The 246,926-nt window shown below is 42.2% G+C and overlaps 2 protein-coding genes across 2 annotated transcripts; one reads left to right on the top strand and one right to left on the bottom strand.

Annotated features, from left to right (window-relative positions):
* The first annotated feature begins 3,814 nt into the window (after window positions 1-3,814).
* Window positions 3,815-74,800, top strand: Smap1 (small ArfGAP 1). The gene is made up of 10 exons (XM_051204230.1): window positions 3,815-4,131; window positions 31,379-31,512; window positions 39,398-39,483; window positions 45,229-45,304; window positions 54,485-54,565; window positions 58,875-58,965; window positions 67,485-67,612; window positions 71,023-71,188; window positions 71,874-72,181; window positions 73,867-74,800. Exons 1-10 carry the CDS (start codon window positions 4,014-4,016, stop codon window positions 73,999-74,001), a joined length of 1,323 nt encoding a protein of 440 aa, XP_051060187.1. The 5' UTR covers window positions 3,815-4,013; the 3' UTR covers window positions 74,002-74,800.
* A 364-nt stretch (window positions 74,801-75,164) lies between these two features.
* Window positions 75,165-143,057, bottom strand: B3gat2 (beta-1,3-glucuronyltransferase 2). Its single transcript, XM_051204231.1, has 4 exons — window positions 142,412-143,057; window positions 101,035-101,179; window positions 75,352-75,500; window positions 75,165-75,275 (listed from the first exon to the last, which is right to left on the bottom strand). The coding sequence occupies exons 1-4, from the start codon at window positions 143,003-143,005 to the stop codon at window positions 75,189-75,191; spliced, it is 975 nt and encodes a 324-aa protein (XP_051060188.1). The 5' UTR covers window positions 143,006-143,057; the 3' UTR covers window positions 75,165-75,188.
* Between the last annotated feature and the right edge of the window lie 103,869 nt (window positions 143,058-246,926).

Below are 246,926 nucleotides of genomic sequence, written 5' to 3'. Positions count from 1 at the left end.
CGATGATGCTTTTTCCTGCTGAGTCCTCTCAATTCTAAACAGCCTGGTGATGGATTTTTTTTTTTTTTTAAACAAAACAAACCAAGAAAACCAAACCAAACCAACAACATATGTACTTATCCTCAAAGGCAAGCTTGAGGGCTGTGTAGAAAAGTGGTGTTATTTTGGCCAGGTGGTCCCTCCCCAAAGCAGGACACTGTGGGGAGGCAGAGAATGCTGTCCGTTAATGACTCTGCTTACTGGTGTGTGGCATCTGCTAGGCGGTGACTGGTGTCGGGCCTCCAGATGATGGTGGCAACTCTGTTGACTAGAAGTCCTTGGTGAAGAAGATAGATTACTGTGTGATGGTGGCAGGCTGTGAATGGGCTGAGTGCCAGCCCGCAAAGGCGCTGGCCTTTCTCCTCTGGATCTGGGTTAGTGGCATCTCCATTTTACTTGTCTCCCAACTTAGAAGTCCTGGTGTTATTCTCACCTCCTTTCTCCCCCCCCCCCAGTCAGCTGCCAAATTTTACTGCTTCTAATTTTAAAATGTCACTTGACTCTGTCTCTCTCAAAATCCTATGCTATTTCCTTAAAGCAGGCCTTCATCAGATCTTCTTCCGACTGTTATTGTAGGGGTTCTATCACTGTTCCTTTGAAAGCAGATTCCCCCAACCAGGCTCTCCACATTGTCACTGTATTGAGGAGAACAAAGCCTTTGACATCATCTTCCCCAGTTTAAAAAAAAAAAAAGAAAAGAAAAAAAAAAAAAAAAAAAAAAGGCGCCTGTGGTCTCTCATGCCCCTGGCATTCAAACCCTACAGCTTGTCCCAAAGCTTAAACTCCTTGGCTTTAATCTACCTCCTGTGCGGTGGACCCTGCTCCAGCTTCACATTCTCCGTATCCATTCTAGATTCCTGCAGCCTCCTATGAGCATATGTCTTTCATGAAATCTTGTACTTTCGTGAGTCTGTATATATTTTTTAAAAAGCCATTCCATTTTCTCTCTTCCATCTTCATTCACTTGAATCCCTGCATTTGTTCAAACCAAGTTTAAGCATCATCTCCTCTAGGAAGCCTTGCTGGATTCTCTCCCAGGCTACAGGACATTCCATTCCTTTTGCTACAGATTTTATAGTGCTCTTACGTTTTCTTCATATGTTTGTATTTAACTGTAGATGGTAAGCTTTTGGTTACCAGTGGGGTAGAAACGACAACTATTGACAAATGAGTGCAATTTTGTTCCCCCTCCCAGATGCTTTTTAACACTCTCTTCCCACTACAACCTTAAAGTACAACCACCTCTAACTCAGTGGCTTCTAGGATGATTATCCAGGGAAATACTCTTCAGTAAGGTAGCCATTATTCACTGTGGCTATTGAGCATTTGAAGTTTGGTTATACCAGATAGGAATGAGCTGTCAGTATAAAAACACACAATACACATTGTATATTGATACCAACATGAGAACCAGGATTAAAACATTCCTACACTTTTTCTTAATAGTTCTTACATGATATTTTGGATACACTGACGTTAAAACATGCTGTTAAAATGAATATCTGAATATCATATTCCCCCCCCCAGTTTTAGATGTAGCTTTAAAAACATTTAATATTGTGTGTGCAGAATGAATTTTATATCTCTTAGCCCCTTTGGTCTATCCTATGGGTCATTCACTGGTGGTGAGCCTGTCTTCTGCTTTCTGAATGTTCACAGTGCTAGGTAGAATTTTCAGAGGGCACACACACACACCCCTCCAAAAAAGACTAGAGGACACCAAATTATAGGTAGATCTGAGATGAGTTAGAACACTGTCAGTGTGAAGTTCTTAAAGCATGAATGACTTTTGTTTTTAAAGACCGGGGGTGTGTGTATAGCCTGAGCCAAGTGGAGTCCCAGGTTGCTAAACTACATTCCTTGTGTTGTCAGATTCATCTTGCTGCAATAATGTGGCTACTTGCATGAGAATGCCTCCCATAGGCTTAGACATTTAAATAATTGGTCCCCAGCTAGTGTCAGTTTGGGAACATTTTGCAGGTGTGGCCTTACTGGAGGAAGTATGCCCCTTGTCCTAGGTTTTGAGTTTTATAAGTGTCTATAAGTTCCCAGTGTCATCCATCATCTGATTCCCGGTTGTTCTCCCAAGATGTGAGCCCTCGGTTTGCGCTCCGTATGCCATGTCTGCCCCTTGTAGCCATGCTTCCCCTCCACAATTGACTGCTACCGCTCTGGAATCTTAAGCCCAAGAGGGTTAGGTAGAGTGCAACACGGAGAATCCTGCTTAGTGCCAGTTTTAGCTTCTTTCCTATCACAGGCCAAGGCCATGTTTATTCTGCTTACATAAGCCCCATATAGCATTGCTAATACTAATCCATAGAGGGCCAAATCATTCCAGCCGTTTCACTGAATTCAAACCCAGTGACCCTGACGGGCTGTAATTGGAATATTTTCTCTTTCGCACCCCCCCCCCCTTTTTGGTTTTTGAGACAGGGTTTCTCTGTATATCCGTGGCTGTCCTGGAACTCACTCTGTAGACCAGGCTGGCCTCAAACTCACAGAGATCTGCCTGCCTCTGCCTCCCAAGTGCTGGGATTAAAGGCGCGCACCACCACCACCACCAGGCCCTGCTGTCGTCGTCGTCTTCTTTTTCCTTGCATGGAAGAATATTGTTTACATTGTGTTGGGTAGGAAGAACCTTTTAGGCAAACTGCCATTCTTCAAGAGTACTGTTTGCAAAAGATTATTGCAGCTGGGTCTGTTGATTCTTTATCATCCTAGGAGACAGTGAGGGTTATGGGACCCTTACCAGAAAATGCAACATCCCCACCAAAAAATTTTTTGTATGTGATTCTGCCCTACTTAACAGCTAGCTGGACTTTGGGAGGAGCTAGAGGATGTAGGTGTGGGGGGGGGGAATGAACGGAGGAGGGAGTTCATACTAGACAGCCCTGGAGAATCCATCATCCCTGCTGGGCCAAGACCTTCCAGTGTGGCTAGTTCAAGGTCACCTGTGCTCCTGCCCATACCCCTTAACTCATTAGTCTGTTTAAGCCTAAACAGCTCATTGCTTTCCCTGGGAACTCTGGCGGAACTGTACCCAAGTTTGTGTTTGGCATCTTAGGAGAGGGAAGGAATCCTAGCAGCACACCATTTCTTGCTGAAGTGACACCCCTTTAATATTTCACTCCTTGATCGCTTTTCTTCTTCCTGGATGGCGTTTATTGTCTGGTTTTTAACTCTTCCACTTGTAGCACGGCCAAGTGACTTGACTCTTTGGTCTCGCTTACCTGTAGACGAGGCTATCAGTACCAGCCAATACTTAATGCCAGAGTAACCTTACAATTAATGTCACCCCTCCAAATATGTCACTACTAGATTACTACTTTCCCCTAACATGTGAGACACTTTGAGGCCCATTTCATTCCATACGTCTCTCTAGGTTCTAGAATACTCTTTCCAAACTGTCGCTGCACAAATACGGGATCCAAGTATGCATATACCCAATATTAACTACAATTTGAGCATTTTCCGTGTTGTGTAGGCAAAAGCAAAGGTCGGGAAACAAATGAAAGTCGCCTCCTGGCCAAAAAAAAAAAAAAAAGCCTTCCATCTGCAGGTCAGAGACCTCAAGCGACAATCGGCATCAAGTGTGGGAAAGCTCATCCTGGCTAATGCCTGAGGGGTTTCTGGAATCACCTTGGTACGGGGAAGCCCCTCCCACCCCGCCCCGCCAAGGCAGGCATCTCGGCGCATGCGTAGCGTCCTCCGCTCCGTCCTCCCGGAAGTCGCGGCTCTTTCCGCCCCGCCCCTTGCCGGCTGGGGCGGAGCGTGCGGCGGGCCGGCCGAGGAGGCGGGACACGTCGGTGCTGCCTCGGCCGCCGCCGCCCCTCCTCGGGTTCCAGCCGCCGCCGCCGCCGCCGCTTCCTGGGCCGAGCCCGCCCGCGGCCCCAGCGGCGCCAGCTGCCCTCGCCCGCCGGCTCCCCCGGTGCCGCCCGCCCGGCCGCCCGCCCGCGTCCCGGTCCGCCGCCGACATGGCGACACGCTCGTGTCGGGAGAAGGCTCAGAAGCTGAACGAGCAGCACCAGCTCATCCTGTCCAAACTGCTGAGGGAGGAGGACAACAAGTACTGCGCCGACTGCGAGGCCAAAGGTAGCGCGGGCGGGCTGGGTGGTCACTCGGCCCGGGCCTCCCGCGGGGCCGTGACCTTCCCACCCTCCGCGGCCCGTCAGGGCGGGCGGCCGGCCGGCCGGGCGGGCGGGCGGCCTCGGGCTCGGACGGAGGTCGCGCGCGGCCTCCGCCCCCGCCTCCGGCCCCGAGCCGCCGTGGCGATGCGATGCTGCTGCCGCCCCTGCCTCGGGCCGCCGGCTGGGTGGTGCTGATGAGGGCTGCGGGAGCCCTCCTGCCTCAGCCTCAGCAGCTCCGTGGGTGGAGCCGCCCTTAGGGCCCCGTCCGCCTTCTGGACCCTCCCGCGTGGCCACGGCCTCCCCCCCCCCTTACCTGCCTGCCCACCTGACTGACACCCGACGGCTTTTGCACGGGGCGTTTGTTTACACAGGGCGTTCACTTCTGTTTCCGGAAAAAAAAAAGGACAGCGGTTTGAAATTGCACTGCATAACCTAATCGAGAAAGGCTCTTCATTGATTTGTGTGTATATGTCATGTATAACCTGTGCACACACATGTTTACTCTGGATGTTACAGTGAGGAGGACTTTGATTGCATGTGTCCTGTGGAAAGTGGGCTATGTTCACGAAGAGTTATACTCGTTAAATTCTTCCAGATGACCCACTGGAGACTGTGTGGACACTGGTCTGTCTGCTTCATAAACGTGGAAGGTGTAATTTCAAGATACAGAGATGAAAAATAAAAAAAAAAAACCCACCATTTAATTTTAATTCAGTTGGAAGGCTTCTGCTTGAGCTTTTGAAATAGATACACTATTTTTAGCTGATATGTTTTGTTTGCACATGCGATTTATTTTTAATGTCTTGTAAGTATTTTTAATGTCTTGTAAGTAATGCCGAGAGGCAAGTTGCAGATTTAAAAATGAAAACCCTCCTATGTAGTACATCGATTATTCTCTGTGAAATAGATAGTTGCTCAGAGCAGAGACAGTCGTTTCTGCATCATTTAACATACTTTTCTTGAGGTTTTACTGTTCTCCCTCAATACTGTGCAAAAGAATCCATTGCAGTAGACTGGTGTATTGAAATAAATCGGTGTCATAGCATCAGCATTATCGCTCTGTCATAACAGCCACTGGCTTATGGGAATAATCACATATACATACTTAGAAATTTTATGAAGCACTTTTCGTTATTATAGTAACTTGACTGAGTCAGTTGTATAGTTAGTTACCCTATGTAATCATTAGGCAAGAAGTATAAAAGAAAAGACATGCCTGGTTTCTGTGCTAACGTTTGCTTGCTTGATACTTGGTTCTGCCTGTGGTTATTTAGAAATCTGTTCTATATTGAAGTTACTTGCTTATCTCTTTACTCATTAGACACTCAAAAATGGTTTTTCAGAATCTAATAAAAAGAAAGGGACTAGAGTTAGTTTACATTTTATCATCTTGAGTCATAAGTAAAGATGCTAGTAAATGTGAAAGCTGTTATTAAAAAGTGATTCAGGGATGGACGGGTGGCTGTTAAGAACCGTGGCTGCCCTTCCAGAGGACCCAGGTTTGATTCCCATCACCCACATGGCAGCTCACTCTGTAACTCCAGTTACAGGGGCCCTATGCCCTCTTCTGGCTCCCTTTGCCAGCGGGGGTGCAGATGGTCACAGATACATGAAGACCCATAGACATTTTAAAAACTACTAAGTCAGTAATTTCCTTTTGTGTATAGGAGTAATTTTAAAATTTCTGCTTTCTTTCTCCAAAACAGTACTGCAGAAAATTAGATTTTCGCAAAATGTATTTAATATCTTGTTTTTCACTTACTGCTTTTGGGAGATGGAAGAAAGTCATATTCTTCTTTAATTAGGTTAAGAAGTTTTGCTTCTAAAGAGTAGGCAACATTTGTTTTAATCACTTGTGTAATCACTGAAGTCAATCCAGTGTTGAATGGACAGCTTTATATTTTGGTCTTGTTTATACACACCCACCCACACCCCTCTTTTTTCTTGAAGTGGACAAAGTCGGGTAGACTAGTATCAAGAGCTCAAGGGTAAAACTTGAGGGTCATGAACTCTGTTGTCATGATTGAGAAAGATTTTTTTTCTACTAAATATAGAATGATGTTAAAACATTTTTGTAAAAGTTTTCATTGTTTTATCTTGATACTTCAGGAAATAGTCACAGGTACAGCAGTTGTTAATTTCAATTAGACTTGATTTTATAGGTGTGTGTGTGTGTGTGCGCGCGCGCATGCACATGTGTTTTCATGCCCTCACACTGGGAATCAAACACCAGTGATTTTTACATGGTAGGTAAGTGTTTTACTACTGTTACATTCCTGCCCCCCCTTTTTTGTGATGGGTCATATGATTTCCCTATATCGTCCTCCTGAGCATTTATTGCTACACACTGTATACCTTTAATATTTATGTAAAGTTTTTGTGCCTTTTATAGGTGAGCTGATTATGGCATATTCTTATAGTGGAATTTTTGGCTTTTTGTATGATTTTTGAATCTGTTAGATATGTTCTGATTAATGTACTCATGAAAGACATGAGGATCTTAGATCAGTTATTGAAAGCTTCCATTCTGTGTATGTATTGATATTTCCCTCACTGAATAGTAATTTCATTGAACTTTTACTAGTTAATTCTGTTTTCTTTGAAGGACTGTTTTCCCATCATTCTTTGAGAACATGGCCCTAAAGTAAAGCCTAGGGTTAAAGGGTGCTCTGCTCTGTTACCTCCCGGTAATTAGTGGCGGGATGCCAGTTGGATCTTGGCATTTTCTTAGTCACTAGCTTGTATTTCCTGTACTGAGGGTGAGTAAGGAAGGAGAACATGATGGCACAGGTGCTGGCTGGCTCCTGCTCTTGCGCCTGATCAATACGGTGTGCAGCTGGAGAGTAAGAGCTGCCACCTTTTCACTGTGGGAGTTTAAAAGCGTTCTCTTGGGTATTAATTGATGTCAGGATGGGGCAATAAGGATATGACGTTCCCTTTGCCATCTTAAATTTAGTTTCAGGATTTAAAACTTCATAAGTAATACTGGTTTGGATTTTTTAAGATACATAAACATTGAAAATGTATTCTATTGCTGAGTAGTAAGCTTTAGGGCAGTCAGAGGCTCAGGCTTTTTTTTTTTTTTTTTTTTTTTTTTTTTGTAGATCAAACACTTCTTTATTCCACATGTCTTGAGGCCAGTTAAGCACTGGATTAGGTTTTGGGGCAGAAATATAAGTGTGTGCTAATGGAGACTGAATATTTGAAAATGAGTAATTCTGAAGTGTGCTAAGTGTAAGAGTAGCAGCTATTAGCAGTAACCCTGTTTCTTTTCTGGCTCTTTCCCTGGGCCTTGACCTTTGCCCATTGGCTCTCCAGATTCCTGGAGTGTTGCCTCCGTGCCTTTGTACATTCTACTCCTTGTCCTTCCCTGAGCCCTTTTTTCCCCCTTGCTGTTTGTACTCATCTTTACATTTTGCTTAAAAGTCCTTGCTAGGGAAACAGTTCCTCATCTTTCCATACTGAGTTATGCTTTATTTGAGACATTGCCCTGAATCTTTCTTACCACAATCATAATTAGAACATTACTGAAGTAATGATTGGGCACTCCATATCTTGAATTACTGCTTTGAAGGAGAAGAGATCTTGTTTATCTCACTTGGTGTAGTTTCTTCAGCCCTAAGCACAGTAAATGATGTTGGGTAGGTAAATGGAGCTCAGCAGTTACCTTTTGGTTGTATGAATGAATGGATGAACGTGGAGTCAGTGGCAGGAAGCTGGATGTGTAAAAGGGAGTGGCTTTTGCACTAACCCTGTTAATCACAGGAATCTTGTGAGTTAAGGTACAGAGTGCTTTCACTAGGTAGAACAAGAATTATTGTACCCTGTTATGAATGGTAGAAGTGATTTCTGTATGGCTATTTTATTTTGGTGAGCTGTCTTTAAATATGATCAGATTTGATAGTGTCTAATCAGAGTAAGAAGCAGGATGGTAGTAATGGCCGGGGATCCAGTGAGTGAGGTGATGTGTACTAGCAGTCAGGATGAGGGTAGGGGGATTGTAGTTGATGACATGTGAGCCAGGGTGTAGAGCAGGGAACAGAAACACTGCCTGCCTGCCTGCCTGCCTGCCTGTCTGCCTGCCTGCCTGCCTGCCTCCCTTCCTCCCTTCCTCCCTTCCTCCCTTCCTCCCTTCCTCCCTTCCTCCCTTCCTCCCTTCCTCCCTTCCTCCCTTCCTCCCTTCCTCCCTTCCTCCCTTCCTCCCTTCCTCCCTTCCTCCCTTCCTCCCTTCCTCCCTTCCTTCCTTCCTTCCTTCCTTCCTTCCTTCCTTCCTTCCTTCCTTCCTCCTCTCTCCCTTCGTCCCTTCCTTCCTTTCTCCCTTCGTCAGGGTCTTAAGAAATCATTGGAAAAACTGTAGGAATCATTTCTGGACTTTGATTTGCAATGCATACATCCTGCCAGTGTTGCCATTGCCTGATTGTCAGGGCTGCTTTTCATTCTCACCGTTGGTGATAGGTGGGCAACTGAGACACTGTCTATTAGACATTTTAGTCAGGTGTCCCTGCTGTAGGGGTGTGGCTCGAGTTACACACTTGTGCTTTTTTGCAAGTGATTGTAATTTGCAGAATCTAATCTGTTCAGACACCTTGCCTTTTGGGGAGTTTTTTTCTCTTTCTAATCTCTTTAGAACATAGAAGCAGCTGAGCTTGTTTGCTTGTAAGAGCCAGTCCCAAGAGGTAAGGGGGGCAGGGGTGGGTCAGAGAACATGTTTTAGTGTGCTTGCTATTTTACACTCATTGGAGGAAACTCTTCTAGAAGAACTTTTACTGAAAAGCAAAGTGTACCCTAAGGAACTGATGTTTATGCTTACAGAGTTAGTTTATACACAGAGGTGTGTGGTTAGAATTTATTTTAGGAAGCTGTCAATCTGAAGGTTCCTTAGATGCTGAACCTTAGTCTTTGTGGCTCTGTTGTCCTTAGGGTTCTGCTGATCTGGAGGCTTTCTCTGATGTCTTGTTCAGATCCCTCATCCCAGAGCTGGAGTTCAAACCTCTGGTCTCTCTCTGACATATTTTAAAACTTGAACTGTAGTTTTGTCTTCTAAATTTTTAGCCTATAAAATTTTATTTACAATTTTTTAAAATTAATTTGACTTCATCAATGGAGAATTACCTTCTGGTAATTCTGTAAAGTGTACACATACACATCTCATAGATATTTATTTTCTCTCTCACACATCCTCTTGCAGACACTCTGGTACTCTTACATACATACTTTCTCACACTCTCAAATCCTCTCACTCTTAAACAGTACTCTCACATAACACACGCACACATTCCCTCACATACAGTCTTGCATACCCCCAGCCCCACCCCAAGGATTTGAACTCTTCACAAACACCAATGTAAACATTATTGATGTTTAAAGAATTTGAACCCTAATTGTCACTAAGGCTGTAAAACAGTTGGTGCTCTAATTATTTAAGTCAAACTCAAGCTTGCTTTCCTTACCGCTAATGGTGCCTCTACTAATGATCTTTTGCTGAATGGAATCTAACCAGTTTTCTTCTCCCTTAGTTTTCAGTTTTCCCAGTGATGACCAAAGTAATATAGACGGTGTTTTATTTAAGTTGTAATTATCAGGAAAGTAGACTACAGGGCAGTAAAAGTAATCACTGTAAAGGGTTTATTTAACAGATAGAATTTTGCTTGTAGGTCAGGTCAGTGTTTTCTGGGCTATATTACTTTTCTGCTGCAGTCACCAAATATTTGAGGTTTGATACTTTAAAGAAAAGAGTACATAGCTTGAGAGGATGTGGGGAGGCCCCCTTATCTGTGTCAAATGTGTATGAGATCATGTCGGGCAAGATCACCTAGCCAGGAAGCTAGCGTGTGGGAGGATTTAGGTTTGCTCTTACTACAATTGTTCACACTTAGAGGAACTAATAGGATCGGGTGAGAACTGCCTTGAAGTAGAGTACTCCTAGGGCCTAATCACCTACTGTAAGGGTTCATTGCTTTCGTGTGTGAAGATGTGTGTGAGGCAGCCAGAGGTCATCCTTGGGTGTTAACGAGCAGTTTTTCCCTGCATCCTGGTCCCAGAGCTGCGTCAGCACCAAATAACACAGAGAGATGCTGTATTAGATGTAAAGCTGTTGACCTGTTATTAGCATTTCTTATTGGCTAGCTCTGTCTAAATATTAACCCATTTCTATTCATCTAAGTGTTTCTACATGGTCTTGTCTTACCTGAGAGAGGGTCTGGACCGTCTTCTTTCCGGTCCCTACATCTTGACTCTCCCCTCCTACATCTTCCAGAATCCTCCCTGTCTCCTAGTCCCACCTATCTTGACTTCCTATTTACTAACAGTGCTATATTCGTTAACCAATAAGAGGAATATATTTACAGAATGACATCTCCCATCCCTTGGGTATCATTCTTCAGGTGCCATCTGCTTTATTTTTTTGAGACTGAGATCTGGGGCTTGCAGATTTGGATAGGCCAAGTGAGCTGCAGGGATTCACCTGTCTGCACCTCCTTGGTGCTAAATAAGCTCACACCACTATGCTAGCTTTTATGTGTGTGCTAGAGATTAAATTCCGGTTATCGTGTTTATGTGGGTGAGCTACCTCTACAGTTAAGAGCGTTCATGTCTTAAAGGCTCCACTGTCTCTTACATCATCACACAGAATGACTACATCCAAACCGTAGCAGCACACCATCAGGAAGATTAAGCAGCATGCTAAATACTGTTGTTCCTGCAAACATTTTTAAATGTGGTCCATAAGCTAAAGATGTTAATAGACATGAAACCCTTACCATTTAATGTCAGATCTGTGATAGGCAGGTTCATGAGGTGCTTAGAGGTGAGTTAGCTCCAGTGTAATTTGGGTAGTGTTTAAAAAAATTACATATGTTATACTAAATGTATATTTCTTGTGGAGGTACTGTACATACTTATAGTACTTTATTCTTAAAAGGTGAGAATTAAGTAATCCTTTCATGCTATTTATTTACTGATAAGGAAACAGTCTATATCCTGAATAGCCTGCCAGTACTATGTAGCCAAGAAGTGATAGAGCCAGGCGTGTTGTTATTTAAAAAAAAAAATAAATAAAGGCTTAGGTGACTGTTATATTTTAGGTCCTTTTTTTAGGATCTGGGAATCAAAATAGGGAGCTGGTGCAGGGAGATCTAAAGGATCTACCTATCTGCTGGTATGCAGGAAAGTTGCCTGATTTGCAAAACCTGGATTAGGGAAAGGTCTCCCATTGTTCCCAATATGTTTGTATAAAAACATGTTTTTTGCTGAGTACCCCCTCTGTAGTTTTTCATTTGCATATGTAAAGACAGCAGTGTCTGCTTGGCTAGAACCAGTGATGTCTTCGACTCTGAGTCTCTAGTTAGCCTCTCTGATAGCAATAGTTCATGTGTTATTAGAACCCACTGATACAATAATTGTGTCCACAGTAATCCCAATGGAAGGAAACTCCTTGCTCCTGACTGCCTGTGCAGTTTGGTCCTTAGATCTTTGCCCTTTGCTGACTGTGCTTGCCATCTTTTTTCTCTAATCATACCAGCACCAAATATAACTAACTCAGTGTTGGACATTAGCAAACTGTGGAGTCTGGGGGTGATCTTAGAGACATCTCAACATAATTGGTCATATATATGTTCTAGTAATGAATACAGGACATATTGAAGTCTTGGCATACTGTGGCTGGTTCTAGAGCCTAGTTGTTAGTAAGAGTACAGTCCAGAGGCTCAGGATAGTAGGGATGTGTACACGGGATTTGGAGCCAGGAGATCCTAGCCCTCGTGTCTGTGCTCTTAACCTTGTAAATGATGGAATGGTGGATAAACATTTTTGTTGTTGAAAATTTGTATGAGATGTAAGGGATTATTGGAATGACTGCAGAATATTGCCAAAGTAGAAAATGTCTTCATTTTCATGTATATCGTTGTTGTACTTAGTAGTAAAATTATCATAACTTTAGAGTTTAACCAGAGTTTAACTTTTGATTACCACCTTTATTTTATAAATTGTTTCAACAGGTAGACAAATGCTTGTTTACTTTTTTGTTCTTATGACTTGTTTTTGTTTCAGTTAAATACTTGTCATGCCTTTACTGTGTGATAGAGTTGCAAAGCTAAATTTGCATTCAAGCTTTGCCTCTCCTCTGACTTGGTAGTGACCACTTATGGAAAATACTTATTTCTGTTCTGCTGTAGTCTCTGTTCTTTCTTGAAATTGCACCTTGTATAATTAAACCATTCTTGAAGGCTTGCATAATTGAAATCGAGGCCATGACCAAATTTTTGTACTTAAAAGACAGACAGGGTCTTATGTAGGTCCGATTAGATCTAAACTGTTTATATCTTTATACTGTGGTGTGAGTGTGTGTACGTGAGAGACAGGGAGGATGGAGGGTGGAGGCCAGACAGAGGTGGGCATCTTTTGTCTTTAACAGCTTTTTATGTTAGTTTTGGGGGCAGTGTATCTCCCTGAGTCTGGAACTTGCCAGTTGGTTAGACTATGTGGCTGAAGGCACAGAGATGCTCTAGTTCCCACCTCCCCATGCTGAAATCTCAGGCATCTCTGGCATGGCTTTTCATGTGGCTGTTGGGGATCTGAAATGAGAGCATAGCAAGCACCTTTTCTGACTGAGTCATCTTCCTAGCCCCAACTGTTCATGTTTTTCCTGAAAACGTAGGTTTTGCTGAATAAAGTTACCTGGTGTTAAATCGTTTCAACCTGTTTCAAAACTTGAATGAATATTATAAATTGAAGAGGTTTGTTTTGTTTTGTTTTTCTATTTCACTATAATGCTTCCTTGGAGTGATTAGGGTTCAACAAATCTATTTCTTTAGTTGACTAATAAATCAACCCTTTTCCCTTTAAATGTTTTTAAGTTTAAACTTTTTTTTTTTTTTTTTTTTTTTTTTTTTAGAAGGGTTTCTCTGTGAAACAGCTCTGACTGTCCCAGAACTCACTTTATGGGCCAGGCTAGCCTCCTTGAACTCACAGAGATTTGCCCACTTCTGTCACCCAAGTGCTGGGACTAAAGGTATGCATCACCACACCTGGCTAAACAAAAAGGTTTTTTTTTTTTTTTTTTTTTTTTTTAACACTTATTTGTATATTGCTGCTTTGCCTACATGTAAAGAGGAAGTCAGATCTGCTGGGGTTGGGATTAGAGTTATAGACAGTTGTGAGCATGTACTGTGGCTGGTGTATTGTGTGGTCAGGATGTTTTACTTGGTGGCTCTCTTTCCAGCTTTACTGAGTTTATGGGGTTTGTGGTAATAAACTCAGAGTGGCTGGCATTTGTGGTAAGCCCTTTTACCTGATAAGCCATGTTGCCAACCCCATCTCCCTTAAAACTTAATTTTATGGTGTGTGTGTCGGGGGGGCATGTGTATGATGCAGATGTGGAGGTCAGAGGACGATTTTCCCAAGTTGGTGTCCTCCTTCCGCTCTGTGGAATTGAACTCAGGCCATTGGGTTTGGTGGCAAGTGCCTTTACTCTCTTGAGTCATCTTGCAAGGCCTCTTTTTACTCTTCATTTTAAAGAAAGCATCTATAGGTTAATGTCCAGTCCAGATAAATGTGTATTTATCAATTTCAGTATTTTCTACTTGAAGTATAGAGCTCTGTTTAACTATCATAGCAATTAGCTGTGATCTTATTTAAAATTTCATTCATACTTTAAAATTTTATTTCATTTAAACTATATAAAGCTATTTGGATCACGAGCTAGCATTATATTCTCATATGTTGAATGGTAAATATGAGGATTTTGAGAGTTTAAAGGAAAGAGTATTACAAACATTACAAACTTTCTAGTAAACTTTTGTAGTCTTTTTTCCATACCTTCTCATCCAATTTTTAGTCTACATTTCACAGGCGACCCAGGTGGTTGCTTCAGGGGTGATTGATGATTGAACTTCAGATGTCTGATCTTGATCTTTTTAAAGTGAATATTTCAAAGACTAGTGATGAGCTCAGACCCCAGATTAAAAAGAAATAGAATTCTGTGGGAAATCATATTCAGGATAATTTTATCATCAGACACAAGAAAATTCATAAGAATCAGAGTTTAGCTTTGATGTATTTAGTTCATGTATTTGTGTTCCTGTAGACAACTTTCGATGTAGAGTAGTGATTGTATCAAGTAACTAGCAGGTCACATTTGTGCTGGAAAGTGATCACTGGTACACCTTCCTACCAGTTATGGAAAACATTTCTATAAATTATGGGGCTTCAAAAAATGTAACGTATCCTATTATAGTTCGGAAAGTCAAGTCCAAAATGAGACTTTCTGAACTAAAAGCAAGTGTTGGTGGGCCTTTGTTCTTTCTGGAAGATTTAGGAGAAATTCTGAAAATTGATTTCCTCCTTCTTGTTTTTTGGCAAATGGTTCTTTCTTCCTTCAAAGACATTAGCAAAGGCATCTTTAATCTCCTCCTTCATTTTCTTATACCATGACATCTTTTTAGAACACGTATGACAGGATAATACTGTAATCACAGTGTCCTTAATTCATTAACAGAGATGATAGAGATTAGTACACGGACATTTCCAAAAGTCATTATTTCGGCTAAAACAAATGGATTGATGGTAAAAAAATGTATACTGAACTTAATTTTTTTTAAAAATTGGTTTTTGATCTGGGGATTTTGTTACGTTGCCCAGACTGGATTTGAACTTTTAGGTCTTCACGTATTGTATTTTAAGGCATATCCTGTGACTTATGGACTTAGAGTTTTATAAAGGGCTCTGCTTTAGATGTATTTAAAATGGCACGGGCAGTGGTAGTGATGAATAAAGTTAAAACCAGTCATTCTTTTTTTATATATAACCAAGTCCAATTAAATGAAAACAAACATTCATAGACAATATTTGGGAATTTGGGTGTCGTTCTTTCCAAACTACTTCCTGCTGGTAAGGGGTGCTGTCATGGGGGATTTGAAGAAGATTCAGAAATCCTGGCTATAGTCTGTAGGGCTGCTTTGTCCAGCTGTTTTGAATGTAGGATCACCTAGTAACTCTGTTTCAGGTGGGTCTGGCTTGATCAAACCACATTAGTCTGGAAGGAATCCACAGCTTTTTATTTTCTGTGGAAACAAAAATAGAAATCCTTTTCCCTAGTAACTTGTCCTTCAACTTAAATTTTGGAGTCAAAGCATTTTTTTTTTTTAATTTAATTTATTATTTTACATGTCGATCCCAGTTCCCTCTCCCTCCCTCCCTTTTACCCTCTCTGCCCTCTCACATGCACTCTAAACACCCTCCCCTCCCATCCCCCCACCCCAATTCCAAATGTGGGGGAATGCCATCCAGTTGGGGTCATGTAGATCTGACAGGTCATGTGAAGTAGGGACTAGGGCTTCTCTCCTGTCTCTAGATTAAGGCCGTTATTCATCCATGGGGGATATGTCCGCAAAGTCCTTTTGTGCACCAGGCATACATCCTGGCTCCACTGTCTGAGGTCTCTTAGACTGCTCAGTCCTTCTGGCTGAGACCCATATTCAGGGGGTCTGAGTCAGTCCCATGCTGGCTTCCCAGCTATCAGTCTAGTGGCCGTTAGCTCCTCCTTGTTCAGGTCAGCTGTCTCTATGTGTTTCTGCAGCCTGGTCTTGTCCTCTCCATCTGCATCTGGGTTCTACTTTGACTCCGTGTTTATGTATGGAAAACCAGTCATTCTTACAGCAGTCACTAAGTATATGCATTGCAAAAGTTATTTTACACTATCTTTGCAGTGTACACATTTATGTAGAAACTCCCAAGAATTTATTTAAAAAGAACCAGTAGAAGCAAGAATTGAGTTTATTCAAGTTTTAAGACTCACAGTGAGATGGGCAGTGGTGGCACATGCCTTTAGTGCCAGCAGCTGGGAGGCAGAGGCAGGCGGATGTCTGTGAGTTCGAGGCCAACCTGGTCTACAAAGCTACACAGAAAAACCCTGTTTTGGGGGAAAAAAAAGTGAATAGGGAAAAATTAACCGTGTATATACTAGCAACATATTTTGAAGTTAAAAAATTTCTGTTGATGGTGCCAGGCATTTTAAAAACTAAAACACACACACAGGCAAACATACATAATTTCCACTTTGGTGATGTTAGTAGTTATTAAGAATTTTACAGCAATTTCTTAAGTATTTTGTGCATTTGCAGTATATATTATACTCCTAAAATTGTTTTGTCCATGGAAATAAATTTAATGGACTGAGTAAAGATTTTGCAAATTGTTCTTGTTCCTGTTTTTTTCTTATTGTTAAAATTTGGTGTTTTGCCTGCATGTGTGTCTGTGTACCACATATGTGAAGTGCCAGCAAAGGCCAGAAGGAGGGCATTGGATCCCCTCAAACTGGAGTTGTAGGTGATTGTGAGCGACCGTGTGGGGGCTGGGAATCTGACCAGTGCTCTAACTGCTGAGCCATCTCTCCAGCACTGACCCTGGAATAGTTCTTGATTGGAACTCCTCCCCAGTCTGTAAAAATAATAATTAATGTTAAACAGACAAACCAAAACCCCCATGGAAATAAGTGATTTAACTGTTTTGCTTTTAAGTAGGGTTTTTTGTAGCCTAGGCTGACCTTTATTCTCCTGCATCAACTTCCCACCTGTGCTGTGATTACACGTGTGTGCCTATCATGTGTCTGGCTTGTTTTTCTTGGAGTGTTGTGTTATTTACCACACATAGCTCTAAATTTGATTATAGCATCTTTGTAATATGATTTTTTTTTTTTTTGCTCTAGTTGTGTTTTGTTAGGCAGTATGATAATATGTGTGACTGCAAAAACTAAACCCTATAGGTAAGATTGTTACCGTGAACTCCAAGGAACTATGGATCTGAACAACTTTTTGGTTCTGTGTTACTAGAATTTTTGGTCTGAGTTTAATGGCTGTCTCCCAAGACTTAGAAATCACTATTTTCCAGAAATTCAGAACATGAGAAGTCAACCTGGTACTTTTTTGTAGAGTCTGCATTTTTGAGCTTCTGTTCTGGTTTAGTATGTTGCTTGAAGACAAGACTATTCTTATTTTCATCCTTGACTGTTCCGGAAAACAGATCATACATTTCATAATCATTTACTTGCTATAGCCTGTTTAACATACCAGTGACTTACTTAGGGAGTTTGTGAAACAAAGTAATTTGTAATGCATTGTATATGCAAAGAATTCCTTAGTTGTAGATTTGGAAAGATTCCTTGGTTTTCATGGCTATTTTGCCAAAACGAATTATTGCTCTGTTAATTGGCAACTGGGCATTAGATCAAAGGTTTTCCCTTTGATTTATGATTGTCTTAACTCTAATGTGACTGAGTAATAAGGCGGTTTTTGAAAAACCAGCTATTCTTAAGCCCTTTAGAAGAATCAGATCTTGGGGCAAATTGTTTTGCTCCTGACTCAGAGAAGGAGGATATAGAAACTTTCATTTCACTGGGGTAGACATCTCAGAGCAGAAACTAGCTGTAAAAGAATTAAGTAATAAATAACTAGGTATATATATTATGGTATAAATTATTTTTTTGTTTAAGGCCTACCTAGCTGAGCTTTAGTAATTTTTTTTTTTTGGTTAGTTTTTTTCATGAATATTCAGATTAAGATTATATTTATAATCTGTATCAAATAAGGGTCATTTGATGCACAGCAGATTGGTGACATTTAATAACTATAGGGAGAGTGTAATCTTTATATTAAACCCAGATACTTAAAAATTCTTAAGGAACCTGTTCATAGAAGGTGGCTTTAAATTTTGTGAGATTTATATCTCTCCTGTAGTATCTGTCTCTCCTCATTCCTCGACTGTCCCCCTTAAATTTAAAAAAGAATAAAAATAAGATAAAAATAAGCAAGTACTATGCCACTGCCATTCATGAATTATAATATCTGCTGTGGGGAAGACGGGCAGTTTAGAATCAAACCCCTGGTGGATACACCAGATACTTTTTGAATGGCTGCTATTGATGTAGGGTACAGTACTGCTGGCTGTGCAGTTTGAAGTTTTAAGTTAGGTGGATTCTGACCAAAAGTCTATTATTTAGAGCTTTCCAGTGCGAATTTGCTTTGCACTCCTCTCCTTCCCTGCTCTCTCTCCTCCTCTTTCTTGAACAATCTCTTCAGCCTTGAAATTTGCACTCTTAAGTGATGGTATGAGTGTGCCATCACATTTTTTTTTTTTTTTTTTTCAATCAGAAGGAGAGTCTTGACTAACTTGACTTGCTAATTTCTTCTGTCTTCATTCACTCCCATCTCAGTCTCCTCTAGTGTTTTGGTTTTGACTGTCATGTTTGCCTTTAGCCTTTGACTCCCAGGTATGCGTCTGTAGGCAACAAGACCCCCTTCCAGAAACTGAGTTGTTGCTTGATGGCTTCCTTCCTTTTGCTTTCTCAGTCTGTTTTCTTGTAGCATCCAGGATCACCACCCAGGGGTGACAGCACTCACAGTGGGCTGGGCCCTCCCACACCAATCACAACCTATAAGGAAATGGCTTACAAGCCGCTTGTCTGCAGCCTGACCTTTTGGAGGCATTTTTCTCACTTGAGGGTCCCTCTTCTTAGATGACTCCTAGCTTTTGTCAACTTGACCTAAAATTAACCAGCACAGAGTTCTTAACAACTATGAAGGAACCAAGTGGAGTTTTTAGCTTTCTAGTTTTTAAATACAGAAAGGCACACCAGAAGTAGAATGCACTAGAGACTACGAGGAAACCAGCAGTGTTGTTCATTGCATTTGCCTTAGTAGTTGCATCACAATGAATGGAACATTGACAGCTTGGCCTGGAAAGAACAAACTTCCTTAGATAGCTGCTTAAAAATGAAGTCCCTCCCCCCATCCTCTGATGAGAAAGATGAATCAGTGTGAGGAATCCAAGTGTCCGGAAATATGAGGGAACAATCAGGAGATGTCATTTGCTGAGTAAAAGGCATACTGTAGGAAATTTAAGGTTATCCTCTGCACTGAATATTTCCTGTTGGTAAGTATTTTTAAATACTCTAAAGGTTTTTAAGGTAATCTATCCCTGACTGCTGGGTGTTTGCTTTTTAACTTTTTTTGCTTATAAACATCCTTGATAACAAAATCTTTATGGGAATACACAACTATTTCTAGAGAATAAAATCTAAAGTGTGTGTTAATGTGTATCAAAATTAAAGTTGTTTGATGTATATTGGCCAGAGTGATGGAGCCAGCTAATACTCCCTAGTGTGTCAGCTAACTGACCTGTACCCAGTCAGTTACAGGGTTTTCATGTTTTTAATAGGATCTGTGGATTTGAGAAAATGATTATTTTGCTAATATTTCCATCATACTTTTATGATTAAATAATTTTAGTATGCTTACTGGTCATTTATGTTAGGATCTGTCCTTCAGTTTGAGGGGAGAGGGCTTTGTAACTCTGTTCATAATTTTGTCTTGGTTATTCAATCAGACTAAGGTATTATATAATTCTAGACAGCATTTATTCCTCTGGACATGGTAGACTCTTAATCATCCAGCCCTGTAGTCTACCCATTTTGGACTATGAGTAGGAAATAGTGGTATACTTGGAAAGGTGTTTGGTGACTCTTCTATATTACAGTTATGAAATTATATATTTTATAGTTAGAGGAACCTGTGATATATCTAGGCTGGTCTCTTCAATCTGCTCTTGCTGGCTTGCTCAAAACTGGAGTAGTGGGGCAACATGGGAGTGAACTCAGATATCATGTAAGCTTTTGTTAGGTCACAGGTTAAGATACTCCGTGTTATAAAAACGTTAACTCAGCTTGGGGATTCTTGTCAGTGTCTTTAAATCTATTTAGATTCTTTAGTATTCATTGTACACAGTGAGAAAGGTAAATTTTGAGTTGATACCCAAATCAAACTACATTTAAATAAACATTGTCAGCATTTGAAAAAACTTGTTAGAATGAGTCCTGATTTTATACAGCTATTTAGTCATTTTGTTAACATATGAATCTGACAATAATGAAACCTCTTTCAAAATTTGGTTCCTCTTTGCTGATGGCTACAGTGTCAACAAGGCAGATAATTAGCTCATAGTAAACGTGTAAATAGTGAAGTATTTATGGGTGGGCATTTAGCTCAGTGGTAGAGCACTAGTTACCTCATGAGCACAAAGACCCAGGCTTAAGTCCCCCAAACAAACAAACAATCCCCAGAAACAAACAAAAACCCCAAAATAACAACAACGGAAAGGAATTTTTGTTTTTTTAAAAAAATTGAGATTACCTTGTGAAGTAATAGATTTCATTGTGGCATTTCCACACATTTTCATCATTACACTTTTTTTCTCCTTAGTTCTTTTCACACACTGTCATCACACACCCTTCTCTCAAGGGTCCCTTTCTCTTCCTAAGTCACATGAATGCCATTGTTCCCAGACTCCCAAAACCTCCCTTCATTCATTGAGGGTCTCCTTTTATTTGAAGACCTACAGGTAGACAAATGCAGATATATACATACTCATGTAGACACACACTCAGCATATGGTAGAAAACATGTAGTAGTTAACATGATCTCTGGTTCTATCCATTTTCCTACGGATCATGATTTCATTTTATTTATGGCTAAAGAGTTTACATTGTGTCTCTGTAAAACATTTTCTTTATCCATTCATTGCTAATGAGCATCTAGACTTTTTGCAATTCTTATCTATGTGTGTATATACACACATAGTGTGTGGATATACATAAATTTGTGTGGAGTACTGACTTAGAGTCTTTGAATATATATTTATTCAAATATATATATATTATATATAAAATATATTTCAAAATTTAAAGTATTTTGAACTTTTGTATTTATTCCTTCACAATTTTAATTGAATAACTATAAAAATAATACTTCTGAAATAATGTTTTTATCTACAGGATTCTTTCTTCAGTTGACTGAATGATAGTCTCAGCTCTGTTACCATTGAGAGGCAGGCTAGTTTAATAGTGAAAACTCTCGGTCCAAAGTCTTGGCTCTTCTGCTGTTGGCTCTGATTATTTTTTCTGTCCTCGTCCTTCTTTTCCCTTCCCTCTGTCTTCTGTTTTTCCTTTCCCTCCCTCCTTTTGCATGTGTATACCTCTGAGCTTTAGTGTCATTAAATCTGAGTCCAATATCACAGGGTTAGGAGCTTCTGAGTAATGTGTGGCAAAGAGTTTGTTAATTATGCCATATATATACATACATACATACATATATATATATACACACACATACATATATACGTATATGTATTACTTTATAGAAAGCATTTATGAGTTATATTTGATTTGGTAAACAGTGGGACAGATTCTAGGGCTAGGCTACTACCAGAATATTTTATGGAGGTCTCAAGAAAGGGTAGTTAATCATTTTACAAAGTAAAAATTACCTTTCTGTTCTTGAGAGTAGATATTATCAGTAAGAGATTATACAGCAGAAGCCTTGCTGTATAGGCTCAGATGCTTGAATATGTGGTCCACAGTTGGTGGAAATGTGTGGAAGGGTTAGGAGGTATGTCTGGGGGTGAGCCTTGAGATTTCAAAAGCCCACACCATCTCTCTGCTGGTTGCTGCCCCAAGGTGTACACACTCTCAGCTACTGCACCAGCGCCTTACTAAAGAAATGGCAGGCAAAGGCATAAATCGTGTAGTCTGGCTACATGTGTGGAAAGTGTTGTGCACGCATGAAATGTTACAGAAGTACGGAGAAAGTATAAATCACCAACATTAGATGTTGGGGCATGGCTTTAATTGAAAAGGTGATTTTTTTTTTTTTTCTTCTTTTTTTGGAAGAGGTATAGTCAAACTTGAATGAGAATGGGTGAAACATTATTCCAGGAAGGGAAAGCTCTGGAAAAGATGTGTTTTCTCCCCGAGGCAGGTCTGGGTTCCTGGTAGAAATTCATGAGAAAGAATAAACAGAGGCTGGTTGCTTTTGGAGAGGCATTAGCATAGATGAATTTGCCAAAGCCATAATGTCTTGGCTAACTAGATGGCTTGTCTAATTTAGAGGCTGGATGACCAAGATTTAGCAAGAAGGAAATAGAATCATGGAATGAACTTAAGGAGGCATCAGGAGAGAGGAATCTAAAACAAGTCTCAAGAAAAAAGGAATTTAAAAAAGGAGATCGTGTTAGGAAAATTAAATATGAGGTAAAGGAGACCAGAAGGCCCATTTTATTTTTGTAGCTTTGTTGATAAAAATTTTTCTAAGCTGGGTGTGGTGGTACATGTACAAGCCAGAGGCCGATGATATGCTAGCATTGTTTCTTAAATTGTTACATGCACTTTTCCTTTTATTAGCATCTTTGCAAAATTTATTTTTCAGTGTTTACTTTTGAAACAAATGTTTATTTTGCAATGGAATTCAAATAATGTATACTCTGTGAGAAATGATTTGTACCTTATTTTTAAGTTGAAGTAGTGTGTGTGTGTGTGTGTGTGTGTGTGTGTGTAAGTAGCCCATGAAATATGAGTTGACACATGTTAGTTATTTTGTTTTGTTTAAGGGATGATAGTTCCCTAGAATAAATGAGTAAAATGAACAAAACCAGGTTTTTGGGAGATCTGACATTTTAAAGAAAATATATATTCCTTTTCAGCAAAAAGTACAATTCCTTTTGTCTAGGCGAGTATATATTGATGTCTTTGATTTCCCACAGTAGAACTTGTTAAACATTTAAATGCAGTATGTTGTGTTTTATTTGCCCTCTGCTGGTGAAAAATTATTATTGCTATTAAAATCACTTTAGTGATTTCTTTGAATGAAATTAATAGTGCTATACAATAGAGTTTGGGGAAAATACCCTTATTTAAAAGAAATATACTCTTTTTGATATAGTTGTATATAGTAAATTGTTTTTTTTTAAATGTCAGTAATGCCCTGGTTGAGAAATGTGTATTATACTAATGATTAATACTGTGTGTGTGTGTGTGTGTGTGTGTGTGTGTGTGTGTGTGTGTGTAGTTTGAATTTTTCTGTGAATTCTAGAGCTGCTCTATTCATTGTGGAAGCTCCTGGCTATATGTGTCTATTTAACTGTATTTAAACATGCAGTTTGTTTCATTAGGTACATTTCATAGTCATGTTTAGCCACGTGCTGTGGTGTTGGGCAATGTTTTAATATCATAAATCTCAATAAGTATGTTAACATTAAAAAATTGTTTATTTTATTAAGGTAAGGTCTCATGGAGCCCTGGCTGGCCATAAGAACTCATCATCTAGCTGAGTCTGACCTTGAACTTCTGATCTTCTTTTCTACCACTTTACTATTGCTTTTACTATGCCTACAGTGTTTTCCAGCTTTAACAGTTGAAATAGGGTTATACTTTTCATAAAGTAGCCACTGATCTTAACATTTTCGTTATTTTGGTTTTTTGAGACAAATTTTTTTTGTATAATAGCCCTGGCTGTTCTGTAACTTGCTCTGTAGATCAGGCTGGCCTTGAATTCATAGAGATCTGCCTGCCTGTGCCTCCCAAGGAATTAAAGGTGTGTGCCACCATTCCTGGCATGTTCTCAAATTTGTAATGCATTTGTTTCTTTGACATGTATCTTTTTCACACAAAACACTTTCACCATAAATAATTAATTGAAGTTTTTTTTGGGGGGGGTAGGATAGAAGATGGTTTAAGATTTTACTGACGTATGTAATTTACTTCAGCTTGCATCCATTTATTGCCAAATGGTTAGATTTCTCAGTGTATTGAGTATTTCTAGCATTCTGATTCTTGATTAGTTAGAAAGTAATTTCCTTTTTGGTGGGTTTGGAGTTGAAAGAAACATGAAGCAGTACATAGAGACTCTAAGCCTTTTGACAGTGTGAGTAATAGTGCAGGCTGAACTTGGTTGGTTAAAATATTCAGACAGTTGATCCAGTTTCTGGTTATGGTAATAGTTTATAAAACTGTAGACTATCACAACCAAGAAAAAGACATTGATATAACTCACCAATGACTGGTTTTACTTATTACACTTAAGTGTGTGTGTGTGTGTGTGTGTGTATGTGTATGTGTGTGTGTGTATGTATAAATGTATATATATTTGTCTGTAAACATCTTTCCACATGTGTAGATTCAAAAATATACATGTATAGTCAAGATATAGAAGAGTTACATCACCATAAAGACCTCTTAGTTCCCTTTCATAAATATACACACCTTTCTCCCATTTATTGTTTTCACTTGCCTAACTGTGGCAGCCTTGGGCTTCTTTTCTACTTTTTTTTTTCCGTTTAAATGTTGTATAGGGACTAGAGAGATTGCTCACTTGGTAAGAGCATGCCCTGCTCTTGTCCAGGATCTGAGTTTAGTTCCCAGCACCCAGATTAGGTGGCTCACAACCATGGAGACTCCAGCTTCAGGGTGATCCATGACTCTGGCTCTGAGTGCACTTACATCCTGTGCATACCCCTCTCCCCCCCTCACTCCCCACACAGACACACAGACACACTGTGCTGCTTTAATTTTGTCAACTTGACCCAAGCTAAGACACAGGTGGGAAGAAGGCTCTTAGTGAGGAGCTGCTTCCATGAGACGGGGCCTGTGGTTGTGCCTGTGGACATTTCTTGATTATTAGGAGAACCCAGCCCAATGTGAGAGTCCCTGGCAGGTGAGCCTGGATTAATGAAGGCATAAGAGGTCATGAAGAACAAGGCCTTAAGCAGTATTCCTCCGTGGTTTCTGCTTCAGGCTTCTGCCTTAGGTTAGGTTCTTGCCCTGGTTTTTCTTGGCAGTGGACTATAACTTGTATGCTGAAATCCTTCCTTCCTTCAGTTTGCTTTTTACCATGGCATTTGTCACAGCAAAAGAAACTGAACTGAAGTTCCATTTCTGAGATAAATAGCCAACAGTGCAGTTTGCTGATTATGTATGATAATTATATCTTTAGATGCATAGCAGACCCAGCTGCCCTAACTTTAAATTTTTCTTCTTGTTTTCCCTTTCTCCCTTTCCCTTTCCCTTTCCCTTTCCCTTTCCCTTTCCCTTTCCCTTTCCCTTTCCCTTTCCCTTTCCCTTTCCCTTTCCCTTTCCCTTTCCCTTTCCCTTTCCTTTCCTTTTCCTTTCCCTTTCCTTTCTCTCTCTCTCTCTCTCTCCCTCCCTCTCCCTCTTTCCCTCTTTCTGTTTTCATTTTATAGTTCTCCTTTGGTGAGGTTTGAACTTGAAATGCTCTCCCACAGGCTCATGATTTGAATGGCTGATTCTCAACTGGCACCATTTTGAGTGGTTCTAGAAAGTTGGAAGTGGCCTAGCTGGACGAAGTAGGCCTCAGTGGGTAGGAACTTGGGGTTATATTATATTATTCCTTTTGTCTTCTGTGATGTGAACAGTTTTCTTCTATTACATACTTTATAACCATGTGTCCTGCCCGATCTCATCACATGCAGCTATGAACTGAGCCCTCTGGATGTGTGTGCTGAGATCACCCCTTATTCTCTTTGTTTTCTGTGCCAGGGTTTTATTAACAGATGCAAAAGTAACTTATATACTACTAATATGAAGTAATGTGATTTTTCTGTTACATATGTAATGCTAATTTGATGGGTTTTTTTTTTTTTTATTTTTTTTGAGAAGCCTTTCTGGCTAGCTTCTGCTGGTTGTAAACTTGTTATGGAGACAAAGATGTCTGAGACTACAGATGTGCCTGCTACATCTGGCTTGTGAGACTTGTTTTGATTTGCATTTCCCTCGTCAGATGTTGTAGGTGTTTTTCATGTGCTCATGCCTGCCCTATCTAATCCCTATCCAGGGTATTTCTACTGGTATCACTCTGCCCATTATGTGCTATTCTAGGCATTATAACTTGAGTCTTATTAGAGTCTGATTTGACCTTATGTACACATAAAGATATGCTTGTTTAATGTGGTTTAGTTTTTCTTACAACTCAGTAACTTCTTTACTGTATAGAACTCAGTGATAATAATGTTACACTCCCTGCCTGCGTCTGTTACCAGTTTAAATTTGGTTGGGGTCAGTTTCATTGATTGGCGTTTTTCACTTTCTAGAATTTAATGACTGATAATTTTTTTATTGGGTTCTAAACACTGAATTTTATTTTATCAGTTCTGAAAACCACCACCACTACTACTATACTGCCACTACACTTTTTTTTTCTTAATTTTGAGACAAGGTCTTGTTATACAGTCCAGCTTGGTGTGAGTTTATTTTTGTACCATAGCTGATGCTTTTCCTAGAAGTAAACTAAGTTCATTGCAGAGCATCTAACCCGGTTTTATTTGCATTTCTTGATTACTGATCTCTTTAGGAATGCTGCTCTGTGTATTTTGTTTGCCTTTTAAATTGTGTTAGTGATTGTATTTACATATTTGGCTAGAAATGGAATTCAGTGTTTTAGTAGTAATAGACATGGAAAGAAAATTGCTTTTAAATGTTTTCTTTTTACTGGAATCTGTGTGTCTCCCAAGTTCCTTGAAGATAATAGTTATATTCAGGTTTATTTATGAGATCTGTCCTCATGCAGTTCTTAGATAACTTGGAGAAAATGACAGAATTATTGATGTGGGTACTGCTAATATGTTCCAGTGAAAGATTGACATTACTGACCAAATGATGCAATTATTTGCATTAATCTTCTATTCTTTGAAGACTAAACCAATGTGTAGAGACAATTTCTTAAGACATGCAATGCACTTCATTTATAAGTTTTATTTTAACTTTGCTAAGCACACATTATTTAAGCCAAATGGAAACATTTGGTTCTATTTTGTACCATGTTATTAAAACTGCTTTGTATATAATCTCACTCACTTTTATACTTTTGAAAACATCTGTTTACATAATTATAGTTTGCTATTCTTAATGTGGTACAAAATTTGTCTTCATCTTTGTATTCCTTGTGTTAAAAATAAAAACAAAGCCAGTTTACTCCATAGTTGTATTTGTTAAATTTTTGATTTTATCAGTGTTATTATATATGAGAGCCATTAAATGGTGTTAGTCAACTGTTATTGTCAACTTGGTAAAAGAGTAGTTAAACTCTAGAGTTAGTTCAGAATGGTGTTTTATCCAATAGTTTCTACTTTTCCTTATATGAACCTTTTTGTTTTTTAAAGTATCAGTTCTTATATGGAGAGACATTACTTATCAAAATTGTTTCCTCCACTATAGGGCCTATCTGGGTCTGCACCAGGTCGTCTGTTTGTTTTATAGCTTTCAGTTTAGTATTGTATGCGACCCCTGAGTGTGTGAATGAGTGGCTCTCTGATTCTTGTGACTTCTGGGGCTCTTTGCCCTCTGTTGGTTTGCCTTGTCCAACTTCACTGTGATGGTTTTTGTTTTACCTTATTATATTTTATGATGTTATGTTTGTTGTTACCTCTTAGAAGCCTGTTCTTTTCTAATGAATGCCTGAACGTGAGTGGATCCTATGCAAGGGAGGTGGTGAGGGGCTGGGAGGGGAACTGTAATCCGGATGTGGTGTATGAGAAAAGAGTCTATAACAAAAGGGGTGGGAAGAACCATAGACTAATGGGAAGGAGAATGGATTTGGCTACGAATTTGTCCTACTATGAGAAGATGAACAGTGTTAGATATTAACAGTCAAAACGAAGGTATTTATTCTATAATAGCTTCACCTAAGAAATGAGGATATTGTTTACTGAAGTTTGGATTTGGACAAATAAGCACCCTTTGACTGTCTCAGAGGCATACATCCTTTTTTCTTGTTGTAAGAAAATGGTTAACATTCTGGCTTCTCTTGTGTCCACTCTCCCCTCTTTTAAAAGTTCCAGTCACCATATTGCTAGTGTGGAAGTGAAGTTGAAATTGAGCACAAGGTATTTTTAATTTTATGACAAGCAAAAAACAAATAACTTAAAAAATGCAGTAAGTCTTTTCAGAAATCCATTTTTCTTGGCTGAACTGTTCTGTTCTCCTTTGTCAATCACTTCTTCCTCCCATCCCAATCTGTGGCAAGCCTAATCCTTACAAGTGACTAGAATTGCTACATGTTCCTTTGAGAAAATAGAGAAGGAAAAACCAAACACAACGGTGTGCTGCATTTCTTTTGGCTCTAGGGACCCATCTAGTACAGACCCATGCAGGCATACTGCCTCAGTCCGAGTTCATCTTGTATCAGTCCCGCTGTGTTTATGAGGCCTTGGTTTTTGTTTTTTTTTTTTTTTTTTTTTGTATCCTCTGTCCCCTCTAGCTCTCCCACTCCTATTCCACAGGATTCCCCTCAACACTGAGGGTGAGGGATTTGATGGAGACACTCCTTTTTAGTGTTCTGAAGTCTCTCACTCTGCATATTGTCTGGCTGAAGGTCTATTTATTCCCATCTGTTGCATGAGGAAATTTCTCTGACGATGGCCGAGCAAGGCACTGATCTGAGAGTATAGCAGAACGTCAGTAGTGGTCACTTTGTTGCTATGGTCCTTTTGGAGAACAGTAGTTTTTGGTTTTCGCTTAGATATCTGGTCTCAGGTTCTTGATAACCCAAGCAGTATAGAGTATGGGTTCCATCTCATGGAGTGGGCTTTAAATCAAATCAGTGTAGCACTGTTTCTTTTGCATCGATGGACTGAAGACTTAAGCTGATTTTATGTCTTGACCTACGGTATGTAAAGTGGCTGTGAGTAAAACCAAGTTTCTTGAATGACATCCATCACAGTGTTTGTCAGTACTTGGAAGGAAGTCTCTTGGAGTGTTCACCTCCTGTAAAGCCTCCTTCCTGTATTGGTAGCTGGATTGGGCCAATGATCCCTGAGCAGCCGTAGCATTTCTCTGAGCAGCTCCAGGTATCTCTAAGGAAACGGCTTCTTATTGAAAGCCCCCACGGTTTTGTAGAACGGCACGGCTGAAGTTGTGGTTGCTGCCAGTGGGTTACACCTTCAAGCATGGTAGCAGAGGTGGCTCCTTTCTGGTTTCCATCTTTGCCTTACCTGGTATACTTACTTGGTTTTGTTCCCCATAGCTTCCAAAGAGACAGGGAAAGGGTTTGGCAGGTTTGAGTCAATCAGCCCAACAACTCATTCCTCGGTAATTCCAGTCATTTAAATAGGAAAAAACATCAAGGGGTGCTTACAGTATAGATTTAACATGAAATCAGCATTCTTCAGTGAGCTAAGCCTTTGCCAGATACCCTTTGGGAAGGTTGGGTCCTTCTGATCTGCCCAAATAAAAATGTGTAAAACGTACAGTAAGCTGAGCTACCAGGCACTTCTTTCATCTTTTTTTGGTTTGAGACTTAACTGGTAAACTAATAACGTATTTATCTGTTTTAGATTTCTGTGTAAGTTTAAAACTATGATGTATTGGTATGTAATAAATTGTGAGAAATGGTTAGGGGTAGCTGCAGGAGGCAACTGTGTCTGGAGTAGTCGTGGAAGTTCTAAGTGTGTTAGTTTAGATGCCAGTTAGTTAGATGCCAGTTCCTAAACCTAAGGTGGGATATTGAGAGGTGTGTGTGTGTGTGTGTGTGTGTGTGTGTGTGTGTGTGTGTGTATGTATGCGCGCGCGCTCTTGCTGTGGGGAGGAGGGATGAGTGGGCATGTGTTTAATTTTTACTATTTTGCAACAAATGGCTTCAGTGTAGTTTTGTAGGCTAACCTTCACCTACTGATGAAACTAAACACTTAATTGAAAGCTTAATAACTATTTATGGCTCTTATGTAGCTATTTTTCACAGTCATACGTTTTAGAAATCTAGAAACGTTTTCCAGAAACTTAATTTTCCACTTAAAAATTCACATGCAATATGTGAAAATAAGCCTAAGAAAACTTAAAATTATGAATGGAAAGGAGATACTTAAAGTCTAAAGAATAATAGAGTTAGGGCTTGTTTTTATGCTCATGTTCGTGTCTCTGCAGTGTTCTCCAGAATTTTTTGGCTATTATGGAAATAAATGCCATTTACAGAAGGTCAGTTTTTATATGCATATGAAGTGTTAGGAAACACTTGTCTTCTTACCACGTGCCTGCAGAGGCCCAGAATAACCAGTGCCCTCCAGGCGCTGCCTGCATCCCATTCCCAGGCAGGGTTCTCTGGTCACACCCCCGTTTCTCAGTACCAGACCTGCCTTAGTTCCATGATCGATGTAGAAGTTTTCAGTCAATAAACTTCATAAATGCTTAATGCTCTGTATTCCTTTTAAAACCTTAAAAAATCTGACATTTTTGAGGTTTATCATCGGGTATAAGGCTTTTTGAGGCAGTCTTGTTTTTCTTATTGTAAACAACCTTTTTTCCATTGTCGAAGCCTTTGTATTTTAAAGACCATTTGGAGAATGTGCATGTTTTCATGTTTCTTGAACATTTTTTTTCTTTCAAGTACACACTCATTTTTTTCTGTTTGTCCTTTCTTACTGATACTTCCATTTTATGTAGATAGACTCTTGCTACTTACCATAGACTGACCCTGAACTCATGACCCTCCTGCCTGAGCCTCCAAATTATGTGATTATAGACCTACATATCATTCACAGAAACATTTACATTTTTTTTTTTTTAAATGGGTCTTCTGCACTTGGAATCTCAGCTACTCAGGATGCTTCAGGACAGTCACAAGTTTGAGGCCAGCAATGGGCTATTTAATGAGATGCTGTCTCATTAATTTAAAAAAAAAACACTTTGATTTATTGCTAAAATTTTATTACCATATTATTTTGTTAATGAAGAACTTTTCATTGATTTTACTGCTATTAAAATATGCAAAGTGAGAACTCTTTGAATTCATTAGTTTTAAAGTCTTGAAGTTAGGGAAACATTTCCAGGAAAGCAAGACCAGCAGAATGACTAAGGTTCTTTTCTTTCTGTGTGTGATGTATGCTATAAATATGGGAATGCCTGCTCTTGTGTGCTCATGTGGAGGTCAGAGCAGGATGTTGTCTGGTATTGTACCTATGGATCCCTGTCTACCATGTTGTCTTGAGAATGGTTTCTCACTGAACCTGAAACTCAGTTTTGGCTAGGGTACTGGCTGTCCAGGGGTCTTCTGGCTCTGCCCTCCAGTGCTGGGGCATGCACTGCTATTTGGATTTTACGTGGATGCTGGGGGATTTGAACTCAGGTCCTTGTGCATGGGTAGCAAGTGCTCTTACCCACTCACTGATCTATCTCCCCCAGTCCTGACTAAGGTTCTTAAAGATTGGTTTGTAACCATTTAGTGTGGGTGTGGCATGGTATTCTCTGAAACTGTTGCCAGTATCATTTGACAAACCGAGGGTGTGATTTCTGTAAGCTTCTATTAACAACTGCATAAGAATTAGAGTGTAACTAGTGTACAGTCAGGATGTTTTAGTTTCTAATACTTGCCTTTCCTTTCCCTAATTAGGTCCCCGATGGGCTTCCTGGAATATTGGTGTGTTTATTTGCATCAGATGTGCTGGAATTCATAGAAATCTTGGTGTTCATATATCCAGGGTCAAGTCAGTCAATCTAGACCAATGGACAGCAGAACAAATACAGGTAAACCTTACTTAACAAGAAATTATTATATTTTAAATGATTTAAAGATACTTAATCTTTCTTGTGTCTAAGGATTAATATTAAAATACTTGCTGAAATGACACATGCCACATCAAAAGTCTGAATGCTATTCACTGATGTTAAATTCTTGTTGAATCTGTGGTAGTCATTTTTAAATGTGTGTGTTTTAAATATGTGTGTGTGTGCGTGTGTGTTTTAAATATATGTGTATACACACACACACCCCCCACACACAGAGAGTCTAAAATGTTGATTTCGTAGTATTTAAAAATGTTTGAATTGGGTTGGTGAAATTTGCCACTATTATTTCCATAGTTTAGTACTCCTGCCAGTAGAGGGAGTCTGGGTAAAGATAAAGGAAGAAAATCATCTCTTGCCTGAAAAATGACTTGAAGACTTTCTTGGTGTTTGGAGAGAGGCTAGTAGTAGATGACAGTCCAGTGAGAAAATGTTGTTTTGTCCAGTGTTGGTTTGTATAGAGTAGTTAGCTTTGTCACAGATAACTTTGTCAGAGTTTGCTGTTTTTCCAGGGTGACAGTCTTAAATCTTTAAAATGTTACTTTTTAATCCTTCAGGTTAGCCGCCTATGTAAAAACAATTTTATTGGTGTTACTGTGTAATTCATAGTGAAATCACACTGATTTGTATTATGTCCTTTAAAGGTGCCATTACAGAATTCTGAATATATCAATATATAGCCGTCTTTTGATACCACAAAGGATTATTTCCAGGATGGCTGCTGGGCAGGCATCCACTGATGCTCAAGTGGAGTAACATTTGCACACAGCCATCCATACTCACTCTTGCACGTGCTTTAAATCATTCCTCATTACACTATTGGATACCATGTAGATGACATGCAAGTAGCTGTTGAAGGAGTAATGACAAGAAAAGAAGCACACATGCACATATAATACATATGTTCAATACACATGTGGGCTTTCCCTCTTACTGTCAGTCTGTAGTCGGTAAAAGACTACAGAGCTCAAAGGTACAGAAGACAATGGTGTGTGGTGACTTCAGGGATGCGAAGGCATACCGCAGAATGAGAAAAAGCACACCTACAAGGTTGTGGCTTAAGGCAACAGAATCTGCAAAGACCTTCAGGCTATAAAGCCACGTATTTAGTGCTGTCTTAAAATTATCTTCTGATATTTTTGCTGATAAAGGCCATACAAGGAAATAATCCTTTTAGTATTTTCAAAATCCCAGAGGAGAAACATATAAATTAGATCAGAGAAGGAAAACTTTAAAAAAAAAAAAAAAAACTTTTATTTATATTTTCTGTATGAGTGCTCTGCATGTATGTATACCTGCATGCCAGAAGAGGGCATCAGATCTGTTTTAGATGGTTGTGAGCCACCATGTGGTTGCTGGGAATTGAACTTAGGATCTCTAAAAGAACAGCCAGTGCTCTTAGCCCCTGAGCCATCTCTCTAGCACAAGAACTTTTGAACACTTCATATGAGACAATATTCTTACTACCATCCCTGTAGGAGATGTGGTAACTAAATGATATGTTGATTGTTATATAAAGAATGTAATATTAGCTGAGTATTTGACATTACAAGTTAAAGAACAGAGTTGTTCAATATTTGATGTTATAAACATCAGTGCTAAGAATGCCATTTTATATAAATAAATAGCACCAAATGACAGAAGTATGTTTAGGGCCATTGCAGAAATTTTTGGAACATCTGTTCTAATCTTAAGCCAGAATTCGTTTTATGCTTTATGTGGAACTCATATCAGTTTTTCAAGCCGAACACTGTAACACGGAAAGCAGTAATGGTAGGAACATATCAGAAATCTGTTTTTGTTTTTTGGGTTTTTTTTTTTTTTTTTTTTCTGATTATAACATATGTTCACACAAGGGAAGGACACTTTGAATGTACAATGGAAGCCCTGATTTATATCATACTGTAGTCATCTTGAGGCCTAGCCTAGGTGGTTCAGGCAGTATTCATTGGCACTAAAGGATGTAACATCAGATGCAGTTCAAAGTGTGTATGTTACATGTTCAAAGCCTAGCCTGCAGAGAAGTCATGAGAATCCCAGAAGCAGATTGGATTCATTGCGCATTTGGCTTTGAATTAATTTTCAGTCTTTACATGTTAACAAACCTTTTATTCTTGCCACATTTTTTTTTTTTTTTTTTAAATGCTTCTCCCTATTCAGTTCTGTGCTTTTTGTTTGAGATAGGGCTTCTCTGTGTAGCTTTGGAGCCTGTCCTGGAACTCAACAGAGATCCATCCATCTGCCTTTGCCTTCTGAGTGCTGGGATTAAAGGTGTGTGTCACCACTGCCTGCCTCAGTTCTATGCTATTACTATTACTAGTATTATTTTAGGGAAAAATAATAGAATTAATGTCCCTTATCTCAATTTTACTCAGTTTGGGGGAATGGGAAATATATGGGCATTGAGCAAACCTCTAAGATTATAACACTGTGAAACGAATTCTCTCTCTCTCTCTCTCTATTTTTGAGACAGGGTTTTTTTTTTTTTTTTTTGTATTGCTTTGGAGCCTGTCCAGGGACTCACTCTGTAGACCAGGCTAACTTTGAACTCACTGAGATCCCCCTGCCTATGCCTCCCAAGTGCTGGGATTAAAGGTGAAATGAATTCTCTTAAAACTACTATCAGCCATCCAGTTTTTGTAGAAGCAGTCATGTTAATCAGTTACTTGTGTGTCATTCTTGAAGTACTTTATGAATAAATGTATAAACATTTAGGTGGTATGTTTTTACATCATTATACAAGAATGTTTTGGTCTGGCCATCAGATTCTTCTTTCCTGCAGTCTATTCCTCAGAAAATAAGGTAGAAGTTGTCCATTGTGTGTATGCTCGTGTGTTCGTCTTTGGAGGCTAGAGCATTGTAAAGACCTGGCTGACCAGCCCCTCTGCCTCTGCCTCCCTAGTGCTGGGACTGAAGGAATGCACCACATGTTCTTATGTTTTTGAGACATGCTTTTTCACTGAACCTGGATGTTCACTGACTGGTTTGGCTGGTTGGTCAGTGAACTTCAGGAATCTGTATATATGTGCTGTATGGTGCCTAGCTAGCTCTTTATGTGAGGGCTGGGAATCTCAGCAATTGTTTATAGACTGAGACAGTTCGCCAGCTTTGCCAGCCCTAGTTTAAATAGTTCTCTTTTCCTTCTAGGTTTATCAGAGATAGACAGCATCCTTCTATAAACATTCTTCTATAAACACTGATGTTTATTTAAGATTTTACTGATTATTTTTGTATCTTACAATTTTGCCATAGGGAACTTAGAGGGCATAATTATAGTTTAGTCACTCACAATATCTGCTTTCTGTTATTTTTCAATTCATTTTGTCTCATTTTTAAAAAACAACCAGAGGAGTGTTGAGATGGCTCAGCAAGTGCTTGCAGCATATGTGTGAGCTGAGTGCAGATGTCCCAGCATTGCAGGGTGGAGACAGGCAGATCCTGAGCACTCACTAGCCAGGCAGTCTAGCCAAAGCAACAAGCCCCAGGCCCATGAGAGACTGAGGAACAACTGAGGAAAGACATCAGTGCTAACCTCTGTGGCCTTTCCACAGGCATGTCCAAGTGAGCATACCTGTGCATAACTCCTTCCCCATTCACTCTCCCTCAATAAAAGCACCAGTAAATCTCAAAAGACAAGTACCAAAAAATTAGTGAAGACTATTCAAGTAACTTTCTGATATAATACTAAGTAAAAAGCTTAGTTTTACTCTTAATGTCTGCTGAGCAGGTGGCTCTTAGCATCTTCATGATGAAATGCCAGGGACAGTGCAAGGGTAGACAGGAGGTCATTTTCAGGGAAAGGGAAGATGGGACAGGGCATCCCAAAGATACCCTACACAGGGCTGCTGAGCCTGCAGAACCGTACTTGCAGTTTACTTTTTAGACTAGGACAAATAGAAATTTATGTCTTAATTCTGCTGTTCAAGATTTTGGAATGTTAACACAAAGGGAAAAAAGTCAACAGATTTGGTTCTCAGGAAACAGACTAATTTGGGGTTGATTTGGCCTTGCCTTTTTATTATGTTTCCTGAGACGGACAGTGACTTAAGCCTAGATGCTTTGTGTGCCACTTCAGTATTATTAGCTCACTGGAGATGTTCCATTGACCTGAAACAGTGATTTTTAAAACTAAATACAGCACTGCAATTTAAGTTAAATAAAATTTCCTGTTACTTTGTCCATTTATCCTGCTTATTTTATCTATTCCCACTCTTTTTTAAATTTTTAAAATTATAACTGCATCATCCCATCTTTCCGTTTCTGCTCTCCAACCTCCCTTTTTCTCTTTCAAATTAATGGACTGTTTTTCTTTTGGTTATTGTAATGTGTATGAGCGTGTGTGTGTGTGTGTGTGTGTGTGTGTGTGTGTGTGTGTTAAATATAGATACTGTCCTGCACAGTCTGCATGATACTTGTATGTATTGTATGTTTTCAGGGCTGACCATTTGGTGTAGGATAACTGTTGGTTTGCATGTCCCTGGGGAAGAGACTCTCCCATTCTCAGCATTTCTTAGTTGTCTGAAGTCCTTTCCCCCTTGGCATCTTCATTGGTGCAGTCCTTGTTGAACCTGCTTTATTTTCCCTTAGTTTGATACTTTTACTTATTTTTGTTTTAACGAATTAGGCAAGTTTGGTAACAGATGTAGATTCAAACTTCAAATTAACAACCTCAATTCTTTTCAGGCTCTAAAACATTCAGAACAGAATTATTGAATATAAGTTTTTTCATGTTAAACTAAGGATTAAGTGTTTTGTACTTCTGGAGTTTGAGAAATAGAAGAGCTTCATTTACATTACACTGTAACAACAGTAGGGGCATGGATGCTTTTTGGCTATTCAGCTAGACAGTATTTTGCAGTTGATTACAGTTACAGTTGGTTTTTTTGTTTGTTTTAATTGAATCTGAAATGATGTCTGGCTTTCTGTTGGGTGTTTTATGTGCTAAGTTATGGATTATTTTGAAAATACTAGAAATTATACACCAAAAAGGGTAAAATCCTTCTAGTAACAGGTTATGGTATTCTTAAGTGTTGTTTATACTATAAATGGGTACAGTGTGAATAGAAGATGGTATTGGGATCAAACCTATAGCCCAACAAAGCTTGGCTAATACTTCCCCTTGAGTTCATATCCCTAAGAACGGCAAAAGTAAAAAGTGTTAACTTTACAGTATGTTCTATCTAGATGGAGTATCTTAACTATGAAATACATAGTTCCCTTATAAACCTCAATATACTATTATGTTATAAGTAGACATTGGCATTGTATTCAATATGATCTTGTAGTCTTTTAATATTATCTAGAATCAGAGTACATTTTTCTGTTTACCAGATGCTTGATTTTTATGTGTTTTTTAAAGTCTTAATTTTGAAATGAACTATCCTCCCCCCCCAACTATCCTTCCCCCCCCCCCAACCTCCTCCTGAGACAGGGTTTTTCTGTATTGTTTTGGAGCCTGTCCTGGAGCTAGCTCTGTAGACCAGGCTGGGCTCGAACTCACAAAGATCTGCCTGTCTCTGCCTCCCGATTGCTGGGACTAAAGGCGTGCGCCACCGATGCCGGGCATGAACTCATTTCTTAATGTCTTAGAAAGTATTTTTAAAACAACTATTGACTTATAATCTATACATCTCCCTTCTTTCGTATTTGAAGTCTGGGTGAAATAAAAACAATATTGACAAATGCTATAACCTCACTAAAACAAGGTAATACTCAAAATTCTTAATATATTTGAGTTTTTGAAGGCTTGAGTACAGGTATTTCTCCTCCTAGATAGTGAAAACAGGTTTTTAAAAATGTGTTTTTCAGGGGCATGGGCAAAATGTGTTTTTTAGAACGATGTCTAGTACTTAGATGGTCTGTCTTGATTCCCAGAAATTAGATGGTAAAAATGAAGAAAGCTCATTTTTAATCTCGGCTTATATTTTCTCCAGCTTTCAAATAATTAAAAGTATAATGCTTACCTTTTCTCTTAAAAGTTTTTAAATAATTATTTATTAGGGATAAAATGAGCACAAGGTACCACAAACATGTATGTGGAGGTCAGAGGATAACTTGCAAGAGTTGATTTTCTCTTCTATTCTACCATGAAGGTTTTGGAGATGTATCTCAAGTTACTTAGACTGTGTCCTTTATATGGTGATGGGAGATGTCATTCTGTAAATATGTTTCTCGTATTAGTTAATGAATAAAGCTCTGTTTGCCAGTTACTAGTTTCTTATTGGTTAGCTCTGTCTTAAATATTGACCCATTTCTATTAATCTTAGTACTTCCACATGGTTTCATCTTACCGGAGAGAGGGGTGGCGTTCTTCTCTCGCTGTCCTCCATCTTGACTCTCTTCCCCACTACTTCCTCTTCCTCCTTGTCTCCTAGTCCCTCCTGTCTTGCTTTCCTATTGGCCAACAGTGCTTTATTCATTAACCAGTATGAGAAACATGTACAGAATGACATCTCCCATCAATATGGAAAGGACTAAATGATACAAAACAAAACAAAACTTTACCTCTTCATCTGTTTATCATTCTTTTTACACTGTTGTTACTTGCATCCTGAGAAATAGCAGTCTTGTTTACCTGATAATCAGGAGCTATAGTTGTCCAGATTTGAGTATATCCTGGACTCTTAAACACTAGCAAGCCTTCAGTTGTGAGAATTTGTGGTTATTTTTACTTAAGGAAAACTACTTCTGTGTCCTCTTTAGATCTTCAACTCAAGACCAACACAAAGATAGTTCATAAACCTAGATTGTTTCCTCAGGAGTGTAGGGTCTATGTCTGGGAAATCAGGACAAAGAAACTACATTATCAAAACTGAACTTTTCTTCTAATTAAAATAGTTAAGGAGTGCAAGTTGTCTGTAAATTTTATAATATTAAAATGTTTTGTCAGTAAATTTTATATTTAGTTTGTAATGTAAAATATCAAGGAAATACTATTTGGCTAGTTGCCACTTGTAACTTAAAAAAACACTTAAGATTATACATTTATATTTCCTGAATTCTTAGATTTTAGGGAAGAGGTTTGGTATTAGTTTTGTATATACTGTACCTGAAGTGATGAACTTGTAGGCAGAAAGCATTATTATGTAGCTGACAGTTCCAAGATTGGGGCCTTAAGCTTTTGGCTATATTGAAGCCACTGGAAGGCAATGGTGAGGAGTGCATGGTAAGTCAGCGGGTAGACCATGACCGCCCATGGGCCCACCTATAGGTCCCACTGTCTCCCAATTGTGCCACTTTGAGGAGTAGGCCCTTAAGTAGACCCTTGGCAAACTTTTTAACTACAGCGGCATTCTTTGCACTTCAGAACGTGGATGTTGAGCATTAAGACACAGTGGTGGTTTGCTTTGTTTAAGGAAAGCTTTCAGTAGATTGTCACAGGGTTAATTCCACAGCAGCTAATCTACAGTGCGGAATTCTAGGTCAGCACTCTCTTTACCAGGCTTCCATCGTAATCTTGGCTATAAATTATGAAAATCCTAGAGTAAACTTTGTAGTAAATTTGATCTTTAAGTTGTCAGTCCTGGAAATGGCAGCACTGTTCAAATGTTTTATTTCAGTAAATATTAGAACTACCCACAAAATGCCAGGAATTTCAGTTTTAGGAAGCAGTGAATACAGAGGTAGAGTTGCTTTCACAGAAAAAGACATTTGAGAAATTATGCAGTCATGTGTATAAGATAAAGGGTTGAATATAATGCCTTTATTTGGAACTTGAATAGTTAACCTTGGAGTTAGCATTTAAATTGTTATCTTAAGGAGAAGAATATATGTTGGAAATACTATTATGCAGAATTACTTTTGTTCGTGTGAATAATGAAAGGCCTGACATCTTTTTTTATTACAGTGCATGCAAGATATGGGAAATACTAAAGCAAGACTACTTTATGAAGCCAATCTTCCAGAAAACTTTCGAAGACCACAGACAGATCAGTATCCTTTAAATTTTGTATATTGTGTGTTTAAAAAAGAATTAGCACACTTTAGCACAATATATAAAAGACCCATGACTGATATTGGAGTTCAAGCTTCAAGCTGAAGATCAGGAAAGCAAAGCAGCCAAGCCCGTAGATCTTACCTCTACCCAACCGATATGGCAAGCCTGTCCCCAGGAATCCTCAGAGGCAGAAGGCTCTAAATTCCTGTCTCCTCCTCATATTTCTTTTTCCACCCAGCTATGTCCTCCTGTCTCCACCTCCCTAGTGCTGGGATTAAAGGCGTGTGATCCCAGGTGCTGAGATCACCTTTGTGTGAGCTCTTTGTTTCAGGACTGGATCAATTTCGTGTAGTCAGTGTGCCCTTGAGCTAAAATAGATCTGTCTACCTCTTAATCCTGGGATTGAAGGCATGTACCACCACTGCCTGATCTCTATAGATTGAGGCTGGTTTTGCTTTCTGAATCCTCGGGCAAGCTTTAATAAATCACTTTCATTAAACACACACTTACCATTTAATATTTTATTTTGGTATTTAGGAAAATGGGAGGTGTATCATACTGATTAAAGATGAAAATTACCTGCATGGTGGTGCATAATTATAATCCCACTAATGCTCAAGAGGTAGAGCTGTAAGGTCCTATGTTGTGTGCCACCTTGTGGGTTTGCTACATAATGAGAATCAGGAGTGGGGAATTTAAGCCATGTAGAATGGCTTGCTTAGTATGTATAAGGTCCTTAGTATGTCTCCAGCTCCTAAATGGTGAGAATTGGTTTGCCCGGACTATGATTTGGTTTTTAGTAGTATAAAACCAAATTGTATGTATATGGCAGGACATAGTGATTTGATATATAAAGATAATATTTATGATTTGAAAATAAATTGTGATGGGGGAGGTAGGGATGGGTGAGAAGAAGGGTGGGAGGGAGAACTATAATTGGAATATAAAATGAAATTAAAAATGGGAAAAAAAGTAATGTAGTTTCTTACCACTTGTGTGACCATTGTGGAAAAATTACCTCTTGTAACATTTATTTGATATTTGGATAGAAGCTTTTGAATTACAGTTGAAAAGTTAGTAATTGACAATTAGCCTTTCATGTTTCTGTTTACCAGTCCCTTCTGATAAATGTAGCAGTTTGAGAGCCAGTGTTGTTTTTGTTATGGAAAGGTCCTACAGAACTGGGCTGTAACCTTTCTGCTGTAAAGGTTATGAGAGCAACAGTGTCCAGGCGTGAGGAACACATGTGCTATGGAGTTTGTAATACAACAAACAGAATTTGTTTGTGGGACAAATGGCAGCTGCTTAAAAGGCATGGGTTCATATTAAAGGCGTTGAGTATCATGTTTGTACATCCTTTGATGTTTCAAGAGATTCAAGATTTGAAAAACCCATGGAGGGTTGTGAAGCAGGAGAAATATTAGAGCTACACTAACTTTTACTACAAGGAGAAAGGAAGGAGATCCTGGAGGCAGAGGTCATAGGAAAAAGGAAAGCTCCAGATGAGCTGTACACAATAGCATTGAGAATGAACAGGAGTGCCGGAGCAGTTGGTCTGAATTGAGATTGGCTTTGATTCTGAAGAAGACACTGAAGTAAATGATTCCTAAATTTCTATCTTGGATGAGTTTAAAATTATTTATGGGAAGAAGGAATTTATTTATAGATGGAGGTTTAAGGTTGAAAATGAAAGACAATGAACCATACTCCATTGTTAGGGCAGGATCAGATGTCTGTTAGATATGTTTATGGCATTAGCATTTAAATCTGGAAATACTAGTCTGGACAAAGGAAATACAGATTGAAGAGTCAGTGATATACACCCTTTATCATTTCTGTTGAGATTCTCTGGAGTATTCTTTTCTTCTCTGAAACTGAAGGCCTACACAGACCCTGAAGAATAGCACATACTAGCAGAAGAAATTGCAGCCCAGTAAACACATGAGGATGTGATGTAGCTATAGCCAGGTATACTTAGTAATTTTTCAGAATATTTATATGAGGTATTGACCTTTCACTTGTCACAAAAAGTTAGTCTAATAGTTGTTGGAAAAAGTTTAGAGAGGGACATAGTCTAAGCATATATGAGAGATGATTACAGGTTTAGAATATAAGATGACAACTCTTGGACTGTGAGCTTAGCCACCATGTGGATATATAACCTAAAAAAGAAAGGTCCGGTAGTATAGTTTCAGCTACTTCAGGAGTCAGCAACATGAGGGATTACTTGATACTGAACTACATAATGAGATCATATCTCAAAAATAATACTTGCCATCATTTTTTCTTTTACTCTGAAGCACTGTGACTTAGAGCAGTAGTTCCCAACCTTCCTAATGCTGCAATCTTTTAATAGTTCCTCATGCTGTGGTGACCTGCAACCATAAAATTATTTTTGTTGCTACTTCATAATTGCAAAATTGTAATGTAATGTAAATGTATGTAATGTAAATCTGTCCCCCCCCCCAAACCGTTTTTAGGTTGTTCAACCTCCTAAAGGGGTTGCGTCCTTCAGATTGAGAACCGCTGGGTTAGAGAGATTAATAAGAAAGTCAGTTTTGCCTCCCTTCCACCTTAAGCTTAAATCTCTTTGAAAAATTTAACGTCAGGATGGGAATTACAGCTCATTAATAGTGCTTATCTGGTAGTATACCTAAGGCCCTGGATTGGATTGGGGGCAGAGGAGGGAAAAGCAAAGAAAGCTGGGGCTAGAGAGCTGGCTCAGCAGATAGAGCAGTTGCTACTCTCCCAGAGAACCTGGTTCAGTTCCCCGCACCACTGACCGCTTACAAGTGTCTCTAACTCCAGTTCTAGGGGGTTTGACACTATCTCTTGGACTCCATGGATACCATGAAGGCAGAATACCACTACATTAACAAAGAAACAAAAACCAAAAGCTAAGAAGAGTAGCCCAGAAGACCAACCTATCAACAGCTCACTATGTCAAGGCTGTGATAATGCTTACTCGACACACCTGATTGACTTCAGTTATTAAAGAGGCTCACATTTATTTGCCTTTATAGATGGAAATGCAATTTTATAAGGGAATTAAGCAAGAAAAAAATTCCTCCTCCCTTTTCTGACTGTACACCCACCCACCCTTGTAAAGCTCATAGCTCATTGAACAAAGTCTAATATCGATTCACTTTTATAGATATACGTATATAACCCTAGGCAAATGGAACCAAACTGAGTTAAATTCATATGACAGGGGCCTCATTACATTTTTAACAAGACTTGTTGCTTTTTGCAAAGTTTAACAATTTACAAAGGTTGCTGCTGTAATTGTCACTTCTCGTGTGAGATGTAGTTAATTATTGGCTGCATGTACTAGTGTTCAGGAAAAGATAAAGCTTTACATTATTAGGATATTTTGTCTTATCTTAGTATTTTAATTACTTCAGTTCCATGAGCTCTGTTGTACACCAAAACTTATCAACAGTTGTCTTTTGAGCTTTTCAAAGCTTTATAGCTGTCAGTAGCGTGTGGAACTGGAAGATCTTGTTCTTGGGAACAGGTCAGAACTTAATTTGTCTTTCAAGTGGTATCTTTAAAGGGAGGATGTGGGAATACAAACTCATCTGGATGGTTTTATTTACTAAATCCCAAACAGCTACTTTAGTAAGTAATGTATTCTTTACTTAGGTTCTCTGAAAATATGTTGTATTTCCATTGTCATTCATTGACATAAATGTACCAAAGTCTGTGTGTGTGTGTGTCCCATACACGCATACATATGCATAAACACACATGTGTATGTATGTATATCTCAGTATCAAGAGATAGAAAAAGGATTAATGCTTCCTGATCTCCAAATTTATTGGCTTCGTTGTCATTTCTCATATGTTTAAGCTTGATTATTAGCTACTGTTTATTCCTCTACTATAGATTATATCTTCTAAAACATTTCCTATCACAATAATTTTCTACTAATTTTGAACTAAAATTTAAAATGGCAACGTGTGCCAGGCACATTCTTTCTTTGTACTTCACCGAGACTGACATTTAATTCCTATAATAACGCAATAAATATTATTTACATCTTATAACCGATGAAACTGAGGCACAGTTTATTTATTCCATAAAATAAATTCATTTATTGATTGCTTAAATATTTATATGTACTCTGAAAACTCTGAACAACCTTGTGATGACAGCATTCCCATCCTTTCCCCCCACATACTGCAGTATTTATTTGATAATTCACTTGAAAGTTGAGGAAACTGCCCATTAATAGTAGGTCCCTACTGGCACCACAAATGTGACTTTATATTGGAAACCATTTTTGGGAGTCAGGCATTAGCATCAGTAGACTTAAGTAAAAATTGCTTTTGAGATTGCTAAGTTGACTGTAATGACAGTGTATAGGTAGTTCCCTCTTTAAATATAATATGCTAAACTTCCTTGCTTCCTTCCTTCCTTCCTTCCTTCCTTCCTTCCTTCCTTCCTTCCTTCCTTCCTTCCTTCCTTCCTGTGTCCATGTGTGCAGTGGAGTGCATGTGAAGGTCAGAGGACAACTTGTTGGGTTCTTTCCTCTTGCAATATGGATTCCTGGCATTGAACACAGGTTGTCAGGGTTATGTGGCAAGCATTCTTGTCTGCTGAGACATGTTGACAGTCCTTTAAATTCATCTTTGTTGTACTTTGTCCAGAGCATTAGAATAGAATTCATAAATGACTATAAGTCTTTGAACCAAGGATCTATTTCTGCAAGTGAACTGTAGTTAGAACCCAACTATACCCACTACTTACAACATTCTGTTACTACATGGAATCTTGTAGATAGAGTTGAGTAGTTAAAACATGGATATACTCTTAGAAGAAACCTAAAATATTTACCAGCTCCTTAAAATGTGCAGATCTCTAGAGTTAGTCATTTTTGTACTCTAGGTAGAATTGACAATGAAGAATTGGTCTGAATTTGGTATTTTGCACAAGTACATACATGCAAACACACACCTTCGCACCACACACACACTTTCTGAGTGGTTTTGCTTTAAGGGGTTCATAGGAACTAAGAGCAACTAAAACTGGCATAGACCTTCTTGTAAGTGATTTCCTTGGAATTGAAAAATATTCTAGTTTTCTGTTAAACCTTTATTTTTATAAAACAGCATCAATTTTAACCTCATGTAATTTTATACATGTTTCTCATTACTTAAATAATTTCTGAAAAGTTTTCTTGTAAGTGAAAACCTTAGTTTTAGTTACTGAACTTCTGCATTTTTTACCTTTGGGGGAAAAATGGCCACTATTTTACTATATAGGAAATTCTGAGTTTCACCCATTCTTTATTTATCTTGTGAAAATAGCCATAAGTACATTAGCTGGGTTTTGAGAGGAATTAAGAGTCGGTGTACAGCACGTAGCATGCACCCTTTGGTATGTATACTCTGAGTACTGCCTGGATGCCAGTTTGTTGCAAAATGAACCTGAGGTAAATGGGGAGTTGAGTGATAGAAGTCGTGGTGGAGTTGGAATGAAGAATGATACTGCTTTTTTTTTTTTTCTTCAAGTCGGGCTGATTTGTTTGCTTTGTTATTTTTGAATGAGGTTTCCCGAAATATATGCACCTTTTGTGTGTGTTGGGGAGGGAGATGAGCAGGTTATAGACCATTTACAGAATAGGGTGAGAAAATGGAGATTGGGGAATTAGTGTGGGCGCCATTTGGAGAGGAATGAATAAAGGGAAATGCGCATGCGACTGAACTCACTTTTTTCCTTAAGTTATCTGTCTTCAGAGCAGTAGAATTTTTCATCAGAGATAAATATGAAAAGAAGAAATACTATGATAAAAACGCTATAGCTATTACAAATGTAAGTAAAACCTTCGTCTTTTACCAATTGTTGTTTGTTAGGTCCATTTCAAACATTTAACATACAGCTCAGTTTGTTTATTGTAAAACATATTGTTGCATATGCTTAACTACTTAAATATTGCGATTTTTTTTCTTTTTTGGTTATTTAAAGTTGAGAACCTGTAAACTAGAGTAGGTTCAGCTTACTTGACCTTTCATTAAAACAGTTCTATAATTAAAAAGAAGACAAAGCCACCAGTTTAAAAAGAAAAGAGAGAACATAAAATTACTTTGTAATTAGAGAAATAAATGCTAAAGAAAAGTTGTTTTGTTTGTTGAGACAGGAAGAGTATTCCAACAGTGTAGTAATTCTGGGTACTTCCTTGATTATTAATAAGCATATGATTGTTGTTACCTTACTGTAGCAATTAAATAGAATAATCAACTGCTTCTATCCAGTTTTTATTTCTGATTAAAATTTCCCATCTTAGTTAATTATGTAACGCTAATTGTCTTTATCATTGAAATCAGTTTTTGGGTCTTTTGAGTCCTTATTTAATAAGCAAGCATTAAAGTCGTTAATCTGATTTGTCAGGCAGTTTGAGACAGTAGTTTCCATGTAATAATCTAGCTTTTTCTTACCGTTCAGTCGCTTTTATTTTGCTGTGGTGAAGCAGCATGGCCAAGGCAGCTAATAGAAGAAGGGCATATTTTGGGCTTGGTGTTCATTCTGGTGTCATTAAGTCCATCACCACGGAAGGGAAGTATGGCAGCAGGAGGCAGGGCGGCTGGAGCTGGCAGCCGAGAGCTAAGGGCTTCCTCCAAATGGAAGCAAGGAGAGCAAGCCTTTAAGATCCATGGCCTTAGCTAACTAAGCTCCCCAAGCAGCAGCCATCAGGGTACCAAGTATTAAAGCGCCCAGAGGTAGGGCACTGAGATAACCCTGTAGCCCTTTGAACTACACCTTCTGAGGGTGGAATCGACAAAAGCCATCGAAGGATAAATTAACATAAATTGTTTATAAAAACGTGCTTGAACTTAAGGCTCCATTAATCCTGAAGTGAACTAATTATATACTTAATGAATTTTCATATGAAATAAATTTAGAATATTTTATAAAACACACTACTTTATATTAAATCCTGAAAGTGAAATTCTAAATCTTTTTTCTTTCTTTTTTTTTTTTTTTTTTTTTATTCTTGGCAAGTTAAAAGTTGGGATTATGTATTAATTCATAAGAGTTTTATCTTTGGATGAGAGCTGGTTTTCTTATGTATAGATAATTTTTTTCATTTGTAGGAAACGTAAAAAATACAATGTTTAGGAGAAAATGGTCATGGTATTTGCAAATAGTTTCAAATAGTTTAGTGAAATCTGGCAGTTTTCACATGTATGTTCATCACTGTGTGTAGAGAATAAGCATGGTGTGTTGTTAATGTGATAGATATTAATGTTTATTTTCTTAGTTTTCTTTTGTAGGCTTGGAAGTAACAAATTTTAAAATAAAAGATTATATACTCCCAAGTTTGTATTATGAAAATTAAGAAAAATTTATATAAGTTCTTACATGTAACCCATGCTCAAAGTCAACTAGAGTACTAAGCAGAGGTTATGCCAGGCTTTAAAAATATGAAACAAAATATGAGTTCCTTATATCTAAGTTATTTCCTGAAAGAAGTGGGACCTTTTTTATATTAAACCGTAGTGGTATTCTGATTAAGAACTATCTTACATGATTATTAAGTTTTATGTGACTGTAACTCCTATGTTAAATAGCTTTAATTTGTTTTAATTTCTTATTTTTATAATTTATCTGTGTTATTTTTAGCATCATCAGGATGAGCTATTGCTTTCAGTTTGTTTTCTTATTTTAAGAGTATTCCTATTTTCCTATGTAAGGCAATTTTAAAACAAAGCACTGAGTTTAATTCTTGACTTTCTTTAACAAATTTCACAATATGGCGGAAAAGAAAGCAGTGAACTGCAGTGAAACATAGCAGTGAGCTTTGCTGTTTTCTGAAGAATTGTGCCACACACACAGCCTCAGTGTACCTGTGAACCAGGCCTGCTGGAATCCATTGTAATGGGAGTGAAGCTAGAGGCTGTCTTCCTCGCTAGGAGTGTTTTCTTCTCAGTTTAAAGGAATGCCTTCAATAGGCAGCCCTGGTGGTGCTGACTAATCTTAGTCTAGAGCAGTGGTTCTCAGTCTTCCTAATGCTGTCACAGTTCCCCATGTTGTGATGATCCCCAACCATAAAGTTATTTCATTGCTACTTCATAACCTGTAATTTGGCTACTATTGGTAATCTTAATATAAATACCTAATATGCAAGATATCACTACCTCTGTGAAAGAGCTCTATTCCAAAGGGGTCACGACCCACAGGGTGGGAACCATTGGTCTAGAGGCTGGGGCCAAAGGATCCCAAGGTTAAGGACTTCCTGGGCTACAGAGTAAGTTCAAAGCCAACTTGGGTTCCAAGTCAAATTAAAAGCAAATAGCTAATAATAGTGTGGGTACTTCACCTAGTGGGAATAAGAAGAATAGAGGCTCCTAAAAGTTGGTAGAGGCAGCTAGAGAGCTGAGACTGTGAAGTTGTAGGCGACTGAATAACAGAGTGTAGGCAGAGCAGGGAAGGAAAGGCTGATACTACAGGTGTGATCTACTTCAGGACTTTGGTCTTTGCCCTTGTGTAGTAAGTGTAAATTATATAAGATTTGCACATGAGAATAACTTAGTATAGAGGAAGGACTTGAAGTCAGGAGGACTAGTCCAGGTGACAGTAGTACTCTTTGTGTAGGGTAGTTAGTGAGCATGAGAAACACATGGTTTTGAGAGATTTGAACTCTCCGGAGTACCTAGTTTGTTTGTCTTTCTGCACCCCTGAAGAGGAAAACAAGCACTGTTAGTATAAGTTGACTTTTTCTTTCTTGATGTTCTGCATATCCCTCTCACCTTCTATGTTTTTTGTTTTGCTTTTGTACAAAAAAGTTTTGTGGCACAAGTTACCTCATTAAGTAATCTTATGTTTTTAATTCCATTTTACATGAAAATTTCAGTAAATATCTCTAGGAATAACCAGCTTTAAGTCGGGCTCTAAGGTTCTAAGGTACAGTTTGACCAGATTGTTCATTTCTTTTTTAGACAAGGTCTCCTTATGTAGCCGTGTCTGGCTTGGAATTCACAAAGATCCAACTTGTTTCCTGAGTGCTGGATATGCCACACTCTGGGCTACTTTGACCTTTTCTTAATGGGAAGACTACATTTTCATGTGCTGTGCATTTTCTTTTATATGTGGCTTGTTTTTAATATTAATTAAGTGGTTAGTTTATACAGTTACACCAGATCTAGCATTGTGCAAGGGGGAAACAAATGTCCAAAGTGACTCAAGAACTACAGTCATAATTAATTAGCATATTGAAGGAGGACGTGGGATCTTGTAGTATTATTTTGACTTTATACAATAGCCTACCTATAATAGCAACTCTAAATCCCCATAGGCACTACCAGTATGACATGGAAATACAGAGATGTTAGTTTTATGGCTCCAAAGATCTGGCATTTGTTTTGTGAATATATTCAGATATATATATGAAACTGGGTAGGAAGATGTGTGCAAAGCTTTCAGGTGAATTCCACTTTTGTGTAAATGGCTGCCATATATATGAGTATCTCTATGCTTTAGGGTAATTCAGCAGGTCAACACTGAGACTTCTGTTTGCTTGCCTATCTTCATGGAGGACATGAATAAATTACTTTGTAATAAGTCTGTTGCTACTTAGCTGTTAAATTAACCCAGTCTTTCTCCCAGTCTTTGCTTTGCTTCCTTAAACATCAAGTTAACTTTTAATTAATTTTTACTGTTTCCCCTACTTTATTTTCCATTCCTAAAGTTATTACCAGCAAAAATAAACAAATTTTACTTTCCTACTTTGCATAAAACTCTTTATTGCATAAGTGTACTAGGGTTTCAGCAGTAACCTTGAGTGAAAATGAGTTATTAGAGAAAATTATACTTCAGATCTCTTTGCTATGATTTTATCTAACACAGTGCAAATTTTATAGCCTAGTAAAATCCATTTTAAATATATATTATTCTTTGCTATGTCTTTTTAAATATTTCAGACGTGTATTCTTTGACAATATTTTATGTTGTTAAAATTCTTTAAACTACTTTTATCAGAAAGGTATGAGTGTCTGTTTCTTTCTGGTGTTTGTCAGTTTTGGTCACTACCTTCTCTTCTTTTCCCTCCTAACTCTGCATCTGCACATCTAGATTTCCTCTTCTGATGCTCCTCTTCAGCCTTTGGTACCCTCTCCTTCTCTGCAAGCCGCTGGTGATAAAAACAAATTAGAGGTATAGTAATGTTTTCCACATGTGCACTCGTGGTGCTTCCTGATAGGGGGCTTCCTCTCGCAGGGCTGCGATTTCAGAGCACCAGTAGAAGTCATGTTTGGGATGATGTCTAGATTGCAAAGCATCAAGTATATTAATTTACTGAATCTTAGCCTATGCTATTGGCATAAGTAAAGAGTTTCATTCTGTATTTCATTTCAGAGTGGCTGATTTAGGGACTATTACTATACATATTAAGTATTCTTTGTTATATTCATTACCAACTTATAGGAACTTTACAAACAGATGTACTTTAAAGACACATGGTTGTTAAATTTTCTGATCTCAGTCTTTGGTCAAAAAAAAAAAAAACTTTTCTGACCATGGTGCTGTAACAGCTGTATAAGTACTTGAAAGCTAATGTCAATTTTTTTTTTGAAGCAATATCAACTGCCATATAGGAAAACAAATGTATTTTATGAGATCATCAATTAACAGTCAGTGATGATTTTTAGAGTATATTCTGAGTGGGTATAATAAGATAAATATTCTTATGTCTTGTATTATATATTCTTCAATTATTTGAGAGTTTTAATTTCTTTTGATTCTGCCTTTGTTTGTGTCTACTTCTGGATAAGTGGCATGCTAGACTTGTGAGACACAAAGACAAATAAGATATACCGGTATCCTTGTGGACTTTATAATCTAAGGGGGGGGGGGAATAGGTAACTATACAGCAGTTTATAATGCAGTGTATTTATGCAGTGACTGAGATAGCCTGTGCTAATACTAATTAATATAAAAAATGTACTTCTGACGGGTTTTATACTCTTGAATAGGCATTAACTATAAGGGTCAGGAGGCATTCCAGATAGAGAAAGCAGCTTGTGAGAAAAGTATGGTTGGAGCACTGTGCTTAAGGATTGGCGGGTTGAATGGTATGGAGGAAAGAGGAACGAGGGAGAGAAGTTGGGGACAGGCTTTTAAGAACCCACTGAAGGAGACTGATCTTTATTCTGAAGGCCGTGGTACGTTAATGATGAGTTTTAAGGGGAAGTGGCAAAGGATCAGACAGACTTCATGTTTTAAGACCATTTCACTGGCTTTTGGGGAAGTGGATTTTGTTGTAGTGAGTGAGGAAAACAGCTCAAGAACCAGGCTTAATTCAGGAATAAAATGGCTGAGATGTCCGCTAACATGGGACAGAGAAGAGTGTAGTTCTGAGTGATCATAAGGTCCACACACTATGTGGTGTTTCATAACTGGGGAGCCGAGTGAGTGCTTTGGAAGCCTTTGCGTCCATTTCCAACCTCAGCATCTCCATGTGAGATGAGTTGAAGAAGAGGATCTGATTTGAAGAGGATAATGGAAAAGGAGATGAATTCAAAGTTGGGTGTTAAGTATGAGGTTACAGACATCTGGTAGATACTTGGACATAGATGTTTGCAGCTCAAGAGGTAAGAAGTTGGAAGGGTGGGGCCTCAGGTCTGAGAGATACGCTGACCCACCAGAGCAAAGCCACTCCCATGAGAATAGCAGTGGGGGCTCCTCACACTTAGAGGTAATTTTAGAGCACACAGCACAGGGCTAAAAGTGAACAGGCTCTGGTATTTAGTGTTCAGTTTAAGTTCTGGAAGCCCTCTGTGTCCACTACCACCCCCCCCCCCACACACACACACCACCCACGTTAATGTTGCTTCCAGCCCTGGATCATTATGCCATAACTGGAATCGGCTATATTTCATTGGCTGAAATTTTAGTATAAAAGGGAATCATGTCATAGTGCTTCCCTCCTATTGAATGTAACTGAGTACCCACCAATCACAGTGATTAAGATTTGAGCCCTTTTTATTAGTGATGTTTTCCTTGAAAAATAACTTTGTTTCTGTAGGCTGCTGTATCAAAATACCATGTGTTGTGTGGCTTCTGAACAACAGTAATCTATTCCTCACAGTTCTGAAAGCTGTAAAGTTCAAGACTAAGGTTCTGTGCCTTGTGTGGGCCCACTTGCTTATTCATAGAATGACACCTTGCTGTGGAAATGGGTAAGACTCACTCTGGGGCCTGTTTTACAAGAACACTAACCCCAAAGGCCCTCAGCTCTTCATACTGTCTCGTAGTGTTGGGGATTTAATCTCAACACACATTTTGAAGTGGCCACAAACATTCCAACCATAGCAGTAACTAACAGCTTTGAGAGGCTAAGGAGCAACTTACTTAAGCTTTTTTGCACTAAACCTTACTAATTATGTCTAGAAGACATATTAGAATTTATAAAAGAGTTTTGCTCATCTTATTTTTCTTACAAAGTAGGGATAATTAATTGTTCTCTTCATAATGTTGTTGTGAGGATGAAATGAGTTTGGAATAGTGCCTGCCTAGCACATAAGGATTCAGTAAATATCAGCTGTAATCTAAGGAATAACAACAGGTAAAGCTCCATTGTACTTCAGTGAGCCCCGAGACTTGTGTGCTTGGGGTCTGCGGTCCATCAGCACAAAGGGATATTGATTAGTTGCTGTATTTAGAGTACCACTTTCCTAAGTTTTTGTTTATTTGCAAAAAGACATGAGTGACCATAGTTGCTTTGGACAGTTTTTGCAGAGATTAAATTAGACACTAAGGAAGTGTGCATAGATGTATTTTGGAAATGAAGGTTTGTTTTGGGGTTATGGTTGAGCCAAATATAGAGGATGCTTCTACTTGACCCCCCAAGAGCTTAAATTTTACTTCTAGTCTGAAGTTCCAAGTAGTTGAAAAGTATTCTGAGAGATAGCCTGCTTCCTAGATGTTGTTCTGTTCGTTCTAGACCATTTTGATGTATATACTCATTTGGTTAATTAAAACCAGTTGCCCTTTATACTTTAGCCCTCTAGGTATTCAGAAAGTACAACTTTGTTTTGTTCTTGAAAAGCATGATTGAAACAGATGGTTTGAGAGAATTGTTCCAAGGAGCCTTAAATATAATTTTTTAAACCTAGTTTGTTCTAATTTGCTCTTCTGTTGCTATGATAAAATACCAAGAGCAATGTAGGGGAGGAAAGGGTTTGTTTCAGTTTATACTTCAAGGTCACAGTTCATTATTGAGGGAAGTTGAAGCAGGAACTCCAATAGGAGCTTCAAGCAGAACCCATGGAGGAATGCTGCTTTCTAGGTTGCTCACTGGCTTGTACTTCTCATGTAACCCATGTCTACCTCTAGATATGGTACCCTCACAGTGGGCTAAGCCCTCCCCCATCCCCATCAAGACAATCTCTTATAGACACAGCCACAGTTCAATTGAAGTTCCCTCTTTACAGATAACTATAGGCTGTCTCTAGTTGACATTAAATACTAACACACAGGTTCTAGAAATTTAGCCATGTGTTCTCATACACATGCACTATTCATTGGTGTCTGTATACAAATGATCTCACCAGCTTACTGTTACTCACACTGCTTGCTGTAAAAGATTAACAGAAGTGCTTTAGAATTTTGCTGCTATTCTTAATCCTGTAGTTGAAGGCATTGCTATTTATGCCATAAAGATATTTGCTATGAATTTTTAAAATTTTCGGTCCAATACTGATGGTTTTTTTTCCCACCTTTTATATTTTGCTGCAAGTGCTGAAATTGAAATTAAATTTCTCATGTTGGTGTCCTGCTTTATAGTTTACAATAGTCTGAGGTTTTTAATACCTTTTTAAAATGAATGCATTAAAATTGGCTTTGAATACTTGTGAGCAATCACTGTATAGCTGTCAACTTAATACTGTGTAAACTGAATGTTATTGTTACTTCAAAAGTTCCCATCTTATCTTTTAATCACTTAATTCTTCCTGCTTAGAGGTAATTAGCATCCTTACCTATCCACTTATCATCATTATCCATTTTGTGTTTTTATTTTGTGTATGTATATGCTTTAAATTGTTATTTTGTAATTTTATATTGGTATACATACCTTCAAAGAATGTATTTTTTATCTTTTTTGAACTTTATATGAATGGTTAAGTCCTTTGAAGTTCTGTTAGTTTACATTATAGCCTAGGAATTACCACTGTTTACTAATTTATATGTGGTAGGTACAGAGCGGGTCTTTAGATATTTTGACTTAAGTTTAATGTTATCCCTTTAACACAGTCTCTCTCTCTCTTTCTCTCTCTCTCTCTCTCTCTCTCTCTCTCTCTCTCTCTCTCTCTCTCAATTTTGTGACCTTTAAGATTTGTTGTTACTGTTCTTAATTCTCCTTGGAGTACAAATGATGAACACCATGTACTGTCCTTAGTATTTTTAATGTGAAAATCTCCATACTTCTTTTTAAAAACATAAAACTATGATAGCAGCCTGAAAATACTTTGTCTTTACTTTTGAAATTAAGATGACTTATTTTAACTCCTGTGCTTTTCTGATATGGTGGTATCCTACCCATATCACAAAGTGTGTACTGCTGGGCGTGTGGCCTACTCCTTTAATCCCAGCACTTGAGAGGTGGAGGGCAGGCAGATCTACAGAGTAACAAGTCAGCCTGATCTACAGAGCAAGTTCTAGGACATTCAGGGATACATAGCAAGACTCGGTTTCAAAAAGAAAACATATAGTATAGTAAACATATACAGAGAATTTATTGAATTGAGTTTTTACCTCTTTAAACAAACCCTGAAATTTGTTTCCCTCCTGAAGATTTTTAGTAATCCTCTGTATTGTCATTAGCATGTAACTTCAATGAAAAAATGAAATTGCTTTTGACTTTCAGTAGTATGTGGATAATGTAAGAACTTGATATTTCTGTCTTTCTAAAGTGACTATTCAAACTAATCATATAAAATGAACTAAAAGCTTCTGTTTTAAAAAGTAAACTTATGAAAACTTTGGGCTGTGTTTTAGAAAGAAAAGGAAAAAAAAAAGGAAGAGAAAAAGAGAGAAAAGGAAACAGAAAAGCCTGCCAAACCACTAACAACTGAAAAGGTAAAATAATAAAAAGTAATCTAAAGTTGTCATCTTATTATATGCCTATACTAAAGACTTTCTGGGTATTGTGAAATACCAGTTTTTAGCCTTTCAGCAAGTAATTATGAGGTTAATCCTCCGTATTGAGCATCGCCTTCTTACATGGTTTCTAGTCAGTTACAGATGTGGGTTCCTGTCATTTGAGAGCTCATGAAACAAGAATTCTCCTCTGAGTGACCCTGAGAATGGTGGTTTTAGCTGTACTGTACAGTGAAACTGGAACAGAATCATACAGAATGATAGGATCATGGGATGTAGCTCAGAGAGGAGTCCTTGCTTCGTAATATGTGAGCTAGATCTTGAAGCAAGAGTAGTTTCAGTGTGGAAGGAAAGAAGATGTTAGACTGAAAAGGCAGCCTCAAGATGGTCTTAAGTGTCTGGAAATAAAGTGTGAGTTTATACAAATCTGTGTCTGTATATGAAGAGTAGTTGAAAAAGTAAGGCCAGAATGGCAGATTGAACTCAATTCATAGGTATTTATTCTCTGGTTGTTGTTGTTTTCTCTTTTTCTTCATCCCTCCCCTTTAGAGCTCAGGCTGACTCAAGCTCGTTAATTTTTAAGTTGCATTTGAAATGATGTGTTGTGTGTGTGCTCTGGTAAGTTTATGCATGTCCACTAAGGTGTGTAGCAGTCAGAGGACAACTTGCTGCAGTTGGTTCTCTCCTTCCACCCTGTGGGGATTGAACTAAGGTCATCAGGCTTGGAAATTGACATCTTCAGCAGACATTTGCTGTGCCATCTCCTTGGTTCCCAGGCCACGGGCTTAGCTCCTCCTTCCTCAGTCTCTTAAGTACTGGGCTGATAGATGTGTGGCATCACACCTGGCTAATACTTGGGTTTCCAAAGGAGGTGTTACACCTAATTTAGAGGCATTCTTTTGCAAAATTATTTTGGCAGTGGTATGTAAGAGAGGTGTGAAAGAAAACTAGACTAAATCATCATGCAACTAATAGCTGTAGTTCAAGGGTATAATCAGTAACTGCTAGATGTAGTTCTTGTGGATTCTAAAGCTTGATTCCTTTGTTCTTTTCCTGTTAAAATATTATTGCAGGTACACTTAAAATTGCTCTTGAAATGACCTTCTTACTTTACAGAATTTTATGACATTTTATTTTTAAAGATGAAAATCAGGCTAGGTATATAACCTCAACAGTAGAGTATTTGCCTATCATGACAAGACACTAGGTTCCATCTGTATACCACTCAAGAAAAGAATGGAAAAGGTAAAAGAGACAGGGAGAAAAATGAATCAAAGGAAAACATTTTTTCTTAAGGCCTGGTCTCACTCTATAGCCTATGCTGGCCTTGGATACTGGCAGTCCTCTGCCCTTGGCATCCTCAGGGCTTGGCTGCAGGTGTACCCGCCATACATGTGTATATGAGTAGGGGAGGCAGCTCCATCTATAAATAGCAATTGCTGAAGAAGACCAAAGTGCCCAGTGACTATGGTAGCCTGCTTGTAGGCCCAGGGCACAGGAGGCAGATTTCTAGGAGCGAGCCAGCTAGCCAGACTAACTTACGTGAGCAAGCTCTGGACTCAGTGACAGACTCTACCTCAGTGTATTATAAGGGAGAGAAGGACCGGGGAACATACCCAGTATCAATCTTGGGCCTCCGTATTCACACACAAACATGTGAACATATGTGCACATCACACACAAAATAAGAATTTGTAATCGATACAAATGTTTGTCTAAAAGTGATATTTAATGACTAGATATTTTATTTTACAAGTAAAAATAGAATTAAAAATAGCATTTTCTGCCGGTCGTTGGTGGCACACACCTTTAATCCCAGCACTTGGGAGGCACAGACAGAGGCAGGCAGATCTCTGTGAGTTTGAGGTCAGCCTGGTCTACAAAGCTAGTTCCAGGACAGGCTCCTAAGCCTAAAGAGAAACCCTGTCTTGAACAGCCAAAAACAAATAAATTATAAATAAAAAAATACAATTTTCACTGTTTATAACATGTGACTCTTGCATGAGCCCTGTGAAATGTTCAGTTTTACATGCTTGTGGAAAAACACATACTGTAAAAACCAACAAATCCTGAGCTACTGTGCTGTGTATAGAAATCAACACAGTTGGCTGTCACTAATAAGTACATAGTGTACCTTGGACATTTGAAAGGCTAACTTTAAATGAGCAAATAGGGATAAGAACCTTTAATTTTTACAGCTATGATAGTCTGTTGTGTTCTTACTGTTTTTTATATAGTTTAAACCAGAAAGCATTGAGTAGCTTTAAATAACTGCATGCTGAAATACCTCGAACGCTAGCATGAGGAACCTGCTGAAGTTGTAATAGCTTTCTTTTTAATACTTAGCTACTATTAAAATAAATGATAAAGAGCATATGTGCATTGTGGTAGACAGTCATATTTTACTACAGGCTTTGTAGTAAATTGGAGACATTTCCCCGTGGAATTTCTGAAATGTTTTAAAAGTCTTTTTAAAGTTTTATTGGAAGTGAAGCAATGAAATAAGGGGGAAATCCAATTACTTTATGTGCAAAGCTTTCATTTCCTACTTAATGAAAGAAAGGCTTTTGCAGTAAGCATGCAAGCTCACAATCCTTTTTTGTAAATTAGAAATTTTCTTCTTTTTTAAGAACAGGCAGTGAGGAAGTATCTTCAGAGTAAACAACTTGGGTAGAAAGTAGTCTCAGTGAATTAAAGCCTCCAGTTAAGCTCATCAAGGTATAAGGCTCGACAATTAAATTAGACATGTTGTTGAAAAGAATGAAACCATCTAGAACTTTCCTGAGCGACGAACATAGTGTAGGCATCATTTTTAAGCCTTTTAAACATGGTATTTCATAGTCCTCTCAGTACCTTGAGTTTGGTATGATTGACCCTTTCATTCATTGCATGAATCTGAAAAGTACAGGCTCGGCAGTTTTTTCCTGGTCACGCAGCTGTGAAGCAGTGGCTAAGCTGAGAATCCACTGGGCATCCTGCCTTTGCAGCATGTCCTATGACCAGCAATATACTGTGTGCACTATCAGTGTATTCTCTACCATCCAAAAGGGGATTAAGAAAGGAGAGGGGCATTACTTATCTGTCATGTGACTGCATGGGTCCCCCACCCCACCCCGGTGGGAGATGTGGCCCTGCATGCCTCTCCTGCAGCACTCAGGAGAGTGACCCTTGCACCTGGGTAGCACAGTAGAGCTGGGTGTAGGTGTGGGAGAACCAACCCCAAGGATGTGAAAGCAGAACTGACTCCGCCCCTTGCTCATCACTGCAAGGGGTGAACAGCCAGGGCAGTGCTGGAGAGCTCCCCTAGTGGTGAAGACGGGGTAGCTGGTGGGCTGACCAACCCTGCAACTAGAACCAGGGTTAAATGTTGGCTCACCCCAACAGCCATCCTTTCTGTGATCTGCTGGTCTTAGGTGACTCCTGTGAAACATTTTTTTTACCCCAAGATTAAGACTGCTGCCTTATTAAAAGGCAGATTCTCTATCTGGTGTCTATAGATGCTGAGTAAGTTAAAGTACAGTGAATCAGCATGTCCTGTTTTCCACTTCTAGATATGAACTGTCACAAGGGTAATAGTGAAATGAAAGATGTGTTGCAAAATATTTTGACATTTACCTGTGGTCTGTTTCTTTTTCTCCTCCAAACCTCCATAACAAGAGTTGATGGTAGCCAGGAAATAGTATGTGATTCGGTTCTTCAACAATGTAACTTGCTGTTGGGATGACTTAGCAGGTAGACACTTGCTGTCAAGCCTGAACTGAATTTTATCCCTGGACCCACATGACAAAAGGAGAGAACTTACTCGTCAAAGTTTCCCTCTGAACTCCCCACACATGTCATGGTGTGCACACACCCATACATACCACACACAGTAAACAATTAAATAAAAACATAAATCTGTGCCTGGTGATGCAGTCCTGTGGTCTCCGATACTTAGAAGGCTGAGGACTGAGTTGAAGGCTTAATCTAGGCAACTTAATGAGGCTTTGACTCCAAATAAAAAGTAATGGAGGGGTAGGAATGTATAGCTCAGTGATAGCATTTGCCTGTCATGTATAAGGTGACAGGGGAAAAGGTATGATTTCTTTCAGAGTTAAATTTCTGTAATCACTCTTCAGTAGTAGTCTCATTGTGTAAGAATGACCATTCCAAGTTCAAATACCACGATTACGTGTTTTAAAAATGATGCTCTAGGATTCTTTATACTAACTTCATGAAAATTATGCATAAGTGAAACGTAAGTGTTTGTTTGATTAGTAATCTATCAACCTAATGATTGACTTCAAAGCTGCAGAAGAAAGATGATCAACAACAGGAGCCTAAGAAAAGCACCAGCCCCAAAAACGCTGCAGAGCCCACAGTTGACCTTTTAGGACTTGGTAAGTAGTGGGAATGCAAAACAGTGCAAACCTACTTGAAACGGACACACCGTCCAATTCAGTATCACAGCAAAGATGTGGTTTGAAATGGTCTGACAAGTGTGCTGAGCTCTCACAGAAAAGGTGCATTTTAATAAGGAAAGCCAGTGTTTGTCTGCTCTGTTCTTTACTGAAATAAAAGTCATGAATTCTTTGGGGGAAAAGATACGAAAGTAATCTTGGATATAGTTTGGTAGATGTGACATTTCAGCATTTAAGTAAACGTTGAGTCATGCCCCTCTTCCTCCTAGCCTTACTCCAAAAAAAAAAAAAAAAAAGGGGGGGGGGATTCCAAACTCTTCAGTAAAATAATTCTGGATGACCTTTTTACAAAATATATAAATTCAAAATTTAATTCTAAGTTAGGCAATGCATTTAAAACTTTTATATTCATGCATAGTAATGGGTTTCATTATGGAGCTTTCATATACACAATGTATTTTGACCATATTCAACCCCTCCTTAACCCTCTCTTACCCCCTCCCGTTGCGTCTGAGCCCCTTCCTTTTTTTCAGTGTGTCCCCGTTCTACTTTCATGTCTTTAATCTGTTTATGGGATGCACTGGGTGACCCAGTGAGTTTAATTAGGGTTCCTTATAGGAGTATGGATGAGGGATTATGTATAAGATTCGAGCAACCACTGAAGAAAATGCATACCCTCCCACAAGCAATCATTAAATGTCCGTAGCTCTTCAGAGAGGGGCAGGGCCTCTGAACCTTTCTTAGGCATGTAGCATTGATTTTTGTAGCAGGCATCCCAATAGCACCTTTCCTACTAGGGTCTCTGACTTTCCTAGTCATGAGTTTTGGAACAAATTCACAGTACCAGATATGAATTCTCTTCTGTGAACCAAAGCATTGGACCTCAGATTGAAACGTACCCTGGCAGTTGGGAGCCAAGGAACACCACGAAGTCACTGTAAGCATAGCAGCTTACAGCCCTGCTGCAGGGAAAGGTTTCTCCAATGCAAGTATAACTGCTCTGCTCTGCTCTGCTCCCCTCCAGAAAAGTGTTTTTAGCTCTGATCAGATCTTCAAGGCATAACAGCTCTGCTCCCCTAGGGGAATGTTTGCCCAGAGGAAGTATACACCTCTGCTCTGCTCAGGTGAAAGCTGTTACAGCTGGGCTCGGCTCCAGCAAAAGTGTCACAGTACAGGACAAACCTCACTCAAGAGATTTATTGGGACAAAGTGACTAGGAGGGTGGCTGCCTCTAGGGTGAGAAACGGCAGTAAACTGAAAAGTACAGAGCTAAAATTAGGTCTCCCTCTCCGTGTGTGTGTGTGTGTGTGTGTGTGTGTGTGTGTGTGTGTGTGTATTTGTGTGTATTTGTGTGTATTTGTGCGTGCGTGCGCATGCGTGTGTTTGTAAGAGGTTCCAGGGTAGCTTGGGAATTGGTGGGCTTTTGTGATCTGATTCTGGGACAAGCTCAGGGATTGTGGGGTTTTGTGCCCAGGGATTGGTGGGATTTCAAGCCCAGATCCTGGGATCAAGTCAGGGTCAGGTTGCTTTTCCTTGGCCCAAGTCTCAGGTCAAGTTAGGAGCAGGGTATTCTTTCCTTGGCCCTTTTTTACTCCACATGAACGTTGTTGGTAACCCCCTGTAGTCATGCCACTATTGTATCAGTGTCTTGTCTGTTAAGTTGGTAGTACAGGGCACAGGTATGATGAACAAGACAGTTCCTTTCTAAGAAGCTTGCATAGTACTTTCTTGAACTAACCAGCAGAGAAAAAACGTCCAGTTCAGTCCCAGTTTGATCTCTTTAAGTTCTATAACCACAGTATGTAGTGCATTCAGCAATAGAATCTTGTCCTATAATTCTGGTAGGAAAAGACATGCATTGTTTGGGGTCCTTGGGGCCTTCCTAGCCCACACTTCATATGGAATTAGTACACCCCTGGCTTCTGAGAACAGCTTTATCTACCTATGCAGGGTACTTCAATTCAAAGTCTGCCTTACTCTTTTTTGTTGTTTAGTTTTTAATTACCAAATAATCAGGTTTCCTTACGGCTTTTTCTGTACACATTTAGTTTTGGTTGGCCTCTTGGCCCATATTACTTAAACCTTTTTTTTCCTTCTTTTTTAATAATCTCCACTATTCCCTCTTCCACTTTCATGTTCTGCGTGTTCTCTCCCCTACTCTTAACTTAAAGCTTCTTTGTATCTCATGGGCTTTGGTTGTTTTCTGACTACTAGTTAGATTTGAGGTAGCTTTGGTGGAATTTGTTGACTAGTTAATTAAATAGAAGAAAAGGAAGAATTAAAGATGGCACTGAGTATGTTTTGGACTGGACACTCGAGGAATAGTTTGCCATACAGGTGGGGAAAGTACAGGAAGTCTGGATGGAAGATTAGGAGTTTTGTTTGGCCATAGTTGATTGGAAATACTTATTACACCAAAAAACTAATAGTAATAGAAGGAACTCTTAATTGTGGAGTTAGATGACTTAGGAGTTTAAAGAAGAGTCTAGATGAGGAATACAAAAACTGGATGCTACTGGCTTTTAGGTGTTATTCAACATTGTAAAGTTAGACCAGATCATTAGCAAAGTGAAAATAGAGAGGTTTAAGAAGAAAAGAGGTTTCAGTTCTGTACCCTGTGATACACAGCTATTTAGGAGCCAGGGGATAAAACACAAGACCTAGAAAGGTGACCAGGAAGGAATGCGTATAAAGTAAGAAAGAACACTGTGGAACATCCCCTTGAAAGTTAAGTCAGGATATGATAGGTTATTCCCTGGAGACAAGCTTCCTCAGAGTATTGGTGGCATATAGGAATAAAAAGTATTTTCCACACGTTATGTTATGTCCATCAGAAGCTAGCTAATACTCTGTTCTGTCTTATCTTCACTTAGGTTGACAGCAGCCTCCCTCCTGTCTCAGACAAGAATTGGCCAAATGTCTATAAAAACAAAGTAAATATTTTAGGCTTTGTTGGCTATAAAAATCTCTGATAATGTAATATCTGTATTAGCCATAGATGACACCTGAATGAATAGACTATGTTGTACTAAAACTTTCTTTGTAGAAAAAGCAGAGAGCTAAATGTGGCCTGCTAGCCACAGGTCCCCGTTCATTGTGAACTGTGGCAAAGGGGTAGGAACTCATAGCAGGTCATGTGCAGTGCCCTGAAGGTTGTGTCTTTTGGTTATGACTTGAATATCAGCGGTGACATGACCATTTAAATGCCATCAAATATGTAGGAAGTGAATAAACAGTTGTCTTGTGCTTCTGGCTGATGAAGCAGAATGAAGGTTGAGATGTCAATTCATTCAACAGAGATAAATAAGAGTAACTTAAGTAACTGTAAAGATCAGTGGAATTAGAGGGAAACTGGAAAGCAAAAAAGGCAAAAAATGATTATGTATGCATGGTGATTTAGAGCTGTTGCCCCATTATAAAGGGGTTGGGGCTGGGGAATAGAGCAGGAAAGAAACTTTTTAAAAAAATATTTATTATGTATACAGTGTTCTGCCTGCCTATATGCCTGCAGGCCAGAAGAGGGCACCAGATCTCATTACAGATGGTTGTGAGCCACTATGTGGTTGCTGGGAATTGAACTCAGGACCTCTGAAAGAGCATTCAGTGCTGAGTTATCTCTCCAGCCCAGAAATTTTTCTTTTTTTTTTTTTTTTGCATATAGAGTATTTTTTATTTAATTTTATATAACAAAGTCCAATTAAATGAAAACAAACATTTATACACAATATTTGGGAATTTGGGCGTCGTTCTTTCCAAACTACTTCCTGCTGGTAAGGGGCGCTGTCTTGGGGGATTCGAAGAAGATTCAGATATCCTAGCTGTAGTCTGTAGGGCTGTTTTGTCCAGCTGTTTGGAATGTAGGATCAGCTTGTACTCTGTTTCAGGCGGTCTGGTGTGATCAAACCACATTAGTCTGGAAGGAATCCACATCTTTTCATTTTCTGTACAGAAATTTTTCTTTAATGGTGACATTACAAGATATGTACTGTTCGAAGTGAACATGTAGAACAGCCAGATCTGGTTCCAAGATAAGGAAAAATTGCTATAACAGTTTCTTCTAATAACCTAAGGAGATGAGATCTAGTAGAGCAGTGAAGTGACTGGCCTTTGAGACATTGAGTAAACCACAAGGCTAAAAGCAGATCAGACGAGGTGGTAGTTGAGCTGTCAGTTGATCCGTCAGTTGATCCACAGACCAGAACATGAAAGAATGATTGTTGGCTGGTGCAGTCTTGAGATTCATTATTGGGCAGCATTGTTGTAAGGAGTACAGTTTCGCAGGAGTTGAGTTGGAAATTTGGTTGATAGCTCTGCTGTTATCAGTTTGTACAACAGTTAACTACTACCATCCATACAAACAACTAGAGTACCAAGGAGTGTCTACTAGCTAACCTAGTGGTTTTTGTTGTTGTGGTTTTTTTTTTGGGGGGGGTGGTTGTGGGGAACATTGACAAGCTAACCAAAACACCATATATTTTGCAGTAATAAAGAATATGAAAACAAACTAGTTAGTTAGTACTCACTAGCTCTCAGACACTTTTTAAAGTTAGGAAATAGTTTAAAGCTTGAAGTTTTTAAGTGCTTCAGATGACTTGAATTTATAAATTAATTCACATGGGGCTTATTTCACTCCATAAATCAAGGGATATATTTCAATACAAACTTTCTATAAAGGAAAAAAAGCTTTAAATTCTTGACTTTAAAAAAAGTTCTTTGAACAACATGAACATTTAGAAAGCTCCAAGACCTTTACTATGACAGAGTGTGGCAGCATCTCATGGAGGCAGTAGCCTCCTTGAGTTGATCGGCACTGGCTCCACGTCCAGCCACTTAATTCTGATTGGGCTTTGCTGCCTCAGTAGGTAACAGGGACAGTACTTGACAGTTTTCATTGAGATAGGGTGTACTAAAGGCTGAATGTTCACGTTCTGTCAAAAATGGTAATGAAAAATACAACATCTGTTTGCTTATCACCTTCTTACCTGCCTTAAACTAGATTGGTGATGCATAAAATCTCATGTTGCTGTTTGACATTATTTCATTATCTGTGCAAGTAGATTATGACCACCTAATGATTCTGACATTCAAGTAAAAGATGAATGCAGTTAGTGTTTATTGAGCACCAGCAGAGTTTGCTGAACACTAGTAAACATCAGAACAGGAATAGGAATTGGGTATTTATAATTGTGCATATAGGAAATTGGGTCGCACTTTTAAAGGAGGAAAAATGTGGCTGAGGTAATTGCTTCTGGGGACTCAGTTTGAAATCTGGATGAATGCTAAAGTTTTAATTTAAGTTCCATTTTCTTTAATTTCATCAGTTAATGTTCTTGCTGGTGTTTCTGCTAATTAAATAAAACCGCTTGTATTGTGTATACTTAATTTTAGGTAAATTCTAATGGCTCATGATGGCCACCTTTACAGTGACAGCCCAGTTAGAAGGCAACTATCCAGATAAGACAGCTGTTAGTGTGTGCTTCCTCCCTCTTCTCCCTCTCCCCTTCCTCCCTCCCTCCGTCTTTTTTTTTTTTTTTTAAAGAACATTTTATGAACTGTAGTCTGTTTGCATTTTCATTGGAAAACCTATCGGGTGATATGGCAGGACACTTGGAACTGATCTGTAGGAGGGGGAGGAGTTACAGATCCAGCTAGTAGGGCAGTTGGTGAAGGAGACTTCTCTGTTCTTGAGTCATCTTGTGTGGTACTCTGAAGACAGGGATGGGCTGAACATGGACAGTGACTTGGAAACATTCCTGGAGAAGAGAAGCCCTGGTGTTAAGAAGCACTTGTAACCAAAGCAGATAGTAGTATGGAAGTTTGTGAGCAAGGAGGAGTTAGCCAAGGATGCTTGGAATCCTTGGTTTCTTATTATAAACCTGTGAGGTGATAAAAGGACTAAATGGAGATTTGAGAAATACTAGAATTCAAGTGTGTGTTGTTAAAATTCAGAGTATTCTAAGTTCTAATTAGCTTATTAATTCTCATTTATGTAGGCTCTTGGATCGCAAATGTGGGCAATAAGAAGTGTTTGTTTACTGTGTCTTCATTTGGACTATAGGAATCAAATGAGTTCTAGTGCAGCCGAGGCTAATTAAATTGACAGGCTCACTCATATGAATCATAAATGTTTCTTAGTGATAAGAGGATGGTCTTAAAGTCTGTCCTATTTGAAATGTCACTTTCTTTCTAAGCATCTTTCAACATTATAATGGGAAGTAGGTCAGAAATGTGTGCAGGGCATGAAGTGTGGAACCTTTTGACATGACAGTGATGCCAACAAACACGTGGGCATCATGCAGCCTGAGTGTCACAAGTTGCCACACCAGTTTAACACTCTTTCTGTAGTTGAAAATATTTCAACCTTGGTGATCAGTTTCTGTTATATATGTAGTTAAAAAAATTCACTTATCGGGACTGGAGAGATGGCTCAGAGGTTAGAGACACTCACTGCTCTTCCAGAGGTCATGAGTTCAATTCTCAGCAACCACATGGTGGCTCACAACCATCAAAAATAAGATCTGGTGCCCTCTTCAGGCCCACAGGCAAACATGTAGGTAGACCACTGTATACGTAATTGAATTTTTTAAAATAAAGATTTCATCAGTCAACTAACTTATTTCACAAAATACTAGCCTGAATTTATTACAGTAATGTAGAAAGAAAAGTTACCCATAAGCCACTAGCTGTAGGTCTGGTTTTGCCTTTAAGATTGAAAGCCTTTCTTGTTTGTCCATTGCATTTTCAAGGGTCCTTTGTGCTACATTGCTGTCTTTTAAGGCATCCCTAGCTACATTTCCTTCATTTGCCATAAGCTTTTCTTGTATTCTGGATCTCCCATTATTTTTATTGTTCATCAATCATTTCCACATAATGATTAAAATGGCTGTTCCCATCACTATTTTGTAGCTGAGCAAGGTGCATGTCCATGGTGGCTTCTGATTACCTCTGTGCACAAACATCCAGCCACAGCGGGTGGGCTGTGTGGGTGGAAGAGGAAGCGTCTAGTTGTCTGGATATATGCCCACATATATGTAAATGGACAAACAGGACCCATCTTACCCTGATTTATGTGTTGTTTTCAATTGGGTTTTACCATGTTAAATTTGAATAACTCTAAATTTTAAAAACGGTTCTATTGGCTTTTATTTCATCAGTGAAGAACTTGCTATAGTGACCCTTGGATCGGGAGAATGTATTCATTTAACTCTTAGTACTTGGTAAGATTGCTCATTAGTTGAGGGCTGATCATATCCCAGTTTGTTTGTTGATGACCATATCCACCTGTATTCCTCCCTTGAAACTACAAATATAACTGGACTTTGTACAAGGACAGTGGAATGGAAAGGTAATGAATCAGTATTTGAATGATTGAAATATTTTTCTCCTTAACAAACTTAGTGCAAATAATTATTTGAAGATTACTCTTAATTTTAAATGGTACTTGGTAATTAGGTGTATTTATAATTATGTGGCTACCCTTTTTTTAGTATTATAGCAGCTATATAAAATAATGGGTTCCAGGATAACATTTTCCATAAGTTTTGGTCCTATTTCCTGTTGTTACTACCCTTCTCTTTTCCTGTGACCCTATGGCTTTTGTAGAAGTGTGGGTCTGTCTAAAGACAGATCACTAGCCTGGGGTTCAGAAGACTCTGATGCAGCACGAACGTTGCTAATTAACTAGATGACTGACATTGAGGAAGCCCTTCAATCTCTGCCCTAGTACCTGGAGATAGTGACTAAAATGACATAGAAACGGGGCAAAAATGACCACATGCAAATATTCTTTTAAAACATCCAGGACAGTGTGGTGCTAATGATGGTGATAAGGAATCCCTATCTGTTCTTTCGGGATACTGAAACTTAGAAACTGAAACCTTCAGAGTGAATTGAAACAGGAATTTCAGGGAACCATGCTGAAGGTGCTAAGCAAAGATGACATTAAAAAACCCATTGGCAACTTGTTTTTACTGATTTCCAAGGTTGAAATATTTTAATCAAGGCTATTAAGAATTAGTTTCAATAATTCTGTTACATGTAGCTTTAGTTTTAATAAGGAATATTTACAGGAATGGCATCCAAAGCTTATCATTAAAATACCATATAATGAGAAGTCAGGGATAGTGGGAAACTGTGGATTGGGTATGTTGGGTGTGTGTGCTAGAGGTAGATAAAAACCATTAGCGATTTCAAAAAAGTCTTCAGAATATTGTGAGTAGTGTGAAAACATTTGTTCAGAAGAGGTTGGAATTACTCCGGGAAACTAGTAGAAGGCTGTTTCTGGGAAAGCAAACAAAACTAAAATGTTCTCTTTGGGATAGAGGATAGATCCTAGGGTAGAAAGGAACACGAAGTGTTTGGGATGGAGGGTGGATCCTCGAATAGAAAGGTACACAGTTTTCTTTTAAATTTTTAAAAATTTACTGAAAAAAAAAAATAGCACCCTGTTTTCATGTACTTGAAAAGATGCTATATTGACAAATGTACATTCCTTTCAGATGGCCCTGCTGAGGCACCAGTGACCAATGGGAGCGCAACCACAGTGCCACCTCTGAATGACGATCTGGACATTTTTGGACCAATGATTTCTAATCCTTTACCGGCAACGGTCATGCCCCCAGCTCAGGTATGCAGTGAGACATGGTTCTCTCTATGACCACCGCCTCTTTTTGAAAAGCTCCAGAAATTTAACTGGAGCAGTCATTGAAAACCTATTCTTTAGGCCAGGGCTTAGCAAACTAATCTTGCAGTTTCATTGTGTTTAAACAGATTCAAAGTTTTATTCAAACACATTGACTTACAGTTTCCAGGTACTTGGAGGCTAAGCAGCAGAGATAGTTACAGTAGAGACTGTCATGACCCACACAAGCAGACTTTGCCATCCTTCAAGTTTAAACCTTGTGTAGGGAAACTATCTAAAATGCATATGTGGCCGTGGGGTGGGAGACAGCGTCACCTGAGCTTAGCTCACAAGCCACTGTTACTTTGTCTTTATTACATTCTGATGTGAGTGGGTTCTAGAAAATTGTATTTCTCTAAGTTAAATTAGGCTTTAAGTTAGTCTTTAAAATCTTGCTGTTTTTGAATGATTAAACAACTGTTGAAAGTGGTAATAAGATTTTTAAATTACTAAGAGTGAAGAAATTCTGAATTTTTTGTAGCATTACATAAAATTTCCTTCAGGTAAAACATTAACTTTCAGGGTACAATTTAAAGTCACTTGCAATCCTATGACACTATGTAGACCTTCTTATATTGGAACACTACAAATAAACAGCCAGTACATTTTAGATGCAGTATATAAAATTTGGAATATGTAAAAGTTTTAATAACTAGTCTGTCTCTTTGAGACAAATGATTTATTATACCTAATTTTGTTACAAAGGTTATTGTATACTTATCTCAAATTTAACAAGTAAATTTCTTGGTAATTTAATTAGGCTACAATGAGTTGTTATCAAAGGTAAGTATAGCAATAGCATGTATTTTAGGAAAGGTAGCTAGCTTCTTGGTGACTTTGGGCCTTTTAGTTCCTATTGCAACTCATATCAAACAGGGCCTGGGGAGATGGTTCATTCAGAAAAATACTTGCCATGCAAACATGAGGTCATGAGTTCAGATCCCTAGCGCCCACAGCACAGCAGCATGTGACTGTAACCAGTGCTGAGGTGGTAGGAAGGCAGGTAGATTCCTGAAACTTCATTGACTAGTCAGTTGGTAAGCTCCAACTTCTAACCTTTATGCTTATCAAGTTCTAGCCAGTTGGTAAGTTCCAAAGACTAACCTTTTGCTTTGCACATTCTTATTAGTACCTCATAGGAAGGTAAGGTGCTTTCTCTCTCCCTCTCGTCCACCCCCACCCCCCCCAACACACACACATTCACTCACAGAGGCTGATAGAGAACCTTAGATTCTTCCAGAACCGTAGTTACAGGTGATTGTGAGTCACCAAGTAGGTGTTGTGAAATTAACTTAACCTGGGTCTTCCATAAGAGCAGTAAATGCTCTTAATCATTGACTTGCCTCTCCAACCCTGTGATTTTAAAAATCACATCTAAATTTTTTTCTTGAACACTTTATGAACCAAAATTATGCTGGTTGTATTGAGTCCTGTGAAATACTTGATGAAAAGAATTGCCTTTTATCCAAACTACATGCTAAGATTATTGCCTTTGCCAGGAAAGGTTATCTTACATGTGTACATTCAGATGAACCTGAAACTATGAAGATTACTAACTGTGGTAGGCTTTTTAGTGTATGAAATTGAGCTGTAATTGGGTTTAAGTACCAAGGTCATGACTTACTTTGAACCATATTTAACTTTGTTTTCTAAGCATGTGTAAATATGAAATAGCCAACAAGAGTGTACATGTATAGGGGGTCCACAGTAGCCCTTTGCTGTCTGCACATACATGGAAGGGAAAGGAGACATAGAATATGAATATGTAGAAATGCACAAGTGCTGATTACTGCCCTTGGTTTAAGTCTTGGGATTTCCAAAAGGCCAGAAAACCTGAATCGTAAGACAACATGGTTTTCCTTTTTTTACCTTGGTGGTGAAATGATGGTAAGTACAATCCTAGTAGATAAGCAGATCAGGTGCTGGCTAGCTGTGCCAGTTAGACTGTCCAGTTTTATCAGTCTGTGTTGCGGTAGATGTACTTGACATTTAGATCATGAGAATATTCTTCAGACTCCTCTACTATGAGGCTAGCATCAGTGTTTCCTCAACCCCTCTCCCCCCCCCCCCCATGGACTCTCATTCATCAAGAATCCGAGGGCTGGGAGGTGGTGGTGCACATCTTTAGTCCCAGCACTAGGGAGGCAGAGGCAGGCGGATCTCTGTGAGTTCGAGACCAGCCTGGTCTGCAAGAGCTAGTTCCAGGACAGACTCCAAAGCCACAGAAAAACCCTGTCTTGAACCCCACCCCCCCAAAAAAACAAACAAAACACCCAAGGGGTTGAGTAGAGTCCTATCTTGCAGAGAAGTGAAATATGGTGAAAGGATCTTGTAGTGATGCCCTGTGGTTACAAAGCCCACCCTCATTTCATACGACAGAAATCAGGTGACATACAGAGGTGAGGGCACCCTCTCCCAAGACACACCGTCTCCCAAGACTCAGGGGCAGGGATCTAGTCCAGCTGGGAAGCATTCTATTGGTCTCTGTGATCCTGTGCTTCTTCAGATAAACAATACTATTCATTTTAGTATTCTGTCATGTCTAATATCTTACACATTTTAGAACTTTAGCAAAATAAGATGTCTTACTCAGTCATAATAAGTTTGAATAAAATGCTTTGACAGTATTTTACTACAAAGTGTTCTACCCAGGACAGTGAGAATTTAACTTCCACTTGCTACTCACTTCAGGCTGTAGTTTCAGAAGAGTGTGAGCCAGCATTTACTACTCTTCAGAGAATCTTTAACCAGACTGTCAGCTGTGATTATGCAATCCAATCTTTGTGTAAGTAGATTAAGGGGAAACTTGTATTATCTAAATTACTTGTGTTGATTTGCTTCAAAATAGCATGCAGGATTTGCCTGAATAGAGGTAGCCAATTTTTTTTCTGTACTTAACTTCTGGATTTGAGGCATTCTTGTAGACTAGTAGGTTCTTGTAGACTAGTAGGTGCTTAAATGTTTTATGGTGAAAAGGTAATAACAGTTAGTCTGCCATTGTAGAACTTTTGCTTCTGCAAATTGTACTGTTCTTTATTCCAAGTGACACTAATTCTTGAGAGAAGCAGTGGCAGTCTTCTGTACCTGCAAGTTTGTCAGACCCTTTGAATTCAAGAAGTGATGAGCACAACCTGTTTTGTCCCATCTACTGAATGTGGCTTTGAAGGAGCTTCAGTCTCCTTGGTTCACACTAACAGGTCACATTGTGAAACCTTTGTACCTTCACCTAGTTGTTTTTGTTTGTGTGGGCTCAAAAACAATCTTTATAGATGTCACCATTTTACCGGTTGTAATTTACTCCACATTTCATAATAAGTTGTACTATATAGAAATTGACAATTTTGGTGTTTACCCAGGGGACAGCCTCTGTACCAGCAGCTGCTACCCTGTCTACCGTGTCATCTGGGGATCTGGATCTGTTCACTGAGCAACCTACAAAGTCAGAAGAAGTAGCAAAGAAACAACTCTCCAAAGATTCCATCTTATCTCTGTATGGTACAGGAACACAGCAAAGCACTCCTGGTAATTGATGTTGAACTCTGCTTCCCGTGCATTACGGTGGTATTATAGAACTGTAACATCAATTGCATTTTCCTGTGGTAGTAGTGGATGCTTCTCTTGCAGTCTACATGACTGAAATGAATGAAGCATTAGAATTAAACAATGTAGTAGTCACAAATCTTTATTCATTTGACAGGTTGTTCACATTTCACTTTTCTACAAGTTTATAGGACATGTCTTGGCTTGGAACAATTACTGGAATTAGAATTACATGAAGTTTGACTTTCTATATACACTGGTTCCTCTACAGGCAAACAAATAAGCAAAACTTAGAAATGCCTTGTCATTAAAAGCATGACTCACTCAGTTTTAATCAATCAGACCCTTTCCTCCTCAATAAGCTTGTCTCATATATAGACTAGAACTGTGTGGCCACTCACCTACTTTTCATAAAAGCAAATTACCACCTGGCTTACCTGCCTGGTTGGTTTGAGAGCCAGCAGTGTTGTCAGTAGGAGCAGCATGGGGCTTGTACAATAGACAGTAGTACACACTTGTCTCCATTATGGAAATAATAGGATCTGAAGGTTGAGGTATGGGGTGGGTTTAAGCTGACTGCTTGGTGGGTTACCTCTTTCTGAATGTGGAGATGAGTGCAACCAGAGTCTCTTCTTGACTTTTTAAATTCATGGTTCTTACCATACAGGTGTGTTTATGGGACCCACAAATATACCATTTACCTCACAAGCACCGACTGCATTTCAAGGTTTTCCTTCCATGGGCGTACCAGTGCCTGCTGCTCCCGGTCTTATAGGAAATATGATGGGACAGAATCCAAGCATGATGGTGGGCATGCCCATGCCCAATGGGTTTATGGGAAATACACAGACTGGAGTGATGCAACTTCCTCAGAATGTTGTTGGCCCTCAAGGAGGAATGGTAGGACAAATGGGTGCACCACAGAGTAAGTTTGGCCTGCCACAAGCTCAGCAACCTCAGTGGAATCTCTCACAGGTAGGGCTCATGAACTGTCTACCATCTCAAAATCCTAGAAGCCATGTGTAAATATAGTCTGAGTAGTTTGCTTTGAAATCTGATGTAGCAAAAGAATTAGTTAAAGTTTGATCAGATCCAAGTATTTATACATGTCATGAGGTTTTTATCAGATAGATGACTTGTTACTACTGTCCTTACTTTCAGAGTATTCTGTAAATAAACATTAGGATTTTCGTTTTTCCATTTCAGCCAGTAACAGGATTGTAATGGTGAAACATGCCTGATCTATCTGTACTAGCTAGTCCTTATCTTTTACAGCATAGGAGAGAGACCTCCTTAACTGCCACCTGCAAGGCTTAGTAGCAGCTTTACTCACTTCCTGGGTGGGATAATTTATTTAGTATTCCACTTACACCAGTCTTATCTTCACTAGTAAGCTTGGATTATTCTTGTTGGTTAACTCTTACCAATGAGAAAGAAATCCAGCGTCATATTATCAAACCACAGTTTTATGAGGGGTCAAGGCTGCCTCTGTCATATGGTTAGTGCCTGTGGATTTATGAGGAGCATCCAGTGAGAGTCCCAGTGATAGTAAAAAGTAAAAACCCTGCTTACCTCAAGTATTCACTGATATTACATTCCATATTTATGTGGTTTAGTTTCAAACTGAGGGGTAACATTTCTGTATTAAATGCTCTTCTGACTTTTCTGTAGCTCTGCAGAGGCTTTTGAATTAATGTTCATGTTCACATTCCCTTTCCTGCATCTTAGGGGGGTCTCGGTTCCTGTAAGACCAGTAGTTCTACCTTTAGAAAATTGATTTCTAATGAACATTAGCAAAATCACCCAATATCTCTCGAGTACATAAACCACACTGTTTACACACTGGGAACTAGTAAGTGCCAGCTGTTAGTAGCAGCTGTTCTGTGGCCAGAATGAGGAGGTCTACTCAGCTAGGGTTAAATTACAGATGAGCCAGTGAAGAACCACAGCCCTGCCAGCAAGGCTGTGATCTGCCTGCCTCTAGACACATTGGAGCCCTGGTGTTTTTGTGTATTACAAAAACCCTGCAAAAGGAACACACTTAACACTGGTCATGGGTTTGGAACTGTACTATGGTAAATCCTGCCCCTTGCTCTATCGTCAATCTTTGTAGTGAGAGAGTCACTGGGATAGCTAAGAGGCTGATAAATATACCGAACTCTATCTAGTCTGGAAGAAAATACATGTTATCTTTTAATTTTAGCTGTTACAACACAAAACCCAAAATACATGCTAGATGACCTTTCCAATGTTTAGAAAGTATATTAAAGTCATTTAGGATGTTAATAGAAAGTTTCAGGTATATTATAAATTTTAGGATGTTTTAATTTCTAAAATGTCTTGGTTCTTGGGAATCACAGAAGAATTACCCTTGTGTAGTTGAAAGACAGATGGACTGATACTCAGATACAAATTCAAAGCTTACTTTGGGATAAAATTTTGAATATAGAAAGTAAATTAAGTATGGATTACTTCACACACAGGAAAAAATGAGGAACAAAGCTATTTGATTTAAGTAGAGGGATAACTTGTACATGGTCTACTACCCCAGGGCTTAACTAATTTTCACATTAATGATGAAGTAAATGTCTGACTAGCTAAAGAATCAGGACTGAGAAGTAAATAATCCTCATAAACTAAGCCTTTTATATGCTTCACAGATGAATCAGCAAATGGCTGGCATGAATCTCAGTAGTGCAAACCCGACTGCAGGTTTTGGCCAGCCCCCAAGCACAACAGCAGGGTGGTCTGGAAGCTCGTCGGGGCAGACTCTGAGCACACAACTGTGGAAGTGAAAAGCTTCATCCAGAGTTTCATCCAGAATCAACACCCGGCATTCCTCACTACAGAGGCATCTAGTTCCCATTTATTCATGTACATAATGTATTTTCTTTTCCCCCATTTGTTCACACATTAACAATTACCTGATTGACCGTGTTGGTCTGTGCTGATTAAATTTGATGTGAAAGCAGGTTGAGAAACCATCTTCTGTGGAGGGCAGCTTTGCTCTTATTTCCCATGATGTCATAGGCCACAGTGAGAAGCTGCTCAGTTAACTCGCATAATCGGTTTTATTCTCAAAATTATAGCTCTAATGTTTGCATATAAGGGAAGTAGTTATCATGTTAGTAATACTTCTAACAGTATAAACCCCACCCCCAAATTAGCCAGTAACCCTGTAGGAAGGTACTGTATGATCAAATGTTTAATCATATAGAGTGTAAATGTATCACTGAACACTGTTTTCTAGTGTATCAAATTCTTTTATTCATCACTCATTTCACTGTGCTGTTATGATGTGCTTAACAGGGAACATGGTTAGTAAAAGGAGATAAACCTGGATGTTACTGTAAAACTTAATGTCTCAAAAATTCAAATTTTTGCTGTCTCTTGTAATTGGGACCTTTTCTCATGTACATAGTGCTAATATGGATACCTTTTCTCTGCACTATATGCACACAGGGTAACTAAAACAAAGCCACTTTTAATCCTTGAAGGTATATCCAGGTTTATGACAGTAATTGTGTTTACATTTTATGGTGCCTAGTATTGACAAAATGTTATTTCCCTATATTAAACAGATGAATCCACGCACCTTTTTTATTTGTGGGTTTTATTTCCTACAGTGTACACTGCCACCAGTACTTTGCAAATATTTCATGTTGTGAAGCTAAGAGTTGGGACTGTTAAATTGACAAAATACTCATCATTAGGTTCTAAAAACCTATTCCATCAGTTACGAGATGGCTTGAGGGAGGTAGGAGCAGTACATGGCACGTAAGTAGATTGTACAAAAAAATCTTTCCAATTACGTTTTAGAGAACACATGCAGAACAAATGAAGACAACACGTCTTGTAGCATCCAGTTAGCTGTTTAAACAGATGTCCATCAGCTGACAGGAACAACTGAAGGGAAAGGAACAATACCTGAATGAGCTGCAGCTAAACTCCAGACTTCCTCTTCTGCATCTGCTGGCTTTGTCTACACCTCAATGTTCACTGCGTCCAGGTGGTACTTGGGCTCATTGGCTAGATTGACTTTCTCTGTCCGAGTGTGCCACACGAGAACCTGTGGTGGAGGGGGACACTTTAAGCAGCTGCACTATCAGCACTCAAAGGTCTAAGAGCGTGAGGCAGATGAGTACCTTTGTGCAGTTGTTAGCTTTTGGTTCCAGTTCTTCAACTGTTGTTATCTGCTTTAGAAAGTCAGATTCCTGCATCCCTGGCTGAGATCCATGGCGCTTAAATACAGCTTTAGGATTGGACAAGATGACTTGCAGACTCACAGCAAATCCTTTGTGTGAAAAGAAAAAATTTGTAAGTGTGGCCACACGAAAAAGTACGAAAAAGTACAAATAACTTCTGTGTGGTTAGATTTGGGTAGGGGCATTGCCTGCATATAGTCTCAAAAGTTAGCTCGTGATTTTGTACGCTCTGAGGATACCTACCCACAAGATGAAGTCAAGATATTAATAAAAGGTGAGTTTCAGAAGCTATTACCTCAGAGAGGTTGCCGCGTCACCACATTTGATACTCTGCATTATTGCAGCCCTGTAGCTGCAGACAGATGCCTTAACCATGCTTGGGGTATTCGAATCTGGCCCAGCCTTCTGCTTTTTGACATCATCAGTGTGCGTTTTATCATCAACATCAGCACTGTTCCAAATGATTGGACATTGAGAAGATGGGTAGTGGAGTTATTATTGATCATGCAAAAGAAACAAATCTTATCATCATTACTTTCACACTTTAGGCATAAAGGAAGGGAACTTAGAAATCGGTACAGGCAGTATCAAGTTTTTGTATTTGAGTGTTCAAAATAAAAAGGGTATCACTTAATGGGAGAGCACTGGCCTCGCATGTGTTGAGGCCCTGAGTTCAACCTTCAGCACTGCAAAGACAAGCATGCACTCCCTCCAGTGGTTTATAGGAAGAGCTGCTGCTGTTTAACCTGCTGTAATCCTATTCCTAATGCACTCCACAGCAGACTCCACACGTGACTGTTTTACAAGGCTGAAGCCTGAGCCTTTGGTCCTGACAAGGTGACACAAAACTCAGGACCTTCAGGGGCTGATGGGTTGAGAGCCACGCCCCGGGATCTTCTCTGTAGAAACTGTGTATCCTCTTCTTGGCACTGGATTTCTGCTGCTTTTTGGGGAACTGTAACAGCATCAGACAGCAATAGAAAAGCTGCGAAAAGACGATGTCATCACTCCCATCACCTACAGATGCCAGACTGCTCAGTCATGTGCCCTGGACCCTGCTGCCTCTTGGAAAAAGTTAACACTTAGCTGTGTGCAACCAGGATGTGATCTAGGAATCAAAAAACCTGAATCCATAAAATGACCTTCAGACTCCAGTATCCTCCACCAATGCTTTATGGAAACACACCATGCATTCCAGTAAGCAATACTAAACTTGGAATAACCAGCCTTTTGGGTTTGACTAGATCCTTGCATTTGAGACACTGGCCAAGTCACTTCACCTTCGTTAACTCTATATAATGTCCCCATTTCTTAATGTGCAATGAAGTATGAAAGCTCAACCTTGGTATCTAATGTAAGGTAATATAAAGATTCTACCGACACAGCACTGTGCAGAAGACAATATGCAAATACAGATACTATTATTGTAAACGGATGGTACCAGCTACCATTTACAGCTGCAAAAAAATTCTAGTAGACAGGTAAAGGACTTGTGAAAGTCTGGGGGAGGGGGGAAAGTGGGGAGGGTAGAGCCAGACCACATGCATGTCATGTGACTGCCAAGAGATCTGAAATCTTCAGACACAGCTAGGTCAGCACAGACTTCAGCAATACAACCAAAGCCTGAAGGTAATAACTGCCTTTTGTCATGAGGCCAAATCAGATTAATGAATGACTTCTTGCATGTGCTTCAACCTTTATTTAAATGGAAGTCTGTCCTCAGTCATACTGGCTCTTCTAACGTTCGTTGCATGGCTTCAACGTGATTTTTATATCATGATATTCATATGCACACACTGCTCCAAATTATGCATAAGTAATTCTGAAAAAATGAAGCCATTTAGACCCACTTTCCTTCATTGTCCCTTAAGCTGTTAAACTCATCACCTGAAAGAAGATTAGATGAGTATTTTCTCCATTTCCCTGGTTCAGGAATATCTCATAGTAATGTGGGGCTACTTGGTAAAACAAAGCACAGGCCACAGCCAGTCCAGAAGCGGGGTGCCCTCTTTGTCATTGGAGAATGATATGATATATACATGCACCTGAACAGCGGTGCACTCAAAGACCTTAGGGAATGGCTTATTCTGGGACCAAAACAACCTACTTTCTAACAAAGGCGGGGGGGGGGGGGGGGGGGGCATGATCCTCATTCCTCATTCATTTACCTTGGTTGGTTCTGCCCATTCTCTGCTGAGGAAGCAGGTCACAGCCAGCAAGCAGACATCATAAGGTAAGTAGGCCAAAGTGGGCTGCTTTGGGGGAAATCCTCTGCTCTGATGAGATGCAGTATCCCTTGGAAAGAGGCAGGAGTTTTAGCTCCTGACCATTCATTGATTTCTGTGGGTGTCTTGGGTTTTCTTCAGCTTTGCAAGTATTTGTGCCTCGAGCATTATATCTTCAGTGACTGGTTTCGCTTTAAAGATACTGCTGTGTCTTTTAAGGTATTAGGATCCAGACAAAAGCCAGGAGTAGGATTTTCTGTCTGGGTCATAGAGAAAAATTAACATTTAACAATGGGGAGGGAGAGTGTATTCCCTAATAGGCACGTGGGACGGCTTGCCTCAATATACAACATACTTATTGAATGCAGGCTGGAAACAAGGTGGAACATTGGAGTATCCAACAATCCATTCAATTTCTAGACAAGGTAAAACCACAGGGGCATTGGAGAAGAGATGGCTTTTTGGCTAAGAGCATTTACTGTTCTTTCAGAGGGTAGCCCACAATCATCTAAGTCCAGCGCCAAGGCTCTGACACCCTCTGATTTCTGTGGGCACCAAGTATGCACATACATACATGCAAAGTGCTTTTTTAAAAAGCCAAAGAATTCCATAAACAAGAAGTGTTCAGACGGGAGTGAAACGCACATGCCTGAGCTCTGAGAATAGATAAATGTCAGCCCTAACGTGGCCAGAGCTGCTCTCAAGAGGCCACTTCACAAGCAAGGAACCCTCCAAATTCTACAGTTTTCTTTAGTTGACAACTGAGAGCTTGATTCGGAAGCCATAGCAAGAATTTGCAGAGCAAAAAGCTCTGCTGGTGGGTAGAGGCTCTCAAGCCTTCACTGTAATCAGCTAATGCCTGCAGAAGTCCCCAGTCCAAGTAGAGAACTAGAAAGGAACAGGTGAGTGGAATACTCCCTATTATCAGCAAGAGCACAGCAATGCAGTAGCATCTTGTTTCACCACTGGACTTGCGCATGGGACAAGATATCTTCATTGTATGTGTCTTGAGGTCTATATCAGCAGCCTGCATGAACATGGAAGATACTGGCTGATGCAGGGTCAGATTAGCTTTGAAAGCTAAGCTAAGATGCTTCTGCATAAATGTAAAACAAATCTTAAACAGATAAAAGTGCCTCCAAATAACATGGTCGTGTCCCAGCACAAAGCTCAAAAAGTATTTACACATTCACAATGCACCATATATTATGTTTATGTGTTCATACTATAAATTCATGCATATCAATCATTATCCAACAATCTATAATTCAAAATGGCTCAGCACCGAAACTGCCTGATGTACAAAGAAGCAGGAAAATAAAATGGCATAACAGAAAAAAACAACTCCATAAAGGATATAGAGTATAATGAGTATACTCTGTTAGAGTATGCATGTTTCATATTCAAGAAGACTGAAAAGAGGTGTGCATACTAAGATAAGGGACAAGGTCATCTCAATAATAAAAATACAAGGAGATATAAATTGTCCTGGGTAGATTACATGAAACATAAAAGACCAGTAAAGATATACAATAATGACACTTCTAAAATGAGATAACAAGACTAGTGTTCGAGGAAGACAAATCTATGAAGAAATGATGACTAAAAATTTCCACCTTTCATTCAGTGAAGATAAGTAAAAGCCTGAACAACCCTGTCAGCCAACATAACCCAAAGAAAGATCACGCCAAGCATAGTAGCATCTTAACAAATCTTCACATAGGATTGGAATGTTATCAGTCAAAGCATAGTAGAAGACATAAACCACTTCCTCAGAACTTAAAAACCAAATAATTACTCAACAGCAAAGATTAGGAAACTGAGTAAATTACAGGTCAAAGAAATCAAGGCAAATGAGAAAGCTAAATGCAAGTGAAAAAAAACCATGAAAGTCTGAGTCTAAGGTGGTATTTGGAAAACTATAGCAGTGTGCACATGTGTGGGATGTAGAAGTGTGTTTACAGGGTGTAGAGGCCAGAGAAAAATACTGAGTATTTTCTCTTACCCTCAACTTTATTTTGGGGAGAGGGACCCAGAACTGACCAACTCGCTAAACTGGCCGGGCAGCAGGCCCATTAGATCCTCCGGTCTTTAACTCTCACCCATCCTGGAATTATAGGCATGTGCCATCACGCCCAGCCATTTACATGGGTGCTAAGGATCTGAACTCCAGCTTCATGCCTGTGTAGCAAGTGCATAACTTACTGTGCCATCTCCCCAAATCGGTTTTTAAATACAAGGTGTCACTATGTTGTCCAGCTGCTCCTATAGACTAGTTTGAGACCTCCTGCCTCAGCTTTCTAAGTAGCTGAGATTATACAGAACATTACACCAAGCATGACAAAAATAGTTTCAAAAGTATCTCTAAATGCTAAACTAGAAAGATGAGGTCCCAATTTGACAAACTAGAAAACAAGCAAAACCAAGTAGTAAAGTACTATTAAATGTAAGAGCAGGAATCTGCTTCTTGGAAGATGAATAAGCTGACTGTGATGGTGTGTGTGATGAATGTTTCCCATAGATTCTGGTATTTGTATTTGAACTTTTAGTCCCCAGTGGTGCTTCTTGGGAAGGATTGGGAGGCATTTTACACTAGGGCAGGCATTTGAGAGTGCACAGCCTCACACTACATGTGTAGTTTTCCTGACTTTGAAGATGTGAGATCTCTGCTTTCTACTCCTGACACCCAGCCTGCTGCTTGCTGCTACACCTGCCCACTACAGTAGATTCTTGTCCCTCTAGAATTGTAAGACCAAATACACTCTTCTATAAGTGGCTTCTCATCATGATGCTTTACCACAGCAACAGAAACATAACTAATACCATGTTAAATATCCTCTCATAATTTCCTGAGAAGTAAAAGGCACAAACCATCAATACTGAGGGAATATGAATAACAAAAAGCATTGTTTATCACAGAGATTTGGACACCTCAGATTAGAATAGACAAATTGAGAGACAAGCTACCAAAGCAAGAGACAACCTAGACTAGCCTAATGAGAGAAATAAAGGTCACAGCTAAGCCACCTGGAAATACTACTTTATAGGGCCAAACTGCCTCACTGGTATATCCCAGCAGTCATAGAAAGAAACAATAGAGGTTCTATACTAACATTTTTAATAGGAAAGAATGCTTCTCAAAGTATCCTGAAGGCCAGCCTTGCCCCGATACCCAATACTATGCAAGTCATTACAAGAAAACCACAAACAAAGCTCACATACAGAAAGGCAGGAAGTCCCTCATTTCTTCGCATTCACTCCAGCCTACAAAAGTGCAATAAGTCATGGCCACATATATTAACATCAGAAGGTCATATTCTCAGCTACATAAAAGGAAAAGCTGTCTTGATAGATGGTCAGTGCTCTGATGAACTCCAGTATCTTCATGACTAAAGGGAGGATGTTGGCTCTCATTGAACCAATAATGAAGGTGACTTTCTCATCCTGATAAAGGGCATCCAAGAAAGAGGGGTGGGGGAGGAAGTAAGAAAGAAAAAGATAAAAATCTTTACTGACATTTTACTTCCTGACGCAAAGACTGACTCAAATTCGAGTAGCTTGGAATGGGACACTTTTGTTCAGCAATGTAGTACAGATCCTTCCATTGAAATAAGCACCCCCTCCTTTTTTTTTTTTTTTTTTTAGCAAAAATGGTCACACAGATGAAGGCCAAGTAGTACAAAAAGAAGCAAAGCTGCTCTTTCTTACCTGGTCAGTAGCATCAACAGCAGTTACCAGTGTCCTGATCACCAGCCACCAACTTGGTCTCACCTCCATGTACCCTGACCTGCAGCCCCCCTCTCTCACTAGGTGTAGCCACTCCTCACGGGTCTTCTGCCGATGAAGCCCACTCCTGCTTCCTGCAGCATGGTGTCTGGCAGCAAGGCCTTTACATTTCATCACAAGGACTCCACTTTCTGAATCACTGAGCGAAACTCATGTTGCGTGCATAGGTGTTTTTATTGAATGTGTATCTATGTACCACATGCATGCCTGGTGCTTGCAGAGATCAGAAGATGACATTGGATCACCTGGAACTGGATTTATGGATGGTTGTGAATCCTGTTTGAGTCCCCATCCTGGCTTCCCCAAGTAAAGATCTTACAAGCTGTAAGGTGAAATAAACCCTTCAGTTTCCAGCGTACTTTTGGTCATGGTGTTGTGTCACAGCAATAGAAACTCTTAAGACAGAAACCCTGGTCCAACCCAGCCCAACCCAATATGGGACCCAACCTTCTCTTTCATCTCTGGGCCCTAGTCTGTACTGTTCCCTGTTTGTGAAACAGTCCCATGCCAACTGACTCTGAACCAGTCTAAAGTTGGATTTCATGGCCTTTTGATACCTGGCATCCTATGTTTCTGGGAATATAGGAAGGATAGCCTGTCCAACACACATTTTGTCAAGTTCTTCTCAGGTAAATAAAACAGCCCCTGTTCAGTGAGATAAGTGCTAGGAGAGGATTTGTTATTGCACCAAAAGGCCGTGAACATGGGTGCCAGCACACTATATAAATCATAAGGCATGTTTAAGCAATTCCTGAGCAAACTCATCAGACCTGGAAACCCAGGGCTTTAACCTTCGTGACCCGGGAAGACGAGGCCACAAGTATCAAGTTCAAGGCCTGGCTGTGCTACACGTTTGGCTCAAGGTTAGCTTGGGCAACTCGGCACAACCTGGGAATTGAACCTAGGTCTTCTGGGAGAGCTTAACTGTTCTTAACCACCAAGCCAACTCTCTAGACCCTAGACATGCTCATAGTAATTTTAAAAAGATCACTCTGTCCACTGAAAAATAATTTCACATCTAAAAACACACACACATTCTAGTCATAGAACTTGTTGGAAAAAGGAAGATACATATGTTAGCTCTGTCTCATAACTCTTCCTGTCATAACATAAACTGCCTTTTGGAATATTGCATGTGTTAATCTCAATACTGCTCCTACTTAAAACACACACACACATATAGTATGTATGAATCATACACTTACACACTGCCATTAAAATGGTATCTTAGCCATTGTTACATTGCTGTGAAGAGACACCATGGCAAGGCAATTTTTATAAAAGAAACCGTTTCACTGAGGCTTGCTTACAGTTTCAGAAGTTAGTCCACTACCATAACGGGAAGCATGGTGGCATGCAGACATGATGGAGAAATATATGCAAGTTCTACACGCCGATCCATGCTGGGGCTTGGAATGGCCTTTTGAAGCCTCGTAGTCCACTCCCAGTGACACACTCACTTCAACAAGGCCACGACGCCTAATCCTTCTAATCCTTTCAAATAGTGCTATTCCAATAAGCATTCATACATATGAGCCTATGGGGATCATTCTCATTCAAACCACTACCAACGGTATGCTTAGGATTTCCCAACTGTGCACCAATCTTAAACAAAAACAAAAAATATTTGTCATTGGCTTCTGGCCTCGATAGCAAAATCATTGGACCTATAAATATAAGAATTTATTTTTTGGTTGCCAGTTATATTTCATTAATCTATATACTTAACATACGCTAACCCCCCCCCCCGTGTGGGTGTGTGTGTGTGTGTGTGGGTGTGTGTGTGTAGGTGCACATGTACATTTGTGCACATATGTGTATATGTGCCAGTGGAGGACAGAGGTCAATCTCAGGTCAATCTCCTCAGAGCCACCATTGTGTTTTCTGAGGCAAGCTCTAAGGGATCGGGAGGACCATAAACTTGTTGATGACACCAAACTGGCTTGTTAGCAAGTCCCAGAGATCATTTGTCTCCACCCCCCAGGCCTGGGATTGCAAAGCGAATGCCGCCTTGTTTACACACTTGACATGGTACTGGGGGGCTCAGCCTCAGGTCCTGTTTACTAGGAACATACTTTATGGTCTGAGCCACCTCTCTAGCCCCTAGAACCTGTAGGTAGACACAGAAAGGGTTTGAATAACCCTTTCCCAGGGGTCACATACCCGATATCCTACATATCATAACAGTAGCAAAAGTATAGTTCTGAAGTAGCAATGAAATCATTTTATGGCTTGGGGGTCACCACAACGTAAGGGACTGTATTAAAGGGTTGCAGCATTAGGAAGGTTAGCCACTGCCCTGGAGTGTCTATATTACTAAAGACACAGCATACTCCAATAGCTTTGCATAGCTCCCTCCCCTCACCACACAAGATTGTTTTAGCCATTCTGAACTTCCTGCTTTTCCTTATGAACTGGATGGCTCTCGATTTCTACAGAAAGTTCCACCACAATTTTGATCGATTATTCTGCAGGTATGGGTTAGGGTGAAGACTTTCACAATCTTCTCTGAATTAGGTCTTCTAATTCACTAACCCGAGGTGGTTCCATTTGGTTCTTCAGTTTCGTTGACTTTACTTTCCATTGTACAGGGGCCTTATACTTCATTTTAATATCTTATTGTCCCTAACATAATTGTGAATGGGACTGTAGGGCACACTAGCCAGTCACAGATGGTGCTGAGGGGAAGAGGGCAAGTCCTGAGTTGTTTACAAAAAAAAGGTGATTGGTTGCCTAGATAGAACCAGATGAGGTCACTGCATGAATAGCTTGTGTTCACTAGGGTAAAGCATAAGGGTGCCTACGTGTGTGATAGGCTGACCTTTAAAACTATTGGCTGGCGATTTTTTCCTTTAAAAGATGCCTGCTATGGGACATTAAATGAGCTCCTGCTTGACTAGACTCCTTGCTGCACTGATTGTCTCTGGGAATCTTGGAGGCTGGGACTGGCGAGCATCGCACTTACCTTCCCTTGGACCCAGCTCAACCTTCTGTGGTTGGGCTAAGACCCCCGAAGAGACAAACCAGAAACTTTCTCATTTCATCTTCTTTATACTGTCACTGTTTCAAAATATAACTGATTGCTATTTTCATTTTCAAGATAAGGTCTCACTATGAAGCCCTTGATAGCCTGTAACTTGCTCTCTGAAATTCACAGAGATGTGCCTGCCTATGCCTCCCAAGTGTTTGTAACTGATCCAGTTTTGAGAGAGCAAGGGATTCTGAATGTTTTGTGTTTCCATGGTTCTAAGCCTAACCCTTCACACACCACTGCACCACAAAGACATGCCATGACAAGCACTCCTCCCTAATCTACCATGCTTGGAAAGCAGACCAGAGCACAGCCATATTTACATCCCATCTGTTTTGGAATGGGACAGCCAGCCAGGGGGTTGTAGAGGTCATTAACTGCTCTAGAATCCTAACTGGGACTTTACACTTGCTTCAAGGCACCCCCGCCCCCACCTTTAATTACTGTCTAGTTTCATAAAACACCTCAACAAGATCACTTAGCAGTCATTGTTCTGTGGGAGGGCAAACCCACAGTACTTCTGAGAAGGACTTTCTATAGACAGTTACATCTCCAGTCTGGAGACAAGAAAATGCAACCTTCACAAGCAACTGTTAGGGTGAACATGGATGGAAAACTTTGTCCTCAGAGCCCAGTGTGAATCACAGGGATTCAATTAGCTGAATTCTGCAAATGTCCACCTGTGTTTTCTGAGCAGGAATGTCTTTGAAGTTTAGAGGGGAAGGGACGGCGCTGGTGCGGAGACCAATGGGAATGGAGCGTGCACTGTCCCGTGAAGGGCAGAAGCCACCGGCGTGCATGCCGGTGTTAACGGCTCATGCTTTCAGGCACTCTTCTTGTTATTTTTAACTGGCAGTAAAAACAAACTGTACATTTTATTTGGGAGAAATTAGAGACTTACATTCTCCATCACATTAAAGTGGGTCACACTGAGCCACTCCAAGCCATTCCAGAAAAATAGGGCAGAAGAACAGACAAAGGAGGAACTCGTGCTGTGTTCCAGCCCTGGGTAATAGCAGTGAAACCATTCCTAGTTTCTTATGGGATTCAGTGACAAGGCTGTCACATGAGTCCTTTTCAGTGGGAGCCTCACTGGTTCCTGAGTTTAAACTGCAAGAAGTTTCCTAATGACCACTTTAATGGAATGGAGTAGAGGATAGTCACCATGGGAAGACTTTCAATCCGATGCTCCTGGGTTCAAATCTCACCTCTGCCACTTATTTACAGTGGCTTGGTGAAGTACTGTTAGGGCGCTGTGCCTCATCCTTCCAATAGAGATGGTTATTTTCGCTCTCCAGTGAGTAGTTAAGGAATGTAGTGCACATGTTGCTAAAGCTGAGGATCCACTAGAATAAAAGGCTTTTCTTTACTCGTTTCCAAGAGTACAACATCTTTTGACTTAACTTTTGATTTCTTTCAGTCAGTCCCTTCATTCCAGAACACCTTCACAGGTATGGTGGCACACACCTGTAATCTCAGCACTTGTGGTAGAGACAGGGGGACCAGGAGTTGGCCACACGGCAAGTTCAAAACAAGGAACCTTTACCAGTACATTGCTTGCTTGTCTTAGCACTGATGGTGATGGAGACACTGTGTAAGACAGTTCTAATCCTCTGGGAATGCCTAGTCCCCCCTAGGGAAACAGACAAATAGGATCAAGTCCTGAGTGCTACAGAAGAGGTCCGTGCAAGCGCTGTGGGCACAGAACAAGGAGACACAAGGGTCTAACGACAGTGAGGGAGGACTCAGAGATGGAACCTGATGTAGTTAGGATGCAGCTGAAGTCTCCATCGCCCACACAGGGGAAGAAGGAAGGCTTGAGGCCACGTACTAGGCTGGTAACTGTGATGGGAGACAAGGCTTTGTCCCCCTGCGGCAGACTCCCTTTCCAAAGCCCTTTCTTGCTCTACAACAGGTACTAATGACTTGGTTGATAATCAGTCAGCTTCAGGGAAATTCCTATGGCTGCCACACAGGACGGCAGGCAGTGGAGAGCTAGGTGTGGCAGCTACACCAGGTGGGCTGGGAAACGAGGCGGACTGGAGCTCACTGACTGGGGTGTTTAGCAGAGGCTTAGCTCAGACAGTGCTAAAGATACGGCAGCTGGACTTGCACACTGTGGACAATGAGTACCTTAGGCCACAGACTTAGGCCGCCTTTTAGACTCGCTAGAAAAAGGAGCAGAGTGGACAGAGCTGACCCCTACACCCAGGCAAGTCCAGGGCTCAACCTGGACATTTCCTTCTTGTCACTTGTCCCCAGTCTTGGGCATCTAAGCCAATTTGCATTTTGCTTTGTGAAAACACGTTTCTCGTCTAAGATCTCCACCAGCCTCAGAACTACTGCATGCAAAATCCCACAGCCCAAATCCTCCTTTGTCTCAACCCGAAGAGCCTGAAGACTTGGAGCCAAAGGAGCTTTGCCGTGGATGCCAGGAGACCCCTCATGGCATTTGTCCCCTAAGAATATCTTCGTTTCTCCGTTTGTGCCTGAGCCTCAAGCAACCCCTTACACTGCAGTTCTGACGAATGTGGACTGGGTAGAGAGACTCCCTCCTGGGACTACAAGGCAGCACTTGTGACACAGTATGGGCAGACATTCTCCATCCCGCACTTCTATGACCACCCAAGGCCTCTGTGTCCCATGGTCCTCTCCAGACCAGCTGAGGCAGAGTTCAGGGTGCCAACTTGATGCATCTGTAGCTCTGCCACCAGCGGCCCCTCATTCCCGGTTCACCAGTATTGTCACCCAGGTTGCTGTTTACTAGGACGCACTCTGAACTTGTAGGAGCTGTTTTGCTATGTGTGTGTACATGTGGTGTGTTCACACGGAGGTGAGATACATGTACCTATAGATTGGGCACATACAGACGCCAGAGGAAGGGCACCCCGCTCTGTGGCTCTCGCCGACCTCTGGGATAGGGTCTCTCACTATCCCCGTGAAAGGCTGGTGGCCATCAATCCCCACTGACCCTTTTCTAAGAGTGACTTTTTATAAGAACAACAGGTCTGGGCCGGAGAGATGGCTCAGTGCTTTAGAGCAGATACTGCTTGCACAGAGGACCTGTTTGCTTTCCAGCATCCCACAATTCCCAGTTACCAAGCTCCCCGGGCATCGAATGCCTCTGGCCTCCACTGGGCAGCTGTGCTCATGTGCACACCCACACACACAGATCCACAGGCATATTCATAATTTAAAATAATCTTTGGGGAAAAAAAGATTGTGTTGGTGTGCTTGACCTTAGAGCAATGCAGCCTCTTCACGTTTATTCTGCTTATGTCTTGATTTATCTTAAACTAATCTCATAAAACTTCCCATTCTTGTGACTTGAACTCCTTTTTTTTCTTGCTCAAATACAGAAACATTTCTTTTAATTGCCTGTGTTACATTATTAAATCCTATGCTTTTTTTTTTAAATGTTTAAGGCACAAAGAGTTGACATCTGTCTGTTCTCACAAATTTAACCATCTATAATCAGATCTACACTCCTCCTCCGAGGTCTGGCACATAGTTTAGCGCCTTCTACTCCCCGACGACAGGTGTTATTACTTAAACATGCACAATTTTTAATCTAAAACTTCATTTTCACACCATTTCTCTTTCTGGATTCTAACTGTTAGTCTTCTGCAGCTGTGATGGAAATGCCCTAGAGAAACCACGTAAAGAGGGATTTTCCTTGGCTCGTGGTTGCAGAAGGCTCTGCCCACGATTGCTGGGCCCCACAGCCTTGAGGTCGAGGGAAGTGAACATCGTGACAGCGAATGTGTGGTGAAGGCAAACATACTTCCCTCACTGAGTCTGGGAAGTGGAGAATAAGGAAGAGGGGACCAGGGTGCAGACAGTCCTCAAGCTGAGTGCCCAGGGACCCGCTCCCTTTGGCTAGACCCCACCCTGTAGTCTCCCTGGCTCCCAATAGTCACCATGCTAAGAATCCAGCCTGGGATTAACACACTGCTGAGGTCAAGTCCTCACAATCCAGCCAGCTCCCCAAAGCCCGTCAGCTGGCAGGTGAGCTATGGCACATGGCCTCCGGGACACTCGAGATCCCAACCAAGCGCTTTAAACTTTATAGCCACGCTTCAAAATGGCAAGGACCACTGGTCTCATTGCTCACCCACTTTCTGGTTTACCACCCCCCTCTTTTTTTTTTTTTAGTTCTTCTAACTGACTTTGGCTACTGTACTTTTGCTAGTTTTCTTTGAGAAAGTGATGTTTCACTGAATATAAATGTCTAGGGTCCCCATACAATTCTGGACACCTTTCCAGTTACCCCACACCACCTTTACAAGTGTCTCAGAAATCTGACACCAGTCTGATTTCCCCTGAGCCTCCCAGCACAGAAACAGGGCACCCCCAAATAAACTCTGGACTCTGGACTTTTGGGGTCTCCCAGTTAAAGGCTAGATTTCTCCCCCCCCCCTTTTTTTTTTTTTTTTTTTTTTTTTTTTTTTTTTTTTTGCTTTTACACCTAACATAATAGTTTTAAACTCTGGGTCTGTTTATTCATGGGACAAAAGTGAAGATACCAGGCAAAGTGCTACAGGGGAGGGATTAAGGCCAGTCCTGACTGTAACCAGACATTATGATAATCACACATGGTGAGAACACAGTTCTCACACGGTACTGGTGAGGGAATTCGTGGTGGCTGCCAGGTCTCAAGAGCAATGAAGTGGGTATCTGGAGGAGAGCATAGATGGGTCACGGAAAATCTGTTCCAGGTAGTGCGGTACACGGGAAGGCCTGTAGTGGTGTGGGGACACGGGCACTGTACCACCTGGGAGCCTAGGAAGTCACAGTGTAAATTACCCTGACGGGTCCGCGAGCAGCGCTGGGACGGGCAAAAATACAAGCTGAGGATAGTTAGAAGGCTACTCGGGTCCAGGTAAAAGACAGGGAATGGGACACAGTGTGACAACAAGACGGAGAGCCTGGCAAGGGAAGTAGACGTAAGAATGTCTCCCGCCTAGAGGTGGCAGAGCTCAAACTCAAACCTGGCGATGAGCCTGCGTGGAGCTCAAGCGGGAAAGGAAAGGGCATTCTAGTTCTCTCTGTTTTTTTACTCACTCGTGTCTACTTCATGTCCTGATCACGGACTCTTACTGAACCTACTGGATTTGTACCAACCAGTTTCTCTACCCCCACGGCTTTCTCTGTCTTTTGGCTGCCATTCTGCAGAATTCCCACAGTAACATCCCTCTACTCTAGTATATGGATTCCCCGCACCCCCAGCAGCCCCCGTCTGGAGCCACACTCAGACTTAGTGCTCTTGACTTCAAAATCCCTTGCCCCTGGGCTGCCGTGCAGAGGCCTTGGGTTGGATCTCCAGCAGATCAGAGGCAGAGCATCCTTGCCTAGCCTCTAGCGCTATTTCCTCATAGCTGTCAGCTCTTGTTTCGTGGTTCCCAGCCTCAAGAATCCCAGTGAGGAAACACGAGGAGAGCGCAGAGTGTGACCGTTTGAGCCGGAAGGGGAGGAGAGGTTGGTTAGCGGTTACCAAATCACTGTCAGGGTGAGTAACTCACACTGTTGTTGTTAGCGCCAGAAGGTGGCTCTGCCTGGCAATACTACAGTGGACGTTCGCAACCGCTGCCGGGGAAGTTCTGACTATCCCTCCGTATTAGGCGCGTTTTTATTATTGTGGTAAAAAACACGGCGATTGCCAAGGCAACCCACAGAAGTGTTTATTCAGGCTTACGGTTCCAGAGGGTTAGTATCCATTATGGCAGGGGATTATGGCAGCAGAGCAGCTAAGAGCTCACAGGAAGCACAGAGACGCACTGGGAATGGTACACGGCTTTGAAACCTCAGACAGCCTCTACCTAAGGCCACCCTGCCTGTTCCTCCCCAAAGGTGCCACTAACTTGGGGGGGGCAAGCATTCAAATGCCCGAGACTACGGGTGTCATTGCTTCCAAACCATCATACCCCACACCAAGGAATAGGCTAGTGATTACTCTGATCTGCCTGTGACAAATTTTGACACATGTAGCAACTGTCACATTTTACCCCACAAATGTGCACACTTCTGTGTCAATTAAAACTCACATGTATTTCAAATAGACCCCCTTGCGCTCTCAGTGGGGGCAGGCAGCCTCCACTGGGGCTGTCGGTTGTTCCTTTCAGTAATTAGGTAAAATTCCTCTCTCCCGGCCTCTGTTCTCCTTTGGCTTTTCCAGCGAAGAGACATTTATTATAAATAACCCATTGTACACCCAGGCTTGGAAATGGGGCCACTCTGCCCGAGACTCTCAGAATGGACTTAGGGCAGAGCCTGGGCCGGGTTCAGGTGGGGCTGCTGGTCACCTACGCAGCCCATCCGTATCCCTGGTGGCATCCTATAATGACGTAAGACCAGAAAACACCAGTCCCTGTACCAGCACCAGGCCCATCCCCTCCCCTAGATGTTTGGTCTAACCCATCAGAGGCAGGGATCTTGGAACCTGTCCTGGAACTCGATCTGTAGACCAGGATGGCCTCAAACTCAGAGATCCACCCGCCTCTGCCTTCCGTGTGGATCAAGACCATCTCTGTGTGCTCTGCAATCCAGTTTGGGCATCTTTCCTTTTGAAATTCCCTTGCTGGGAAATAACGACAGTGTTGTCTCAGAACTGCGGGGCATTAGCTTTTCACTTTGATAAAGTTCTTACAGTGGGAGAGGGAGACGAGTTAAAAATGAGTGAATTCAGCAAACACTTGGGCTATTACTATCAGGGACAGAAGCTTCTCCTGAGATCCTGGGAGTGGATCTCCTAGCCGTGCATTCCCTGGCTAAGGTCCGGAGAACAGGGACACGGGCGCCACCTTGTGGACATATGAATAAGTGTAGGATTCGGGGGGTGGGGGGAGATGCTGGGTGGAGGGAGGATCAGGAAAGACTTCCCAGAGAAAGCTATTACTGCGTGACTGGTGACTGAAGAGCCTTGCACAGGGACTAGAAGTTGGCTACCAAACACGGGAAGGCAGGGAGACACTGTACACTCGAGCTGAAAGGCAGCACATGCCGCACCCAATGACTTGGCTATTGGATAACAAAGGTCAGCGATGACTGACTACAAGTCGTTGGTTACAGCATCCGAAGCAAAGCGACTAGAGTGTCTGGGGTTGCGTGGCTCTGGCTGCTCGGGGAACCTGCTCGGGGAACCTGGGGTGAGCACTGCCCAAGTTTAACTTCTGAAGCCAGTACAGAGAGGTGGGGTAGCTAGCCACAGCAACCAATCCACACACCAAAGAAAAACTGACATCCATGCCTGCCAGCCCTTGGCTTAACCAGACAGAAAGAACAAAGATCTGTATCTGAGACAGGGTTTCCCTGTGTACCCACACTGGCTGTCCTGGAACTCACTCTGTAGACCAGGCTGGCCTCGAACTCACAGAGATCTGCCTGCCTCTGCCTCCCAAGCGCTCGGATTAAAGGGTTGTGCCACTTCTGCCTGTCCAGAACAAAAATCTTAATTCTAATTATTTACCTGAATACATGCTATACCTCTTTATCAGAACTGGTACATAAGCTGTATCTTCAGATGTTCCCTGGAAAACGAGGGTAGTAAAGAATGACATTTCATCCTGTTACCCAAGTAGGAAAAATGAGAATTCTCTGAACTCCTTATGAGGACATCCAACAACAAAATGCATGACTGCATTTCACAGACTGTTCACAGGCATCAGACAAACCGATTTAAATGTTATAAATGCCCTTTGTTTCTGCAAGCTTGTGTGCTTTTGTTTGGCTTCTCAGCCGGGAAATTATAAAAATGAACACATACCTGCTTCTGAACAACTCTTTAATGATCTTTTATGGTCCCGTTCCCTTATTGATCACTCTCTTCTTGGGGTATTTAATCTAAAGCCAGGGCCAACATTTATCTCTACGTGCCAGCCTGCACGCTGAGCGACTTGCAGAATGATAATGAGCAAAAGGCCACCTGCCAGCAGAGAAATGAAGCCCATGGGTCCAGAGCGGAGATTGTGTGCTCGGAAGCTACCAACTTTGGACTGCACTGAGATAGCCAGACACAGGTGTGGCCTGGGTCAACGGCAGGGGCAGCTACATGCCTATTCCCATGTGGACTCTCCACAACCCAGAGGGCAGGTGGTATCAGTCCCATCAATAGATCAGGAAAAGGCCATGTTCTGAGTTAGACTGTTACCATGTGCAGCCTGCCGATGACCAAGTAGGACCTGGGGGAGGGGGTCAGCGACCCACCCACCCACAGCTGCCTGCATGGATCTGCCTGCTGTAATAATCAAAGCCCTAACCCGATTCATCTAAGCAAATCAGCTGACCTTCATTCACCCTCATTGTATTTCCCAGTGAAGACACAGAACTCACTGGGTATTTATGGGGTTCTGGGAGACACTCACCTCATCTGCTACACTTTAAGGAGAATTTTGTTTTTTTCTGCAGAGTAAAAAAAAAAAAAAAAAAAAAAAAACAGAGGTTCAGAGATCAAAGACCGGGGTCCCCTGGCTGTAAGTGGAGGTATGTGATTTGAAGGGGAGGGGAAGTCTGCCTCTACAGCCACAAGGACATGACTCTGATTCCTCTCTCTTAATCACTTAATCCCATACAAGTTCCTGATCACGTCTAGCATTAGGTTTATATGTCGAAACGAGGAAGATGAAACTAGCAAAATGCTGAGTGAATTAAACGGGAGAGTCTAAGAATGCCTGCTAAGTGTTCGGCAAATAACATGTAATTATTGAGTTGGCTGGATTTCAAAGACATAAGGAAAATATAGGTTTCCCATATCCTTAGCTCTGAATACATGCCTTATTGGATCGACACCTCAAGGGATATTATATTATATAAACAGAGCAGCTGGCATTTAAGTGGTATGTACCTTGGAAGCTGCCCCCCCCACCCGTCCCATGGATCCCTCCCTCTCTACCACGGCCTTGCCCTACCCCTCACCAGCTGCACTGGAGAGTGTTTCTGGATTGTGAGTGCCCAGATGTGCATAGCTGCTCACACATTTTCATTTCACACAGCCAAGGCCAATGTGCCCTGGGAGCATCACTATAAGCAACTAATTCTGCACATGGCTAAGAAGTGAGCAATGGGCTGCCATTCGACATCACTGTGCCACCACCCTGCCCATAACAGTGGAGGCCTCTCCCAGAGGCCCACACAGCTCAAGGGACAGCCACATTACATCTACCCAAGATCGGAGCCCGAAGTTTGTCTCTAGACCCTGGGCTAGTGGATACCACAAGACACATGAAGCCACTCTAAGAACATTCCAGGACTTTCTACATCATACAGAGCTTGCAAGCATGGGAAGCAGCTTGCTTGGGTGGCAAATGGCTCCAAAGGAACAAGGAGGCCCTTTCCACTCTTGCAACTTTTCCATTCAGGAAAAAAGTCAATGTCTTGGTGTTGCCTGCTGATTTGGTTACGGTGACTGTTTGATCCATGATACCTCCCAGTTTTACAGACTGCTGTCAATCAAGCGAGGTGTTTACCAAACAAATTAACCTAAGACAAATATCGAGACCAAGCAGAGCACCTACCCACAGGAGCAACGCTCTTGTGACTGCCCAGGGCCACCCCTTAGTCCTGGCTCTCAGCATGGTCATGGCCATCATGGGCAATAGCTTCCTGAAAGGTTCACCCAGCAGAGGGCAGGCACAGTGCCCTCTGAGATGGACAGGACAGCCATCAGCCCCTCTTGTGTCAGGTGGGGCACACACAGGGTTGGGCACAGGGTGGTCATAGCTTCTGTCCACACAGAGAAAGGCTGCATCCCTGTTGTAGGAAGGCAGCGGAGAAGTGTCGTGTGGCTGCGGTGTACAGGAACTTAGCGGCATGGCAGGTTATGACAGAGACCAGGCTAGCTCAGGCTCAGGGGTTAGTGGAAGCATCTTCCTGAAGATGGCCTGCATGTGGAGATCAGATGGACGGAGGGATGGCTGGAACCGACAAAAGGCTTTTGGTGGGGCTGTGGTGGTGAAACTGAAGGAAATGCGACCCCATGATCTGGCAGAGGGGGCCAGGCTGGTAGGCAGGACTCTGCCAGTGGAGCCCAGAGTGGCCTCTGAAGACTCATAAGCAAAGGGTCACCAAGATGCCAGGCTGCATTCCTAAGGATGGCTTCTGCTCCTGCTCCGGGGTGATGGACTATCGGGGAGGGCAAAAGGGCTGTGCAAGAAGGCTGAGAAGGTTGACTCCCTCATTGCTAGTCACTCCAGACTCCACCACCCTCCACCAGGCCAGTGTCCTCGCAATGCATCCACTCAGACACATCAGTCAGGTTAACGGCCTTCTTTCCCCACACTGTGCACTCCCCTCTGCTCACACAGCTGATCTTATGGCTAACCGGCAGCTCTAACTACCATATTTTCTAAATTACATATTTCTAAATTACAACTCAAAGGGTAATACAAGCTACAGCAGTTAAAACTAAACCAAACTTAAATTTAACATGTTGGTTAGCGGCGCATCACACAACAGAAAGGCTGTCAAAATTGAAATGTCTGCTGACTTATGACCATAAAATGAAATGGCTCCTTAAAATGTTATATCCCTGACGACTGTGGTATTTAAGGCCACCTCTCATCTCTTAGCTTCCTACTCTGCCTCATCCCCACAGATGGCTGCAGAGCCCCCTCCTCCAGATACATGGTACCCTGCTGACGGGGTTGCAAATGTATTCCTAATCACACTCGTCACCTATGTGAAATATTTCAGACTCCACTAAGCACACAGAACTGTACCCATCACCATTTAGTCCTTACAATTGACCCCAGTTGCCTTTCCCCGAAGAAGGACTCAAATGTGACCCGTTGAGGATGACCCCTGTGTGCATTGGTCTAGCAGAATAAAGTGACTGTCAAATGCCATCTCTTCCTCCACCCCTGTCCCGAGTCTGACCCGGCAGCCGTTCTGTGTGCTCTAAATTTAACCCCAAATGTACTTTCTACTTCATGCTATCACCGGTGTTGAGCCTTGTGATCTCCACCCTCCCTGGTGCCTGGGGGGCTGTGGCTAGGAATTCCCTACAGGTTCACTGTAGTCATTTCCCCTGGCCCCGTCCCTAAGTGACTGTGTGAGGTGATTGTCCCCCAGGACACAACCCCAGGCAGCTCTGTTCTCCCTGAATGAATGCCCCTTTCTCAGAGCTTCCACGTGCTTGTGGCCACTGGACTCCAGGCAGGGAATTTAGAGAAAGGCAGACATCTAAGAAGACATTCCTGGAAAAGTCACACATGTGAGAAACACTTCACGGTCTCATCTCATTTGTGTCAGCCAGGAAACATCCAAAATGCCAAAAGTGTGCTCAGTAAGTGTGGCAGAAAGACAAATGCCACTTCTCCCTTTCTTTAACACTCAGCAGGTGGCCCCCCACTCCCACTTGACAAGACCTCTACATTCCAGCCATTGGATTATTATCATCCATCCATCCATCCACCCACCCACCCAATGTCACCTTTCATCCAGAAGAGGTGATTCTGCCAGGAGGATTGGTCCATCTATTATCCTAGTGCCACGCCCAATTTCCTTCCTTTAGACTTTCAAAACCTTCCCTTCCTCTCTCAGTCCCTTCTCCACCCTCACCCCCACTGTTTGAGACAGTGTCTCATACAGTTCGGACTAGCCTCAAACTTACTGCATGGTCAAAGCCTTGACCTCCTGAGCCTTCTGACTCCATTCCCATCATCCATGGAATTACATGCATGTTCCACAACGCCTAACTCTCTCTCTCTCTCTCTCTCTCTCTCTCTCTCTCTCTCTCTCTCTCTCACACACACACACACACACACACACACCCTGTCCCTGAAACTCCCACCACATTTTTCTTACCTCTTGGTCACCCTTGGCCCTTCTAGCTCCACCCCCACCCACTTCTCCCAAACATCCAGGATGGGTCCCAGAGTCTAGAAACTGCCACCTGGGAAGATAAGCCCAATGTCAATGGAAATTACAGTGTGGGCAGCTCAATTTCTAAATCAAGAACTTGCCCCTATTAGCACAACTGGGGTTGAAGGGGCCTCAGAGGCCATCCTATCTTGTACCTCCCAGTGACATCTCCTTATAGACCTTCTTGGCTTCATACACCCACAACACCCTCTGGTATTCCTGTCCTGCCCAGACTTCCCCACTCCTTTCACAGATCAAACATCACTGACCACTCTACTGGACACCCGAACTCCTCCATTTTGCTGACAGTTTAGTCCCTTTGTAAGGATTCAAACATTATAATGGCCTGACCCTGTCACATGGCAGAATGCATTCAGGCAGTACCCTGGACAACCCAGGGTCTCATGACTACTAGTACATACACAGGTGCAAAGGACCTTTAAAGACAGACCCCTGTCCACTTCTTTCTTTCCTGCTGTTCTCCTGGGGCAGACAGAATTTTTCCTGTCTCCTTCTTCTCTTCTGTCCTCTGTCTGTGTCTCTTTACCTCTCCCCCCCCACCCCCTTTTTCTTTTTAATAAAACTTAAGCTCTGTGTGCCTGGCATATTTGTCCCCCCACCTTGGTCATCCTCGCCTGCCATGGAATCCTCCAAGGCTCCCCAAGCATTATTACTAACACCTTTATTCTCCTGTGTTTGATACTGTTTGTGCTCCTGGCTCTTAAGTGCAACATTCACCATCAACTACAACTGAGGAATTTAACTACCAGATGCACAATTTATTTCCGCGTCCTCCCTCTCAGCTACAATGTTCACGGGTGCACCCCAGGATCTCTGGTTCTGCCTCCCAGGGTGCAATCCCAGGCGGCTGCATTCTCCTTTAATGAACACCCCCTTCTAAGGGTTTCCACACACCTATGACTTCAGGCGGGGAATTTGGAGAACCTGTAGACATCTAGGAAAACATTCCTGGCTAAGTCACATGCAACATTCCATGATCACATCTCATTTGTGTCATCACGAAACTTCTACATCAATGGCGACCCTGGGATATCACTTACTCCCTCTGCTTTTGTGTATGAACACCTTAGTGCAGCAGAGACTCAGACCCATACCTGGCCTGGGAATCCCCAAGGTGTGTCTTGTGTCTGTCTGAAACCCTCAAACCTGTGGGATATGCACCAACAGTGGGTGATTAGTGCCCAAACTGAGGTACCCTCAGTGGGGATTTTGCCAGAATAGGGTGTCCACTGCATGCTGGCCACTCACCTAGGAACTAGAACTGTGCATGCCATTATTAACTAAGCCACAATGTCCTGTCCCAGCCTCCTGGAGTTAATGCTAAGGTCCACACCAACATTAGGAACTCAGCATAAACACAATCAAAATATATTTTATAAAAACTTTAATATAAAAAAGAAGAGGATAATTCAGTGCAAGGGTCTCGGCATGAGGTTCTGATTTTAAGCAAATATGGACCCCTGGCTGGGCTTCAAATTACCTTCAGCTCAGCTCTTTCAAGCAACGTTTGTCACTGACATTTCCGTGGAAGTGGCCAAAATGAAACTGTCACTTGAAAGTAATTCCCTGCCCACAAAGCAGAGCTAAGAACGTGGCGTGAACCGCCTCTCTCTGAGTCAGTTGTCAGATGCCAGAGTTATTCTGGGAATAGAAGCCGGAGGCACAGCCCAGTAGAAATACTCCAGGGTCTCCTGTTGGCTTGGCAGAGCAGCGTACACCCGAAGCCAACAGCAAGCCACAGCATTGCTGCCCACAGCGCCTGCGCTCTATCTCCTCGGGACGTTAACTTAAGGAGTGAGTGATGACTAGAAAGTTTTAGGGGATGACCTCGTGGACCAGATCCGATCTTTACTCCTCTCATTAATATTGTGCACACTTGATAACTTCAGAGCAGTGTCTCTCTCATGTGACCTGACAGCGATTTTGATTTTTTAGCATTAGGAAAGTCCTCACAGTCAAATATCACAGAGCTGTTTGCACACAATGCCCTTCAGGATGTGGCCTCTGGCTTCCTTCTCTCAATCCAGATGTTTTCATTCACATATTTATTTACTCGTTCTCATATTCATTCTCTCTCTCCCTCCCCGCCTCTCTCCCTCCCCGTCTCTCTCCCTCCTTCCCTTTCTCCCCCCCTCCTTGTGTCTCTCCCCTCTCCCCTCATCTTCCTCCCTCCCTCTCTCTCCATGCTAATGTAAAATCGAGGAAGAACACACTGCATGGATCTAAGGGCCCCAAATTCTGTATCCTGTTTCTATGGAGACTACATAAGCGAACTGTAAACCAAGATGGACATTTTGAAGTTTCAGAATGAGGGCAGACTTTTTCAGACCCGGGCTCATTATCTTACCGACCAGACCACCTGTATTTCTGGGCTTCCCCCAAAATATCAGTAATTCACTGAAAACTGTGATGCAGAGCAAACCCGTGTGGGGAGTAGAGTTTTCTTGAAGGTGACACTATATTCCTATTTTAAGTGAAGACTACCACAGAAACAACTAGCTGGCACTTTGTTATGCTATGCATGTTTCAACGTGATTTGAAAAGATGTGGAGAGGCGCAGAAAGTCCAAACAATGGTCGTGCCAGAGAGGAAAGATTCCCGCGGTGAAAACGTCTCTCTCCTGTCTTGCAGTAAGAGCTCCCTCCCAGAGCACAGGCCCATGTGTCTTCCCTGAACCTCAGACACATCAGTTTGGAAAGCAGTGCTAGGAATTATCCAAGCTGCTCTCACCTCGACTCTGCTCACGGAAGGTAATGTTCCCTGAGAGCTTTCCAGTGAATGGCCCTAATACCGGCCCCAGGGAAGCTCAGGGCCAAAGGTCTGTTCGCTGGCTTCTGCTGCAGTCCTGGACCCTGGCTTGGATGTCCAGCGCCCTTGTGTTTATCAAGGTGTGTCACCAGAGTTGGGGCGGGGGAGAGGGGGGGTAGACAGTGGTCCTCTCATGCATCTATCTTTCTCACCAGAAGAGGGCACTGTGTCCCAGACAAGTGGAAGGACACATTTCCTGCTCTACCTTATACCATAGCAAAAATTAAATAAACAAACAAACAAATAAATAAATAAAAATGCTCAGTTTCCCAACATGCACGCTTAGCCTTATATTTTCAGAGCCCTGAATGGGACTGGATGGGAAAGGACTCTTTTATGAATCCCAAGGCCCAAATAATGGACTGTGGGATGCCCAACCCCAGATTATGTATTTGTCGTGCAATCCAACACCTAGGAGAAAATTGTAGGAGGGGCAAAAAGGTTGTCAACACCAAAGGCTCAGATCTCCTGATGTTAGAGCATGCCCTAGACCTGACAGGGAAAAGGTACCCGTGGGCTCTCAACAGTACAGCTGCCTGAGCAAGACCAGCAGACATGCCAGTGTGGACAGAAGAACTTCAGGTGGCCCCACCTCAACTGGAAGAGCTACAGGTAGTCAATGGCCGCTGAGGGAGAGATGGTCAGTTTCCCATAGGAACAAGCGTCCCATAGGAATAAGCACCTCCCTTATGAGTGTGTGTGCGTGATATATACATACATATATATGTATATATGTATACACATACATACATACATACATACATACATACATATATATATATATATATATATATATGCTTTAAGAACTAAAACCCAAGGACATGGAGAGTGGGCTATGGTGCAGATATAAGGGATCTACACTAGCTGTGGGGTCAGAGAACATAGCAAATATCCTCAAATTTATGCTCTTTTATAGTATGTAAAATGTGGAGGGGAAAAAAAATCATTTGTCTTTTCCCATGATGCATTGTGACAGATACACCATGCTGAAAGTTTCATGCTCAACTTCTAATATTCTTTATAATCTTATTCCCTCAAATTTTCAGTATCAGGAGAAAGGCTGAAAGTCCAGCTGAGGGCACAGTCTTCGTGCTGTCTGAATTTTGAACACACAGGGGTTCTGACTGTGGGTGGGAAATACGCTCGGAGAACTGGGAGAGCCCCGGCTGACAGACAGTGCTGGTAATGGATGCGATCAATTCTGGAACCTTCCTGACTTCATCTTGTCAGTTATAGATGACAGTGACTGTCCTCCATCTAACCATCATTTTCCAAACCCCATCCTTGCCCAGCAATCCAAAGCATCACTGTCTATAACCCACAGAAAAAGAGCCCCTTCAGGATAAAGCAGTATTTGAAAACTTGTGCTTTGCACAGGTCTAATTTGATTCAGCCCTGAAAGAAAAACTTTAAAATACAGTTCTATTCAAAAAGTAATGCATATGTAAAAAAAAAAAAAAACCAGAATCTAATATCATATGTTTTAGCAATTCATTAATAAACCATTACATTTATCAATAAACATTAAAACGGCTTGTCAAATTTAATTCATTACTAAATTTATCAATAAACATGACGCGTTTTAATACATCAGTCAGGCTTCTAGACAGGGGTGCCAAAAGATTTTAGCTCTAAATGCCTCATGCCCAAGCTAATACTGATAACACGAACAATCACTGATAAAAGGACAGAAAGGGATGAGTATTTTCTCATCACTTTCAAATTCACTTTCAGCTTGAACTGTCAAAGAACCCATTTTGAATATTCAAATATCCCATCTGATGAATGAGGCATGTCCCAATGGCTTTATGCAAATCGGTACTTCAAAGCGTTCTTCTATGAGCATCCTAAGCAACCCTGCCCACCAGGAGCAAACGCCCCCTGCACACTGCTCACCTGCCATGTCGATGGCAAAAGGCCTGTCTTCTCTCCACCCGGTGTACCAGCCGACAACTTTGCCATTTTTCACCAACGGACGTTCATAGCGTCGCCCACCAACTAGGCCCACCGGCCAGACGGAAACCTTGCGGGTGGTCCTCATCTACCAAAAGGGGAAAAGAGATGTGTTCTTGTTAATGTGTAGTGATCTACTCTACATGGCAGGAATAAAACCACTATGGTTTCACATTTTTGAGGTTTCCAAATTGAATCTCCTACCCCAGTTCTTTATCATTTGGCCCAAGGATTTTATGAGAAAATAAACTTGCTGGGTGTGATGGCACATGCCTTTAGTTCCAGCGCTTGGGAGGAAGAGACTTGTGGATCTCTGAGTTTGAGGCCAGCCAGAGATACATAGACCCTGTCTAGGAAAAAAAAAAAAAACAAAAACAACTATAAACTGGCTGTCAGTGCCCAAATATCACCTATTTGAAGACTACCTATGATAACTAAATGTTCTCCATTTGTCTCAAAATGGAATCTTTTAAGATATGACGTGTCTTCTAAAATGAGTTACTTTATTTCACAAACTTTATGATTATCACTCAGAATGACTTTCTCCAAACTTTTCATTTCTGTAGACACATACCTTGGCTGGGAGGTAGAGGCAGGCAGATCTCCATGAGTTCAAGGCAAGGCTGGTCTAAGAAAAGAGTTCCAGGGCAACATAGTGAGACCCTGTCTTAAAAAAAAAAAAATAATACAGAACAAAGAAAATGCTAAAGCCAGAGAAAAGTACTAACTCATCTACAGAGGCAAATTCATCTTGATAACAATAGACCTCTTGTCAGAAACCCTAACTGTTCCAGAAGCATCTATGATATAGTTCAAGCCTTGTAAGTAGACATCCCTGACAACTAAGGTCATTATACCCAGCAAGATTGTCTTTCACAATTGACAAGGAAATAAAGACCTTCTAAGACAAGCACAAACTAAAAAACTTAAAACTAAGGTGCCTACACATTGAAGAATAAACTGAGTATCATATTCCCCTCTGTGCACAATTCCTCTAACAAGAGCTCGGAAAAGAATAAGCTTCATGAGAACAAGAGAAACAAAAATTAGGAACAAGTTAATCAATTTCAGCAGATCTGAAAAAGTTTGCGACAGATAATGGAAAAAGAACAAATTATATGTGAACCAATTAAAAACAGTAATACAAGAATCAGCATTAGGCTGCTCACTGACAGCCTAATGTAAATACATTTAACTTTTCCCCTTAAAAAAAATGGAGATTTGCTGACCAATTAAGAAAACAAAAACAAGAGATGACTCATAGATAATGGTGAACTAAAAGCAAAATGTTGGAAAATTATGTTCCAAACAAAGGGAAACCAAAGACGAGCCAGAAGGTGACAACTGAAAACAAACCATACTTAGACAAGATAAAGAAGAAATAACCCCTAAAAGATGTACCAATTATAAATACACCTACCAAACACTGGCACACTACATTTTGTAATATAAGCACTGTGTTACATGTAAGGAAGCAGATGAGTCCAGATGTTCATAATAATTAGTGACTCAATAACTGTCGTCAAATAGATCACTCAGAAAATTGGGTTAATTGCACCATAGATCAAAGGGACTTCAGAGACATCTACTGAATGAATATTCTGTCAGAGTACAAGCTTCAGGTCCCCCATGGGACCTTCCTTAAAGCAGAACACAGTTTAGGCTGTAACACAATCAGTTACTTTATCCTTTCTGTGATAAAAATATGCTCACAAAAGCGACTTAAGAGAGAAAGGCTTTACTTTTATTTTGGCTTACAGTTCCAGGGAGTCCAAATGACACCAGCCCCCCCCCCCACTTACATCACTCTGTGTCCTCACTTGGGAAGCAGAGGGAATCTAGAAGACAGCCTGGCTTACAAGACCTCAGGGCAGTTCCTGGTAAGTCACAGCAAGGGTCCACCTTGTAAAGAGTCTAAAATCTTCCCAAACAGTGCCACCAGCTAGGGACCAAGTGTTCACACACATGAGCCCGTGTGTGTGTGTGTGTGTGTGTGTGTGTGTGTGTGTGTGTGTGTGTGCAGCATTTCATGTGTAAACTATAAATGTCCATCTTAAATTCACAAGAATGAAACTCATTTCTTTAGTATTATCAGATAATGATGGACTAAAGCTACAAATAAATAGCTAGAGAAACTGTAACAATATGTGGAGATTGAATAATATACTCCTGAATGATCAGTGGATCACTGGGAAATCAGGGAGGTAACTGAGGCTTTCTTACAATTGAGAATGAAAGCACAATCGATGGCAACAACCTTTGGGATGAAGCAAAGAGATTTTTATTTTTTCTACGCATCTGTCTTTACTGTAGCATCTGTCTTTATTATAAACAGCAGGTGGAGCACTTGTAGTAATGGTAAAAGAAAATAATTTATAAAAGCAGGGGGGCACCCTTGAGGACTCCTACATAGATGCCAACCAAAGCGGGAGGGAGGAAACTCCAAAGCCTGTGACAAGTAAGGCCACCAAAGAGATGAGGAGCTCTTTGTAGATGTCTGCCTGTTCTTGGTGGAGGTTGCCTCACAAACGAAGAACTAGGCAGAAGTACCACAGACAGGTGTAGGAAGACAGCCCGGTTGAGCCGGCTGGTGAACCTACTCATGGCCTCCAGCTCCATTTTGCCCCACACATGATGAGCCACCGGGCCACTACCGGAAGATGCAAAGATTTCTACAAGAAAGCTTGCAACTTTGAATGTTTACATAACAAACAGCAACAATGCAGATGATGATTCACCTAACACTGTAGCAAAACAAGAATCAACCAAACACCAAATGAGTAAACGGAAAGAAATAAACGGGTAGAAATAAATGGAGACTAGAAGGACAGCATAAAGAATCAATGAAACAAAGAGTTGGTTCTCTGAGAGATAATGAATGAAATTATCAGACATCAGCCAAGGCAAAGCCCAAATGTGAGAGGAAACATTAGAATAGATGTCAATGAAACCCAAAGGATCATGAGAGGACACTTCAAGAAACACATTCCAAAACATGGAAAAACTAAAAGGAACAGATACATTTCGAGTCCCATGTGATCTATCAAGAGAATTTAAACAACCACACAGCTTCATAAAGAGCAATGGGATTGAAACCGTAAGTTTCTCAAGGAAGTAAAGCCATGGTCAGGACAGTTCATTTCTCATTCTACCAGACCTTTGACAAACTCCAATATCTCTTCGTGATAAAACTCCCCAAGAAAAAGTAATAGAAGGAGAATACTTTAATAAATGAAAACCTCACCACAACATTATACTAAATGAGGAAAAACTCCAAATATTTCCCCTGAAATTGGGACGGAGACAAAGGTTATCTACCTTCTTCCCTGGTCAATGTACTGATTACTGCTTTAACTTTTAGACCAGCTAGGAAACAGAAAGAGGTGAAAGGGATACAAACAGGAAAGGAAGGAATCAATATCCTCATTTGGAGAAGGTATGATCTTATATTTAAAAGATACCGAAGGCCTCTCTAGAAAACTGTAAGAGTTTTAATACGTTTAGCTAAGTACCAACATACAAAAGTGACCTAGTTAGGGTCACTGTTGCTGTGAGGAAACGCCTGATCAAAGCAAGTTGGGGATGAAAGGGTTTGCTTTGCTTATATTTCCACATCACTGTTCACCATTGAGAAAAGTCAGGGCAGAAACTCAAACAGGGCAGGCAGGAACCTGGAGGCAGGAGCTGATGCAGAGGCCATGGAGGGGAGCTGCTTACCGGCTTGCTCCACCTGGCTTGCTTTGGCCTGCTTTCTTGTAGAACCCAGGACCATCACCCCAGGGATGGCTCCGCCCTCAATGATCTGGGGTCCACCCCTACCAGTCACTGAGAAAGTGTCCTATAGCAGTGGTTCTTAACCTTCCTATTGCCGGACCCCTTTAATGCAGTGCGCAGTGCTCCCCACAACCATACATCATTTACACTGCTACTTCGTAACTGTAATCTTGCTACTGCTATGAACCATAATGTAAATATCTGTTTTCCAATGGTCTTAGGTGACAGCTGCGAAAAGGGGTCGTGACCCACAGGTTGAGAACCACTGCCCTACAGGTTTGTCTACAGCCCAATCTTATTGAGGCGTTTTAAAAATCGAGGTTCCCTCCTCTAAGGTGACTTCAGCACCATAGGCCCCTTGTCAGCTTGACACACAAACACACCAAGGTTAAGCCACAACCTCCCCTTTCTCATCCATATTGAGATCTCACATTAAAAACACAAATGACTTTGAAAGTCCCATTCTTACAAATTAAAAAAAAATCCAAAAGTTCAGTTGCTTTAAACTATTCCATCTCTTTAAAATCCGTATTTTTTTTTTTTTGTTTTACAAGTGCAAACTCTTAACTGTGGGTGTCTATACAGATTAAATTTAAGTACCTTCTCACTTTGAGAGGAAGAACCAGAGCACGGTCATAACTAGAGCAGAGCAAAACCAAACCCCCAACAGTGTAAATGACTCAAATTCAACGTCCAGGATCCACTCATGAACCTCTGGGCTCCTCAAAAGGCTTAGCTCTCTAGTTCTGTCATCTGCAGCACACACAGCTGTCTTCTAGGCTGGCTCCTCTCCTCTGCTGCTGCTGTTCTTGGGGGTCATTCCACGGTACCAGCATCTCCAAAATGCTGGAGTCTCTGCTGCAACCGGGCTGCACATTCACCAGCAACCTCTCCTGGGCCTCTCCAGGGCCTCCACCCCTGTGCCCAGCCTCAGCTGCTCCCCATGACCCTTTGCTGCCTTCAAAACCAGTACCACCTGGGTGACTGGCTAACCCAGTTCAGCTGCTAGCATGAGGCACACCCTTGCCCATGTCAGGAACACAGTCTCTGCGTGCTGACTTTCAGGAAACACGATTTCGAGATTTCATTTCAACAGTGATGGTCTCTTTTTAATCACCAATAATTTCTCAGTTCCAGCCGACCAGCATCAAGGACCCAGGCAAAGCAAAGATTTCACTTTGGAGCTTCTGGTAACTTCTTAATAGCAACGGGTTCATCCGCCCCAGGTAACCAGAACCACAGAAGCTTAATTCAATATAACAAATGCCGCCCCCCCCAACAAAGAGTCTTTATACTTCCCTCTGAAACTTCACAAGCCAGGCCTCCAGCTTCTGCATTGCTCTGAACAATCTTATTTTCCAAACTCCTACAGACAGTCCACTAAGCTCTCAGCACACAAGGCTCTTTTAGCCCAAAGCAACATAGAAAGAAAAGAGTTCATTTGGTTTACACTTACATATCATCCCTGTTCATCAATGAGGGAGGACAGGAACTCAAACAGGGCAGGAACCTGGAGGCAGGAGCTGATGCAGAGGCCATGGAGGAGAGCTGCTTACTGGCTTGCTCCTCTGGTTTGCTCAGCCTGCTTTCACAAGCCCAGGGATGGCCCCACCCACCATGGGCCAGGCCCTCTACCACTAATCACTAATCAAGAAAATGCCCTACAGGCTTGCCTACAGCCCAGACCTATGTAGGCATTTTCTTAATTGAGACTCTCTCCTCTCAGATGGATTTAGCCTATGTGACACGGACAGAAAACTACCCAGCACAGACACAAACAGATAAAAACTAGAAGCTTTTCTATATCATAAGAATAATGAACTTGCTAAGAAAGAAATCAGGGCACAATCAGATTCACAATACCACTTCCCCCCCCCCCCAAAATAAAAAGAATAAATCGAGGAGTTGAAGCCTCTGTGAGAAAAACTTTAAGACACTGAAGGAAGAAATTGGAGAAAATTCTAGAAGAGGTAAAGACTTTTAAAGCTTGAGGAGTGGGCGTGTTAGTATTGAGTCTGAAGGTTCCTGAAAAGCAACCTCCAGACTCAATATAATTCCCATCAAAACGATGACATTATTCATAGAAATACAGGAAAAAAAACCTCTTAAATTCATATGGAGGCACAGAAGACTCTGAATAATAAAAGCAATCCAATTCAAAAGGAAAAATATGGCTCATATCAAAACACCTGGACCTCAAATTATTCTACAGAGAGATAGGGACAGCATAGTATCGGCACCAAACAAGACACGTGGATCAATGGGAAAGAGAGCCCAGAAGTAAGGTCACCACGCCTCAGTCACCAATATTTGACAAAGATGCAAGGGGCAGTTCCTTAAGAAACGGGGTCCGAGAGATGTCTCAGTGGTCAAGGGTGCAACCACACCCGCCTGTACCTCCGCTTCCAGAAGATTCCACGGGCAACTCCACTCACAGGAAGGTACCACTCCCATTTCCCTATACATACACGTCACTAAAAAAGATAATAAAAGCCAATTAGAGGAAGAGTCGATGCTGGCTATCCACATGCAGGAGGACACTCCTTCCAAAAAAAAATTCAAACTCGATCAAAGATCTTAGCATAAAACAAAATGCAACACAACACTGGAAATGTTAGATTGAAACATGAGGGAAACACTTCACAATCCATGCACAGGCAAAGAGTTTCTGAAAAAGACTCTGGCCACTCAGGAAACAATAGCAAAAGTTGACAAATGGGACACATGCAGCAGAACAGACAGCCTACGGGGGGTGGGGGGTGGGGGGGAGAGGGGAATTGATGCCAACTATACATCCCACAAGGGTTTCATATCTGCAAAGGCCTTAAAAAAAAAAAAAAAAAAGGAAAGAAAGAAAAAGAAACACAAATCACCCAGTCAGTAAGTGGGAAAATGAAGCTGGCAATTCTCAAACGCAGAAACAATTAGTACACGAGGAGAATGTTTAACATCCTCAATCAGCAGGGAAGTGAAAAATCAGCACTAAACAGAGCCAGGCATGGTGGCACAGGCCTTTAATCCCAGCACTTGGGAGGCAGAGGCAGGTGAGTTTGAGGCCAGCATGGTTTACAGAATGAGTTCCAGACTAGCTATAGCTACACAGTGAGATCATGTCTTAAAATAAACAAATGAATAAAAATTGAAAACTGAGATTACAACCCAACAATGGTCATGATGACTACAAGTGAGGGGTCATGCTAGCAAGAATGTGCGTGCGTGTGTGTGTGTGTGTGTGTGTGTGTGTGTGTGTGTGTGTGTGAGGGGCACAAGAGCCTCACATACTGTTGGTAAGAATTTAAATCCAGCAGTTGGAGAAATCAGTATGAAGATTCCTCAAAACATTAAAAATGTATCTATGCTATGGTTCCTGGGCATATACCTGCAGGAATTGGGGTCAGCACACCACACGTATGCTTGCTCAACCACATGTACTGTAGCACTGCCCATGGTACCAAGACACGGAGTCAGTCCAGATGCGCCATCAACAGATAAATTGATGAAGAAATGTGAGACAGACACAGTGTAGCTCTATTCACTCATCAAAAATACATTTATGTCATGCTCAGGAAGGTGGGCGGAGCTAGGGAGCATCCTGTCGAGTTCAATAAGCCAGACTCAGAACTACAAACACCACATGTGTGTTCCTCACAGGTGAACTCTAGATTTAAAAACATATTAAAATTCATGTATAGAGAACAACCGTAAAAACCTAAAGGTCCCTGTATAGACTGTGAGAAAGCTGGAGTCAGAGGATGCGGTAGGGGAGGGAGCCATATATGTCTAGGGATGCTCTACAGACCAGAAGACTAACAAACTCTGATGCTCTACAATGACAGTATCTTAAAAAGCACGGCTTGATTGTGGATTTGACAGGATCTACAACAGTGGTTCCTCAACCTGTAGATCGTGGCCCCTCAAAGGGATCATATATCAGATGCCCTGCATATCAGACATTTACATTACAACTTATAAAAGCGGCAAAGCGACAGTTTTGAGGTAGCAATGAAATAATGTTATTTTTTGGTGGGGGGGTCACCACCACATGAAGAACTGTATTAAGGGGGTACAGCATTGGGAAGGCTGCGAGCCACTGCTCTAGAACCACATGGGAAACAAGCCTACGAGGTCTTTTCTTGTTTATGTTGTCCTTAAAACAACGTCTGGGGATTACTTTGTCGAGAATTACTGAAGCGGGCTGACCCACCTGAACTTAGACAGCATCGTTCCTCATGCTGTAGGGCAGGGCCGCATTACAAAAAAGAGAAGATTAGCAGAGCCAAAGCGTTCCTGTCTCTCTCCTCCCTGGCAGCAGGCGAAAAGAGACCAGCTGCCTGTAGTTATTGCTGCCATGACGTTCCTGCTTTGTCCCACTCTGGAACTAGGAACCACAGCAAACATGTCCTCTCTGAAGGGGCTTTTGTTATGTATTTTATGTAAGCAATGAGGAAACTAAATATACGTAACTAAGTTTCCCCCAAACACACATACACACACACACACACACACACACACACACACACACGCACACGCACCGCAGGACATAACAAAAGCACAAGAACTATTCATAGGGCATAAGGACACCAAGTGGGAGGGCGGGGCAAACAAGGATGGATAAGGAGATATGAATAGGTTTAAACCACAGAGACATACATGATTGACAGTGTCATTACGAAACTCATTATTATGCATGCTAATTTAAAAACTTATAAAAAGTGACAATAGAAATGATTGTAAATGGAGAAATATTTTTTATGAAAAAAATTATGATTTACCAGGGGAGTTTCCCCGATGCAATTGGAATGCAAGTCACGCCATGAGAGAGAAGTAATTAGTTCTCCCATTAGCCCAGCATTCCAATTCTATTTATTAGTAACAACCCACCTTGTTCTAAAAAGATTTAAGGGCGTGAAGCATCCGAGGCAATGAAAGTCTGATTGCTTTGTTCTCCCTCAAATGTGAAATGACTATTTTTATAGTTTCTGTTACTTTTGTACTAAATCATTTACAATTACCTTGTGCTCGCTCGTATCAACTTTTATAATTTTTTTTTTTTTTTTTTTAGAAAAGTTCTGCTGAGCTTTAACTATAACTGCAGCAAAGTTAAGTGTGCAGGCTGCACTTTTTGAACTCATCACACAGGTAGGGTCCATTTTCAGCTCCCTTTGATACAGGGCTGAGTATCTGCATGGCTGCTTTAATATGACTTACTAAGTTCTCCCCCTTTCTCCTTGTCTATGAATGAACATCTATTTGCTGTAAAAAGTACCTAATTGAACATGGTACAGCTGAATCACCTTTAAACCTTTGCCAAAAAAAAAAAAAAAAAAAAAAAAAAAAAGCTGGTGAGCACATCTGCGTGGGTTTGCTTCTGGAAGCTCTGCTCAGATCCATTGTTTGTCCATCTATTAACCTCGGGGCCAAAGTCATGTGGTCCCAGTCAGTCTCAGCTGCCAGTCCCCTGACAGTTCCCTTCACTTCTGAAGTTATTTCCACTGTCCCGTGTCCTTTGCGTTTCCATATGAGGTTCAGTGTTGCCGGTTTCAGCATTGACTACGCCAGCGTGGGGCTGACACATCAATTTGGTGAGAACAGCACCTTTGCCATGACCTTCCCCAGGCGCGTGGCTGCTCTCCCTCCCTCCCTCCCTCCCTCCCTCCCTCCCTCCCTCCCTCCCTCCCTCCCTCCACTGGGCTCTTTCCCAACTCAGCTCTTTATCGGACCTCAGGGCTGCTTCGGAGACCGAAGTCTTGAATCAGTAATAATGAGTCCCAGGTCATCTATTTAAAATATTTGCATACCCAGTCTTCTCTGTAGTTTGGTCAAAAACCAGACAGTTTACCAAAGTTTTCACAACATAATCCAATTCACTACACATCCAGGTTCTTCCCCCTCACAGACTCCAGAGAGTTAACACATGCCCTGTCTTCCAAACATCCAGAAAACCCAGTTCAACTTGGTATACATGTGTTATTTTCGTTAACAGAGTGGTTTACATTATTAAGACATTAAAAATAGTACCTTGTGTTTTCTTTGGGGAGGGGTGTAATCTCCCATCATTCTCTCCCACCACCAGAGTGCTAAAGTTTAAAATTGTAAAAGATTAATGAGTAGATTTCTGTCTTGAAATTTTTTCTTTGAAAATTTTAGTGTGTGTGTGTGTGTGTGTGTGTGTGTGTGTGTTACATGCATAGGAATACAGGTGCCTGTGGAGGCCAAAAGAGAGTTAGGTTCTTTGGAATGGAACTTTCAGGCCACTGAGAGCATCCCAATATGGGTGCTGGGGACTGGACTTGTGTCCTCTGCAAGAACCCTATGTGCCCTTAATCTCTGAGCCATCACTAGCTCTTCTATGTCCCCTTGGTAGTACGTAAAGTTGTGCTCTGCATTCAACATCGCAAATAATGCTTGACAAGCTTCTACATGTCATGTGCTCACTTAAAGGTGGGCCCAGAATGTTGTACTGGGGATGTGGAAGAGGTGTGGTCACAATCAAAGAGGGAGGATAAGAACAGAAGGCAAACATGTTTTGAGGTGCCATCGAGGAGGCTCAATGGGTTGAGGTGCCTGTGCATAGCCCTGACCACCTGAACTTGATCCTCTGATCCCACAAGGTGGCAGGAGAGAGCAGACTCCTAAGAGCTGTCTTCTGATACACTACACAACACTACACACACACACACACACACACACACACAGAGAGAGAGAGAGAGAGAGAGAGAGAGAGGCAGTTGCAATAGATACAAAGACATACAATAAATATGATTGATAAGCAAAAATGTTTCTAAAACACAAAAAGCAAAACTATCATACAAAAAAATAAAAACAAACAAGGGTTAGGGACATGTAACAGTTGCTGAGTAAGTGTGAGGGCCCGAGCTTGAATCCCCAGAACCCATGCAAAGTTGATGAAGGTGTGTCTGCAAACAGTGCTTTTACTGCAAGATGAGAGATGAAAGACAGAATCCCCAGAAGACTGCTAGGCTGTTATCAAATAAGAGACCCTGTGTCAAATAATGGGGAAGGCAAGGGCTAGCATGGTTACACATTCACACACACACACACACACACACACACACACACACACACACACACACAGAGAGAGAGAGAGAGAGAGAGAGAGAGAGAGAGAGAGAGAGAGAGAGAGAGAGAGAGGACATGGGGCAGGAGATAGCCCACAATACATGGCCATAGAATTTAAGATGGCTTCGTGTAGCCTTTCCATTCAAACTGGGCCATGGAAGTCACACAGGATTCTGCCCACAGAATAAAGACTGACCTTTGAGCAGATCAGGCTAACATCAGCTGCTGTTTCAGTTTTGCAGAGGGCAGGATGCTGAGATGATGGGCAGGACCATAGGAAGCCAAGTGATGCTGCAGGATGATGTTTGCAAGTATGCTAATTTCCCCCCCTCTCTCAGTCACACACACACACACACACACACACACACACACACACACACAAGATTGTCATTTAAATAGTAAAAAATGTTGAATAAGTCCAGTAGCCCTTGCATTCTGGCAGAGCATTGAGATTCAATGGGGAAGGCATTGTCACAGAATCAGATACTCAGTCCTTCCATACAGGACCGCTGTCCTCTAAAGAGCATGGACATTTCAAAGGAAAATAGCACAGCTATTTACAGGGCTTCTTCATTCCCCCTAGGATCTAACCTTTGTTCTGTGTCCTTTCGCTCAACCTACATGCCTTAAGGATTCCTTGGCTGCAGCTTGGCTCAGAAGGGGAAAAATGTTACAGCTGATTACTGCTGCAAGTATGAGCTCCCTCTAATAACTGAGATATTCTCCATGTTTTTAAGCTTTTCCATGTTGTTATTTTCCTAATGCAAAATAGCATTTACATAACAGTCACAACTTCAGGTGCCTGATGTGAGTCCCAATCTAAAATAGGAGCACAAAGTGGGAAGGAGTTACAATATTATGAAGAGGTCTGGCCCCGAAAGGCACCATCTTCCTATTTATTCAATACCAATGCGATAATCTGTCAGCTAATCCTTCTGCCACAGCTTTCAACTAAGCGGACTGGGCGGGCAGGGCTTAAATAGTAATGCTGGACAGCTAAATTCACATCACTACACCCTCAGTGTTACAAAGGACACACAAGACACAGTTAGCATTCCCTCACATATTTTTGCCCAAGCAATTATAACAATTGACTATAAGAAAGCTTACATGAATATGGGAGCTATCTTAAAATACTTTCAGTCATTTAATTTTATGGAAAATGATTTCTTTTCATACAATATATCCTGATTATAGTTTTCCCTCCCTCTGCTCCTCCCTCCTAGTTCGTTCCCACCTCCCCTCCCTTTCAGATCCACCCACTTTCTTTCTCTCATTAGAAAACAAATAGACATCTAAGGGATAATAAAAAAATATCAACACAAGAAAAATCCCAGGCAAATGGCATGAAAAAAAAAAAAAAAAAAAAAGAAAGAAAGAAAAGAAAAGAAGCCAGTGACACTTTTAATTGCATCCCCGACTCCTGCATGGAAGAGGGGGACGCCAACCTCTGCACTGCAAGATGGCTGGCTCTTACCAATACCCAGCTCCTATACCATGAGTCATCGGCCTTCCTGCAGCTTTAGACTATGAGTTTCTGGTCCCTCTCATGGCAATAGTTAACAGTTGTTGCCCTCAGCGACTGGCAACTCTCCATGCAACCATTTAGCATGGTGTCTTCCATGTGACTTTATGAATCTTGGATATTTTTTTGGCCTATTTTTAATTTCAATATTGTGCCTCTTCCACATGGTGAACTTTGGAGGTGCATAAGCAAATTATTCTGGGGACTCTAAAAATGCCAGACGGCAGAAATGTCCTTGAGACTATATTCTCAGCCTTTCTCCTGTCTCATTGGGTAGAAGGCTGAATCTACATCAGCGACTCCATCATATTTACCACAGTCATGCACGATGCTGTGCTTATCTCTGAGCAAGGGGGCCCAAGGTCTTCAACTCACAAAACCAAAATTCTAAGAGAGAGAGAAAAACAATTATACAGCCCACTACAGAATTAGTGTTTTTCCTGGTCAAGAGTATAAAGGGAATGACGTTATGAGAGAATACTGTAGGAAGCTGACCTGATCCCTGGACTGTTGGGGTTTCCTCAAAGAGATCACAAAGAGTTGAGCCTAAAGCATGAACAGTGCAAACCACAAAGGATGCTCTAGGACTTCTGAGACACTCACCATGTTCCCACCGTGTACTTTCATCAAAGACTGGTTGCAGATGATGGCGTTAGGGACTCCAATTCTCACAGCTGGAGTGAAAACTTAAAGACTGGCAGGTCGGAGGCTCAAATATGGTAATGGAGTAGTGCTGTTGTCATTTTGAACTTTATGTAGTTTTGTGATAGACAAGTGTATCCATACCAGTTAGTATATACCTATTTCCTTGTGATATCAGAATGGAGAAAAAGACTCTAGCTAATTTTGGCTTATTAAATGTGCCGCAGTAAGTTACTAGCGTAAATCATGGGAAACTGAGCACAGAGCACTTGGAAACTTTGTAGTACATAATTAATGTAAACCTATTTTGCAAAGTAACACCACATGTTTTCACTCACACGTGGAGCCTAGCTGTGAATTTTTAAGACTTGTGTGTTTAACTTGAAGTTTCTGTAGAGGCCAGAATGCCAGAAAGGAGAGGAGAAAGGGAAAGGGAAGGGAAAGAGTGTCCAGTGGGGAAATGGTGATATAAAATGGGGAAAATAGGGGCTTGGAAAAGGCATATGGAAACCTACTGCTGTGGGAGCCAATTAAAAATATATAATTAAAATGGAATTTCAACCAAACGGCCCGAGTAGTGACTGCTGCTCTCAGAAGTTGTAGGTTAAACAAAATCAAAAAGTGTCTGAAACTCACTGTATTGTTTCAGCACATCAACAGACAATTGTTGATGAAGATGTTAGTGCATTTCATTCAAAGTCCAAGAGCATCTGTGGAAAATGGCACTAGGTGTCTCACCATTGAACACAATGGTAGGAACAAACGCTCTGATTATACAGATGCTGAGACTGGGACACCTCCCGATGAGTTGTCAGGGAGGCCTCACAAGCTCCCCAAACACTGTAAGCGATTACCATCGCCAATCCGAACTAGACGGGAAGACTCTGTTGCTGAAGAGAGCACACACTTGTCGCGGGACATGGGAATACCAAGTTGGAGCTGGACTGGAAGCTTGCTCCCTGCTGGAAGCCCATTGTGGGTACTGCTGTTCCTGGGCAGGTGGTACACATCTATAATCACAGCACTCACATACTCATGTGTCTCAGGCAGGAAAAAAACAGAGAAAGCAGACATTGAGCCTGCACAACAGAGCAAGTTCCAGCATCTTAAAGGAAACAAACTCAAGGTTTCAGAACAGGAAACAGATTTGAACAGGAGTATGAAGCCCATGCAGCTTGCCATCAGTTATTATGGAAGTGCAAATTGAAACCACAGTAAAATCATTACTGACCCACAAGGAAGACTGAAGTGAGAAGACTTAAAAAGAACACTCGCCCTCTGCTACATCTCTAGGAAAGAAAACTGTGAAAAGCACGTGTCTGCACAAACCTTGCACCCAAGTGGTCACAGCAGCTCTTTTCATGACAGCCCAGGGGAAACAGCCCCAATGCATAACAATTGCAAACAGGTAAAACCAGCTCTCTCTCTCTCTCTCTCTCTCTCTCTCTCTCTCTCTCTCTCTCTCTCTTTCTCTCTCTCTCTCTCTCTCTGTCTCATGCACACACACACACTCACACACAAGCTCATATTGTCTCTCTCTCTCTCTCTTACACACACACACACACACACACACACACACACACACGCACATACTCACACTCCTACCTCATATGTATAAATCTCAGACATATAATGTATGAAGAAAGCGACACAAATGATGCTGGTTATATACTTACACAATGCTCTAGAATAAACTTAAATATCTTGAGAAAAAGGTATGTAAAAAGCTCCAAGTGGGTGAAGACCTTAGAAGGTCACATGATGGGATTGGGGGTTCATGTATTTGCTAAAATACAGTAAGTAATACATTTAAAATGACTATACTTTATTTTAGGTATATTGTACCTCAACATAATTTAAAACAAAGGTATGGGGCTTATTTTTTACATTTTCATTTATTTTGTGTGTACGGATGTGTGTGTGTGTGGGGGGTGTGCATGCCACAGCATACATCTGGAGGTCAGAGGACATTTTCAGGAACCATTTATTTCCTTCCATCATGTGGGTTCTGGGGATTGAGGGGAGGTGGCCATATCTGGCTATTGGGCTGAGATGGTTATCTCTGGCTATTGAGCTGAGGTGGTCATATGGCTACACACACCTTCACCCACTGAGCCCTGAACTTGTGTTAGAAAATGATTACTTCAGTGGCAATAAGATACTTAACATCCAGATATTGGCTTATACGTAGCAATCTCTACCTAAAACAAACCAGGACTCGGGTGAAAAGTGATTTCAGGTTACACAGAGGGAGTGCTCAAGAAGAGCCTAGAATATCTTGCTTAATGGGGGAAAAATGATCAAAGATTACACACAGACGGGGCCAGTGAATACAGAGCTGGCCTACAGGGCTCACACACAATCTGAACAGCAACATGAATGTCAGGGATGGCTTAAAGCACATGGGGTGGATGGGGGCAGAGTACAGCCAATGGCTACAAGCTATACAGCTGTAGCAATTGTTCTTGGATTAAAAAAAAAAATCACCATAGGGCAAAATAGTCTCATCGTCTCAGAGTATCACCCTATGGGTCAGTGAATGATGACGAGAGGAAGATGCATTTCTGCAGTGAGAGATTTGGCAGCCTCTCCCTTGACCCGTCAGGCTTGGCATTGCCACATGAGCAAAAGCATGGGCGGCCTCACTGGATACAGCAGCTACAAGGATGTAGTCAATGCCTGGAGAGGGTAAACTGCAAAACGCAAGTGTGTGTGTGTGTGTGTGTGTGTGTGTGTGTGTGTGTATGTGTGTGTGTGTGTATGTGTGTGTGTGTGTGTGTATGTGTGTGCGCACGCGTGCGCTTGCACAGTGGCATGTGAGTACTCCATGCACATTTACCAAGCCCCAAATTGTATAGTATCTAAGTTTCTATTTTCCTCAGAGTTTCTAAGAAGTAGCAACTGCTGTAGAGAATCAAGCACATACATATTAATGTGACGGAGAACGGTTACTGTGCCAGTGTTGAGGGTGAACGAGAGAAAGGGACTGCTTGGAAGAGCCCCAACCACAAGGGCCCTTCTGCCTGCTGTGAAAATTCTCATTCTCTTCTCTCTCTCTCCCTCCATTCCATCTCCTCCCTCCTCCTCCCCAACACTCCCCATTCCTCTGAGATAGGGTCTTACTATAATATATAACCCTGGCTGGCCTAGAATTACCTATGTAGACCAGGCTGGCATTCAGCAATCCTCCTGCCTCCTAATGTGTGTGCCATAACAGCTCGCAACATGTGTTTATTCTTTTAAAGAATGAGTTAAGTGAACTTTATCTATTCCATATTCCCTGCAATGGCCTCTATGCTGTAATAAGCTTTTTTCCCCCTGAAAATGCTAATATAACTATTACTAATCACTCTCTTATTCTTTAAGTGGATATCGAAAAAGAAAACTATACTTAAATTATATTTAGTGTTTCAGTAAGCTAGCAAGCATTCCATGTTCTAACATGCCAAACTGTTGTTCCATTTAACTGTGATTCTTTGCTACATACTCTTGGTTCTCTCGTGGCAGATAGCCTGTTAGTGCTGGCAGTGTGTTTGGCATGTAATAGCAGATTTGTCCAAATGCATCTGGCACTCCACTGGCATGGTGATTTTTTTAAGGGGTGGGTGGGGTGGGTGGAGCAATATCCTCCAAATTGAAGCATTTCTACCTCAGAGTGCTTGAGAAGATCCAACCCGAAACATTATAGCTTATGCCGGGGCCATTGCCACTCAAGGAGTAAGTAGCTCACAAGTCTCATGAAGTCCCTGAAACTTACAAGACTCACGAAGCCCTTCTGCCTCCGAATTACACAAGCAGTGAAGGCTTCTGAAGAAAAGAGGCTCTCTGACCTGCCAAGCTGCCTCAAGTCATGCAAAGGGTTCCGGCTGTTGCAGGTTCCTGTAAGTAACCCCAATAAACTCACTGGCTTTCCAAAGAATTGTTTCTTTGGTCTGTTACTGGTGAGCTGTTACTGGTTATTTGACGAGAATAGATATGTGTTCACTCCCTCCCCAGAGAAAGTCATGCAACAGGGTTTCATAGTAATATCAGATGGCTACCCTCATTAATCCATGGGCATTTTCATGTTCTAGGTACAAGACATCCAATTGATACTTCAAGGATTATAATCGCATTAACCAGAAAGCATCATGATGTCTTTCCTTTTTAAAAATAATCCCTATGGTTACGTGAGGAGGATAGAGAGGGGCAAAGTTATCTATGTGGCCGTTCCTTTCATCACTACATAAGAAATGTCACAGTTCACCACAAGATCAGACACCCCGGCCATCCTCCATCTATTCCCTTGAATTAACCCTGATCGAAATACTTCTGCTCATTTGCATAGAGTGTAATTATGTGAGGAGATTCTTGTTGTACTTCTATTTAACTTCGTCATATAGAATCAACCCCACATTTCTTATTCTTCCCAGAGAAAAGGGAGGAAAGGTCTCTCTCTAGTTCTCAGCTTTCTTTAAATGTTATGTATTGATCACGTACGTATCTCACCACCAACCCACACGAAATCGTCTCTCAAAACAAATTTTGAGAAAATGCAGAATCCCACTTCATCCCCAGGCAACGAGCTGCTCTACTCCTTTCACAGAAATAAGACAATATTCTCTGGCCCTCTTATTTTCCAGTCCCACCTTTCCCCACTTAAGATCACTCCACCTCTGGGTTTCTTTTCCAGTATTTAATTAACATCTAATATTGCTCCGAGAAGGATTTAAGCAGTTTACTCAGACACACAGATGAAATAAAATTGAACAGAGGTGACTGAAAAATCAATCGCTTTCCCATAGGCACACAAATGTAACAAAAAAAAAAAATGGCTTCAACAGCTAGAGCAAATGTACAATGCTGGACACAAGCTCACTGAGAACAGTATGAGAAGTTCATGGAAAAACTAAATGGCACCAATACAGTGTCCACCTGTGGCAAAGACTGTAGGGTGGCTTGCTCAACATCTCTCTTCATTCTCTATCCCTTATTCTCTTATCAGCTGGATTCATACCGAGACAGGACCATCCCACCAATGAATGAGAAAAGGGTGCCTCTCTTCAAATGCCAGAGCTAGAGGTCACTCGGCATTCATCAGTGATTAGTTTGGGTTTTGGAAATTCTGGTCATTGCACGTGTACAGGGGAAGATTCCCTCGTTCCTTAGGATGGTCTTTTTCGTTTGACACATTGCCACATCTGGCTATGATGGTTTGGACTACTGCAGTCACCTATCAACCAAGGAGTGAACCAGCCAGAGGATACAGCTAACATGAAGATAGCAGAGTGGAGAGAGATGGGAGGGGTCCATGAACTGGGATGACAGACACATCAGTAAGCCAGCCTTTATGACAGACTTCCCGCCACATGGTTTCCTCCTCACCCCATCTCATCTTCCGACCTCCCAGTACAACTCCAGATCTTAGTACCCAAAGAGAAAGTGTCAGATGAGTTGAATATGGCCACAAGAAATCGTAAATCAGTTCCAAGCCTGGTCTTTAGCCATAGCCTGTACGATCCATCTACCCTCTTCCTTTTCTAGGGCAACTTTACAAAACACACATCACAAATGAGGATCTGATCAGTGGAGGAGCATCAGCTTCTCTTTGTTCAACCAAACAAATGTCGTGGGACCAAGCAACAAGGTTTTACTACACTGAGCTCCTGGGAATGTCTACAGCAGCTGCTAAATACTAGCTATTCTGTGGATGCAGTGGCAACACACCCTGATTATCCCAGGGGGTTCAAGTTGGGGGGTCTTATCATTTGAAGCCCAAGACTTCCTATTTGTCATTTGTATGGATCAGAATCCAAACAACACATAGTATTCTTTACACTGAAGCCCCAAAGGAGGCTTCATGTCAATATCGTCCTTAACAGAGCTATTGTGGGCTATTAGTTAGGGACTAGGCCCAAAACTATAGACTGTTGCATTAGGGAATATGTGGCATGAGTTTTAAAAAAAAATCAACCTAACTGGCCTAAAAAAGATGAGTAGCTACATGGACAAGGGGCAGGGGTGGCAGGCACAGTCCCCAGGGAGGCCATTCTGGAGTTGAAGGTCATTTACACTTAACAGATTCACTAGGAAGAGGGAGTTTTCCATCACAGTGGCTGAGGACTATGCCATCTCTTTGAACAGCAGGACTGGAGTTTAATTTCCCCCACCCCTCAGTGATTGGTAAACCACTAGAGTGCTGTGGTATTGAATACAGAGAGGCACCTTGTGGCAAATTCTAATTTCCCAAATAAATAGAGCATTCATGAATGGTCCAATTTGAAAAAAGAAAGTTTCACTGTGAGAAGCAAAACACCAGAGGGCCACATAAATAGACTTTTAAGACAAGGCAGGGCACAGAAAAACAGGAAAAGCCCATTCTGGCATTAAAGGACTGCGCAGAAAACACTGTATGTTTCATAAGGCTGTGTACAAATCAGGACAGATGCCCAAGGATAAGGATAAAAGGGAGTAAACAGAACAAGGGAGGGCTCTTGCCTAGCATAAAGTGATAGGGCGGAGCTACGAATGTGCATGCTCTGTCTCTAGACTTGAGATCAAAAGGAAAGAAAAATAATTCTGGATTTTTTTTTTCTGGTACAAAATGTGCTCAGATCACACGGCAAGTGAATAAGAGAACACACACGTGAAGCTGCTAAGGTGACAAACACAGGTTAGGTTGTTAGGGGGTTTTCTAGAGAGATCCATAAGCGTATTAGGGCTTTAGTAAAACGTTATTTCCAGGGCTAGAAGGATGGCTCCGTGGTTGAGAGTGTGTACTGCTCCTCCAGAAGGCCTGAGTTTGGATCCCAGCACCAATGTTGGGAGGCTCACAACCACCTGTAACTCCTGCTACAGAGGATCTGACACTTGCTTCCGGCATCTGTGGCCACCTGTACATGTGCACACATGCCCACCACACACATACACATAAATAAGAAAGAAGTCTCGTTTGCCAAAGTTACTTTGCAATGCCAGAATGACCCATCTGTACTCGGGCAAAAAAGAAGTATAAATGGATGTTGAAAGAAAATCTAAGGCAGAGAGCCCAGTTATCAACCAGAAAATGTTGGGGCTGTTTCCTCGGCTTGAGCCTCACAGCAGGGTCTATTGAAATAAGCATTTGCTTACAGATTACCTCCTTAATTGGGAGAAGAGTATTAGAAGAGCAAAATGGAGAAAGAAACAAGAGCTAACTACATACTATTTACAGCTGACAATTCCAAGTATAAGAACAGAGCGGGAGGTAGCAAAAGGCTGAGGGATGAAACAGCAGACAAGCCAGCCCGTGAAAGCTATTATGGCTATATTAATACCATACATCATCAAAGGGACTTTCAAAACAGAGATTACGAGAAAATCAGGGATACTTTATAATGAAAAAGAAGGTCAATCCATCAGGCAAAGAATGCTGTGTCTGGATGTATATGCACCAAGAACTTGGAAGTACAACAGGAGCCCTAAAAGGAGAAATAGTATCCACAGCCAGAACTTGCCTATTCATTTTGTCTGGGAAGAGCAAATAAACCAGGTAACAACAGGGATAACAGGATATCTGAACAATCACTCAGCCTCACTGACATGTACAAACACTGGATCTAAAGACACACGGTGTATGTTCTTCTGAGTGTACACAAAACTTACAGCATCACCACCAACATGCTGGAACATAATTCAAGTATTGATACACTGAGTGGAAAGTAGGCATGGCTCACACACCACAGATCAGTGGCGAAGCAAACGACACCTCGGTGTTTGGAAGTTAACAGACTTCGAATTACCTAGTCAAATTATGAAAACCTGTATGAGTAACTCGGGAGAAGTGAGAAACTGTTTTGAGAACTATGGAGACACAGCACTGTAGTGTGTGGATACAAGGAATGGTCCCTCAGAAGCTGTCTTTGGTTGGCACCACGGATGAGAAGAGTTAGGGTAACTAAGATAGACTAGTCTTAAAGCAAGCATCAGAAGTCACAAAGGATGTTCCCGGACTAGCTGAGGAGCACTGCAGACAAAACCTGGCTATAGCCCACTCCTAATGCCAGCTCCCTGGTAGAGAGAAAACCAATGCTTTAGCAAGGCAGAATCACCTAAGACAGAGAGAGCTGGGAGGCTAAGCCACACGCAAAGGCCTCAGACCCATAACCCTGAACACTGCTGAGGGATAAACATGACCTTGATTCCTCCTTCGTTCTGAGTCAACATTGAAGAAGGAATCCATTTTGTCACGTCTACCTCTCAGATCGCTTTACCCAGGGGCCAGCTTGACAGGGGGCCTCTTATTTCAAAGTGAGCTGCTTTGGGACCCTAAAAACAAGGACAAGTCACAACTCAGAGAATCTGGGGTGTCCTGTTATAGTCACTGGGTGAGAGACAGCTCTACAAGTTGGCTGTGGAGAGGGCAAGGGTGGCCCATGAGCACATTGAGACTGAAGGGGACTCTGGCTGTGTCAAGGAACAAACTACATCCCCTGGGGAGACCGAGGGCCTGGAGGCCTGCTCTAGCTGGCTAATGTATCTGGAGCTGCCTGTCTGCCACGTGGTTCTCAGGACTGAAAATTCTGAAGCTCAGTTAAAATAGAGCACTTCACCAAATGGTCTTCCCCATGTCAAAGCGCTCAATGTTAGGCAGAATGTGGAAAGCATGGTGATGGGGCCCATTTTTCCTCGCTGCCTGTAAACACACTTGAGAGACACTCTCGGCTTAGGTACTAACTAGTTCTATTGGTATGGCTCTCACCACCATGACCAAATGTCTGACTAAAAGCAAACCAAAGGGAGGAAGGGTTTATTGTGACTGGCTCATGGTTGGAGAGTGGTCCATTGGAGGCATGAGCATAAGGCTGGGCATAACACAGCCGCAGTCTGGTGCGACCCACACTCAGGATCTTCTCCCCCAGCTAAGCATATCTAGAAGAACCCTCAAAGACTTGCCCAGAGGTCGGTCTCCTAGGCAGCTCCGAAACCAATCATGTTGATGATGATGATGGTAAGTCTCCAAAAGGAAGTGAGGACCTACACGATGGTGAACGCAGCCTCAGGAGACAACTGATCCCCAAGAGGTCTGAGCTCAGCAGCAGCCACAAACAGTAAGAAAAACAAGAAACTAACTCTGCCATCCCTTCTGCTTGGCAAATATCACTATTAGATGACTCAGAAAGAATTAATCCTTACTTTGCCCCTTTTTTTTCCTTGTGGTTTGTGTTTGTTTTGTTTTATTGTGTTTAGGGTTTTAAATTTTTTATTTCAGTTTTCAAAGTTTTCTATTTTATTATTAATCATTCTCCATTTTTTCATGTATTTTGTTTTTATAGTGCAATTAGGTTTATGTTATCTCTTGCTGTTCAGTCTCTCAATTTCAAACTTTTTTGGATTTCTTTTATTTAATTTGCTGTCTGTCTCCTTCCATTTTCCCTGTCCCATCTGCTGCGGTCGCTAATTATTTCCTTTTTACACTAAACTGTAGCTTCACAGATGATATTACTGTTATTATTTCTGTTTTATTTTAAGGTCATCAATAGTAGAGAAGAAGATTTTAATAGCTTCTTGTTGTATTTCATATCTGGCTGGTGGTATTGCTCTTATGATTCCCACCTCTTTGAGTAATAATGAAGATTGAGCTCTCAAGAAAAGAGGCCCACTAGCAGGAGACCCTCACATAAAAGAGAAATATCCAATCCATAACATGAACCAATCACAATACAGAAATATAAGAAACACAAAAAGGCAATGTAACAGGATTCCTCCAAAATGTAGTAGCTTCTCGATAACTGAAACCAAAGATACTTAATGTTGGAAATGCCAGAGTAAGAAGAATTGATGACTTCAGATAGGACACAAGTAAGCAGCTGAGTGAAGAAAAGTACAATAGATACAAGTGGAATGTAGAGAAACATCGGAGAATACATCAAAACTCTGCTGAGGACACTGGGAAATCTAGAACAAAAGAGATCTCTAAGTTCTAAGACACATGCAACCTATCAAAGTTAAATCAAGTCCTATCAATATGTAAGTATATAATGGGCAATGAGATTGAATAGAGTCTTCCAGCAAAGAAAAGCTAAGAACCAGAGCGATTCACTTAACTCTATCAGGCCTTTAATGAAGAAATGCCATCAGTGCTCTGTTGTGGAATATTACTGTAACTTTGTAAAGATGTGTTACATTTGTTTAGGCTGTGGAATATTACTTTAACTGTGTAAGAGAGTGTTACATTGTTTATGCTGCATCTGTTTAACAATGTAAGATATATCTGTTTATGCTGCATTTGTTTAACATGTAAAGATGTGTACCATTTGTTTATGCTGCATTTAAAAACTATGTAAAGATGTGCTGCTGTTTTACCTTGCCTGCCTAAAGCACCTGTTGGTCTAATAAAAAGCTGAATGGTCAATAGCTAGGCAGTTAAGGGATAGGCGGGGCTGGTGGGCAGAAAAAATAAATAGGAGGAGAAATCTAGGCTTGAGGAAATGAGAGAAGAGAATGAGGGAGAAAGGGAACTGCCTGGAACCAGGCAGCTGCCAGTCAGCTAGACATGGAGTGAGACATACAGAATGAAAGAAAGGCCGAAAGCCCCAAGGCAAAGCATAGATGAAGAGAAACAGGTTAAATCAAGTTACAAGAACCAGCCAGAAATGATCCTAAGCTAAGGCTGGACATTCATGACTAATAATATGTCTCTGTGTCATGGTTTAGGAGCTGGTTGGTAGCCCCCCCCCCAAAAAAAAATCCTGCTACAACGCTCCTCAAACTGCCCAATCAAACAGAAAGGGAAGGGCTGTGAGGTACCTTGTTCAGTAAGACAGTTTTATCCTGATATCATTACCAGATAAAGACACAAGAAGACTACTGATCGTATACCACAACCAAGCTGATTTCATTCTAGAGATGCAAGGGTGGCTCAACATACACAAGTCAACTAATAGAAACACATCAATGACCAGGGCCAGAAATCATATCATCTTAATAGATGCACAAAGATCTGTATCTCTTCATCATAAAATTCCTAAAGGAAGTTAGAAGCAGAAAGACTGTACCTCGACATAATGGAGGTTCCATGTAATAGACTTGTGGCCAACATTATAGTGATTAATGTATTAATATAACAGTAATATTAATGTAACAATATATCAATATCATAACATTATATAGTATGCATAATTTTAAATATGTATGTGTTATAATATAAAATAATATTATAATGTTAATAATATTTATAATTATTTTTATTACTTATGATTGTGTCTGTGTGTGTGTGTGTGTGTGAAGGCATACATGTGCCATGGGGTACCTGTGGTGGTCAGAGGACAACATTATGAAGCTGGGTTTTCCCTTCCACTGTGAGCTCTGGGTATCAAACTCAGGCCATCAGGCTTAGACAGTAAGTGTTTTTACTTGATGAGCCATTCACCAGCCCAAACCCTTTAAAAATGGTCAATAAAACTATTCACATTTCTAGAAATTAAATTATCAAATAAATTTTATAGACCTAGGTCCAGAATGGAACCCTTCCCTCCATTTCTGAATTTAATCTCTGGTGCCTGTCGGGGCTCAGCCCTAAAGAGAAGCATCACTATGAATCGAGTGACTTACAATAATGTTTGGCGGTGTCTTACCAGAGGCCACTGTTCTGCAGAACACAATTCAGAAGCCCTGAATTGCTGTGGGTGACTCTGTGAAGTGTGTAACCCTTTTTGTCTTGTCGTAGTACAAAATGGCAGTGTGTAAGGCGTTTTCCCATTTGGCAAAGCTGTACCACATTTTAAGCTGTATATGTTGTGCATGCTTCTTCAGTCATGGAGGTTTTGTCTCATAATAAGCAAACACACACATTTACGACCCTTATGTATGTGCGCCAGAGAGCAGATACCCATGGAGGCCAGAAATGAGCACTGGATCTCCTGGAGCTGTAGTTACAAAGCCGAGCCCATCATGGGTGTGGAGGACTGAACCTGTGTCCTCTGGAACAGTGGCAGTCACTCCTGACTGCTGACTATCTCTCTGGCCTATGGAGTTTTCAGTTCTATTAGCAAAATCTGGTTACATTTTTCAGATACTGGACTGAGAGCCAAACATATAAATAATCAGGGGTTATAAAAAAGAATAAAGTGTTTCCGAATGAAGTGAATAGGTGAGGAGAAAATAAACACCACCACCACCACCACCACCCAAACAACACTGATAGACATGGTAAATGGAACAGCATCCCACATTCATAGCCATGAAGACTTAATATTGCAAAAATGCCATTCTACCCAAAGTGGAATCCTTGACCAAAAGCCCCCAATGTGTACAGAAGAAACAGATTAATAATTCATAAAGAATTGCAATCCCCCTTGAGCAGGCAGGATGATCATGAAAAAGGAAAATTATAGGGCCCACACTTTCTGACTCACACTTACTACAAAGCTACATTAATCATAACTGTACAAACAGCACAAAAATCAACCTTCGTAACATAATTGTTTGGTATTTTTTTCTTTAAAAAAAAAAACAAGGTCAGTTATTTTCAGTAGATAAGCCCAAGAGTAAAGAACAGATCTTTTCAGTTGATGGTTCTGTGAAGAATATTCATATGCAAAGGGACAGAGCTAGACCTCACATCCTACCTCATGTCTACAACCAAAAAACATACAGCTCTAGGAAGACGCGTGACATTTTTGCCCTGACTTACCAGATATGATAAAGAAGTCCAAAAAAAGAAAAAATGAATTTCAAAATTAAAAGCTCTTATTCACTAAAGACCATCATTAACATGATGAGAAGGCAACCACTTGTAGGGGAAAATATTTGCAAACACATCTCTGAAATAGGATTGATATCCAGAATACAGAAGCAATTCTTAAACCTTAACAATAAAAAATTATCCAATTCAAAACCAGGTAAAAAGATTGGAACAGGCATCTATCCGAATGGCTAAAGCATGCATCAAGAGATGTTCAACTCATTAGACACTAGGGAAATGCAAAGCAACATTGAAAACCACATTGCATACATTTCATCTCAGGTGAAAGATTTTATGACTATTTTATGACTTATTCAAAAGTCTAGGGTATGGAGATATTACCCTGTTCTCTATCTGTGGAAAGGGAAGTTTCTAGAGCAACTATGAAATACACTGCATGGCAATGTTAGAAATGATACACATTGGGACTTTAACTCTGACACTTGGGAGACAGAGATAGAAGGATCTCTTTTGAGTTCAAGGCCAGCCTGGTCTACATAGTGAGTTCCAGGACAGCAGGAACTACATAGGAAGATCCTATCTCAAACAAACGAACAATCTAACAACAGCCTATAAACATTTGCCTTATACCCAAAAATAAATGTAATCTTTATCCCTCATCAAGAAAATTTCTCTTTGCAAAAGATGAAGACCACTATGGAACACCACAACCAATCAAAATGCAGACTTGTAGAGCCCAGTCCCAATGGATTCATGTACAAAACACTCCAGAACCTAAGGCTCAGGAAACACTGGGTGGGAAGACCATAAGATCCATGGGATCAGGGAATTTTCTGTGAGACAGTGTCTTCTATTAACTTCAGAAGTTACACCTATAATTGTCTTACCAACATGACTGCATCTACTTGAACTGAACAAGGATGACACCAACAAACATGCCAAAGTGGATGGAGAAAAATCTCACGAGTTCTCAACCCTACACAAAGAACCACAGGCAACTGAGGAAAGCTGGTAGTGGAAGAGATGGTCCTCCCCCAGGGAAAAGCATACCATTGATGGTCTAGTATCAGATGGTCAGCCCCTGAGAAGATGAATATAGGTCACATCACATGGACTGAATAGGTTATATTTAGGAATACATATGTATGTACAAGTACTATAATGATTAATGAATGAAGAGATCATGAACTTGACAGAGAATGGAGAGGGTTATACCAGAGAATCTGGAGGGAGGAAAAGGAAGGAAGAAACATTGTAATTAAATTACAATCTCAAAAATAAACAAAAGTAAAATAATTCTTGTACCAGAAAAAAAAACCTGTTGCAAATTTCAGTTAACATTTCTAACTCTGTGTTTGATTCCAAAACAATTAACAGGGTTCTACCAGGTATTTGCACACCAATAATCAGACCAGTACTCTATAGTAATAGCAAAATTCAGAAAGCACATTTCACAATAGCAAAATTGTGAACACCTTTCCAGTATTTGTCAATGAACGGACTGATAAACAATGTGTAATAGAGGCCCAAGATGGAGTGGTATTCTGACTTGGAAAGGGATGAAATCATGACATGCTATCATATGAAAAAACTAGGAAGACACCGCTAATTGAAATGAAGAGAAACAGGAGTCTAAATTTTATTATGACTCCACCTGTCAAAAGTACTCAGAGAAGCCCAATCCAGAGAGACAGCACATCACATGTTATATATCATGCTATACACACACCAGGTTAAATATGTAACAATAAATGTATGTTTTAACATATCAGAATGTTACCAAGGTGATATATACTTACAAACACCATGATAACAGAAAAACTAAACTTTCCTTCTCCTCGCTGCCCTTCATGTTTAGGGAGAAAAGACAGATCATCCTTCCATGACAGGATGGCAAGAATCCTTTGCAGGTCCTGTGATGGAACTTACACCCGCTGTTGAGAATGAGTGCAATCTGTGTCACACCCAGAAGACAGCATTGCACACCTCCCTCATCCCCTCCCTTCCTCCAGCTCTCGCTCTTCAGCAACGTTTCCCTGACGCTTGGTGGGGAAGGATGAGACCAAGGTCCCCTTTATGCTGGGCATTTAAAAAGGCTTTTATCCCAGTGTGGAGACATAAGTCTCTGGACTCACTGCTGACCGTTGCTGGACCAAAGCTGATATTACTGAATTACGGGCAGGAGCGCAGCTATTTTGAAGACATGTTGACAAGTTCATCCTGCCCATTTACCGAAACAACAGCAACAACTTCTCTTCGAAGTCCCATGCCCTCCCCAGCCGTGAGCATTGACCAGGTTTACAGTGTCAGATGTGAGCATCAAATCCAACCAGAAAATGCTGCTTGCCCTATAAAAGTGATGCTACTATTGTACCAGGAGTCTCATCTTGCCTGGCTGGATGGTATTATTGCACAGGATCCACAGCTGCATAACACTGTGGATGATAATCCCCCCACCCCAAAAAACCCTGCACAACACTTTCTGGTACTATGTGAGCCAGCCACCAGGGAGGAGGCTTCCATCCTGATGCAGTTTGGTTTTTCTATGTCCTAAAGCCCAGCCATATGATGTCTTCAGCAGCTAACAGCCATGGCAATTGCCTGCACTGTTTTGGAAACATCTGTGGCCTCCCTCGCCAACAACTTGTTTGGTGGTATCCTATTCCCAGCACTGGGATTTTCGTTTAGTAACCTGTGACTTCTGGGAGAAGCTTTATCCACCTGTGTGGTACCTCTGTTTAAACTTTTTGTTTACGACTTCTCGATCAACTTATCAAACATCAGATTTCCTTGAGGGTCTTCCAAACGTGATTGGTGTTAGTTGATCTCCCCCTCCTTGAGCCCTCCCCACTTAAGACTTTTCCACCCTTGTAGCCCACATCTATTTCCACGTCACATGAGTTCTACAACCGCCCTCTTTTACAGAGTTTTCTGCCTCTCTCATGGGTCCCTTTCTATGTTTCTGGGCTCTACACACGCTTCCACAGAAAAGCTGCATATAAAGTTAGAAGCAAGGGTATTGCGGTAAATAAGGATCAGGATAAACAAATAGGCCGAATAGATGTTTATTCAGGGAGAAATAACTTACAACCTAGACAGATGAACACCAGGAAATTCAACCCGATCCTCTCCTGTCCGAGTCACGCCAGAAAGAGAAGCCTTTCCTGGCCCCCTCCGACCTCCTTCCACAGGTCACTTCCGCCCATGGCTCCACCCCCCAATGGGCGTGGTCAGTGCCACAGAAGGAGACAAAGTGAATATCCCACTACAATTCCCCTTTTAGTCTAAAGAAAAGATTTAGGCTTAATACAAAACTATATACAAAACAGTGAATAACAAGTGTGCTCTAAGAAAAGGAAAATCGAGAACAAAATGACCTACATATCTAGTCCTAGGGTGAGGGCATAATGGAGTTTACAATAGAGTTGTCCTAAGCTGGAAAACGTAAGTCTAGTACCTAATATATCTAACTAGGAAGAGAGAATAATAGTTGTGATAGTTTAATCTTCAACCTCATCAAGACCTGAGAAGGAAATTAACAATACTAGAGTAGACAGGAAATGCGGATGGACAACTTCCAAAAGGTGCAGCAAGGACAGAAACAGCAAGCCACCTGAACAGTCACCCTAGGTCTCACAGCGACGTTGGTACACCCAGATTTGGCTAAGGCCAAGAGAACTTGACAGACCACAACAACAGCAGGGAAATAGAATGGCTGTCTTACCCTGACTTGGCAAGGTCAAGCAGTCTTCTATATTTGTCTCCTGCAAGCACATAGGACTGTATGTCCAAATCAGTGGTCAAGGTGGGGGCAATTCTATGCCCAACAGGCCATTAGCTGAGGCGAGATTGAACTCCAGCAGGAGCAACAACAGTGTCCAACATATTTTCGGGAAAGTACACGGTGCTGTCAGGAGCAACAGTGTCTCATGTCAATGGAGTACTAATATTAAAACATTTAAATGCCATGTTCTGCATGTCTATGAAGTGATTGAAGATTAAGCATCTATATCTGACTAATCTCATAGGTACAGGAAATGTGAGTGAAGATAATCTGTAATACTTGGGAACTTAGTTAAAAAGACTGATTAAAACTTTCCTGAGTAAAGCAGGAACAAATACTTAAACAATATAACTATTTACATATACCTACATGTAAATCCCTAAAATAGAGGTAGAACTATAAAGGGCAGCAAGATAAATATCCCAAATTGTATTAATATACAAAATGTCTTGAATACAGGAAAAGTATACATACATAGAATATGGTAAAAAATAATGTGCATAAAACATTGTAAGTGGAAATATTTAACACAATATAACAAAATATAAACTTAATTTTACATAGCTTACCACATAAGAATACACAACAATGTAAGCTGTAAAATACTATCTCATTCTTACTCAAATTCTCAAGAAAATAGGCTAATCTACCTATATCCCATCTAAACCATACCTTTACCCACCATTCCCTATTCCTGTCTAAAAGATAAACCCGAGTATAAGCATCACCCAATCCCAAATAACTAAAACCAACCCAAAGACGATGACTATTATCCCAAAATTCCAAGGGTAGGGAAAGGGGGCGTAGTCATATTAAGATTACTTCCTGCTGAAATGGGACGATGATTGCTCCAATGGATCCTGTAGGAAGAAAATTTTTAGCAACCAAATTTCTCAACAGAACTGGCTGTGACACTACACAAGGGTCCATGTGAGACAGAACATGCACGTTAGAAACAAGCATATTACTGTAGCATCTCAACAGTTTCGCTTCTTAAACCTAAAATAAGGAGGAAGGGAAGACAAGAGATGAAAAACCACGAAAGCTCTGTCCAGCAGCAGAACACAATAGCGGGAGAAGAGGCGAGAGCACCAATGAAGAGATTTTCAATAAAGAAAATAGAAAACAATGCGCAGCTTGGACAGGGTCTCTAGCTCTGATGGCTCATGTCACACAGCTCCCTGTAAGACAGGACTGCAACTCCTGGGAAGGCAGAAACTTCGCGAACATTCTTGCAGCGGAAACAGATGCAGCTGTGGAACTCTGAAGCATAACCAGAATGTCCCCAAACTGTCATCTGACCTTTAAAAATGACACTGGCATTTTCATCTCTCAATGCCAAGTTTATTTAGAACAACAGCTCCACAGATGGAGTGGACCGAAATGCTCAGAACCCACAGGACACACTCCGGGGACATGGAGAGTCAGATTGCTTCAGCTCTAGCCTTGAAGTAAATCTGTGATGGCTTCTCTGCTGGAGCCTCTCTGCAGCTCTCGGGGTCCCTGACTTCTGGGGAAGAGGTAGGGAAGTGATTCTGGGTACCTGGTACACCTCACCTCACTAATTCATTTACCCAGCATGCCTCACATCATTCTCACAGCACCGTGCACATCTCCATTAGCCCCATGAGGAAGCTGAATGTTAGGGCTTTTGCAACCTCTACCCTACCTCAGGGACACCATGAAAATTAATGACAGCACACGCTGACTGCCCAGGGTGGGGCCTAGCACACAGCTTTAAACTCACACGTATACATACACATGAGCATACCTCCATGTATGTTTCCATGAGGTTGTGGGAGTGGAGTACCTGGGCCAGCTAGACATCTGTTTCTTCAGACAGTGTCCTTTCTCCAGCCTGTCGGGTTTTAAGGACTGGGGTGTATGTACCAAGACTGTCCATCAATTACTCCGGCACCAGGAAGGCAGTAAGCAACCTCCCAGCCTCCAGTGTGCCTTGGCGCTTCCCCCCCCCCAGGCTGACCCACTGAATTTGGGCAGACTGTGTCCCTTCCCTTAGCCTTCATTCCACTGTGGGGCACCATTCCCACCCACCATGAATTCTCCTAAAAGCACCCTCTCTCGTGATAACAACTCCTTGGGCACCAAAGGTAATTAGAAATACCGCTGTCTTTATTAAGAAAGTTGATGTCTCTAATGAATGGGTAATAAATCCTTCAGGGAGACAAGAAGTTTCTAATTATTCATCCAACCCAGTTGAATGAGATCTAGCCATCAATACATCATTGCACAGGGGTCACCATGTGTGATTTTTGGTGTAAAGCTGAAAAATTAAACTCTAGGAATAATTTTTCCATGTAACTTCATGTCAAGGAAGCTGACTAAAAGAAACATAAGTTATACTGGATTGGACCCTTAGCACCATTAAAGAAAGGAAGGAAGGAAGAAAGGGAGGGAGGGAGAGAGGGAGGGAGGAAGAAATTCCTCCAAATTGTATCAAACCTATGTTTACTAAGTGAATGTTGGCTATCACACCTGGCTATCACACCGTTACAGTGTTGAAGGCCAGCCTATGCCTTTCCACCTGGGTCTAGACTAACCTGGGAAAACCAAGTGCCTCTGTATCCTCCTTTCACAAGGCATTTAGAAGCACAGCTCAGGTATCAGAAGCTGGTGCTTGGAAACATGCATCATGGACACAGTGCGTTCCTGACGTTCCTTTCAATGACTCCCCCTCAGGGGAAGGATGGGGAAGAACTGATGTTTACAGCTGTGTGTTCCTCATTCACAGCTGTCCCCTGGGGCTGAGCTCTCCCTGACACAAGGCAACCACTAAGTAGGGAAGCTGAACTTGAACCAGGGGCTGGGTGTTTCCCAAAGCCTACCTGCGCTCCCTATATACATGCAGCCTTGCAGGTGTGGAAGCTCAACACTCAACCGGCTCTTAACTACATTGACAAACCTTCCCCTTTCATGACTATTAATAAATTTACCTTCCTAACACATGAATATTCATAGAACCTTTGTAGCATGGAAGTTCTTAAGGTACTACTTAAGGGATTCAATTTAATCTTAACAAGGACTTCCAAATTATTACCTGAATGCCATTTTGGGTGTAGGATTTTTTTTTCCTCTGGTATCAAATTTCTTCTGTGGTAATACATTCTTTCAGCTTCTAAGTCTCCTATAATTCATTCAGTAAATATTTAATGAGCATTTGCTACATGCCAGCATTGCTCCGAACACTGGAGTTACAGAAGTAAATAAAAGAAAACCCTACCTTTGTGTTTTAGCCAGAGAAACAGCCATAGTATGTTTATGTCATTATTTAAGGTTATGTTAGTAGTGGATTACTGCTTCTTGGGTACTATTAGATATGCAAATACTAGACTATCACAGCTGGGCACAGAGGCTTATACCAGTAATCTCAGCACTTGGGAGACCAGGTAGGAAGACAGACTTCAAGTCCAGCCTGGGCTACATATCAAGATCCAATATTAAAATTAGCAACAACTTGTCATATATAAAATATGTGTACATAAACATGACAACATATACTTATCAGTTTACTCTCTCTCTTTACACAAGCTCTCCTGGAAAGTTCATTTTCTTAGTAGGCATTCCAAAATAAGATGCAAAACAAAAGCTAAATAAAAAGCAAACCATGCCCTCTGGCCTCTGTGTATATTTTCAAGTTCTGGATTTCTAAAAAAAATAAATAAATAAATAAATAAATAAATAAATAAATAAAAAGTAGCTGTTCCCAGGAAAAATAATATAATGGGCATGATTTAAATATCACTTGCAAACACTGACTAACTGAAGACGTCTTTGCAGGTCAGGTTTGGGCACAGATGTCGAATCTCATCCCAAAGAGAAGGACCACACCTGGACAATGCAGGAGATGGAAGCAGAGTTCCTAATCCTCCACTTGACCTCTCGTGCCAGCCCTGGACACTGCTGATGCCTCTTCCAAGTCTGAATCCCCCACATCTTATGCCCTCAGGTTCCCCGGTGTGACTCCATCTCTAGACATCTCTTCCCTCCCTGTGCCATTGCCTACAGGGTCGGTCCTTCAAGCTTCAGTTCGCAGACAGTTGTCACTTCTTCAACCCCTCATCCCACTAACACGTCCACTAAGGACACACAGAGCGTGGCACACTTAGTCCAGACACATACTCAGTGAGAGTCTTCCCTGGGAATAGTGCCTAGTGTTACAGTAGACACTATATTCCTATGTGTCACATTGCAGGGAAGGCAAACTTGACTTCTCCTATTCAAATGTCAGCTGACTGTGGTGATGTTTAAGGTCAGTTACGTAAGAGGATCTGTAGAATGCTACACTATTACTGCTGAGACATAACTTGCTTAGCTGAGGAGTCTTAGTACTTGGAGAATGGCCAGCATTTAACATTCTTAGTTTTCATTAGAGAGATGAAGACACAATTCAGTCAACCACAGATACTATTTATGATGAGGTCACACAGAGCTGAACAATCCCTGTTGCCCAACAACATCCACCGTGTATTCCTCATTCATATGTTTGTAGTACCACAGGCATAAATGACTGCACCATGCAGCTGGTGCTATAACATATAACAGTACATAACTGTAATAGCAATTGCAATCCTGTACCCGTGTCAATGGTAGTGAACGCCATCATTGCGGGCTCTATATTTACTGTGTTTTTAGTGTCATGTCAGAATGAAGTTCACTCAGAATGAACTGCCTTGTGCTGGATGAACTCATGCTCCCCGAGTCCTTCATGGATATCAAGAGGGCACATAGGCCTGTAACATAAAGACCCACGTTAGCTCCCTCTGTGACATTTGCACAATGGCAGAACTACATACCAACTCAGTTATCTGGATGTATCCCTACAATCAGAGCTGATGGGACAATAATAGTCTTCTGTTCCAATGGACTAAACATAGTGCTTAAATTCTTTTTTCCCATCAATGGAGGAGACTGATATTTAAAAAGAAAGGAGGAGAAACCACCGAGTTTGTTATTTGTGGGAAGGGACCAAACAATCTGACATTGCTGGAGAACATGCTCTCTCCTTCCAGAAAAGCCATCTCTGAGGTTCTGTGATGGGGAATGTCGTTCTTCTGTGTATATGTTTGTGTTATTGGCTGATGAATAAAACACTGATTGGCCAGGCAGGAAGTGAGGGAGCATGGCAGATACTGCCACTAGCTAACCATAGAGGTCTGGAGGTCTGTATAGACAGACAGGAAGTAATGTAACTGAGTAGAATCAGAGTATAAGCAAGGACAAACAGGAAGTGTCTCTCCTCTCTGCAGAGATGTAGCAGGCAAGAAGAACCAACTAGTGATTCATAAATTTTTCTTTTAATTCAGAGATGGTCCCCATTCTAGAAAAATGTGACTAACACCACTAGCAAGTAGATGGGTCTGACCAGGCTGGCTATCAGCAACCCACAGCAAGCCACCAGGTACATGCTTATGTCACTTAAAGTTCCTACAAGTGCACCTGTGTGCCCCCAAGGGAGGGAACAGGAGCAGGTATCTGCCACCCACATATCCAGTTCAGCCCCATGTCGTCTCCTGGGCCAGCAGGAAACCAACATTCTTACTTGAGACAATTCAATTATCACCCAGCCCTGTGTCCTGAAAAGTTCTTGCATCCAATGCTGTCTGTCCTGATGAGACAGATGTCTAAGAGATCAACCTCTTGATAAGTACACACTTTACTATTTACCTTCAGAGAAGAGAGAGGGGGAGGGGAAGAGGGAGAGGGGGGAGAGAGACAGAGAGACAGAGAGACAGACAGAGAGAGAGTCTTAAGGCCAGAGAATAACCTCAGCTGTTATCCATCTTGGTTTTTCTTTGTTGTTTTTGGAGACAAATCTCACACTGACCTGTAACTTTAGGCTAGACTGGCTGGCTAGTGAGACCTGAGATGTAGGATTATAAACACACCACACACCCAGTGTATTTTAAAACATAAGATTGTGGGGGCTTACTCTCAGGTCTGCGTGCTTCTAAGACAAACAGTTTACTTACTGAGTCATCTCCCCAGCTCTGGAAATTCTGAGCTATTCACAAAAACACATGCTTTCAGAAGTTATGACTATAGTTTATATCCTAACAGCAATTTTCAACTGACCTAAAAAAAAAAAAAAAAAAAACCTCTAAAATCAAATGGTCCATAAGTTTGAGACAGTGAGGGAGGGTATCAAATGGTTCTCAGATCAGCTGGGAAGACAGTGGGAGCTTTCGGTTTGCTGGCTGAAGCAGGTGACATTTCAGTTAGTTGAGAAAATTCAGAGCATGTATAGCATAACACGATGAGTATGGATATGACATTATGGATTTTAAAATTGCAGAGTATATGAAACATAGCCACTATAAAGAGTATGTGTGGTACCTGCTAGTTAACCTCCTGTAGTCTTTCCAAAGTCTGTGCTATAGCAAGACGCCATGTTGTACACGTGTTGATAATTCTTGTCCATTTAAAATAAACAATGAAACAGGAGCCAAGCAGGGCTGGAGCTAGAGTTCAGGGGTAAAATACCTGCCCGGGACGAATGGAGAACTGAATTTAGTTTCCAGTACTTTTGAACCATATGGTTCAAAAGACCAAGTTAAAGAGCTGATGCAGTCAGGAAAGATCAAGGATGGCAGAGACAAGTCGTGTTTCACGCAACCGTGCACATTAAATGGGAGCTTCTGTGTAGCCAGTGCTTTCCGCCAGACCTGGGCACTTGGCCTCATTCTTGTCTCTGCGTCTACCAACTCTTCGACCTTCTCAAGGTACTTTGGGTACATCCAACACTGTAACAACTGGTGGAAAACACTGACCCCCAGTGAAATTGCAGTAGTTCCCTTTACTTGTCAAAAGGCTGCACTCCTATTTAAATAGAGAGGTGGGGGGGGGGAGGGGTGCCAACAGCTATCCCAGGGGGCATGGTGAACCAGAGTTACCCAAGTAAAACTCTAAGGACAGGGGTGGGAGGAGTCAGATGACCACACAGTGAGTGAAGCTGCTTCTGGCAACTTGACTCTTGAGCCTTGGTGGAAGGAAAGAACAGACTGGAGAGCTGTCCTGTGATCAAAGGCGTGGGCTTCTGACATTTCTAGGAGACGCAGTCTCACACCTAACTCCTGGTTCCTCTGGCTCTTACAATCCTTTTCCTCCGTCTTAGCCATGTTCCCCAAGCTTTCCTTTAGGTGCAGGGGTTGCAGTGTAGATGCAAGGGCTGAGACCAGGCCCCACAGCTCTGCCATTTCTGTTGGTTGTAGTGTCCCACAATGGTCTACAGAATGTTTCTGACATTTATTTAAAACTGCATGGAAAAAATAGCAAGCACAACTGAGGGAAACAATTATGGCTTTGCTTCTGCAAACTGGAAAAGCATTCTACGGGCTGCTATAACATTTTTACTTATGTTTTAGGAGAGAACCTGAGAACCATACAAAACCCAAATTTCACGCTTCAATAGCGCCGTGAATCAAACCCCACAATAATGTGCTTTCTTATCAGCCTGCAGAATATCCTCGAGTCCGAACGGTCCTAATAGCTATGGCTTGGCAGTACTGAATGCTGTGACACACACTCTCACACACCTTGAACACCACCTGCGGTGGTTAAATGAGACCGTCAACTTTTGTTCTATTGCTTTTTCAGCCCGTCTTAAACGCAATTACTATTCTATTACTGTGCACACGAGAGAGAATTTACCAGCTTGGAATTTAGAGGCAAGTGCAACAGACAGGGGAAATACAGCCACCTCCTCTGGTTTCCAAGAAGCTGCAAACAACCACCTACATGTTTCCAAGACACACATCCGTCACACCAAATGATACTCTGGGCAGGTCTTCATGCCTATTCATGAGAGATTCATCGGTGAAAAGTGGGCTGAGACAGAAGAATGGAAGCAGAACACAATAGGCAGGTCGGCAATGCCTTTTAAACCCAAATGGTTATTTCTGGCCCATTAACATCTCCAAATCCAAATAGAGGCCACCAGTCTCTGAGGAAAACTACCAAAGCAGAACCATAATTCAAGTATTTTACATCCAGAGAGCATAAAGAAAACCTACAGCTATAACACTGAACAAACTGGCTGTCGTTTTACAGCCACTAAAAAAATGTAAATAGAAGAATAAATTCATGTTCTATCAGTCCTGTGGCCTAGTACCACTCTCAGAGAAGGGGAGACATAACATTCAAGGGGTACGATTGTCTGGGCAGTCTTTCTAGGCTACACCTATGAGAAGCTACTGGCTTTTTATGAAGAGTTCCCCTAAGCTAGGCAACTAGGTCAGGGTGAAAGAAACAGAAAACCAGGCTTCCTCGCAGGATGTGCTTAGCGCCCATTGGGAGGGGCTGCCAAGCATGGTAACCCCAAATGTCTTTTGGGTTATGGTTCCAGCAGGTGGCCTGCAGAAGGGAGAACCCTGGACTGCTTTAGAAACGCAGCAAGGCCACAGAATGAAACGCCATTGCTTTGTCTGCCCAGCACAGAAACAGGTTAACAGCATCCAGAAAGAAACCCCAACCAGAGGCCTCTTCATCCTTTAGTACATGCTTTCCAAACAAAAACCCCTTCCACACAGCCTTGTTAACTGGCTCACGAGCCTGCCGCTTGAATCTCTTACTTGATTTTGCCTCCTTGTCTTATTTCTAATTTTTTTTTTTTTTTGGTTTTTTTTCCCCTTTCAAATCAATTGATCTCCAAAGGCGAAACCACTGTCAGCTGAAAACCATCACTTAAAGCTTGGGAAAGCCTTGAAGAACAGACACCTGATCCATAGTGCTATTGAAAATATGACCAGATATGAAGCTCCATTTATCTGAACTTGTGGCTTTTATTAAAGCAGCCTAAATCCTTTGCAAATATGCTTTTCCAGAAAGCTTGATCAATGCAGACAGGCAGGCAGGATTACCAGTGACTGATCGTGCAAAACAAGACCCACTGATGTCCACGGGGAGAACTGTGGTAGTTGAGGTGTTTGGAACCAGCAAAGACCCTACCGCTTCCTCCTTGGTTAGGCAGCTTCTTACGGCTCATACTTAGCTTCACTTGCAGATGGATTTGGCTATTCACACAAATATTCCTGTCCTGGCATCATGGCTCAGTTGAAACTGAAAGCTGAAAATTAGCCATACAGGAGTTAAAAAAAAAAAAAAAAAAGGTATTCCAGTTATCAGGGAGGAATAATTAAATGCAGATTGCCTGTTGCGTCTTTAATTTAATTTGGAGGCCTTTCATCCTTTACTTTCCTTCATTTGCAGCCAATACTTAGTGAGCTAATTTGTACCTGGTTCATCTTCCTCCTTTTATCTTATCTTTTTTTTTTTTTTTGTACCAACTGTGGAGATTAGAAGCTCTATGAACAAAAAAAAAAAAAAAAAAAAGATGAAGCCTGACTTGGTACATTCTTTCCTTACATGCTATGAGTTACTTAAAAATGAATTTGTGCATACATTCAATATAAAGGGTGGAGATACAGGCCTGAGTTCTGAAGCCTCCTCTTTCCCCGCCGAGAAGCTAGTGTTGAATACTTTACGGGCTTCACTATTTTCTCCAAGGGAATAGTGTCTAGACTGTAGTCCACATAGAATCATTAATTCCGGAGGGGGTGCAGAGTGAGTCATCCCATCAACAAAACCAAGAGCGTAAAGGAAAATAAACACCAAATTATAGAAAATGCACAAGAGGATTCATAAGCCTCACTAATCAAGTTGAGAGTCGTGTAAGGAAAAAGGATTATTAATAGGAAAATGAAATATGTAACTCACATTAATAACAAAGAATATGTCTCTATATGCCTGGGAGGAGGAAACATGGGCAGTTCTGGGGAAAGGTGCATGCTATAAACTGCTGTTTGAGGGAGAGGTTCAGGAGATACAATGCGTCCTGAATCTTCCAGTGACAAAAACCTGCCATACATCTATACATAACTAGTCATACATAGTCTGAAAGTATCTACAACACTATTTCTAATTGTATGACACTTTTGATTGCTAAAATAATGATCTTTCTCTTTGCCAATACTTTTTCTTCCTCCTACTTGGGTCCCCTTCCTCTTATCATTGCCCAATCCTTCTCCATAGACCAATGGGGGAAAAAATCCACCGATTTTTCTTCTGCTTTTTAATACCCTCCACACAAGCCCTCTTTTCATTGGGGGGAGTCTCAAAGGGAGACTGTGTCTGATTGTTCCCCTGCCCGTGTGTGCCAACTTTTCTACCGCTCTGTCACCTCGTGCCAACAGGCTGAACACTGGGATAAAGACAGCCTTCCCCCTTTTCCAGTTTAGCCCCCTCAAATGTCAATTAACAGCGATGCACACTATTTTCCTTAAACAGGATCATGCATCATAGGGAAAGCAACTTCAGAGTTGGGCAATAAAGAAGACTTGGCTTAAAATTAAATAAGCATTCAGAGTTAAAGGTCTTTGCTTCAAAACACAAGCACTCCTTTTAGAGGAAAGGACAAGCAAGCAGCTCCACTTTAAAATAAAAGCCCAACTTTAAAACAATCACTTGGTAACTCTAATCATGGCTATAATAAAAGCCATGTTATACACTGAACCAAGCTTATTTCTCTGGGGAAACATGAAAAGCAAATCCCATGGAATGAGAGATAATTACTCTCCTTATATTCAAGGAGAGGGTAGAAATGAAGGTGGCAACTAACTCTTAAAAACCAGATTTGAAAACCACATAGACAAAAATGAAACACGAAGGGTCCAGAGGCCAAGAAAGCAACCTGATGCTGGGAGACAGCATGTGGGTGGGGAGGTACTTAGGGTATTCGGCTGCTGGATAACCAATACAGGTTGTGTGATGTACTCAGTGTCCTGCGCAGACAGTATTTCCAGAACGTCCAATTTCCTAGGGGGAATGGAGGAGCTGGGGGAGTATTGAGGAGGATGGATGCAAAGGAATTTCAGGTGGAGAATTAAAGTCCCACGGGGCAAAGAAATCAAGATTCCATTCAGCTGTAGTGGGGGGGGGGGGAACCCCACACACAAAACAGATAAAACCACTAACCCAGTCTCCTTCACTGACTCCCAGCATTATCATAGAAGATCAGCCATAAGAAAGGCCACCTGCCTACCTCTGCTGCTGCTGTGCACACGCAGGTGGCCTTCCAGAACACTGGCCACTTCAGCAGCAGGGGGCGGCCAAGGCTCTGGATCGATCTCAGAGAACACAAGGTAGCCTTCGCTCCAAGCCAGAGTGGTCTGACAAACTCCAAACCAGACAGGTCTCAGAACGGTCTAGAAAGGGGGTCAGCAGGCCATCCGGATGATGCCTGGGGCAGTGAAAGCCTTAAGGGGTAGGCAGAAAGAACAGTTCCAACTCACATGCCAAAGCGTTAGGAAAGATGGAAGGAGCCCCCCTCCCCCCCCCCGTATATCAGCGTTTGCAACAAGGTCTAATTTAGCACCAGGGAGCTGGCTGTACCACAAGAGGTGGGTCCCTAAGTTGAGTTAGTACCCCTTCTGCGTGCTACTCCATTCAGAATCACCTGTAGGCACTGATAGAGCCTCCTAGGAAATCAAGCCCAGCTCCAGCTTTGGGCTCCATCCAGTTTGGCCAGATCACCTGTGCTATTTACTGAGCCCAAGCTCGGACAGGGCAGGCAAGAAATCCCAAGGCAGACTCTTCCCACCCTGGACCACAAAAGTCCCCTCAACACCCTTTCTCCACCCAAGACAACCAGAAGGGGAGGCTAGGGGCTGCCCATCCGTAGCTGTTCCAAGGCAGTGTCCGGGATGTGTGCACGGAGAACTGAGAGAGAACTTAGCAAGCGCACACAGAGCACAAAGGGGACACGGCCCTCGGAGCCCCGCCGCCCCTGTCCCTTAGGTGCGCGGAGGGGTGGGGTGGGGGGGGGAGGACACACTACCTCCTGGAAGAGCTCCAGACTGTAGGTGTTGTCGTCGTCGGCGAAGAAGAGCACGCCGGGCTGCGCGCTCTGGTGCTGGTGCCTCTGGCGCAGCCAGGCGAGGCCCGCGTTGCGCTGTTCGGTGGCGCGCGGCAGCCACGGTCGCTTGTAGCGCCGCGGCGTGGGCACGTGCAGGTGCGTGTTGGGCAGCCCGGCCCGCGCTAGGAAGCTGCTCACCAGCTCGCTGCGTGTGGCTCGATCCTCCACCAGGATCCAGTGCAGCTGCGCCACCTGGCGGAACGTGTTGGCCAGGCGGGTCAGCTCGGCTTTCTGCACCGGGCGGCTGTAGGTGGGCGTGATGGCATAGATGGTGGGCAACCGCGGCTCCGGCTGCGGCGGAGGCCGAGACTCGTTGCGCTTCTCGGCGGCGTCACGCCCTAGGCTGCTCCGTCGGAGCGGGACACGGGAGCCCCCGCAGCCCACTGTGTGGGGCGAGAAGTAGGGGCGCGAAGTGAGTTGGGGCGCGGGCCTGCGGGGATCCACGTCCAGCATGATGATGACGATCAGGATCCAGGGCAGGAGGATGAAGAAGCGGCTGCACAGTGCCGACTTCATGGTGCGCGCTCCCCGGCGTCTCGGGCACCCCTCCCGGCAAGGACTAGACTCGGGGTGGGATGGGGGGGGGGGAACCTCGGTGTGCAGCTCGGACGGCGGCGGCGTCAGCTGTCAGGGAGCAGCTGCAGGCGCCCTCTCCATCCGGCCCCGGGCGTTGCGTTGCGGGGACCTGGGCGTGCGGGGGTCGGCGCAGATTCCGGGCAGTTTGGAACTCCAGGCAGTGCAGAGGGTCGGGCTGGAGCGGTGGGTCACTCTGGTTGAAGTCGGCGGGAATCTGGACGCGGTCCAGCCGCGCTCTGCCGGCCCCGGAGTTGCGCCGAGTGCGAGCGAGGCGGTGGTCCCCGCTGCGCTCTTTCCAGAGTGCGAGCCTGGAACCCGCGAGCCCGCGTGCCACGCCGCTCCCGTCCCGCGCCGCCACTGGCAACCAGGCTCCGGGCTGCCGGCCTCGGCGAGCGCTCTGGGACCCTTTGGAAGGCGGCGGCAGATGATGGCTGGGGGCTCTCCTCCGTCACAGGTCGGCCGGTGCAGCTGCCATCCCGGGTGGATGCTGCGCCGCCAGCTCCGTTCGCTCGCCGCGGCGGAAACCTGCGCCCGCCCGAGCCCCGCGCTCTCGCTCTCTCTTTCTCGGAACCTCTCCCGGCTCCAGACAGCAAGATCCCAAAGCAGGGAAAGAAAGAAAAAGCGAGGGGGCGGGGGCGCTGCAGACTCCAGCGTCCTCCCAGTGCTCCTGTGGGAAGATAGCAGCGCTGCTACTGGTGGAGAGGGGCTGCGGGGCGGAGGCGGGAAGGGCCCAGGCTCTCCGTCCTCTCTCTCTCTCTCTCCCTCTCTGCCGGCTCTGAGCTTGGTGCTCCTGGCGGCCAGAGGCAGCGGGAGGGAGGATGGTCCCCGTGGGGCTGCGCGACCTCTGCCTGTGGGGGATGCTCTTCTCAGATCGCCGAGAGAGCTCGGATCTCTGAAATGCTACAGGGTCTTTGGAGATCAGCCAAAGAAACCCATTCGCGTGCGGACAACTCCAGAGACCTACAGAGGGGAGAGGGACGGAAGAGGCGGAAAAAAAAAAAAAAAGATCCCTCCCCTGGCTCCTGGCTTGTGGGATTGGTGGGTGTACAGAATCTCGGCAAGGAAAACCGCTTTCTCATGAAAGGGAGAGGTCAATAGAAGCCCGCGAAGCTGGAGGGTGCCTCACATAGGTGTTCGGTACGAGTGGCAGCCCGTTCCAATGCATCATTTCCAACTGGCACTGGCCGGCTACAGTTGGATCTCTGGGGGATGAATTTCTGAAAACTCCAGCCGAGTAGGTTTCACTCATTTTTCTTCGTGTTGGAGCCCTCCGGGTTTGTAGTCTTAGGAATTATTCCGTGTGCCTAGGATTCCTGGGGTCACCCTCGTTTTCTGCATGAGGGAGTTGATGATAGAGACTTAAAGGGCTGCTGAGGTCAGTGGTAACCCGCAGCGGGAAATAGAACGTCAGGTGTCCTGGCTATAACGCGTGGCTTCCTCCCCCCACACACCCTGTCAGCACAGCCTGGCTGCAAATGACTGGTAAGATGGTACCATCAAATCAGGCCGTCAGAGGACACCAAACAGAGCCATGGCAGTACCTGGAAGATGCTCTCGGTTGTTGAGGATCTATTAGCGTTCAGCTGTCCTTATGAGGTGGTATGCTGCTAGACACACCCCAGAGAGCCTCAGGGACTCACCTCTCCCCAACCACCCCCCCCCCCCGCCCCAGAGAAATCATTTCTGAGAGCCTATCTTCCTCCACAATCTGACCTTCTCAGTCTTAAACCTTACAAATTCTTCTGACTACATTCCTGGGGAGGGGTGGGGGGGGGAACAAGCAGAGCACTGGGGTAGATGTTCCATCCAGATCTCCCCTCTTCCTGTAGCTCCATCCTTCACTTTGGGCCCAGGGTCTGGCACTACGTGGCTGTGAGCATTCAGAACGGCCCAAATTAGATTGCTGAAAATCAGGACTGAGTTTTCAAACATCTCCCCCGCCCCACAATCCAAGGAAATCCTACCTTTCAGTCCCACTTTTCCTGTGTCACCCAGAATCCAAAGCTGTGCAAAGCGGTGAGTCCCACATTTGGAAACAATGATTCCATTAGACACCCATCTGTATTCTACCCCAGGACACGATGTGCATGCCGGTGTCCTGAGGGAGAGGAGAAGGGCGGGAAGTTGGCACAAGCTTTCCTTATATTCTCGAAGGTCCGATCCCCTCCCCTTACCAAAGTAATTCCTGAAACCTCCTTAACTCCTTAGGGCATTTTAAATTTGGTTGACGAGAGATGCTTTGTGATAGCGGGAGTAAAAGATGGTGGTTAGTAAGACATACTGAAAACACAACTAACCTTTGTTAGTAGGGATATCTTCATTAGTCCCGCTATACCGTAAAACCTGTTCTGAATTGTGTTTTCTCCAGAACAGGACTAGTCAAAGATAGGGCACTTCGGAAACCTATCAAACACGGAATTTAACGTGAGATGTTATCTATCGTATAAAATTCACTGAAATCAAACAATACCTAAGACACATTCAAGGACCGTCACTCTGTCCATCTTTTAGAGTTACTGTTGCAGTGATGAAACACGATGATCAAAAGGCAAGCTGGAGAGGAAAGGGGCTTACACTTCCACATTGCAGTCCATCATTGAAAGAAGCCAGGGCAGGAACTCAAACAGGAACCTGGAGGCAGGAGCTGAAACACATCATGCAAGGGTACTGCTTATTGCCTTGCAAATCATGATTTGCTCAGCCTGCTTTATAGACCCCAGAGATGGCCCCACCCACAATGGGCAATGCCCTCTCCCACCAACCCACCAATCACTAATTAAGAAAATACCCTACAGGGTTGCAAGCAGACTGATCTTATGGAGGCACTTTGTTTTTTCTTTTTCTTTCTTTTTTTTTTTTTTCTTTCTTTCTTTCTTTTTTTTTTTTTTTTTTTTTTTTTTTTTTTTTTTTTTTGAGACAGGGTTTCTCTGTGCAGCTTTGTAGACCAGGCTGGCCTTGAACTCACAGAGATCCACCTGCCTCTGTCTGCCCAGTGCTAGGATTAAAGGCATGCACCACCACCACCACCTGGCAAGGAGGCATTGGCAAGGAGGCATTTTCTTAGTTGAGGTCCCTTCTCAAATAACTCTAGCTTGTCAAGTTGACACATAAAACTATTCAGCCTCGTGCCCTGTTTCATCTGCTGTCCTGGAGATTGTCTTGGTTCCTGGGTTTGGATGTCACTTAGGTCACTTTCTACTTGGATAAACTGAGTCAATGAGCCTCTGAAAGTCTACTTAGTTTTTTTCTAAGTTAGTTTCTATTTTTTGGTGCTTTGAACGAGAAAGCCTCTTTTAGGTTCACATATTTAAGCGTTCCAGTTGGTCCCCAGCTGGTGATGCTATTTGGGAAGGCTTAGGAGGTGTGGCCTTGATGAACCAGGTGTGTCCTGGGAGTGGGCTCTGAGAGGAAAATGCTTGACTGCTTGTTGAGGTATGAGCTCTTAGCTTCCTGCTCCTGAAAACCCTCTATGCTCCCCAACCTCTGAAAAATGTAAACCCCAGTAAACTCTTCTATAAGTCGCTTTTGGTCATGGTGTTTTATCATAGCAACAGAAAAGTCAATAACACATATACAAAGTCATGGGTTTCCTTATGCCTCATTCACGCACACCATTATGCTTTGTTCTTATTCATTCCTCTTCCTCATGGTACTCCTTCCCCACTCCTTGTCCTCTCTACTGCGTCTCAGTTTGCTTATCTGGAAAATGGGGTAGTAATACGTAATATGCTCCATGGGATTTCGAAAGGATTAAAAAGGCTAAGTTAGCTATTTTCCAGAAGAATTGCCTTTATGCTCGAGATCTCTGTGAATCATAATTGTCATGTGGATAGAATTAAAGGTATTTCTGAGCAAGACTGACAATAGTGGCCCCACGGATAGGGAAGGGGATTCCAGGTGATGTGGTGTAGTGTGGCCTCTTCCTAAGTTGGGGCAGGGAGAAGTGTAAAGGTGAAATTACCCTAAAGAAACAGTACATAATAAAGATGGTATGATTCCAAGTGACATTTATTTCAAATGGCAGAATATGCCACACTGCTTTACATTTGCTGACAAAAAAAGAAATGTGATCCCAAATCATCCATGATCAAATCTAAGTCACTAAGAATGTCAAAACTAAGTTACTAAGAATGTCCACCGGAAGAACAAAACTAGGCTTGGACACTTTCCAATGTAAAAATGTATCACATGTAGAGTTTATCAGGTGCTGATGTGGAAACTACTACAGATAGGAGCTTAAAGAAAATGCTTATGAACTAGCATCACTGGGTAGCTATTTGTACCCGTCCACATAGTGCATACTCATGCTATCCTTCCATAAAACCATTGAAATTTGATCTGTGGTTGATAACGAATGTTGGTGGAAGTCGCTAGAGTAATTAAAATAATTACCTAACTTCAGAGCCTCTGCTCACTCTCTCCCTGTTTATTTTCATTTAATCGCTCTAATTATTTGTGTAGTGGAGTGAGTGTTGCCTCTCCTGCACTAATGAAGCCTTGGATTGCTGGCATTTCTGCATTCACTTGTTCTCAAATGCACAAAGGTAAAAAATAAATAAATAAAGATCTCATCTAGGGAGTTAACAAAAAGCATGTGTAATGACCAAACATTTGCCTGTGCTGTAGTGAGGAAATCTGCAGCGATGACCCCTGCAGCACAGAAATTGCAGCACAATTAGCCCACCGTGTTGAGCCTGGGGTTTTGCTAGTGTGACTAAATCAACCTTCATGTGAGCACTGGGGACATCCTTGGTATTCTTAGTCAAGAGAGAGATCAGGGAAGAAAATCCTCATACAACTGAGCATTTTAAAATATCTACATGACGAGAGTGTAGTTGTGCAATTCAATCGATAGAGAGACTCCTAGCTAATTGATGCGAGTGATGATCCAATATGAAAGTGTTGGTGATGAGTACGCACATGCACGTGGACAGAGGTGCTTTCTGTCCAAATGTCAGAGGAATTATGCCAAGTAATTCTAGCAACCTATTTCAGGGATACCGCCAGCATTATTGATCACTGTCAGGAACATGGCATTCAGATCACATATTAAATGGCTCATTTGTTTGTTTCTATTTCCATGCATATGAACTCTCTACAAATATGTTAGGCCAGATATTGTTTGAAACTAGGATGCTTTCTTAAAATTTCAGTTATTTTCTGTGAGCAAAATGCAGGTTAGTCAGTCAAATACCTCTTGTTTTTCTTAAAAAATATTTTTTCATGTTTATGAATGTTTGGCTTGCATGTATGTATGTATGCCTATGTGCCATGTGCCTGCTGGGACTGCAGTTAGGGATGGCTATGATCCCTGATGTGGGTGATGTGAACCAAACCTGGGTTCTCCGAAAGAATCTCAAGTACTCTTAAACACTGAGCCATCCTCTACTTCCCCTAATCCCATTTGTATAAAATGGGTCGCTATGGGGCTTATTCAGCACCCAAATATTCTAGACAACCAGAAACTGATATTTTGATAAGTATTTTCATTATTTTAGATTATGTGTATGTGTGGGTGTGTGCCTATGAATACACATGCCCACAGAGACTAGAAAAGGTAGTTGGAGCCTTTGGAGCTGGAGTTACTAATCGTACCTTGTAACTGGCTGTAACTTGTAACTTGTAAGATGACTGACATGGATACTTGGAACTAGACTCTGGTCCTCCGGAAGGGCAGAATTCTACTCTCTACCTCATTCCATCCCTGGGCCTAAAAATTATCTAAAAAATTAGTCTGACTTGAATAAGAAAGAAATCTATACAATGTACCAGTATTTATCCTTTTCCATTTACTAATAAAATGCATAAAAACCCAATAAAATGCTGATAAAGCCTCACTGACATTTAAAAGTCCATCCCTACTACTCTCTTAAAAATGGGCATGTACATTAAAATAGTAATTTGTTAGGCTTCTTACTTAAAACCATATAGCCTATTTTTATAGCTGTTATAAGAACCAAGGAAGCAATGTAGATGGAAGGATGTCTAATGTCCAATAGTTACATACATAAAATAGAAATGTTGAATGAAAAAAGATTGGCCATGAGCTGTTTATTAAAACTAGAAAATGAGAACACATGGGCTCCTTGTTATGTTGGGGCCTAGTTTTGCATGCTTCAAAATTTTCAACAAGTTAGTAGAAGTTAAAATATATTACTATATGTTACAATTCATTTGCCAAGATAATATTGCTGACCAACTGTCCTTGCTTTTTTTAAAAAAAAATATTTTGTTTGTTCTTTGAGAGTTTCTTACATGTATACAGTGTTTTATGATCATAACACACCCTACATCCTTTAACTCCCCAAATCTCCCTGCACATTCCCCTTCCAATTTCTTATCCTCCATTTTTAAAATAATATCTCACTATGTCTCATTTAATACTACCTATAGGCATGGGTGCGGGGTAATCCACTGGAGTATGGACAGCCAACAGTGGCCACAACCCCCTGGCCCCCAAATTACTCACTCTCCCCACCAACTGTCAATGTTTGCTCAGTTAGGGGTGGGGGCTTGTGAGCCGCTCCACCATCCTCGCTGGGATTTTGACCTACTTGAGTTTGTGCAGGTTTTATGCAGGTAACCACGGCTGCTGTGAATCTGTGAGTGTAACAGACGTGCCCTGTCCTAAAGATAGCATTTTACAGCATCTTACCTATCATCATCATTCTCCACCATCTTCCTACGCGTTTCCACTCAGTCCTAACTAGGGTGTCACCCAGCCCCCAAGGCTCTGAGGGAGACAAAAAAAATTGGAAGAGCCAAAGGTGGTGGACAACTCCAAGGAAACTGTTTCCCAAATACAAGAGGATTGATACAAGGATGAGCTCACAGACTGCGACAGAGTGCACGAGGCTTGCTCAAGTTCAAACCACAGCGTGACGAAATGGAGGTGAGCACGAAGTCGAAGTCCCAGCCCTAGCCGGGAAGCTGTTTGCAACTGTATATAACAGACACTTTCGTCAGAGAGGGGAAAAAAATCAGTTTTCTCCAGTGGAGTGTCACTGGATTTATCAACCACACCCCAGGGCAGGCCCCACTACTATCCAGGAGCAGTTGGTCAACACAAGAAAAATTCATGGTGTTTGTTTGTTTTGACATTTTTTTTGTCTTATTGTTTTTTCTGTTTGTTTTGACTTTCATTTTTTTTTTTTTAAGAGAGAGAACACAAATTTGGGTGGGTAGGAATGGGATAAGATATGAGGAGTTTGAGGAGGGAAAATATGATCAAAATAGATTACATGAAAGGAATTTTAAATAGAACAAAACCTTCGAATTGGCGTTCTGTGCAAAAGACTGTGGAGGTGCTGTGGGTTGAGCCCCATCTTGCTCCCCAGTTCATACGTTGAAGCCCTGACCCTCAGCACCTGAGAATGGGATCTGTTTGGAAATTGGGCCATTGTAGATGCAATTAGTTCAGAGCAAACCTAAGCAACTGGATCTCTAATCCAATATGACTGGTGCCCTTATGGTACTTGGACACAGCAGTGTGCACGTAGGGAGACTGCATATGAACACTGCAGCTATATTTCACAAGGATAAGAATGACTAAATTTGCTGAGTAAGTACCAGACTATATGAAAGGCATGGGGACAGATAACAGTGACTTTGGACTGGGAACTGCTCTGATGACCTCATGACACGCAACTTGAGTCTCAGATTGTAAGACGACAATATGTTTCTGTCGTTTAAGTCTCATGATCTGTGGTGCAGTGGCCCTAGCAAAGAAACATAGGTCTAAACTAATGTGAGATTATACTGTGACCTGTGGGCAATAATGGGAAGCACCATATAAATGGGAAGCCTCCAGTGAACTTGAATTCCCATCATAATGAAAACAAAAGACACAACTTCTAAATTCTGAGTGCTTTCTTACAAAGACGATTTTCAAAACAGCAAATTAAAGAAAAATCTTTATAGGCAAGGCCTACTTGTAAACTTTATGTTATCTCAGAGGAAGACGTTTGTTCCCAGTGGTTGTTGGGGTGATGTCTTTTTGTGGGTATTTCAGTGATGAGAACAAAAATCATCCTTTGAGGGATTGGGCATCAAGCATGGATGAGTGTGTCCCAGGCACCGCCCTGTTGTTCCTGAATAAGTCTCATATCTTGGGGTCTCATTTTCTCTTACATTAAAAGGATCATGTGCAGATACTGTCTCTAGAACTCCATAGAAAATTTACCTTGAACTTTTTCCAGGTTGATAGATTTGCACTAAATTTTTTTTAGTTTTTATTTTTGAGACAGCATCTTTCTCTGTAGCCCTTGTTGGAACTTGCTATGTAGAGCAGGCTGTCCCAGAACTCACAAAGATAAGCTTGCCTCCATCTCTACAGCAGGAAGATTAAAGGTGGGCATTACTACTCCGGACCATATTCAACTTTCTTTAATTCTGAATTTTTAATTTTTAAAGATTTTAATGTAATTATATTACTCCCTCTCCCTTTCCTCACTCCAACCCCTCCCCCAAATATATTCCTAAATATATAAACATGACCTGCTAAGTCTGTATAAAGTTACTTGCATGTTTTCAGGGCAGACCATTTGGCACTGAGTTTGTACGGTCTCCCCTGGGAAGACTATGTCTCTTGCTCTCGGCATTCCTTACTCACCTATAATTCTTTGTCTACTGTTGAGGGCTCCCTGTGTGATTCCTCACTTCACTTTATCATGTCACCCTCGTTCAGGTCTGCATTAAACGTTTAGTATCCTATTCTTGATTCTTATTGTGACCAGCTCTCTCTCTCTCTCTCTCTTCCTCTCTCTCTCTCTCTCTCTCTCTCTCTCTCTCACACACACACACATACACACACACACACAGAGAGAGAGAGAGAGAGCAAATGTAGATAGGATTAACATTACTAATGTCTTCTTAAAGAAGACAGCACTTTCAATTCATTGTCTCATAAGCAAATCTAGTCCCTGTGCATGCACACACAAACACTTTGTATCAGCAACGCACCTGCCAATCTCAGAGCTAGAAGAAGGCACCTGCCAATCTCAGAGCTAGAACAGGGAATATAAGTCTGAATTTTAAGTTCAATTTCTTCTACTGTGCTAGTTCTCTGGATTGAATTAGTTTGTTTTCATTATCTTTATAATATTCATCTACAAGCCTGCAGTTAGGCAATTGAAATGCCAGAATCGATTAGTTTCTGTTTCTTCAGAGCCAAATTAAGTGTGATGTGGGCTGGATATGTTTGGTGTCTTAAGTGAAAGATGAATCCCTCAGAATGAAGAGAGGGTTGGTCTTCTTATTCCTCTGCCTATTGGTTTATAGCCAGGGTCTTCTTGGTGAAGATCTTTTAGCCGAAGAGACCTAGTTGGCAAAGGAGCCCAGCGAGAGAGTGTGACTTAAAGTAAAAATAGTATACAGGGCATGAAATGGAGTATTGTTGTTTTTCAAGAGGAATGCCTCAGAAAATCTATTCAAATAGAAAGCCAGCAAGCCCGCAAAGTCATCATTCACAAACTACAGCCCCATTTCTGCAGGCCATACTTCACCTAGCACAACTTGAAAGCCCCGTGAGTCCAAATGAAGGGCGCGCATTAATCGACTCTCCAGTGGCTAGGTCTCAGGGCTATTATGCTTGAGGTCCTCTCACCGTTCAGGATCTGGGCACTTGATTAGTTTGAAATTGGTCATAATAAAACACACAGACTAAACATATGAGCTGTGCCTGATCAGCATGATTCCTGAAGTATTTAGAGATTTCTTGGGACTCACATGAAACTTTTGAGTTGCATCATGGCAAAAGCCCAGGGAAAAGTTCGACCTCAAGATCAGGGGTCCCAGACCCATCTGGCCACTCCTTAATCTACTTAAAGTTGCCTCTACACTTGATAAATGAACACAATAACAGTATTGCCCCTAAAACCAAGAGATGCTTTATACAAACAGTCATGGAATAGGTTCTGCTTGATGCACCAAACACACTTTAACACAACACTGCAAAGTTAAAATAAGTGCTGCTCTTCATTCCAAAGCCCACCACATTTCTTTAACAACTTTCACAATGATCCCTAGCTGAATGGATAATTGGTCTGTAAATGTAAGTTGTTCAGCATTTGAACTTGTGATTAAATGAGTTGGGACATAGAGAGCCCTTAGAACAATAATATAGTAAGTATCCAGTAAGAATTGACTGCTATTATTATCATCATCATCCTAAAAGGAACACTTCTGGTCAATCAACAGGCAGGGAATTGGTGGCAATTCAAATAAGACTGATTGCTTGCATTTTCAAATAATCAAGTAGTCATTGTAATGCAAAAGCACAAATTAGTGGTGAAAAGGCCTGGATTTTCGGACAGAAGATTAGGTCCCAGTACTGGCCCATCTCATTTTGTCCCTTTCTAGCAATAAGAACCAGGAGGAACAGGACAGTGTTTTCTGAGGACTGGTTTCCACAGTGTGTGAGTGAACCTCATTCTTACACAGGAATAACACTACAGAAACACTCATCCAAATCTAGGAGAGGAGTGTCGTTTGAGTCCAAGGATTTATGGGTACTGCGTGTTTCCTCTTAGTCGTCAGTATCAGAGCTGGAGTAACTGAAGAAAGGGGCATTTATGGTTCACCTGTAGGTGATGTAAGACGGCAGACAAGCTGCAGATCCCCAGGGATGGGTCCGTGCCGATCCATCAGCGTTTCCTCTAACAAATGCTACTGTCAAACAGGAGGAAGACGAGTCTTCGGTGCTACAAACTGTGCAGTGTCCATCACTCAGTGTGCTCCGTTAGCAGACATGCTCCGAGCACACAGCATCTCCCTATTATCGTCTGCTTTTTTTCTCCCCCTCGTCCCCTATACTGGTTCCCTTCCCACTTATTTTGTTCCAAATAAGCGCACATGCGCATCATCGGAACTTGCCATCGTCTTAATGATGCACAAGTGTTATTTTCTTCTATTTCTGATAAAATACTCTACAGTATTTATGCTCCAGTCTTTCCACATATGGGACAGATAATCCTGACTGTCAGCTGATGGGGGAAGGGATGCCTGGAGATTATTACTTTCCTTGGTGTGCCTGCTAGGGTGTTTCCAGAGATTACTGGCCCGTGGAACTGACTAGAAGGACCATTTTGAGCACAGGCAGTGTCATCCTCCAGTCTGTGCACTTAAGTGGAACAAAAGCTAAAGAGACAGAGAGAGTCCGTCAGGGCACACTCACTCCCCGCCATGTTTTAAGTAGCCTGATTGCACATTGGTTTCTGACGTTGGGATGAAGCCATAACTGATGGCCTGGGTGTGTGGCTCCCTCGGTCCCCCTTCCTCATGAAGACTGAAATTGGCTTGAGCAAGTGCTACATCTGAGCTTTCTTTTGCTCATGTTAGATGACTTAAAACAAAAACAAAAAACTTAATTAAGATCTAGTCTAGGCTCCCCAAGCCTTCTCAGAACTCTAGGGTAGAAGGAAATGGAAAGGAATGCCTAACACCTGGGCCTCAATTGTAAATGACAAAATTTAGAATCGCCAGGGAAACAAAGCCCTGGGCATGTCTGTTAGTACGTTTGGTTAATGGAGGTAGAAAGATACATCCTAAGTGTGGGCAGAGGCACTCAATGTGCTGGGCACCTGGAGGGAATAAGACAGAGAACGTGAACTGAACACCAGTGTTTACTTATCTATTAACTGCGAATGCCATCGAGACTTCTCTGACACAAGGCACCGTGTTCCTGGAAACTATAAGCCCATGTCAACACGTTTAGCCTTCAGTTGTGCTCATCATGTATCTTAACCCAGCAACAAGGAAACGAGCTAATATAAGGCCTTTGGGGAGAAGCATCAGGGTGGTGCAAGGTATCCGGGACTAGGTTTCCCCCATCCTTTAGGAATTCTGAAGGGAATGAGAGAAAGCTCAATCCAGTCCCTTCAAGGCTGAGATCTGCTCTCAGGCTTTGCCCTTCCAGCAGGCGCGCAGACCCATTACAAGGCTTGGACTCTCTATGCTGGACTCTGCCTGGTCCTCTTGTCTGACCCAGCCTCAGAGAGGTCAGGAACTCTGACTGAGAGACTTCTCTTGCTCCATTGTTTTTCTTCCATCTTATTTCTCCTATAGCCCAGGATGATCGTTATACTTCTCTAGTTCACCTGCGTGCCACTGACCATTTACACGGCCGTAAGTGGTTGCTGACCCAGAAGCAAGGAGGCTTTGAGGCCGCAACCCTAGACAAAGAGCTATGGGCAGTGGGGGATGCTAAGAGCTGGAGAAACAGTCTTCCCAGGGAAGGGTGCACCAATTGTCATCCAATACCAAATGGTGAGCCCTCCGATCATATACGTATGGTAACATTTTATAGACTTTGTGCTGTTTGTATTTATGCATTTAGGAATATATATATACATTATATATAATTAATATATATTATATATAACATATATAATTACATTAAATATATATGTATATAAATACACACACACACACACACACACACATATATATATATATATATACAGTTAAAGACATTGTGAGTTTGAGAGAACAAAGGGTTGTGCATCAGAGGAGTTGAAGGGAGGAAAGGGAAGGGGGAAGTGCTGTAATTATAATTAAGAATAAGAAAATTATTACTATTTTTAAGAAGTCCTGGGTCCAGTGTTCAATACCTTAAAAATAAAATAAACATTATAGACTTCCTTATTCTTGCTACCTTAGAAGGTTCATGGATGGGGAAAATGTGTTGAACTGAACACCAGTTACAAATGTGAAGATCCAATATCATCCTTGGGTTCAATTCTTTGGTAGAAGAACTTACGGAACCCACTTGAATTTTCTATGCTCAATTTCGCTAAAGGATACAGATTACAACAAACCAAAATAACAAGTACCAGTCCAGGAAAACAAATCCAGGAAAGGCTCAAACAGTGACTCTTACTGTCCTGCGCCCCCCCCAAGTGCCTCACCCTAAGTCACATTGTTCAGGTAATAATTTATTATTGTCAGGTGGCTCAGAGCCCCCAAGTAAGCAACATGATGTCCTTGGTTAGAAATGTGCTGACTGATGACAAAGAGATTGCCCCACCCAATTCCAGCTTGTTCAGCCAATGGGTATTTTGTGGTTACTTCCAGAGCATGGATAAGGGGTGCATGACTCAGAGGCAGGATCACCACCAAAAAGCCAACTCCAGCATGGGAGATGACTGGTAAAAGCGGAATTGTTAGAGTTCCCCGCCCATCATACAGCAGCTCCATTGAGGAGTCACCTTCCCAAGCAATTGTTTGCTTAGTCAGCCTCAGAGGTGGGGCTTGTGAATTTTGTAAGTTTTCTGGGCTCCGCGGCTCTGGTAAGTTTCATGGACTTCCCTTCAGTGGAAACTCAATCTGCTGGAAATGGCTACACAACACACTCATTTAGAGATGACCTCCAAGGGTCAAGGGCAAAGGCCAAACCTCTTCAAAAGATGAAACCAAAGTTTGCTCATGTCTGCTACTAACCACGGAAGTGTTAGGAGGTGGCGAAGTCACGCAGTCTGCTTCTGGAACCATGCTGTGCTAAGGCATTCATTTCAATTTCTACATAGATGTGACACTTGCCTCAATCTGGAGTCTGAACTGAACCTGGCCACACAAAGTAAACTTGTCAGAGGACAGAACTTCAGACTTCTTATGAATAAAACGTTCTCCCGAAAGAAAGGGTGTCTCTTTAGGATATCAAGAGAGACAGAGTTCACACATAACACCAGGAAAGCAAGGAGGATTCACATGCTCTGTCTGTCACACAGCTGTATACAGTATAAAGCACACACCTCCAGAATCTGAGCAAACTGGACAGATATTGCCAGTTACTTAGAATAATACAAGCATCAGGTAATTCAGCCAATCAGAATGGCACATATCCAGTCCACCTCTAATCAACACACACACACACACACACACACACACACACACACACACACACCAACTCTCCGACCTCAGTAAAGGATGGTGGTGATTAAGTTATTGCTACACAAGCAATAAGAAGTATCTAAAAAGATGAGCTTGTGGTTGTTATGAATCATATTAATCTTCTCCACAGTTATATCTGGCAGAGAGCGCCACTCAGGCAAAAGCCAACCAAAAGAAAAAGTTCAAAAATAGGTGACTCAGATCTGTAAGACTATGATATAAATTCATGCACAGGTGAAGCTTAAGTAACTTATTATTTTTTTCTTTTTGAGTCAGGGTCTCCCAATGTAGCCCTGGCTGGCCTGGGACTCGCTCTGTAGACCGGGCTGACCTCAGACTCACAGAGATCCACCTGCCTCTGCCTCCTGAGTGCTGGGACTGAGAATCTAATCCAGGGTCTGCATAGTATAGGCTCTACGTGCTCTACTGCTCAGACATAAACCCCACGTCCTTCACTAACTCTGGTTTTTTTATTTAAATTGACATTATTCTAGTGAACGAAGTAGCAATTGAAAACGAAGGAGTAGAAGTTGCCTGCGATTCCCTTCCTCCCCCCGCCCTGCTATCATAACTTCTGAGTGATCCCCGCGGCACGGCCTGTGGCTCCCACAACCCGCCTGTGCACAGGGTCAGGCCATCAGGGAGCCATGAGTGTAAACTGCAGTCCTGTCCCTTCCTGGGTTTCCTTTCTCCACCCTGCCCTTTGCTCCACTGCACTCTGTCTTTCCGGAATGTCACTAGGGTGAGGTCCCAGTACGGTACTGGGCAGATATTGTGAGGGGCACTGTCCTTATGTCACATTGTTCCCTCCGTCAGAGCCCAGGGGACAAAACCTCCTCTGGTCTCTCAAACGTGGGGATGAGTCCCTGCGGGCACGTTTTGTCTCAAGGTTTGTTCCGTGTGCTAATAAATGGCTTTAAAACTTACTGTGGAAAAGGTGTTGGTCGTGAATCTCTCTATGCTCCAGGAATTCCAAGAAGAAACTGGGGTGGCTTGTCCACTCCATGACGTTTGGAAGACCCCAAGCCTCCAAGGTCTGAATTCTGGGTGTGGTATATGGATGGAGATATATATATACATATATATAAATTTGGGTTCCAAATCTGGAAAGAGGGAAGGGGACGAAGAGAGAGCATGGGAGAGGGACAAGAAGAATGAAGAGAATGCTCAGCAGAGTCTGCATCATATTTTGTGTGACCCAGCTGTGGAAACCCCATACCATCATTTCTCCTTATCCGTCGAGACAGCCCCCAAATCATTCCCTAAGTTCAAGGAGAAGGAAGTATGAGGGGCTAGAAATACGTCTGTGTTCGGATCAGGATTTCCTACAAGACCCTCTGATACACAGTGTGCTCTGCATAATAATCTCTTAGAAATCCTAGAAGCGAAATCAAGGCTTGTCACTGTAAGATCATGAGGAGTGCAAGACTTCATGCTACATGCCAGTGTGCAAGCATTCCTCAAGCTTCACAGAGCTCCTTCCTGCTTCTAACCTGCTGTATTTTCCTCATTAATTTGTGTGTGTTTGTGAGTGCATATGTGTGTGTGTGTGCGTGGATGTATTTGTGTGTGAGTGTGTATGCATGTGTATATATATGTGTGTGTGTATGTATGTTTATGTGAGTGTGTATGTATGTATAAATGTGTTATGTGTGTATGTGTGTGAGAGTATGTGTATGCATGTGTCTATATGTGTATGAGTATATGTGTGTGTACGTATGTTTATGTGTGTATGTGAGTATATATGCATGTGTTATGTGTGTGTGTATATATGTGTATGAGTATATGTGTGTATGTTGTATGTTTATGTGTGTATGTGAGTATATATGCATGTGTTATGTGTGTGAGTGGGTGTATGTGTAAGTCTGTGCGTGTGTGCATGTGTATATGTGTGTGAGTGTGTGTTTACATCAGTGTGTATAAGTGTATGTGCATGTATGTGTGTGAGGATGGTGAATGTGTGTGTGTGTATGTTTATGTGAGTGTGTATGTATGTATACGTATGTTATGTGTGTATGTGTGTGTGAGTGTGTGTATATGTGTATAAGTGTATGTGTGTGTATGTATGTTTATGTGTGTATGTGAGTATGTATACATGTGTTATGTGTGTGTGTGCATGTGTATATGTGTGTGAGAGTGTGTGTTTGCATCAGAGTGTGTGTGTGTGTGTGTGTGTGTGTGTGTGTATGTCCATGCCATGGTTGAGGTGCAGAGATCAGAGAACAATGTCAGATGCCAGTCCTTGTCTTTCCTTTCCTTCTTGCTGGAAACAGGGTCTCTGAGACTTTGTAGGTCAGGTTACGTGGCCCCTGTGGTTCTGGAGAAAGCCCTTCTCTGCCTCCCATCTCCCTTAGGCATACTGGGATCACAGATGCTTGCACTGTAGCATCTGCTTTTACGTAAGTGCACAATTTATCTGTGTAATTCATTTCAAAATGAAGAATAAGAATGTGTGATTCCAGAATCAAATCTCAGCAAACACTGTGACATTCAAATTCTCATCTTAATTTAAACTGGTTTGGAGCAGAAATACAGAAGAATAATTCATCTTTCAAATAAAATTCTGATTCTTGCAAAGACATGGTTTTGATCTATCATCTTGGAATGTATCTAGAATAAGTGAATTTTACTTCATAATTATAGTTTGGAAATATGAATTTCAAATAGTTCTGCTAGACTTATGGGAAAGGAGTTCTCAATTGGTCTAATTAATAGAAACCCAGAGTCGGATATAAAGGAAAATGCTGAGAGGTCAGAGAGAAGGAAGAAACTACAGCCACACCTTACCCCCTTTGAGTCTCAGCAGACCAGAGAGCGATTTCCTATATCTCCCTGCTCATATCCTGTTTCTGCCCAGCTAGCTCACTCCCTGTCTGTCTGAACAGACCTCCAGGCCTCTATGGTTAGCTAGTGGCAAGCTCCATTCTCTGACCTTCAGACAGGCTTTATTTGTACAAGCAAGACATCACCATAGATTTACTTTACCTACTTAAAGTAATTTGTATTATAGCATGTAAAAATAATACATTTTTTGAGAAGCCAGACTGAAAATTTATTCAGATTCTGGACTAACTTTTTATATAAAACATAATACTATTTAATTTTTCCATAAAGTAATTATGTAGTAGTCTTCTTATCTATTCCACTAAAGGTGAGCTGTTATGTAATTTTCCAATGAAGTAATTAACATTTTATTTGACACATCTATGTCAGGGATTCCTTATCTGTGAAGAGCAATGGGTTTTATTAAATATGCCATTCATCACATTAGATTTATTATAATCAAATTTCATCTCACTTCATTTGTTTAGCACACTACTTCTGGGCTGCAAAACCAATTTATTCCCCATGTATGAATCGATTATTTCATGAAGAGCTAGCCACCATAACTATTAAATATAAAAATTACCACAGTGCAGCTTGCAATTGCCAAGCTGAAATGTGATCATTCAGGAAAAGGGGTTAATTTAATGGGTTGTGATCATTTCTCATGGACATTCAACAGAGTGCTGTAAAGTCACAGCTAGTGCAATTGGTGTTCTTAGGTCTTAGGTGTTCTTACTATAAAAATTAGAATTATTACTTAAGGTTTTATCAATATTTTATTAAGTTTTAAGGCAACTGATTAAGTTATTTAAAAAAGAAATTCTTTAGAATAGCAATTGTGTGACTATCCAATAGCTAAAACTGTGTGTCTGTGTGTGTGTGTGTGTGTGTGTGTGTGTGTGTGTAACATGGTATGTTGGGTCACTGGTCACTGTTTTCTTGACATGCAGCACTGATACAGTGTAAATTTCTGCGTCTCTCCACAATCCCAGTTGAAACAATTTTGTCTGAGGTGGCATTAATGGAGCATGGTGGAGGTGATAACGTCAGGAGGAATCCACCCCTTCTGTGTTGGGACTGATGCCCTTATCAATGCCCCAGCCCTTTTTTCATTTCTGCCTATAGGGTCAGCCTTAGTCAGGTGCCCCCACCTCCTGATCTGCCACCTGGCGGTGGAGAGAGAAAGTTACATCAGAAGCAAGAGCAACCCCCAGCAAACCTGCCAGTGCATTGCTCCTGGATACTCCAGCCTCTGATAAGGCGCGCGCACGCGCACGCACGCACACACACACACACACACACACACACACACACACACACACACACACAAATGGTTCCCACAGTCAGTATGCACTCAAATCTTTCTTTGTCAGCCTGTCTTGAAATGTTCTGCTCCGTCTTTCTGGACCCTTCTGTCAAGAGTCGTACCTAAATCCCAAAGCTTAGAACTGAACGAGAGCTTGGTGGATTCCTTATTCCTCCCAGGTGGAACCTTTATTCAACTCTGTACTTAGGTTATACTGTTTATTAGTATCTTCTCACAGTAGCATTTTATAGATATGTATCACTTCCCCCAACTTCTGTCCTAATCCTTGGCTACGTTTGGATTCCCGATGGGTGGAATATTTTTAAAAATTATCCAACCTGCTTCTTAAAGATGGTGAAACGAGGTCGGGACAGTGAGAGGACATCTCTCTGTGCAATGTGCACGAGGTCCTGGGTTCGACTCTTAGCACCAGGGCAAAAAAAGAAACCAGAAAACACAGTGACCAATTTTATTCATGTACTGAGGCCACAGTGTGGGGAGAAATATCGGAAACTCTGAATATCCTCAGGCAAGTAGGAGATTGGAGCCAAGGAGGAGGCTGGGGCCATCGAATGGGTAACTGGTAAGAGGAAATGTGACTGCTACTTTAGGTGTCAACTCAACGCCCTTGGAAAGGGGGCATCTCAGCTGAGGGCTTGCCTCCATCAGACTGGCCTGTGGAGCATTTTCTTGATTGCTAATTGATGTGGAAGGGCCCAGCCCATTGTAGGTGGTTTGAACCATTTCCTAACCAGGTTGCTTTTGGTCCTGCTGTTCATCACAGCAACAGAGAGCAACCTAAACCGAGAAACAGCAGGACAGGTGTAGATTCTTCCTCACCCAACTCACAAGACCCTTTCTCAAGACCATCTAGGTGATCAGACATCCCGGATGGTGGAGGATTAGGAACTTGATCAGAACAGAATGTGATCAGTATTACACATAGGGTGGTTTTATTTGCTATGTTGACTTAGTAAGCTCTTTGCTAGGATTGTATTTTATAAGAAAATACACAGATAGGCCTGGGCAAAGAAAGGCGTGGGAGCCCAGTTGAAGTTCAGCATCTCTCAGGAGTTCCACATCTTTGGACTTTGTCTCTCCCACAGGCTATGCACATAAAATATCCCCCAACATACTGAGCAAGAGTTTAATTATAGCCCCAAATCTGCATGTCAATAAAGTGGATGTAAAATACATAACCACACTTCGTGATATGATAGAGAGCCAGAATGGTGAGTGAGCTTGCTCTGGTTGTTGTGTGTGGTGTTGGTTTTGAACAGGGTTTGTGTATTTTTCTTTTACTTATCACACTGACTTGAATCTGAGCCATTATAATGATCTTATATCTCAACGACAATTCTCCCCTTCATCAAAATACATATAAAAACAAAAATTGACTCAGAGTAACCAGATATGTTTGACACATTGGTACAATTCCACCCAGAGAGAATAAATCCTTCACAGGGTTCTCCCGTCTCATACAATTCATATTCTCCTTCAATTTTCTCAACAAATTACCATGGATTTGATTTCAACTGAAAAGGAAACTGATAATAGAAGCCATTTCACAGTAATTCCAAACACAAAAATCCTCAAACCTAAACTACTTCCATACAATTTGAGGGACGGCAGATAATAATCCTTTAGCTTCCTGGACTCCGAAGAAGGGAATGGAGGCCAGAGAGTTTCAGCATTCAAGGTCACCCCGCTCATCAGTAATATTTTAAAGTAAATTGAGCTGACATATTCAACTTCCCTTTGAAAGTCTTTTTAAAAATGTGCGTGTGAGTGTGTGGAAGCCAGAGGACAAACTCCCAGCGTTATTCCTCAGGAACACCATCTACTTCCTTTGAGACAGAGCCTCATATTGCTCTGATGCTTGCCAAGGCTAGGCTGGCGGGCCACCCTTCTGTCTCCCCATTACCAGGGTTATGCCAGGCTTTGGTTGTGGGGTCTGAGGATCCAATGCAGCCCTCATGCTTGGGAGGCACACCCCTCACTGACTGAGCTATCTCCTCAGCCCCTACAGCATTTTTATTCTAGAATCCACGTCCTTTAAAGACCACAGTCAGTCATGCACAGTTGGATCACTGGCTTTTCATGAAGACTTTTACTATGTGTTGGTCTATGTGGATACTTTATATTTTCCTTGTTCATGTATTGCCCCCAAATGCCTCATTCACAGGTAATGTGTCATATATTTTCATTTGTTGAGAAGTGAAAGATTTCAAAGATTTCCATGCTCCTAACCCCACTGTTTTTCCAGTTTCATTTGTACTTACGGCATACATTGCTTCATTAATTGCATAAGTAGTATTCTTCCTTATATTATACTCTGAAATTTGACTACAATTTATTGACAATACAACAAAGCTCTCTACTAAGGACTCCAACTCCCCCTCTTTAACTAAGCACCTAAGGGAATTGCATCTGTCACAGGAAATGGTAAACTACCTTGTGCCTTGGCACCTTCCTACCCCCCCCCCCCCAATCTCAGGAGATGTTATCAGCAGAACCCACCTCCCAGTGTACTCAAACACTGACTCAGCCTAAGATTATTTCCCACCAATACAGGGGTCTCTACAACCTGCATGGCCAGCAAAGGAATGATCCATGGAAGAGAGGAAGGCAGTTCAGTTCAACAAGAGTATCTGGCATTGGTTCAAACTTCAGGAGTCTGACCCCTAGTGGTTTATTTTAGGGTTGTTTAAGCACAGCACAATCTGGTGGAAACTTCTAGTGATAATTAACTGGATCCCAAGTGCACAACAAAGCATACAAACATGTCCTCCAGGAACAAGATAAGCTAAATAAAGATCAGACGTGACAACACTGAAACTCTCTGTAAAGGACATATGACTTCTTTCATAACGATGGGTTTTAAAGCCTGACTGGGAGAAACGAGCTTATGATAAAAGTCTGGTGGGCGGTCTAGTGTGGCCACGCAGATAGTGCAAAGGTCACCAGGCTAGAATGTAAGTCTGCTTCCTGCCTTCTGGGTGGATAACAGGTTATGCATTCCTTCCCTCGAAGGGATGACCCTATGTGCTAACACTCTAGGTTTTCCTAGTGCTTATCTGTGAGTACAGGGACCTCTGTGCCATTTGTATTCTAAGGGTCATGGCCCCGGGATATGGCGGGAAGGTCAATATCCATCATTTAGCCTCTTCTTGGACATAGAAGAACATATTTAGAGGGCAAGGGACAGTCTCTGTAGGAAAGCCTTCTGCAGCAAGTCCAGATGACCTGGGGTGGTCTTTGAAGAATTAAATGTATGTGAATATTTGGTATGGAATAAAGCCATCATGGGGCAAGTGGAACGGGCTGCACTGTGGGTTTCACGTGGGTCATATGTGTCTGCCCCCTTCAAATGCTCTCGTCTGGCTGGCAACAGTGGCTGCAGGGGAAGGAGAAACAGCCTGCCTTTCAAAAGGCTTTAGCTCTGTCCTCAGGTCTATTGCCTGGCTGAGAGCTGTTTAAGTTACAAGTGGGTTTGGGGCAGCCTGTCAAGGTCTAGCCTGCCCTTTCTTAGGAAGGCGCCCCTTTGGGTGGCCAGGCCAGGACCCTGCCCTGACTGCCCTCCAGATATCTTGCATCCTTCTTCTCGGGGGAGGAAACTTCAAGACTTAAATTTTCAGTGAAAGAAAAATATACAGATACTACGGGCTTTGTCTGGCTTCTGTTGGTGAGGCTTTTATACTTCAAAAAATATCTATTTGTGTGTGTGTGTGTGTGTGTGTGTGTGTGTGTGCAAGTACACATGGGTGCAAGTGTCCTTAGGGCTCAGGTGAGGGCATCAGACTCCCTGGCGCTAGTAGTGTAAGCTGGCTAAAGTGCCAGGAACAGAGTTCTAGTCCTCCACAAGAGCAGTGGGTTCTTGACCACTGAGCCGCCTCTCTAGCCCATGAGATTTTATCCTTGAGGCTGGTTTTAGACTTAAGAAGCACAGATGAGAGACACTGGTCTACACCGAGGCTGTTCAGCAGTAAACATCACAGAAGGTGCACACAGTGTCTTTATCCCTTCTCCCCCTGGGCCTTAGTTTTGAAGATGTGTGGCTGCAATCCCACTGACTGGCTTTTGGAGACTCACATATGAAGTATTTGGAGGAAGAAATAAACACGCGATAAAGTTTGCTATGGTAGAGTCTGATCAAGAAGGGTTGGGCTAGCTGAACTCTGAGGTCAGCACAGAGTTAATCAAAGGTGGTTGTGGTTCAGCCATTGTCAAGAACTATCCTGCAGTTTTATTGCTGTGGTTATACTCCAGTGGATGGAAGGCACAGAACATAATTGATTTTTTCTTAGGTGACTGAGGCCCTTGATGGCCGAAGGCTATCATTGTGCACATCAATTTGAACTGCAACATAATTGGATATATAGAAGGTCCCAGAGACAAGGCTGGCTTTTCATTGAACCAGGACACATATTTTTAAAGTTGATCTAGAAAAATTAAATCTCTTTTCATATATATTTGTTACAGTGGCAGTGGCTTATAGTAAACAAAATCCTCTAATAACTTCCATACAAAGAGAAAGGTATTAAGTTCAGTTTGCCTGACTAATTTAGTTACTTGTTGATGGAGACCTCATTATTTACAGTTCCTGGGATCTGTCACAACACTCAGGAGTGTGTGATTTCCTCCTAACCTGGAAAGGAAATTTGGATAACTCTCACATTGAATTTGCTTCCGAAAATTCAGTAAAATATGGATGAAGAATTTTTGAATTAAACAAATCAATCAATTACTTTCAGTAGAAAGAGTACATTAAAATTATGTGAAAGGGGATAAAGGGAAAATGGAAAGACAGAGACTGTGTGTGTGTGAGACAGAGAGAGAGAGAAGGAGGGAGAGAGATAGAGAGAGAGAGAGGGAGGGAGAGAAGGAGGGAAAGAGATAGAGAGACAGAGGATTCATTTGCCAATTTACAGGGTGACTAGAGCCTAGTGAGAATATTTAATTTTAATACAAGTGATATTTCAACAGAATTACTGGGTGGAGGAAGAAAAATCCTGCTGCATCTACCTAGTGGAGGACAGATGAAATCTTTAAGGGCTCCCTAAGTATCTATGTATTTAAAGTAAGGAAAGCCCCTTACTTTGGGTGCTGAGGGAATCCACAGGGTGGGATTGCAGTGTGCCATCTTGTCAAACTTGATTTAACTGGTTTGGGTACTTGGTTTCTCCGCTGCTGACCGATCCTCAGTATCTTCGGGACAGCCCCGGTTTCAGAAAGCAGGTAATCAGATGCAAACGAGGGAGGAAGAAGCTGGAGTTGAGCTTGTGTGTGTTGATCTGCACGTGGTGCAGTCAGGAAGTGAGGGTAGTGAGCAAAGGTAGAGTGTTTAGGGCTTCGCTGGGAAGCCAGCATTTGAGGAGTGACAGCCCTTGTGACAGGGAAACTCATGGACTCCCAATTATCCAAATATGGGGACTGTATTTACATTTTTATCACCGCTAATGGTCATGACGGGAAAGCTAAATGCCATGTACTGAAACTAAAGTCTGTGGTGACAACATTAGGCAGCAGGCCCTGAAAGGACACTGCTTCCTTTAATAAGTCAGAAGTATCATACGGCCTCGGTGGGTTTCTTTTGAAAATGGCAAGACCTGCATGTCTACTCCAGCTTCGGCACCTGTCTTGGCTCCTTTCCCTGTGGCTGTGATAAAAATACTGTGACAACAGCAGCTCAGGGGAGAAAAGGCTTATTTTAACTCCCCGTTCATGTTGGGGAGGTCACTGCAGCAGGTGCTTGAAGTAGCTATCCACAGTCAGAAGACAGCGATGATGGTAAGCACACTGGTGCCCAATTAGTGGTCTCCTTTTTACACAGCCCAGGATACTGCCAAGAAATGGCCGCACCCACGATTATGAAGGATTTGCCTACACCGATTAATAGTATCAAGATACACACCCCAAGGCATGCCCAGAGGCCTAAAATCCCAGGTGAGTTTTGAGTCTGTCAAATTGACAACGCTCACCACCACAACACCTCAGGTACAATCTTTGTTCTTCCGAAAATTTTGTATGCCAAATCATAACTTCTCTAATGGAAAAATAAATGTGTAGAATTGATGCATTTGCCAAGGCAAACACTTCACATGTCATCTGTGTACATGCATGCTGAAGTGACATAAATGATACATACCCTCTCTTATATGTGAGAGCATGTGTAGAGTGCACGTCAGAAAAGGTCCCTGAAAGGAATGTTCATTACCATTTTAATGTTTAAGGAGAAAATATGTACGACGAATATACCTTAGCATTGTATGCATTCCACAGTTAACTACCCTGATTCTATGCCTGTTTTTTTTTTTTTTTTTTTTTTTTTTTTTGCTGCAAATCTTATCTAGCCATGCTAAAAACTTTCCCCAAAGTCTCCTTTCAATATGTCACTGTGTTTATGTGTGCACAGATAGCAAGCCAAGAAATCACTGTGGGACCACTAATTGCCAGGCATAACTTAATCTTTTATATTAAATGTTCATCTTGAATTTTGGAAGCTGGCGTAGTGTCCAGGGAACATTCCTCTTCTCTCCTTTCCAGGTGAGCTACTGGAAAGGGCGCCGAGAGGGTTAACAACGTGAACCTGAGCTGAGCTGGTGAGTAATGCTCATTTGTTCATTTAATCAGGATGTGCTGTTCTGCCTTTGTTACAGCTCTCCATGCAGCCTGATAAACACAGTGTGCCCTTCTGCAAAGGTTGCTACCCTAAAATGCATTTGATATTTTCCTCTCATGTGATGAAACACTGAGAACGTCAGAGGGAAACAAGAGGCCTCGTCTTTTCTTCATCCACTAGAAAGCTAACTGCAAAACGAACTTTGAGAACTCAGGGGGCTGATCATAGGATGTCCTGGCATCAGCGGCGCCTGCTTATATGTATGGCTTTCGGCAGTTGAGCATCTCTCCCTGTCTCTCTGTCTCTGTCTCTCTCTGTGTATACAAGTATGTTTGTCTATGTAGCCCAGAGATCCTCAATTGCTTGCCACCTTATTTTGTTTTCTATTATGTTTGTGTATGTATGTGTGAGTGTGAATGTGTGTGTGTGAGTGTGTGTGTGAATGTGTGTGTATATGTGAGTGTGTGAATGTGTATGGGTGTGTATGTGTGTGTATGTGTGAGTGTGTGTGAGTGTTTATGTGTGTATGTGTGTGTATGTATATGTGTGTATGTGTGTGTGAGTGTATGTGTGAGTGTGTATGTGTGTGTGTGAGTGTGTGAGTGTTGGGTAGGAGTGTGTGCAGGTGAATGCAGGTGCTGGTGGAGGTCAGAAGAGGTGAGAGCCTCTGCAGCTGGGGTTACAGGCAGGTATGATCTACATGATGTGGATTCTGGGAACTGAACTCGAGTCCTCTGCAATAGCAGCAGGCCCCTCTTAACCACTGGAGCATTTCTCCAGCCTGGTCTCTTACTGAATCTGGTGTGCACCTATTTGGCTATCCTGCTTAGCCATTAAGTTCCAGGATGCTTGTCTCTACCTCCCCAGCACTGGACTGCAGACTTTTAAACTGGGATGTTGGGACCCAAACTCAGGTGCTCGTGTGTGTGAGACACTCACCTTCCAGACAGCCATTGTCCCTGGTGTCAGTGTTTTTATTTTGGTGAACACGATTCAGACTGCAATCACAAGACAGTGCCTTTCGTTCTGCTTTTAGCTAACTGGGATAAAAGGGTAAAAACTATGTTTTATGGGATGCATAAGATAAACGGAAACCAAAAATACTTGTGTGAAAAGAAGAAATGAAATTGGAGCCTATAGACACCAATGTCCCTGTAAGTGTGACATCTCTAATATATGATGTGTGGTTATAGTGTAATTTAACTCATTTCCACACAGGCATTGTATTAGTCTGCTTTTCTATGCCTGTGATAAAATCTTACAGAAGGAAGAGTGCATTTGGCCTTCCAGTTCTAGAGGCACAAGCCTTCATCACCTTCACAGCAGGAGGCATGGCAGCCAGCAGGCAAGGCTACACACACACAATCACACACACACATTCACACACACACATTCACACACACAGTCACACACACACATTCACACACACACAATCACACACATTCACACACACACATTCACACACACACATTCACACACACAGTCACACACACATTCACACACACACATTCACACACACAGTCACACACACATTCACACACACACATTCACACACACAGTCACACACACATTCACACACACATTCACACACACAGTCACACACATTCACACACACATTCACACACACACTCACACACACATTCACACACACTCACACACACACATTCACACACACTCACACACACACATTCACACACACATTCACACACAATCACACACACATTCACACACACAATCACACACACAGTCACACACACATTCATACACACACATTCACACACACATTCACACATTCACACACACAATCACACACACATTCACACGCACAATTCACACACACATTCACACACAATCACACACACAATCACACACACACATTCACACACACAATCACACACATTCACACACACATTCACGCACACACATTCACACACACAATCACACACATTCAAACACACACATTCACACACACACATTCACACACACACTCACACACACACTCACACACACATTCACACACACATTCACACACACACATTCACACACACTCACACACACACTCACACACACATTCACACACACATTCACACACACACATTCACACACACTCACACACACACATTCACACACATTCACACACAATCACACACACACATTCACACACACACATTCACACACACAATCACACACACACATTCACACCTCAACCACAGAAGGAAGCAGAGAGTGAACTGAGAATGGTGTGTGTGTGAATGTGTGTGTGTGAGTGTGTGTGAATGTGTGTGTGAATGTGTGTGTGAGTGTTGTGTGAATTTGTGTGTGTGAATGTGTGTGTCTGTATGTGTGAATGTGTGTGTATGTATGAATGTGTGTATGTGTGAGTGTGTGAATGTGTGTATGTATGAATGTGTGTGTGTGAATGTGTATGTGTGAATGTGTGTGTATGTATGAATGTGTATGTGTGAGTGTGTGAATGTGTGTGTATGAAAGTGTGTGTGTATGTGTGAATGTGTGTGTGAATGTGTATGTGTGTGTTTGTGTGTGTTTTGAAATCTCAACCCCCCCCCCAGTGACATATTTCTTTCATTAAGCCAGGTCTTCTAAACTTGCCTAAACAGCATGACCCTCTGGGGATCAAGTATACAAACACCCAAGACCATGGTGGACGGCACAGCTCGTTCACACCACCACATACTTCCACAGTGAAATTTATTACCTTCAGACACGCATCAGTGTGGCCAAAAGAATGTTCTCTTGGCCAGTTCCTTCACTACCAAGGCGCTGAATCTACCTTCAGCTTACTTCAGTTATTACATGGTAGTAAGAACAGGGACTTGAGAGCTAAGAGAAACACACTAGTGAGCAAGCATTCTGTGATATCCAGTAAGCGCCCTCTAGGGGCCAAAGACTCAGCAGCTACAGCAATGGCACTCTTTCAGAGGACCTGGGTTCAAGTCCTACACTCTAATAGCAACACTCATTATGGTCTGTGACTCCCACGCCAGGGGACCTGACAACTGTGGCTGCAATGAGTCCCTGTGCTCACTCATCATGTACGTATGCCCACGTGGAGACATGCACACCTATACACACTTAAAATTATAAAATAAATAAAAAATAATAAACGAGCCGAATTTAAAAATCTTGCTTTAAAAACCAAGAAGAAAGAAAGAACACTCTATTCTCTTTCTAAATGGGAACAGGCTGGCTCTGAGTACTTGAGAGCGAGTGAGTGAAAGCACAATAAAGAACAAGAAAAGTAATTTTGTACCTGTCTCAAGAGGCCAGATTACATTATTTCAGTTCGATAACCCTATTTGAACACTTAGCTAGCACCTGCTGGATTCATTGTTTTTGAATATCCAAGTTGTATTTTTTAAGGGTAGACTTGAATTTTGGCTACTTCCAAGACTACCTAGAGTAAGGTTATTGTCTAGAATCAAGCTTGGGAAAATCTGGTTTGGTGACATTATAGTGTTTACAAGCATACGCAAATCATATTCATAGTCTGGCTGTAGTGAGACAAATCTATGTGTCTTTCAAATGACTTCTTGAGTTATTTCCAAACACAGCTGCCTTGGCTTCCCATGATGCAGCCTTTGAAGGATCTGGATTTAATTGCAGGTATACCTTCTGGTTTACAGAGAAATAGCCAGTCGATGCTTCTTGTTAACCTTGAAGACCATCCTGAGCTCATGTTGATGGTACCACAAAAGACTCAAAGGCTATGTATGGTTCATGTCAGTAGGCCCATCATAGCTAATTAATCTTCATTGTTGTAATCAAGTTTCTGTGGGTAATTGGGGCTGATGCTGTAATGCAGTATAAATAAGAATGAACCTTTGCATCTTGCCATAACACAGTGGGAGATGAAATTGTGCGAGCATTTCATTGTCATGAGGGATAGTGTGGGAGACTTTGAATGAGAAAAGGAAACTTAAATAGCTTTGGGCTGTCCATTACTCTCTAGGACACAGCTTGCTGACACAACTCTGAATGGTTCTTTTTAGTATTCTGCTGTTGACCTCCAACAAGTACCTGCTAATTTGTAGCCTTAAGTGTTTATAATTGTCAGGTAGTCCAGTGAAATCCTTGGTATGGAGAAGCTAATTTATCTTAGGGCCTGACTGAAAGTGCATCTGCATCTCAATAGTAGAGAGTGCCACAGAATAAAAGCAGCACTAAAAAAAAAAAAAAAAAAAAAAAAAAAAAAAAAAAGACAGTCTTCAAAGTAGCATGGTTAGGTCTCACTTTTCAGAAGTGAAACTTTGGAGGAGGGATATGCCAGCGGCTTCCGGAGCAGTTCCTTCCTACATGGCGGTAATGACACTTGGCCTGTCTCATAAATCCACTAATGGGCTTGTAAATGGCTGTAAATGAGTTAAATGCAGAATTCTTTAAAGTATGGGCCAGAAATGATTTGGCATGTTCACGCTGTCGAGAGCACCAGGGGGAGCGGCAGGGATTTCTTTGGACTAGCTATGTGGATGGGCATGGACACAGCTGTCACATTTCCAACAGGCGGTAAGATCAAAGAATCAAGCCAGTGACTGGTGTCAGCTCCGACCTACTACGGTCACTTAACCAAGACAAGTAACTTGAAAGCTCATGGATGCAGAGGCTCCTGTCCAATCCTACGTGGACTTGCTTCCTTGGACCCTTCGTGGGGATGCTACATAACAATGTCAAACACGGGGTACAGAGGTGCAGCAACTGCTCACATTATAACCCAGGAAACAAAGAGAGAACAAGAGGGAGGGCCTGAAGAGATGGCTCAGTGGTTATGAGCAGGTAGGTACTGCTCCTACAGAGGACCTGGGGTTGGTTCTCAGCTCCACACCAGCTAGGGTACAATTGCCTAGAACTCTCTCCCTAGAGGATATGGCGCCCTCTTCTGGCCTCCATGAACACTGCATCTCACAGGCACAGGTACTTTTTTTTTTTTTTTTTTTTTTTTTTTTTTTTTTTAAAGAGAACAGGGTTGCGAGTAGTGGCAACTACCTACAAACCAGCACTTAGGAGGCAGAGGCAGGAGGATTGTTGAGGGTTTCAGATCAGCCTGCGCTACATAGTAAGAGCTGGTGTCAAAACCAAAATGAAACAGAACAGCAACAAAGGGAGCTGATGGGAGGAGATGGCTCAGGAAGAATGCTTGCCGAGCCAAGCATGAGGACCCAAGTTTGAATCCCTAGCGCCCACATGAAAAACAGAACCCAGTGGAATGTGAGCTGGGGATCCTAATACTGTGGAGGCAGAGACAGGAGGGTCTCGACCTCATGGAACAGCTAGTCTTGCCAAAGACTATGGTGAAGTCTAGGTATAGCAAAAGCCCGGGGAAAAGTCACTTTGTTTTTCCATCCACAAGCATGTGTGGCCAATTTTGTGTTACCTGGGCACCTACACTTTCCAAAGCCAGTTTCCAAACCTTCAGGTTAGCCTCAGAGTCAATGACATCCTTAACTTTTCTTTAATTAAGTAATGATAGCTTTCAAGTGATGGAAATCATGACTTCAGGTAGAGGTTAGCACCAAGTAGCTGCCAGCAAGCAAATTTCAGGAATTATTGTACTAAATAAGCTTCCTATTCCTTTCTCCCTTTCTTCTGTCAACCCCATAATGCAAAGCTTTGCTCACTGACCGGTACCCATAATTCCACAGGCTGCGTTTACTTCTTTTTCTTTCTCTTACTCTGAGTTACTTCAAAATACCTATATTTAGGTCCACAGATATTTTTTGTTTGATCTTCTCCGGGGGCTGTTACGTACATTATATTGATAAAGCGTCACGTGCCATTTGAGCTCTCTTTGAGAAGCTGGGTAGAAGCAGGACTGAGCCCGATCTCATTTCAGACACAAGTGTATTTGCAGCAAAGTATTTCCAAAAGAGTTTTTGTTTGGGGCTGGGCTGGCCTACCCAAAGCAACTCAAGAGTAAAAGCTTGTGCCCTTGAGGGTAGCTGGAAAGGAAACTGTTTCTAACAGATCCAGGTTCCTTTTCTTTGTCCCGTGACACACAACTCGCCTGCAGCGGAAGCTGCAAGTTCAGCCACGCGCTGCTGAAAGCTCCATCAGGAATTTCAGCTGGCTCTCCGTTTCCCCTGTTTCCCCAGATGGTTTGTGCAGGTTGTTCTGAGAGCTTGATTTGATGACGTTCTCTCCACCTGTTGCTCGCTCTTCATTTCCTTGGAAGCCTCAGTGCTCTGCCCTAGACTGTCTCTGTTGGGAACTCCATCCCGCCGCCTTAAAGGGATTCCTCTGTGGTTTCTGCTGGATGTTTTAAGTACTTGTCTTGATGATGTTTATCTCTCTGTCTGTCTGTCTGTCTGTCTGTCTGTCTGTCTGTCTATCCATCCATCCATCATCTATCTATTATCTATCTATCTTTGTCTATCATCTGTTTATCTATCTATCTATCTGTCTATCTATCTATCTATCATCTATCTATCCCATCTCCAATCATCGATCATCTACTTCTCAGGAGTCTTCTACTGATTCTTTTACTTCAGCTTCCTGGGTATTTAACAGACTCACTCGTTCAAAACAGAAGCACAGCCATCACAAATCACTCTCTGACCCACACAGAACATCTTCTAAGGGCCTCGTTTGCCTTTTAAAATTTTCTTGATTAAAATTTTAGCTCCAACATTTCTCTTTGGTTCTTGTAAATGATCGCTGTCTGTGGGATTTCTCACACCAATTGTGAATTGTTTCTTGGGTTCATTAAATTAGTTACTTTGTGCTCTCTTCCGTCTTTCCAAGGTTCCTCAAGAACACTATTTGGAATTCCCTTTCAGGAGAAGTATAAATTCCATGTGTAGCCGGATTATTGTTTTTCTTAACTGGTACCATGCTTCTTTGCTTTCCCACGCCTTTTGTGGCTCTGTGTCCACCAGGACTACCATTTCCAAGTCTATCAATATGAAATTCATAGGAAGAAACATACGCCCAGGCATGGGTCTGTGGGTGCTGGTTTGCAGAGCTGTGTATGTGGGGTAGTGTGTGTCTAGGAAGGTTTCATTGTAGATAATTCTGCCTGAATTGTATTTGGCTTTATGGTGTGAGAGGTGCTGCAGTACACAAGCTGTCGAAGATTACTTGAAGGGGGGGGGGACCTCAATGAGGAACGAGGAACTGAGGAAAAATAACTAGAAATCACTACTTGAAGAAGAAACGAGGCAATGGTCATGCATGTTTGGATCAGACTTTTTTGTGGTATAACACGAGACACACGCAGGCACACACAGACATATGAACATACACAGACACACACCACATATATAAGCAGATACACACCCACCCAACAGAGCTACGCTACACTGCACCACCCCGTACTACACACACACACACACACACACACACACACACACACACACACACACACAGCCTCTTTCTGGGGCACCGAGAACGTTATATCAAAAGCAGGTGGCTGATTCCTGGCTGGGTTATTCTCTGGGCCACTCCCACCTGCCCTCCTCAAGTGCTCAGTTTTCTCTGGCGCAGTGTTAACCCCTGCTTCCTTTCCTTTCCCATTCTTCCCTTTTCCTTGCTGAGAAAACAGCCCAGAAAATTTGCATACTTGGCTGTCAGAGGTTTTGGACAGGCGGTAGCCACTGTCTTGGAATCATTCTTTCCCTTCTCACTAAGCTCATAGACGGGGCCTGGCAGTGGGGGGCGGGTGGAATATCACCAGTGCCCCCAAGAGGGAGCCAATCGATAACACTGTCGCCGTTTCCATCTGTCAGGGTGACATGCCAACTGGCTAATGCTGAATTATTGATATTCCTTCCCAAAGTGAGTTACCCAAACAATCCAAAATCAGTGAGAAGGGGGTGGTCAGTCGCAAATGAGGTTAAATCCATTTTGTCACAAGAACAGGAAGCTGATGGCTGCCTCCAAGGCAAATCTGCTTGATTTATGTTACTGCCGAGAGGCCCTCGGTGCCACAAAGGGAAATAAAACAGAGCACAACCGAACAACCAAATTAGCCTTTTTTTTTTATCAAAGAGGCTTCACACCACTCGCCACGGGGTCCCCATCCCTTGAGCCACCAGGAGTGGGATTCCTATGGGAATAACTAGAAAGGGAGTCTTTCATGGTCAAAAGGAATGGCAAGGTTTCCCTGTGTGGCTAGGATTCTTCTGTGACTTTGACCTTCGATTTTGAAGGTCATGGCTGGGAATAGAAGGCCTCGGTGGCAAAATTCCCTCTCTCGATTTCCTGTTGGGTGTTGGGATCTTAGTACGATTAATGAATCTTGAGATATGACCCGCCGCCGCTCTTACTGAGTGGTTTCTTGGGAGATCGCGGGCTTATTCACTCTCGAAAAGTCTATCCATCGGGGAGCATATTATTGTTATTCACTGGATAAACAGCTGCTTTAATTTAGAACACAGAGGTACCAAGAGGGCCTTGTCCTGAAAACACGAATGGTCCAGACTGCCCGGGGCAGTAATTAGATGGGAAAGCTGTACATTCTCACTAGTTTGGAAGGGCCTTTTATTCAAATGCCTGCTAAGACGCGTGCACAGAGCAGGGTGGGGAAAGTATCGGCTTTCACAAATTTTAAGCGTTCCACACCATCCCACCTGTGGATCCTTTCCACCCTTCTTTCCCCAGACCCAGTGGTGTTAAAACATGGGTCTTCAGTGCCATCTAGTGGACAAGAGAGGGGGGCAGTGCAGAGACGACATTTGAAAGCCAAATTTGGGGATATGGCCCACCAAACCCTCTTGCTCACTGTCGGGTACCCCGGATCCATCCTGGACAAAGAGAAGGGTGAATCTGTTACAGAAAATGCTGCCCCGCTGTGGCGGGGTCATCCATTACTGAAGCAAGCGGGGTAAGGGGGCTGCTTCCACAGGAGCAATCATTGATCAGCGCATTTTGATCAACGGGGAAATCAGTTATTAGTCAACAAAGAGCCATTGATTTCCCAGTGCCATCTCAGCCAGGAAGTGGCGTGTCCACTGTTACTATTAACAACCAGTGCGCTGGGAGGTTACTGTGTCCTCGGCTTCGGCAAGCTGGTCATTAGAAGTGGGAGGCCCTGAGCTCTCTCGGAGGGATGGCTGGGATGTGACTGAGGAATTTTAAACAAAGCATAAAACTCATTTACATTCTGCAGTTCAAAATGAGGGTAGCCATTAATCCTCTATTCATCGGAAACATTTGAAAGCTGCATACTTATGTATCGCGAGACTTCTTTTGTTTAAGTAAAAACGTAATTACTGAAGCCCAGAAGGAAATCAATAATTGACGGGTGTTTATCAAGTGATTCCAGGAGCCAGGCACTTCTCAAAGGGACAGACAGGTGCTGTCCTTTGGTGTGTAGGAGATACTTGGTGTTATATAGTATTGGCACAAGGACACTGCCAAAACCTGGAGCCAATATTTATCTAATTTTATATGAATACATGTTAAAGTTACGTTAAAATACTAGTAAGGTCTGAAGAATGTTCCTAAGAGAGACACAATACCCAAACACCCTCGGTTTAGCTCTTGGCTTCCTTGTCCCTTTCATTTTAATAAGCTTACATTTGCTGCTTTCATTAATTTTTAGTGTGATTTTCCTATGAGAATTATCCTTTAACCCAGCCACTTTAGAATAATGACTGTACAGTCTTTTAGAACTTGAACTGAGGCCAGGTTTCTTAAAGCTCATTCTATGGGGTTCGGGCAAGGAGCAGAAATGATGTTGGCCGATGCCTTCCTGGGTTTCATACTCTGTTCCTTCAAGATCAGCTATGGGGGGGGGGTGTTGACATCTGTTGGGGATCTGGTGAAATGGAAGAGGAAGCAAAACAATAGCCCTGGTCCTTACTGCAGAGGCTTGAACCCAGGCTCTTCCCATATCTGTGTTCTTTAACTGGTTCATCACTGAGGCACATGCCACGCCCTAACTTTGTTTACCTAGTGTATGGGTAGGGCTGGAGAGAAACAAGCAAGCAAATAAATGCCAAGCAACAATTCTGTGTGTAGCCTTTAAAATCTTCTATTGTAAAGTGTTCCTTCTTCTGTGTTTATTTCAAATGAAGCACACATTCTGAGGACTCAAAGCTAATATGAGAGATGTCCTGGCTAGTTTTATGTCAACTTGACACAATCCAGAGTCATCTGTGAGGAAGGAGCCTCAGTTGAGGAAAATGTGCAACACGAAAAATAAAAGACCCTGAGGCTGATGTCTGGGTACAAGCTTCGAGCTAAAGTTCAGAAAAGCAAAGCTGCTGGCCCCTAGCATCTTACCCCTACCCCAGGCTGAAAGGGCTGATCCTGTCTCCATGAGCTCTCACCAGGTCTCAGGCTGTAACCTCTCCTTAGCATGGTTGGAGAATAAATGCTTCATACTGAATACTTGCTTCTGTCTGTTATAACTCTCTAGTGCTGGGATTAAAAGTGTGAGCCATAATTAATTCTCTTTTAGACCGATTCAATCTTGTGTATCCCTGGATTAAGAACTCTCTACCTCTTAATCCTGAGTCTGTCTGGGATTAAAGGTGTGTATCGATACTGCCTGATCTCTATAGCTTGAGGCTGACTTAGCTTTTCTGAATCCTCAGTCAAGCTTTAATAAACCATAAATAATATATCACTACAAAAATACTCCCATAAAATAGGGCTGTTGACAAGCATGTAGACATTTTCTTAGTTTGTGATTGATGTGGGAGGGTCCAGCCCAATGTGACTGGGGATGCCCTTGAGCTAGTGGTCCTGGGTTCTATAAGGAAGCAGGCTGAGCAAGTGGCCAACAAGTCAGCAAATGACATCCCCATGGCTTCTGCATCGGCTCCTGCTTGCAGGTTTTTGTCTGGTTTGAACTCCTGTCTTGGCTTCCCTCAATGGACTGTGATTCGAGATATGTAATCCAAATAGAACCTTTCCTACCCAGGTTGCCTTTAATTGCCTTGCTATGCAGATCTGTCTGTGAGAACTGGGATCTGAGGACCTTAAAGAGTGGGGTGGACAAATAGTACAATTAAAAAGTGGGGTACAGAATTGAATAGGGGATTTTCAATAGGGGAATCCAAAAACGCTGGAAGACACTTAAGAACATCCTTAGCCATCAGGGAAATGCAAATCAAAACAACTCTGTGATACCATCTTACTCCTGCCAGAATGGCTAAAATCAGAAACACCAGTGACAGCTTATGCTGGGGAGGATGTGGAGAAAGGGGAACACCCCTCCACTGCGGGTGGGAGTGCAAACTCATACAGCCATTTTGGAAATCAGTATGGTGGTTCCTCAGTTAAATGGGAATCAGTCTACCACAGGACCTGGCAATCCCCCTCTTAGGCATATACCCAAATGATCCACATCCATGCAACAAAGACATCTGTTCAACTATGTTCATAGCAACATTATTTGTAATAGCCAGAATCTGGAAACAACCTAGATGCCCCACAACTGAAGAATGGGTAAAAAAGATGCGGCACATCTACACAATGGAATACTACTTACTCAGTGGGAATAAAACGATGGAATCTTGAAATTCGCAGGCAAATGATGGAACTTAAAGAAACCATCCTGAGTGAGGTAGCCCCAGTCACAAAAAGAGGAACATGATACGTACTGACTCATATATGGATTTTAGACATAGAGCAAAGGATCTCCAGCCTACAATTCATACCACCAGAGAAGCTAGGATACAAGGATGACCCTAAGAGAGGACATGAGGGACTAGGAAGATTGAGTTGGGGGAGGACTAGAAGAGAGCAAGAAAAGAGATACCATAATAAAGGGAGCCAGTATAGGTTTGAAGAGAAACCTGACACTAAAGAAATGTTCAGAAACCTTCAAGGATGACCCCGGCTGACAGTCTGAGCAATCGTGGAGAGGCTACCTTAAATGCCCTTCCCTGATAATGAGATAACTACCTTATATGCCATCAAAGAGCCCTCATCTAGTAGCTGATGGAAACAGAAATAGACACCCACAGCTAAACACTGAGCCAAACTCCTGGAATCCAGATGCAGAGAAAAAGGAAGGAGTGATGAGCAAAGGGGTCAAGACCAGGCTACAGAAACCCAGAGACAGCTGACCTGAACAAGGGGAAACTCATGGACTCCAGAATGATATCTGGGAAACCAGCATTGGACCGACCCAGATCCCTGAACATGGGTCTCAGAAGACCTTGGCAGTCTATGGGACCTCTGACAGTGGAACCAGGATGTATTCCTGGTGCACCACAAAAGGACGTTGGGAGCACATTCCCCATGGAGGGATACTCCCTTAGCCTAGGGACAGGAGGGAGGGCCTAGTCCCTACTCCAAATGACTTGACAGATTTTGGTGATCCTTCCTGGAAGGCATCACTCTCCCTGTGGAGTGGGTGGGAAATGGGGTGGGAGTGGAGTGGGGAGGCATGGGAGGATGGGAGGGAGAGGGAACTGGTACTGATACGTAAAATAAGAAAAAAATAATTTAAAAAGTATAAAAAAAAAAGAATGGGGTGGACTACGGTGTAACGCTGTGGACAATCTTACTTCAAGTTCAGTGCACTTTTATCCATGTATGTGACAAAGAAAGCAATGGCCCAAGGAAAGGTGTTTGAGGTAGGAAAACATGATCAGAAAAACATGTAGTTAAACACCAGTAAGCCCATATTAAATATTAACAGAGCCGGCCTTTCCCAGGACTTTCTCAAGACAGACCAGTTTAAACACAGTTGCCTGGCATGTACTATAGACTATATCCGGGAAGATCCAGATTCAGGGTACATTTTCATCAGATTGGGTTCCGCAGCTATGTTTTTACATCCAGCAAGGACACACATGTCCTGTAAATGGAATATAAATATTTGACACAGGAGGCGTGAAATCATGCCCAAGAACAATGGAGTGTACTCTCTGCCTTTCTCCTGGTGCCTCTCTCTCAGTTCTGCAAGGCATTGTTCACTGTGTGTCATCTTTTTGGCCATGTTTCAACACAGGCTTCAGATCATAAAGCAGTTGTTTACTCCCTTAACCGTTGCGCCATTATTGCATCAATGGGTCCATCTTACCTGTGAGGTCATTCTTGTGGTTTCCAGCTGATCTCCAGCAGTGTGCCTGCCTCACATCTTCTGGCACTGTGAAGAAGGCTGGGCTGTAGGGAGGAAGCATCAAGCACCCCTAAGACCTGATGTACCTAAAAGATTACATTTGTAGCAAGCTCTCAGGTGCACTATGAAGGCTGGGCTGTAGGGAGGAAGTCAAGCACCCCTGAGTCCCGATTTACCTAAAAGATTACATTTGTAGTAAGCTCTCAAGTGCTGGTCTGTGTCACACCCTGTTGCAAGATGCTACTAAGTCTCTTTCCATCATGAAGTTGAAACAATTGGCTGTGAAGCCAGACAGATGGAGTATGGCCTCTGTCAGCTGTTAGAGAGCTGACTGCTCTGGCCTCACTTACAGCCTTTAGTGATCACTCCTTGGACCATTGGAGTACCATCCTAATTGCTTTAAATCTTGTTAAGTTTCTTTTATGATAATACTATGCTTCTGAGGCCAATGACGCCTCTATGCATCCTGGCACCCTGGTCCTGGAGGACAATTTTCATAGTCAGAGGAGACTTCAGGGCTATTTGGATCTTAAGAGTAACCAATCTGATTAAGATGACACATGGAAGCATTTCCCAATTCTGACTCAAGGAGAGCTCTGTGTTTGACCCTCGGCTTTGATACTCACCACGTGCGTAACTGGGGCTGTTCACATGTTCTTGCACCCTGTAGCCACTAAGATGCTCAATCTTCAGAGCTGCGTGTGGCTATCAACGTTATCCCTAGGTAAAAATTCTTTCACCTGGAAATACAAGGAAGGATATGAAGAGTAAATGAGGTACTGTATGAAAAGCTTGTAAAAAAAAAAAAAAGTTTGACAAGTAAAACAACAACAATGCCTTAGGGCCTAGAGAGAGAGAGCACACAGAGGCTTAGAGTACTTGCTGCTCTTCTAGAGGACTCCAGAGCACCCAGGTCAGGGGGCTCACAACTGGCTGTAACTCCAGTTCTAGGGGACCCAAGATCCTCTTCTGGCCCCAGTGGGCATGTAAGTGTACAGACTGACAGACATCCAAGCAAATACCCATACATATAAAATAAAATAAAGCACTAAAAACAAAACAAAAACAAACAACAACAACAAAAAAACAAAACTAGAGTTCTCCTTATAAATCTAGTACATTTTAACAGTCACTTATAAAGTAACATTTGCAATCTAATTAACCTGGGCTTTAAAGGTCACTTACTAAACCCAGTGTCCTTTATTTCTCTCAAGAAAATCATTTTTTTCTCCTAAAGGAACAAAAACACAACAAACAAGCAATATAAACGACCTAAATAATCCCCACACTATAAAACTGGCACCCTATAATCATGGAGAGCTTGGGGGTTAGCATAGTGATCGGGGCAATGGCTGCAATCTCCTCTGGGCATGGACCTGTGGAGAATGCACAGATGGTAAAAGGGGCAGGTGGGTAGAGCTGGGGTGCAGTCCAGTGTGGAGGATTTCCCTACCGCATGGGGTGCGGGTGCTGTACTCCATCCCAGGAACTAAAACTCAAGATAAAAAAGTTCACTAACATAAACAAAAGTAACACACCCTCACATAGTTAAACATTCACAGCATAAACAAAAGCAACACGCCCTCACATAGTTAAAGCAACATCCACAGCATAAACAAAAGCAACACTCTTACATAGTTAAATATCCACAGCATAAACAAAACCAACACACCCTTACATAGTTAAGTGATACCCACAGCATAAACACATGTAACATATCTTTGCTTAGTTAGAGCACAGCTGGCTGTTTTCAAAGATGTAAATAGGAGCGGGAGAGGATCTAGGTTTGGTTCCCAGCACCCCCACGATGGCTGGCAACCATCTCTAACGTCCGTGCAGGGGTTCTGATACCCTCTTCAGGACTTTGCATGTACAAGACAAGCAAGTTCAGGGCAGACACTCATAAAACTAACAGTAAATACATATTTAAAAAATATGTTTGTGGCTGGAGAGATAGCTCAGCAGTTGAGAGCACCGACTGCTCTTCCAGAGGACCAGAGTTCAGTTCTCGATACATGAATGGCAACTAAGAACCACCCTTAAATCCAGTTCCAGAGTCTCCATCGCCCTCTTGTGGCTTCCATTGGCACTGCATATACGCACTTCACAAACGCCCATACACATAAAAACAATATATACAAAAAAAGACAGACATATGCATATTATACTAAACGGCTTAATATTTGTTAAAAATTGACTGACCACATGATCATGAGTCTGTTTCTGAAACTTCTATTCCACTTTGTCAGCCTGGTCATCCATATTTAGACAAACATCACGGTGGGTGATTGTGGCTTTGTACCAGATTTTCTAGTTAGTGGAAGTTTTTGAGTCTTATTTTTTACAGCATCATTTGGCTGTCCTCTACTACTGAAACTCTCTGGATCTGAACCTTTGTTTGTAGAAGGGGTTAAATTTCAAACTCAATTTGTTTAAAAGACAGAGCTATTCATATTTTATTATATAATATAATTTTAATTTTGGGGGTTTTAAAACCTTTTATTAAATTTTTATACAATATTTTCATCGTGTTCTTCCACTCCCATAATTCCTTGCTGACTCCCCCACCTCTGGAGAGACAATGTTACTATGTAGTTCAGGCTAGCCTTGAACTTGTGGTTGCTGGGGTTAGAAGAAGCATGCACCATTACACCTGGCCTCATATTTTAAAACTAAACTTTTCTTCAGTATTGGTAATTTGACTCTCATTTAATGCCATAGTTATTTACTATACCTTTTTTACCCCCAATACATTGCTCCTGGGGTATAGTCCTTGGGAGTAGTAATTTATGTTTAGTTTATTGATTGACCTTACTAGGTATTTATTGATTTTGTTAATTTAAAAGAAATGTCATTTTCTGCATTAATTTAGTCTTTAAACAGAGTTGTTTATGTATTGGTAACTGCTTTCTATTTATTTATTTCCTTCTGTTCACTTTGTGTTTAATATGCTTTTCTTCTTCTAGGTTTCTAAGATCAAAGCTAAGATTATTAACTTTAATAAGACTTTTTTTGTTTTGAATATAAGCAAATTAAGCTATAAATTCCCTTCTAAGAACCACTTTGGCTGTATCCCATGCATTTTTACATATGCTGTTTCATATTTATTCAGGCCAAAAAAAAAATCTCTCCAAGTTTATCTTCTTATTTCTCACATTGATGGGTTACTTATTAATTCATTTAATTTCTCTCCCTTTGGGCTCTGAACTTTGCCCCACTAGGCAATCTTCGCAAGCCTCTCTAGCTAGTGCACTAGCAGGGTCTTATGCATTTACGTAGAAAAAAAGGACTAAGCTGACGCTGTGGCGATATTTATTAAGTTGCTGGTTCAATTGAAATGAGGACCTGTATTGCTGTGTACTCAATATCATGATCTATTTAACCAGTAACTTCTCAGACTAGCCTCACTAGTAGAGGTGAAAGGGGCTGTTCCTGGTAATGTCATTGTAAAATGTTTCCAAAATCTGCACTTCAAAGTGTTACATTGCACAGTACTCCTGTTTGTTTGTTTTTGTTTAAATGATGGGCATGCTACCGATTTTTACACTGTTTTTTAAAGACATGGAGACTCATGTCTAATAACTTGGGAGATGGAGACTTCAACTTCCTTCTTCCAATACAAAGGAACCATGGTGTAACTAGGACAAGGCAGAGTCCTGATGACCTGTGATGAGCAGCCCTATAAGAAGAACAGCTCCCGTGGATACTGTAATCTATGTTCTGGGAAAGGACACACAGTCTCAAATTGCCCATCTTTTGGCCCTTCTATAAACTGAAGGGTTATCTAAGGTGGGGAATGTCTGAAGGACCTGCCTGACAGAGTCTCCTTTAACCATGTCTGCTTGGATTCTGGAAAGAGAAACGTAAAGGATGATGACAAGTAATGTGTAGGCTATATCGAAGTTTATCGGCAACTGAAACAACATCTAACAAGGATAATGACTAACATTTATTGAGCAGTTTCTGTGCAGTAGAATTCTGTCTTGCTTTTTATATTTAAACCACACAAAAGCCATATGCTAATACTTTTACCAACCCTCTGCACTTGCCTCAACTCATTTACAAGGACATATTTGTACTGCAAGCAGCTTATCAAACATAGGGGACCTTCACTTTTCCTCTGTGAGCATCTAGTGGCTTTTAGTAATAGAGCCAACTTTATTTTGTAGGCAACTGGAAGTCAAATGCATTTTTGCAAAGCCCTCAGCGGGCACATCACAATGATTGAAACATGTTCTTCCCATCATGCGCTTTCTAGTACCCCACAAAACAAATGATGCGGAGAAACCGAGACATTTTGACAAGCTGCACTTTGACAATGGGAGCCAACATCACTCCCAAATCCCCTGTTTTTCTGCTGCATACTAATCCCAGAATTTACCAGTTTAAATAGACTCCCCAAAGAGTAACTCTTGACTTCAACATCCACTCTCAATCCTTCAGGGGGAATTTCCACAGCCTGCATTAATAATTATACAAATTCAGAAGCGGTACTACTCAGAGCACGCAGAAGACCATCTTATTGTCTCTCACAGAGACAAGCTGTTCATGAGCTGATAAGTAGGGCCTTGAAAGATAATCAAAATTTACAGCACGTCCCTTATCTTTTAGACATGTTTTCAACTGATGACTCTAATAATGTACCCCAGAAGCATTGATTTAGGGACAAGGAAAGTACTGGCGAAGAATGGCTGGCTATTCAGGGGTTTTCCCTTTAATAGTAGGCTGGATGTAGGGCTTCTTGGACATGTGACATGTGCTCAGAAGGGCCCCACAATAGATTTAAAGTGTGCATGCCATTCATATGAATTCTTGATAGTTTTGTTGCTTACCTTGCTTTTTGTAAATGAAGATTGAATAAATGAACGAAGCAGACAGCCAAGCAGAGATAATAAGCATGTCACAATCCCTTTCCGTCTATTTGCAGGTAGTGTTTATGATATACCCTGGGCATTGGATTCTAGTGGCTTAGCATACATGGGGTTTTCTCAAGGTAATAAGACTAAGAACCCTGTCTCTGTCTCTCTCTGTGTGTGTATCTACCTATCACTGATCTTATTTATCCATCCATCATATGCATGTATGCATCACAGTAATCATTTAGTTCTGTCTACATATCCATCCATCACCTACCTACCTACCTATCTATCTATCTATCTATCTATCTATCTATCTATCTATCTATCTACCTACCCATCTATCTATCTACCCATCTATCTATCTATCTATCTATCTATCTATCTATCTATCTACCTACGTACCTACCTATCTATCTGTCTACCCACCCACCCATCTATTCATCTTGAAATGTCCAGAGTCACTGGGAATACACTTAATATGAACGAACAATGAATGAAAAAGCATCAGTACCAGCACTCCTAAAAAGCCACATTTTCCCCTGGAACCGCTGTGTGTGTGAGCGGTGGGGAAGGTAATGCTTTCTTAGAGATACGAATGATCAGGAACCTATTGTTTGTCGTTCATGCCACTTTGCTGTAGCGGCAGAGATAGTACTACCGTAAAGAAAGGCACTCCACACCCCCGTGTCCTTCCAGTCTGCCCTTCCTTGTCAATAAGCCGGACGAAAGAGTGTGGGCACAATGCGTGCATATTAGAAAGTAAAATGAAGAGGTCAGTTCTGAGTGATAGCTCCACCATTCTGCTATGAATAAAATGTACTTTTGTGTGTGTATGGCTTTAAAAGTATGAATTGTGTAATACGATTTTGGTGAGTTAAATGCACATAGTATGCAATATAGAGACGAGTTTTAAAGTTGATGCCGATAATTTAAAATTGGAATCTTTCCTTACTTAGACTGCCTTTGCAAATCTGGACATGTTGAGGGACCTGCAGGATACAGCTGTGTTTCTGTGCATTGTCTCCCTGTGGGACATCCCCTGTCCTTCTGACCAAGGGACCTGTGTACGCTTGCCTTGGACCTCATGGATTGAGTGACAGGCCCAGATTGGGTAAACTAGATCTGTGTGCTCAGCTAACGAAGGTCAAGCTGCTTTCTTCTCTTTTCTTTCCACCCTGCTATTTGGGTTTTTCTGTTTGGCCACACTTGGCTGTGATGATGCCTCTGCCCAATTCCTGGAAGCAAATGCAGGTTTTCTGTTGATGATGGAAGTGGGCGATGCTGGTGTGCAGGACCAAACCACTTGGTTTCCACATTTTACCTTTTCTTTGCATAAGAACACCCATCCCTCCTGGATGCCTCTAGTTACAGACCTGATGTCCACAGTCCCATTTGTATGGGAGTCTTCCTACACCCCTCCTGCCCCGGGGTCTGTCTTTGAGATGCAATATAAACCGTGACTCTTTACTGATCTGCCGATTTTAGGTTTTTGGGTTTACCATAAGCAGTGACTGCTTTATTTGTGACATATCACTTAAAAATAACCAGGTCATACACCCACATGTACAGAGTTAACAAAAGACTAAAAGAGCTTAGAATGAAGAGTAAGAAGCTCGGTCTTTAGTTCACTTTTCTCGTCCCTGTGGGTAGGTAGTTGCACGGACATGATCACCAGCTACACTCTGACCATAGAACAGTAACTGCACAAACCACCCCAATGGATGGACCGATGACATCATGAAAGGAATAGTCAGCCCCCCCCCCCCCAAACGTCCCTTTCAATACTTCAGGAACTGAAGTTTAGAGTAGGATATTGGTTACTGTAGGGAGAGTGACGTGCTGATTGTGTGTTGTTGACGTGGGCACAGCCATGCCAAGGACTCCAGCGCCTCAGAACCACAGGAGTGACAACGCCTTCCTGGGTGAGGCTCAGAAGAATGGCAATCTTCTAACCCATGTCCAGGTCTTAATAGCTGTGAAGATGTTCACTACCGTTACCCCAGATCCCCTACAGAGACTGATTCTACAGAAGTTAGCTAACCCTGCCTCGTGGTTCACCTTGCATAGTCTGGAATAACCCCGCTTCCTTGTTCGGCTGTAGTGTGTAATAACCCTGCCTCCCCATTCGACTACTTTTGATAAACATACCGAACTTTAGGGATGCTGTGGCTTCTCTATCCAAGAGCCCACCCAATCCCAGCTTTTCTTGGTATCCAAGAGTTGCGGGATATTTGATCACACTGTGAATCCCGAGATGGCGTTAACGAAATAAAATCAACCTTAGGTCAAGAGGCAGAGCCAGAAACAGGTTGACAGGAAGTAGCCACAGAGCGTTAGAGGAGTCTGGAAAACGGAGAGATGCACAGGAAGTATTGAGGTTGGCAGCTCTTTTGGTTTGGGACTGTGGAAGGGATGCTGTCTTGCTGGGTTGCTGACTAAGAAGGAAGGCCAACGGGTTGCTTCTCGGCCCCCAGTATCTGACTCCCAAGTCTTCATTGGTAAAATAACATGATAGAGACTTAGTTAAAAACTACATTTGGCTGCGGAGGCTGAGGCAGTTCCGGAGAGAAATCCCACCAGGTCTGGGCCTGAGCAGTGGGCGGTCAATAACTGAGTCAGCAGCAGATTCGGGTGCAGCCGCTGTGCCAGTGACAAAACAGCATCCCCTTGGTGCCCCACTTGGGTCACGATCTGAAGCTGTGCAGAGAGACGAGAAAGTACGCAGAGCCAGGCTAGGAATTAGTTAAGGGCAACAGAGAGCTGCAGGGATGCAGCTGTGGGTATGAACTAGCCCATTGGCGTGTTCCGCTCTAGAGCAGCGAGTGGCAGATGGGCAGCTCCAGAGACTGAGTCACCTCTGACCTCGGGTTCGTGGCTGTCAAAGCCAGGGTTATTCTCAGTTGGTGAACTCTGCTCCCAGCCATCGATAGCAGGCTACCTGTCCTCGGGCACCTCACCATCTGAGCCGTCGCCCTGCGCTCTGCACCTTTCCACTTGTCAAAGTTTTGTCCACCCGGTTTCCATCACTGCCAGGAGTGGAAGGGGTAGGGTTGTAGAAGGTTAAATTCAGGCTCCTTGACTTGTGGGTGCTCCCTGATTTTAGTTCCTCAGTGCACCTAAGTTCTAAACCATAGGTTCCCTTCAGAATGGTGTTCATTGCCTCTGACTCATCCAGAGCATCAAAGTAGGATTCTTTCCTACTGAAATCCTTCTGCTAGAGGAAGCGCTGTCTCCAAAGCAACAACAAACAAACCCCCCCCCCCACAAAAACAAACACCTACTTCCTTACAATTACATTTGAGGGCTGTTGATCTGGGCATGCTCTGAGGATAGGACCCCCAGTCTCTCCTGGCTTGGACCACCCTCCTTGTGTTTCAGGTGAGGTCTCTGCTTGCCCTTCCTCCACAGGCAAGCTGCAAGGTTCATCACACGTGCCCCGTGTTCAGTCCGGCTGGCTTACTTTACTGTACCACCTACCCCTTTTTCTGCAGTTTTCAGGAATCCCATTGCTACCTTTGAGAATCCCCAAAAGCCCTTACTCTCTTTGGAATACAGCTCAGCTTTCTTTTATTGCAACTTCCTTTCTAATGGCTCCATGGAGGTAGTTTCTTGTCTGTCGCCTCATCTGGGATTTGAGTTTTCATTTTTTTTTTTTTTTTTTTTTTTTAAGGTAGAAGGAATGTCTTGACTGCACTCTTGTGGATTGGAGATAATGCTGGCATCTTTTCCAATTGTGCGGTTTTACCTCTCCACTGCCAATGTGATTATTTTCTATGGGTGGGTCTTAACTTTAAATTTAATATACTAGACTTGAACTTTGTACCTTTTGTGGTTACTTATGAAAGACCAACTCATGGGAGATGTCATTCTGTAAATATGTTTCTCTTATTGGTTAATGGATAAAGTACTGTTGGCCAATAGGAAAGCAAGGTAAGTGGGACTAGGAGAAGTGGAGGATTCTGGGAAACATAGGAAGGAGTCACGATGTGATCTCAGGAGGACAGGATGCGAGTCTTGTGTTCTCAGTAAGATAAGACCATTGATAAATACATATATTAGTAATTATGGATTAATTTTTAAGGCAGAGCTAGCCAATAAGAAGCTCTAGCCGTTGGCCCACAGCTTTATAACTAATAGAGCCTCTGTGTGTTATTTTGGGACTGACGTGGCTCTGGGACCAGGCTGGTGGAAAAGTGCTCTTAACACCCATCCATCCCTGGCCACATATAAGAGGCAGCGTCTTCCTTTACTTCCTATAATCTTTCTAAACTGGGATCTATAGTTCTTCCTTCTGTGTTTAAGCCTCCAATCTGATTGGAATTGCATTTTTATATGGTGTGGAGTAGGAATCCGATTTCAAGTGTGCTTTATGGATGACTAATTGGCCCATTAATTCTTTACTGTGCAAATATTAAACTCTTCCTCCTTTCCCCATTACTGTTTCCATGGCGAGCCCAGTTTTTTCACGAGTGTCTTCTCTAGACTTCCAATCCCCTCTAGTGACCAACTTGTCTGTACTTGTTCCAATTGTATCCCTTAATTTTAACCTAATTAGTATTATTTTATGATGATTCTTCTTATCTTTTGGAATCAATTCCTTTCTTCTTTTAAAGGGTTGCGTTTCCATATAAATTGGAGGACTTTTTATATCTTAGGAAAATGCTGTTTGGATTGTGACTGGAATTGAAATTTGGCAATTGGTAAAGCATATTTATTAATATTGACTTCCTATGTAAATCCTTTATGATTTAGAATAAAATTCTATAAATTCCTCCTCAGTGGCCTGTTGCTTGTTTGCATTTTTTAATGTATACAATTATATCTTTGTTGCTATTAAAAATGATGTCATTAGAAACAATTTCTGTTACGGTCCTTGAATAGAAAAACAACTGACTTTTTAATATTGACTTACAGCTTTGTGTGTTCCGTTTCTTCTGTGTTTCCCATGAAGAGAATGGTGCTATTTAGAAGAAATGATAAATTTGTTTCTTCCTAGTGTCTCTTGTAAATATTAAATAAAAGTGATGACAATGGCCATTCGTGTCTCCTCCTTCCTTCTTCCCTTCCTTTCTTGCTTCCTATCTCACTCTCTTCCTCTCTCTCTCTCTTCCTCTCTCTCCCTTCTCTCTCTCTCTCTCTCTCTCTCTCTCAAGACATATATCTAAGGCTGTCTTTAAGCTCACTGTCTAGCTAAACATGACCCTGAACTCCAGATCCTTTTATCTCTACCACCAGAGTGCCAAGATTACAGGTGTGCGCCACCACGTTGAGTTTATGTAGTGCTGGGACTAGGACCCAGGTCTCCGTGCATACTAGCTCAGGACTCTGTCAGCTAAGCTACAGCCCCCTGTTCCCAGACCTAAAGACAATCATTTCAATATTCTAGCATAAAGCCTTCTTTTGGATATGTTTTGTTTTGCTGCTATGACCAAAGGTTGGAAATAAATCCACTTTAACGGGATCAGAGCTTGATCTTTACTCACGGTTTAAAAAGTTTCTGGGTCAGAAGCTCACATCACTTTGGACCTGTGGTGAAGCAGAACAGGAGGGCAGGGAGTGTGCTGGCTGCAGAGGAGCCTGCTCATCTCATCACATGGCAGCCAGAAGCAGAGGAGGCAGAATGGGGCTGGGAAACTCAAGTCACTGTTTTTTTTTTTAAGATTTATTTTTATGTATGCATCTGCCTGTGTGAGTCTATGCCACATGTATGCATGACGCCCTAAAAGAGGGCGTCAGAGCCTCTGTGGTTAATGTTAGAGGGGTTGAGAGTCCCTGGGTGCTGGGAACTGAATTCACACTCCTTGGCACATCACCATGGAACTCTCCAGGATCCGCATGCCCCCTTTAAAGGCAGGCACTCAGGTGATCCATTTTCCCTGGCTAGGCCCCATTTGGCACAAGATCTACTTCCAGGGGCCGTAGCCACGACTAGGGTATGTTGTCCTCTATTCTATCGTCAAGGCAGGTCTATAGTTCAATCTCCACCATCTCCATTTTCTCCTTTTCATACCTCCCACCATTATGTTGACCCCCTATGTTTACTTTACATATACTGATAATCATGCAACTACATTTACTGTTTCAATATGATGTTTCTATTCTGGTCCATAAAAGAGCAAGTGTCCACTGCACCATAATCTCTTTCCTCCTCAGCTTTATTACTACATCATGAGAACTGTGTGTATTTCAGCATCTGAAGTCTGTTCCCCATAGTCTCTGTTTTGTTTTAGGTTTGCTCTCAGAAAAAAAAAATGAGCTTAGGGCTTCCAGCCAACCCGTCCTTTGGAGCCTTGGCATCAGTTCTCATGAGCTGAAGTGAGTCTTGTAGTAGCTTCTTCACTTGAACAATAGTTTGAGGTGCATGAACCCTTGGACCATGTGCTCTCAATCCCATTCCACGAACAGGCTTCTAGATACATTTTTGGCTTACCTGTAGGATTCTCTATGCATAGCCACATTCTGGAATGTTCTTTGTGCTAAGTATGGTTGAACTAAGTGTCTGGAACCTTCTCCCTTCAGTATCCTTCCTCTTACTCTATGGGCTTTGCCTCTCAGAGAGGGTCGTTCACGTCAAGAGAACTGTGCCTGTCTCTGCACTGAGCCTGTTAGCTTCTTCCAGGGTCACTGCCCCCGACAGCACTTCCGCAGATATTACATATAGAGTTTGCATTCCTGTCTCTTAGACGCCTTATTGCCTTCACATAATATTTTAGAGGAGAGAGGAAAGCTGTCTACTTGGTCATTTTAAAGCTTTGCCATTGGCCTTTCACTTGTCATTGGGATGACTAGATCCTGGACCTACCTTCTCCTCCACCCACTCTCTAGACTTGTCTTCATCGTTCTAGATCAAGAGTGGCTGTGTGCCCACCTAAGCTGCTGACACAGCCTGCTGAATGGAACAAGCCATGCTGGTAGGTGATGAAAAGAAAAAATGCACCAGTAGTTATAGATACCCTTGGGAGATGCTAACTATCTACTGTAATATTTCTGTAGGATCTAAATTATTATACCTTTGTATCTAGCAAGAGAAGAGATTGACACTTTATCTTGGAGAGCTATGCATTTCCCTCCCAATTCCTACCTTCCATTACCTAAAGTCTCACTCTCCAGTAATTTCCTGCATTCAGAGTCACTTCCTAGTTGCAACCTTTACCATAGATCCTCTAGTAATTTTCTTGCGTGGGGTGTATGTGGATTCTTCTGTGAACTGGTATTTGTACATTTGAGTCAATTTTCCCCCCTGTGTAACCACAGTCTACATTTACAAAGACAACCAAGGGTTGCCCAGCTCTAGAAGCCAGCTCAGGGCAACAGGGAGCTCACCAGCCAGGTTGATGGGACATGAGGTCAGGTTTACACATGCATGGACTTCAAGTACAAACTGTTATTTCCAGTGCTCTGTTGTTTGCGTGTGTTAAGGCAGGATGGGAAAGGAAGGAACACAGGATATGCTTCTCATATGAACAAGTGCTGAGATGGATTGTGGATGGACACAGGTTCTGGGACCCAAACACCTGATTCAAAACTGCTAAAAGATGGTCTTGAATGAGTTCTTAATTTCCATGTGACTTGATTTCTTCTCCTGATGCTCTTCTGACTGACCTATCCAGGCATTCCTGGTTTCTTTTTCTGTTAGAAGGGAAGAGACACCGATAATACCTCCTCCTAATGTCTTTTTGAGGAATATAGCCATGTATAAAGTACTTGATGATATATATATTGCTGCTATTATAGGGTTAAATATCATTTAAAAAATGAAACATTGATGAGGCAAATCCAGTTCTCAGTACTGAGACTAAAGGATATTGCCTGGGTGGGATACATAAGCAAATGCCCTCACACAGATATAAGCACAGAGCAGAAGCTACATGTCTCCATTTGCGAAATTTCTCCTCCCCTTCGTACATGCCCACACCAAGAAGAGGACTCAGTTTTTCCTGTGGTCATTTCCTATGATAAGTAAGATGACTGGATGCTCAGCCAGCGACTTGCTGAGGCTGGAGAGACAGCTCACTGGTTAAGAGCCCTGTTCTGCTTCTTCCAGTGAACGTGAGTTCATTTCCCAGCACCCACACAGGGCAGGTCACAACCACCTGTAACTCCAGTGCCAGGATCAGACACTTCTGAGCTTATATGTACATCACCCCCACTCCGTAATTAAAAATAATAAAAATATACCTAATAAACACTAGTGACTTGTTACCTCCTAGGTCTATTTGCTTACCTGTATCACCTATTCCCACAGTGACTTAGTGAGATAAATCAATAATCTTTGCCTGATTTGTAGAGAGGAGGTAGAGGCTTAGGGACAATTTGGGTTGACCATTCCAACCCCTCTGGTAGGAAGCAAGTCCCACCCTCTGACCCCCATTCCAGTTTTTTCTACTGCATTGCCCAGCAACACAAACCAGAAAACTGGGGACAGGATTATAAAGATGGAAATGCCTGGTTAGGGTTTCTGCCATGCAAATATGAGAAAACTCAGATGTATTTTTGTGGCAGTACTGATCAATGACCGGCTCTGCCCAGTCCTTTAAAGCTGTGTTTTGAATATTGATGGCGGTGAGCTAAGCAGATTACAGGGCAGAGAGCAGCAAGTACACTGAGCCCATTAAACATGAACGAAATGACTGCTTTTGAAATCGGTTTATGGGTCTCACAGAGGCACTCACAGATGGATAAAAGGAGACCAATACCAGTAACTTACGTTAGCAATCCATCAAGAAACCTTACCTCAGGCAGGCTGTGGTTTAAGATTAAATGTCAGTGCCTCTTCTATAATTTTTTTCTTTTCTTACCAGTTTTGACCTTTTTTTCATAGCATAGTAGTAATTATATGTGCTTTAAAAAAAGCAGTGATTCCCCCCCCTTGTTTCATATGTTCATTTTTATTTGGGCATATAAAATATGCATATATGTATATAGACACACAGACACACGCACAGACACAGACACAGACACACAGACACACACACACACACACACACACACACACACACACACACACACACACACACACACGACTTTCTCCTAGGCTTATGGAAGCTATTGAGAGGTAAAGCAAGGTGTCAGGAACCCATTAGCAGCACAGTTACTCAGTGGGTAGGTCCTTTGGTGTATTTATTTGCTTACATTTTTATTATTTATCGTGTCCAGGAGCATTTTTATACACATAGGTATGTGCCACATTGCACTCATGGAGATCAGAGAAGAGCTTGCAGGCGACAGTTCTTTTCTTCCCACCATGTAGGATCCAGGGATTGAATTGAATTTAGGCCACCAGGCTTGTCGAGAACACATTTATTCTTTGTAGGTTGAGCCATCTCACCGAACGTCTTTGGAGTATTTAAAGATACAGTCCTGAACCAGGTGTGGCGGCACTCGCCTTTAATCCCAGCATTCTGGAGGGAGAGGCAGGTGGATCCCTGAGTTTGAAGCTAGCCTGGTCTCCAAAGTGAGTTCTGGGATAGCCAGAGCTATACAGAAAAACCATGTCTCGGTAAACCAATAAATACATAGATAAATAGATACTAAGGTAGCTAAATAATAAATAAATAAATTAATTAAAGGTATGGCCCCACGTGGTTGTGGTGGTTCCTGTATTTAGCCCTAATACTGAGGAAGCAGAGGCAAGCAAATCTCTGTGGGTTTGAGGTTATCTTGGTGTATGTAGCAAGTTCCAGGACAGACAAGGCTACATAATGAGACCCTGTCCTAAAAAGTAAACAAACCGACAAACATTTAAAAAAGTAAGACACAGTCCCAGAGTAAAAATTTTCCAGATCATGGCCTCAGCTGTATCTAAATATTCACACTGCCAACCAACTGGCTGGAGATGGAGAGCGGGTGATTCTCTGGCGTTGTCTAAAGTAGCTTTATGAAAATCAATAGAGCAATTATAATTATCAAGTGTGTTACTGCAGTGAGATTAAGGACTGCAAATCATGGGTGTCAGATGAAGAACAATGATGAGATTATGTACAAACAGAAGAGCTGCTATCATATGAGGGCGTGGCCAGGTTCTATTCTCAGGCGCCCTAAGTGCTGAAAATAAGTGGTTTCTCTCTGTGTTTTAGCGTCACCCTTGCCGCAGTTTGTCACAAGCCTTACAAAGCAAAACACACAATTTTGAAATCACTGACAGGCAGTTGGAAGGGAGAGAGAGAGAGAGAGAAAAAAAAATCCAATCATGCTGAAAGATTTGGCTGGAATTGTCTCTACCGAAAAGCAGCCTGGAGTTCATTTGTCAAGGCTGCGTACTCCCACACAACACCAAAGAGCTGGGATGCTCCCGAGCCACTGAGGGCCTGATGTACTAATTAATTTGTGTCTTAGAATGATGGAGTTGGAGAGTCTGCAGAAAGCACCGACTGCTCGTAAACTTCCCATACTCTCCTCTGGTTTCCCGTGAGCCCTGCATGTTCAGGCCTAGAAAACTTTCTCTCCTAGAGTAGCACATTCGATTCAGAGGCCAATCTTGACTGGTTGGTCAGTTTTGGTACAGCCAGAACACACTGTGTCTGCAGATTGCCTTCTTGTATCTAACACCTGCGTCTTCTCTTCTCCCTTAGCTGTCTTTCCTACTTTACAGTTCTCCGCCCTTTTTGTTATGGTCTTGGGCTTCAGCGGACACCTGCCAGCATCCATCCCTTTCTTGAAGTGTAGTATTTACACATGGAAGGCACCAGTGCAGGACACAGGTCAGGCAACACCTTCCTAATTTCCGGTATTTCATACTGTGTGACGAATTATTGCCTCTAGCTCCCATCCCCTACTCTGCTGGTTCATTCATCCAGTGCTTACTGGGTGCTCAGTGTGTGACAGATACTGGATTGTGCAGAAGCTGTGGTTTATATTGTTACAGGTTGGTATTCTCATAGGTGGGGCTGTCAGCCAAATAATACACACCTGACCTAGTCACGTGACGGTTCTCTGTATTGCAAACCTACACAACAAATAATCATTTCCGATCGTTTTTATAGTAGACATTTGCACTGGTGACTTGGGTTGCTGCTATGATCAAATGCCTCCAGAAAAGCAACTTGAGGAAGGAAGGGTTTAGTCTGGCTCTCAGTGCCGGGACATAGTCCATCATGGTGGGGAAATACAGCAGTAGGAGCTTGAGGCAGCTGGGCATACAGTGTGCACCCACAGTTAGTGCTGGTCCTGTCCGATTTCTCCTTTTTATTTAGTAGCAACCAAAGAAATCGTAGTCCCCACATAGAGGGAAAGTCTTCCCTCTTTAATTAACCTAGTTGAGAAAAATCCTTTGCAGACATGCTTCCTTTCTTAGGTGATTCTAACTCTTGTCAAAGACAATCAATATAAGCACTGCCCCTGTGTAAGTAACCGAGATGATGTTTCTTGTGATTCTGACTTGGTTCCTCTGATGTTTAGTGAAACCAAGCACTTTTTCATGTATTTTTGCCATCCCCGTGTTTACTTCAGTTTTCTTTATAGTAAGTAAAATATGGAATCATTCCAGTGGATGAATAGATAAAGAAAATATAGTGTATTTACACAATGGAATACTACTCGGTCACAAAAAAAAAAAAAAAATAAAATAAAATCTCCTGTAACCCTCCTATCTAAAATAATGATTTGGATCTGCTTTTTTTCCTGCTGTATGATAATTCTCTAATTTGTTTTTAGGCCTGAAATAAAAGCCACTCATCTCTGTGTGTGTGTGGGGGGGCAGAATGAAATCCTGTTATTTGGCCCATTGAGAAGACTATGCCAGATATTAAGTAAGCCATGATAAGAAGACAACTATCAAATATCATAACTCATTTATGGAAACCAATAAGTCAGTGCCTATGTTTAGAACAGTGCTTTTAGGAAGACAAAGGGGATGAGGGTCAGAAAAATTAGAAGGACTTCTTGGGACATAGGTAGTGTTAAGAGTAGAAAGATAGATGGACATGGTCAATGAATTATATATGGATATTTAGGAGTAGAGTAAGATCCATGTGCGGACAATTAATGCTTTGATAATTATAATAAAAGGGGATAAAAACAATTTTCTTGATTATTCTTGCCACCAATAGTTTGCCTGTGTGATGACTTGAATAAGTGTGACCTCCATCGACTCATTATATTTGAGTGCTTGAGGTTTGCAGTTGGTAGGACTGCTTGGAAAGGATTAAGGGGTGTGGCCCTATCGGAGGTAGTGTGTGACTAGGGGTGGGCATCGAGGTTCCAAAAGAGAGCCACTGCCAGTACCCTGCCTCTTGCAGTGCATCAAGATGTGAACTCACAGCTGCTTCCCTTGCCGCGCCTTTGCTCTGCCACCGTGGACTCTAACCCTCTGAAACCAGAAGGCCAATTAAAGTCTTCATTTTATAAGTGGCTTTTTCCTGGTATTTTATCACAGTGATAGAAAAGTAGCCAAGGCAACCTACTTGCAGCTCCAGATGTCACACAATGGACATCCTAGAAAGAGTACAAACTCCGGGGTCCCCTTGTTGATCGCCAAACTCATAGTGAGCAAAGAAAACTAGAGTTGAGAAGGGATGGGAGAGGTATAGGGGAAGGAGCATTGAAAGGGCACCCACAGGGGTGAACACAGTCAAAGTCCCTTATATAAGCATCACAATCCATAATGAGACTCCTGACGCTATACTACTAGTGTATGCTAAAAAAGTTTTAGAACACAGTTTACCTAATTACTGTTGAAGAATGTGGTGGTGGTGGGGGGGTCAGCTGAGTTGGTTAGGGACTTGGGCTTGGAATCTCATCTCAGTGCTGAGTCTCTGCTTGCCATTTATTTGCCTTATAGAATTATAGCAATGATTGGCAGCATGGGATCAATTTGTGAACACAGGAGGGCTTTTCTAATCCACAGCCGTCTTCCAAACTGATATTTTTTCATTTTTGTTCTTTGTTACTAACATGTTACAAGTAGCAAGACTGTATTTATGCCTTTCACGGTCTCTCCCCTGTGCACAAGTGTAACATCAGAAGCTTTGCCAAGGGTTCCTCGGGTTGAGCCAAAGTACTGAGGGCACCTAAAGTCTGTTAGCCTTATCTGGACAATTCTCTTTATCCTCTACGTGTCCTGACTGGGGAGGTGGCTTCAGTGCCTCCAGCCCATGGCAAAAACAAACAAAAACTTAAAAAGTTAAATAACTTGGGAAAGGTCACAGCCAGGAGGGACAGGAGACCCTAGGGTTCAGCCCCAGCTAGAAACACGTTAGGAGCCTTGTCACCCACTCTGCTGAGTGGCTTTGAATTTCCCAGAGGGGCTGATATGAGGATGTGTGGGGATCTTTACAACATCTGCCTTTGTTTCCCTGAAGCCCGAGGACACTCCATTAGCGTGCCACTGCCGGGCTGCTAAGTTATACCCAGTCCCCCTCAGCAGCTAAGTTATACCCAGTCCCCCTCAGCTGCTGTGTAGCTCTTCTAGCAAGGATGCCTCCATGTTCTCTCACTGGCATCTTTCTCTACAGTGTGATCAGCATCCCAAGCCTTTGTGCCCTAAGACCAGGACATGATGACTGCCATTCCCATGCTGGGAGATCCCAGCGACATCGTCTCTCAGCTGGGAGGGTGGGGCTCACCTCTGAGTTAAGGGGTGTCTCTCCTCCAAGGGAACCTGTTCTTTTTCTCCTTTTCCAACTCTTGGGCTTTCTCTTCTCATGCCCTTTTCGACCAACGCCTCTCCTGACGGCGCTGTCTTCCTCCTTTCCTTTTATTTGCTTCACAACCCCAGCTTCCCTAACCCTTCTCTCCAAGGACCATTGCTGTTACACTGATCTAAGATTTGTGTCGTATCTGCTCATCACTCTAGTTCCACAGCACACACAGGGTATTCAAACATGTGGGCCTGTGGGAGCCACCCTCAATCAAACCACTACATAGTTCTTTCTTAGTTGAAATGCTCTGTTTAGGACACTATAAGCCATGCCAAAGTCAATGTCATACATTTGAGATTATGAAGTAAATGGGGAATAGAGCTCTTTCATGTTAAAATCCTAGCACTCAGGGTCATGGTATTAGAAGACCTGGCCTTTTGGAAGAACCCTTTCTGAATGAATGCACTGAGCAAAGAGGTATCAGAGAATTGGTTCGTCCTTCTTCCCAGTGTGAGCCCAGCCAAGAAGCACCATGTAGACATTAAATCTTCCAGTGACTTGACCTTGGGTTTCCCACCTTTCAGAAATGTAGAGAGCAAATGTCTGTTGTTTCTAACCCAACCAAACTATACAGTACTTTACTGTGTCAGACCCAAACATACACTGCATCCTTTAAAACAATTTGAAATAACCATGCACCTTAAAAATGGAACATCCCCAAAACACCCCTGTCAGAAACAGGAGTGGTAAAAGTTTCCTCAGTGGGACTGCACTGGGATAGAGATGGTAGAGGTCAGATGGGGATGAGAGATGATGGGGTACCTAGCCCAGGCCTCTCGCAAAGGTACATACAGACATGTATGGAGTTGAGCACCGTGTCGGAGGATCAGAGGGCTTATGCAGAGGCGGGGAGAAGGAATTTGAGTTGCAGCAAGTGCAGCATACAATGGCTATAATGCCCAAGGGGCCCTGCCCACCTCACATCAATCACATCAGAGCTTTATCAAATCTCCTTTTCCATGGGTGAAAGTTTCATTTTGGTTGAATTTCTTTCTTTAGTATTTATTGACTTTTCAACTAATGGGCAGATCAGTGGACTAGCTTATAAAAATAAGTGAAAAGCCCATTAAATTTGGACTGCTGCTGCAGGAGGTGGAATTTTCAGACGGGCCCCACAATCTCCCATTCCCTTCTGTGATTACGCCACATTACCTGGCAAAAGGGATGCTTCAGATGCAATTAAGGTTACCAATCAGCCAACCTTAAAAAGGATTACCCAGGTAGGCCTGACCTAATTACATGTACTCGTTGGAAGCAGGGCTTTTTGTCTGGCTGGCAGCAGAAGTCAGAGAGATTTGAAACCCAAAAGGAATGATGGTGGGGGATGTTCTCTCTTGTGGAGTGGGGAAGGGCCTCACAACCAGGACCTGAAAACAGATGCTGTCATCTAAGACAGCGGAGGCCTCTGTTCTACAGCCCAGCAGAAAGGAGGACCCTGTCAGTAAGTTGAGCAGGGCTGAGTGAAAACGTTCCTTAGCAGGGAGATGGGGATGGCAGTCACAGCAGCACCTTAGTTACGACCCTCTGCGACCCTGAGCAGAAGACACAGCCATCTCTCACTCCAGGCTGACCCTGGGAAAACAGCCTCAGCATCGGTAGCACATGGACAACAAGTGCACAGATGCCCATCTCGCATAAAGTGGTATAGACTTTCCATCTGGCCTGCATCCTCCTTAGGATGCTTTACCCCAGACACGCTCTACCTTGTAGCCCATAGGCTACAAGTGTCCAGAACAGCTACGAGTGTAGAGGGCGGCATCTTATCTCATTGTCAGAGGTGTGGAAACATCTTCAGGCAATTATGGATCACTTCACCTAACGCAGTGGTTCTCAGCCTTCCTAATGCTGCCACCCTTTAACACAGTTCCTCAGGTTGTGGTGACTCCAGCCATAAAGTTATTCGTGCTGCTACTTCATAGCTGCAATTTTGCTACTGTTATGGATCATAATAAACTGACATGTGGGATATCTGGTGGGAGACCCCGAGAAAGGGTCCTTCAATCCCCTCCAAGTTGAACGATTAATATAGTGTGAACGCTCTGTACATAGTTGCTGTGTTGTTTTATTTGGTTAGCAATGGCAAGACAGAAAGTCTGTATGTGTTTAGTGCAGGTGAAGTGTAATTTTGGATATTTTCAGTTTGCAAGTGGGTGAATCTGAGGACCCATGGGTACAGAGAGATGACTGTGCTGTAACAATAGGGTGGCCGCTAAGTTTGTGAAGACCCGTTGTGTATAAATAGAAAACAAAAATAATTACGTTCTGGGATTGCCTCTAAAATGAGTTGGGACTTAGGCCATTGTACACTACTTTGGGTCTCCTGGAAGGATGAGGCAGCCTTAAAGCATGCCTCTGTGACAGCTTGGGTCTTAGACTTGGCAGCAGACCTACACGGCACACTATAACTATCGCTATCAGGACAACGCGGTGATTGTGCACGAGTCTAGTGGGATCCAGACGCCCCCCCCCCCCCCCCCGCGCGTCCCCCACCCGTTGCTGCCTGGAGACACTGGTTAGGTTCCTTCAGCAATATTAACAACTGGGACACATATATTTACTTTGATAGTTGGTGCAATTTTAGTGAAATGCCAGGTCTTTGGTACTGTGCCTAGCATGCAACAAAAGCCTAATGACGAATCGCTGTTGGCAATCTAATTTAAAACAGGAAGGTGGGTGTTAAAGGGCCACGATAGCAGGGAGCCGGGGGAGAGGGGAGCGGGAAGAGGAGAAAATGAATCTAAACGGAAGCCTGTGCTGTGGGTCAGGCAGCTACTGCAGGCACTCAGCAGCCAAATTTTATTCATGGGAAAGCCTTCAAAGAGCCTGGAGATGCATCAAGCAGCATCCCCCCCGCCCCCCGTGAAATAGATTGCATCCTCCGGTTGTGTGTCAGTCACCCAAGGCCTATTCAGACTCCGCTCCTGTTTTGAATTTAATGCTCTGCCTAGCTCGTGGAACCCGAGGCCACTCAGAAGTGAGGCTGGGACTACATAAGATCAAAAGTGAAGTGCAGGGGAGGAAATGAAAGGGAGTCATGAGATGTGTCTTTCAGACCCGACTCCCCTGGCGGTGCTTCTGGGCTTGGAACAGCGGGCTCCCTTTTGCAAGGCTCCTGCATCCTGGGCAACAGTGAAAACATGCCTGCCTGTTTATAGGAAACTTGAGACATGCCAAGGGAAGAAATCAAATCTTGCTCCTAGGAATTATTTCCCCCTCAATAGACCTTAGGGACCACTGGTACAGGTAACAACCGGTCGGTTGACTTCATTTATTCTTTATGCTTATACTTTACCCTAGTTACAATTTGAGTATAAAATGGAGGTGACATGATGAGATTTAGGGGGTTTGTTGTTAGATTTGCAAATAGAATGTGAGTTGTATCTGTATGTGTGTGTTCTCTTAAGACCCCTGTGTTCTATGAGTTCATAGGCTAATGTGTTTGAACACTTGATCCCCAGGTGGGGCCACACTTGGAAAGCTGTGGAGTTTTTAGGAGGTGGAGGCTTCCTAAAGGAAGGGAGTCATTAGGCAACCTTGAGATCTGCTAGGTGGCCTCTCTTCCTGTTCACTGTGTATTCTGTGCTACCAAGACTGTCGAGGTCTCCTCCAACTCCAAAGTAAAATGAGCACTTCCTCCTTTAAGGTGTTTCCCATTGGGTATTTGGTCACATCCAGCAAGATAAATACATACACTCTAAGATGTTAAATTATTACTTTCTGGTTTCCAAATACATTTTTTTCCAAAAAGGATATACTATGGATGGTAGACATGATAATATTCACATATTTTTTCTCAAAGGTCAACAAACACAGGAAAGAGAAATATAGCCTTAACATTTCCATCTTATGCAAATTTAGTTTTCACTTGGTATCATTCTTTAAATAATAAAAAGGCATTAAGGATTTTGGCCTGGTTCTCATGTATCTTGAACATCTGTGGATTTGTTGTCCTTGTGTGGTCCTAGAACCATCTCATGGGTGTTGAAGAATGACTGTATCTCTGGGGGTCAACCTAGAAAGATTTTAGTTGTGCCCTCTACTCTTTGTCTCATGGGGCTGCAATCATCCCCACCTTGAGTTTTACCTAGGAGCAGGCATAGTAGTGTCCAATTAAGTATTTAGGGGAAGAGATGAAATATTTCTGAATCTTAGCTGAGAAGCAAGTGGCCTGGCGGAAGAGGAACCATAATTCAACTCAAAGCCCAGCTACCACACTTCCTGCTTCAGCTGAGGTGCCCACCTGTCTTGTGGGCCTATGTTCCTTTGTGTGAAAAACAAGATGGCTGGTCTTCCTGTTCTCACATGTGTGACTGGAATAAGTCAAGACGACATGGAAGCATGTCAACAATGCTTTGATGAACAGCCAAGAGGACAGCTACGCAAGGTAGATTTTTAGTGCATGTGTGGACATGTTTACATGTTTGCACATGTGTATTTACGTGTGTGGGGGGGGGCATCCAGGCTGACTCCTTACTTTTTTTGACACGCTTTACTTCCCACATGAGAACGAACCACCATTACACAAACAAGCAGACGTCTCTTGTCTATTTTCGGAAAGTCAATCTTTATCCACCAAGGATTATTTTAGAGGCAATTGCTACCAGGAATATGTACTAATGTGAACATGTATATATATTTGTGCGTGCGCTACCAACCTTCTATTTGCATTAAAATTCTGATCAAGAGAGTAAGCAGCGATTGAACAGTTCAGCCATGTAGCCTTCCCCTTTTGTGCTTTCTATCTGAGAAGGAGGGCGGTGTGAGGGTGGGAGCTGCCGCCCATCTCCAGCTGCTTTCGTCCTCAGGTATAAAGCATAACAGGCTTCAAGAGCAAAGGAGGAATGTGAAGGGTAAGAGCGAAAAGAATAACTCTTTGAAGACTAATGGCAAGTGATGGGAATCAGTTACCAAAAGACAGAGCACCTTTTGATACAGAGCAAGCTTTGATTCTGACAGTGCTGACTGACTCTTGCTGGAGCCAGCACAGAGCACTGAGAGCCTTGGCTATTTCAGTCCTTACATACCTGCCCAGAAAATCCTGTTGGAACCAATTACCAGGCATTCTACAAAGCTATGCCATAGGCTCAGCCAAAGATGCCATCTGTTCCTACCCACATAGCTTTGGTCCACTGGTTTACTGACCTGCACGGATACTGGTAAGATGCAGGTGTCTAATCCAGCCCACATGCCTACACTCCGTGCCTTGGGTTTACCCCAAAATGAGCTGGTTTAGATAGCTAATGGCCTAGACGGATTGCAGTACATCCTGTAAATGAGGTCATGCAAGTTGCCAGCTCTCCAGTCTCCCCTGGGTAATGAGCTGCTGGGAAATGCATTGGATGGGTCTACCATCAAAGAAAACATAGGCAAATACATCATCTATTTACATCTGTGGCTTGTATCTGACCAGGGAGAAAAGCTATCAAAATGAAAAATTATAAAACATGCTACTGTGAAGCAGGAACAATGATTCTCATGTCATTTGGAATCAGGTCACTGGAGAGGGAGCCCAAGTTGCTTCTTAGACAAATCGCTTGAAGGTAAAGGGGAGTTACAAGCTTGGATACTCTAGTCTCAGATCATTTCTCAGACGCAATACATCGATTCTTGTAAAAGTCTTTTGTTTGCTGAGGACGAGACTATCTCCCTTAAGAAACTATCTGGGGGGGCTGACAAGATGGCTCAATGGGTAGAGCACTTGCCATTTAAACCAGAACCCTTGTACAGGTGAAAGAGAGAGCCAGCCTCACAGTGTCGTCTTCTGAGCTGCATTCATGAATGGTGGTGTGTGCCCACGCATACATCACGCATGGGTTAATAACAGATTTTAAACAAAAGAAAGAAATTATCTAGAAAGGGCTAAAGAAAAGATATTGGGAGGGAGGGAGGGGGAGAGGGAGAGAGAGAAAGAGACTTGGGTGGTGATCTACCTTGGAGGAGAGAGAGACCTGGGTGGGTCTACTCATCTACCTGCCCCCGGCCCAGTCACTTGCTGCCTCCTCCTCCTCCTTCTATGGTTTTTCAAGACAGGGTTTCCTTATGTAACAGCTCTGGCTGTCCTAGCACTCATTTTGCAGACCAGGCTGGCCTCCAACACACTGAGATCTGCCTGCCTCTGCCTCCTGACCACTGTCTGGCACTGTTAGCGTCTTAGTATCTATGCATCCTTACCTATGAAACAGCGGTGGAGATACATTTCTCATCCACACCATAGTAGATGAGACTTTGCTTCTGAGACTTTCACTCTCCTGAGCCCTGTTTGGGCATTCATTATATCTTATTCAGAAGTTATTTAAAGGTTTTTTTTTTTTTCTTCAAAAATCCACATTTCATACAGTCACTTTGAACTATTCAACTCCACCAGTTAGTTAAAGTAACCAGGTAGTTAGCTACCCTTTTAAGGTTCTCCTAAAATCCTTTTAGTGATTTATTTTGTAAAAAGATTACAATTTCTGATTTCATTATATATCTCTTTTATCTGCATATCAGTTTATTAAGATGGGATTGCTGCTAATTACATGGTGGGGAAACTATTTGCCATAATCATTGAGGTGCTCCAGAACTTAAGATACGCATTAGAAACAAATGGTTCAGCACCACAAGGAACTTTTCCTGATGCCCTGAGACAAGGTTGAGGTGGATGAATCTGCACGGTAACTTCAACCTGCTAAAGAATTTGTGGGCCACACTGTGGCCCTGTTCATGCAAGAAGTTAAAGAGCTCCTGCGCACAACCCTCTTCCGTCTGTCTGTCATCGGGGAGACACGCCTATCACAAAGCTATAGTCACTCCCGGACCTTTACACACTTCTCCAAGTGCTCACGTTGTTCCTCTCGCTCTTCTTAGGGGGTCCACTAATTCTTTGTCCTCTTCTTCCCCTTTGGGGGTCTTCAGAGCTGGTAAGCATCTTCCGATTGTCCTCTAGGACCACATCAGGAAGCTGTTCTGGACTCAACGCCGGAGAAGCAACCTAACCTACTCCACTTCAGGGTCAAGAAGCCTCATTACATATTTTTAAAGGCAAAATTACCCACCCAACTTCCTAGGACCACACTGGGGTGTTACAGATATGCATTTTAAATGGATATTTTTGGAGGGAATAGAATGCAACATGTACTAGTATATGTTAAAAATATTTTTAAACTATGAAAACTTTACAAAATGCTCAGATTCCTGTGAACTAAACTTTCACATGGCACACTCAGACACTAAGAGAACAAAGTTTGGCTGGGAACAGAGAGTACATTGAAAATCTGAGGCACAGTTTGAAGACATTAAGATCTGGGCGACAGAAAACCCAAACTGCAACTGTTTTGAGGAACTAATTCTCTTGAAAATAAAATTTTATTATTTTCAGCAGCAATTGAAAGCAAGGCTTACCTTCAGAAGATATAGAGTAAGAATATGCCACTTCACAGCCATGAGCTTAGAAATATATGCCAGGAAAACTGTTGCTTTTGTTTTATTATAGAATCTTAGGTTGGGTATACTCAACGTTTGTTTTATACACACTTGGTGAGTTTAACTGCTTACTGAAGTCACTCTCCACAGAATAAGCCATGGTTCTTCTGTATTATTAAAGTGGCTAGTCTACATCACAGCTTTACCACCCTTTCTTGCCAATATGCTTAGTGCCATTTCTCCCCAAAGAAACATTTGCATACTCTGAGTATGAAATACAAGCGTTGGCCTGTGAAGCTGCACTGAGGAAAAATAGATTTTGCTCGTCTCCTTTGGAAGTCCCCATTTAAAAGGAGCTTGGGTTACTCTCTAGAATTATCCCCCAGTTGTCCTCTGTGCCATCTGGAAAGTGGGAAGCCCTGCTTCCAATATGCTTACTGATATATGTAAAGTCTTGGAAATCATCAGTCTGAGATAATTGTGGGTCCTCTTTTGGTCCATTTTCTCATCTAAAAGAGTGGAGCTTAGCCATAGCTTCCAGGACCCAAGCATCCCGGAAACACTCACAGACACATGCTACCTAGCCTGGAAACGAGAAGTCAGAGTTTCGGAAGGAGGCATGTCTGCTTTGCAGTCTTTCCCTAGTAACAAAGCCATCACCAATAGTACAGAGAGTGGTCTAGACGGAGAACTGGAGAGCTGAAGAGAAACACTTCTTTTTCAACAAAGTGACTGAGGCCCAAAGAAGTTAGGAGGAGGATTTGTAGTCACCTAAAGGCATCTAACATTGGTGGCTTACATGACCTGTCTTGGAGGCCTTATTTATAAGTGACTATGAGAGTAGAAAGTATTCTACTTAAAACTCACCAGCTAACCAAACAGCCTAAATCTTGGTGGATGTGTGAGCACAATACAACGTTATCTATGGCCTCCTTTTTGCTTAGGGATGGGAGAGGCCACACCTAAGAATCTGTGTGCATATTTGCATCATGTAGGGTCTCCAGCATCCTATGAAGGTTATTTACTTTCTTCAGAATCACTGAGCAGAGTGTAAGCACAGACAGCTGGAAAGGTAAGTGTCCCCACAATCACAGGATTAGTAATGTCTATTCATAGCTCTTATCCATGTCTGTGTGTCATAGTTTTCACATCTATAGAAAATTATATGTTTTTATAGCTCAACTGGGTCTTACCCTATAAGTTATTTCCTATAAAAGGGCCTATGAGACTCATGCAGCCTCGCTAAGAAATTGTCTTATTGGGTTAGAACAGTATACATATTCAGTGCCCTGAGTTAGGAAGTCCTGAACTGATTTTTCTTATGATTCAGGACATACCCAATACTGTCTCATAAAGACGAGTGCCATGAACACTTTTGTGAATACTGTGGCTGAGGCATCTTGAAGTATTGACTGGCGGAGACTCATGCATAATTCATGTACGATGGGGAAAGCCTTAGGGAAAAGGAGGGTCTCTCCCTCTCTCCTCTGCCTCTTTTTCCTCCCCCCTCCCATTCTCTGTAAGTATGTATACACTTACATCCAAAGTTAAAAGCATCACAGAAGAGAGTAGGGGTAAGAGAATTTGATTTACTATATTCTTGTTTCAGAGTGATTAATTTTTGAAGAACTCCATAAAGCCACCATAGCCTGTCTTGAACAGCTGCCTGAGCAGATGGGAGAATATGAGAGAAGAATACTCTGCTGGTGGCTGAAGGGAGAGGGGCTGAAGGAGTTTATAACTCATTAATTCCGACAGGAATCTTGCAAGTCTACCTTCAGCATCGCCTATTTCCTCAAAGCAAACAACTCTCTCCTCCTTTCCTTCCTTAAATTGGAGTACTCATCTTGCTAAAGCTGTCTGATTTAACTCTCTAGTAAAGGCAGCTCACCGCGTACTTTAATGTGATGCAAGACCTGAGACGGGAAGTAGGCTTGGCTGCTCATTGCTCTATCATCTTCATAGTTTCTTTGCTTTCTTTAAGAAGAAATGCTTCATGCTGAAGGGGTGTCAGTGCAGGGGTGGGGGTGATAACAGGCATCATGTTTTAGTATTCATTTCTAGCCTACTGGTGAAGCTGACTGTAATGGGGTGGAAAGTCTCAGGATGCTGAGAGCCTCTTCTGATTCAGACAGTCCATAGGAGGAAGGATGTGTGGCTGCTACAAGGGGAGGAAGGAAAGGGAGGAGATAAAACACAAGCACCCTCAAGAATTATGATGGAAAATAGATGCGCTCAGGAGGTTTAGCTCTACCCACACTGCTTGAAATTATCGACCTCCGGGTATTAGAAAGTAAAACAGCTAGTCAATTTTCCTCAGCCTGAATCTTAATCTTTCATACGACATTATGTTGTGACAAATGGCAATTGAAAGAACTGAACTTTGTGTGTGTGTGTGTGTTATTGTACATTTGCGACTTCTAGATAATCAGTAAACTGTATTCCCTCCCCTCAAATGAAACACACTAAATATTTTATAAGTTCTGCGTTTGAAGATGGAAGGGCTCACATGAGTTCTAAGAAAACAAACCCTGGATCACTTCCTAAAATGGATAACACCACTATGAGATCATTATAGTCGTTTGTAAATGTAAGTATGATAAACTTAGCAGCTGCCTGCATGAACTGGAGACTGCTGCATTTCTATTAATGAGGCAAATGGCTCATTGCAGCACTTGTAATAATGTAAGCTCTTTCTGGTCATGACCTGTTAATTGATCAGAATATGTAAGTAGAATAAATATAAATAATATTTTCCTCCCCTATAACTTAAGAACTACTTGATGACCTCTCATCTGAGGTTACTGGTTATTGACTCCAATGCAGAAGTGGATATGAGCCATTTAAAAGATGCTCCCTTAGGAATCATTAGTGCCATGCAGGGCGTGAGGGTTCGTCTGAGAACTTCATTCTCGGAAGAGAATTTTGACGCCTCAGGTACTACTGCACACTTCCAAGTGATGCTCAGGCCTTTTGTTCCTCTCAACTTCTGTTTGGTGACTTGTTTGTTTTTAGTCTACTCATTCATATGAGCCTACTACTACTCTTGGCGTTATGACAGAAAACTAATGTGGTTATATGGCTGGACCTCACTGCAATTTGCATGTAACTATATAACTTCTATCACTACTATAGTAAAAATTACATTACATTACATTTCAGCTTAATGAAAACTAGTAGAAAACATGAGGTTGTATTGTTTTGGGTGTACTGTTTTGGGAAGACTCCAGAAAAGGTTAAGTTTTCCATAGTCATCCAGAGAGTTCCAAACGTGAACAATCACACTCTGAAGTGCTAACAATTGCAGAACACTCGAGAGTGCCAAGGGCATGTTCCCCCTACACCTGCATCCAGATGAGGACGTAGCGATAGGGAATTTCCTCCTGCAGCACCTAGCCCCCCCCTTTTTTTCTCTCTAGATCCAAAACTGGATGCTGTGCTCAGCCCTCTTCGAGATCGTTCCTCTCATGGTCTGTGTGCTGGGCTGAGTGCTGTTCGGTGCTGCTGTGTGTCAACACTGTGCCAGGCCTTCTACTCCACATTTTAAGCAAGGGCTGTGAGGATGCACTCACGATGGAGAAAACAGTGGTGCTTGAGGGTAATAATGAATGGATTTTCTTCAAGTCAGATATTATGAGCATAATTATAGTACTTTTTCCCCCCACTCTTTGCACTTTGGGAACCCACTGCCCAGCTCCCAAATAAGTACACAGAGACTTACTCTTACTTATGAAGGCCCAGCCTTAGCTTGGCTTGTTTCTAGCCAAGTTTTCTTAACTTAATTATCCCATGTATACTTTGCCTCTGGGCTTTTACCTTTCTCTAGTCTGGATCCCCTCCTTTCCTTCTTACTCCATCGATGGTTGCGTACCTGGGTGGTTGGACCCTGGAGTCCTCTCTCCTTCTCCTGTTCTCACTGCCTCCTTCTCTCCTTCCTGTTTACTCTCTCGGCATGCCAGCCCCATCTATTTCTCTCTCCTGCCTAGCTATTGGCCGTTCAGCTCTTTATTAGACTAGTCAGGTGTTTTTAGGCAGGCAAAGTAACACAGTTTCACAGAGTTAAACAAATGCAATATAAAAAGAAAATGCAACACATCTTTGCATCGTTATCCACGGCATAAATGAATGTAACACATCTTCAACTAATGTTGCACAACACAAAACTGCACCTTCTCATGAAATTGGGCAATTGATTGTCTACTGATTCTGCGCCAGTTAGTTTTTGTCCACCGGACACAAACTAGAGTCACCTGGGAAGAGGGAAACTCAGTTGAGGTGTTGCCTCCATCGGATGGGCCTGTAGGCGTGTCTATGGGGCATCTTCTTGAGTGAGTATTGATATGGAACGGCCCAGCCCACTGTGGGTGGAGCCATCCCTGGTGCCAGCAAATGGTCTGGGTTGTACGGAAAAGGTGGATGAGCAAGCCATGGAGAGCAAACATGTAAGACATCTTTTTTATGTGATCTGTACTTACGTCAGGGCTATATCCTGACTTCCCTCAATGATGGACTATGACATGGAAGTTTAAGTCAAATAAACCCTTTCCTCCCCCAGCTTGGTTTAAGTCATGGCATTTGTCTCAACAAGTAAACTAAGAGAGAACCAATTAAGCAGAACCACCCATCTCTCCAGTGCTGAGTCTCTTATTCTTTGCACCAAGCTATTGATGGGTCCTGTAGAATATAGAGTGTTTATTATGTCTTCCTGTGTGAAAGCGCTCTCCTAAGTGTGGTGCGCACACTACTACTGGTCGAATCCTAATAGCAACTTATCAAGATGTATTATCCTACAATACATGTGAGAAAACAGGCTAAAGAGAGACATCATCTGTCAAAAGAAAACCAGCCAGTAGGAATTTAAGTCAGGTCTTCCACCCCAAGCAGTTTGTAGCCTAAATTCCTCAACAATATGCTAAGGCCTCTTTTATACCATGTGAGTCCCATGAAATTTAAAACAACCATAAAAGACTTTAGATACAAGGCTCGTGAGAGAACTAATGCCCACTGCACTCTAACACTGAACTTGTAAGGAAGGTTACTGAGAAATATTTGGAGTGTCCTGAACTCTTCAATGGAATGTCATACCTTTTGTTTCTAATTATATTATTGTCAAGAGGTACAGTAGAGTTTATGTGATGCTATTTTGTGTACTATCAATAGACATCTTCTCCCTCCTGATAGTAGATCAAAGTAAGGATACCATCAAAGCCCAACTTGGTGAACCGATGAGACTTATATGGGTTACTTACAGGAGTATGCAGGAAGTGTTGTTTACAGAGTGGCAATGACTCAAAGACAGCTGCATCACCAAGAGCCCACTCCAGCATGGGTGACAGTTCACAAAAGCTGGAAACCTGGAGTTTCCAGGGAGCCAGACTAATTCAAGATTTCTCAGAGGCCCTGATGGAAATAACTTTAGTCTATTCCTTACCCAGGGATGGATGTGGCAAGGCCAGTCTAGGGGCGGAGCCAGTGCCCCCTACAAGGGTCATGTCTACAGTTTCCAGGGACCCAATTGTTCTCCCAAGCTACACTTATCAGTCTTAAGGCAGCTGTGTTCGAGGTATCCCTTGTTTGTTTGTTTTTTTGCCAATGTTGTCTACCTTAACATTCTACTGACCTTGGTTGTTCCCTCCCCTTAAAATTAGTATACATCATACTGTACTTCTTAATAGACTTGCTTGCCATAAATTAACATAAGTAAGTCATCAGCTATGTAAGACCTCCTGGTCCCAGCTATTGCTTTTGTGCTCCTGATTTCTTGCTTTCTTTATTTCTCATTCTTGCTCCTCTCATTCCTCACCAATTAGGACCCTTATTCTCACTGGATTGGGACACCGGAGTGTGTTGTAAAACCTACAGGTAGCTCAACAGGTTAGAGTGTCCTTTCTAGTCAACTCAGTTGGTCTGAGCCTCTTCCATGCAGCTTGGTTGGGCTGAGAGTGTGTGTCCCTCAGCAATCCTTACAACTCACATCAGCTTTGACAGTGAGGTGCCTGGTGCATCTGGTCAGCTTTAGGGACTTCCTGAAGCTTTTGCATGGTTCACTTCTTGAGTTTTAAAAACCTGTCCTACAGGTCAGGATATTTCACCTTCTTTAGGACATTCTGTGTTTGAACAAGCTTCCATGCAAAATGGAATGTTTCATTTCAGAGGAAATGCCACAAAACAGATAACCCAACCAGAAATCTTATTTCAGATACTTGGTGTGTTCCAACTTAAATCTCCAGCCTCTAATTTTCTCACAAGGAAACACAGGATGGCTTCCTAGGGGTTTCTCTTTCTGTCTCTAGCTCCTTCATCTGAATTTGTTCTCACAAGGTGGCTAATCTGACCCAAAGCATGTTCCTTCAACTGCCACCTGAATGGAATAAGGCGAAAGCAAGTTATGTGCAAGCACCCATCTCTTTCTGCTTAATAGAATGTGACATTATACTCCTTCTACCATGCCCACACTCAGGCTGGGAGCCCAAACACTCGTGGCTTCTCTAAGTTACTCTTCTTGGATACTTGTCATAGCAACGAGAAAAGCAACAATACACTATCTTAAGTTCATAGCTAAGGGACCTATAATAAAGGGAGGTTAATGAAAGAAAACCATATGCATTTATTTAGCAAACTTTTTATATGATGCAGGAGTCTCTTAAGGAAATGAAGTTACTCGGGGATTGAAAAGTCCGCAGTTAAAAGTATGTGCTGCTCTTGCAGAGGATCTTCGTTCAGTTCCCAGAACCCACGTTGTATGGCTCACAGCCACATGTAACTCCAGCAGCTACAGGAGGATCTGACACCTTCATCTGACCCTGTAGTCACCTGTAATCACATACACATGCCCACAAATGAGCATACACACATCATTAAACATAAAAACCAATCTTCAAAAGAAATAAAGACCCAACTGGGTATGGTAGCACGTGACTATAACCCCAGCCCTTGGGAGGCAGAGAAGCAGGAGGATCACAAGTCTGAGGTCCTGACAGCAAACCATATTTAGAATGAATGAATGAATGAACGAGCAAATAAATAAATGAATACACAAAGAATCAGATAAACCTGAGCATCTCATCTTTTAGGGCGTTCAATGGAGAGTGTGTTAGTATTCAGGCATCTATCTGTACTGGCCTGTCCTTTGGGTTCTGACAGGATTTGTTCTCAGCTGCAGCCACTAAGAGCACCACCTGTGCACATTCACTACGTTCCCTTCTGAAAGGGCCCTGCCCACCTCCCATCCTCCCCCGCCTCCTCTGCCTCTCTTTTCTCTCTTCCACTGCTCCTGTCCCCAGATGCCAGTTTCTCCCCTTCCTTTCCCCCCTTTTACAACCCTTTTCCCTTACTAAAACCCCCTCCACTTGAACTCTGTCGGATGGTGTCTTTCTCTCTCACACTGCCCCCCCCTTTTTTAATTACAACAGTGGACAGTTCTACAGAAACCAATCAGGATAAAATATGTCTGCGCCAATAATAAGAAACTAGGAAAAGCTTTGTCTTAGAGAGGAGGGGAGGTCCTTTGTTTCCAGGGAGAAAAACTCTCATACCAAAGTCAGAGACCTTTCCCAGGATTTATAGCCTGCTTCAGGACAAAGGGTAGGAGGAAGGTCTGCTTTTGTTGTTTCATCAGATTCCTTCAGCTCAAAATATCCCACCTGCCAATGTGCTGCTCTTTAGGGAGTAGGATGTTCACAAGATGGTACCAGTCTCGGTGTCCATGGCCGATGTGTGCATTGACAACTTCCCTGGGCTCCATCATGCAGGTTATTTAATTTAATGCTTAGACTTTGGACAGGAGCTAAAATAAAATTAGATAAACGAACGAAGCTTGCCTGTCTCTTCAATGTTAAGAGCTATTTGCATTCTTGCATTATTATTTTTTTTCTTTTTGTGAACAGTCTGTTCAGATTCTTTGCCTATTTTTCTATTAGGCTCATTTTCCTCCCTTAATTTGGGAGAATTCTGGGTATAATGGGAAAATTAAGTTATTTTTATCAGTATCACATAAATGACAATTATACTGCCCTGGTGTGTGCACTGTATGAAGGACACATGTGAGGACAGGGGACTGGCATGGACATGTGCCTCTCTAATACTCTTCCCTTCATTTTCATGGCCTCTCACGGCACCTGGCATTCACAGTTTCATCTAGACTGGCTGGCCAGTGAGCCCCTGGAGTTGGCATGCTCGTGTCACTCAGCTCTGGGGTTACAGGGGTCACCACACCCTGCCTAGTATTTTCTTGTTCTTGTTGCAATTTTGAGAAAACATCTCACTTTGTATCTCACCTTTTGACATGGGTGCTGGGGATTCAAACTCAGGTTTCAAGTCACACTGTAAATGTCATCTACCATTGAGCCACCTCCCCAAATGCCAGTTTATCTTTTGGTATTTTTTTTTTTTTTTTTTTTTGCGTACTATTTTCTTTTGGTAGGCAGACATATCTTTTTAGGAGTATGCATGATATATATCTGTCTTTTAAATTTATTATTTTGAGACAGGATCTCACTATGTGGCTCTGGTTGTTCCAGAAATCTTCACGTAGACCAGGCTGGCCTTGAACTCACAGAGCTCTGCCTCCCTCTGCTCCCTTTACAAGTGTGTGCCATCATGACCTGACTACTCTTTTGTTTCTTTTGTTTGAATTTTTGAGACATCTCATTTTGTTGCTCAGCCTGGCCCCTAGAACTCACTATGTAGACCATGCAGGCTTTGAACACCTAGGAATCCTGTACCTCACCTTGGAGAGACTGGGATTACAGTGTGAGCCTGACCTATATTAAAAAGTCTTTAATTCACAGCACTACAGCGTTTCTTAAATGCAAAGTTTGAAACTCTTGGGAGAAAATCCAAAAATCCTGGCAGAGTGCACATAAAATTTGTGGATTTTAACCTGTTCAAGTGTGTGATATATTTTCCCCAAAGGAATTGATTTCCTCACAGTATGGTACCCAAAACTGCCAAGATGGTTAGTGGCCTAGGCCTGGCTACACAGTAGGATTTAAGCCTGTGGAGTTGTATAGCTAAGGGTTATTTATCACAGCGTTTGGGAAGGTGCCCCCTTGACTTGGGAAACAGTCTGCATTCTAGCTAAGCTTTCAGCCAAATAGTCATTTTGGGAAGCAAGAGACAAAGGAGCAAAAAAATTAAATTAAATTAAATTAAAAAAACAAAAACAAAAAACCCCCCAAGGTTTAGAAAGGACTCTGCCAGCAGAAGAATCCTATTTCTCTAAGAAAAGTCTTCATAATAATGATAGAATGCTTTGCATATATTTGAAAACCCCCCAAACACCCTTGTAAGATAGATATTATCGAAATGATTTTCTGTAGTCCTTGTGAGGCCTAGAAATGAGCAGCAACTGACCCAGGATGACTGGGAGAGGGAGGGACACGGTGGCCAAGTCAGTCAATCCCTGCTGAGTTTTAGGACCAGGCCTTTGTACAACCATAGATGCCTCTTTAGTTATAAAGAGGCTTGCTTAGTTTTTTTTTTTTTTTTCCCACAAAATCCAGTTGACTTAACCAAGCAATTTAGCTTTGAGCATTAGTGTCATTAGTGTTTCTGTATGTACTGATGATGTAAAAAAAAAAAAAAAAAAAAAAAAAAACTGTGTATTTTCTGCATTAGTTTACAAATCACTCTGTGTGTTTCCTGTCCACATTTGAGTCACATGAAGATGAGCCCATGTCCCTCCAAACCTGGCAAACTGTAGAACACATACAGACAACCTTCATGAACTCAGCTTCCACATCTACACTTGAAAAGGTCATTTAATTAACTAATTTATTTATTTTTAAGAGGAAGGCATAAGGTTGAGTAGGTAGGAAGGTGAGAAGGAGCTAGGAAGAAACATAGTAGGGAAAATTATGATCAAAATATATTGTATGGAAACATTTTTTTCATTAAAATGAAGAAAAACTATCTGAAAGAATTGTTTTTGTATTAAACACTGTAGATTTTTACTCTTGTTACTATTCCCTAAATAAAACAATATGACAGTATTTATATAGCATTTCCATTATATTAGGTATTATGCACTATCTAGAGAGGTTTTATATTATCTGTATAAATTATGAGTAAATACTGTCATCTTATGAAGGAGTTGAACATCTGTGGATTTTAATAATTATGGGGGCCTTGAACTTGAGCCCTTGCATACATGCAGGCTGCTAGAGTAATAATAATAGGTGTCAGCCAGGCGGTGGTGGCACACACCTTTGATCCTAGCACTAGGCAGAGGCAAGAGGCCAGAGGGCAGAGGGCAGAGGCCAGAGGCAGGTGGATCTCTTTGAGTTCGGGGCCAGCATGATCTACAAAGCTACACAGAGAAACCCTGTCTTGAAAAACCAGAGAAGGAGGAGGAGAAATAAGAGGAGGGAAGAAGAAGGAAGAAGGGGGAAGAAGGAAGAAGAAGAAGGAAGGAGGGGGAAGAAGGAAGAGGAAGAAGTAAGGAGGAGGAGGAAAAAGAGGAAGAAGAGAAGGAGAAGAAGGAGGAGGAGGAGACGGTGTCTGTCTAACACAGAGTTTTCATTTCCTTTGCGTACAAACCCCGCAGAGAGACTGCTGGATCCTACCACATTGTACTTCCAAGTTGCTTTTCTGAGGAACTCTCATGCTCTTTTCTGTAAGGAACAGACTGATTTATATCCCCACTAGCAGTAGGGAAGTGTTTCCTTGCCTTCACTTCTTAACTTGAGACTTTTAGAAGGGTGTGTTGAGACCTCAACATGCCTTTGGTTTGCATTTCCTATATATTGATTTTTCTTCATGTATCTGTCATCTCTAGCAAGAAGCACATGAAAGTCTGTTAAGGAGTCTCAAGAATTTATTTAGGTATAGGATAGGGACAAACATGCACTGCTACAGAATCAATTAGATGCTGCCACTGATCAGCTTTTAAGTTGTCAAGAAGCCATGCCCAAAGGCTGGTACCCCAAGGCTTTTGGTGGAGTGAGTTCCCACAACAGTCACCTCTGGTAGTTTGAAAGAAAATGGCCCCCAATGGGAGTGGCAATGTTAGAAAGTGTGGCATCGTTGGCATGGGTATAGTCTTATTGGAGAAAGTATATCACTGTGAAGCTGGGCTTTGAAGTCTCATATATGCTCAAGCCATGCTCGGTGAGACAACCACGTCCTGTTGCCTTTGAAAGATGTAGATGTAGGACTTTCAGCTACCTCTCCAGCACCATATCTGCCTGCATGCCACCCTGTCCCACCGTGATGATAACATACTAAAGCTCTGAAACTATAAGCCAACACCAGTTAAGTGTTTTCCTTTGTAAGATTTGCCGTGGTCATAGTGTTGTTTCATAACAATAGAAACCCTAATAAAGTATTTTAGAAACGCCCATTGAGATCTATTGCCCATTTTAATTAACCAATTCATTGGTATGAGCTTGTATGGAGTTTAGGCTGGCCTTGAACATGCAATTCTCTGAGCAGTGGAGAGTCTGGGTACATTCTACCATGTCTGGCTATTCATCTTCTAGTTGAGCTACTTGTTTCTTTTTCTCTTGATGTTTTGGAATTCTTTACATAATTCTGGATATCAACTCATTGTCAGATGCATTCTTCATAAACATCCTTTCTCGTCCTATAGATTGTCTCTGCATTCAGCTGAGTGTTCCTTTGCTGTGCAGAAGCTTTTGGGTTGATCCCATTTACCTATTCTGGATTTTGTTTCCTATGCTTTTGGTCTCTTGCCCCAAACATTCTTGTTTATTCTGATGCCCTAAAGCAACCCCCATGTTTTGTTCTAGTATTTTCATCATTAATCCATTTGGAGTTGACTTTTTTATTTTTTTTGGAACTGTGAGAGACACATGTGTAGCCATTCTTCTAAATATGGGCATCTTATCATTTGTAGCACTGCGTTTAAGCCGTCATTTATTTTCCAGTGTGTATTCCTAGCATCTTTGTTAAAATTTGGCTATGGATATTTGGGTTTAGTCATAGGACCCATGTTCTGTTCTACTGCCCTCTGTGTTTGTTTTGACAACAATTCTATGCTTTTTAAAATTAAGACAGTTTTATAACATAGTTTCAGGTCAGGCAGTGTATTGTCTCTGCCTTTGTTTTGTAAAAGATGGCAATATTACTGTGTCACATATTACTGTGACAACATGTGTGACAGAAACAAATTAAGGGAGGAAGGACTCATTTTTGGCTCAAAGTTTCAGTCCATAGTGTGGCTACATTACTTCTGGGCCTGCGGTGAGGCCAAATATTATGATGCTTATTACAGTTGGTTTTAGTGCAAACTTCTCACAAATTAGAATCACCTGGGTAGGGGGGTCTCACCCGAGAAGCTGTCCTGATCACCTTAATTGATGAGTTCAGACCTGCCCGAGTGTGGGTGGCACCTTCTAGTAGCGTCCCGGATAATTGAGGTATGACAAAAAGAAAACTACTAGTTGTCTTAGCTAGGGTTTCTATCGCTGTGAAGAGACACCATGGCCACCTCAGCTCTCATAAAGGCAAACATTTAATTGGGGCTGGCTTATAGTTCAGATGTTCTGTGCATTATCATGGTAGGGGAGGCATGGCGACACACAGGCAGACATGGTGCTGGAGAGGGAGCTGAGAGTTCTACATCCCAACCGACCGACAGTAGGAAGACAGCCAGCGTAAGGCACTGGGCCTGCCTTGAGCATCTGAGACCTCAAAGCCCACCCGCACTGACACACTTCCTTCAGCAAAGCCACATCTACTCCAACAAGAACACACTCGCAATAGCACCACCCCCTATGAACCTATGGGGCCATTGTCATTCAAACTGCCACACTTGTGTTTTGTTCTCTTGGCCATTGCTGCAGAACTGATTTACCCCGTTGCCGATTCCCTCACTGACATCAGAACCAACATTTCCAGATTTCCGTCTTGGACTAAGGACCAGTGGGCCCTGGGGTTCTTGTCGGTTTTTAGCACCAAGTAGGGACTTCTGAGGCAGCCAGCCTCAAGGACTGAATAACTAACTGGATTCTCAGCCTCTCAGGGGAGATTCAACTGTTGTGGATATTTTAAGGCAAACCGATTTAAAACACACACACACACACACACACACACACACACACACACACACACACACACACACACACACACACACCCCATTGGTTCTATTCTTTCCCCCATATCCTCTCCAGTATTTTTTTTGTTAAGTATTCATTTGTATTTCCCTGATGACTAGGGATAATGAACACTTTTAAAAATACTTATTGACCATTTGTGGTTTTTAAAGAAATAACTATTCACAGCCTGTGCACATCTTTTGAGCCCACTAGCTCCTTAGTGTGTTGTATTTGTCCTACTGTAAATGCCTCCTCCCATGCTCTGAATTTGGTTGATTGTATTTTCCAGGTCAGCGATATGTTTAACTTTAAAGTTTGTTTTCATCTATTAACTTTCTCTGGTTGATTATTAGAAACATTTTTTTCCCTTCAAGTTTTTTTTTTTTCTTAAAATAGTGGAGTTAAATTATGTTAGTGTTCACCCACAGCTTCCTGCCTGGTCAATTCTGTCACCTTATTTTGACTATGGACTCATGGTTTCTTGAAGGATTTTGATTTTCATTGACAGTTAAATCATCTTGGCATTCATTGAAGGGCTATATTTTTCTCAGTCTTCCTAATCTAGATTAGTTTGTATTTATCTTTCCAATAATTCTAAGTGGCGTCCTTGGTTTTACAAAGACAGTAGTAAATTCCAGTCTCAGCAATGGATGTTGCCCAGGTCCTAATATTCTGGGAGTCCAATATAGGAAGGTTGTCACTGTTTCAGTACTAGATGGCAAGCCAAGCCAGTGTTTATCACAAATACTTTGTTGGTGTGGTATTCAGAAGGAACAGGAGAATATACAGAATTAGTATTGTGTGTCCCCACAAACCTCTCCCTCAGCCCAGAGTAAGCCTACATCTCACCTACAACTAGTTATTGGTCTATGGTCAGACACCAAGGAGGTTTGCCTGGGCAGAGTTACCAAGGATATGCTAGCTCCAAGTTCATATGTCATACCTGTGCCCCTCATTTCTATCAAGCTATGTCTGATCCCAAGACTGCATCCTCCAAGACAAGCACAACACTTAATGGGACCAAGAACAGTACTGCTATGGGCTGCTTATTTCTGAGGTGACCTTGTGGCTCAGGGCCAGTGCAGTCAGTCATGTGTGATGCTGGGTGAGGCGGAGTTTTATAGATTGGCCCTCTGTGTCTTTCTCTGGCATCTGGACTATTTCAGAGGCTCTGTCTACAGGTTGCACTGTGATCTGCCAAATGTGCTTCTTCACCAGCTCAACACAATATTCCAGGGCAAAGTCCTCATTGCCAGGCTGGACTACCCTCAGTAAATGGGATTGCATATCATACTGTATTGCCTGAGGTTGGGTTTAGCATTGGTTAAACTCTCTTGGCCACCTAGGCTTATGCTAAACTTAGGTTGAATCTGACACTCTCTCTCTCTCTCTCTCTCTCTCTCTCTCTCTCTCTCTCTCTCTCTGTGTATCCTATGAATGTGTATCTGTACCCACACATACTTTTGATATATTTAATATATTTTCCATTATTATTAGAGTCAGTCATTTCTCAGTCCATCAGTTTTTAGGTTGTTTTACGACTAGAATTAAAATCCATTCTTGTACAATTCAGAAAAGTGCCTGGGCTGTGGGAATTTAAACACAATTGGAGAAATACAGTCAAAGTAGGCAGACCAGGTAGGCAGCAGCCTAGGTAACTTTAGTCTGAGGGCAGCAGAGTCCTGTCTGCACCTGCTATGGGCAAGCCAGCCAATTCCAAGGTCCTGTCTGGTCAGTCTTCTCTTGTAAGTTTTCAGCTTCAATAAATCGAAACTAATATATTCAACAAATCAAGTAAGGCGTGCTTCTTACTGGAAGTCAACATGTGGAAAATACCTATGCAGTAAATTCATGAGAAGAATGTGGAAGTTAATTGCTCTCAATCTCCCAGCCATTGTCCCCAGTCCCCTTGGAATGTTGTAGTTGGTGATTTATCCCTCTGTCACGTTAAATTGTTAGTACTCTGGTGAAGGCTGAGACCCCGTAGGTCTTACAAAGTGTCCGGCATGCAGTAAATGCCCACCAAGTATTTGATTACACTTCTATGTCTTAAATGAATAGCAACGTAAGAGGAGTGGGCGTCTCTTCAGGGACTTCTATACACATGGTGGTCTTTCTGCCATGCCTTTTGTTTTCTGTCCTCTGGTTCTTTTGAAATGAGATTTTCATGTCTCAGTCCACCTTCCTTGGGTTCAGTCCCCCACGGTTCACTATGATCTGAAAATGCTAGTAATTTATAACTTTTAAATATACTCCAGGGTTCAGTACTATTGATGGTTTCAGACATCCCTTGAGGTCTTGGAGCAAATCCCCCTTAGAAAAAGGGACCACTCCCCATTTCAAAATTCTATTCTGCATTGCTTAAGGCTGGGCATGTATTTCCCAAGCAAACATCCCGTCTGCTGCTGTCTGTACTTTCTTAGTGAAATCCCAGTCTCTGCCACCTGGAACCCACAAGTCCACGACCCCTGTGGCATCCCTTTCTTCCCACGGTGTATGTTCTCTGCCTCCTCTGCTTGACATCATGTCTCTACATGCTCCTCTCTCAGTTCCCATTCTGAGGTCACTGGATGAGAGTCTGAGCTTTGCAGCGCCTTTCAGTTTACCTGGCATTAGGAAAGCCAGGGTCAGGGGTGGTGACGTTTGCCTTTAATCCCAGCACTTGGGAGGCAGAGGCAGGTGGAGCTCTCTGAGTTCAAGGTGAGTGAGTTCCAGGACAGCCAAGGTTGTTATATAGAGAAATCCTGTCTCAAAACAAACAAAACAAAACAAAACAACAACAACAAATAAAACAAAACCAAAAAAACAAAGACAAAAACAAAAAACAGAAGCAACCTCCCCACAACCAACCAAACAATCGAACAAACCAAGGGTCTTTGTTACTAAGACATTTCTGATTCAGAAAGTCTAGGATGGGCCTTGGGTGTTTTATTCTGGTATTAAGAAAACTTTTGTTGATGTTCCTCTGTACCTTTCCTCCCCCATCACCCAAGCTCCTCCTTGACCCCTCCGCACACTCCTCACAGCCCCCTTCCTCATCACATCTTCTCCATTCGCACGGTCGCTTTTCTACTTCTACAACCCACACCCATGCTCACCTCCATGTATTTATTATATAAAAAGCATTATATGCTGAGACCATGTGAGAACATACTTTTTTCTTTCTGAGTTACCTCATTTAATATAATACAGCTCCTTCCTCCATTTATTCACATATTTTTCTTTTCTCTGTTTTAATTTATTCTCTACACAGTGTTTTACCCACAGGCCAGCAGAGGGCACCAGACCACATCATGGATGGTTGTCAGCCACCATGTGGTTGCTAGGAATTGAACTCAGGTCCTCTTGCAGAGTAGCCAGTGATCTTAACCATTAACCACTGAGCCATCTCTCCAGACCCCACATATTTTTCTTTACAGTTGAGTGAAATTAACACACACACACACACACCATTTTCATTCAACTCTTGGTGGACATCGGGGTAAATTTTAGCATCATACAAGTTTGTAAAACCTGTCTGGCATTAAGGACAGCACCTTACACATTTGTTGAGGAATGGTGAGTATCTGTAGGTGGAAAGAGGACCCAGTCAGTCTCCCTTTATGGATAAGGAAGTGACTTGAATGTGTGCTCAGTGAGTGCTTAAACAAGCATCTTTAGCCTGTGTACCATATGGGCATCACCATAGAAACTCAAGCAGGTAACGCATTCTGCTTTAACTTTTAACCATTCACAAGTGTTCCAAGAAAGTTATGCTTTCCCCACATATGATTAACAATAGTGATGGAAATAGACTGCTCATTTTCCAAAGGGAAGTTTTAAGTCCACATAATTGGCCCTGCTCTGTCTTACCAGTCTACAGCCTTCAAATACACACTTTAAGAAACACAGACAATTCATAATGTGGAGAGGCCCATCAACGGGGTGTCAGACAGAACTGGAGACAGGATCGAATGGAAGGAAGATACATTGGACACAGGCCCATTTCACTTTGCTCCATTAAATTTCACCCATCCTTCAGCGCACATCGCTGGCATTTCCTGTCCTTTGGGAATCTTTTCTTTGCAGCAAGACTCTGCTTATTGCTTCTGCTCCCTATATGCTAGGATTGCTCCTTTCCTCTACGAGCTGTTTAATGCAAGTGGGTGTTAGAGTGGCTTTGGTTTTCCATCCATCCAATCTCTATTTAATTTTGTTTTCAAATTTATTTAGGGAGAACTTTTTGCTGTTAACCTAGTTTATAGTGTATGAGGAAAGTTTAGACAAGCTTCCCTGTGACCATTTACTTTGGATTGAACATTTTGACCTAGGCATGTGGCTTGCCTATGGGTCAGGTGCCTGAAATCCATTCTCATTCTCAAGGACATGTAGGGGGACAATTAGAAGGCTACATAGGGAAAGGGCCTTGACTACTTTGGAATGTCCCTCTGCTTTTATTTGTGAGTCTTCATTTCTCAGAAGTCTGCTTGCATCTGACCCCAGCTTAACTCTGTGGACCTTTGAGGACTAACCTGTAGAGGCTTTCAGGTTAAATTCTGGATCCTTTCCATGCTTCTTCAACCCTACAGAACCCACACATGCTGTCTCCATCTTGACCATGTAAATTTGGGTGCAAGGTTCCATCCTTTCCTCCCTTTTCTTTGGTCAAGAAACTCCAAATGGTTTTCAATATTTGATACATCTTATTAATTCTCGTGAGAACCTAAGAGCTATGTGTAAAGGTCTAATCAGGGCATTGAAGGGTCTCCTTCCCCCTCATCTTCATTGTAACTGGGGCTTTTCTTCTCTGGTTTTTCACAGTCCTTATATGTAGCCTGTCTGATTTGTGCTGTATAATAGAATAACTGAAGCTGGATAATTTATAATGGATAGAAATGTGTTTCCTCATAGTTCTAGAGGCTGTTCAAGAAAATGAAAGCAGAGTTCAAAGTCAAGGTGTTGGCATTGTCTTGCTGGGTCATTTCCTTTGAGAAAGGCAGATAGATGAAAGTAAGATCAAGCGAGGCGGAAGCTTCTTCCTTTGCTAAGGAACATGATCATGGCAACAGCTTTAAACTACTGATGAAGGCAGAGCCCTGATGGCCCAGTTATACATTAAAGAGCACATATCTTTAGTACTAGTCCTATGCAATTAAATTTTAACATGCACATGGGGGAGGTCTTACTCAAACTGCAGTGTTTAGAATAAGCTTGGGAGCTCTCACAGGAGAGGTGGGATCTGAGATCTAGTAAGACATCCTCAGCTGGCATTGGGGGATGGTATAAGCAGGCATTAATAGGAAACAAGAAGCATGATACAACATGAAAGAATAGCAAAGGTACAGAAAAATGAGCAAATAAATTCTAGGCATCCTTGGCTGACACTATTAATGAAGCGTGAATTATGAAGAGAAACAGATACTGAGCACATTGGTAAGAAGAGACACGTTTAGTCATTCTATCTTTCTCTCAATCAGACAGACTTTCTTCCCTCTGCATCTTTCAACCATTAAAAGTCTTTCCCTTACTCATTAAATGGAAAGTTTTTCAGAATCTAAAATTGATTGCTTTTTTTTTTTTGGAATTAAAGTACAATTACATCATTTCCTTCTTCTCTTTTATCTGACCCCCTCCCACATAGCATGAGTAATAAAAGCCCATAGAGAAATACTGAGTTTAAGCTGAATATCAGAGAAGCAAAGCAGCCAGCCACTAAAGATTTATCACCTCTACCAATGCTTAGACAGAAAGGGCGATCCTGTCCTCTGACTGCATCTCCAGACTGCACTGCTCCTCAGACTGCTTCCTTAGACTGCAATGCATTCCTGTCTCCTCCTGCCTTATATTCCTCTCTGTGTCCAGCCATATCATTCCTGTCTCCACCTCCCTAGTGCTAGGATTAAAGATATGTCATCTGAAGTGCTGGGATCAAAGGTGTGAGTTCTGTTTCTCTTTCAGTCTGATTCATTCTCTTATAGCCCAGGATGGCCTTGAACTCACAGAGATCCATTTGCCTCTGCCTCCTGAGTGCTGGGATTAAAGGTGTGTGCCACCACTGCCTGTACTCTATGGCTTTGGCTAACTTTGCACTCTGATCTTCAAGCAAGCTTTATTAGATTATAAACAAAGTATCACCACACTCCCATGTATCTCTTGACCTTTCTCAAATTCATGGTCTGTGTTGCGCTCTCTCTCTCTCTCTCTCTCCTAAACATATAAATATAACTTTCTCAGTCTGGAGGATATTACTTGTATAGAAATGATTTCAGGGATGACTACTTGATGTTGGAAGAGCCATCGAGGGTTATTTTTTCCTGGAGAAGACTGTTAGCCTGCTCTCAAAATTCCTAAGTTGCCTATGATTCTTTGTCTAGAGTTGGGGCCCTATGACATTTCTTACTTCCATGTTAGCTTGTCTATTAGCATTGTTCTATTTCAGGTCATGTTTAGGCAGCTATGTTGATGAGACTTCCTGGGTGTAGTTTCTCTGACATTTCCAGGGGACACATGTTGGGAAATTGAAGTACTTGCCCCTTACAGCGCTCTTCCTCCCCACCCAGCTGTAGAACTCCTGTGCTTTCAAGGTTGATCAAACACGGTTGTTCCCATAACTTTCCGGTGTGCAGTGCCCGTGCCTTGACCCCAGGTGTGGGTGGTGCATGATTTCCTCCTACGCTTGGCCCGTCTCCTGGCTAGGGTATATAAGCCCATTACTCTCTGTAATAAACAGCAGCAGCTTCCTCTTCACTTCTCATGGTGGTCTGTTCAGTGTTTCAATCCCGACACCTTCCGCCAAGCCCGGTACTCTGGCTGTGCAGGCTCAGCAGACACACTCTCACAGTAAACCTCCAGTTGTTCGGGCTGTTGTTACAGGGTTACCCTTTTTTGTTTTTCTAATGAGGCTTAGTAGGAGTCATATTATCCCCACCTCAGAGGCATCCAGCAGGATGTCTTAGGTTGGCCTGCCTCACAGGTCCTTACCCATCACTGACTAGCAGCCCTGAAAGGATGGCGTCTCTGTGAAGCACAACCCGGAGGGAGGAGCCCCTGTCAAACTATACCAGAGGAGTTTCTGTGAGCCAGGCCCAAGAGACCTCCCAAGGAGGGCCACGTCTTGGGTGTCGAAGTGCCAGGAGAACCTGGAGTGTGGAAATACACTTAGGAATCACTTAAAGAGAATGATCGGTAATAAAACAATATCCCAGTCAAAGCACAGGAAAAAGGGGGTCACTCCTGAGCCACGCTTTCCGGCAAGAAAGAGCATAGGCATCCAGAAGTCAGGCTCCCACGAGCTTTCAGGAAAAATCTAGGGGGCTTACACCACGGCCTCGTCCCAAAATTCCTCCAGATCGGCAGGCAATCTTAACCTCAAGGCACCTGGTAACCAATATTGATTTTAATGTCCACACCTGAGGCTCCTTGCGGTGGGAGGGTAAGTTCCCCATCCTCTTAAGGGCAGGAGATGTGGACAAGAACAAACTCTAAAACAGAGACAGACAGATTAGAACAAAAACAGGAACTGTGTCAGACGTCAGTGTAGTAGATGTTCCTACCTAATGCACCAGGGGTTCCAGACAGACGAAAAGGAAAACACGGAAAAGAAAAGGAGGGTCCCCACGCTCACCTTCGTGAAGAAACACTCAGGGGCCTACTTACCAAACAAGTCACCGAAGAGGGGGGGTGGCCGAAACGCACTGTGAGAGTGAAGAGGAGTGGAAGAGGATGCAGATCGAAAAAGTTCAAGGGCACCACCGCAGCATCCGCCGATGCATCACCAGCAACAAAAGGGCCCAAACAAAAAACAGCCACAGTGATGGGAAAACCAAACCAAACCAAACCAAACCAAACCAAATAACCACCCTGATTCAGGCTGGTCTGAGCCCCATGCCAGCATGGTATCCACGAGCCCCACGTCTAGGTGCCAGATGTTGCAGATTACTCAGACACCCCTTGGGGGAGGGGTGAGAAGAGGCAGCATCAATGACTCAGGCACTGGGAGTCAGGGAGTAGCAAAGCCTGCCACAGGCAGACCGGCTATTACGTAAGTTAGTCCCGCCTTTATCCCCCCTCCCGAGGTCCCATTGGCTCAGGCGGCTGAGTCTGCTGCACGTCATTTCCTCATTGATGTCTCTGGGTCAGGTGTCTCTCTGTCAGTGTCTCTGGGCCTTGAGGCAGGCTTGGTGGCTTGGCTCAGGGAGGAAGTGCCTGGTGTGCATGGTCATGTGGGCTGGCCTGGGGTGGGGGCAGGGCGGGGGTGGGGGCTGGGGCGGGGAGCAGGGCGATTGCACTTGGCTCGGGTAGGCTGGCCAGCAGTTTCTCCTACATCCCTACATCTCACAACCTTTCTGCCTCCTTCCACTATTATCCTCAAACGTTGGGTACAGTAGCACTATAGGTCTATCAGTTGAGGCTGGGTAGCTCATGATTAATTTCATCAGGGTTTTTTGTTGTCTTTGTTCAAAGATGTTTTTTTTTTTTTTTTTTTTTTTTTTTTTTTTGTGATGAAGGCTACACTTCTCTGTGTGTATAAGAGTAAGTATTTATTTACAATGCAGTTAAAGGCTTTGTTAGTTTAGTAAAGTGGGGCCAGACTTCACTAGCCTGGCAAGCTGACTGGCTTTCCAGTGCCCGACCAGCATCGGTTCCCTCTTGTTGAGTGGGTTTTAGTCCAGTTAGAGCTAAGGATTGTTGCACACTTGGGGATATCATGTTAGACTGGTCATTGCTATAGTTAGTTCATTGGCATCATAGCTAGGTAGGATCATAGCTTGCTTCCCTCTCGTGAAAGCTTGCATGGCGCCAATAAATAACTTCTTATATTATGACCCGGGTAGACAATTTATATTACTAGGATAGTGAATTTATATAGATATTGAAATGTTATAAAATTCAGGCATTAACAATGATTTGTTCTAGCAATATAAATGGAGTAGAACTGGTAACAGATGGCCTCACATCAGTAGAAGGGATTCAGGCCTGTTTAATGGAATTGGTATGAAATGCCTCCCTCGGAGCTGGAGAGATGGCTTGTCAGTTAAGAGCACTTGTACTTCTGCAGAGGACCTGGGTTTAGTTCCCTGCACCCACATGGCAACCCCCACTACCTGTAACTCCAATCCCAGGGGATCCAGCACCCTCTTCTGGACTCAATGCATGAAAAACAACCCGATCATACAAATACAACAACCCTACCTCCCTGTCTTGCAGGAGTCTAAGAGAAAGGATATCCGCAGACACAGATGATTCAATTCTCCGAGCATGGCTGCTGCACATTTTTGTTTATTGAAGTTTTCCTCATCATTGAATGTCCACTAAATTGTATTGAAATCTGAAAGAAGAATGTGACCCCAAGCCTGGGCATGGACAGAAACACCACAGTAGTTGGGAGGCCACCTTTGTTTATATCATTCTGCCACAGACAGTGTGATTTGTCCCCTGGAGAGAGTCAGAGTTTCTCAATGTACAGACCGGAAACCTAGAGCAGATACCCAAAGATCAATGCCTTGTTCAACCCTCACCAGAGGAGCTTCTTCTTGTAGTGGGTGGGAATTAACACAGGGACTTACAAGTGGACAATGTGCAGAGAGAGAGAGAGAGAGAGAGAGAGAGAGAGAGAGAGAGAGAGAGAGAGATTTTGTAGCACTGAGATCTAAGTGAGATGTCTTCATCAAAACCTCCCCGATAAGGCTGGAGGATCTATGCAGACGAAGAGGTAAAAGGACTGTATGAGCCAAACGTGGTGGAAACTGTCTTTCGGATGCAGTGGGACTGATGCCATGTGAAGTTACAGACTGTGGCAGCATGTACAGTGTCTGTACAGGTTCACACCGGACGGGGCCCCAGCACTGAGAGGAATGTGGCCATGGGTCCCACCCCTAACCAAGAATCTATTTGCAAGTGTAACCTGGGAAGGTGAGAATCAGTTCCCTGCAATGGAGTGTCAACTGTGTCAACCAATCACACTCCAGGGCTGGCCCCGTGACACAAAATCAACTCCATGGATCCATGTTTGTCCAGTTTTTTGTTTGTTTGTTTTGTTCTCTTTATCTCTTTCTCTTTTGTGCCTGGGTTTTCTTTCATTTTGTTTTGTTTGGGCATTTTGTGTGTGTGTGTCTTATTGGCTTTTGTTTGTTTTGGTTTCTTTTTAAAGGAAGGGAGGGAGGGAGACACATAGCAGGGAGGTGTGAATGTATAGAGAGGTGGGTGGGGGAGGATCCGGGTAGAGATGGGAGAGAGGAAAATTGGATTAAAAATATATTTTATGTCAACAGCACAAGCCCGGAAGTAGGCAGAGAAAGTGTATTGACCAAAGATCAAATGTAAGCTACTGTGCAGAACTTTCTCCTTAAACAGTAACGATCACGGGCAGTAGAACTCAGAAAAGCTTCCATTGGCAAATTCAGTCGTGGAGGCAGAGTCCCAGCCTTGCTGTTGCATGTCAATATAAGAATGATAGGTTTGGAGTTTTAGCTACAAAATGTTCGAAGAAACTTCATGGCTATGACTTTGATATCAAGTAGAAAGTTTTAGAAATAAATGAACAAGAATTTTAGGTTCTTAATCTCTTCATTTTATTTTTTCAATTAATTCCTTACTCATCTCTCCCCTTCAGCCAGTGTTTGTCCAAGGCTAAGACTCTCAAGGAAAGGAAAGAAAGGCTCTTGGCACTGGAGGCTAAAAGTTCACTGTTTGCCAGTGAAGCAGGATTTGTGTCTTGTTTGCTAAAACAAAATCTCTGATTAAACACATTTAATCACTATTATAATCACTCCCCCCAAAATCTAAAGCATTAAAAAATTTTAATTAATAAAAGCTTTGGCTAAAAAATTCAGATAATATATTTTCAAGGAAGAAATTCTCAGTAGAAAGACTTCCATTTAAGTAACATTAGCATTAATTTATAGCAAGCAAATGGCAAAAGTAATTAACTTATTTTTTAACGACTGCATTTTGGCTCCTTCTTAGGGTAATTACAGAGCAAGAAGTAGAATTTGCTTTTGCTAAAGTACAGACATAATCTACCTTTTATTATTTAATGTTGTGCTTGATAGTGTATCTAGAAATAAGCAGTCTGTCCTCGAACAGGTGCTGGCAGCAAAATTGCATTTCTGCTAGTCTGCAAATATTAAACTATGGATCAGAAAATGGTCTGCAACATTATTTTCTCATAAAAATCATGTGAAGGAATAAATGAGCATATCATTAAATGCAAACTGGAGGGTTGCAGAAACACCTGCTGAGACAAAAGACGGCCAGGGGAAGCAGCACTCAGGGTTTATCTTTTTCTGCAGAAACCAGCCTTACCTCCACCTCTGAAGCTCGGCGAGAGCCTTTCAACAACTCAAGAGAAACAGGAGACTCACAGAAGCAGTAGATGGGACATCTGTACTAACCGCTTTCTCCACCTAGGCTGAGGGGACGTGGAGGGACAGGAGATAGAAACAACTTTAAGACGGGGTGATAGAAGGCTTACCACATCTATGTGGAGACTGAGGAGTGGATGGGGGAGGAGGGACTGGGAGGAGAGGAGGGAAGGGAAACTGTGATTGGTATGTAAAAGGAATTTTTAAATGATGGAAAAAAAAAAAAAAGACAGGCTAAACAGAAGCGCTGTGAAATACTTGTCCTTTTGGACAGGGCATGGCTGTCAGCCTCATGAAGTCAAAGCAACGGTGGATACCTGAACAAAGCCTGGACAAGATACAGCCAGTCCAAAGCCAGCATAGATGAAGGAGTTGACCTCCAGGACCCACTTCTTACTGATTGTCATTACTGGTAGATTGTCATTGGAGAATGAGAGAGAATCATTCTTTTTTGAGAGTGTGGCCACAGTAGGTATCCCATGCTCCAGTGGGCACCCACATCCATGCACATCTCCAGCACTAACTGAACTTACTAAGTTATTTAAAAGAACACACAAAGCTAGGGGGACATATGGGGAGTTTGAGGGAGAAGGGGGGATAGACATGGTCATATTTTATTTTATATATGGACAGAATTCTCAAAACTAGAGGAAAAATTTTAAAGCACCCAGAAGCAGCTGACCAGTAACAGTTTAGGTTCAATAGGAAGATGATGAAGTGTTCTTACCAAAATAGAAGCAAACATTTGGGCTTTGGACCATTTAATGGCCCTTCGTTATCTAACTTTATAATGAAAATAAAATTTACTTCGCAGATTCCTGCAGTTCCTATATAAGTATACACAAAGAATAACCATGAAGTCACAGAACACCAGATGTAGGAGGGCACAGAGAATCTCAGCATCATCATCAAGCTACAAATAAGTTACTATGGTATTTAGAATTTAGTTCTTAAAGAACAGAGACAAATGAAGCATAGAATAGTGATAGTTATGGAGTTTAGGGATTGCGAAGCAATTTTTTTCAGGTGAGTATTTTCATTGAAATTTTATATTACATAAACACACACATGCTCCTCTCGGTCTCTGTCTCTGTCTCTCTTCACATGCAAACTACACTGGGAGCACAGTATATCCTGTGAGAGAAAAAAACATTTCTATACAGCAGTCTTTGCTATTATCTCCCCAAAATATTAGGAAATTACATTGGTGTTTCCTCAATTCATTTGTATGAAATATGTGCCCTGTGTAGTGGGACCTCACCTAATAAACTAGCTATTTGTAGTTTATAATTTCTTTGGTAGCTTCTTGGAAAGCTAAAAGCTAAGTACAGATGTCCATGAGTGGCGTTTCTCAGAACCTTTGAATGGGTGGAAACTGAACACCAAGGCTCTGAGAAATCTTTGAGATTATCCAGGGCAAACTTCTCCCCTATTCATGCTCTTCACTCCCACACAAAGTGAATACACCAAGGCTCAAAGGGATTGAAGAGTCAACAAACCAAGATTATAGAGGCTGTCAGAGCAGAGCTGAAGCTAAGGCCATGGCATCCTGGGGGCGGGCTCCTCTTTACAGTAGTCTCGGCCTCAGTAATGTAGGTCACCGAGCACAGGGCGATGACACTCGGCAGGGTTTCTCCATGCATCGCCCACGTTCATTTCTGCCATTCCCCAGAGTGTGCAGAGCCATTTCTGGAAAAGTGCTGTTTTCTCTTTTCATGGACTGTAGCTCAGCTGTTAGAAGGCATGTGCAACCATAATGGAATCAGTGAGCCGTGGTGTCTTCCAGCATCTTACTCCTTTTTATTCTTAAACAGAATCTCTATTGCTAGCTATAGAGAAGAACAGTCCTTATAACTGTTGTTTAAATTCTCGATGCTCTTGTTATGTGAGCTTATCTTTATTGGTTTAAGGGAAGTCTCTCATGTGCTGGGGTTAGTTTGCTCTAAACCAGTCTAAATGCTGATTCTCAAATCAGCCCTTAGGTCAGGAAGAGGCATCAGCTGTTTTCAGTCCAGCCCTCATCTACGGATTCCACTCTGAGAATCAGATCTAAGACCCCTATGAGATATCCCCATATAACATGGTAGAGACTCCAGCATGTAGTCCTCTCTCTCTCTCTCTCTCTCTCTCTCTCTCTCTCTCTCTCTCTCTCTCTCCCTGTGACAATATGCTACCAACTCTATGATACCGACCCAACAAATGACATTGACTCATCCCTCAAAAAGCGAGAGCTCAAAAGAGGGCAGTGATGTGTGCTCTCCCCCTCTCCTCACACCTCCATAATCTTCTGGGGAAGCACGGACCCTCCTTAGCTATAAGGGCAGATGCCTCTTTAGAGACAGTTTGGCAGGTAACTCAGATGACTTTGTTGGGAGATAGACCACCTGGGTTTAGGTCATGACTTTGCACTTATGAGTTTAAATCTTTTGTGCAATCTTGTGTCTTTGTTTCATTTACAAAGACCTTAAAATAGTCCCCAGTGCAGAATAAGTACTCAAAAAAGTTAGCTGTTGTAGTTGTTCAAAGCTAGCCTTGATGGATGCACTCATCACCTGTTCCTTCCTCTTCCTCGGGGATCTGACTTCATCATTTCTAGCCTTGTCCTTGCTAAGTTCATTCTGCTGGACTGAAAGTCGCCTAGGTCCTGGTAACCCTGCATCCTTTCATACTGGGCCCCACTTTTGAAAAGGAGAACCTATACTATGCGCCTCTATTTTCTTACCGCATGCTTTTCTCCTGCTCAGTGACTCAGTGTATTAAAGGAGTAGCGTGATTCCATAAAGGAACTTGCTGGACTCTAAACTAGGTCAGGAGTCCCACAAAGACTTCCTGGAGCAGACAAACTCAGTCAAGGCTCCAAGTTGCAAGGACTCTTTAGGTAGGTGATTCAGTATAGGGTTTTTGAAGAGAAGAAAGGCATCTGAGTACAGGTCAGACATAGAGGACACCTAGCAGAGAAGTCAAACTACTCAAGAGACACATCTGGAATGGCAAGTGGAGCATGCCTGGCTTCCAAGGTCAGATGCGATCGGGCGTGTTCAGGGTGGTATGGCCGTAGACTGTGAGCATGTCTGGCAAAACTGTACTTTAACTTCAGGGCCTGGGAGGATAGGTGCTGAGTGGCTGCCCACTAAGATTTCTCTGGCTTAAGGAAGAGTGTCTTGGAAAGGTTTAAGGTCAGTAAAATAAACCCATTTGCCTTTAAAGAAAAAACACTAGATTATAAGGGCAAAAGAAAGGATCAAATTGTAGAAGGCCCAGGAAGGCACTAATAGGTGTGTGTGTGTGTGTGTGTGTGAGAGAGAGAGAGAGAGGGAGAAGAGATAGAGAAACAGAGAGAGCAAGGAGAAGGAGGAGGAAGAGGAGAAGGTCTCTGTTGGTCAGGTTGAGGTTCCAGAAGACTAATGTTATAGGGAGATAGGACCTGAGCAACCAGAAGATGCTTTGTACCAAGGTGAGATGGCAGGTGTCTGGGAGCACACCCTGCCTGCACAGATGGCCTTTGTCAGCGCTCTAGCCAGCCACTGAAGTCTCATAACAGCTTCAAGACCTGATTTTAGTATATGAGGAAGCTCCAAGCTCTGCTGTTCAGTGCAGCCCAGGCGGGACAAGAGGTTCTAAATCAGGGGCAAAGGCACATTCCTATTGATGGGGTCTTACAATAAGCCCTCAGACGTCTCTGAAGGTTACTGGAGACGTTCCTGACTTCCTACAAAGACAAGGAGATGTGAATGACTAGAAAGCCACACAACGTATGGTGCAAAGTGAATGTCACAGCCACAAATGCTGTTCGGAATCCAAGGAGGCAAAGAACAAATAGGAAAAACGTGTACGGTTACATGGAGGGAATAAGCTCATGCAGGAACTAAAGAGCCGGAAAATACATGGTAAGAAAGGCAGCAGGCAATTCTGAGAAGCAGAGAGAAGCAAGAAAGCCAAACCAGGGGACAAAGCAATTTGTGGAGCATCTAGAAGCAGGCGCTGAGCTGCAGAATGAAGGAAACCAGCGTGGCAAGGTGCTGGTCTGAGAAACCATGCACAGGAAAAGCAATGCTTTTAGTAAGGAACATTCCATATGGCACGATGGAGCTCTGGTACCTTCAGTGCTGTTGATCCAGTGACCTGGAACCAGATTAATGCCACTTGGAGATGCACAGCCGGTAAAAGAGAGCGGGAACTGCGGAGATTTTGACCAGTTCCCTATGCAGACCATTCTCATTGAGTCTATGACACGGGGCTTCTCCTGCATCATGCGGGAGACGCACACTTCTCTTGGATGCGCATGTGTGTGTTGGATGGGGCTTTCCAGGACTGCACAGTGAAGGTCACAGGGTAGGTTGGCTTCCCTTTGGAACCTTGAAAACAGAAGAGCAGAGAGGCATGACAAAGAACTCTGGGAGAAGAAATGGGTCTCTGCAATTTGTGTTGTTGTTGAATTCTAACTTTAAAGCATGGTGGTCTGATAAGATACAGGGGGTTCTTCCAAGTTTTTCGTACCTATTGAGGTTTGCTATATTACTGAGTATGTGGTTGATTTTAAGAGAAGGTTCCATGTGGAGCCGAGAAGAAGGTATATTGTTTTGTGTTTGGATGGAATGTTCTATAAATGTCTGTTAAACCTAGTTGGGTTCCCATTATTTCTAATGTGTCCCTTCCTTTTCTTCTGTATTTTTCATATTTTTTGGAGTTTTCAATGTCTGAGTAATTTACCATTTTTAGTTCACTAGTTATTTACTTTACTGCCTTTTATCTTCTGACAAATCCATTTGTTGGATTCAATTTTGGTTTTAGACTTTTAAAGCTAAACTTCATACTTTATAAAACTAATTTCCAAAACTCCCCCCAAATTCTTGTCCCCCCCTTTTATCTTGCTCAATATGAAATACTAGTTACTTTAGTGACAGTCTGATAGCAAAAGTATCTGTAGGCCCTGTGCATATAAATATTATCTTTTTAAAGGGTTTACTCGTTTTTATTCTACTATGTATGCATTGTTTTAAATTTAAAAGATAAGCCAGACATTTATTGAGAAATAAAAGTCAATGTGAAAAGTTTGCTTGTACATCTATAGTATGATAGATTTCTGCAATTTTTTTGTGTGTTTGTATGTGACCTTCATCTTGGTCAGTATGATTTGAATCTTCCTAGGTCACCCCTTTCTTGTCTCCCTGTCCCTCATTCAGCAATAACCTGCTGGCATAGATGGGCTTTTTCCTGATGTTTCATTTTATATGACCGAAATATTGAAGTATTTATCTCAGTTTTATGAAGGGTGAGGGATAAACTTGCATTTTCTTCTACAGAAGACTATCCAGTGTGACCAGCACCAGGTATTAAAGATGCTGTCTCTTTTACATCGTACTTGCTGTCTTCTTTGTCAAAAACCAGGTGGCGGTAGGAGTGCTATTCTGTTGACCAATAAGTCTGTTGCTATGCCAGTGGCATGCTGCTTTCACTGCTATAGCTTTGTACTTTAACTTGAATTCTGGATACCTCCTGTATAAAACTCAGCTCCAGATGAACCTCAATATAAGGCCTGATAACCCAACTCCGAAAGAGGAGATAGTAAGAAGTTATACTTGAGCTCATTGGCATAGGAGAGAACATTATGAACAGGACCTTAGGACCACAGTAATTAAGATCAGCAATAAATGGCACATCACAAAACTAAAATGTTTCTATACAGCAAAGGACACAATCACTAGACTGAGAAAGGTAAAAAGAAAATCTTTACCTGCTCCAACAGATGGTTGATATCTAGAATATACAAAGAATTCAAATAATTAAACAAGAAAGCAAACAACTCAACAACAACAACAACAGAAAACAGAGCATGTAATTAAAAGTGTTTTCAAAAGATGAAGTACAAATGACTGAGAAACATTTAAACATGTTTAACATCCTTAGCCTCCAGAAAAATGCAGATTAAATATTTTATGTGGCTTTATTTCATCCAATAAGAATGGCTAAGAGAATTTAAAACATGACAACAGATGCTAGCATAGATATGAAGAAAGAAAAATGTTATGAGCACGTTCCTTCTGGTCCCAGAGACTCATCACTCCCAAAATAACACACAGAGACTCTATTAGTTTTAAAGACTCTATTAGTTTTGGCCAATGGCTAGAGCTCTGTCTTAAATGTTAATCCAAATTACTAATATATGTATTTTCACATGGTCTTACAGAGAATGCCAGACTTGTGTCCTCCCCTCCTGAGGATACGTTGCCGAGAATCCTCCACCTCTCCTAGTCCCAACTGTCTTGCTTTCCTAGTGGCCAACAGTGCTTTATTCATTAAAAAACAAGAGAAGTATATTTACAGAATGACATCTCCCATCATCTCTTCTTTTATGTCTAAAATAAAAAAGAAGGGTTTTAACTCCAACATAGTAAAATATATAACAAAACAGTTATCAAATAAGAACTATAGTTAACAATATTTAGCCCATTAACATTTACTAAGATTTAAAGAAAATATTCCATCATCTATTATACCTTTGTGAGCCTAAAGTCTTATATGTAACTTAACTTTAATCCTTACTAAGGAAAACTATAACCATAATTATCTGTCTTCAACTCCATCAAAGACCACAGAAAGATAGTATATAAACTTTACAAATGACAGAGACATCTCACTACCTGGACAGTCTTCCAAAGTTCTGTAAATTGGCACATCCATCTTCGGCCCATAGGCCAGAGTGTATCTGGCAGACTTCTCAGCAGAGCAGGAAATTTCAAACTGTCCACCTGTGTTGGCAGTTTGTCAGTCATTTTCCTCTGTGTCCTGCAGAATGTCTGGCAGACTCTGCCATGAAGCAGGAACCCTGTGAAATTCTGTCTGTCCTGAAATTCACTCTGTACACTAGGTCTGCTTTGAAATCACAGAGATCTGATTGCCTATCCTTCTAAGTGCTGGGATTAAAGGCCTGTACCACCACTGCCCAGTCACTTTATTTAGTTTTTAACCAAATATCTTTTTTATTTTCTCTCCCTTTTAGGTTTTACTTCATCTGTATCTGTCTTTACTGTACATCTCTACCTTTTTTTCTAGCCACAAGTCTTGTATCTGCTAAACAGCATTGCTAAAATCAAAGTGTCTTTCCAAGATGGTGGCGGTAGGCAGGGGGTATATGTTTACCAACAGCACTAAGAGCTGTGCTTACCACCTTGGTCTATGCTGCCATCAAACAGCATGCTGCAGGCTTGGAGAAGTGGTCACTGCCATTGCCAGCTACTTGTACACACCATTCAGTTGTTAGCAGGGCCTCTTAAAAAAGCCCTGAGGGTTTTTTTTCCACTTAGTCCAGTCAAGAGGACTCCCTTAAAGAACCGCGCAAGTCTCTGCTTGTCTCTAGCAAAATAGAGCCCACCCAGGAAAAATGCTGCTACCAAGAAGCCTTGCTTGTCTCTGTTCTTTTGTTTCTAAAATCTTTTTTTAAGCTTTTGTCAAGTTTTAAGTGTAAGTTTTTAGTGCCCATGTTGCAGGCACCATTTTGTTACAAGCAGTTTCCTGCCAGCCTGGTCCCAGAGCTGTGTCAGTCCCAAAATAACATAGAGACTTTATTAGTTATAAAGCTGTTGGACAATGGCTAGAGCTTCATATTGGCTGGCTCTGTCTTAAATATTAATCCATAATTATTAATATATCTATTTCCATATGGTCTTATCTTACCGAGATTACTAGACTCGTGTGTCCTCTCCTGAGATCACATGGAGACTCCCCTACATATCCCAGAATCCTCGACCTCCCCTAGTCCCACCTATCCTCCTTTTCTATTGGCCAACAGAAAAAGGTATTTACAGAATGACATCTCTCATCAGAGGAACACTTACCAATCATTAGTAAAGACAGCCACTGTGGGAATAAGTATTGAGTTTCACCCCCCCAAAAAAATGCCTTCATAAAAATAGGCCTCTTTCTCTCTTGGGTATATACCCAAAGGGTTCCATCCTCCTCTGGAGATACCTGATCATTTGTGTTCATTGCTCATCTACACACTATAGATAAGAAATGGAAAATAGTCTAGATGTCCACCAACTGATGGATAGTGAAAACATAGTATAGTTAACAAAACTGATCCAGCATTCAAACTGAAATTACAAAGTTTACTAGTAAATGGATGAATTTGGAAGCAGCCATTCTGAGTAAGTTAATCCAGATCCATAAAAACAAATGTCGCATGTTTCCTCTCATCTGTGGATGCTAGATTTAAGTTTTCAGATGTGTGTTTTGTTTGAAGTACAGATAAAATTCAGGAAATTACAAAGAGGCCATGGAGAGGGACAGATGAGGAAATTGAATGCATTGGTATAGAGAATCAAAGGGAATACTAGATTAGGAAGGGTTAAAGTAGGGTCGAGGGGTAGAGAGTGTGGTAGAGGGGACAGTGGGAAAGAAATAAGTGACACTAAAGACCTTTTTAAAAGATATGAAAATCTACTACTGTAGAAATGTCTGAAAATATATTTATATGAGGGAAGAGAAGAAGGGAAAGAGAGAGATGAGTTAAGATGTAGCCATCCTGTAACATGTCAGCAATGCTTATACTAGATAACAGATACTAGTACATAAAATGTCCAGGGCCAAGTATGAGCTACTTCTTTTGGAGTTGTTGGCTAGTGTCATCTTAGAGCCCTCAAATATTACAGGCTACTGCCATTGCTCTTAAATATCCTATAGAGATTGACAGCGAGACCCTATTGCTAAAGACATCCCATGTATGAATCATTGGGTATAGAGAAATAAAGCTGATATGGACTAGGAAGATTTATCCCAAATTGCTAGCTTTCATAGTTTTCTAAAAGATGCTAAGCAAGCTACTACAGGAGAAAAGTAATTATCAAATATACCCAGCTATGACCCCTTCAAGCTACTATATGGACTGGCTTGCACAGTGCATGGAAAAGCATGCACAATGGTATAATAGTGGCATGAACAACATATGTGTAACCAGTCATTTTATGATTGGATCTAAGTTCCACTCAGTGGAGTGAAACCCATGGCACCATTGTCAGGCTATACAGTTCATAGGCCCTAGGAGACAGTTTTCTAATATTATTCATCTAAATAGACATAGTATTAAACTGACTCCTAACAGCTTATCATCACACTCAGAGATCAATGCATTTCTCAGTCCTCAACTGAGAAAGCTTCTGTTTACAGTAGATAGTGATTAATAAAAACCCTATAACTGGCCAAGGGACAGAGAAGAGACTACAGAACGTCCAGACCTAAAGGGTACATTTACACCACTATCCCCTCCCAAGGCTTAGGGATCACTGTAGCAAGAGGGTAAGAACCTGAGGTGGTGGGTGACTAAAAGGAAACATTATCTTTTTGACACAGCATGGAAGCTGGACACATGAACTTACAGTTGCAATGTCTAAAACCTGTGTAAGCCCAAGCCAGACCAAATCACAGCAAGGCAAGAGGAACTGGGCACACAATCCCTCCCAAGATGTGGAGCTATTGGCAGTTGTTAACTGCTCAGAGAGGGAGAGACAGTCTTCTCTAAGATTATATCTCCTGGCAAGTCAATCATCTCCAGTAGAAGACCACATACTCAAGAATAATTTGGCAGCATAATTTGTATGCTCTGTAGGCTTGTAGGTCAGCAGCCTTATATAAACCTTTAGTTGCCAGTGCCTAGACATTTTTTGATCGAGTGCTATATACCACATTAGCAAAATTGTAAAAAAAAAAAAAAAAGTTAACATTTAGGATGATGCTCCTTTCTCTAGAGGAAGTTGACATTTGCTCTGTCTATCATAACCATAATCAGCAGATTAGGATGGTTGTAAATTGAGTAGTAGTCTTTGTTGTTCTCTTGTTACAGTTATAGGATAAATCTGGAGAAGGGTGTGTGTGTGTGTCCCTAGTGGGTGGGCATTCCAAAGTAAGAGACCATATGGGAGAACATATTGAGTTCCATAGCAGGAGAGGGTGACCGAGGCGGAGGGAATAACACGGCACGCAGACAGAGCTTGAGTGAGAAGTTTATTTAGAAAGGGGAGTGAGGGGGAAGGGAAGGAAAAAGAAGAGGAAGAGGAAGAGAGAGAGGAGAGAAGACAGAGAAGCTTGCTTAAAAGGGGAAGCATGCACATGAATACTGAGTCCCTACACAGTGACACAGTGATGACATGGCCATGAAGGGCATGTGTGTCCCACCCATCGTTGGGGGGGTGGTGGGGTCAGCAGAATGTCAGTTTCCAACAGTCTTTTCAAGGGCTGTGTTGGATTCACTTTTTTTCTGCTGGTGTCAGCCTTTGTGAGTCCTAACTCAAAGACCTCCCTCCATGTGTATTCCAGTCCTCATCCCCTACTCTTCTCATGGCTGTAAAACTTCTGCCTCATGTACTACAGAGATGGCTCAGTGGTTAAGAGCACTAGCTACTTTTCCAGAGGACCCAGGTTCGATTCTTAGCATCCACATGACACTTTACAATCATCTCTAACTCCAGTTCCAGGGGATTGATGCCCTTTGCTGGCCTCCAAAGCCACCAGGTAAGTACATGGTACACAGACACACATGTAGGAAAAAAATGCCCAAACACAAATACATAAAAGGTCTGCTCAGAGCCTCAAGTTTTCAGGTCCATGCTTCTAAAAGTAGAACACGACTTTAGGAAAAGTATGGTTCCATATAATGTTCCTAATTCTCTGAAGTCTACCTTTCTTTAGGCACTACTCAATTGTATTTCACCATTATGTTTATTTCTTCCAATGCCTTTAAAGTATTTTTGGCTTCCTTTATACAGTTTATCGAGTATCCGCTGAAAGGTTAGCTTAAGTTTCTAGGCCTTCATTCACCCTGTGATCTTTTCCCTCTTCTCCACTCTGTACAAGAACTACCCATTTCACAGCCATTAATCAGCTAACTTCCTTCATTTCCGTACAGTGAGCAGTGAAAGTCTATTTCCTCCTTGGTTTCATGTGTGTTTGACTTTGTGGACATTCCCTTTGTTGTTAACCACCTGTCCCCCACCCCTTCATTCCTCATGTAGCCCCTTCTGGTTGCCTGCCCCTTTCCTGGTTACCTTATCTCAGCTTTCTCTTCCGGTTCCTGCCCTTTAGTGTGTCATTCTTCAAAATCCAATCATATGTACTTCCGGTGGATGCACCATGCTGGTGATTTCAGCTACTATTTGTATGCGCACACCTTAAGACAGATAGCATTTCTTCCTCTCATATCTCCACTATATGCTAATCACGTCCCCAGCGTGGCTTACCATCTCCCATTAGCCCTTCACCACACTCCGTTTTAGGAAACAGCCTCACTTGCTCCTTTGCCTTCCAATCCAGAAGACACCATGGGGGACTGTCTTCTTTTCTCTTCTCCCTCAGTCCCTAAGGCATCAGTTTCAAAGATTTTACTTTCAAATACACACACTCTATGTTTTCATAATACTGGTGGTGAAGTATCTGCTTGGTGGTGAAATGCACAGTAGAATTCACAGACAGTAGGACAGGTGATTAAAAAGGCATGGGACATAATCAACCTTTGGTGGCAAGAGTTGGTGAGAGGTCTACACACTTAGCTCTACAGGCTACCAAGTCTCTCAAAACGGTGCCCTTTGTTCTCTAGTCAAGGACAGGACATTCTGCCTTGTCTTTTCTCTTACGGAGTCTCTTAAAGGCAGGTAGTATCATTTCTGTCCACTGACTCAATGCTATATATATTTAAACCCCAAGGTACCAATTTATACATATCTTATAGGTCCTTGTGCAAAAAAAACGGCCTCGTGACAATGAGTCCTTATTTCCTCTTTTCCTTTCTTGAGTTCTTTTGTTATTTACACAATAATATTCAGCAAAACAATTTTTTTTTCTCTCTGATTGCTTTAAGTGAATTCATGTTTAACTCTCAACTTGTGAGCTATTCTCGGGGGAGCCAGGCTTCTGCTTTCCACTTACCGTGCTCCTTAGTGCCCAGCATGAGACTCAGATGCCACAGTGTTTGGTTACTGTATATTGTTTCACAGAATAAAAAATATCATTGGGGGAAATAAGAAGAAAAACTTTCAGGATTTGACTCTGACTCACAAAAGAGGCAAACAAACCTATCATGTTTCTCTGCTTTTGAAAATAAGATCCAATGAAATTTCCTGACATTTAAGCAAGTCCAAGTGTTTTATGTACACTTTATTACTTATTTGAGAATTTCATATATTGTTTTGATCATATTCATACCCCTTCAGAACTGCTCCCAGATCCATTTTTTTTTTAAATGGATTAAAAAAAAAAAATCAGTTCAGTTAGTGCTGGCCAAAGCTCTGGGATGTGTGGCCATCCTTGGGAACGTGTTTGACCTACCTGGGGCTACAGACTTAAAGAAAATTAGCTCTCTCTCATTGCAAGTATGAATGACTCATCTGTCATCAGCTAGAATTTGGACTTCATGACCACCTAAATTAAGGTCCAATGAAATTTCCTAACCTCCTAGCAAAACCAAATATTTGGAAGTCATGTTCCTTGAAAGCTTGCAAATGGGGAGAGATGACAATTATAAATGAGAATCGTGGTGACATATTATTTATGATTTATTAAAGGTTGCTGAAGATCAGGGAAACAGAGCAGCTAGCCACTAGCTCTCACCTCTAGCTCAGGCTGAAAGGGCTTATCCATGACAGAGCTTTTCTTCAAGTCTCCAACTGCTGCCTCTCCTCCTAGGATTAAAGGTGTGTACCACCACCTACTAGTTTCTGTCTGCTGGAAGTAAAGGTGTGTTCCTGGCTTCTATGTCTTGTGGCTGACTTTGCTCTCTGAAACCTCAGGTAAGCTTTAATAAATCATAAATAATATATTACCATAGAGAATAATCACAGTAGTAAAACCAGTGGCTCCTGATATGCTCGCGCTTATGAAATGTCTCATAGTATCCAAAGATTTACATATTATCTGTGAAAATGATTATGTCTAGTGTGTCCTTGTCACAGAAGCCTGTAGCTTCATGATGGCTTCTGAGAGATTCTTTTCAGAGTCTACACATCTCCCACACAGTTTTGATTACTACAGTGTAGGAAAGAATTGAAACGTTTGATGGAAAGGGATTTTTGTTGAAAGAGGCTCCTGTGCAGGGAATAGCACATCATAGTGGTACCACGCCTAGGGGAGGGATTGGAACCCTCGGGTCATAGTTTGCTTCTTTCAGTTGCTATTAGGATCTCTGGAGAATAGTCTCTTATGGCTAGGCCTTAGCTTTCTCACCTGTAGGATAATCCTTGGCAAGTTTTTTACTTTATCTTATACGACACTTATGAAAGAATTCTAAAGTCAATTAAACAGTGTGTCAATGTAGGAGCCCAGGAATCAGCAGCCGCATAGCAACTGTGGAAGGGCTCTGGAGCCAAGTGGCCAATTAGACGGCTATATTAGTTACGTTTCTGTTACTCTGATGAAATACACTGACAAAAGTAAGTGTGGGTAGGAAAGGTGTAGGAGAAAGTGTGGCCAGCCTACCCAAGCTACAGTTCCCCAGCCCGCATGAGCATGCACATGCGCAGCAGGCACTTCCTCCCTGAGCCGAGTCACCTCAATGCCCAGAGACGCTAACAGAGAGACACCTGACCAAGAGACACCAAGGAGTAAAGGACAACAGCAGAGTCAGCCGCCTGAGCCAATAGGACCTTGGAGGGGGGGGAGGGGATGAAGGCAGGTCTAACTTCCTTAATAAAGGAGTCTACAGCAAGCTCTGCTACTCACTGACTCCCAGTGCCTGAGTCTTTGGTACTGTGTCTTCTCACCCTCTCTTCCAAGGGGTGTCTGAGTAGGGTAACCCACAACAGAAATGTTTATTTGGGCTTACAGTTCCAGAGAAGACATCGTCTGTCATAATGGGGAAAGCGTGGAAGCAGGAGAGTGAGGTTGGCCTGACAGGAAGACGTGTGATCATATTTTATCCACACACAGGGAGCAGAGGGAGAGAAGAGGAAAAGGGACCACGCTATAAAACTTCAAAGTCCCTCCCTAGTGACTTGTGTCCTTCCTCCCTGCAAGGCTGTGCCTCTTACAGGTTCCATAGCCTTCCAAAACAGTGCCACCATCCAGAGAACAAATGGTCAAACACATGAGCCCATGGAAGACATTTCACATTCATGTCACAAGGACAACACTGTCATTTTCTTATTGGTAATGCTCTCACAGAAATGCTATGAAGACCAAACAAGTTAATGCCAAAAAATTACTCTTGGTATCTGGCTCATGCAAAGAGCTATGTGGTCTATAAAGTCAGGCTGTTTGATGTATTCTTGACATGCTGGGAAATAACTGGCCAAGGAAGGGAATAATACAGTAAACAACTCATTGTGTGATTTGTGCATTCCCACTCTGGAATACAGGCAAATGTCCATCTTCATGCACATCTCCTTTTAACAGGATGAAGAGTAAATTAGTGAGATCCCCTAGGGAAATGACAAAACACAATCCGTTTGGAAGGTGCTGTGAACAGGACAAACACAATCCTGTGCTACCTGTAGTGTAGTGGTCAGGGAAGGCCGCTTAGACCAGTGGTTTTCAATCTTCCATAATGCTGCGATCCTTAAATACAGTTCCTCATGCTGTGACTCCACATAACTATTTCATTGCTACTTCATAACCGTCATTTTGCTACTGTTATAAATCATAATGTGGAGCTCTAATATGCAGGGTTTATGATACGTGACCCCTATGAAGGGGTTGTTTGACTCAGCTACTCTAGGGAAAGGTATTTGCTGAACACTTCATGAAGTTGAATTTTATTTTATAAATATATATGATAAAACCCATGGAAGTGCTTGTTCAGGAAAGCAGTTAAATAAAACAACATAGAATCTTAATGTTTATATCATTAAAGCCTTTTCAGAATTAAAAAGGGGTCCAAGTGATGCACAGTAACTGCAACACCCCCTCTTGTCCAGTTAGTAGAGTTTGGTAGGAGTTAGATGATAGCAAGATACTAAAATAACTATAAAACTGAAGATTAAAATGTAAGCATAGCTGGCTCTTCAAACTATTGGTGTAGACCAACAGTTCTCAATCTGTGTGCCAAACCTCTATCTGCAGAAATATTTACATAATAATTCACAAGAGTAGCAAAGCTATAGTTATGAAGTGGCAATGAAAATAATTTTATCATTGGTGATCACCACAAAATGAGGAACTGTACTAAAGGGTTGGTCGCAGCATAGGAAGGTTGAGAACCACTGGTGTAGGTAGCCATCACTGCAAAGTTTATGCCATCCCAAGACAGTATTTCATCTTATCACTGTTCTGTGAACACCCCAGGGGGAATTGTGTGCTCTCCAAGAAAGGTTAATAACTTCCTAGACTTGAAAATGATCGGCTTCGACTGCAAACAATATAAGGCATGGTTAAAGAATAAATGTTCTTTGCTTCATGCAACAAATTCAGATTTTGGTCTAGACTCAGGGTTTTGTTCAAGTTCACTTCTTTGCAATCACTTTTGTCTATACCATAGAGCCGGAGGGCTGCTGCACAACTTTCTACACATCTATAATTCAGGTACAGAGAGAAGGAGAAGAAGAAAGTGGGGGGCACCTATATTAGCAAACTAGAAACCTGTCTAGACCTCCAAAGAGATCTTCTTGTACTTCTTAATCTAACCGTTATAGGGTTACTTTTTGTTGTTTAAAGTAATCTGAGAAGGTGAAGTTTTAGTACATATAGACGTGGGAGATTGACATGGGCTTGAAGGTATCATTTTGTCATAGCGGGATGTTTTGGGAACTTTGATGATGCCAGACTAGAACAGATACTAAACTTCTGTAAAACTGTACCTGGAGACGGCTGTCATGGGAGATGGCTGAATACATTTCCCCACTGACTAGGTCATCTGAAAGTGCAGATAAACAACCGTATCAGGAAGTAAATAAAGTGTAAAGACTAACTTC

Source organism: Phodopus roborovskii, unplaced genomic scaffold, assembly GCF_943737965.1.
Source record: "Phodopus roborovskii unplaced genomic scaffold, PHOROB, whole genome shotgun sequence".
Taxonomy (NCBI): domain Eukaryota; kingdom Metazoa; phylum Chordata; class Mammalia; order Rodentia; family Cricetidae; genus Phodopus; species Phodopus roborovskii.
Note: the sequence above shows the minus strand (reverse complement) of the source record. Positions and strands in the feature narration are given on the sequence as shown.

Excerpts from the sequence above, each read along its gene's own strand:
- Smap1 (XM_051204230.1), top strand. The coding sequence starts at position 4,014 with ATGGCGACACGCTCGTGTCGGGAGAAGGCTCAGAAGCTGAACGAGCAG. Across the intron at positions 31,513-39,397 it reads GGACAGCAGAACAAATACAG|TGCATGCAAGATATGGGAAA; the intron begins GTAAACCTTACT and ends TTTTTATTACAG. Across the intron at positions 71,189-71,873 it reads AACACAGCAAAGCACTCCTG|GTGTGTTTATGGGACCCACA; the intron begins GTAATTGATGTT and ends CTTACCATACAG.
- B3gat2 (XM_051204231.1), bottom strand. The coding sequence starts at position 143,005 with ATGAAGTCGGCACTGTGCAGCCGCTTCTTCATCCTCCTGCCCTGGATC. Across the intron at positions 101,180-142,411 it reads GTCTGGAGCTCTTCCAGGAG|ATGAGGACCACCCGCAAGGT; the intron begins GTAGTGTGTCCT and ends CCCTTTTGGTAG. Across the intron at positions 75,276-75,351 it reads AAGCTAACAACTGCACAAAG|GTTCTCGTGTGGCACACTCG; the intron begins GTACTCATCTGC and ends CCTCCACCACAG.